The sequence below is a fragment of the Gymnodraco acuticeps genome, unplaced genomic scaffold, assembly GCF_902827175.1.
Source record: "Gymnodraco acuticeps unplaced genomic scaffold, fGymAcu1.1, whole genome shotgun sequence".
NCBI lineage: Eukaryota > Metazoa > Chordata > Actinopteri > Perciformes > Bathydraconidae > Gymnodraco > Gymnodraco acuticeps.
The window spans coordinates 2,159,329-2,447,686 of NW_022990966.1; the positions used below are offsets into that span (position 1 = coordinate 2,159,329).

The 288,358-nt window shown below is 41.2% G+C and overlaps 2 protein-coding genes across 2 annotated transcripts in view; one reads left to right on the forward strand and one right to left on the reverse strand.

Moving 5' to 3' along the window:
* The first annotated feature begins 66,790 nt into the window (after window positions 1-66,790).
* On the forward strand, window positions 66,791-229,718 carry gfra4a (GDNF family receptor alpha 4a). Its single transcript, XM_034235502.1, has 8 exons — window positions 66,791-67,345; window positions 196,094-196,375; window positions 198,144-198,224; window positions 204,839-205,178; window positions 208,388-208,497; window positions 210,080-210,214; window positions 225,908-226,077; window positions 229,243-229,718. The coding sequence occupies exons 1-8, from the start codon at window positions 67,288-67,290 to the stop codon at window positions 229,387-229,389; spliced, it is 1,323 nt and encodes a 440-aa protein (XP_034091393.1). The 5' UTR covers window positions 66,791-67,287; the 3' UTR covers window positions 229,390-229,718.
* A 32,168-nt stretch (window positions 229,719-261,886) lies between these two features.
* atrn (attractin) overlaps window positions 261,887-288,358 on the reverse strand; it is a 166,361-nt gene continuing 139,889 nt past the window's right edge. The window contains 3 exon segments of the mRNA XM_034235325.1: window positions 261,887-267,264; window positions 271,906-272,020; window positions 285,839-285,946. Of these exon segments, the coding sequence (XP_034091216.1) occupies window positions 267,140-267,264; window positions 271,906-272,020; window positions 285,839-285,946 (348 nt within the window). The 3' untranslated portion in view covers window positions 261,887-267,139.

Here is a 288,358-nt window from a genome sequence, read left to right on the forward strand (position 1 = left end):
GTAATTATACTGACACCTCAAATTATTCTTGTAATGATTTATTGATGCTAAATTGCAACATGTAGCACCTCCAATTATGCTGTCAATGTCTTCCTTTCTCTGCTTGTATGTAAACACAATTATACATTTTCCTTCATTTAAGTATTCACAATGTTTTCTTTCAATATCTCCAGTTCTTCCTCTCATAAACACATCATGCAGTCAATATACTCTCTTCACACGTCAGCCTCTTAACACACTTTGTACTCTTTTGCTCTCCTGTTTCCTCCTGATTACCGGTGTGTTCTGACTTTCTTTGGGGAACGGATACTCCTCCACCTCTGGTCAAATGGATCCAGAACAGGGTCCAGGTGCAGCGCAGTGGGGGAACCTCTCCTTCCCAGAAAGCCGGTGATTACAGGACAATTTAAGTAAACACTTACAGGCGAGCTTCATCCCAAACACAGCCTCTATCAGTCAGCAGCCCACCATTCTCTCTGGGCCACAGCGGCCATTTCTCTCCTTGTACACCAGGGGTGGGGAACCTTTTTCCTCTCAAGGGCCATTTCAATTGTTTCAACATCCTCCGAGGGCCGTACAAATTATTGACCTCTGCTTAAAAAAATTAAAATCACAGCCCATTCATTTGGCCTTTCTTTCATGCTGTGCAAAGAAAAAGCAACCTCTTAATCCAGATATCTTACCATGATGATGCAGGCACGTGCACGGTTGTGGCATGAACACCAAAACAGATATGGACACAAGATGTGTGCAAATGTATTTAGTTTCCTATCCATGTGGACATGATTTAAGTGGGGGGGGGGACCTAACCTCCTCTAGGGCGGTCCGGGGGGAAGATTTTTTTTTAAATGTTGAAGTTAAAAGCATCAATCTGGTGCACTTTGAGAGCAACATTAGGAGATCTATGGAAACATCTCTCAGCACCCAGATGAAACAGAACTGTAAACAGATTTACTTTTTCTTTATGGACATTTTACAAATCACTCCCCTTTCAAACTGTATTCTTGTTTATTAATAACAACTTTTTTTTACTGTCATATAGTATTTTATACCTGTTTACTTTATTATCTTATTTTTTTATAATAATGATCATATAAAGATGTGCCTTTACCTCACTGGTTGGAGAAAAAGCTTCTTATATTCGTTAGCATAGCTAGCTAACCAGATGCTAATAACAACACAGTTATTGACTGTATGATCAGAATGACAGATGAACAGATCACCACTGGGCTTTCAACTAAAGAGACAGCCACGCAAAAACTGCGGCATGTGTACGGCTACTGCAATTTTTGGAAGTGCCGGAGCGACGTTCCGGTGCTCTCCCGTCAGCACTCCACCCCTGTCAGACGAGACATATACCACGTGATGACACGTTAGGCTCGTGTTGTGTTCAAGGACCCTGACCATGGCCAGGAAAAACAGGCACTCGCTTGTTTAATTTGTTTGCGGTCTAGATTTCTTTCATTTTTTTCTTTTTTGGGTGTGTTTATAAATTACCTCGAGGGCCGTACTAAATGGTCTCGCGGGCCGTATAGGGCCCGGGGGCCGGAGGTTCCCCACCCCTGTTGTAGACAGACAGAAGACCCCCCCGGGCGGCATCCTGCATGGAAATGGCTGCACTGTAAACACGTTCATCTTAAAAAGCTGTTTAACTTGGTATTGTGTCATTTTGTTTAAATGTGGAATCTGTAAACCTTGCTAATGAGTAGTGTTGTCACGATACCAACATTTTGGTTTCGATACCGATACCAAGTCAAGAATTGCGATTCCGATTCTTTTTCGATACTTTTCTTAAAAAAAGGAAAACAGTCTTAAATGTAATTATTGTGCTTTATTTCACACCAGAACCATAACACAAACTTTTAAACAATGAGAACAATAAACAAAATAAATGACAATAATTCGTATTAAATAAAATTAAGCATCATCTCAAACAACTTTTTTGTTTTATAAAATATAATTTGTTTTATATTTTATTAACATGTAATAGTACAGTAATATAAATAATTATTGACAAAATGTATATTGCAGATGTTAGCCACATTGGTAAGTTAGCTAAAAAGATAGCCATATTAGACGGTTATCATTGCCATTAATTGCCTCGTTTGTCACAAAATAAATTACACTGGTTTGACTTAGATTTGAGGGCATGGGCATGTTACACATTCGCTAACCTGTCTGTCTTTAAATTATTTAAACAGCCCTGGATTCCGGTCGGCGAGGTGCTTAGCCAAGTTTGATGTGTTGGCTCCCTTGGTTTGCAGGGATCTAAAACATGTCTCACAGACAGGCCTCGTGGTGTCCGTAGGCTTGCCCTCACTGTCAGAGATATAGCTCAAATACTTCCAAATTTAGCTTCTGGCGTCTTTTTTGTCAACAAGCCGAGGCGCAGCGGCAGTTGCACTCCCACTTGCAGCCATGCTTCTAGTTTTCTCACATGCTCTGGCAGCTAGCGCGTGGCCGCGTGCACGAGAGAGGGGAGGGACTTAGAACGTGTTTGAGAGGGGCGGGACTGCAGGCACGGCTGCAGTGCAGGGAGAGTGGAAGCAGAGCGCTGAACACACACGGCTCTTATTAAAACGGCGCTTTCTCACCGGAGTACTTTTCCCCGTCATTCTTAAAGTACCGATACTAATGAAACGGAGGAATCGTACCGTTTTTAACGGCAGGGTATCGCGGTACCTTTCAAGTATCGGTACACCGTGCAACACTACGAATGAGTCAGGAGCATTTCACTTGTTCCCACGGTGAGTATATTTTCAAGGAATGTCCTCAGACTTAGACATTTCCTTGTAAAAGTATACTCTCCAAACATATCTGGTGATATAAGTAATGCAAGTGTGATACCAAGCACATCTCAGTATTACAAAATAGCTGCTTTGTGATAGTCAGCTATACCAGACAAAGTATATTCATACCGTAAATGAAATGCCCATTTTAACAGTGTAAACTCAAAGAAAAAATAAACAACTTTTTTTGAACATTTTTAACAACCTATCAACATTTACAATACTAATGTTACAAATTAGAGTGGTGAATATAAGATTATTAAGACGTGATACAATTCATATATGTAAACAATTTTTTTTTTAAAGTAAAAAAAGTAAAAACATGTATCAGCAGAGAATTGATTTGCAAATACTTAATAATAAAATCATTGTTTTAGTTAATGCCAAACAGACTGGTTTATACTGGTTGTAGCTTCTGAATGATTTTCCACTTTCTCTTTGTCGTTTACATACTTAACTAATGACAACTAAGAAAAACAATCTAACATAGTACTCATAGTAAACTGAACAATCTTTGGGTTTTGGAGTTGCCTGGGAATTATCATTTATTTTTAGGTTAAATGCTTTGTTGTTGCTATAAGAAACCAAACTCCAAAGCTGAAACACTGAATTAATTTCTAAGATGAAACACTTTTTCTTTTCCTTCGAATCTTGTAGAAAGGTAAACACATTGTAAATGATTATACACAACCGCTCACTTATATATAGACCCTTACATATAGACCCTATCGCAAGAAGATGCTATCGCAACCCTCTTGCATCTTCTGCACACTCACCTCGAAACGCCAAAAGCCCATGTAAAGATTCTATTTGCCGACTTCTCATCAGCTTTTAAAACCATTAAGCCAAGTATTTTAGCTGAAGAATTCTCACTTGAATCTGGTCTGATCTCCTGGATCGTTGACTTCCTCAGCTGTAGAACTCAGCAGGTCAAAATAGGCATGGCACTTTCTGACACAATAACTACCTGGATAGGCTCACCCCAGGGATGTGTCTTATCCTCTCTTTTATTTATTTTATACACCGACTCCTGCATCAGCACTTTTCCCAATAGGCACTTTATTAAGTATGCAGATGATACAGCCCTGGTCAGCCTCCTCTTTGATGAGGAAGAGGAGCATGGGCCTGTCCTTGACTTCTTTATTAACTGGTGTGAGAAGTCAAACCTGCTCCTAAACACCTCAAAAACAAAGGAGATGGAAATTGATTTTAGAATAGCACAATCGCCCAACCCTACTCTTTTATTAATAGCGAGCCCATTCAAAGTGTCACTGAGTACAAGTATCTTGGTGTCGTGCTTGACCACAAGCTCAGATGGGATGTTTGGTCTGAGAAAATAAATGCCAAGTCTCAACAAAGAATGTTTTTTTTACGTAAATTATTGTCTTTTAATGTCGGCAACAGAATGGTGAAGATGTTTTATCATGCTTTTATCGAAAGTGTGCTCTCCTTCGGCATTATATGCTGGTTCGGCAACGCAACTGAGGCACAGAAAAAGTCAGTCAGGAGGGCCATAACATTGTCCAGTAAATTAACAGGAATCTCATTTGCTAATATAGAATGCTTATATAAGGACAGAGTTTTAAAATTGGCACACAATATTGTGAGTGACCTGAGGCACCCTCTTGCCTCTTACTTTGAACTGTTGCCATCCGGGCAGAGATATCGTGCCCCTTATTTCAAAAAGAACAGATCTAGGCTGTCTTTCGTCCCACAAGCCATCAAACTCCTGAATAAATGATGGCTAGGACGCACTGTTTACCCAGCTGGTCTGGCCCTGTCCCCCTATTTCGCAAATGAGGGCCTAGGCCCCTTGTCATGTCTGCCGATATCTGGTTTTCTTATGTCTGTTTGTTTTTTATCTGTGTCTATGTTGTTGTCAGTGATGTATTGTCTTAACTTTTTAAATGCCTCTGTGATGTGCTGCAACCCATTTTCCCCTCGGGGACTAATAAACGAATACTATACTATACTATACCCCTAACCATTAAACGCAATTAACACCAACATTCGTTATTCTAGATTGTCCTAGGTGCCAACAGCAGACAAAAGTTTTCAAGGCTGAGCATTGCTTTGGTAGGTATTTATACTGTGTTGGTAGTAAGTATAAAACATGTATTTACGTCAGCGGGGAAAATAGCAAGGGAATAATATTCTTTCACACCACAGTATCCTGGTGCTTTGCAACTGCCAATCAAGTCAATTGCATAAACACACACACGCTTTTTTGAGCAATCCTGGAAAATCAACAAAGAAAGATTGATTGACTAGAAAAGCAAATTATTGTATTTGTATTGTACGGCAACCCTTCTCATCAATAGAACACGGAGCCCTTAATGTCAGTCTGTATCTGAACACATGTTTAGTATTAGTTTTACATTGAGATTCTCAGCGGGTCATTCTGATGTTGACCAGATGTCCTGCAGCTGGCCAATCACGAAACATTGTAATTTAGGTTAATGATGCCCATTCATGCTGTGTGTGTGTGTGTGTGCATACTGTACATGCTGTAATATACTGTATAGCCATGAGGAAAGACAACCTCAAACACAAGGACAACACACATCCATCTGTTCTCTTTCCCCCCTCTGCAGTCAGTCATGTATGTCCCCTCTGCCGCCGTGAACTCTGGGAAACAAGTGTCCTGCAGCTGTGTTTGTACCGGCCCTGTGGCATTGTTGCCTGCACACTGCTCAGCGATTGTCACACTGCTGCTTCCTCACAATATGTGATGCTGCACACTGTGGGCCCGTCGGCTCTTTCCATCGAAGGAAAATCAGAGCATGAAAGTATTTTATTTACTTCAATTTTTTTTTTTGAAGAATAGATTCAGTGTCAAGTTGTGTTGAGGTGCACCTTGTTATCTCTGTCTGAGTTTATAAAAGGATGAGATCCTTGTTTTTCTTTTTGCAGAAGCAGAGCAGTGGACCGCCAAAGCTTTTCCACACTCATTCAGTCAATGACAATGAGATATGGAGCTTTCCCTTTTTGAACCTGCTTAGAGCACATTCACATTAAAGGGATAGTGGAAATCCGCGAATTTTGGGTTTAACTTATGTATTTTTATGAAAAATAAGCATAATAAACAATTTTTTTAAATTTCATGCGCCTAGTTTCATTTTATTTTCAATTTTACTGCGCCCTCTCAATGAAACGAAATACTTCGGGAATCTTCGGGTGATGACGAGAGCATAGGAAGACGGGCACAAACAATGGCGGACATTCAATAGCATTTGCATGTGAATAGCCGACCTTTATTATGGTACCGAGTATATTGCCATAAATATGATGATTGATTATCAGTAAAAAATTCTACGTGACACAACGACATTGGATTAACCTTGAGATGCGTTTTTATTCCGTTGAACACAACTTTTGATCACAAATCAAGAAAGGTAAGACGTAATTATTGTAATATTTTTGGAACCGGATGTTGTTTACTTTCTCTTTTCTGGCTGATATCTCCAGGAATTCGAGGTCTTACAGTGATGACATTACATGTGTGGAATCTGTGGAGTCTCAGCTTTAAATCGTATATCTTGTTTGTGCAGTTAAGATAGTAATAAGGGCATTTCTACCATGTGTTGTGTGTAAAAAAGCGTTAGCATTGTTTCGCTCAATGCTAATTCAAAGGCTTGGTATTACTCTTGTGTTTTTTCTAGCTAACAATTGTTCTTATTGTCAGTTAGCGGAGTTTCTTACCTTTAAAAGGGTATGAAACATTAATAGTTTCATAAATGTTAAGAAGCCCTGAGACATGTGAGAGAAAACAACTGTGGGAGGGGTCCACTGGGGGGACCTTCGGGCTTAACTGGTTAACAATGATTAATATTTGTAAAGGCTACAGGTGATCTTAAGATGCGTGAGCTATGCTTAGGGACCTACCAGTCAAGATTATTTGTGCGTAGGGGTGCATCATCTGGCGCCTGGTCCTGGTCATCCTCGCCATTGCCCATGCCGTGAACCATCACCTCGGGCTCGGGCTCGAACAAATAAGGACGTAATGGTCCATCGTCTGGCTCAATATTGTCACCATCGTCGCTTACTGAACCGGATTCAGATTCAGTTCCTAAAACGACATTTTCGTAGGAAAGCCGAGAGGATGTTTCTGACTCGCTATCATCACTGGATACCTCGTACAATCCTTCTTCTTTGTCTGGTATATTTGCCCTTCCACGTTCATTCTGCATAGACGCCATGGTTTGTTATCGTATCGTCTTCCTAAGTTTTCGTCACTTCCGGTTTGGCTGAGTCGAACATTTCGTTTCTAAAAAACTTCGGGGAAGCTGCAATAAAGTGCTTCTAACATGCGTAAGGCATTTATTATATTTTTTTAATCAGGTGTGATTGTTTTGGTTCGTCATTATGCTTGTATATAAGTTAAAACGAAACTATTTGAGGTTCCATTTCCACTATCCCTTTAGCTTGACTCTTTAAAAATATTGTTGCTGGACTATCGAATACAAGCACACATTCATTTGTAACACTGTAAAGGATTGTTCCAAGCATCGGTGCTGACGTGCATGACTTTCAATTTGCGCTGCTTGAGGATATTCAGCACTTCCACTGACATGAGAAGGGCTTTCGACACATCGTTCGTGCTGAATTGTATTTTATAAAATGCTTCAAGACCTTTTTCATCTCCTCCTCATGTACTTCTTTAATACTTCCCTGTCTTACCTGTACTGTTGTCTTGTAGTGAAATACAGGAAGTTAAATTCTCGATTAAGCCATGGCAAAACAAATCTAATAACCCTGCTATGTCTTATTACATTTGATTTAACACAGGAGACGCATCAATTTTCTCAACTCTCTACATAGGTGCTGAACTTGGTGATGCCGTCAAACCATTTCACATCGAAACTTATTATTCAAACATTTCCTAATCCTGTCGCAATTATAAACCAATCTGGATCTAACATCCAGCCTGAAATACATCCACAGGAAGTTGTGAGCTCAGAGTCAGCGGGGCATCAACCTTTTTATATCAGAGAGGCAGGAGACCCCGCCCTGTGTGAAATGTGGAGCCCATCTGGAACCATTCCCATCTGTTCCAGTGTGTTTACCCCAAATCAAAAGTACAGTTTAGTATGCATGAATGCACCTCGAGGTGGTTTTTAGGCCTCAAGTATTTTTTCCTCCACTTAATTGCTTAACTATATAAGTGGCACACGGGGCTGTGAGCTCCATCAAAATGCTGCTGAATGCAAAGCAGGACTTTTGGTGCAGATACAGAGGATACGGTTTACTTAAGAACTGTACAACTTTGAGGTACTTGTAATTTTAGGCTATTTGATTTATAATACTTTATACTTTTACTCCAGTAAATCTTGGAGGTCAATAATTTAATGTATAATGTAGCTTATTCAAAATATAAATTAACTAATGAATACATTCTGATACATAATTTGAGGTTAAGATATTCACCGGCAGTATATAAAGTCATTAAAATAAGCTCGACATTTACCAGCTGCAATAAGCAAAATGATTCATTCATTGTCATATTCCAGTCATTTAATTTATGACCCTGAAATAAGCTATTACACTAATAAGTACTTTTTTAAACGTTTTTAACTTTTGGTATTTAGGTATATTTTTGTGCCAATACTTTTACTGTAGTAAAAAGTCTGAGTATTTCTTTCACCACTGCTGTTTACTACATGTACACCAAGAAGAAAATAAATTGCAGAGGAACAAATCCACAACTGCTTTAAACGCCATCACTGCTCGTGTCAGAACTCTCAGAATATAGAAAATAACAAGCATGTTCTCTGCGTGTGTCGTACAGCAGCAGCTTTCGTCCTCCTTCCCTCAGGATCCATGCTCATTACTCCGCCGGGCCACAACCTCTTCCCCCCCCTGACCCCCACCTCCAGCGTATCCATGACCTCCTGACCTCCTCCTGCTCTCTGGTGTAAGTCCCCATGTATCCCGTCCTCCTCACTTCCACGTGACATGCCTGCTTTACCAGCTCTTTATCTTGCTGCCGTCTTGTATGAAATCTCTGCGGGGACGAGAACAAACCTTTTGTTATCTCAGCACTCACTCTTATTCTTCCCGTCCTTTTGTAAATGTAAAAGCCCTTACTGCTTTCTTTTGAATAACTCATTTACATTCGGTATACAAACACATCTCCATAGTGTGCATTGCTATTTCCCTTTTATCACAGTCAACTGGCCAGGAAGAGAAACAAATAGTGTGTTTTGAAATCGGAAAATAATGTTACAGTGCAATCAAAGCTGTGATCCAAAGAATTATATTTAATGTCAGCCATTCATGGGCTGATTTTAAATTGCTAACAGCATCACGCTGTGCCAAGTGTCTATAATCACAGTGACAATATACAATATTCTGGCCCGTAGGCGAGAGCTCCCTCTCCAATTATGTTTTTCTTAGCCAGAGATTGAATCTATTACTGTGTAATTGCCTCTATATCTCCAACTATCACCCGGAGCACTTCCACAGATTATTCACACATATGGAGAGTAAATGTTTTGGGGAAAATCAATGCTATTTTTAGGATGTTGTTGATGGTGTAGGAGCTGTGTCCTTATAACATGGATATCTTATCCTAATTTATTAGCAATGGTGACCCAGCAGTTTCCCTGACTGAGAGTCTATTAGAGTCAGAAACAAGTCAGAAAGGTACCTTTTATAAGCATGAAGCCGGGGTTGTGATTGATTATTTTGAACATTTCATACAATCCTTTGGTGTCAGGATGGTGCTGTTTACTAAATCAAGACCTGTCAGATAGCATCAGTCAAGCTGTAAGACACTGGGAAGTAGACCACATGATTCTTTACTTTCCTGCAAAAGTCCAGCAGGTGAAGTAGGATCTCAGACTCGAAGAAGACTAAAACTTATATTTTACACATTTACATTTGAAATATTCATATTTATGCTCTGACTTCCCTGGAGTGCCAAATAGAATCAGGTATATAACCATCAGGATGTTATCAGTTAACCCATATGTATAGCTGACAACTGTATAACAAGCTGCTGAAGTTGCTGGTGTTGTCAAGTAAAGTTATTACAAATATTTTGAGCGTACAGAAGCTGTAGCTACTGTAAAAGAGTGCAAACCCTGTCACGCATAAATGTAAATACTACTTGTAAGTTTTAGGAGTTTTTAAAGACACATTTGTAATTCAGATACTTCTTCCTTCTTGAATTTAATATCAACATAAGACACACTTTTGTTAAATGTGTCTTCCATGTCACCACATTTTTTATTTTTTTATTTCTATACAACATACTTGCTAAACCTTGGTTTATTTGTGATTGATTTAAGGCACCGGTGGTTGGTTAGGGTTACAGTTAAGAACATGTTGATCTTATAGACCTTGATATTGACAAGTCAACAGTGACTTGTTAATTGATTGATTAATATTTAACTGAATTTAGTCTGAACAAGAATAGCTTATAACATAACAATAAAAACTGTTGAGCTTTCTGGTTTTTAATATAACATCCGGACGGTGCACACGTTCTGTGGCCTGGTCCTTGTGTTCAGGCCTGGGGGGGGGGGGGGGGGGGGGGGGGGGGACCAATTATCTGGAGCATCACTGTCAGCTCTAATGTTCCTCTTTACACTTCGACGTAATGGTCAGATTTCTATAATTGCTTTTGATTGTATTGGTCCCTTGAGGATGAAGCCTAATGTTTTCAGTGACCTCTTGCCCTCCCCTCTGGGTGACGGTGATTCTGAAAAAATGTCCACTTCTGGACAAAGCATCTGCCGTGTTAATGCACAAATTCATATAAATTCCTGGACATCAGCATTTTGCGGTGTACACTTTGACTTTATGATCAACCACTCTCATGTTTCGACTTAGCATCACTGCAGTAGTGCTGTGAAGCTCCAGCTTTCAGGAACAATATACCGTTTAAAGTTCTATTCATAAATTGTTGCAAAGTAGCCACTGAATAGTGCTACTTCAACTTTTTCTGCTGGAGGAAATAGAAACATTGCGATTTAGTACTGACGTTATTCTTACAAATTGCTCCTGCAAAAGTAGTCAATGAAAATATGTTAAGCACAGAAGGAAAGTGACTTCTGTGCAAATTTCTTGTATTCTTTCCCAGTTGCCCAAACAAAACAGTACTAAAATATTAAAGACGCTCGATGTGTGCTATGTAAACAGAGCAGTTCTTTGTTGGGAGCAGAAAACATCATTATGTGGAGTTACAGCCTGCAAATAACCCACAAAAGCGGCTCCAGGTCACAGCTACCAAATGATGGCTGCTTCTAAAGGAGTGTTAGGAACCAGATCAGAGTCTGCTCTCACTCCTCTCACAATGCTGTAGGTGATAATTTGTTTTTGAATTTCTTAGAGGAAGCAGAACAAGCACAAGCACATGTGGCCTGATAGTGATGGTGGAGTGTTTTTCTGCTTACAGCTGCATAACAAGAGACAGAATCTTTTGAATTTAAGGTGTGGGCACAAATCCTGAAAGGTGCTTTCATTACGAAATGTGTACAAAAAAGATGTTGCATTCAGCACTCACAGCACAGAGGGACGTTTCTCAAAGGAGCACAAAGCAACAGAAGTTAACTGAGGGTCTTGTAAGGACAGCAGCTGCTTCTCCAGACAAAATAACAATGTGTGACTAGATAATACAACATACATACACCCAAAGAACTGCGCAAATGCATGGGCAATCAATTAAACTGACAGTCGCCAGGAAATTATAAAATATCGCACAACCCATACTCTGTTGTTCATTTGCTAAATGTTGTTCATTTGCTAAATGTTGTTCTTATACTGCCACAAGCCTCAGGCACGAGAGGAAAATATAAGCCTGTAAGTCTGTATGTGTGAACAGGATGTTCTAATAATATCTAGTTTTCTCTGTTAAATATATATCGTGGTCATAAGTTATTTCAAACCTCTAGAAGGACATGAAATCTGCAATTGAATTATTAATATAATTCACTGTTTTTGATTGTAAAACTGCAAAATGTACGACCTACTGCGCCTCTCTTATTTGAACACAATTTCCGAAGCTGACCTTCTGTGTAGAAATGGAGCTGCCTGCTGCTGTTTGCATACGTGGGCGTATCTCTGATGTGTGTGTGTGTGTGTGTGTGTGTGTGTGTGTGTGTGTGTGTGTGTGTGTGTGTGTGTGTGTGTGTGTGTGTGTGTGTGTGTGTGTGTGTGTTGTGTGTGTGTGTGTGTGACACCTGATTAATTTATTCATCTTCATTCGCTCTCTCTTGCCCACCAACGACAAACACTGCTGCCTTGATGTGGCATCCTCACATCGTTACGAAACTGCTTTTAGAGGAGACCCTGCTGCTGAAGGGGAAACCACAGTCCTGGATATGTTCATGGTATGCAGAACAATTGAAGCTATATTTGAGTTATTTATAATAGAAAGTGTCATGACCTGTTTTATACATGTAAAACAAATGTTAATCTGAAAGACTCTTCTGCAGAAGTTCCTAAAAAGTAGACTATTTAAACTTTAAATAGTCTACTTTTTCAGGTTGTACCTTTTTTAAATGTTAAAGGTACAACCTGAAGGAGTGCCACTGATATGATTATCAGGTTTCTTGATAGGATGTGTTTTCACAAGTTTTAAGTTTGTAATGTGGGAGCAACAGATGCTAAACAGAAGTGAAGAAGTGTTGCATTGTTTGTATTTCAGTCAGACAACTCACGTGTTTCTTAATATGTTTATTAGAAGCAGCATATAGTTTGAGTTTGGCGTCTATAGGCTCGGGCCTCATCACTCCACAGATTTACAAAGAACATTGAGTGATGATTAGATAACTATCCCCGAGCCTACAGGTGGAAGCTGGGGTGGTGGGGGGGCAGGCGAGCAGCAGCAGCAACATGAAACACAGCAGCAGGAACATGAAAGCAGCAATAGCAAGTGAACACAGCAGTGGCAGCATGAGCGAGGCAGAGGCAGGAAGACCTGGCAACTTAAATAGAGCGGCATGTTTAGGAGGATGTGTTTGGTTGGTTGTAAGAGGGACGTCACGTGTTAATGTATCATTGGTGCTCGAGTTGACTGCCTGAACTAGCTCGCAGGCTTCGCCCCATATCTGTCAAATGCGTTTCTGATTCGCCCTAAAATGTGATGGGTTCTTCCTTGGCTCCTGCTAAACCTTTCTACATATTTCATGAAAATCAGGGCAGTAGTTTTTCAGTAATCTTGTGGAAATCAAACAGACAAACAAATGTGTCTGAAAACTTCATTCTAGATTAAGACACGGGAATGATTGACTGTTTGTTGGGAACAGTAAAAAAAAAAGGTCCTCCTGTGTAGCCTATATATTTTTCTAAACCCAGCCTCCATTTTGTCTCTACAATATCGTCACCTGACTTTCCCTTCAACATGAACATGTACAGCCGGAAACAGAGAGACCGTACAGCTGTGGCCAGTGTGTGGGAAGATGGCGCCTGTGTCGGCATGCCGCTCCCTCAGCTATCTGCCTTTAGCTATCCTGTTTTTGTTTTATGTTTGTCAGAATATCTCTGCTCTGCTCGTCTACGATCGTCAAGCTCTCCTCCACCTCAGACCCTCACTGGAGTTGATATTGCTGCCCAAACCTACATCTGGCAACCGTAAATTGGCGGCGCCCCCCCCCCCCCCACTGTCGGATATTCCCACCCACCTGCGCCGGTTGCCCTGCATCCTGCCTCGCCGAAAGCGCTTTAGACGACGGCGTGGTGGTGCACTGGTCCATCTTAAGGCATACCTGACGGCTTCTTCCGTGACTTATCCACGCCTCGGATGCCATGGCCCTCCCGCTGCACGCCATGTGAGGGATCGGTGGATTCGCCCTGTCTCTCCGGAGCTGCGGCCTCTTCTGGGCCCGCTGACAGCTCCTCCTGCCCGACTGCTCGCTCCCGGCCCACGCAACGTTCAACACGCACATCTTCGTCAGCTGAGACGCACTACACCTTCGGCAAGCCCGGAGCGAAAACTTTGCATGGCTTTGCTAAATGCTAGGTCGATAGCAAACAAAACATTCCTGCTAAATGACTTCTTCACCTCTCGTGATCTGGGTTTTATGTTTCTGACGGAGACCTGGGTCCACGCTGGCGAGTATACACCGTTCTCTGAACTTCTTCCTCCTGACTGTACATTATTCAGCTCCCCCCGTGCCTCCGGCCGTGGTGGGGGCATAGCATCGGTGTTTAGAGCTAGCCTCCAATGCCGATTGCTTCACCCTGTAACTAGCTATGCTAGCTTTGAGTTGCAGCTTTTTGAACTGAACCCGGCCTCGTCTGTGCTCTGCGCAGTCGTGTAGCCTATCGTCCACCAAAGTGCAATAAGGATTTCATAAATGACTTTTCTGACTTTCTGTCCGGGATCATGGTGAAATATGATCGTGTTTTGATTTGCGGAGACTTTAATGTCCATGTGTGCTGCGAGTCCAAACCTCTGGTTAGGGACTTTTTAAATCTCCTTGATTCTTTTGTTCTCGTTCAGTCCATGGCTGGCCCAACACACGAAAAAGGACACACTTTGGACTTAGTATTATAGTTTGGACTGTCTGTATCTGTGGATGAAATCTGTGCAGCAACGCGTATCTCAGACATAGCCGCGGGAAGTCATTTTACTCAGGGGGTGATGCCAAAAGTGGGGAGGGGGGCGCTTAAAAAGAAAAAGAAAAAGAAAAAAGGTGGTGCCCGGCTGTCAGCGATACGAGCCGCATAAATTGTTTGTTATAGGCGAGACACTGCAGGCAAAGACATCGTTTTTCAAGTAGCCTACTGGTCAATTTTGAGATGTTGTGCTATTTTGATTCCATAACATGTTTTCTTTCAGGCTTTTGGAAGGAAAACGTACAAAATACACATTTAAGTGTTCATTTTACTATAGTTTGTCTATTTGCGTCTGTATATTTCTCCTAAATTCACCAAAAGTTAGCATTCTAACGTAACATAAAGTACCGCGACCGCTGTTTGCACCATGCCATCAGAGATATCGTTGGAAAGCTCCGTCTCTCCTACACAATCTCATCGGATCCAAATATGGTCATTTCCTTTGTATCAGCAACCAATCGTGAAAGTACAAAGGGGTCTTAAACCCAGGGCTCGAAATTAACTTTTTTCCTCAGTGTCCCACAACTGTCCCGAATTCTACTTTGTATTGTCCCGGATATAACCAGCAGTGTCCCAAATTTAAATTTGTATCGTCGCCCCCCCAATTATGCAGAATACATATAATTTGATACTTTTTTGTCACTTAATCATCACACCATAGACTCTGGTCCACCATGTAAGTTTAAAATACTTGTTATTTTAAACATATGAATATTAGTCTGATCTGTTGCCTCTCCTAGAGTAAAAGGGAAGAGAGTTGTTTTAAGACATATTTTTCTATTGTTTCTCAATATCCAGACTAATTTATCATTGTCATGTCAACATTGAAGAATTCTGATTTGTATTTTTCAATTCAATATGGTATGGCTGTATGGTCTCTGTGTTTTATGATCGGAACCCTCCATCTGGCAATAAAAGTGGTATGAATGATAATAAAAAAAGTTAACAGAAGTTCCATAATACAGTTTAATAAATGTATCTGTTTTCAGTTCTAATTACAAGTTATCCTCACAAGTCAGTAGTACTATAGGAATATAAATTGATCTTCTATCTTCATTCATGAATGTCAATCATCTTGCTCTCACTCATTCAGTTAATACACTTTTCAATCAATCAATCAATCAATCAATCAACCCTCCCTGTGAGCACAGTGTGCTCTGATTGGTCGGGACACGTAACATGAACGTGCCGGGCGGCGCGGTCCCGTGGGTTAGATGCGCGTTCATAATGCAGAGGGAAATAACTCTCAGAATAACGTTATTAGCAAATGTTTACAACTTGAGGAACGAATGTTTTTAATAAGGGCTATACAAGTGTTCATACTGGGTAGTTTATTTAGTTTAAAAAAACATTATCCAACGAGTTACAGACCATTCTTTCCCCATGTAAGTCAATGGGAAAAAGTGTTTCCGGGCCTGGCAACCAAACGGAAGTGTAGTACCGCCGTTTGGCCAGCACGAATATTTTCATCTGAGTCCGGCGCACTTCCTGGGGGCTTGGTTCAGATGCGTCACGTGGTGTGCTAAAACACTTCCTGGTTAGCTTTCCGCTAGAAATGTAAATCTCAAAATGGCAAAAGAACGGCGAAAAAAACGTTCACAGAGAAGACAACAAGTGTCACTTGCACGAAGTAAGGTTATACAAAAAACAAATGACCCCGAACATTAAATACCTTCACGGAGTGCGTCGAGGCGCAAGCTGTCATCCAAAGAACAGGAGGGTTTAGCTAGCGCCTCACTGCAATCTTTAAAGGTCGTTTTCTCAAAATTAGTTTTTTCTCCTACTCTGAGTCCGACATTTCCACTTCAGTTGCACTTACATACACCAAACCTTCCAGTTATATTCCTATCAATATTATGAAGGCTTTTACAGAAGGGTTTGTTCATATGTCATTCATAGCCTGAATTATATAAGATTTTATACCTAGAAACATGTCAACAATTGATATTTTAGGGCTGTTGACAGTATTTTCTGATTTATGGAGTGATAAAAAGAGATATCCAATATCCCTTCTGTAAAAGCCTTAGATACTAATATGACTACAAAATGAAACGAGAATTTTGAACCTGGCTTTATCCAAAGTACAGATTTCGGTTCCTGAAATGTGTTAAAATATGCGCAAATTGAATGAGATAATGGATAATTTGCATATTCAGAAAACTTGTAATACAAGAAACAATTGCCTCATTGTAGGTAATTAACTGGAGAAATGTCTAGCTGATATCTTTAAGTTAAAAAGAATTACCCAATTCACCTGGGGTGTCTCGCCTTAACTGTTAGGCTTAATAACCCATGATAGACCTACATCACTTAGCAACAGCTGCACATGCCCACATGCTAACTATGGGTCTTACAAACCTACATAACATTACAAATAGTCAGAAAATATTATTTACAATATTAATAAAACTATGAATTCAATATTAACTGATTGACAAGGCAAAACACTGCACAGCGGCAGCAGCATTAAAGAAAAAATATCGTCTTACCTTGTGTTGGGGCTTCACAAAACTCCAAATGTAGCCTGGGGGGGCACTAATGAAGACCCTCATTAGAGCAGATACATCCACATTGTCCAAAATGTTACTATGGACACATCAAAGTCAGATGTGTCAGTCTCTTCTGTGTCATATTACTCTAGTTGTAGAGGTGGTGGGCTGAGGAGTCCACTCTTTTTATTGGGTTGTTTGTTGGAAAAAACAATCCAAAATCCTTTTTTGCGCCATTCTAGAAAGTTGTCACTCTGCAGTGTGTGTGTCGCGTCAATTACAGTACGTCACTCTCCCACAACCTACGACCTAGATGACTCAGATTTGATTTATTTGGAAAATAAATTCAAGCCACCTGACTGATACAAATATATACTATCACTATTATATGCATCATTTTCTACTGTACATACTTTCCCTAGGTTCAATTCTCACAAAACACAACATCCCCTTCCACTGCTATGCCGACGATGTACAGATCTATCTGCCACTCAATTCAAATGACATCTCATTACAGCTATTGATTGACTGCTTAGCAGAGATCAAATTCTGGCTGAGACAAAATGTCCTCAACCTCAATGAGAGCAAGACTGAGGTTATCTTTTTTGGAGTGACCTTCAATAGCGTTTTAAATTCGATAAGCAGGTCAGCAGCGTCGTCAAAACCTGCTTTTTTAAAATACGACCATTGGCCAGGACCAAGTCGTTTTTTTCTTTCAAAGACCTGGAAAGGGTTATTAACGCCTTTGTTACCTCGAGGTTGGATTACTGCAACGTGGGTATGGACCAGGCGTCAATTAAACGCCTGCAGCTAGTGCAGAACGCAGCTGCACGTCTACTCACTGGCCACAAAAAGCGTGACCACATCACCCCAATTCTGGCCTCACTGCACTGGCTTCCAATTTGGTTCCGAATTGATTTTAAACTCCTTTTATTTGTTTTTAAAGCACTAAATGGGCTGGCTCCGGCCTATATAGCTGAACTCCTCCAGCGCTACACCCCAGCCATAGCTTTAAGGTCTGCTGACCAGCTGTTGCTGGTAGTGCCCAAGACCATGCTCAAAACCCGAGGCCACCGAGCCTTCGCAGCAGCTGGCCCTAGGCTCTGGAACACTCTGCCCCTCCATGTGAGGTCGGCCCAAACCCTGGGGGTTTTGAAATCTACTCTTAAAACACACTTCTTCTTCCTGGCCTTTTAGTCAGAGCGGAGCACGACTCCTGACTTTTCCCTGTGTTTTTTATATATCTGTTGTAATTTATTGTGATTGTAGTAATGTGTTTTTATGTGATTGTAGTATTTATTACATGTACAGCACTTTGGCCCGACCAAAAATCTTTATAAATGTGCTTTATAAATGAACTTTGATTTGATGTACGTTTGTCATTTTGGGGCACTTTTCAAGGGCGTATTTATTAAGATGTAAACCTATATTTTCAATCATTTTGAGGTTGAATCAATAAATACACACTCACAGCACATTTTAATTTAGCATCATGACTGCTCTATGAGGTTGTACATCTAAACATTGAATGCTAGGGTGTCCAGTTAGTTTATTTGGAAGATGCTTTTGACTAAAGCTACGTACAAATGTGGGTACAATCCAAGCCAGAGAAGTAGTATTTCTGTACTATAATTACGTGTGAAGCTATACTCTAAGTGTTGATAACAACCTGTTGATTGAGCTTGATGCTTGCCTGGCTCCCACTGTGATGAAAAACACTGCTATTTTTCGAGAACAAAAGTTGTATAGAAAGCTCCTTGTTTACTGTTATAGATGTATGATTGTGCCTCAGCAGCATGGAGAAGCTGAAGCGACCCACAGCTATTTGTGCCTAATGAAGTGTCTAATGTATCTGAGAACGGTCAGCCTTTGTAGTTTCACAGAACAATGTTTCCATGAATCTTTTTCATGAAGGGCAGAAAGTACTGAAAGATGTTGCAAGTTACCACATTAATCCTCTGAAGGTGTTGGAGAACCCGTCGAGGCATAAATCCCAAATAAAAATGATGATCAAATAACTTTCTGACATAAACATGGGCCATTTGACTAAGCATGGTAATAACAACAAACCAGTTAAAGGTTAGCGATTTTAATCCAATACACTTTCTGCCAAATTCAGCAAATATGTCCTCACGGTCTACTGTGTGTGCGATGAAAAATAACCTGTGTTGATAAACAGCCGTGGCTCTGTAAATGGCAAACAAATAAAGTGTCTTGGACCGGGACACACTTGCATTTTCAGGTTCATGCTTTTGCACAGGACCGAGGGAAGGCCATAGGTGTGTACGGCCGTTAAACCGGGATATTTGTAAGGGAAATGAGTTAAAATATCAGCAATCTTTCTCCAGATTCACTGATTCTACTTCAAAGTTCCAGTAACCTTGCATGGCTACTGTGGGTAAAGTCCTATTGGAAGTCAAACCCTGTTTTATACTGTCTATAGAACCAGAAAGTAGTCCTTTAGCTGTTTATAAATCGATATGACAAAAAGTGAAAGAAAAACTATTAGAACGTTCTCTTTTAGAATATATGACAGTTTTCTTTTATTCTCAGATTAATACCCCCAGGAGTATATTTTCAAAGACTCTAGCTTCCACTTTGCTCCACAATTTATACAAGGAAGCACAAAGGAAGGAAATATATGGATGAAAAGTGCCTCAGCTCCCAGAACAAGCTCTTATTTCATCTCAGGACCTTGTCTGCGTTGCACTGTAGGGATCACTTGTCTTCTACAATACAGCACATAAATGTCCACCTTTTAAGATATATTTATTTTTTAAACAACCACACCATCAGTAAAACAACATACAATACATACATATGTCAGATTTAAAGGAAGGTGAAAAAGTTAAAGTCAACTTTATTGTTAATCTCAAAATATGTTTGTACACAGAAAGATCGAAATACTGTTTCACACAGTCCCGAGGTATAAAAAAGCTCACATTAAAATGCAAGAACATATCTAAAAATCATCATAGAATATTTAACCATACTTAAATATATCCGTTCAATGGATTTGCATGAAAATTAGTGTTGATTTAGGGATCAAAGATGAGTCTTACTGATGTCGTCACCTGGGAAAAAAGTACAATTGTTCAAAACTAATGGCATCCCATCAGCTTTCATATTACTTGAGTACTAGATAGCGAATGGGAGCAATGAACTTGGATGATAAACATTGGGAATGAAGAGTCAATGTGAAACCTTTCGTTGTCTCTGCAAAACCTTGTTTAAAATTCTACTGACATTAGTAACAACGCTCAAAATACAGCAAATGTTTAGAAAGGGATTCAATTAGTTATTTGAGTTAATTTTGAAACGTATATGGGATATCAGGCCAATAATGACTCAAATAGCAGGATTGGTTACCCTTGACAATGGGGCTGATCTATTCAAATTGATTCTTCACTTTCGTCTTAATAGGTCGTAATTCATCTGCAACACCTAGTCGCATATATAGCGAGGGAGCTACCAACAAAATGTTGTCAGCTGTTCTGAGGTTTTTTCGTGTTAGCTTCATGAGCTGTGTAGCTACTTCCAATCCCTATAAAGCCATTGTTTCAAGAAATCAAACTTTAAAAACAGTTTATGGTGCGTGATTTATAAGGAATAACAATTCTGTGAAAATATGTTTAACATTTTGGAAAGCCATTTAAATTAGGTCTAATGTGGCCTTACACACAAAAATAAAGTCCCCGTAGCTTTAACAGATTAAGGCATTCAGCTTATTAATTAAACAAAGTCTGCTACAAGAAAAGCAAAAGCATCCTACCTTCTCCCAAAACTGGTTGGTGGCTAACAGCACAATGTTAGTGTACCACTACGCAGCTCAAAGCTGTGTGTGTGTGTGTGTTTCCCCCCAGGCCACAATGCAGTAAATTAGACTGTGTTCTTAGTCAACTTGCTGTGCTAAATAACAGTTAAATGTACTGTAAGCGTTTTCAGTAGGTTTTTGCTGAGAGGTCATTGCTATGGTTAGCTGTCAGAGAAAAGCTGTTTCATAAACATAAACCTCTATTAAACCGAATTTAGGAGGTCCTGAAGGTAGATATGCTTTTATTTATTTGTTTATAACTAGAAAACAACTGATTATTTCTCATGCCAAAAGTCTTTTCAGCTTAATGTCTTAAGGGAATCGGTGGTGCTTGTTCAGAGTTTCTTGGTGAGTAGCTAATTCTCTTCTCAACAAGGTGTCATATAATACAACAATATAATGTCCTGAGAACCTCAGTATTAATTTACACAAGCTTAGGACGGACGTAATGCTTCTGCTGTCAATTTGCCCACTAGAATTGGGCTCATTACAGCGTAACAGCCATCAAATCCACTGAATAGTTAATATCCTTTCATTGGGAAGTTGTACAAATCCCTTTGTGTTCCACAGCATGTCGAATGTGGCTTTAACTGGAGTAATGGAGGTAAAGCCCCCCCTGCAAACTGCAATTATAGGGAGTGAATTATGAACGGTTAAACCCCCGTAATGATTCTCAAGCCAGTGGGACAATTATTGCGTTGCATTCGTAGATGCCATCATTGCAGATACGTCTTGGTTTGACATTTTCAAAGGTTCATCGGGAGTTTTTTTATGAATCCAAAAGAGAGCAAGCAAAGGCCTGAAGATGCCTCGCAGGAAAAAATAAAAGGTGAAGTGATAAACCTTTGTATGAAAGTCGAGTTTGGAAGTTCAGTAAGAGTTCCTGAATCCTTTACAAAATCTGGAGGGACATGTGTCCCCGCCCGGGGAATACAATAGCAACAGCTGTGACTTTTACCCTCCAAATCTGATTTTCAATGTTACATCTGATATATTTTACATTACATGTTACTTGTTAGGCGCTTTTATCCAAAGCGACTTACATACTCAATACTGTGGGCAATCCCCACAGGAGCAATTTGGGGTGAAGTATCTTGCCCAGGGACACAACGGCATGCTGACTGCAGTGGGGGTTGAACCTGTGCTCCCCTGATCTGAACACCAACGACCTAACCCACTGCACCACACGCCTACATTTATTTTGTCAACAAGTCCTAAGACCAAAGTGAAAAATGAAATGATCCCACTCACCAGTATACTCTCTTCTCCACAAAACGTGTATTATTGTTTGGGTTTGTCTGAGTGAACAATACCTTTTTTTGCTCTAGTGTGGAGTTTTGTCATTGATAATAATAATAATAAGTTTTATTTCGAGGCGCCTTTCAGGACACCCAAGGTCGCCTTACAGTGCATTTCAAAGTTAAAACAGCTAAAACAAAAACGGAACACAATTTAATCGAACCGACAAGGCAATACAGCAGCATAAAAGCATAAAACAGGCAAGACAAGAGTGGTTTTGATGTAATTATTTTGAAACTGAGCCGGACTGTGCTTTCATTTCTTTCTATGAAGTGATGCCTCAGGAGACGATTAATGATTCAGCAGAAGCGATTTGGTTACAAGGAACACTCGAGTGTTTTTAATTTGATGGATAGATAAATGCGAGCTAAACATTTATAATCTGACGCCTCAGTCTAGGGAAGGAGACACTTGGTACGTTTCTGTCCTCCAGGTAGGTTATCTCCATAAACCACTCCTTTTAAAAAACAAAAACGTTTTATTGAATAAAAACAAACAGAAAATCGCATTGTCTCTTGATGATCTTATCTAAAGTTGGTTAAAATGTCCATTTGGATAAAAAGTCTGACTTAAGTTCATCTAATTAGATATAATTAAATAAATCAATTCTACTCAGGAGTTCTTGTAATGTGCAGTTTTACTGTTAGCTGACTTTGTAGAGCTATAGTGATGTTACTTTTGTATTTTTTATCGTCCACAAAGACCTTTCATTTGTTATTTCTAATACATTATATACCCCTTTTAGTTTTTGTGTTTCTTTTGTGGCATTTAGTGACACATTTTGCTCTTAAAATATATTTAGCTTTGCTATTTAAAAGTTCCATGAAATAATTTTGCTGTGTAATGAACTATAAATGGTTGCCGGCATTTTCTGTTTCTAAGAGACGCTCAAGTGCTCATTGATGTTTGGATTTCAGAGCCAGTGATGAGGGAACACTGAGATTTAAAAGTGTACAATAGAGCGGTGTAGCGACGAGTCCTAAAACCCGGAAGTGAGTTAGCATTTGACCACTTCCGGTTCCCTCGTCTCAGAGTCAATGGGATCTCTCCATAGGATTTTGGAAAATAGCTGGAAATAAGGCCTGTGGTTGACACAAATGTAAGAGACCGATCACGTTTTGTTCTACGACATTAAATACATCAGCAGTGAGCCCACTGGTGATTTTTGAAGAGTTTACGCATCGGAAAAACGATGGTTTTTAACAAGTGGCTGAATAGGACTACAGAAGTTGTCAAGGACGTTGTACGTCATTACACCAAACACGTAAACTCTCCCGCTAAGTTTGTTAGCCCCAGTTCTGCATGAAGCAAGTACCTGCCTCCTGCAAACTGTTAAAACAAACGCTCCAACTTGTACAATTTTGAATCTGTATTTTTGAATATTGATCTTAACTTGGCGTGACGTTGAAGTTGTGCGACCCTGCTGTAGTTTGTTTATAGCATAACGTTAGCATTTTGCTTCTGGCGATTAGATTTATGTTTTTCGAAAATAATAAAAGTAGGGTAGACATGTGGAGATTATCCGGCTGAACAAAACGTGCGTTCGTTTTCCACAGATTTTTTACAATATTCCAAAATCCTATGGAGAAATCCCATTGCTTTTTTGTCGAGGGAACCCATGCGCAGCTTACTTCCGGGTCGGCCTACACAAATACGTCATCCCTGCACCAGTCCATTGCCATCTGAAGATCCCCTACAGGCTCGGCAAAGCATTTTGACCTTGTGGAGCGGCAGAGTGAAGCTGTTTGTTACTTTGCTCTCAGCTCTCGCTCCGGCCTGGCAGGCACAGATTTATTTGGCTGTTCTTCTGACTCACCTCAGCGTGTGCCATCATTGCACTTTTTCCAACCCGCTGACCAACCTTTAATCATAAGTAAACTAATAAACAAACTCCAACAACTTGTCAAAGGCAAACAACCATGTGAGTAATCAGGTTTAGTCTGGTGTTTCTTTCTTCTTTCATTATTTGCTTTAGAGTCGTGTGAAGAAGCTCCACTGTGGGATGAAAGGGAAATGGGGCTGCGATGTTCCCTGGTCTTTCTCGACCTCCCACTATCTCAATTAAGCTATGCCACTTTATTCCCCGGCAGATTTGCATAATTTATGAAGTGCCCTCAGGAAGTGCTTCAGTCATTACAAGGCATGTTATTATACTTTTAATAGGTCCAGAATCGGTGCCTTTGTGTACGCTGCCTGATAACATAGTTTACATTCTATAAACTGATACGACACCCATCTTCCTTTTAATGTTTTACATTGAGTTTGAGCAGCTGTGACTCTGGCAGGAAAGTTAAATTGCCAAGAAAAGTGAGCACAGACAGGAGTTCTTTAAAGTGTAAAAGTCCAGCTTTTATCTGCAGTTTAAATTAGTTTTTTCTTTCCTCTTTGTGATTTTTTTCTTTGTATAATTTTCACAATATTACAGTAACTTCACCATTTTGCTGTTAACTACTGCGCTGAGACTTGCCTGCGGTTATTTTAATATCAGTATGTGCTTGCTGATTTTCATGCAGATGAGTAACCCCCCCCCACCCAGTACCCCCAACTCCCCGTTGTGTTTTTGACTGATTTTCCAGAGTGAAAATGCCAACACACATCTTCATTTGGCGGCTTGTGTCGAGGGGCACAGTGTTGCGATTCCTCCACATCATTGTTATTTACACAAGCTAACAAGGTTAGGACAGGATTTAGTCTCCTGAATGTCACAGTGGTTTTAAAGAAGCAGAATTTAATAAGCTCCCCTGTCAGGTTGCGTTGCAGCAGTGCATTAATATGCATGAATATGTATAAGCGTCTCTCCCTCACATTTAAAGGATTAACAGCGGAGTCTGTTACCTGTTTTAGAATTGCCGGAGGAGCAGTATTTTTGGCTCTACCGGGGGAAGAATTGTTTATCATCATTATTATTATGTGCTCCGAGGCACGTCATACTGAGCTAATGTCGATACTTAAGAAAAAACTGGTATAAAATGCTTTACCTCTATGGCCTACCATAATTATGTTAATTTAATTTACATATTATGATAATTTGCGTGGCATATGGCTCATCTTTGGTTCTGAATTAATATGCTCTGACTGTCTGTATTGTTCGGCGGAGGTGTGTGCTTTTGACCCACTTCCTGGAGTCTGAGTCATGACTACCTATTCAGCTAAGTCAGGTCTTACACCACCATCCCCACCCCCACCCCCCTCACTATCCCCTTTATATGCCCTCATCATCCCCAGGCCAATATATTCTTATTTACTGTGGCTGACAGAGGGTATAAACAGAGCTACAGATAGCGCTGAGTCATTCAATGAGGGCAGAAGTTACATTTTTTTTTTAAATATATATATTTTTTTCAGTTATAAAATAAACAGACATTGCTCCAGATAACAGAACATACAACAAAACATGTAACAACAAACAGCTAAACAAAACATCCACATTCCCATCCTCCACAAGCAAGGCCTTCATTTCGTTCATTTTCCTTGTGCATGCTCCTAATTTCCCACTGCGGGAGGCTTTGAGTGATTTTAACAATGTTTCTGCGTCAGCAGAAGTCCTGGGATCGTCCGACATTATTTATTTGTTTGTTTTTAGGCCGTGCGTAAAAGACGTTGCGCTCCTTTAATGAGTCTCACCGAGCACGCCTGGCTTCCTTTGTTGCACAAACAAATTCAATCACATTCTTTTCACAGACGATCCACAGGTATTTACAATCTTCCTCCAATGTGTGCATCGCCGTTATGATTTCCTTTTAGACTTTAACACGTCCGACATTCCAATCAATGCGTACACGGATTCATTCCCTTTATTTACTCACGACCGGCCCAGTCTGTCCGCTCCGGTGTGTCCCTCTTTTCCGGGGATCCAAGCGGTGTGTGTCTCTTCCTTACGGAGTTTTTCGACTTGATTTGTGTGAAACATTAGAGATGCTGTCATGTGGATGAATCTTTGATTGTGCAATTTTTTCTCTTTTCCACACATCCACATCTTTCATACAATATTCAAAATGTGTCATTTTTGGCTCAAACCAGTCCACATGATCCTCGTCTCTCGCTTTTGGGCTGGCCGGAAGGATGACTTCCTAAGACAGCTGATTATGAGATACACAGGACATTACATACACAATACATTATACATTACACAGGAGATGCCATATTGACAGGGTCAGATAGGAGAGCTGCGGACAGTGAACCGAAATCCTCCTGTCTCCCCTCAAAATCCCCCAGCAGAGAAGCTGCACGCTCCATATTCAGTAGGTCCAGATACTCCCTCAGCCATGAGTCCCTAGTAAAGCAGGCTGGTTTGCGTTCCTTCCAGTTTAGTAGGATGAGTCTTTTTGTGGCTAAACAGCCCAATGTCCAGAGCCGATCGGCAGTCCTTGCAACATTGTCATCTGGCTTGAGACCCAGTAGACATGCAATGGGACATGTAGGGAAATTAACTTTTAAAGATTCAGACATTAAGGATATTACTTCTGACCAAAGTTTTTTTACCGTTGGGCATTCCCAGAGTAGGTGCAACAATGTACCTCGCTTGCCACATTCATGCCAGCATAAGTCTCTGTGTTTATTGTCCATCTTGGATTTTGTAACAGGGGTGATGTAAGCTCTATTGAGAATTTTGAACTGTATGATCCTGAATCTTACACATTTAGAAGAGAACATAGCTGACCTCCAAATTGAGTTCCATTGCAAAGCAGACAGAGAGATATTCAAGGCATGCTCCCAGGACAGTTGGACAGGAGAATAGGTATTCGGGGCAGCCCTAGATAATAATTTATAAATGTTAGAGACCACACCGGATGATATGATTGCTTTCTTGAGGCGCTGGTCCTCTTCCATACATGAAGCAGGCATGGCTCCCTCCTTACATGTTGTACTTATAATAGATGCTAGTTGTGCATATGATAGAAAAGATGAGTCTGAGAGACCATACTGATTTTTGAGTTGTTGAAATGGAAGGGTTTGGTCTCTATATATCTGTCCAATTGTAGTAATACCAGCCCTCTGCCAGATATTATTACTTAAGGTGCCTCCTCCTGCAGAAAGACAGGGGTTACTCCAAATGGGGCAAGATGGCAAAGAGAGCCCCTCTATGTTGAGTCTCCTGTGCAGTTGCTTTACAATAGAGCATGAAAAGCGGATGATGGTATTATCCATTGAGGGTGGTTTTGGGCAGTACCACATTGATGCCAGAGATATGTTTTGGTTTACAGACATGATGGATTGCTCCATTGCCAACTGCCTACCGGAGAGGCACTTTTGTACGCCCACGATAATGGATACTTTGCATTGAAGGACAGATAATACTGGAATACATCCGGGACTCCCAAACCTCCCCTTGATCTTGGAATGATCAACTTATTATGTGCGATTCTGGGTTTTTTATTATTCTAAAGGAACTGAGTGAATAGGGATTTGATATCTTTAAACCATTTTAGTGGGAATTCAAGAGGGATAGAGGAGATAATATGAGAAAGTCTTGGGAGAACATTCATTTTCAAGGTTTCTGCTCTGCCCCATAGAGAAAGTGGTATGGCCATCCATCTGTTGATGTCCTCTTTAATGGACTGGAAAATAGCAGGGCCGTTAAGGCTAAAGATTTTACAGATAGGAGAGACGATGTTAATTCTCAAATACCTCATTCCATTTGTTTTCCAAATAAAGGGGGTGTTCATTAGGTTGTGCTTATATGTGTATGAGTTAAGTGGGATTGCTTCACTCTTGTTCCAATTTATCTTATATCCAGATAAGCTGCCAAATAAATGTATCATATCAAGAACTGCGGGTATAGAGAGTGCTGGCTTGCTCAAAGTAAGAAGTATATCGTCAGCGTACATATTTAATTTGAAATCGTGTCCATGAATGTTCACACCATGTATGTCACCATTAGAGAGAATTGCACAGGCTAATGGTTCTAGAGCCATAATAAAAAGTAGGGGACTAACTGGACACCCTTGCCTCACACCACGGTGTAAGGGGAAAGGTTTTGAGATTAATCCATTAGTTCTAACAGAAGAGAAGGGAGCGCTATACAAAGCCTTTACCCAGCTAATCAACTTGGGCCCAAAGCCAAATTTTTTGAGCATGTAAAATAGATATGCCCATTCTATTTGGTCAAAAGCTTTCTCAGCATCTAGAGATGCTGCAATCATTGGCAAATTGCTGGAGCTTGCTTCTAGGATAATCTGAAAAACCCTCCTCATGTTATTTGAGGACTGGCGGCCTGGAATGAAACCTACTTGGTCTAGATGCACTATAGATGGAACCACCTTCTCCAAACGGAGTGCCAGTATCTTGGCTAGAATCTTGTAGTCACAGTTTAAAAGGCTTAAAGGGCGGTGGTTACCCATCAGAGAAGGCAACAATGAAATAATGGCCCTGCTCATGGAGGGAGGCATGGCTTCAGATTCTAATATTTCATTGAATAACAACAATAAATATGGTGAAAGCTGTTCTTGGGCAGACGTTACATGAAGGTGAGAGCAGGGGGTTTTATCTTCAAGGTTGCTGGTTCAAATCTCAGAGAGTGTAAGGTAGAGAAAGCACACTTCCACATCTCTCAAATTCAATTTTTCTCAAGATAAAATGAAAGGTGTCCAATTGGTGCATTACAAATATTTAGATTGCTTGTTTCCCCCCCAAAAACAGATATATAATTTATTAAATAAAGTAAAGATTATAGATACTGAAACATCACTTTTGTCATGTTCATTTATGCATTTCTGTGTTTTAAAGCCTACAACATGATTTATTACATTCACTTATGATGGTATAATGATACTGCATGTCTGAATTGATATGATGCATCCGGTATGGGCTTAGTGTTATCACCATCGGGAAAGAAAACATATTGAATGTCAGCCAGTCCTCCAAAACTGTAAGGATGTGTAGAAGTGGAAATTAATCTTATCACCTACAGAATTGCGTAATATGAACAGTACCAGAAAACACTCGGCATGTGGCTGTGACGTATTGTACATGACATTTATACTTGCGTCATGTAATTTAGGACAAAGTCTCCATCCATCCAAATCTAATTACTAAATTGAAACATGCCTCTTTTCACCAGGTTCATTTCTTGTGTCTGATTGGCTGGAATATGTGAGTTGAAATGCACACATGGCTAAACTAGAGTAACGTGAGAACCCTAAGAGCAAATGTAAATAGATTTTGGTTAAATATCCCACTCTACAAGACCCTTTGAATAAAGAATAGCCTTCTGACTTTATCTCATGCTCCATCTCTCTATATTTCGTATTGTGAAGCCCAATGCACTCTGAATAATTGGTTATTCTTGTCTTCATTGCGCATTAAATCCCTTATATTACAGTTTTCTTTAAATAACAAACTGCTCCTGGCCAACTGTGGCAGATGGTTAAAGCTGTAAGTGTTCTTTCACCTTATTTCTCTGAGTGTGAGGAGCAAAGAAATTCACTGATCGAGCAAAAGTCTCAAAATGCCCTTGAGCAACACGTCTCGCAGCGCTCCACTGCTGCTATGTACTTGTACTGTCAGGCTTTTGATATAAATGAAAGTGTTCATCATCACAGTTCCTATGTTTGAAAAAAAGAAAAAGGCTTTTAACATAGATTTATAACAGATCAAATGTCATCGCATTGACAAATATAGCATCTCACGCTTCGGTTATGTTTCATGCCTTGGGGTTAATGTTATGTTGGATGAATGTGGGCAAGGAGTTAATACCATACGGCATGTGAACAAGAGCCTTCTGTCAGATCCTAATATGGATGTTTCACTTTTTTCAAGTTGACTGCTCTACCCAATCAGTCACTGAAGGAAAGGTTCCGTGGTGGACAGATAGAATGACAATTTACATGCGAGTCAGAAAATACTTTTTCACTTTGATTTACATTGGGAAAGACAAATCTTTTAATATGGGTTACATTTTTGTAGGTAAATCAACTTCCCATCAGGAACACTAGAATAGTTATTTTTCATGGGATGCACCGAAAAAAACCTGCCGATGTTTAGAGTAACAACTTTGCAAATGCCAATGTTTCACTGTACAGTATATACTGTAATGTAGCATAATGCAGACTAGGGCAGCCTCTCCCTTTAAGAGAGAGATAGGGGATATGTGTGTGCATGTGTAGAGCGAGCGAAAGAGAAGTTGAGCGAGCGTAGTTTCTGGAAGTTAACGGGAGAAGCAGCAGCATAACCAAGTCACACATATACGGCCTCCCAAGAACATTGAATGTTGGATTTCATTTACCCATCCTGCAGACAGACCTACAGTCACAGTTCTAATCCTTCAAAATGAACCCCGGACTTCAGATTTTGTCCATTAGATTTTAAAACAACGACAGTAACGCAAATTCTCGTTAACACCAAGCAAAACATAAACATCGCCTTATTTACAGATGGGCTGATGGTGGTAAATAGGGCGAACATCGCCTGATGTCTCACCGATGTATCGCTGCATCCTTATTCTTTTCCCTCTCTATTCATTTGACTGAGCCAAGACTATTTTCTTTACAGCCTAATGGATGCACAAGATTGTCGGAAGTTCGCCCAAAGATCTGAGTATTTTTAATCTTGAAGCAATTTTTCTTCATGCATCACTGAGCAATTTTCACAAGAATGAACGTGGCCCAGCCTCCCCCTCTGTATCCAGTTCTCATCCACCTGTTGACTTTGCAAATTTGATTTAATCCCAGAGAATTCACATGATACTCGAGCTGAAATCAAATGAGCAAGTGAGATGTTTTCTTCTCACCTGCTGTACCCTGGCTCACAGGAGTGTCAGTACAAGTTAAACATCTCGCCTCTTTATGTCAGCCTGCTGGAGTTGGCCGAAGTTGCTGTTTTGCTGATGGTTGAGGCCCCTTTGATCATGATACACGGAGCGAGGTCCTGAGGCTCAGTGACTCAGCAGATATGACCCAATGAGGCAGAGAGTAACCCGAGTCAGCTAAAAACAAAAAGCCCACTGTCATAACAATAAGAGCTGGATGGAAAATTGACTGTTTTAGCTGACCAAACTCGAGTGATGACGGCAATGATCACGCATCTCGAGTGAAATGCTCCGAGGAGATGGTGTTTATCTCCCTCCGTGGCCTCGTATAGGAACATAATCGTTTGTCACATTTTAGCAAAATAAATCAAACCTATGGGTTAACATAGGAAACTAATATGAGGCTAACATAACACCTACATGGGTAATGCAGCTCTTTTCTCCACTCATCATTACCATGCATTACCTAATAAGGATACAGCTTATAACGTTCAAAATGCCATGCCATAAACAGACCTATTATGGGTGATACAAAAATATCCACTGTCTGCCCAGAGGCGATCGGAGCAAATCGAGGGATGAGCAGAGTATGTGAGTCGGAGATAGTTAAAAGAAAGAGGTGGCTATAGCACGCGGAGGTCAACAACAAACGCTTCACAGGCAAAAATAGCGACGGCTGTGCCTCAGGACATCAGCTAATGAGCTTTCTTTTTCAAGAATCACACCGAACATGATATGACGGCGATCAGGAGGTTGCAGCGTACGCTTTATAGTCTGTGGCAAATGTTCCTTCATTATAAGGATAAAAACATAAAGAAAAAGAAAATGAATATCTCTAATGAGAGGTTTCATGCTGACAGTGTGGATGTAATTTGGAAATGTTTAGTTTCCAAAAACTAATGAATCATTACCTTTTTTAAAAGCACAAGAGACGGGTGTGAAGCTGTTTCAAAGTTTGAGTAATGTCTAATGTGCTTTCCAGTAATTATTTTGGTGATAGCTAACATGCAAGGGGTGGTTTCTCATCTTGTTGGAATTAGACAAGGTTGTAATAGCACATACTCTTTCTGTCACTGCTTTGACGTCAGCATAAGAAACAAACAGTTCAACTATTTAATTTGGATGTTTTTTGTCACAACTTAACTCCATGCCTTAGTGGTGTTATACTGCGTTTTATCGCTTAGGGAGTCTCTTTATACTTTTAACTTTTTACATATTACTATTTAAAAAAAAATATTTTCAAGGTGTGCAGTTTTGGAGACAATTGTTTTGTTAAAGTCAAAATACACAAGGCAAGTTTATTTATATAGCACCTTTATATATTTATATATATATATAGCACCTTTCAACACAAGGCAATTCAAAGTGCTTTACACAAATGAAAGACATTAAGAACATTAAGAATTAAACAATTTCATTTTAAAGCACTAATTTAAAAGCAAAGATAAAAATATGAATAACACAGGTACATGAATACAAGTTACAGTGCAGTGTGAGATATCAATACATCAATTAAAAGCAGCGGCAAAGTATGCTCTTGAATACATAAAAGAACACATTATCTAGCGCAACAGTGTGACTTAATGATTGATTTTAATTAGTTGTTGAATATATGAAGAACTATCATGCTTTGGATACAAAGACAACACTTGTTAGAAGATAAATTCCAGAGTTTTTGGTTTTCTAGTGAATGAGACAAATATAGCATATAGATTTGTCAATTCCAAACACAAGAGCTGTTATGTAATTTTTGAAGTTGCAGTCCATAAGCAACGTCAGTAACCTCTGTGTTTGCGTGTCATTACCTGGAGTAAGAACCTGACCATTTTATCTCGAAAAGTGGCATATTACTAAACTTGTTCTGTCTTCTTAACATGGACAACAATTAATACATTCAGAATCATTAATCAACCTAAAAAACAACCACAATAATTATTTTCATACTAACCCTAATAATAATAATTTCTAGATGAAGTTTATTAGCGTAAAATGGAAAGGTATTTCTTTAATAAAAAATTGGAATGTGTTTGCAATATTTAAAATGGATTTTGATCTTCATCGATTTGACTGGCAAATTATGTTGTATGCTAAAAATGACATGTAACTGGCAGATAGTACTTAAAATGGTATAACACATTATGTGTTCAGTGTTATATACATCTGCATGCAAAACAACTTATAGCTTTATTGTTTTTAATACACATATATCTTCACGTAATCAGTAGAAGTTAACAGTAGATTTCACATCTGTTTTGCCGAACATTCTGTGAGTAATTGTGACTTATTGTTTCTGCACAGTCATTTCATAATGCTAACTAGTAATACAAGGCGACAATTTCTCCTACAGTATGTTCCTGGCAAATTGATTAAGACTCTGCTGCTCTTGAAAAATGGAAACTTTATGAATTGCATTGAAGAATTGAGTTGCCACAGTGACACTAGTTGTCTCTTTGATTTTACACTTTTGCAAATACCTGTGTGCAACACCATTTGTGTTTTGTCTGAACGGCATCCTGCGGGTGGAAATTGATAGCAGGAACACAATGGATTGTCTTGTTGTGCAGCCCTTTGCACTCTGTTGTGTAACTAGGTGGGCTGCACACACGGTGCCACCAGTACTCGTAAATTCCCAGCCGAGGGTGAAAGCGAACATTGACGAGGAGCGAGCCTTTATCTGAGAATGATAAATCCCCCTCCTCTGCCACACACAGGATCACTGAGGAACCTTGAGCTGATTTATTGAGCTCAGAAAAACTGGGAGAGTGAGGAAGCTGTCCTCTGGCTGGATATCGCTGCCATTCTTCATTTGGGTGACGTTTCACTCAACCCACCAAGAGAGTCCCAGGGAATGCTGCTCTTTTTGTTTTTAAGACAATTTGTATGGCCTTTGTGCTTCACAAGATTGTGTTTAGGGACAAAACAGGATAAATTGGTATGAAAGATATGCCCTGTGTTTTTATTTTAGTCCTCTTGACAACGTTTGTTACAACCAAAATTGTCCGTTTGGTTTAAGTCATCCACACAATGACTTATTGTGAATTCCCACAATCAATTTGGCAGCCCTGTCAACAATTTGTGTCCGACCAATGTATTTCATCGGGAGTTCTGCTATCAGTAGGTGGGGGTAGAGTCAATTTAAAAATGTACTTTTTAAAGTCTTTCTGCCAAATAATGGTCTTGCCAGAGAGGAAGCTGACATTGTCGTTGCTCATTATCCGTATGTATTTTTACTTCCTGTGACTAAGTATAAACTTGTGTTTAAAAATACTTCCATTAGCAGACTTCCATATAGTACACGATGTACAAACTCCTCAGAGTGGATGTACACGCTCAAAATATCAAGTTAAAAAACAGAATTACGCAACATAGTTTTTTCTCAGTTGTGAGACGAGTATTGATGGTCCAAATACTTTTTTTAAACAGACTATGTTAGCTTTTGGCCCTTACTGTATAATGCCCAAAATAACAAGGGTGAGAAACTAGCACGTTACAGACCAACACTTCAAGGGATCCTTTTTAATTTCTTCCCAATCTCAAAACACGTTTCTGCTAGCACTTGTGAAACTTCGTTTTAGAAATATTTACGGGAATTCTTTCTTGTTCAAGTGCCAAGCTCAGAGTAGTCGACACAGGGAGTCTCTCTAGCTGCTGTGGAAACAGGGATTGATTGACAGCTCAGACTCAGTCAAATGCTGACTGACACTGGGCTTAGAGAGAAAGAAGCTAAACCAAAGCTTTTAAGACAAAGCGGTGAATGTAGCTATATTCAGGTGGGCAGTGTAAAAGAATAAAAAAATGTTTTACATTATAACTTGCAACATGTGAATCTGTGAAGATGCGTAATATGTGACCTTTAAACAAATTCAAATCAAGTGCTTCTTTCAATAGCCACTATTTTAGTGATATTTATTTATTCTACAGCAGCACAGGGACCAGTTTCACCTCCCGTTGTAGCTCCAGTGATTTTTTTAAGCATTGCAGCCACAATAAAAGTGAGAAAATGTTTCGCTTTCAAAGTTTCTCTTTTTGCTACCGCTTTCTCCGCCTCCAGACGCAACCCACAGCCGAGCAAATCAAGTTCGCACCCGTCCTCTGGAGGCTGTCAGACTAAAGCAGGGGAGGCAGGTTGAAGGACATCGGGTACACCGCAAGACCCAACTACAACACGTCATCACCAAATCACTGCCTCCCAGAAGGCACTGCACATCACAGATCTAGCACTTTGAGAGAACTTGAGGTCAGATATTCAAAACTCTGCTCTGCACTGGCAGCTTTCCAACACAGCCGGCCTGCTGCCAGCTCAGACTTGACTAAATAATTCATCCTCTGTTGTATAAGGGTCTGGGTGAATCCACTTTACTTTGGCCATGGAGAATACTCTGTCAGATTGTGCAGTTGTCTCTGATTTACTTCACTCATCAGCATGGTTAATTCGTATTTGTAGCTGGAAGGCTTTGGCCTCCACTAATTGTTTTACAACCAGGTTTCCCAGGTAACGGAGATGTTCTTAGAAATGTTTTGTATGTAGCATTTATTTTCTTATTGCTGCCAGGTTGTTTATGTAGAGGCAGGATAATCCACGCCTCACTTTGTTGTGGATTAACCTTTATATTAAATATAAAAAATGTAAATGCTAACCTCAAAGTTGCTAGGCGACCTATGTTACCTAAAAAATAAGCAGGCGCAGTAAACAAGTATTCAACTGGCTAACTATTGTTTCATAAACGTCAACATGCTCAACACAAATATGTAACTGCTACTTTTGTGTCATGCTAAACAGCAACGATTTATAGCCTTTTGGTAGATGATTAAAGTGTGTTTAGGTCATGTTGGATAAACTGTAGACAGCAGCAGACTGTTTGAAAATAAAGAGGCACTATTATGTGTTTTAGGGTTTTCCCTTTCCTGTTGTGTGTTTATATAGTTTTGTTTGTGCATGTAAATAGTCTGCAAAGGCTAAAATCCCCAAATTCCCCCCAGAGGAAGTTTTTCACCCTCCCCTTTAATACCCCTTTTGTAACTGTAGTATTATGGTCACATCGTGTCGAACCATCAATTCATTGGGGGAAACCAGACAAAAGTGCTTCATGAACAAAAGGCTTTACTTCCTGATCTTTAGACCTATATCTTGTTCCAGAGTTCTATCTGTCAAATTCATACCTGTATCAGCGGTCTGCTGCCAGCTACATCCGCCACCAGCCATGTAGCGGTGTTGCTAGTTTTCCTGTCAATCACTGCAGAACCAGTGATGCCACAACTAGCAATCATCCATCTGAAAGTGGCCTTTGGACAGTCACAGAGAGATGTGGCTAACAAGCAGCGTGCAGGCAGTGAGCTGGGCGAAAGGACACATGGATTGACTTTAATTTCCTCATTACAATCTCATCTCATGTATTTCACTTATCCTAGTAATGCCTTTCATATTTCCTTATGCATATGTTCATTGACGCTAAGTCTGCTATTTCCAAAGCAAAGACAAGTGTATGTTTGAATCCCCTTTTCACCTGCATCCCTGGAACATCTTGGTTATACATTGATTTTTTTGTTGACCATACATGTTTTCACTGCTGTAGCCTCGTCTGATTTCTATAGAATAAGGTGTTGGCGGGTAAGTGAGAAGGCAGGCCTTTTTTGTTGTTGTTGAGCATACAATTTGTCTGCCGTCATAAAAGTAACCACGTAGCAGCAGTTTTTACACAGTAAATCAAGTGTTGAGTGAGTTTTTTGGCTCAGGGGCCCGCTAAAAAACTCTGTTGGGAGTTCTGAAAAATTGCTCATACAGCAAGTGCCAATGGAGAAATGAGCATTCTTTGAAAAGCATACTCTTTGTAGATGTGGGTTTTTTGCTTGGCAACTACAATTTAGTCAATTTCTGATACATTCAGTGGGCGGTGGATCAGGATGAGGAATGGGAAGAGACACGAGGCAGCGCACAAACAGTTTCATTTTGCTGCGTATCAATTGAATCTACCTGCATTATTGGGTCAAGACGGAGCGTCCAGGCACTCCTCGTGCTGACCTTCAGCGCTAAACGTATCTGACAACTTAATGGTGGAGGCAGACAGGGATGTTTGTTTAGTCTCTGTACGGAAGAGAATTGTTTTCAAATTATCTCTACACCTGCATGCTGCTTCGCTTCAGCTGATCGCTCTCTTGGCCTCTCAGACAGCTGCAGGTGTGACGGCTGCAAATGTAGCTCCATTTAGCAGCCTGTATTTAATGCTAGGCTTTCCTTTGTTGCAAAAATAATTTGAATCAAACTATTGTCACTAAAATGAGAATAGCTGGTCCACCTTAACTTGTTAATAACTGAATGATATGGTCTTTATCGTTGGAAGTAAACCGTGATGTCGACTATAGGGAGCAAGCTTACTGTAGCATGCTTAGTTTTTCATTTAAAGGTAGGGTAGGTAATTCACTTCAGAAACACTTTTTGTTATATTCCATGGAATACTCTTAACATCCCGATAGCAATGAATACATGAAATGCTTTGACAATAAATATATACAAATATTTGTCTGTGGACAGATCAGGATTCAACAAAAGGTTTCCTTAACCTGCAAGTTGCCGTTCTAAGTGCTGTTGCAAAGTGAAAATGCATTTTCTCAAAAGCAGAGAAGTCTGTTGTATATTTGTATGGAAGGAATTTAGGCTGGAGGGAACATTTACAGAAACCAGGGCCTTCGTCACGTAGCCTGTATCACGCTGCCGTTCAGGGTTTGTCTCCTTTCTTTCAGTTGCCCTTAAAGAAACTCATAAAAATCGATGGATAAACGTCCAGAGCTGTTTTCACGACCTTAATGCCTGCTGCATCAGACTCAGTGTGTTCTTTTATGTTTCACTTACTGTAGCACAAACACTCAATGTGAGCCAGTCTCTGATAAGATTATTCATCGACACCATTTAGTCAGTACTCCATCAGGGGCTAGATGAATACATGACGCACATTAGTGATTATTAAAAACACATGCAGTGAGATGCATACGTAACACCAGGAGCTCCTTTATTAATCAACCAGGAGAGTGAATTAGCAATGAGGCATGAACAACAAAGAGGGAATATTTAACGTCTCAAAAGATTTGTATATAATAACTTTTATAGCTTCATGTCTTCTTTTACAAGGGGGGTTTGAATCCTAGCATATTGGTTTTGAAAATTAAAGGCAGTAAAAAGGACACAGCTTTGTTCATTGACCCTGAAAACATCACATGCAGCAGGACAACATTGTAACATGTCGGAATTAGGAATAGATTTCTGTCCTATTTGTCCTCCTTTTTAATTGTGTTGTTTTAGCAAATTATATGTCAACCAGAAACAAAACTTTTTTTTTCTTTTGCCAATGTTATTCGATGACATATCAGCCAATAAACAGCTGATAACCCAAATTAGTTTAGTTTTGTTACATGGTACAACAAGCTCTTTCACCATTGTCCAAGAACCTCAAAAAATCTGCTTAATCACACAGTTTCATTTTAAATCATCAAAATGTGTCTCATCTATAGAGGTTATTTATATGATAATAATACTTGGCATTAGTATTTTTTAAGTATGTGCTTAATGCCAGTGTATGGAAGCAACAAATGTCTGGTGGCATGTGGCACAGTGGATAGAGCGTTGGTGTTTGGATCAGGGGAGCACAGGTTCAAACCCCACTGCAGTCAGCATGTCGTTGTGTCCTTGGGCAAGACACTTCACCCCAAATTGCTCCTGTGGGGATTGTCCACAGTAATGAGTATGTAAGTTGCTTTGCATAAAAGCATCTAACAAGTAACACATAATGTCTTTAACACAAAACAACAAAATGTGTCCCCCCCCAAAATGTGTCGAAAGTGAGTTATACCTGAATAAAGAATCATAAAAACTCATTCTTGTTGGTTTCATATTCCTTGTTGATTAGAAACGTACCTTAAGGTCCACTGTTCAGCTACTGTTCTAGAAGTTTGTGTAGTTGTAATAATATAGATGAACATTCTTCAATTGTAAACCTTTTTTTAGAGACATTGGCGAGTCAAGGTTGTTTTTAACCAACTGAGAAAATATCTGGGTCTGTTGGCTTGCAAAACTATAAGCTCACTTGTCTACTCAGACATTTTGGACAGGAAGTGAATTCTACAACTGGCTCATTGACTCTATATCCCTATTGGTCTTGTCGGGCCAATTAACTAAAATAATGAGCTGTAAAGTTGATGTTTGTATTTTACCACATGTTTTATTTTTCGGTACTGATCATCTCATCCCTTATCGTATCCTAGCGTATTGTATATTGAACTTAGATTTTTTTTTTTTTAATCAGTTTGAACTAATATTTCCTGATATCCTTCTCTGTCCGTCTCTTATTTGCCTTTCTCTCTCTTTTATCTCTAGCTGCACTTTGCAAGCAGCCCCATCTGGCAAGGAGCCGTGGAGTGTCCCTAAACAAACAGATGTCAAATCGCAGTGAGTATACAGATATTTGCTCGAAGCACTGTGTTTGAAACCCGTACAGCAGTTTAATTTAGTGCAAGCTCAATTTCATTTCTAGTATATTGCTGCCTGCAGAAGGGAGCAGTGCTGTTCACTTGCTTTTAATGTGTGTCCAAATCAGCCTGAACAGGAAGGGTTTTTGCATAAATGTGGTGCTAATTGTATGACTGGTTGACATTAAATGCCTGAGAGACACATTCACCTTCATCAACACATCATATCTCCCACTTGTGCAATCTTATAATGGGCAGAATCTGAAAGCATTGCAGGTACAATGCAAACAATTGCATTTTTTAATGCAAGAAGCAAATGAAGAAACATTTTCCCAGTGTTTTTCACATTCAATCTCAGGCGTGAACTCATAAGTCTGTTATGAAACGCCCACCTGCTGAGCTCTTCAATTAATTTTGGCATCTTTAACAAAATCACATCACTAAAATTAAATGTGAGCATATATGCAGTTAAAGCAGTGAAGTGAATCCAGCACAGAGAATTACCTACAGCGTCATTTTCTCTGCATGATCACACAGATTCTCCGCTCGCAGGTTCCTGCAGAAAATGTATCAGCTATTCTTCGCCATGTAGTGGAACTTCTCCAGCAGTAATGCCCCTGTCAGCAGCTCAAACAAAAAGATGATTACCGGGCAGAATTATCTAGATTGCCTGTCTCTCTCTAAGCGTCCACAGATAGCACCAAAGCACAGAGCAAAGTACTTGCCTCGCACATACTTGTTTATAAGATAATATCTTTGTACTATGAGTCCCTATTCCCAAGCCCCGCCCCAAACAATATAAATGTATATGAGGGAAAAGTAGTGCAAGCCTGAATTTCAATAGACCTCATTTTTGTTTAGACTTGCAATTTTGGAGGTAAGCACCACCACATCCAGAATATCAATCAAACGCTGTTTTTCTTACATCCCTGTGATGTGTTTTGAGTGAAGCACCACTCTGCTCAGTGGAAGCGGCACCGGTGAATATATATCTACAATAATCACTACCAGGAGCAGATTGTTATTTTTTCCCTCCCATATCATTTCTTCCTCTGATATGAAGCACTGGCACCTTTTCCGCCTCTGTCTCCCCCACACTACTATCAACACCTCAATATTTCCGAGTCCTCTGCGACCCCTCCCATACATTAAAACAGATACATTTACTGCTGTTCTCCTTTGCTGATTCACGCGCACAGTTTTATTGGAATGGTGCTCGGAGATATTTGGCAGCAGAGGCCAAAAATAGAAAGAGGGTGATGATGGATCGTAAAGCATTTTGTTTATTGGACTTAATGGAGCTCAGTTTATAGGTGGAATAGTGAACCATTGGAAGGGGAGTGTCAGCGGGTATTACAGTCACCATAAAGCCCACTGCTCCCTTCAGAGCCGAGCATGTATACAGCCAGGGAGAGGAACAGCGAATGAGATCGCTTTGTAGTGAGGGATAGGCAGAGAAATTATTATTTCAAATTATGTTTCCAAAGTCAGAACTCACTTCCTCATTGTGTTTGAGTCCCACAATGAAATGTAATAGCTGTGTGATTTAACCTTCAAAATCATATTTTTTCCTAAGATTCAAATGAATTATTTTTATGGTGCGAGTGCCCCCGCAGTGAAAGCTCCACTTTGAATTCTCTCGCTATTACCTCAACATGACGAACATGCCTACCACCTGTGGTTGCCTCGGCTTAAATAACGGGCATAGAGAAAATGATGTTTGCACAAAGATGTGAGATTGTTGAATTGGCATGCTGCACAGCCCCTTGTTGAGCCCTCACAGCTGATTGACTCAGTGAATTTAGAGAGGAGAGCTTCATGCAGGTGGGGTGTGGAGGGAGTTTCATAGAGCATGAAGGCCAAGTGCACCGCTCCCCATGACAATACCAAGGACAGTGCTGACCGAAGAACCATGGCGCAGTCCTTGGCGCATCTAAAATGCTGTTCCACATAATAGGAGTTCGCTGAAAACAAATAAACCAACCTGATAATGAGGCTTTCCCTCAATATCTGCAACGCTTTTCCAATAGGATTCATCTGTGCTTTTAATGGCCAGCAAACATCTGTGCTGCTCGGAAACACAGAGTCTAATTTGTTCGGTAATTGTTGACTGAGCACAGAGCGAGCTAACCATGTTTTTTGTCAATACCTATTACATTTTTGGAGATATAATAAAATGGTTATTCATTATACTATGCACCACTCTCATAATTCATATTCTGATTTAAGAAGGGAAGTAACTGTACTCAGTAGGATTCTTACATAGGTTGGTGTCCTGGGAAAACTTGTGTTTTTAAAGTTTGGTTATTTATTGCTAGGCGCACAGCTTTAGAGATTGCGATCATGGTCAGTCTATTGGTTAATGTCATTTGTAACAGTTGCATTTTAGGTCATGACATTTGTTATGAATATTCAGACAGTCTATTGAACAGGCCCTTACGAATAGTGACATTAAAGAAATGTCCGGACAACTACCTGTGATTTTCATGACATTTGGTGCAGATATTCTCCTTCAGGATTACTCCCAATGACTTTTGTGAACATCCAAGTAAACGTGTTCTTGTAATTTGCTGATTGTTGGGAAAATACTGAATGTACTCTTCTAATATCAGAGTAGCACATGATAACAAAGGCCCTACGTAGCTGTGTATGTAACAGTATGTATGATTACATAGAAGAAGCGTGATATTATAACAAAAGATGTCCTGGCATCTTTAAAAGCCATATTCAACACATTAATGATTGTTCAACATGTATTGAGTGTACTCTAAACTTAAAATCATGCAATAAATACTCTCACAGTAACGTGTTTGTCCTCTTTATGAAAGATTTATCTTTTAGAGATCACTTTTCTCCCCTGGGTAGTGACAAAAACATATTTTAGTCCAAACCATTTTCACTGTGTTTTCATTACATGTGAGGTGTGCACAACTATGTTGGAAGTGTTTAAAGAAGAAGAAGAAGAAAGACATGCAAAGGACGCAAACCAAAGACCATAATTAGTATAAGAATGTACAGGCGAACATTTAAGTTTCTGATGTTCATGAAAGACTGCTGCTTTAATTTATTCATAACATTAATGGTTACTCTATGGTACCGAGTACCATCATTATTAAATGAACTGTGGTTCTAATGCTTAGTTAATTATTCAGAGACAACATTAACACTCAGAAGAGACTTCCCTCAGGGACACATTTCTATTGGTTTAATCACAGATGCACAAATTACAAAAGAAAGACCATGAACATCATCTCCTGTGAGTTAGTGGCAAGAAACAGGTAGGCATAAACAAACTATCATACATCCTTCTACTGTCTGTGAAATGGTACTCTCACATTCTTTGAATGTCAATAGCTGACCTCCAAGCAAATGTGTTAGCCTTGTTTTTGGAAATGATGACACAAAATGACTGGTAGGAGCAATTCAGCATAAATTACAGTTTTTATTTTGAACTGATGACCTCGGCTGAGAAAACACATTTAAATAAAGAAGAAGAACAAATGTGTCTTTTTGCTTTTAAATGAGTGTTTTAAATGCCATTGCATAATAGGTTTCTTAATGCTCTTAATGTGTCAACTTTCATGTTTGTAAAGCACTTTGCCTTGTGTTGAAAGGTGCTATATATATATATATATATATATATATATATATATATATAAACTTATTTGGTTGCATTTTGATTGTTGAATGACTTGGTGCTTCATGTCAATACTAGGAAGAACTCAGAAATATAACTTTTTTTGGGGTCACATTTGTTATTGTCTGCACAAGAACAGAAAGAGAGTGATTACGCCTGATGCTGGTTAACTTAATGCTGACATTAATAAAGACCACTATGATTCATGCAGACCTGGCAGAAAAGATGACAGTCAAAAATGAATTGAAATGAGTCATTCTTCAAAATGAGATATGGACGATTTGAAAAATGTTCTTACTGGTTTAAAGCTTAAATTCACATTGTGGAATATTGTTGAATTCATTAGCTGCTATACAGCATTTAAATAAAGTATGTTATCATCAGTATTTTGTTTTTTAAATGTAAGAATCATGTGACCTCTCTCATGACCCCTCCTACATGGCAGTTCCATTAGAGGAATCAGTCGCTCTCTTGATAATCCACAACATTTATTTTTTTGGGTTGTTAAATTGTGTCGTGATTGCCAGACCGCAGCCAGCTCAATAAAGACAGAGGTGCAGATAGAGGTGGGAGGTAAAGTGGAGGATAGATTGGACACTGCTGGGGCCGGCCTCACACCGCTGAGAACAAAATAGAGGTCCCTCTTAATAACGGTGGCTCTGGAAAAATGGTGCTAGTGAAGAGAGGAGGGATTGTTGGTCTGTTCCGACTTCCTCTGTTGCTGCTGCTTTAATATTGTTCAGCGAAAAACAGTTCAACAAACAAGCAATCTACTACAGAAGGAAACAATACTACAGACTGAAAAACAATATGATAACAAATAAAGCAGTCAACAACACGCATAGGAATACTACAACAGACCAGACAACATTAACACAACACAACCAACAAGATAGAACAATACTACAACAGACAAAGCAATAGACAGAGAATTAACAAAAGGAAACACACAAAGAAACTACAATAGAGAGAACCAACATGTCCTCCAAGTTAAAACGTTACAAACCAATGCTTAAAAATAATTCAGTTTTAGTTCAGTTTAGGCACAAGTCTGACTTTGGTCTTAGATAAGAGAGATTCTGCACTAACTTTTCCACCCCACTAGCTTTTTTCTTTCAATCTTATCCCTCAAGTGTGACCTTGCTATGTGGTGATATCACACACCCTGCTGCCCTGAAAAGATGACACGTTTCCAGCCGACATTGAGGTAGAGGGGGAGGTTGTTTATATCAGAATCAGGAAGAACTCTGGGTTTATGACAACCAGCCGTTTGCACAGTATTCTGTTTTGAAGCTTTTAGTAATGAAAGATGAGCAAACCCTGCAGTAGTTTTTCTTTTAGTATACAAACATTTGACATATATTGCTTTTATATCGCCCTGAATGAAGGCTGCTATTTATTTGCACCTGGTTAACTTAAATCCTTTAATGTTTGTGGCTTTGAGGCTTCCATCTTAATATGGTTATTTTTTATGAAGAACATAATAATATGTGATAAAGTACTGTATGGTTATTGAAGAAGATTGAAGAAGATTCAACTTATTGTCATTACGTAGTACAGGTACTATGTAACGAAACGGTTTCTCTGCATTTGACCCATCCTAGTGTTAGGAGCAGTGTGCTGCCATTATGTACGGCGCCCGGGGATCGTGTAGGGAACGGTGCCTTGCTCAGGGACACCTCGGTAGCACTTGGTCTTTCCGGGACTTGAACTGGTGACCTTCCAGTTGCCAAGCCAAGTCCCTATGGACTTTGCCACCACCGCCCTATTCTAAACCATTTATGCAAGAATGACTTGCCTTGCCTTGATATTAAATAAAATGTACCCCGTTTTAAGATTTGGTCCAAATGGCACACCACTTGTCTCCTGTGTTAAGGGTAGGTGTTTGTTCTGAAGTTTCTCTCTATTTTACAACCACCTGACTTCCTCCTTTGCTCACGTCATAATAACCTCAGCAGCTGGAAAGCTTTATTTAACATTTCATAGGTTGGTACACCTGTTGGGCACTGATGGTGTCGTTCATTCACAACAAATAACAGAAACTGACATTTTCAGTTTTAATGTATTTTCCACTGCATCAAACCACATTTAGTCTTTTATTGTATCTGCTGTCAAAATATATTTGTCTCCACAGTATTGTTGAAGGTGCCTCCCACTGTGGCTTCACTACAGTGGCGTTGTTGTGAGTTTTGTTTGATGGCAGAGTGTAAACACTAAACCTGTTATTTTGAAGCGTGTGCTGTAACCCTAATGCTGATTTCTCTCTGTGAAAACATGATGTGGATTACAGTGCCTCTGCTTAATGATCTAGATTGAAATGTAAATGTGCATCACTTGAAAGCAGCTGTTTAATGATGAGCTTGTTTGTACTTCTGCTTTAACAAGGACGCAGAATTAAACGCCCTTGTATTGAGGCGGCATGTTGGAACCATTAGCCTGGAAGTTGTTCTATGTAATTCCCCCTTTCAGCACCTACCATTTTTGATTTGAGTGTTTCCACACATTATATCAGATGGGAAAAAAAATCTAGCTCATGCAGCTTTGTGACAATTAACGGCATAAATGTCAAGTCACAAAAAGCACCCGTGTCAACTACGTCAATTAAAAACCACAGCTATCAAAGCCTGCTATCAAAACAAGAACTGCAGTCTTGAAGGTAGCTCTCTGTGAAAATAAAAGAGCAAACCCGTGGGATGTTTGTTTCACTAATGTCACTCATTTTACTTTCAAAGCAGGTGCGTTTTGTAAAATGTGCTCTTGAACTGAACCTGCCATGCATTAATGGTAGCTGTGCTGTTGGAGGTCTGCAGCCCTCCAGGGATCCTTGATAAAAAGCCATTAGTCTCCTGTGGGCAATACCTGCTACTTTACAATATATAATGGACTTAACATGCCAGTCGTGCAGCTTTTGCATTCTGTACATTTATTTCCATCGTACTGAGATTAATCCCTTAAGGCTGATAGACGCTGAATGAATATGTATGACCTTGTACAGCGAGGGTGAGTACTGTAGACAAACACACACCTCCCATTTGCCACAGGTGTGTGTGGTTATGCAACGTTGAACTGACCGACATAATCAAATGCTCATAACGTACTTTTAACCAAAGCACTTAACTGTAACATGAGTTTATAGATTTTTTCAGTGGTTAAACAACCGCTACATCTGGCAGCGCGACACCATTCGCTGGTGGAGTTGGCTGCTCTGAACAGCTGTACTGTACATATGTTTTTTTGACAGGGAAATCATGTATTTTCTGAGGCATTGTATTTTTATCCTTGCTATGATAAGCATCTCAACATCACCTTTGTCACAGCTGATAATTAAGTAGCATCTTCACAGTCAAGGGCTGATTTAAAATAGTCCACAATAGTTGCTTCACGTCTTTTCCTAACCCCTTTTCCTTAACCTTGATGGAAAACAAGGGAGTTTAAGGAAAATATATGAAGAATAGTTCATAAGGTCGTAGAAACAATAATCACAGTGCTTATAGTTTGACTTCACTGACACTATGCTTCATAATTATGCGACGGCAGAAATGATTGTTGTGGGTCTACCACAAAAAATGTCTCCTTTTCTTTTGTAAAGGTTGGTAGAGTGTAGACTATGCTTAAGGAGACCAGAAAGGAATCAATGAAGCACCTTTCCTTAGCATTTAGATGATTTATACAGCTCTTATCTTAGCTCTTACATTTGATACTCCTGGCTCATTTCCCACTCTACTTTTGTTCCCTTTAGAGCTGCTACTTATTCATTTCAAATGTATTTTCTTGGGTATTCATTATTCAAAACAGTCAGAAAACACCATCACCATTTCCCAGAATCCAACCTGATGTCTAAAGGTTTCCTGTTTTATGAGACCATCTGTTCAAACCACAACAATAATCAGTTTACAATCACATAAGACAAAGTAAACATGAACATCCTCACATTTGAGAAGCAGAAAAGGGGCTGCTTGGCACAAACTCAGCTTAAGTTACTAGAGGAAATACTTCCTTATTACAACAGGTGCCTCAAAGAGAAAGCTACATGATACATGAAATGGCCACAGGGGCATCATCCTTGTGTAATTATTAATCGTACAACATTGTGAATTATGAATATTTGTGATGCACCGAAACGTGATTGGCACTTGATGAGGTGAAAGGTTCCACAACGAAAAACTTTTCTGTGATAACAAGCTTGATGATTATCTAGTCCTTGACTGGATTCCTCGTTTGTTTATCTTCAGAAATGATTTGTCTTTTACTGACTTGTTGATTGTATAACTTGCGGTGTCAACACAGGGTTTGAATAATTCTTCTGCTGCGTTCTGAGCTGCACAGAATATTTAGTCTCTAGTACCATGGAAAGTGTTTGTGGTCATGTATATCTCAATAGGCAGAGCGTGACTCTGAGTAACCTGACAGCGCCACAGATTTGCATTAAAGTCTTTCTGATGTCGGTTTGTAGAATGTGGAATGGCTTTCATGCAAATGTTGAAACTCCCCCACATGACTGTCTGTTTTGTGGTTTAGGGCACTTCTTAAAATGATTTTTGCTGCAATGCAGTTCAAACCATGGAACTAACTTGCTCTTTTTAACTTCAGCCGATTGCTGGGGTTGCACGGAATTGCAAATCAGCGGCTGGTGACACTTCAGTCATGTTTGCAATGAGGAAGAGAGAAAGGGGAGAAGGGAGAGATGAGAGGAGGCAGAAGCGGTATCTAACACCCGCAAATGGAAACTGTCACAGCTTGATAACAAACCTAGAGGAGGTTGAGCAGAATAAACACTACGCTCTCTAATGTTGTTGCTTAATGAGGTTTTCAACGATACATTTCAGTGAGATGGAAAGTAGGGACTGGCACTTGTGAGGGGGATTCACAAGGCGAGCGAGTCATGTCACATTTTACTCCTCTCAGTGACGGGGTTCCTATAGAAAATCATAAAAGGAGTCACCGCCACGGCTGGGCGCACGGCTCCGTCTTTGATTTAGTGTTCGGAGACGGCCGGAGACACTGACGCAGCCTTGCATGACTGGAGGCAAATGAAACAGGGAACTGACCACCTAATCTTCTCAAGGGTGTCTGTGGAGGGTCGGGGGGTCAGGGGGGACTGGCAGAGGTGGTAAGGTTGGGGCAGTATGTTTCACTTATGACGACACACAGCTACTCCTGCACAAACAGAGATAAGAGAAGGACATAAACGGTGTTTTAATGTTGCAGCTGAACATGCAGGAGGCTGCAGAGCTACACCACATGTATTGATTGCTGATGCACTATAGAATATAATACATTTAGCAGACGGACACTAGTTATCCAAAGATCAATACTCTCTAGCTACAGTATAGAGAGCTATATGTGATAGAAGATAGATAAATGGATCCTTTGTAATATATTGTAATTGAATACCACTGCCAGCTATTACGTTCTTTAAGAAAGGACTGTTTTTGGCATTGATATGCTAAATACATTCTCAGAAATGTGGTTTAAAACTATTTCCTGAATTCAAATAGTCCTGTATAAGAGATATCTTACAAACCTTCAAACTGTATTATACAATATTTGAAAATAAGATACATTTGATTTGGTAGAGTGAAAAGATCACATCATTATTATGTGTTCTTATTTTTCCATGAAATGGGAATTATGAAGCTAAAATGTAATTTGTTCCCAATATTGTGAAACATATCACAGTTGCAATATTAGTAAAAAATAATCCTATTTAGATATGTTCTCCAAATCGTTAAGCCCATTAACTTGTGAAGTAAAACCAGTAACATACCTGATCTGGTCTAATACAGTATCTTTTAATTGAATTACATTTTTGAAAATCTGGTCATCTCATAAAAGGCCCAGCATTTCTAGGACTCTCTTGCTGAAGCTGAAGTGTCAGCATTCCTTGTATTTGAGGCGTTTTCTGAGAATAAAAGGATGTCTTTGAGTGCATGGTTTAATAGTTTTGAGTGCTTCTCAAGGACACTTTAGGCAGCATTCCTCCTCTGGGGATCTAACCTGTGATCTTTTAATTACAGGGATGTCTTTATGAGCGCGAGGCTAACCCTCCATGTACCTTTAACTCTTTCTGCCGTTCATGGTTCACAAGTCGGCAATCCATTTAGGTGTGGGAGCCAAGGCTTCATTACAAATGAAATGGTCCCTGCACATCGGGCGGAGGTGAGCGGAGTGGACCTGATACGCTGTCACTTCGCTGGCTTGAGATGAGAGAGACTTACTCTCCATGGTTCAAGGAGTGGTCCTATTCCATTGTATGCAGCAATTACATTTGAGCCACACAATGCCAAAAGAGCAAAAGGATGGTTTTCCAACACTCTGACTGAGAAAGTGCTGTGAAATTGCTGTTCAGTCGATGCTTTCATCCAATGTGGTGCTTAAGCATTGGTGTTAGAAAGCCCCAAAATCCACATTCACTTTCGACATGTTTGGACGATTTATTCAAAGTCTGGCTTTTTTTTTTCCTCTTTTACTTTGGATCAGTTGGACAGGTGAGAAAAATTCCGACAGTGCGGGTAACTAGCTCTGACAATGTAATAGAAAGGGAAACAATGCCAGAGGGTATTAGAGGGTACATGTTGATATCTTACTGCAGAGACCCTTGAGGGCAGTCTATAGGGATGCTCAATTTCCAAAAAAAATGTCATTGTTCTAAACTCATGATTTACTTCGGATTCGCCTCATGCTTCTTTAAAAACTGAAAAATGTTTGACTGCATCACAGCTACTCTGTAACTGCTGGTTGCAGCATTTAATCAAAGCTACAGAGTGCTGTAAAATGCTGACAGTGAGCTAAGTATTCACACCCAAGATACTGTGTTTTTATGCCTACAGCATTACATCAAATTGAAATATTTTAGATGTCTGGTGCATGATGTTATACACATTCTCCTGGAATTCAGCTTGACATATTGGTTCCCATGAAACCTATGGATGTCTTTGAGAGTTTAGGATATATCTGGCAGATTGTAGTGATGTAAACACAGGGTACCTTGTGGTTAGTTTAAGTCGCAGGAACAGGATTGATATGAACTCCTCCTTTGCTGGAAGAAACACCTGTCAATCAAGCCCCCTGAACATACTGCAGTTTTCTGCTAACCCTGGTCATTTCTTTAATTTAAAAAAAGTTATGTTTGATATGACAGCTGAGAGGTTACGGTTTAGGGACTCAAACCCTTGGTGGAGTTAGGTTTTCATAAAATCAGAGAGCAACAATTACAACGGTCATCCATTTTAACTCACACACAAAAAAAGGATATATGCGGCTAATTTGGTCATCATGTCTCATGTTTAAAAAATCCACCTACAAGCATGTCTAAAGCCCACCAAACACATTGTATCTAAAACTTCTCTGTTAATCCATCGGAAAACCAAGTTGTCCTTATGGGCCGGACATTTTTTAAATGTCACTGTACTCATTAAGGTGCATGTATTCATATTTTATAAATCTGTTTTTTAAATGTTTTATAATTGTAAGTGTGATATACTGTACACTAAGTAATGTTTTCAGGGTTTGTTGACTGTTATGTGTACCTGCTCAGGGAATGCAGGTGGAAATAAGCTAGAAAACTCAAATAAGGCACATCTTATTTACATTCTCTTTTTGAGATCACTGTGCATGGTCCTCATTCATAAAGACATATTATATATCTGTTTTTCTGTGAGGCTAAACCACTTAAATATGATAATGAAGGGGGAGATTGGGATAATGATTGAAAAGGCGAATGTTGATCGCAGGTGTGTGATGGACATACATGATGGCTTCCCCTACTTTCTCCTACATCATTTAAAGGTCAAACTGCTTCTTGCATATGTACTGAACATTGGCATCGGACATAAATCATGACCTGCTGAAACATCCAATATTAATGTAATTGTGGGTATAATAGGCCTTTAGAGGAATTGCATCTTAGTGCATTTTCCTGCAGACTTGAAGCTGTTTATTATTGAAAGCTTAATGCAGCTTTAATGCCATTGACCTACGCAGCAGCACACTTAATGAAAATAAACCCATTTTAATTTTGCCACGCAATTTATGACACATTATCACAAGGTTTGCGTTTTGCGAGCGTGTCTGTGGACGTAATTCAGTGCGATTATGGTCAAAAGTTAATTATAAAAACAAATAGAGGGATCAGTGTGGCGACACTGATAACGAGGCTCTCCTCCTCATCGCCGTAATGAATGGAACAATCAGTTCAGTGAGCTGCTGTCCAATGAGCGTCAGCACTAACACATTCCTCATCCACACTTCTTCTGCTCCGATGGGCTCATTAATGCTGAAGATGGAAGAAGCACTCCACTGCTAAACAACATATTTATTATTTAGCATCATCTTTTTCTTTTCTTATTTTTCCCACTTTGTGTGCACTGCATTCTCCTGCATACTTCACACTCATGATCAAACTGAACTACTATGGCCTACTCTACTTAATGTGGCACTCTCACAGGCTTCATTCTATTGTAAATGTACATGGAGATAAGTCACATTGGGTGTTTATGTTTTAGATGAAATCTCGATATGCTGTTGTTTGATGTTGTTAGAACAACTTTAAGATTTCAAGAGATTTCCATTGCCCTTTCAGTCAGTTTTCCAGCGTGATCATTCCTTTAATTACATTGTGATCACACTTAAATGTCAACAAACCCCAGAGAGCCTCTTGGCTATAGCTAGAGGGAAAATAATCTTCATCTTTAATGTGAAGTTCATGACCTTTAAAATGGTTTAAGTACCATGATAATATAACCCTTCACAGCATAAGATATTACTCTAACAAAAGTACATGGTTGATGGGTTTTTTCTGACGTGCACTTCACTTGGCTGGCTATAGAAATACCGTACACGTGTCTGCGTCACATTTTGTTCAGCATCATTAGTGTTGCTTGAGAACAGAACATATGCTCAATACTACTGCTGAACTTTACATTAGCGGTGTGCAATTTGACATGCACGCTCCTTCTATAGACACAATGAATGGCTGCACTTACACATCTGTTTAAGTACTAACCAAGAAGTGATGTTAAGTTCTTTGTAATTTCAGAGTCATGTATTCCCCCGTGCTTTCAGAAAAGTACAGTACATGTGACATTTGATCAAGAAAAGGACATTTCATAATTCATTTATGGGATAAACACTGCAGGTTTGAACAATGCATTCAGCTTTAATCATAGGTTCATCTGATCAAAAATCTCCCAATAATAAGGATACACAATATATAGATATTTGAAGTCCTCATATTTAGAATGTGAACGCAAATCCATTGCACTGAATTTAATTTGCATTTATTTATGAGTCTTTATAAACATATTTTGTTTATTCAGAGCAGATTTTTAACTTGTACTATCAATTTGAAATATGTAAAACATGTTCACATTTAAATATAACCAATATATTTGATGGACAATAAACATCTTAACATGTTTTAAGAAGCAGTATTTGTTGCTATATATCTTTTTAATGTAATTGTATTAGCTGTAGCTCCTGTCACTATTTTAAGTGCTGATAGGTCATCTTAATACAATAGAAATACATAATGTGTGAGTGTGCAACATATCTTGTCTACTTCTAGTTATCCTCACCTCATCACAGCCCTTTTTGTTCGTTCCTTTTTTAGTATTTGACGCAAATGCTTTGCAGCCTGACCTCAGCAGGCACCTGCTGTATTTCATGCTGATGCTCTGCCAGGGCTGTACGGCAGCCATCTTCACTCTCTCTCGTTCCTGGGGGTTTTGCCTTCACTCTTCAGAAAGCGAGGTTTGGATTATGGCCAGAGAGCCGTCTTTGCCAAGGCCCAGACCCGTCGCCAGAAACTAGAAGGACATCTGAATATGTTATAATTGTTCTCTTAGAGTTTGTAATGAACAGCTGCAACTGTTACTTAAACCGTGTATAATCATACACAATGTATACAGACTGTTCCACTCATAGGCACCCCTGTTGCATGTGTCAATACTGACATTAAATCTATTTTAGCTGATGAGGAGAAATATATTCAGACTTTTTCAGTTAAGCCTATCAGATAATACACTTTAATGCTGGTTGTTCTGCATTTTCTTCATGTTTGCTCCTAGCTTTTTGTCCTGCTCTAGTTTCCTAAACTTGGCACTGTCCACCCCTCTTAATATTCTGTATCATTGAAACTGATCTTATTTCCTCGGTTAACTAAAATGAGTCTAAAATAGGATTATTTGGTGTTATGGATGACACTCTGAACTGACTCTAGGAATAGAATATTATTTCACTTCATCTTATCTTAGTAAATCCAAAACACACAATCCAACATTTCTAATCATTATCTGTTACCTAGCAAACTAATCTTGTCATCTTGCGGAGCTAAAATACTTTTTAAGAGTTTTTTTAAACATATATTGAAAAATAGCACCTGGCACTGTTTGAAGCATCTAAAGATGTTAATTTTGGGAAATGTAAAACACTGTTAACTACAGTAGCCTGCAGCTAACAGATCAAACACATCAGGGTCTGCCATAAGCCTCTCAGTGAAAAGGTCCCACCTGTTGACATGTGATTGGTTGTGTAAACGAAAAAAAAGCATAGTCATGTGTTGGAAAGTGAAAGTTAGGACAGCTCAATGGTTATTCATCCATCTTCTCCCACTTATCCGTGGTCGGGTCGCGGGGGTAGCAGTTCCAGCAGAGCCCCAAACTTTCTTTTCCCTGGCGACATCAACCAGCTCTGACTGGGGGATCCCAAGGCGCTCCCAGGCCAGCGAAGATATATAATCCCTCCACCTGGTCCTAGGTCTACCCCTTGGTCTCTTCCCAGCTGGACGTGCCTGCACCTCCCTAGGGAGGCGCCCAGGTGGCATCCTAACTAGGTGCCCGAACCACCTCAACTGGCTCCTTTCGACGCGAAGGAGGAGCGGCTCAACTCCGAGTCCCTCCCTGATGACCGAACTTCTCACCTTATCCCTAAGGGAGACACCAGCCACCCTGCGGAGAAAATCTCGGCCGCTTGTTATTCTTAAATTAGAAAAATTCCTTAAAGATTTTGGGAAGCTGAAAGCCTGCGTAATAAACTTTTTAAAAGAACAATGACATTGATTTAAGAACTTTGCACCTGTAACGACTTTATTGGTTATTGGTTAGGATCAGCATGTTAAGGTGATTCTGTAAAATGGTAACTGCTTTATTCCTATCTGTTTTATAGTCCTTTATCCAATGTACCATGGTCTTGTTTGTCACGGCTAGGCAAAGCAGTATGAACCCAAAAGCACGACTCGACAAACAAAGTACAAAAGAAAGTATTTTACTGAAAAAAGTGACACTGTGAGCTCTCCGACACTGTGAGCTCTTACCTTACAGGTTAAGGTAACAAAAAACACTCCTACGAGGAAAAGGTTAACATCGTATCAAAAATGCAAAGGATAAAGTAAATTCCAAAACTCGGTTCTTAGCATGGACTTCATGCTGGCAGTCAGGCACATGGGACGAAACAAACTGGCAACAAGACAAGGGAGACAGAATCGATATACAGACAGGCTAAGGGGGAACAGGTGCAGACAATTAGGGCGGAGTCGACAATCACAGTGGAGGGAAAACACACAAAGGGAGGAAGTGAGGTAATCTGCAACAAGAAGGAAAGGTTACTACAAAATAAAACAGGATACAAGACTGAACTAAAAACATTAATTTAACAGATTTTACGAGACATAACATTGCTGCTGCTTTGCATTTCCCCCCCACACACATGCTAGAACAGAAGCCTTAGTTTACTGTTGTAATTTTTCAATGTGTAAATATTTTCATACAGTTTTAGTAGGCCGTTAAAACCTTCCGTTAATGAATATTTTAAGACTATTTTGCGAGCCATTTTCATCCGGCACTTCACAATGCACTCCACTGCAGTAATCCCTAAAACTTGTTACGAATAAATTCTGATGCATAATTCTGTACTCACACACTTTTTAAAGAGCATGGAGACAAGGCGGCGTTTCCTCTCATACAACATGTAGTGTTTATATTGGAAGACAGCACGACACACAGAAACTCTGCAAAGGTCAGCACTAAGTTAGATTGATAATTAAAGGTTTTTATTATTTTTTAAGTTAGTGATATTGCAATGTGTACTACTAACCAGCATGGCCCCTAGTAGATCCCCCCCCCCCCCCCCCCCCCCCCACCCCACACACACAACAACACAGACTATAACACCCCTTGCTGTTAAATACCAACCATCTATGTGCAATATGTGCTATTTGTGCAATATATATATATATACATATGCCGTTAATAGCTGTGCAATATATACCTGGCTGCTAAATCCGAACTGTTACAGGATGTGTATTTTGTAAATTGTGTAACTTTTTATTTTATTCTAACTTTTTTTTTACTTTAATACTTTTTTATGCATGTAACATATGTAACATATTTAACATTAAAGAGATTTTGAAAGTTTCAGACAAAGATTCTCTCTCTTTATGATGTCATAACAATTTTTTGGCTTGTGTCACCATTAGCCAATCACCAACCAAGGTAACCGCCTAGTGGTAAAAGCACGTTATTGAATGTTGTTGTTGAATACGTTTTATTTGATGAAAACATTTAAATATTAAGAGTAGCCTACATACAAAATTGGGGGAAAGTAGAAGGCATGATAGAAATATAGAATAGAAAATATCAAGAAGATACTGTAGTGATCTCTACAATAAAACAGTTTAGTGCAGGACGTCCAAAGATATTAATAGGAGGATGTGCAAAACAGAAAAAAACTAATAAGGCTTTATTTAAACATTAAAGAATACTTTAAGTTAAGGTCTTCTTTTGAATAAGAAAACAACTTTGGGGTCCATCCATCTTCTCCCGCGTATCCGTGGTCGGGTCGCGGGGGTAGCAGTTCCAGCAGAGAGCCCCAAACTTTCTTTTCCCTGGCGACATCAACCAGCTCTGACTGGGGTATCCCAAGGCGCTCCCAGGCCAGCGAAGAGATATAATCCCTCCACCTGGTCCTAGGTCTACCCCTTGGTCTCTTCCCAGCTGGACGTGCCTGGAACACCTCCCTAGGGAGGCGCCCAGGTGGCATCCTAACTAGGTGCCCGAACCACCTCAACTGGCTCCTTTCGACGCGAAGGAGGAGCGGCTCAACTCTGAGTCCCTCCCTGATGACCAAACTTCTCACCTTATCCCTAAGGGAGACACCAGCCACCCTGCGGAGAAAACCCATCTCGGCCGCTTGTATCCGCAATCTCGTTCTTTCGGTCATGACCCATCCTTCATGACCATAGGTGAGGGTAGGAACGAAAATGGCCCGGTAGACAGAGAGCTTTGCCTTCTGGCTCAGCTCCCTTTTCGTCACAACGGTGCGGTTTGGGGTTATCCACAGATAAATATGAAGTCTGACAAAGTACTTAACGTCTAATATATTGCATAGTTTATTTTGGCACTTGACAATCACCTTCCCTAAATTTGAGTCAGGTGTAACTAAAGTCTGATTTAAGGGTTGTTTATATTTCACATCATTAATCAGAATCTGCAAAGTAACTAAAATAAATGTAGTGAAGTAAAAATACCAGGTTAACCTCTGAATTGTAGTGGGGTAGAACAAAGTAGTATGCTGCTGTAACAAAAACATTTCCCAACTTGGGATCAATAAAGTATCTTATCTTATCTTATCTTAAGATGATCGATGGCTACTGCCATATTTGCTAAATTTGCATCTGAACCTTGACAAGTGCATGTTTCAGTCTTATCAATGAACAACAGGAGGGGTCACAGACATAAGACCAGCTGTTAAACAAAGCTCTTCTGACCTTAGCTGTCATGTGGGTATATGAATTCACCCATTTATTAATTATATGTTTTAAATTTGATAACACCACTGTGTTTCGTATCCGCTAAACCTCCAGGGTGTACACAGTTTAATACTGGCAACTTCTAATTGTGGGGGGTTGGACCCATCCAATTCCAGTTTTGGAAAGTCTGCCATGGTTCCATTTCATAGAGCTGTTTGACACTCAGCGTAACCTTGTCGCACTGCCACTCCAACATCCAATCACAGGGCTTGATGACTAATCACGGGGTTTGTAAAGCAAGGCGGATGTTGTAGTCCCAAACGATAGCTGGGGATTCTGGGTGTAGTGCCTTCGGAAACTGTAGTGTCTAAAACTATTTGTTTCTCTGAACCGAAGGTTAACAACACAAAAGCATTTTACACAAGTTAAACCAATCAATATTGTGTAATTAACAAGGATAAACTGATGTTTTTTAGTGGATGAGTAATGCAGATATCACTGTGTAATCATTTGACAGTGAGGGGAATATATCCGGCTTTATTATGAAAACTTCGAGACCGGAAATACTGTTTTTACCCACGCTAACTTTACATGGAAGCTGCCCCATATACACGTTCTCCTGGCGAGACCTCAAATCATCTTCGTAATATATATCAAACTATAGGTCCTACACATAGACTGGACGTGGATTTTAAGAGTACAATATACACTTCTCGCCAGAAATCGAATCAAAAAGCATTTTAATGGCCAAACTATTCCACAATTTAGGATTTTCCAGAGAGGGTTATTTGTGAATAAACGTCCCTCCGGAGCGTTTGCAATGAACGGGCCGGGAGCATGTTGTTTCTTACACGACCGTGTAAGAAACAACATACACTTTAAAACGTGTCTCTGGGTCGTAATAAGGGCATGAACAATCGGCCTATATGGTCGTTTTTTGTAGGAGGACAGGCTGAACCATTGTGTTATTTTTAACCAAATCTCTCTCAGAGGGGCGTGGGGAGGGGCTCCTTATTTTCATCTAAAGTAACAGACAGAGAATCAGCACTTTTGAAACAGGTCTGAAACAGAGGGGATTATGGGATGCTGCAAAGATCTGTTTGCTGTTTGGAGCCAAACACTTCTGAGACATGTTTTGTATATATCTGAGACCTATAATATATTTATGAAAAACAGTATAATAGGAGACCTCTAAGCTTTCTTTGGCTCTTTTTAAGCTGTAACAACAATTTCCCCTCTGTGGGATTAATAAAGGTATCCTGATTCTGATTCTGAATAAGAACTTTGAGGAGCGTTTTCAGAAACAGAGAATCGTGACCAGAGAGTGGATGTTTAGAAAGTCTTGCAGCAGCAGGGAACGTGGATATGGGGAGGGAAATGAACGTCTGATTTAACACTAACGTGGACATGCCTCGACCCCACAGTGCTCCTCTGCAGCTGCTCAGCGCCCACCAGTGACTGGTTATACTGGGAGGCTCCCAGCTGTGCATGTGATTGTGTGCATGTGAAGCAGAGAGCTCAATCAACTCTCCCTGGATAAATGCTCGGAGAGAGATTAGTGCCCGCAGAGATTTATTTGGAGTGCATATATTTGAATTTGTCAAACTCATATTAAAGGTGGGGTATGTAATTTTGGAGAAACCAGCTCGAGTGAGCTAGAATTTGAAAATACACAACCGGAAAAAAACTGCCACTTCCTTACAGAGCCCCTCCTCCAACACACACGAACGCGCACATGACCAATGAGGGCACGAGATAAGTTTGTGCACAGATGGAGTACTACGGCTTCCACAGATGAATTTATTTTTTTAATGGATTTTTTGTCAAAGCACTTCAGATATTCATTGCTATCGGATGTTTAAGCTATTTATTTTAAAAATCATGTCGAATAGATAAATGCAGAAAAATAGTTTGAAGAAAAAATCTAATGGTTTTGTCTTAAATCAATATTTATTCTGGGATTTGATTAATATTTGTTGTCTGTACTTGCATTGTAATATCTCAAAATAAATGGAAGAATCTTTTTTTTGTGTTAAAAAAAATCACTCTTGCATTAACATCGGTAAAATAGCGTGTAGAATTGTTATTATATTAAATTCTGATTAGCATAAAGTAAGTCTGAAAATGACACAAGCAGCAAAACTCCATCTGCAAAATTACATTTAGTCAAGTATTATACTTTCGTACAATTTTCAGGCATGTTCCTCTTATTTCTACATATACATATTTTTCACTAAACTGTATTAAATATAAAAGTGCAATTTTGTACTTTTAACCCCACTGTATGTATCTGACAGATCAAGTTGCTAAACTAGTTGGTTTTCAAATCAAGAATCGGTATTAAAATACTAAATGTTTACAGATTTAGAGCGTTTTACAACCATTTTGACACAAAATCTTACAATAAAGTGTCTGATTGGAACCCCTTGGCATGTTTCAGATGTCACAATATTTATTTTGAAAAAAGACAAAGCATGTTAATGGCACAAATATGATACAATAATACACAATTGCTCAAAAAAGCAGACTTACTGTAACAACATACTGAAACTGCATTTGGTTTAAAACAATACACAAAACAACACAAAGTTATGACGGCTTTCCAATACACAAGCCACAGCTATTCACTACTTTTTGAAATGGAGGCAAGATACATGCACAATAAAGTTAATGACCATACTGATATCTACCACATTCTTAAATGGTGCTTCACTTCTTGCTCTTCTGGTGAAAAAATAAAGTTGCTTGTATAGGAAAAACTCTGTTGCTTAGCACCTGAACTCACTTCGGACTCTACTTTTTGGCTGCCGTGTCTTCGTGGGCAGAGAGCAAACACGAAAAGCAATAATTGCATTTGGAGGAAACATCAGAGCTTTCTATTGCACCACATCTGCCTCTTTCAGCACTTTAGTCTGCTCTGGGGATATACAGTACTCCTTTGCATAGCTTAATAAAAATGAGGCCTGGTTTATTCAAACAAGTTGATTTAGAGCCAACTGCTTTTCTTACTTTTGATGTTGGCCATTAGTAATTATTGATATCGGGAGCAGGAGAAGAAAGCTCCACGTCCCCTGGCAGTGTGTTTACTGTTGACTGCTCCTGATGGTTTTAGAGGTGTTGATCCGAAAACGTTTGTGGTTTGAGGTAAATAAATCAGAACAAGCTCATATATAGGGGTAAATACTGTATACTTACCCGAGAGGAACAAGTTTACAGAGTGAGATATCTTTGATTGCAAAACATAGTAGTGTATATATATTTAATTTGTTGATCCCAAACTAATAAACTTTAGTTGTCGTATCTTTTTTAAAGTTATAATTTCTTCTCCAGCACTGTCATAAGAAATCAACCTATTGGTTTGTGAGCGAAAAACCCAAGTCCTCGAACAGATTGTCCAAAATTAATATATATTAATTTCTTATGACAGTGCTGGAGAAGATATTATAACTTTGAAAGAGATACTACAACTAAAGTGTATTAGTTTGGGAGAAAATTATTTGCATTGATTCGTGTTGCATTGATGGATTCCTATTGTGTTATGTTAGAGACAGAAGATAGGTGTGTGTGTGTGTGTGTGTGTGTGTGTGTGTGTGTGTGTGTGTGTGTGTGTGTGTGTGTGTGTGTGTGTGTGTGTGTGTGTGTGTTGTGTGTGTGTGTGTGTGTGTGTGTGTGTGTGTGTGTGTGTGTGTGTGTGTGTGTGTGTGTGTGAGAGAACTGACTCAGCTGGAGAGGGCAAACAATGACAATGATGATATTCAGTAATACTCATGGCAACAGAGGCCTTAATTTAGACATGCTGAAGTCACAGAGCACACGGCTATTCAGTTTCACACATTGGCAGTCCGCACTTAACCTTTGTTAAGTTTGCATGAGACTCTCATTTACTTTAACATAAGACATTACCAATATTATTTATTTATCAAAAAAACTTCAACAAACAAATCATATTTCAAACAAAAAACTAATATGTCAGAAAGGTCTTTGTTGATTGCTCTTTAAGCGGTGGCAAAAAGCACACTTCGTCAAATACTGTATGACCTATAACTTCCTTAAAGACAAATTAAATGTGATGCGTGTCATGAGAATAATAAGGCTCTCTCTTTTTTTTTTGCACCTCCATAATGAATGGAATAATTAGGTCTGTGAGGCTACTGTCGAACGAATGTCAGCATTAAACCATTTCTCATCTCGACTTCCTCTCCCCAGATGGCCTCATTGATTTATCCATTTCCACGCATCCTTGCTGTGCATCTGAAATATGCCACTGACAACACATCATGAAAAAAAGCCACGCATTGCCAAGGGCATATGGGTCTTTTAGTTTTTTATTTCTCGCGCTTCTTTCTATCCACATCCGTCTCATCACCTGCCCACTGTGATGGCCATGTTTTATTATAATTAAACCAAAGCCCTGTCTTAAAAAAGCCTGAATACGACATAGCCTCATTTGGCAGCCTGTCTTATACAGTGTCTAGTTACAGCTCGCGCCTGCAATAAGAGCAGGAGCTGATGCTGCAGTACATTGGTACCACTGCAGGGAAGGCTTCTCATATTTATCTTCTTCTTCAAACGCTTTTCATTGTTGTGAGAAAGGCGGGATGACAAGCTTCGTGGTGAAATACGCTGCCTGTTGTGATCTCTAATCATTGTTTTAGCCAGCGGTCTCGAGCTCACACAAAAACCATATGCAAGGATAGACACTTTTTAAAAGTGGACTACATGTTGAAATGCAATGACATGTAAAATACTTTTGCAGGTATAAGTGCACAGCAAATTGTGCAAAACAAAGTGTGCTTTAGCTGTGCAGGTGGTGCTAAACCTATCCCTGCTTTCAAGCCAAACTCAGCCAAATTGTGCCGAGCAAGGCCGTTACTCTCAATGGCGAGTGCAGCTGCTCCTTCCTGGGCAGCTTTACGAGTCAGAGCAACACACATTTCTCTGAATTTCTGACTGGCTTAGCAGTGGCAGGTAAACTGAAATAAACTCTGACCAGCACCAGTTTAGGAAAAAGTGAGTCAGTGCAAGTCCTTTCAATGGTCTCGTCAAATAAACAACTTCATCCTTTTTATTCTTTTGTACATACAATACATTCAATTTGTGACTCAATTTCAGTATAGTGATGCTTTAACAATCCTCTAACTACACTGGAGGTAGAGGAAGTGAATCATTTAAAGTGTTTGTCTCAAGTAGTAACATTTTAAAAACACTTATTCTGAAATACCATGATCAGCCTTAAAGCTATACTCTTCAAACAAAGGTTATGGTAATAATGGAAAAGTATAAAACCATGTAGTTTATTATGTTTTTTGTCGTACTTAAGTGTTTTGTCCGATCGTTAATGGCTTTCATAACGGCTCTTCACAAGCGATGCAAAACACTTCAAATATCAATCTTAATAACCTTTAAAAACATATATTTAAAAGCTTTTGGTTCTCCAAAATCATACCTAAGGACATGAATGACATAAATGTAGTTCTGTAATTTCCCTCTCTGCATATGGTTACCATAGAGAAAAAGTTCTTTAGCAGCAGCGATTATTCCTCTAAAGCCAGGTTTTTACACGGTCATATTACCAAATGGAGTTATAGTTTTACAGTCGTTTCTCTCGAACAGCAGGTAATGGTCAAATCATATTACCGCATAAAAAAACAAATGTCTTAGAAATGGAAATAAGTCATTTATGGTGCCGTCAATCATTGGAAAGCTTTGAATACCCTTTAACAAATCCTCATTTAAATACGGTTCAAGTTTGCATTGCTCAAGCAGCTAATCAATAGTCTATGTGAGTCATGTATGCTGTTTTGTTCATGATGATGGCTCATGATGCTATTATATACACTTATCAATTTAAGATGCGGTTGGTGAATTGATAAGAAATGAGTTTTGAGATCTTTGGACGACCACAATATGATGTACTGGACTTTGGATCCCAGGAAGACTATCTGGTGCCATTGGATTCCCTTAAATATATTATAACAAGATGCAAACTGTTAAAAGTGTAGTGCAGCGAATATTTACAGTCAGGCCACCTTTTCAGTACACATTTCATTGTTTTGCATCAAATTCTATCAGCTGAGACTCGGGCTTCTAATGAGACATGCTGAGTTCCTCTCTGCTCCCACATCCCTGCTTACAGGCTGCTTCCCAGGCTTTAAGGGTTGTAATACATGGAGAATGTTTTGTAGCAGTGTGGCTCGGTAATATTTCCCACAGCAGGAACAGAATTTACAAATGGGACAAAATCAGTGTGACGGCCAAGAAAGTGCCATCAGTCCGGGCTTTCAGTGCCGCTCCACAGGCTTTTATTTCTGCTTTAATTCTACTGAAGGGGAGCAAGTTTTTAAAGCGTTATGAACTGAACAGAAGACCACATTGAGCTAATGAAAATAATACTTAGTTATAGTCCAACACCACCAACATGAAATGCTAATCACCTATTGATTTTGAGTAACAATTAGAGGAGCTGTAAAGCTGGTGTTATTCGTTAAGGGGTTCTGGTGTAGCATTGGACCGTGCACACATAGTTGCCTCAGGCTATTTAGACAATGGACTTCAACAACTGGCCAGCTGTGCCTGGTTGTGTTTTACATACGTTTCAGATACCAATGGTTATTGTTGAGAGAGAAAAAGGTGATTTCAACATTACAGTAAGACACAGCTCACTGCCATTGTACTTAACTGTCCTTATTTCTTTCACCCTAGCAAGGGGATGTTGGACTTTTGACTCCACTACATTTGTTGTACAGCTTTGACAATTTAAATTATTATTACAAAATATAAATCCAAAAGATAAATCACGATTATTTATTTTAGGTTACCCAGCAGTATATAAGATAATTAAAACAAACAAATCGTTACCAAGTACAACATAGAAATGACGAACACAACAATGCATAGATCATTATAATACAATATTCATTCATAATAAATATATATGATTCTAAAATTAGCCATTCTGCATAATGACTATATTTATGTGTGGTACTTTAATTTGTATGCTTATACTTTTGTTGTTTTTATTTTGAATGCAGGAATTGTACTTGTAACAGAATATTCCTACACTGTAGTATTGCTACTTAAGCATATGATTTGAATACTTCTTCTACCTGCACATCTCCATTCCCTCTCTTTCACACGGAATAACATGACCTAAACATGCTGATTTCAGGATGTTAGTTTTATTCAGTAGTTAATGGATTCTCCATGTATCTTGTCAGTATTATATACTATAGTGATGTAGTTTAAACGCATGCATCTTCATCGCTTCTGACCTACGACACTGCTTTTATTGGGATGACCACCTCAGCTGAAGTGGTCTGCATTGCATTAAATGTTAGCCTTAATGGTCAAACATGATACGTATGAAAGGGATATTATACCGCTGTCCTGCCGGTACACTGTGCTGTAACTAGGTCATGAATCATATAATGTTACCTAATTCCAAGAACGTTGCATTGATGAAAAGCATCCGCGTTGATGAAATGGCCAAGATGAGACACACATGGGTGAAAGAGACAGGTTGAAGATATGCGAAGCAGAGAGCTGAGTGATGTACTGCAGCTGGCCTTCTGACATTACCATGTAACTGTACCTCCATTTCCAAGAAGGTCTTTATGTGCCGCAGCCTTGAGAAACGTTTGATTCAGTTCCATTGCCAGTCAATATTGTCTCTTTCTCTCTCCATCTTTTCCTCACTGACTCCCCGTCTGATTTCTCTTGAAGTGTGTTTCAGAGAGACTGCATCAGCAGGCAGACACACAGAAAAAAACAACAGCTCAGGCATTAATTTGAATTCATTAACAGCTCTTAATCAGCCCGTGGTAAGAATGTTCTACCGCTTCATGACCAACGCAGCAGGAGCCTGTCCCACATTCTCTCCTGCATTATGCTGTCACATCGTCAACATGTTAAGGGCAATGCTTTTGTATTAATTGAGAGGGAAGCAGAGTGGGAGTGGAGGCGGACACACAGGAAAAAAGCTCTGGAGGGATTCGATCCAAAACAAGCAGTGGGACGTTTGATTCAAAGGAAAGGGTTCAGGAATCAATATTTAATCTTTTCTGGCACACTTCAAGGGTGTTTGGAGAGGGGTACCTAGGTTGTGCTTTCATAACCTTATAGCTAAACATTTTTTGGAGACCTTAATAAAGATTTTTCTGCCTTCCCACTGCAACGGAAGGCAGTTTGCCCTTGAGCAAGGCAGTTAACCACCAGCTGCTGCTGCTGTGGAGCTGCTCTGTGGAGGCGCTGCTGGATCACCGCCAGGGTACACATCCAAACCTCAGACTTATACTCCCCCTCTGGTATCACTGAGAAAAGAAGATTCTCTCTGTTCTTCTTGTTAAATCTGCACTTGGACAAGAGTGCTATGAATATCTTTGCTTTAACACAACATGAAATATAAAGATATCCGGCTCATTCTTTCTGACTATATGATTATTGACAACAAGTGTTTTGAATTTAGGAGAGGTTTCCTAACTGTCAGCTAAACATTGCATCTATGCTTTTATTGATTTTAGGCAGAAAAAGTTAGGCGGCTTGTGTAATATTATAGTTTGCGCTTCGTCGTCATAGCTACAATAATAACCAGGGTTATGGTTAAGGAAAACTTGGGTTCATGCTGGTAAAAAACATCATTGTTTGTTGGTCTCAAACGTGTTTCCAGTGGAGATTAACCCAATTGTCATTCATGTTTCTCACATGACATCTCTCAAAATGCAAAAACAAGTTAATTCTGTTAACACACAAAACATAAGTATATTGCGTATTTGATCAATCCTATAAACGGACTGATTAAACGTGCAGATTAAGGTATTGTGTAAACATTTTCGACTCAGTAATGCAATTCACATGTGGTAAACATTTAGTTGACCAATCCATTGAATCTACTGTAACCTCGTCACTATGCTAACTTTGTGGCTCATGATAACTTCACCAAACTTCCTCCTTTGCTCCTGACATAAGAAACGAGTTATCACTTGAACGTTGTTATTTTAAGCATTTTACTTAACAACGGTTGCTGTCCTTTCTTAGGTGACAACAGACTGGCTTGCAGAGAAACATGTCAATATGTGACCAACATTTCAAATATTTTATTATTTACTCAAATCATTAAGTGTTAGCAAAGTGAATCACACTTAAAATGCATGTTTCACTGTATTTAGATATTGTGCAATCTATGGATAGAACATCTAATTATGATACTATCTCGCCATCAGAGTAATTCAATGTGGGCTTCAGGCTAAAGACGAGTGCCAATATGATAGAAGTTTACAGAAGAGTTAGAACAATGCTGCAGCTTTTTTACTCTCAACCTTCCCACTGTCTTAGTATAAGCAAATCCTGAGAGGAACACACTGCCCACTCTTTCTCTCAGAAAAAAATAAAAACACTGCAGAGAAGTTTGTAAGTGTTTAAGGTTATTCTTTAGAAACGACTATGATCCTTCCCACGTTTCTGTGAGTGTCAGCCTTTTTTTTACATACTGCGCAAACAAGGTTTCGGAAGAAAGTGTCACCCGAGATGCTGTAAAAAAATAATAATAATAAGCTTGAGGAGGCAAAACAACTCCCAACAGAGATACTGCTCAAAAATTAATTTCTCATCAAGACTGTGAGTGAAACAGCGACATATTTCTGGCTTTGACCCCAAAAAAAGCACCCATAACAGCTGTTGGTATGAAGAATTTAAATATTCTCCATGATTTATGGAGCGCTGCTTCTGCAGGCTAAATCCAATTATTTCCTGGTATATGGCAAACAAAATTCATACAGATGAAAAGTAGGGTATATGTCTGAAAATAATACAAGTACAGTTTGTGTTGAACGTCAATCAGGCCCGCTCTCCCCAAAACCCAGATGGAAATGGATTATAGGTCTACTTTGTTCCTCTGAAAGGAGACCAGCGTGAACACATTAGACATCAGGAAGCCTCAAACACACCATGCTGGCTGCAAGATGGTCTCTTCATACCATTAAGAGGCACAGACACTGCGAGTCAGTCTGGCTCTGTCTCATGTCATGTGCTGGGCCCCTAAAATATGTTCTCAACTTCCACCAAATCAATGATTCTCATGCAACTCGACTGTGGTGGTTTCTCGGAGGGAATAACCTACTTCCAGAGAAGTGTGGATACCCTACTCTGCACCTTTCTGTGCAGTTTTATTGTTTCCATTTTTATGGCAGTATGAAATAGGCTATCGATTTCACTTGTCCTATTTCAACTTTGGCCAAGATTGGATTTTGAAACGAGCTGGGACCCGCCTGGGAGCAGAGGATCAGGGACGCTGTGACTCGCAGGTCGGAGTGCGCAAAGCAACGCACCCCTGTGATTCATCCGCAGTTTCCAGACGGTGCGCAGGTGGAGGCGAAGTGGAGAGGGAAGCAGCCGCTCAGGACGGAACGATCTCACGGCCAGGGATGTTCAATACGCGCAATATGTATTCCTCCTAAGGAACAAACTGTTTTCTCTCCACCCCTCGGTGTTGCATTGATTTGGAACCACTGGCTGATTCGGCGCAGCTGTAACCCATTTTTCCTCCATGACAAAAGTTTGACTGTTGAAAAATGATGCTCTGCTCCACTGCTGCTTTTTCATGCAATGCTTTGGATTCCGTTGTAAGTGACCAGTCATCACTTGAGAAATAGCTGCGATTCTTTCGGTTCTTGATTTCGGTGCCATTTCAACAAACAGAGGGTTTTTATTATCGCACATCATCGCTGGCCAGGGATTGCATCCATTTGAATTAATGTCGCACTCCATAATGGACTTCCTCGGACTGTACTTCTTGCAGCTGGCTCTTATTGGTAAGTTGAACAACAATTGGAATATAATTCAGTGTAGTGAACTTGTGCAGAATGAATGCGTTGTTCTGCGGGTGGTCGCTGCAGCTCCTGTTAGAGCTCTTATCAATGCTCATTTACTGCCACTGTTCCCTGACGAGTCCTTATTCGCTTGATTTGTGTCAAAGTTGCATGATGAGATATTTATTTTTCCTGCAAGATTAGCCAGTTCTGTTGATGTGAAGGATACATTACAGAGTCCCGGACAGAGCGGGCAGGCTGCTGCTTTGTAAAGGACCACACAGAAAGACCGCATATGATCTGATGGGGGGCTGACGGTAATGAAGCGGTGGTGCTCGCCGGATTTTCTCCACTCTGGAGATGCTTGCATGTCTTTTCTCAGCCTGTAAGAGCAGTTTTGCGGCAGGCAGCAGCCCGTACATACCCTGATATTCATCCAAAAGCAGACGGATTTAGGAACAGGTTACGGAGTGTTTTGCCTACAAAGCTGCTGCTGGTTCCCTGTGTGACTGCGAAAATGCCAATGCAGACAAGTGTGTGTCAAAGTGTCTGTGTGCGCGCGTACAAGCCAGTGTCGTTAGTTTAACGCGTGCGTGCAATGTGTGCGCTTGGGCACCTGTCTCTGCAGGTGGAATGTGTGTGTGTGTGTGTGTGTGTGTGTGTGTGTGTGTGTGTGTGTGTGTGTGTGTGTGTGTTTGTTTGTGTGTTTGTGCATAAGAATCATAAAACTACCCGAAGTGCTGTGCTGGATTGAATCAAACAATGAATTCATGAACAGTGACCGCCAACACGCAAACACACACACACACACACACACACACACACACACACACACACACACACACACACACACACACACACACACACACACACACACCACACACACACACACACACACAAACTTCTTCTACCCAAATCTATTAATCATCTTACCTGTGCTTGTTATTGTGCCAGCTGGTGCAAGTCATTTCTAATGTCAGAGCTGTGTAGGCCTACTGCTGTTCTAATTTAAAATTCCTTTCTGGTACAAACGGTATAGTTTTTTTATATATCTGCTGTACTCTCTTCTGCAACATTCCCCCACCATGGAGAGAAAAAAGCCTTCCAGAGTGAGTGCAGCCTGGAAACAGGACGTACTAACGGAGGGATTTGTATTTGTGAGATTTATAGCCTCGATGATGACAGCTTCACATCTCAGGCTCAATTTCCCTTTGCTGCAGCTGTGTTTGCAGCCACTCACCAGGCACACTGGGAGCAGTCTTGCATGCTGGAATTACGTTGGCAATTCTTGGGCTCCCAGACGAGATGTCCCACCACCCTGAACCCTGAACACACACTTGCACACTTCTGTCCGCCACACTCCCCTTGAAGGAGTTTATGCTATATGTCACCCTGACTTTCCTCACATTTCACATTATATGTAAAACGTGTGTCACTGTGCCTTGCTGTCACTCAAGACATGCTGGGTGAGTAAGTGGAAGCAGGATGTGCGGAGGGGAAGGTGTGTGGGGGGGGGGCAGTCACTCCTTTTCTTTTCTCAGCAGATATTCTCACCTTGTCAAAGAAATGTGTCAAAACGCCAGAGAGTCTCTCACCCAGGGCTTCATGATCCCGTCCATCAGCCACACAGGGAGGCTACACGGGGAGGGGGGAGGGGGGGGGGGGGGGGGGGGGGGAACTATAGCTTTAGCCTGAAGGTTAGAGAGGGAAGGAGGGACATAGTTGGTTTGAATCCACATCAAAGTGGGAGGGGCCAATTACTCTTAAAGGGTTTTTAGCAATGTTTGGACTTGAGTGCACCTGAGAATATGTTTCCGGGGGGAGACACAGGTTAATACAGATGTGATTTGTGGTGATAAGACGCCAGATGGCATGTGTGACAGGTTAATTAACGTAAGAGAGTCATAATTATTTTATGTTTGTGTTTTGCTTGTTTATTACCTATTTAGACATTTCCTTTGCGATGCATTTTCTGCATTGTCTCTTTTTTTCTGAAAAGCAGCACCATTAAAAAGTAAAACATTAAACACCAGAAACACTTTGAATAATTAGTTGAATAATGTTATCATGTCCCACTAGGAGCACTTGCATGTGTTAATTGGCGCTCTCATGTATCAATTGAGGGCAGCTTCAGTTCCTTCAGCAACTTATGCCAAAGTGCCCTTAATCACATTTCCTAACTGCACCTTCTCCCATGTGTTTGTGTGTACTTGTTTAGCTATGCATGTGAGGACCAACGATTGGCAGCCCACTGTCTTTATGAGGACCTTTCATTATAAGAGGACGCATAGGCTGTTTTGTGTGTGTGTTTGCAGCCCCAAGCTCCTGCTGCATATAAAAACGTGCTATTCTACATCTTGCCGGGCCAAACAAGGCTTTAAAATGCCTGTGATGTCTTGGGCTGGAATAATATCTGTCCAGTCTAATGAATGTCTCTTTCTGATGAAGCGAGGAGTATTAAATCGATGTACGCTAGATTAGCATGCAGTGTTTTTTGCATTTCGTTAACTGGCATGGAAAACAGTAGGGGAATACAAATAAGCCTCCATTTACTTCAGATTGGAATTAGCATATTTACTGCTCAGTCTTGTGATGCTTCAATGATTATCTGCCCGCACCGCTCTGAACATTTTGCAATCATTACTGTAATTAGTTGACCAGGTTTATCTGCATATTATTCTTCTCTAAGTGGTAGGCAGCAAGTGATCCCAGCGTACCTCACAATTTGCGACATGGTGGAGGGTTTGTACTGTTTTAATATTGTGAATAGTGTTATTTCCACGGTGGTAATTGGCTGATGAGAAGCAATGATCATAAACATAAACGACCAGCTACTTGAGGGTGGTATGCATATTTCCCCCAGCTTGACTTTGTGTTGATTGGTTCGTCACAGGGGCTGTGGATACGAGGCAAGGTGTGAACACTTTCAGGATGCGTTAAACTGCAGGGTTCCTTAAACAAAGGCAAACTGGTGCAGCTGCAGATTAGATGAATCTGGGTGGGGAGCAGGAAGTATGTCCTTTAAAAGGCCCAGCCAACTGAAAAGGGCATCCACTGTTGATTTTTATATCAGCCTGTTTCGGCACACAGATGATTATGTGTAATTTGTTTCAAAATGGTAGCTGTCCTCAGTTACATTCAGTGAGGAAAACAAACACGATGAACAAATTGTAGATCCCAAAATGAACTACTTGTTGAATTTAAAAAAGACGGTATGAAATAATTGGATGTGATTAGTTAAAGGTGGGGTAGGTACATTTGAGAAACCGGCTCGAGATACACTTGTTGTTGCTATATTCCATGGAATGCTCTTAACATCCGATAGCAATGAATATTTGAAGTGCTTTGACAAAAAATCCATAAAAAAATGTCATCTGTGGAAGCCGTAGTACTGTAAAAAGCACGACCAATCATTTGAGCCGGCCCGGCTAAAGTAACTGGATGGCCTACCTGCCTGTCAGCCTTCCATCTGTGCACAAATGTATCTCGTGCCCTCATTGGTCATGTGCGCGTTCGTGTGTGTTGGAGGAGGGGCTCTGTAAGGAAGTGGCAGTTCTCATTCATAACACTCCGTTCGATGTCTCACTATGGGATGCGCCTCATCGCGGAGCAAACAGAAGCATCAATCTCATTAGGCCAATCCTGATTGGCTGGAGATCTTGACGTCAGCGTCAGGGAAATCACCCCCTATAAGTAGCTTGTGCCACAACGCATGCGCCATTCAAACACCTCTTCTCGCTTCAGAGCACATCTCTATGGTAGCCGGACAAGCTTCACGGTCCACAGACTGAACCCAAATATCCATTTCGGTCGACGGGCGCTTGCCGGCTACTCCTTCTGCTTCGCAGGAAGACGGTAATTACTAACGCTAGTTATTGTTGAAATCGACCTCGCCGCTCTCTTTCCCCAGAAAGTAAGCTAGGTCTGACTTTTTCAAGCTAGCGTTAGCTTGCTCCCTCACTACCGACACCACGGTAGCGAGGAAGTATTTTATTTTCTCTTCCCCACGGAGGAGGAAAGGATTAAAAGGAGCATACTGCCACACCAGTCAGTATTCTCTGGGAATAAAAGACCCACACCGTCCTTTTCTCCAGATTAAGGACAGGGTGGTTACCTCTTTTTCTCCCAACCTACCTGTTGAGAGCGGGTCCTCTCCACGCCACGAGGCGAACAAGATGGACGCCCCTCTCCCTCACACCAGAGGAGTCAGGGACTCGGTGGTTCGACTCTGCGGCTGCGGGTTGAAGATCTCGGGCACAGACACACACCAGGTCTGCTCGTCCTGCCTCGGGCTGGAACACGCCCGAGGCGCTATCGACAACCCCGGCTCGTGCGGACATTGTGTCCGCTTTACCGTAAAGAGCCTCCGCCGACGGCTAGCACGCCAAGCTAGCCTGTCGGAGCAGGAACCCCCCATGTCCTCTGACCTGCCGGCCGGCAGTCAAGACGCGGGGGCATCTGCCACAGAGAGTGAACCCCTCTCCATGTCGGTCTGGGGCTCAGTATCTGCGATGGCCGCAGAACCGGATTCCCACGCCCTGGCAGGCCGGGACCCGGTGGCGGCAAGACACGCGGGAACGGGACCCCACGCTTTACCGAGCTGGGGCTCCCAGTTAGACCTCACCATGGTCTCACCCGCGGAGGATGTCCTCGAGTTGAATTACGACGAGGACGAAGAGGACGCCTCAGTGTTCCTCCTGTCCGAGTCGGATGAACATGAAGAGGACATCTTCATGTCATCGGCTCAGGCTGCAAAGCCTGGAGCGAGGGCTGCTCTCCCAGACGATAGCATACCAGCTTCGCCCTGTCTGAGTATGGACCTGCAGGCCGTGTGCAAACGCGCTGCGGCCAGACTCGACATCCCGTGGCCTGAAATGGCCAAGGAGACCTCCAGGTCCCGCTACGAAGGGAAACATTTTCCCCAAGCAGCGCAGACAAAGAGACAACTCCTTCCGGTCTTCCCGGAGATGTTGGATGAGGTGTCGGTCTCGTGGAGAGACCGGCCCTTCAGCAACAAGGTCCCAATCCAGGGTGCCTCCTCCCTAGACTGTGACGGAATGGAGAAGCTCGGCCTGCTCCGCATACCGCCCATGGAACCGCTGGTAGCAGCCCACCTCCTACCGAGGATGGGCCCGTCACCAAGCAGGAACCCCACGCTGCCGGCAAAGTCGGACCGATTTCAGTCGACAATGACTGAACGGTCCTACAAAGCCGCAGCGTTGTCCGCCAGGGCCCTGAATGTGGCCTCGCTGCTAACCGCTTACCAAGCGGAGCTCTGCGAGGACCTGTCGGGTAACCCGGGTGCAGCCACTCTGGACGAGATGGCGGCGGTCACAGACATCTGTCTCCGTGTCCAACGCTGCGCCGTCCAGGCCACGGGTAAGGCAATGGGGATCATGGTGGTGCAGGAAAGAGCGAGATGGCTCAACCTCACCAACCTCCCAGACCGGGAAAAGGAGGATGTGCTGGATATGCCCATCGTTCCCGAGGGAATTTTCGGCTCCGCTCTTGCTTCCATGCAAAGGAGGTGTGAGTCGAAAAAGAGGGAGGACGAGGCACTCCACCTCTGCCTCCCTCGAAGGGTCCAGCCGCTGCCTTCGCAGCAGCAGTCCTTCGCCCAAGCTGCCTTGAACCCTGCTCGGTTTAAAACACCGAAAACGCAGAGGTCGCAGCCCGCCCCGAGTCCCCAGCCCAGGCTGGAGACGAGGGTGAACTGGCCCAGAAAATCTCCGGTTCCGGCTGCAGCTCAGGCGCAGCCAACCCAGAATTTCGGCCAGCAGGCGAGGAAGAAGAAGCGAGCGGCGTGACAGCCCCTCCTTCTCCCCTCCGTGACAGAGCTGGAAGTCCACGGTTCCCCAGCTCTAAATGTGTTCCCGCCGCCTCGAGAGATGCCTCAACACCATCCTCAAGTCCGCAAAAACACATGTCACAAATCTGTTTGTTCCTCTGTCATTAAACATTTGCCGCTGACGCATCCAGGCTTCAGGCCGAGGGCGCAGCTCAAAAAAATGATAAGAAAAACAATAAAACCAATAAACAGCCCGCCAACTGTTCCCCTTCTGAGAGCAGCTTCGGCATCTCTCAAAAGGCGGATTACAGTTGGGTCTGTGAAGGCACTACCGTCACGCGCATGCGCAGTGCCGGCTGGGGTTTTAAAAGCACCACCGCCACGCGCATGCGCAGTGCCGGCTGGGGTTGTGAAGGCACCACCGTCATGCGCATGCGCAGTGTCGGTGGGGATTGTCGAAAGGGGGCACCACTGTGTTCAGACACTAGAGGTTCCCATAACACAACAAATAGAGACTCAGAGGGGAAGAGATTTGACATCTCCACTGGCTCTAAGGAGCATGCAGTGGAAGATGCTCACATCATCTGCTTGGGTTTTCAAGACAGTAACACGGGGCTACAGACTCCAATTCGCTGTCACCCCCCCTCGCTTCTCGGGCATTCTGCATTCGCAGGCCCGAGGAGAGTCAGCCCATATTCTGGAGAAAGAGATTCTCTCTCTCCTAGAAAAGAGGGCTATATCTATTGTACCCGCCGAGCAGAGTCAGGGCGGCTTCTATTCCAAGTACTTCCTCGTTCCCAAACGGGGAGGGAACGGAATTCGGCCAATACTTGATTTGAGGGCTCTGAACAAATATCTAAGAAGATATAAGTTCAGAATGCTCACTCACACATCTCTGTTGCGGCTCGTGCGACAAGACGACTGGTTCACATCAGTCGACCTGAAAGATGCGTATTTTCACATCCCAGTATATTACCCACACAGGAAATATCTGAGATTCGCATTTCAGGAGATCTGTTATGAATACAGAGTACTCCCCTTCGGTCTGTCTCTCAGTCCAAGGGTGTTTGTACGATGTACGGAAGCCGCAATAGCCCCGTTAAGACAACAGGGTATTCGCCTGGCGACCTACCTGGACGACTGGCTGCTTCTCGCACAGTCGGAGCAGGAGGCTGTTACGCAGACAAATGTCCTCGTAAAGCACCTGCTCAACCTGGGTTTCATAATAAACACAGAGAAGAGCATGTTGTGCCCCGCGCAGACTATACTCTTCCTGGGTTTACACCTGAACTCGGTGCCCTTTTCAGCTCGCTTGTCAGCGGATAGAGTGAAAGCTTTCAGAGCTTGTCTCGCTCTTTTCCAGCTGCGCAAACATGTTCTCTTCAGATCATGCCTGCGATTGCTGGGGCTCATGGCGTCAGCCATCCTGGTCGTACGACTGGGACGCTTACACATGAGGGAGTTTCAGCGCTGGGTGGCCGCCCTAAAACTAAACCCTGCGCGCCATGGCGCGCGGAGAGTGATGGTTACTGTGAAATGCGTAATGGCACTGCGCCACTGGCTGCACCCGACTTTTCTAGTACGAGGTGTGCCTATGGGTGCTGTCCTTTCACGGAAAGTGGTCACCACGGACGCATGTCTGACAGGTTGGGGAGGTATTTATGAAGGTCGCCCGGTGAGGGGGTCTCTGGAGCAGAGACCTCCAGCGGGCGCACATAAATTACCTGGAGCTTTTAGCGGTGTTTCTCACCCTAAAACGCTTTCTGCCTTTCCTCAGGGGACATCACATCCTCGTGAGGACAGACAATACGACCACAATATCGTATATTAACCGCCAAGGGGGTTTGCGTTCTCTCCAGTTACACACACTGGCGTGCAAACTTATCCTATGGAGCGGTAGGCGTCTCCTCTCTCTGAGAGCGACGCACGTACCGGGAGTGAGGAACCTCGGGGCAGATCTACTGTCCAGAGGTATACCACTTTATGCAGACTGGACTCTACATCCAAGGATTGTGAGCCAGCTGTGGGTGCGTTACGGCAGAGCCGCGGTGGATCTGTTCGCATCGAAAGACAACGCTCAGTGTCAGCTGTTCTTTTCGATGCGCGATCTAAATGCACCGTTAGGCGTGGATGCACTCGCGCACAATTGGCCCCCGGGCCTTCTGTACGCGTTCCCACCCCTGGCTCTGATACCCCCAACTCTGGCCAGAGTGAGAGAGCAACGCCACACACTTATCCTGATAGCTCCGCACTGGCCAGCTATGTACTGGCTAGCGGAGATATATCAGCTGCTGTGCGGGCAGCCATGGCAGCTCCCACTACGCAGGGACATACTGTCCCAAGCGGGGGGGGCGATCTTTCACCCACACCCAGAGCGCTTGGCTCTATGGGCCTGGCCCGTGAGTGGTACAATCTAAATACAGTGTGACATGACGCTGACCCTGGCAGCTGCCAAGCGAGCCAGTGGCACTCATGCACTATCTGTACAGTTTTCATGCACTCAGTTTGCCCCAGGGCAAACAGAGTGTGGTTGAAGCCTGACCCTGCCTTTATCTTAAGGCGGTCGGTTCGGTACCACATTTGACATTAAGGCATCCTCCCCGCCACTGTATTCCTCCGGGGAACAGCGGCCGGATTTGCCGTGTCCAGCCCGTGCTTCACGCACGAACAGGGACAGATCAAGGGTGCTTTTGTCATAATGACCAACCCCTTGTGTCCTGGGCTAACCCTTATAAGGGCAAGCCTGTTACTAAGCAACGGCTCTCCCACTGGTCTGTGGAAGCAATTGCTTTGGGGCTCATACGAGTCAGAGTTCGCAGGCACCCTCGGGTCCGCGAGCTCTTTCGACTCAGAGTCTGGCTGCATTCTGGACTCTGTCCAGGATGTCTCCCATCAAAGACATTGGTGCAGCGGCGAGCTGGTCCTCGCCGCTCACTTTTTTCTGCCTCCTAACAGGCTGGACGTTCTGCTCCCAGTGTGACTCAAGCAGTGCTGGGCACCTGGTTGAGTCAGAGCTCTACCTGTTAAGTTCTGGTTGGTTTGGTGATTTTCGAGATAAGCTCGTCTGGCAATACGGGAGCTACAATTTCCCATAGTGAGACATCGAACGGAGTGTTATGAATGAGAACTATAGGTTACTTGCGTAACCCCAGTTCTCAGAGTAACATGAAGTGAGATGTCTCACCAGACGGCCCTCCTTGCTATGGTGAAGCGAGAAGAGGTGCTTATTTTGAATGGCGCATGCGTTGTGGCGCAAGCTACTTATAGGGGGTGATTTCCCTGACGCTGACGTCAAGATCTCCAGCCAATCAGGATTGGCGTAATGAGATTGATGCTTCTGTTTGCTCCGCGATGAGGCGCATCCCATAGTGAGACATCGAACGGAGTGTTATGAATGAGAACTGGGGTTACGCAAGTAACCTATAGATTTGTTCCGGTTGTGTATTTTCAAATTCTAGCGCACTCGAGCTGGTTTCTCCAAAATTACCTAACCCACCTTTTAGTGAGTTTCAAGTTAAACTAATAATGTGATGCAAATATCTTGATTATTCCTTCAAAACAAACTTGTTAAAGAAATATACTATTATTGTTATTATTTAGCTGTTTTTACACCATCAGACATTTGGTCATGGTTTGGATGTTGATTATGTCAGGAAAGCGTTTCAAGTCACTCAGTGGAACTAAAGAGCCATTTTGATTTCATATTTCCAGGCCTCTCGAGTGAAGTTACCAAAACGTAATTACAGATTTAAGACTACAGCATAGAGGTAAAGCTGAATGCTCAAGATCATTCTTCACTAGGTAATTATTTACCGATTTACTTTCCAGTCCAGTTGAATTGATTTTTAAATTTTTTTTTAAGAAGTCCTTCATACTCTGCTTTATTTAATATGAAAACAAATACATTTCCATCCCGGTTTCTCTCTTGAACACAAAGATATTCACTCAAATAATACAGAATAAAAGCAGTAAAACTCCATATTTGAGGGCATCTTTCTATTTTTAGATGTAAAAATGTCATTAAACGCTTAGTAGATTATTAAAATGGTTGGCAATTGGTTTTTAGTCATACAACTTATCAAACGTTTTTGTGATGGGGGGATGTTGCATGTTTTCTTTCAAGTCAACACATCCTCACTCCCAGGTCGGCCTATGTTGACGTTATGTCAAGTCCCCTGTCGGCTTTTTCCAACGCAAGGGGGGGGGGCTTAGCGTCCATTTTCAACGCAAGGGGGGGCCCTTAGCGTCCATTTTTAGCTTTCCGGGATGTCCATATGCTTCTATGGACGCTCATGGAAGCACGGCATTCGTTTGTGTCGGCTGCCCTTAAAGGCAATGTGAGCGTCCATTCTCATTGGATAACGGAGAATTGTACACCCGGAAGTAAGTATTCCCCTTACTGTCGATTGATTTTACAGTGATATCTGCACTACTCATCGACTAAAAAACACCAGATTATCCTTGTTAATTACACAACATTGATTGGTTTAAATTGTGTGCAATGCTTTTCTATTTTTCCCCTTCGATTCGGAGAAACAAATATGTTTTCGGAGTAAAGGATGGCAGAAGACACTACACTACCCAGAATCCCCAGCTATCGTTTGGACTACACCATGTGCTCTGTTTGACGTCACGTGATCTTCAAATTTCTCCCTGCAGAAAAAAAAAACATGGCCGAACTTCGTTTTATTCTCGATGGAAAATGCCTATTTTAAAGTTAGTTTGGCCATTAAAATGCGTTTTGATGTCATTTGATGCGAGAAATATGAGTTGTTATTTCAGATTATGTGTGCAGTGGATGTACATGATCTTGGCTCTAAGGAGCATGCAGTGGAAGATGCTCACATCATCTGCTTGGGTTTTCAAGACAGTAACACGGGGCTACAGACTCCAATTCGCTGTCACCCCCCCTCGCTTCTCGGGCATTCTGCATTCGCAGGCCCGAGGAGAGTCAGCCCATATTCTGGAGAAAGAGATTCTCTCTCTCCTAGAAAAGAGGGCTATATCTATTGTACCCGCCGAGCAGAGTCAGGGCGGCTTCTATTCCAAGTACTTCCTCGTTCCCAAACGGGGAGGGAACGGAATTCGGCCAATACTTGATTTGAGGGCTCTGAACAAATATCTAAGAAGATATAAGTTCAGAATGCTCACTCACACATCTCTGTTGCGGCTCGTGCGACAAGACGACTGGTTCACATCAGTCGACCTGAAAGATGCGTATTTTCACATCCCAGTATATTACCCACACAGGAAATATCTGAGATTCGCATTTCAGGAGATCTGTTATGAATACAGAGTACTCCCCTTCGGTCTGTCTCTCAGTCCAAGGGTGTTTGTACGATGTACGGAAGCCGCAATAGCCCCGTTAAGACAACAGGGTATTCGCCTGGCGACCTACCTGGACGACTGGCTGCTTCTCGCACAGTCGGAGCAGGAGGCTGTTACGCAGACAAATGTCCTCGTAAAGCACCTGCTCAACCTGGGTTTCATAATAAACACAGAGAAGAGCATGTTGTGCCCCGCGCAGACTATACTCTTCCTGGGTTTACACCTGAACTCGGTGCCCTTTTCAGCTCGCTTGTCAGCGGATAGAGTGAAAGCTTTCAGAGCTTGTCTCGCTCTTTTCCAGCTGCGCAAACATGTTCTCTTCAGATCATGCCTGCGATTGCTGGGGCTCATGGCGTCAGCCATCCTGGTCGTACGACTGGGACGCTTACACATGAGGGAGTTTCAGCGCTGGGTGGCCGCCCTAAAACTAAACCCTGCGCGCCATGGCGCGCGGAGAGTGATGGTTACTGTGAAATGCGTAATGGCACTGCGCCACTGGCTGCACCCGACTTTTCTAGTACGAGGTGTGCCTATGGGTGCTGTCCTTTCACGGAAAGTGGTCACCACGGACGCATGTCTGACAGGTTGGGGAGGTATTTATGAAGGTCGCCCGGTGAGGGGTCTCTGGAGCAGAGACCTCCAGCGGGCGCACATAAATTACCTGGAGCTTTTAGCGGTGTTTCTCACCCTAAAACGCTTTCTGCCTTTCCTCAGGGGACATCACATCCTCGTGAGGACAGACAATACGACCACAATATCGTATATTAACCGCCAAGGGGGTTTGCGTTCTCTCCAGTTACACACACTGGCGCGCAAACTTATCCTATGGAGCGGTAGGCGTCTCCTCTCTCTGAGAGCGACGCACGTACCGGGAGTGAGGAACCTCGGGGCAGATCTACTGTCCAGAGGTATACCACTTTATGCAGACTGGACTCTACATCCAAGGATTGTGAGCCAGCTGTGGGTGCGTTACGCCAGAGCCGCGGTGGATCTGTTCGCATCGAAAGACAACGCTCAGTGTCAGCTGTTCTTTTCGATGCGCGATCTAAATGCACCGTTAGGCGTGGATGCACTCGCGCACAATTGGCCCCCGGGCCTTCTGTACGCGTTCCCACCCCTGGCTCTGATACCCCCAACTCTGGCCAGAGTGAGAGAGCAACGCCACACACTTATCCTGATAGCTCCGCACTGGCCAGCTATGTACTGGCTAGCGGAGATATATCAGCTGCTGTGCGGGCAGCCATGGCAGCTCCCACTACGCAGGGACATACTGTCCCAAGCGGGGGGGGCGATCTTTCACCCACACCCAGAGCGCTTGGCTCTATGGGCCTGGCCCGTGAGTGGTACAATCTAAATACAGTGTGACATGACGCTGACCCTGGCAGCTGCCAAGCGAGCCAGTGGCACTCATGCACTATCTGTACAGTTTTCATGCACTCAGTTTGCCCCAGGGCAAACAGAGTGTGGTTGAAGCCTGACCCTGCCTTTATCTTAAGGCGGTCGGTTCGGTACCACATTTGACATTAAGGCATCCTCCCCGCCACTGTATTCCTCCGGGGAACAGCGGCCGGATTTGCCGTGTCCAGCCCGTGCTTCACGCACGAACAGGGACAGATCAAGGGTGCTTTTGTCATAATGACCAACCCCTTGTGTCCTGGGCTAACCCTTATAAGGGCAAGCCTGTTACTAAGCAACGGCTCTCCCACTGGTCTGTGGAAGCAATTGCTTTGGGGCTCATACGAGTCAGAGTTCGCAGGCACCCTCGGGTCCGCGAGCTCTTTCGACTCAGAGTCTGGCTGCATTCTGGACTCTGTCCAGGATGTCTCCCATCAAAGACATTGGTGCAGCGGCGAGCTGGTCCTCGCCGCTCACTTTTTTCTGCCTCCTAACAGGCTGGACGTTCTGCTCCCAGTGTGACTCAAGCAGTGCTGGGCACCTGGTTGAGTCAGAGCTCTACCTGTTAAGTTCTGGTTGGTTTGGTGATTTTCGAGATAAGCTCGTCTGGCAATACGGGAGCTACAATTTCCCATAGTGAGACATCGAACGGAGTGTTATGAATGAGAACTATAGGTTACTTGCGTAACCCCAGTTCTCAGAGTAACATGAAGTGAGATGTCTCACCAGACGGCCCTCCTTGCTATGGTGAAGCGAGAAGAGGTGCTTATTTTGAATGGCGCATGCGTTGTGGCGCAAGCTACTTATAGGGGGTGATTTCCCTGACGCTGACGTCAAGATCTCCAGCCAATCAGGATTGGCGTAATGAGATTGATGCTTCTGTTTGCTCCGCGATGAGGCGCATCCCATAGTGAGACATCGAACGGAGTGTTATGAATGAGAACTGGGGTTACGCAAGTAACCTATAGATTTGTTCCGGTTGTGTATTTTCAAATTCTAGCGCACTCGAGCTGGTTTCTCCAAAATTACCTAACCCACCTTTTAGTGAGTTTCAAGTTAAACTAATAATGTGATGCAAATATCTTGATTATTCCTTCAAAACAAACTTGTTAAAGAAATATACTATTATTGTTATTATTTAGCTGTTTTTACACCATCAGACATTTGGTCATGGTTTGGATGTTGATTATGTCAGGAAAGCGTTTCAAGTCACTCAGTGGAACTAAAGAGCCATTTTGATTTCATATTTCCAGGCCTCTCGAGTGAAGTTACCAAAACGTAATTACAGATTTAAGACTACAGCATAGAGGTAAAGCTGAATGCTCAAGATCATTCTTCACTAGGTAATTATTTACCGATTTACTTTCCAGTCCAGTTGAATTGATTTTTAAAAAAATTTTTAAGAAGTCCTTCATACTCTGCTTTATTTAATATGAAAACAAATACATTTCCATCCCGGTTTCTCTCTTGAACACAAAGATATTCACTCAAATAATACAGAATAAAAGCAGTAAAACTCCATATTTGAGGGCATCTTTCTATTTTTAGATGTAAAAATGTCATTAAACGCTTAGTAGATTATTAAAATGGTTGGCAATTGGTTTTTAGTCATACAACTTATCAAACGTTTTTGTGATGGGGGGATGTTGCATGTTTTCTTTCAAGTCAACACATCCTCACTCCCAGGTCGGCCTATGTTGACGTTATGTCAAGTCCCCTGTCGGCTTTTTCCAACGCAAGGGGGGGGGCTTAGCGTCCATTTTCAACGCAAGGGGGGGCCCTTAGCGTCCATTTTTAGCTTTCCGGGATGTCCATATGCTTCTATGGACGCTCATGGAAGCACGGCATTCGTTTGTGTCGGCTGCCCTTAAAGGCAATGTGAGCGTCCATTCTCATTGGATAACGGAGAATTGTACACCCGGAAGTAAGTATTCCCCTTACTGTCGATTGATTTTACAGTGATATCTGCACTACTCATCGACTAAAAAACACCAGATTATCCTTGTTAATTACACAACATTGATTGGTTTAAATTGTGTGCAATGCTTTTCTATTTTTCCCCTTCGATTCGGAGAAACAAATATGTTTTCGGAGTAAAGGATGGCAGAAGACACTACACTACCCAGAATCCCCAGCTATCGTTTGGACTACACCATGTGCTCTGTTTGACGTCACGTGATCTTCAAATTTCTCCCTGCAGAAAAAAAAAAACATGGCCGAACTTCGTTTTATTCTCGATGGAAAATGCCTATTTTAAAGTTAGTTTGGCCATTAAAATGCGTTTTGATGTCATTTGATGCGAGAAATATGAGTTGTTATTTCAGATTATGTGTGCAGTGGATGTACATGATCTTTAGTTTGCTAGTTATTACGAAGATTACTTCAGGAAATTGCGTCCATAACGTTTTCATTGTTACCAAGGTGGTTGCTAGGGACGCTGCTATCGATATTATTTCTGTTATGTTGTGTAACTGTTTAATGGTGTTATCTTTATTGCTACCCCCTTCCCCGTCAATGTATAGTGTTGGTCCACAGCGCAAACATATTAGTTGAACAAAATCCGCATCTAAAGATAGCCTACGTTATTTTCCCCTGTGCAATTCCAGTCTCACATCTCACAGCACGTCGTTATTAACAAATAACGGAAACAGACCGAAAACATTTTAAAAAAAAATACAATAATACTTTATTCCGAGTGTGCTTGCTTTTCTCTTTGGAAGTCATCACATAACGGCATGGTAATACACGGTTCGGCTGCATTAAATATTACATATCTGCCGTAGTTCTGTATTTATATAGCCCTGATGAGAAGACTTCTAGACAAACATGAGGAACTGAAAACGTGACGTGGATCATAAATATATCAGCCATTAAACAACATCTTACATTTCTTTTCACACAATACGTCTCCTTGCAGTATCAACACTAATTCGGCTGACTTTTATATTTGATCCAATTGGTAGATAGGCTGTATTTACACCATAAAGGTGCACAGCTGATATAAAGGGACACCTAGTGGTTAAAGCATGTTATTGAATTTCATTATTTGTATTATTAGATATTAATAGGATCCCTATAAAGTATATTAATTACTCGTTATTCTCTACTAATAGTTAATTAAAGACTGTATATAATGACTATTTTGCACATCCCTTTCAAGATTTCAAGATGTTCTAAGGTTTATTGACATATCATATAGGCCTACACAACTGTGGTGTAGTTATGCATTGAATGAAAAACTTGGGTCGCAGGTTCCTCAATAGTGCATTACAAGACATCTATCAATATTTGTGCATACCTCCAGCAATGTTAACTATGTTGAAGCACTTATTTTAACTGATATTATACATAATGTATTATACTCTTATAAGATGTATGTAGATATTTCATCTCCGACCTTGTCAGGTATTGAACAATCAATAAATAAAGAACACAGAATTGTTGAATATAAAACACAGAATTTGTGTGATTATACTAAATGATTTACAAATAAACACCACTGCATATTTAACTGTTACACATGCTGATGTAACGCAAATGTTCCAACTTGGGATCAATAAAGTATATCTTATCTTAAGCTGATCGATGGCTACTGCCATATTTGCAAAATGTGCCTCTGAACCTTGACAAGTGCATGTTTCAAGCTTATACATTAATGTAATGTTATCAATTAACAACAGGGGTCACAGACATAAGACCAGCTGTTAAATAAAGCTCTTCTGACCTTAGCTGGCATGTGTGTATATATATATTAATGCTGCCCATTATGGGCACAAGCAATTTTCACCCATTTATTAATTTTTAAATGTGAGTGTTTCCTATCCCCTAAACCTCCAGGTATGTACACAGTTTAATACTGGCAACTTCTTATTATGGGAAATACGAAAACGTCTTTTAAAACTACAACTCCCAGTAGAGACGTGCCATAGATACAGAACATGTTGCGAAACAGAATAGCCAGCATTTGTAGTTCTGGGGACGGGGTGGGGGAGGGGGGGGGACGCGGTGGACCCGTTCAAATCCAGTTTTGGACAGTCTGCGTGGTTCCATCCCATTTCAAGTGCTGTTCGAGGCTCGGCGTAACCCTCGGAGCACACTCTCCAATCACAGAGCTTGAGGACTATCACGGGTTTGTCAAACAGAGCACATGGTGTAGTCCAAACGATAGCTGGGGATTCTGGGTAGTGTAGTGTCTTCTGCCATCCTTTACTCCGAAAAAACATTTGTTTCTCCGAATCGAAGGGGAAAAATACAAAAGCATTGCACACAATTTAAACCAATCAATGTTGTGTAATTAACAAGGATAATCTGGTGTTTTTTAGTCGATGAGTAGTGCAGATATCACTGTAAAATCAATCGACAGTAAGGGGAATACTTACTTCCGGGTGTACAATTCTCCGTTATCCAATGAGAATGGACGCTCACATTGCCTTTAAGGGCAGTCGACACAAACGAACACCGTGCTTCCATGAGCGTCCATAGAAGCATATGGACATCCCGGAAAGCTGAAAATGGACGCTAAGGCCCCCCCCCTTGCGTTGAAAATGGACGCTAAGGCCCCCCCCTTGCGTTGAAAATGGACGCTAAGGCCCCCCCTTGCGTTGGAAAAAGCCGACAGGGGACTTGACATAACGTCAACATAGGCCGACCTGGGAGTGAGGATGTGTTGTTCAAGTATACCACACCACAACTTTGCTGCATTGAGAAGTATAATCAATATGAAGGATTTTTATTTAAGGAAAACTTCTCGAAGTCCAATATGTGGCTTCATTGCAATCTGGGGAATTCAAGCATTTATCAGTGTAAATAAACTGGTCTGCCTGCCTCCGCTGAGTTGGGTGTTCTGTCTGTATGGTTATTAAACATCAGTACCATATAGAGGCTCTGGACTTAAGAAGCTTTATTCTGATGCCGGGGGACTGGAACTGTTGATTGAAGGGATCCACCCAAATCCTTGTGCCAATACCAACCTGTTTCCAGCAGACCGGTTAACATCCGTTAGGTGATTGTCAGTGTCCATTTAAAGTGCAGTGTTTCACTATAAGAAACAGTCGTTCAGTCAGTAAATTCACAGTCATCCCTCGATGATTCCGATGAGTTATCACACATCAGATAGGTACTTGGTATTGGGATATACCCTATTGGAATTGGTATCAGGAAATACAATGAGATCAAAATTATCTTTTGCAGGTCTTTTGATATTTATAAAACATTCATTTGACTACTTATGCACAGGAATAGAACAAATACCCAACTATAAAATACAAATGGGCCCAGTTATGCAGGATACTTGCAGGACATTTTTTAAACAAGCTGTAAGAAAACAGCTTTGACACATTATTACCTGGTAAATCAATTGTGGGTCAGGGTTAGCTTGTTTGCTAATATCTTGGTAAATAATTGCACCCGGTAGACACAAAGACAAATTGCATTTATATTAAATTACTGTATATGTTTGTGTCCTGGAAAACCAGTTCAATATTCATTGTCCTTTTTAGATCTGTTTTGGTTTTCACCATCTCCTTAAACTATCTGCATTTTAGTTGCTATAAGCTCTGGCTTTAAGTTGCTATCTTGGTTTGCCTGCTTTTTGGCTTCGGACAGATAGCAGTAGATACTGTTGAGATTATCAGGTGTTTGCCAAAAACTTCCCCCTGTGCTGCAGAGAGCTTGTTTTATTATAACACTGGGACTTAACTGTACAATAAATCTGCTGGGAAACAAAAATAGAGCTAAGAGAGGCTTAGTATATGAACAGGTCGAAAAGTACCTCGCGGAAAAGAAACTAATCTATGAATTTCAATCTGGCTTTAGAACATCCCACTCCACTGACACATGCCTTCTCTATTTGAGCGACCACATCAAACAAGAGGTGGACGAGGGCAAGTACTGCGGCATGGTGATGCTGGACCTACAAAAGGCTTTCGACACTGTCAATCACCCCATTCTGATTGACAAGCTAAAAGCAATTGGTTTTGATAAACTATCGGTGAGCTGGATGCAATCCTACCTGGAGGGGAGAGAACAGATGGTGGAGGTAAATGGTACTCTGTCCCCCCCCCTCCCAGTGAGCTGTGGTGTTCCACAAGGAAGCATATTAGGTCCGTTACTGTTCCTAATTTAGGACATGTCATCAGCATGTGACTGCAACTTGTTCCTGTTCGCGGACGACTCAGCCCTGCTGGTCTCTGACAGGAACAGGTTGCAGGTTGAAAAAACCCTCAGCTCCGAGCTCGGCAGAATCTGCACCTGGCTCGCCGATAATAAATTATCATTACACCTTGGTAAAACAGAGTCCATTCTCTTCGGTTCGAAACATAATCTCAGCAAATCCGACAACTTCTCAGTTGCAGTGGGCGACATTATTGTCACAAGTAAGAAGGCAATTACATACCTAGGATCGATTCTTGAGCCAAACCTCTCCTGTGATAAAATGGCATCCAATGTAATAAAAAAAGTCAATCAAAGAACTAGATTCCTATACCGGATCTCCTCTCTGGTAAACAAAAACACCCTGAAAACTCTGGCAGGAGCACTCATTCAAGGGTACTACTGTATGACTATGCTTGCACGTCATGGTACCATAGCACCTCCAAGGCGCTAAAAATAAAACTTCAAACATCGCAAAATAAACTGGTCAGACTACTGCTTGACCTTTCATCTAGAACCCACCTCACCTCTGCCCACTTTGACAACCTAGGATGGCTTAGAGTAGACGACAGAGTACAGCTACTTGCAATGGGCCTGGTCTACAAGATCCACACCTCTATGGTACCCATGTACATGTCAAAATTATTCCCAAAGGTCAAGGAATACCATGATCATAACACCAGAGGGAGCTCCACAAATCATGTGAAACTCAGATTTGGCACAAAAAAGGGGGAATACACGTTTCGCAATTATGCCACATCAAGGTGGAACGCTCTTCCCACAACTGTAAAGGAAAGTAAAACTATACTTACCTTCAAAACCTCTCTTAAAGAGCACCTTCGGGGGAGAGCATTGCAAAACTGGCCCCGGTAATGGTACAAATCTCAACCTGTCGTTCAATGGACAGCTTCCCCCCCCCCCCATCTATGTATATACTCGCATTTTAGACTCTGTTACTAACTGTATATCTGTAGACTTGGTATGTCTTAAATGTCCGGTTAGGATGTATTAGAACGAAATCTAAAATGAAAATTGTAAACAAGCAATCTGTATGTAAAAAACCACCTGTATGTAAATTGTAAATAAGCCATCTGTATGTCAAATATGTCTTATATGTCTTAAATGACATGATGAATTGGAAATGGGGGACCCTGATGTAAACAAGACGAAAGTCTTTCTCTGGTCTGCATCCCCTTAACAATTGTATGTTTTGAGCTGTACTGTACTGTACCCAATATACAAGCTGTTAATAAACTTTTCAATCAATCAATCAATCAAGAAGTTCTGCAGAAAAAAGTTGTGGCTGTTTTCTACTGTAACTTGTCAAAGTAACAGTATTATTATTGTCTTTAAAGTATCGTTTTTAATGTTTGGCGTAGAAGATGTATAATTATATATTTGAGAGTTTCACAGATATTACAGTGCAGAGGCACGGTGACAGACTCTACAGATCATTAGATTACATGTTCTCTCCACAAAAATAGCTTCCTAATTAACAATCACACACATACATAGAGAGAGGTCTCCCGAGTGTCCAAACCAAACTCCTTCTGTCGCTCTCAGCAGTTATTCAGCCTCAACTCTTTGCTTTGTATGGGAATGGATAATTATCTCCTTATATGTTTGGTAACCTTGAATTGAGACAGATAATATTATGACAAATCTAAAGCCCAACCCCTTAACACTACATATATAATTCATACTCACCCTTCTCTCTTACTGGGTCCCCATAGCTTGTGCAATGTTTTATAGTTTCTTCATTTCTCTTATAGTCTCTGTGCCTTTTAAGTTCCTCTGACAGATTGAAGGGAGAGGATTGTGTTGGAGAATTACAGGAGCAAACATAGCAGGAAGAGGAGGATGTGAATGTGAATAAGCCGTGTGTGACAGCGAGAGATGGGTATTATTTTCCACATGGCTGGAGCTGTCGTTTGGGAACCTAACAGATATGTATCCTCCGTCGAGCAACTCACCAGAACTGAGTTGCTCTTTAGATCCCCGGTGCAACGTCTCAGTTTGAGTCTCACATTTACTCTGCTTTCCTTTTTTATTTCATTCATGTTTTATTATTTGAACGTTAATGCAGAACTCCTGTTGCATCCCAAAAGGAGAGATGCTGGAGATGGCTTGCCCAAATCTGCACCCAGGATCTTCAAATTTTCCTATTTCCTTTTTGACACTCAATCCATCTTGTGTGATATATTTATTGATTTTATTTCTCAACTATCTACTCACTGAAATACTTCTCTTGCTAATTTGTTTTAAGAAACACTGCCTTCTTCACTGTCATTATGACTGAACAAAAGACTAATTGTTGTGGGAGTGTTTCATCGGTGACTCGTTGACATTTTTAACCGGCTGTGGTACCGATTTTCTCAACGCATTGTCTTTTCCAGGACAAAGAGCAGATGGAAGCAATTAGAGTTTGTAGGTAGTGAAGAAAAGAGTGCACTGGAGGCCCTAAGATGGAGATAAACATGGAAAAGTGGCAATCTAACTGCAGCACTGATGCTGGTGGGAGGATTTTGTTGTGTGAACCCAATATGACAGTGCTCCTCATTATGTTAAAACCCTGTCATTTCAACTGTCTTTTGTTGAGGATGAATTATACCACGGAGACAATTACCCTGCCCTTGCCTTTCTGAAAGGATATGGCATTTACTGCCATTGTATTCCATAGCCAGACGTTTTACTTTGTAATGAAAAGGCTGCAAAATGTTCCGAGCTGATTTGAGACTGTGAGAAAGTCTAAAATGCTGCAATTAATCAAAAATAAAAAGTTTTGTGAGTGGGGAGGGAAAACGTAGCATTGAGTTGGCTTGGCAGTTAGAATGATAAGTGGTAATGAAACAAGCTAGCAAGGCTTCAAGGCCCTTCATCAAGTGTTCACAGTACTTAAAGCCTCTAAGTGTGTCTGTCAGCGCGTATTTAAGTGTAAGGAACTTTCAGTGTCATAGCGACTGGCGCAAAGCATTATTCCGAACCTTACAATAAAGGCTCTTATTACACCACCATTTTATTCAGAGAGGTGATGGAGGTGACAATCATATTATCATCTCTTCCGGCATATAGATGAAGCTGATAACCACGAGGCCCTGCTTCAATTCTCATGATCCCATGTGTTAATAATGATGTCCTTGCAAGCTCACACTCAGCCATCTGACTGTCACTGACTGTCTGAGCCACAGTTTGTGCCTCTCCTGTAATAATTGTTTTCATATTTGCGACTTTAGCTGGAAGGATTATATTTTTACTCAAAGATCTAACACAGTTTTTTGTCACAAGTCTTTGAGTAACGCAGCGTATTGTTTAACAAGTGACTACTGACTAATGTCTGTAGTCCCTAATGGCTTTTCTGTCCTTTTGCTAAGAGATGTGCCTTCAGGTGTACATTGAAGTGATTTTTTTACAATAATATGTAAGCTTGTTTAAAGTGGCATGTCTTTTTTATAGAGCATACAATACTAAGGTATTAAAATAATAATTAACTTTGAATTGGGACACACTGCATGTTTTAGCCTGAATCAGATGGCAACTGGACAGATACCGTATGCAGCTATCATTTGACATCTGCCATCTTCGTTTTCTTAACATAGATTGCGGAAATTGGCATGATGATATTACATTACATTACGTTGCATTTAGCCGACGCATTTATCCAAAGCGACTTACAATAAGTGCATTCGACCAAGAAGATACAAACTTGAAGAATACAGAATCATATAAGTACATTAGGTTTCATAGAGCCAAAACATTTCAAGTGCTACTCAACTGGCTTTAGATTAGCCAGTCCTTTATTAGTAGATAGTATACTGTATAAGTGCTTTGATCGTATGTACTGTAAGTGCTTTTTATTGAGTTTTTTGTTTTGTTTTTTCATTTTATTGCTCGAAGTGGAGTCAAAAGAGATGCGTTTTCAGTCTTCGCCGGAAGATGTGCAAGCTATCTGCTGTCCTGATGTCAATGGGGAGCTCATTCCACCATTTTGGAGCCAGGATAGCAAACCCACGTGTTTTTGCTGATGGGAACTTCATATGTTCTTGGGAATATAAATTCAAGACCTAGAATTGTAGGTAAGTGACAGCAGAGATAAATAAGAATGCAGGATGAGTTACTTTAAAGAATAATGTAACATGCTTATTGTTGCTTGTCTTTTATTGTATTTGTCTACAGTGTGTCTGCTAAAGTTAGTCACCCTTAAATGTACAGTAAGCCAATTTTAACCGGAGTTTTCTGATGGGATATGTTCCATTTTTGTTGGTATAGGGGGCACAAATTCATAATGTGGGAAGCTTCTCTCAATCAGGGTGTCCGCGGGGTCTTAAAAAGTATTAAAAGTTGATAAATCAATTTAGCGAAAATTAAGGCTATTAAAAAGTATTAAAAAGTATTAAACGGTATTTTCCAAGGTATTAAGAAGGAACCACAGCAACGACAACATGAAACACCCTTTAATTTACTGAAACAACATGTCGGGAAACCCCCTCAGGGTGGCCCCATGCATAGCGTGCCATAAAATGCTGCTTCTTATTTTAAATTTCGTTGCCTTGCTCCGCTACCTGAGAGATATACAGCAGGAGAACACGCCGTCCACCGCGGAGAATAAACAGAAGGGCAACCATGACAACCATGCTCCGGGGTCTTCTTCGCTGCTTTTGGTATATTTTGTGGCGGCAGCAGCGCCACTTACAGGCCTGGCATATGTACTACAGCGTTTCCAGCATTTCCAGCGGTCTAGTGTGAACGGACACGATAATGAATCGAATGCGTGTGAACGGAAGACTTTTTTGCGTTTGCGTATGCGTTTTACCGTATGCGTCCTCGTGGGGCCGGGGTCTAAGCCAAACTATATCCGGTCACAGAGATCTGCTATTTTAAAGTAAGGTCAACACATATCGACCCTAAATATAGTCTATATTAAGAACGAGAAAAGTCTTAACATATATATCGTTTTTTGTAAACATATGACAAATGTGTGAGGGTGATGACGTCAGAGCATCGTCCTATATGCCGGGCTTAGCCCCGGACAGCCCCAGCCCAATTTAACCCCTGGGTATTTGTGAGGGAGCTCCTATATGGCATTAGCCCGCTGAAGCTCACCAAAGTTTAATATATTTCATAGTTCAAAGTTTTGTCAATTGTTTTGTTTATTGGTTAAATACTGGTTTCTAATGGTTTCTGAGGAGTTTTACTGGAATGAAAGAGCACAGAGTACAGAAGCAACAAAGCAGCATAACCCTGACCTTCACAGAGAGGTTGAAGTTCAAGTGGAGAGGAGGCTTCAGTAGTCTGTCTGCACTCTGTTTAGTTGTGCTATCTTACAATCAATATAGTAAATGTGAGGTAAAGTGTGTCGCCAATGTAACCGGTTAGAACTCAAAGTTGCGATGAGGTCTTAAAATGTATGGAAAGGGTCTTAAAAAAGGTCTTAAAAGGTATTAAATTTGACTTCAGGATTCCTGTCAATGTAATTATTATTCCTTGAATGGTTGGAATCACCTGTCAATTAGCAAAACAAATAGTCAAGGTTTCTCAAATAAAAAAATGGTGAGGCTAAAATATCAATGAAGAGTAGACAAAAAAAAAAAGAACTGTCATGAACATTTCCCGTGGAACTGAAACGGACTGCTTCTTAGAACTTGACGGGGAAGCATCTTTGTTTGGGCTCTAAAGCGGCCTTGAAATAAAAAAAAGAAAATGCATTTCACTGTGCACCAGACAGATTATTGTTGTAGCCGCGGAATTGTCTTTAAGGATTATAAATGTGTTCATGAACGCTTCGTGTTGTAAACAACTTGTTCTCAAAGTTACTGTTTATTCCGTTGACTCAAAGGAAATCATCAATGCTAAAACCAAATATATAATAAAAGATAATTACATGAGGGACACAATCTGGGACCAAGGGTTATTCATCACTGCCTCACATTTAGGTCAGGTCATATTAAATTAGTACCCTGTCCCCCTCCATATGCCAGCATTCTTTCCCCTGATCTTTCCCAACAATTGGGAACAGACGGTGAGCAGATTCCCATCCAGAGCAGAATCTAGTTGAAATCCTGCTGCTCTTCTGCAGGGGCCCAGGATCTGGAGAGCTAATTGGTTTTTAATCAGAGCTGCAGTTTCTAACGTGGAGTTCTGCTCAGCCTGTTGCGATAGAAATGGAGCAAGAGTGTGAAATCATTATTCAGGAATCAGGTTCAACGCCAGGCTGTCGACTGACGAAGCCAAAGGGAGGTGGAGGAAGGGGATTGCGTAGAATGGGCCAAATCGCAGCAGGCTGAGCCTGTCTCAGAAATGTGCCAGATATAGTTTATAAAGGCTAATGAAAGAGTTTGCGGCTCAACACACTTACATGGTTTCCAGTCTCTATTCTGGAGTCGTGGGCCGATCAGCTGATTATCTCTTTGTGTCTTGTTCCACGTCGCCTCCCAGCCAGATGGAAAAACAGGCCAACAAGAAAGATTTCATAAAAATAGAGGATGCACAAAAAAACCACATTGTTCATTGGCAGTAATGATCTGACAGTTTGTGTCTTGTCTCATTTCCCAGAATATTTATCTCACAGTCTGTTTTAACTACTAAGCTACAGTATGCAGTGTTTTGCTTACAAATATACTAATCAAGTGCCATATGTTATATGAAATCAGTTTATATTTTCTATGACCTTGTGTTTACTCAAATAAATTGTCATCCTGCTGAAAAAAGCCGCTGAGTGATAGTCGGAACATTTTAAACTATACGGACTCATCTCATGGCATAAGAGTCATGATCTGTAACTGGTTCCATTATTTCAATAATTAACAATTCAAGTCAATGTTTCAGTCATGTCTCCCTACCTTTAAAAATAATAATCCCAATCACTTCCAAGAAATTGGGTTTACAGCTTTTTGATTAAACATTGGCAATGGATTGGTACTCGGTATTGAACAATTCCCAGAACCCAGGTGTCGGGACTAAAAAAGTTGGATTGATGCATCCCTAAATAATTCCAGATATAAAAGTTTTGAAGGTTGTTGGAGTTTTTGTAATATCAGGAATATGATTAGAAACTGCAATGAAAATAATTCATGTTCTCTGGTAAAGCCTTAGCACATTAAAACTTAAGTAGCTAAGTAAACTAAGGTCCCAAGGACTTTCAAGGTATGGTAGAAATGTCCAATTAGCGAAGTGAAAATTCAGTTGAACCTCAACCTAAAGCTAGATAAGACACTTTGGAGGAACTTCATAAAACATTTACCAGTTTTGATCAATTTATTTTTGTATTCTTGGTCCATTTTGTTGGAATGATAGTTGAGTAGTTCTGATTCATACCATTGCCATTGTGTTTTAAATATGGTGCCGGCCACTGATGCTCGTAGGTATTGACGTTGTAAAGTCATTTGTCATACCAAATCAACATTGATAAAACTTCTCAGAACTGAACATCTCTTGCACTTAAGATCACACTCCACATCTGAAATAAGTTCAGTTATATGTTGTGTTCATAATCTGTGTCTGCTTTCATTCCCATATATTGGAGAAAGAAAAATATAGCTGGGCTGGGGTATAGTTGGTCTATCAAAGCCTTTTCAATATACATGTAGACCTGATCTCTTATTGAAAAGTCCATTATTCTTTATTGGTTCTCAAATATTAGCAACCACTTTTAAATTGCACTTACTCATTTGATCAACCGTTAATATGAAAATATTGATTGACAGCCTTGAGCTTTACGAAAGATATGTTTTCTCCTTGTGGATTTACTGTCACCTCAACAGTCGGACCACAAAGATGGGAGTTGAGTCGTTAGGACTGGTGACAGGTGCCTTCACACAAACTCTGATGAGTGACAGGAGTACAACTTTGTATCTTTAAATAGATAGATAGTGGAGAGTGTTAATGGCTAAACCTGGCAACGACTTTAACCGTGAATGAGTTGTGTGAGGGTTAAACTGGTGTTATTAAAATATCAAAAAATGTCTGTCCTACCGGCCCTAGAATGGATTTGATGTGACTATCATACACAGCTCTTTGCATGTCTTAATTTAAGCTCAATATAAGACGGGGCAACCCCTTCCTATCTCCGCTTGGTGGATCATCTCCATTTAGCTAAGCAGATCAATCCTGCCTTCAAGGTAGGGCTGCTCGATTATGGCAAAAATCATAATCTCGATTATTTGGGTCAATAATTGTAATTGCGATTATTAAATGCGATTATTCATTGACTTTGAAAACATCCATTTATTGGAGAAAAAGTATTTGAACGGTATGTTTTTAACAGTTGATTACCCTGAACTTTAAGTATAATTCAACTGAAAAACCAAAAAAAAAAAAAATATAAAAAACAAAACAAGAAAAAAGTCATAATAATAATAAAAACATAATCGTTTTATTCCAATTACGTTGTTTTCGTAATCGTTGCAAGCCATAATCGTAATCGCGATTAAAATACGATTAATTGAGCAGCCCTACTTCAAGGTCTTATTTTTTGTTCAGCACATCTAAATACATTTTTCTTTTTAAAGAATGTATCTCATAGGGGATTCTGGAGGGTCATGATTGACATGCTACACACAATGCATAAGAAATAAGATATTTTGATTGCTGTTTCATCTGGTATATGTTAGCATTTCGCTAGTGGGATCACAGATTTTTGTTGCAATATCTCTCTTACCGGAACAGACATACAAGATGTCTACGGGGTTTGAAATTCTGACTCTTGCATTTCTTTTTTATGTTATCCATTAGGTCATCCACCCTGCTGCTTTCTATACAATGCATGATGTTAAATTAAACCCTTCTTCAAAACTGACCAATTAATAAGATAAATCCCTGATCTCATTGATCTGAACATGCCGTATGCTCTTTTTTATGTATTTAAAGAAAGCCACCGAAGATTAGTGGAGGCAATAAAACTAAGGTAAGGGAGCTTAGTGACACAGGAATGAATGTAAATAGGATTCAGCTGCAATGAAAGGTACAAAGTTGTCTAATTAAATCCCTCTCGATGTAAATTCAATTTCCCCAGGCCTCATGGCATCCTGTCAGTGACAAAGAGAGCTGCCTTTCTTTGTCTTCCTATTGAAAAATTCCAATTAGGCAGTGGGTGTTGGTGTGCCAGTCAGTGACAGTCAAAGGCCTGTGTTTAATAGATGATGGCAGTAGCAATATATTGATCACAGCCCTTTCGGGGCTTCTTGTTTGGAACAATAGACAGTTAACTGAGATATTGATTTTCTTTAAATGCTCGTTTAGTAAGAGTGCAGGTTCATTTAGAATCTAGCCACTTGCAAACATACAGCGTTAATTGCTCAGAAGGTTTCATGAATTTATTGGTAACACTCAAGCAGCCCTTTGTACTGTAGCTGCTTCTCCCGCTAATTAATACTGGCATCCACTGCTAAAGTGATTTTGAACTCTTTTCAAATGAAAACAAATCTCTCCCCCTGGTGTTATGTCTTAGAGATCTCTGTGGTATTACAGTCTGCCTGTCCATAGCATTTTCTCTTTCGTTAGACATTGTAGAGATGATAAAAGGGAGAAGCAACACTTGTGCGGAGGAGGACATTCAACTCCTACACCTGCCTTAATCCGAATAGGCCTTTGGATCAGAAGTAAGAGAAAGATAGACTGCAGTTACCCACTTGCACCATCTCAAACCACACACACATACACACTTAGATATTTTTGAGAGAAATCGAATTACTGATGCATGCTGCGATGGCCAGAGTCGGCAGGACCCCCGTCATCGCCTGCCTTCAGAGAGCCTCATTTATTTTGAGATGAGTTTTTTTTAAGACACGCTCTCTCATGTGGAACAGTGAATATAACATATAACACCCGTCTGCCTCGTGACTTTTGGCCACGGCGAGATTAAACGATGTGAGTGAGGGGGAAAGGAGCTGAAAGATTGAAGCGAGAAGGGAAAGAAACCAAAGTAGTGAGTGAGTGGACATTTTGGAAGTCTTTCCCGGACGACTGCTGGTCACGCCACTTCTCATCTTTAGGTTTAATTTGCTGCTTTTAACTCCATCCATCTCCCTTTCCATGTGATCCTGGATCCTTGCCCTCCATTGCTTCAGGCGTCCCTACTGAAATGTGAATCAACCGACTGCCATTGATCTAAGGTCACTCACCATCGCGTCGCTGACCTTTAACAGATTCCAATTATTTGATAATCCACTGCATCTACCCCCCAGATGGTCAGGTAATACATTTTACACCAGCGCTTGAGTAGCCACATGAAACACTGCTTTTAGGGTTTTCTTGGCATCATACACTATCAAAGCTATTTTCGAGACATTTTCACTGGTTCTTAATAGCAGTGCTGTTGAGGACATGAAGGATTATGGGTAGATAGCCACTGGAGTCAGAGCAACTTGTTACTTCTCGATGGTATCTGAGTAAGATAATGGACATGGTCTCTCAAAAAGACAGGAGAGGCAGTAAAGCAGAACTCGTATGTAGTTCTTAAGCGGATTCATCGGCCCATCCTACCAGGCAGCAGATAAAGACAAATCCCCTCCTTCATGTCAGCTGCAGTGACCTCTTGTCTGATCAGCAACCTGAAGTAACTCAGGATTACATGTTCATGGCGCGGAACAAGACACCATCCGATCTTGATAACCACTAGATTGGATGAAAGACATTGAAAAACTTGAATGTACCGCAGCCTTCAAGGGGTTCATGAGCTTTCAGCCCCCATCAATATCGTTTAAAGACTTACACAGTGTACCAGTACTCTGGGAGCTGTGTTGTAGTACACTCCCGAGCGGAGGGGGGGTAAGAGCCCAAAACGCATTACACGACCTAAAGGTTGGCCTAGACAGTAAGCCAAGAATCTGCCAGGGCCAGAGCCATGATAGATGATGAGGAGCGGCGAAGGTTTTATTGAAGCTGTAGCGCGGCTTGTCGTGACAACCAGAATGAATGAGATCCTTGGCATCTGTGGGCACCGTCAACCCTCAGGTCTGATTCCCATTATTACTTAATCACATACAGCAATAATGTCGGTTCAATTTCATCCATAATCAATTTGCAAACTTGGCTGTTAAACAGTGAGTTATGCAACACTCGGACAAGAAAAAGAAAAAAGGGATGGCAGGTAATCAACACGACTATGCCGAGGAGATTTATAACCTTCCCTGGCTCCCTGGAAGACTTTTACACTTGTGGAGGGAGCCTTTGAAAATGTGTGAACACACATCTCGACTGTAGCCTTTCTCAGCTGGTCTTCTTGATTAGCTAATTAACAAAAAAAACATCCTTCTTCTATTTACAGTTTTATGATATTTGCATGTAGTGATTAGTGGGTCTTCATTCATTTTGGCGGCTCATTAAAAAAAGATTTGAAAATTGCGTGGCAGAGAATATTTCATTTTGGTTTGGTCTGTTTATGAAAATTAGATGGGAATGGGATTCCGAAGTTTCTATCCATACTACTATACTATTTTCACACTACTGCTAATTTACTGTTTCTACTAAGATAAATATGCAAACATGGATCTAATATGCATCACATTAACTACACAGTTTATGTTTTCAAATGGTTTTGTGTGGAACTGTCCACACACACTGAGATGTTGTTGATTTATTGCCCTGTATCTAATGGAGGCAGAGGCTTTCTGCCAGGGCAGGGATAGACAGCAGGAATCAGCTGCTTGACGCTGGGTGTTTAAAACAGCGAATGGAAACACTTTAATGGACTCTCTATCGTCTAAATGTTCTGCCAGTTAGTGATAGCAAAATGTATTGAGATTAACTTCTCTGACCGATGTAGTTCTCCTTTATTCAGGCACTGCTATGGTTTCTGTGTCCATGTGTGTTCATGCATGTGCAGGTGGACCTTTAGGTGTGAGAGATTTCCTTGTTCATGTCTGACATTTATATTTTGAAGCCCCAGTGATCCGGCTCAGCTTTCCTCTGTGATCCCCATCGCCCCGCCACATATCCTGAACCATTCCCTTCCTGTTAAATCCTTAAGTCATGTCACACTGATCCCCAGACCAGTCATTAGGACCCATTGAGATGGGCTCACATGTTCAGCTATGCTTGAATGAATGATTCCCATTTATCCTTAGCCCTCCCTCGCCGCGCTCTTGGGAGACGGGAGCTGCCAGGTTCATCTGTTTGCCTGTCTCCCGACTTGTTAGAAGCCTCTGTCAGCCTTGTTACGGAGCCTGCTGATCCGTGGCCATAAACCTGTGCAAAGGTGGAGAGGTATTAGCCAACCCCGGCTTTACACAGCTGTCCGACCAGTGGCTGAAAGCCCAACATCTCCCTCAAAACATGGACACATTCATTACTGATGCTGTTAGCAAAAGCTCCGCTGTTATCAGCCTGGAATACATCAGCAAATCCTCACTGTTTGAGTGTGCGTTTTGAATTTCAAAAGCTGACTCCCATATGCAGACAGATGCTCAGTCTATTTAATTGACAACATTGGGTTGTATCTGAATAGTTTTGTGTAATGGCCTATGTCTGCATAGCTCAGTAAACTGCTACCATTTGTCAACCCTCTAATCTCCCACTGTCCTCTATTACCACTTCATTGCACCGTGGTCTGCTGGCTTTAATATCCTGGTTTGTTAAATCAGTGCATTTCCCTGCTGGCTGCGCTGATTTGTTTCCTGCGTTTGCTGTAATTACCCCTCATGGAATCAGTTTTGTTGCCGATGTTTACTAGGAAAAAAACATAAAACAATCCACCCGAGGAGAAGGAGATGTATCTGACCCTCTGGGAAATCTTTGCAATATCAACACCATGAATTTCTAATGGAGTTGTTCTCATTTGATGGCCAGTGCATGCTAAGCATGTTCTGCACATGTGATTTGATATCTAATGAACCTTTAAAAATGAGGAAAAAACATGTTTACTCCGTTTTGATATTTTGTATTTGTTTCCCCTTTGATAAACCAGCGTGGTTGTTTCTTTACAACAAACCACGTGTGTGATTTAGTTGCTTCTGCCCACTGCACACTTCATCAAATAGATGTTCCCTGTAGCTTGCAGTGTTTTGTCTCTTTGTTTAGGGACTTTCATTAACAGCAAGCAATGTTTGCGAACACAGCAGCACCTTCCTGTGTCAAGTCCCTTGTCTTGTAAAGCTCTCGCGAATGGAAAGCACACCCCTCGCGACACCTGGTGTGAAAATATCTGGTGTCAAAACCTCCAGTCCTAAGTCAAGAGACACAGCAGCAGCAGCGGCGGCGGCGGCGGCGGCGGCAGCAGCAGGATTGTTTGGAAACACTGAGAATGTTGGATGGGAAACTGTGAAGAATGCAGAAAAAATGAAGATGTGTGAGCACCGTGTTGTGTTTCTCGTCTCGCGGCCCCTTGAGGAATTGCCCTGCTGTCCCTCATCCTTAATGTTCTTCTCTGAGAAATAGACATGAGGCGACATGAGAGGGAAGGTCTAGCATGGGAGAAGAATGGAGGAAATGAAAGGGTTGACAGTGAGAGGGATTATAAGGTGACCTAGGGGGTGAACAAGAGAGAGGATGAAGAAATGGAGAGTTGGGAGAAAATAGACAAGATGAATTAACTTATTTCCAACAACAGACCCCATTAAAGTTGCTGTCAGCACCACTGAACCACTTACTGACTCACGGTAACCTTAACTGAATACTTTATGGCCTTTGTTTTTAGACTGGGCCGGATGTAAATATATATACTGTACATACATTGGCTGTACATTGTATGCTCAATCTCAGCTTTTATGGTTTTCCTTGCAGCAGCCACGGTTCAGATATCTGTTGCTATGCTGTTACAGAGAGCAGTAAGATAGTAAAATGGCAGGTGGGTCTGTAAACACAGCATCTGAGTGATTCAGTAGAGCAGGCATTTCTCCGGGTCTATAATGGCAAAGAGCAGAGAAGGGAGATGGATATGGAGAAGGAGGGGGGGCGGGGGGGTGAGAGGCCGTCTGCAGGGACGGCGATGGAAGATTGATCAAGGAGTCCAATACCTTTTCAAGGTGAGATCTCACTTCTGAGGGAGGGAGGGAACTCATCCTCACCTTCTCACCTCCTCACTTCAGCCTTCGACTTTTTCAACCTTTTTTGTGTGCTCTGGGAGGGAGAAAGGATCTCTGAGAAGCTGAGGCAGCAGGAAGTCTCAGATTAGGAGAGAGAACCATTGTCCGTTTTCCCTCCCTGGTGGACAGCACTCACGCTCTAATGCTTCCCCTCTGCAGTTTCTCAAACATTTTGCTCCCTGCGGAATATTTTTGTGAGTAGTTATTCCCCACTTCTTTTCCCCTCGCCTTTTTTTTCGCTCAGAGCGTAGCCGTGGCCCCACTGAGGCTTTTTAAACATTTGTAGAACTCTATTATGTCTGTCAGCAGCATCACACACAACAGAAATCGTGCCTCTGGGCGTTAATCTACACCTTCTCTCATATTTACCGCAGCAGCATTTGATCTTTTCCATCTTTCTTTATTCCCCACCACGCGGCAGCTCAGTTAAGAACCATGTGAGGTTTGATCCCGCTATGACAAAGCCTTTCTGGCACTTAAAAAGGCATTTCCCCACAGGTCTGCTCTCACATGCATTCTTAACAGTGAGCAGGGTAGTTAGCAGAAGTGCTAATTTCACGTAATTGATTTGTCTCTCAGTTCCATTTAACAGAATGTAAAGTCCTTAATTGGAGCAGTGTTTCAATCTGCACAGTGTTTTCCACTTCCCATTATATCTTCTATAGGCTTTCAAGGGGGGCAAAAAGGATGTGAAATGTAGCAGAAGTATCCTGATGGGTTATAGAAATAGGTTTGCTCTGATTATAAGTTTGCAGGTTCCACTGCATGGGCAGCTCTGGAGGTAGAGCATCAATTAAGAACTCTCTACCTCCCCCTTAAGGGCTGTCAAAGTGCCCTTAATCAAATAACTTGTGGAAAATTACCCCCCCCCCCCCGACACAATTCATCAGCGATTTTCGGGGGATTCCAGGAATTCATTTCTGATAAGCTGTTCCAATTTTTTAGGAATTATTTTTGATTTGCTGCATCCACTTCTTCTTAACCTCTAATCTTTTTCCTTCTCTGATTCAAACATGTTCAACATCCTCCATTGAGCTACTCAATTTTCTTTCCAGATGTGCAGTTGGAGATATTGTAGGTAAGTTCCTCCAGGAAGAATTTAAAGTTATACCATTACAATCATAACATACACTTTGATCTTTGGGATTTTTATTATTGAGGCCACGTTCACAAAGGTCTTTCTGTAAACACACACACACACACACACACACACACACACACACACACACACACACACACACACACACACACACACACACACACACACACACACACACACACACACACAGTGGAGGTTGGCTGCAGGGTCTATAGGGTGTGTTAGATAAAGCAGCCGTGCCCTTCAAAGCGCTTTCTGACGCCTTTGTTCCTCATTACTGTGGAAGAGTAACTATACATTAATGTGAAAACTCTTGGTAGCAAGGTGAGTTGGTCCGTTTATACATGCATGTATTAATCAAATGGATGATACCTGTAGCTACCTACTGTATTACTTCAACGAAAAGGTACACGGTTAACCATTTCCCTTGAGAAAGAGCATCTTGTTTACCTGTTCTGAGGCTATGGCTGATACAGGAAATTGCATAGCATCAACAAAAAACAGACCTCCCATAACTTCAGTGGAAAAAAATAAATAAAATCTTTCCCCTACAGCTGTGACATTTGGAGCGATACATTTGCAGTATACTATGTGTGCAGTGAAGATTGGTTATTGTATTGCTTATTTCATGCTACACGCATTGGTCACACAAGATCCTATTTGATAGAGTAAAATTAATTCCAGCAAGCAAACATACATGTACCTGAGTGTGGAACTGGACATACATACTCCCCAAAGCTACACACACATTCATAATTACACACAGTTGGACCCACACACACTTGAATATGTGTCCTAGAAACACGAAATACACAGTCACACAGAAACAGCATCCAAAGAGGAACAAGGCTGTGACACTGGCATTCGCACCTTAACAGACGTCACATCCACCATTGTGCATACTGTTCACTGGTTGGCTGCATTGTTGATTTTTTTATTTGTGTCACATGAATGGAAAGTTTGCATTGAGACTAATTTGTTGGATGAGCCGTTGCGGAAGACGTATTTTGATCCTTAAAGTATTCAAATTGCTAAAACCACACTGTAAATTACTCTGTATCTATTAGTCCTGCATTGAAGATCGTACTAAAGTAAAAGGCGCTAAGAATTATAAGCAAAATGTACTTAAAGTATTAACAGTTAAAAGGTTTATTAATGCCAATAATTATATCTCAATCGACTAGAAATGGTTGGCTAGTTCAATTTAAACAAAGCATCATCCGGACATCTTAATTTGTAGAGCAACTACACACTAAAGCTTTAAGATGAATGTAGTACAGTTAAAAGTAGTAGTGGAGAATAAGTACTACCATAAATATAAGAAGAGTACAAGTACCTCACATTTGCACACACAAGTATAGTACCTGAGTAAATGTACTTAGTTACATTTCAACAACCAGCTGAGCTACAGTATATGCCTCTTTTTACTTTCTGTTGTAAACGAAGGCTTTGCACAGATCCATGTTTTCTTTCTGGTACACAATATTACAAATGATGACACATAATGACACATTGTGAAGAATCTGGTTTCAGTGCCACATGTACCTTCAGCACATACAATTCAGAACTGCAGTTAGGTCTAGTATCCTTAGTGATTACAGTTCCTCTTTGTGCTGCAAATCTACCCCTGTGGATCCTTTCCAGGGTAGAGAAAGTGTTGTGGTGCTACTGTATATGACCTAAGGACACATTTCTGTTCCTCTGGAAGACCTCTTTAATCTGAGCATGTTGTTGTGCTAGCGACATTGTGGGTGGTTGCAGATACACGCAGGGACAGTGGGGGGTAAACCCTACTCAACTGACTTTACTCATGTTTTTATCTGATATACATATAAAGATGCTGGATACACTCACAGGAGAAGATAACATGTATTCTGCAGAGGACACACTGTCATCCTTTCCACATGGAATACATCTAAAGGCCTCATTGAGATCAGCTGAAGTCAACATGAAACAGTGTTCCTCCTTGATTGTCATTCATTATTTTGCAAGTGTCATTTAATAATTTCTGCAAACAAAATAACATTTAATACTTTATAAATTAACAAAGCATTGAGTCAGAGCAATAAGCAAGAGTCAAACTGAATATACTCATTTATGATCATTTGGAATGTTGTTAAAATAGCCTGAGGCTTTGAGAAATGTTTAATTAAATTATGAACTTCTAATGTAAGGTTTACAAATTAACTTTTAAAACATGGTAATTATTTATCAAGTACAATTACTTTCCACCCGGAACGGCAAGGTCTTTCTAGAAGCAAGAAAACAACTCTAAAATACTTAAATGTTATCATTATGCACACGGCAGATTTAATATAGATGCAGTCTGAAAGAAACTCCCAGAAATATGTTCTCCTTTTATTCCCCAATGCAACTGGAGTGCACATTTGATATAATGAATGAAGTAGAAGAGACGACACACAACAAGCAAAACAAGACAGCCATTGTTTTTTTAAAAACTCATCCTCTTAATCATTTTGACAAATACTAATTGCGGACGTCAGAGTTAGAGGTTATCAAACTGATTAATGCTGGAATTAAATTCTTAAATATCAGCGTGGTAATGGCCCGGCCTGACAGTCAGTCACAAGGGGAAATGTGTAGTTTGGCTTTGTGGAAGACAAACAATACACTCCCACAGCATCTTGGCAAAGGTTTATTTTGCTTTCTTTTACCCAGTTTGACAACTTCAGCTGTCAAGTGGAACAACTCCATCCCTGAAAATCACCAATTTACAGGAAGTTGTGAAAGACAGGAAGGTGTGATTGGTTGTCCATCCCAAAAGAGACGCATCTCTGCTGGGCCATGGCAAACATGTATGACTCAATGATCGCTCAATCTGACACAATAAAACATTTAAAAGCAAAAATATCATGCAGTCCGATCCCTGCACAAGTAAAAAACGATCTGTCTTACGATGGCAATCTCAGCCTTCAGAGTCAAAACCACCTTAGTACGTGTAGTATAGTGAAAAAGTGTCAAAAAGCGGGACTCAGTCGTCACACGATGTATCATGGAGCCTTTGACGCGTTGTGCTCGTTAGAGGGCTGCGAGTTGAGTCATCTATTCTAAAGGACGAGTGATGGCTTTGTTGAAACTCAAAGCATAACAGAGGGAGTGTGTAGCATGCAGAGTGTGCTTCATGGTGCGGATTAGGGATGGTATGATATAGGATTTTATAAATAACTATTAAACATAAGGAATTGCACACTGAATTTACACAAATATCCTCACATAAGTGATATGCAACACCACTAAGCTGGTTTCTATCTCTTCACTCTCTCTCAATCCTAGTTCCGAGCAAGTCTAACTTCATTGTAAAACAGTTGGAAGTAAACTCTTCCATTGTTGGCGAAAAATAACAAATTAAAAAACGTCAATTTATGTGAGTGTGTCTGCAAGTCTGACTGCTTTGTTTTCCTCCTAACAATAGTCTTTAGTGTGTGTTCAAGGTCCTTTAACAAGATCAGCATTGTTATGTTCATTGTAGACTGATGAAAGCAATACATACCAGATCTTTCAAAGACAACTTGCACTTCCGAGTTTATTGTTACTTAATAACAAGACATCGTAGACAAAATACAGGAGTTTTCAGGTTCTGAAAGCTAATATCTTTTTTAGATAAATCCCTTTTCCATTGCGACTTTTTCTAACCACAAGACAAGCTCGCTGGGCTCTCTGAAAAATCAGAAATCTTTATGTAAGAAAAGATTCGTTTTTGTTAATGTAATTTTCCTTTTATTATGCATGGACAAAGCGTCTTTGAGTTTCATGAAAAGCGCTATAAAAGTCCCATGTATTATTATTATTATTATTATTATTATGGGCCCCAAATATAAGATTTGTGATTACCTTTTTTATAATAGTTTGATTGTTTGTTTCTTACCATAAAGGAAGTTTACAGAAAAGTATATAGTCTATTTCTCTGGTACATTATCGGAATAGAATCATGAGCCGCAGTTATTTTTGTCAGGACAATCTTGACTTGAAAGTTTTCTAAAACGTATTACGGTGTACGTTTGATCTATTCTTCTCATCTCTGTTACTCACTCTCTCTTTATGCAGCAATACTCTGGGTACATACAGTATACCACATGTATTCCTCAGCTTGAAGTTACATCAGTAAATATGAATCAACGCAGACAAAGTGTGCTTATGTCAGGTTCGAGCATAGTTCAAGGTTTTCTTCACTTCGCGTATCTCTCCGGTCTTATATCAAAGATTTGAGCGTGTCGGAGGTAATGTGGTGCACTCATCCTCCATCTCTGTCCCTGAGGTTGTGCTAGCTCACTCTTTTTCTTTCTATGCTACATTACATGATGTGTCCCTGTCTCTCTTTCCCTAAAGTTACACTATCTCACACTTTCCCCCCTTCTGGCTCATACTCTTATACTAATTATCCGTTTCTCTTCGACTTGTATGTAGAATATCCTCCCTCTCTCCCAATACAAGGCTACCAGATATTAGAAGTATTTTTGTCCACCTTTTTCCAAACAATATATTACTCTTATAGTAAAAAAAAAAGAAGACTATAATGGATATTAAACTCTTTGCTGCGGTCATTTAAGTTCAAAAGGAAATGGCAATTGTTGTTAGGTGTTCTGGTGACGACACACAATGGTGCAATAAACTGGGCATTCTCATTTAAGAACTTCTTTATGGCCTACCCTTCAAATTAAGCGTTGTCTTTTGCTCTGTCTCTTGTTGATGCTCATCCTGTGGCCTGGGCCTATAGTAAGTAAATTGACTGCATTTACAAAGAGTTTCTCAAGTCCTTGTCACCTCAAAAACCATTCATACAGCGGCAAAGGCTACATTCACACACTGAGACACTTATGGGAGCATTGGGAGCAATTGTAGGTTTAGTATAATGCCCATTGGCACTTCGACATGTTGAATGCAGACCCTTTGATTGGTGTAATAAGTCGAGTTAAGGGAAGTTGGTCTGCAATAGTCTTTACCATCGTAACAGTACACGTACACATGGCCACAGTTCTGTGCTTCCTGCTGTGTTGATTTCCTTGGAAAATGTCCGTCTTTGTGCCACTCTATTTCTATGGCTTCCATTTGCAGCCGGGTTAATGTTAAATACAGCCTCTCATGTTGCCTTGAATCTACAAATTAGAGAAGCAACACCTCTCTCAGCCTTCTGTTGGAACGGTATGTTCAGAATATCATGTTCTCAGGATTATTATGAAGAAGGAAGAGGAAAGAAGCAGTGTTGGTTTTTAATTTGCTCAAAATGGTTAGAGCCTGTGATGTGGAGAGGGCTTTAGTGGTTTTCCAAATGGCACCGTTTTTCTCACCTGGAGGACATGTTTGAAGTTAAGCAAAACAGCATAGCATCAACACATGTCTAAAGGCACCAGAATCTTTTCATATTTTGTTTGTAAAGTAGTTCCTATCAAACCAGAGACTTCTTGATAAATATGACAGACTATAAGTAGCTGCTTTACAGTAAAAGCCTAAAATGTGAAGCTCTTCTGAATAAACCAGGCTACTCAGAGAAACCCCACTATGAAGCTTATCTAAGAATGCATGTAATGTACGTGCTCTATATAAAACTAGTAACTTTAATTTGAGTACAAATGCAGCAGGTAGTTAATCAGATTTCTACTCTATCCCAACCTTTTTTAGAAGCATAGTTTTGTCTTCTTAGTGACAGAAATCACTGTCGTAAAGAGCTGATAAGAAACCCAGTAATGCGTATATCTGGTGTATTCCTCAACCAAATGTTGTTGGGGTCATTCTCTAATCCCATTCCCCTATCATGAAAAACTGTTTCCACTTTTAAGAAATCTGAAGAGGCCTTGAATAACCCTGTTACTTACTGTGCATGTAAGTAGATTTAAGGCTGCTAGTTTGAAACGGAACAGAAGTCCAAACGCTTATGTCACATAAACTACTGGCTGCAAAAAATCCAGAAAATATTGGCCGCATCACCATTTAGCCGAAACAGTGAGGCGCAGCGACACGGCTCAGGGGAAGATGGAGGCTATCATGGCAGGAGGAGACTCTACATGACCCCCTGCTGTGATCAAACCTCAGCTGTATGGATGCTCCGGAGAAGGGACTTTTATAACTAATAGAAAATAAAAAAAGTCAGACACTGGGAAACAGTTATACCCTCTATATCATTTTCTTTCTCTCTGCTTGTAGAGATTTTCATTTCTGTTGACCTATAACTTTTTCTCTCTCCTGCCCTTTTTCTCTCTCCTGCCCTTTCTGCCATTTTTATTCCTCCCATCTCTCTCTTCTTTTTTCCAACCCGTCTCTCCATCTGTCCCTCCGCAACTAGGATATTATTTACAGTTTGAGTCCATGTCTTTGACCCTCCTACCAGTGATAAGGTTATGGACTTTCCGTGCAGCTGGTGGCCGCTTGCCCACCCTCTTAACACCACACACACACACACACACACACACACACACACACACACACACACACACACACACACACACACCACACACACACACACACACACACACACACACACACACACACACAGAAACACACACACACACACACACACACACACACACACACACACACACACACACACACACACACACACACACACACACACACACGATTGGCTGTGAAACATGATCTGACCTGGAGAACAGGGGACTGACCTGTAATTAAGCCTTGGCACTATCATTCCTTCTCTCACCTTTGCTCTCCTCCACTTTAAACTTCTTTCCCACTTTTTCACTTTCTCCCTCTCAATGACCTTTCTTTTCGCAACCGCCCTCATTTATTTTCCGATAATTTTCTCTCCTCTCCTTAGTTTATTCTTAATCCTCTCCTAGATTGGTATATGAGATTTTTGGATTCTATTGGGCTTGTAACATTGCATTATGTAATAACTGGATTAAATTAGTTACAATAATGTTTATTAAATGAAGGTGATTTTATCTGATTTTGTCGGATTAAACCACAGTTTAAAAAAGGCTACCTCCTATACCTTGTTGTTTTAATCAGACACAAATATGAGAACCAATCATTAAAAGGAGTGAGATGGTATATGATAATGTACAGCTAGCTTGTCATTATTGCAACATGAACCCAGACTGCTGAAGCAGGATTGAGTCCCCCAGAATATTATCCCATTCATTTCACAGATACTTCAAATTTAAAACTATAATTTGACACAATTTATTGATTTTAAAAATATTGTTTTCTTGAAATTGATTGAAATTGTACTGCTTCAAAACTGTTGTAAATGCTGCATTGTAACTCTGTAGTCTTCTTACATTTAGCAGACTACTGCTATACTGAAATAGAAGGCCATACAATTGACCAATCAGAAGCGAGTGTTCAGCTAAACAGTGTGATAATCCCTTGTATTTTTCCATTGTAATCCTTGTTTTATAATCACCTGATTGTCAGAATTGTTGTGTTTCTGTTAGTTTAGAATGAATCCTTTATATCTGTAAAAGGAGAGGGTCTTCCTTATCTAGCCCGCCATGTTGCACCACCATGTTTGTGCAGTAGTACAGAGCGGGCAAACCAATGACTAGCTCTAGATAGGGCCTTGTCTATTTTTACATTGAAATGGCAGTTTGGATTATATGGCACGAGTTCACTTGAAGGCCATCGTAGTTTCTTCACGCTTAGAAAAAGGGAGGCAATCTGCAACGTCCCCGCTAGAGGCCTCTAAATCCTGCAGACTGCTCGTTTAAAGTCGAGTTGTAATGTTATATGATGTGTTACAGTGTCCTCTGGACCATGTACCTCTCCATTGTTCCCTGAAGTTATATCCACTCTCTCCGTGTCAGTGGCCGGTAGATCACAGGACCATGTCAAGGTCCCTCTGACCTCACCTGCCTCACAACCAATCAATACTCACACACTGCCTGCTCCGTTCGTCGCAATCTGAGGCGATGTGGAGATCAGCAGCGAGTTTTACACCGTGTCTGCTAAGTCTGTTAACAAGACTTACTGCAGTAAAAAGACATTTCAATATAACACAATTGTTCTAACATCGTCTAAATAAGGAGTAAATTAAAGTGGAGAATGGGATCGCGTTAAGTGGTATTGGCTCTTTTGTTCTTTTTGTCTTAAGTGGAGACTTTAATGGGGAAATGCAGAAAACCAATAATGAATGTTTAATACAATTCTGGAGTCTGTATTTCCTCCTTTGCACAGCTCTTGTGTAGCTCCATCTACAAGCAACTGCATAATCTCCACTCTTCATTATTTAAAAAAAAAAAAAAAGTGACAGAATTTACATATCAGAATGTCAACAGCGTATTTGCATATTTTTCACGAACACTGCACAATTAATGACTTCTCTGCAAGGCTGTAATGGGAAAGAGCCCCTTCTTAATATTGATAAGTATTAGCCCATTATTCTGCCCAGCACAAGGAGTCAGTCATGCTTTATCATCGAGTCCATTCAAATGTTTACGTTTGCAGGCTGATGATAGGGCAGAGGGCACGCCGAATACTTTCTCAATACGGTTCACTGTGACTGATATGGCTTTGCATTGACGACTGTGTGCTGATGGAGAATATTCAACACATATCAAAGTTGGCAGAGATCAACAGGAAAGGTTCACATAAATAAGCTTTTCCCCACGGCCCCTGGTGCCTACTCTGTTTCTTTTTATAGGTGGACGGCTTGTGCGGGAGATGGTGTGTGTCTGGGCGGACGGGCCGATCATTAGCATATTCACTTCAACAATTTAGAACGAAAGCAGGCACCCGTGAACCTGCCTTCGGTCTAAATCACACCTAAGAAGCGCGTACACCGATGTGCATGCCAACACAAAAAGCACACTCACACATTCACATCTCACATTACAGTCCTCCAGTGTGCTGTTTGATCAATCTTCCCCTTAAATCTATTATCCATGGAATACTCTGGTGATACAAAAAAGCGGCTTTGAAGTCTTCCCCCCTCTTCCTGCTTTTTCTTCAGTATGAAAACACAGACGACACTCTGCAACTCAGCTGCCTTCTCGCTTCCGGAGCGGAATATTCTGCTGGCAGAGTTCATTTCCAAATTGCCAGATACACATTTTGGAAACTGTTCTAAAGCATGTTTTGCATCGTTGTGTGCAAACATTTTTTAAAACAGTATTTGTTTTAGTTTGCCAACAGTAATTTGATAAGGGTGGGTGTAGGAGCCAAAACGTTGATTTGTTATTTTGATTATTTAATCATTTAACGTATGTAATGGAGTATAATTGATTTGTGTCAGTTGATCGTGGTCCACAGCCACGGTTGGGCAGAGCGGCTGATTGGTGCTGCGATTGCCTCAGCTGGTTAAAAGAGTCCTGCTGATTATACTCTGTTCTATTTTGGTTGTGAAGCCACACGTTTTTTTGACCGCTGCATTGCACTGCAGAGAAGATAAGATTTGTTTATTTAAGTGACGAAAACTGTTTGAACATCGTCTGGTAAGATACCTTCATTTGTGTTTAAAGAAGAGAACGAACAGTTAATAAATGGAAACGATAACATGGAAATAAATGTACCAAAAACAAACGCGTCGGCAGGCGCTAAAACCAAAGAACAGAAAAGAGCTTAAGAAAGGTGGAAAGATGGCTCTTTTAGTGGGTGATATATTCTTTGTTTATTTGACTATAAACCTTATTTTGGTCTGTAAGAAAACAGTTCAAGTGACAACAAGAAAGCTTAAAAGGAGCAAAATACTATATTGATAGAAGTGAAGCTCATTATGGACAACAACGTTTTTGTTATCATTAAGCCTTTACAGAGCAAAGTGACCAACTTTCTAGTTATGACTCCAAATATGATCATCTTATCGCTCAGCAATAAAATGACTTTCTGTTGAGATTAAACACAAAGTTGTAAGTGATGCCTTCACTTGCTGTAGAGTTGCACAGCTGACAGAGAACAACACACAAATAGAAACCCATTTCACTCTCTTTTGTTAGAAGCCAGCATGATCCCTGGCTCCTCTGTTTAATGGAGGCGAACAGACTCTTGGACGGAAACAGAGACACTGATATGATGAAAGGTTTTATGACACCCGGCACAGCACGGTTTAAAATCTAACAGTTTAATGATATCTTCCTGATGTATTTTGTGCAGAATGCAGAGATGGTGGGCACCAAAGAGTACTTATTTGTCATTTTCTGAAAATCTAAAGACACCCTCTTGTTAGGAAAAGCTTTTGTTGTCTTGTAACTGAATCTGAATCAATCTAAGGCACCAGACCTCTCTGAGTGCATTTCACTGTTGAAATTAAGCAAGTCACTCATGCATGTTGATGCCTTCATGCATAATTGGATGTGTTATCCTATGGAGCAGAATGGTAAAAAAGAAAACACTTACCTGGAACAAAACCATTTGGAAAGTCTGTAAGGCTCAAATGGATTGAAATCTTTCTATTGTTTGTTTTTCCTCCCTGACATTTAGACGACCCTGAAAGTTAGTAAAGCTGGTGCGTGCTGCGTATGAATTGGTATTGTTACAACATGCCAGACACTTAGTATTTATCTTCATTAACGTTCCTACTGACAATGTGTTCAATAGCACAGTTCAATGCTACAATGCTCGGCTGAGCAGAATCTCACAACTAAGTGTTTTTTGCTAAAGGTTGGGGTACTTTTTAACAAGCTATTTTGTCTGAGGTATCAACGCAACTAACGGAAAACGTTTTAATCTGTTCCCGATAGCCACAACTGAAGGTGGGATACAGTTGCTGTTATCCCGAAAGGCAAGATCTCCAAATATTAAGTACAATGACTGATGTGTTTTTTACACCTCTGATTTGTCCTCGATTAATTTAATAAGCAAATGGGAAACCTATTTTGCTTAACTTTACAGGCATACAGCCAATAGATGGTATCTCTAATTTAAACTGATGGAAGTATTTCAATAATTAAAAAGTAGCTGAGATTACTCCATCACCCACTGCCTTTTCAGGAAGAACATAATCGGTGAAATGTGCTCAAGTTTCAAAAGTGAAGATTTTTGAGGAATTACCTTATCCCGAGTACATTACTTTATTTAATTTGCTGAGTTACTGTCTACCTCCACCATGACACAAATGAGAGAAGTGGAACATTTGTGGTATCATTTGTTCAGTTAGTTTAAAGGGGACCTATCATGCAAAATGCACTTTTTATGTCTTTTATCGTCAGAAAATAAAGCCCTCTCTCTTTTCCTCCGTACCCAAATCTCTAAAAACGGGGGTGCAACGGAGCTGATCCAGATTTGCGTCCGATATGAAGTAATATCGGAAATGTGGACCCACGGAACTATCAGAAAGTTGCTATCAGAAATAATGCCCGACTGTTTTGGACGTAATATGGTCGGTGTTTACATTAGCATCGCTAACACTCAGAGCTAACCTGTACTGGAGAGCATGTGTGTGAAGAAGCAGGAAATGAAAAGGAACTCACCTTGTGGTGTCACATCCTGGCCCTGGCTGATTGCCTCACTCCCTCACCTGTGTATTTTCGCTCCCTGTTAATCACCTGCCTGGTATCAATGAGCCTCAGCTGTCCCTAATGATCACTCCTCACCTGTGTATTTAGTCTGTGCTGTTTCCTTGGTCAGTGCCAGTTCGTCTTGTCTGTATAGCAGAAAGTGCTCCATGTTTCTCTTCTGCCGTAAGCTATTGTTCTAGCTGCTTAGCATTTGTACCAACCTAGTTGGTTGTTTTTTTGTTGCTTCTCTAGTAGTTTTCCGCCAACTTAGTTGGTTGTTTTTCGTTACTTTCGTTTTTGCTCGTGCCCGTACTTGTGCTTGATAGTACGAACTGGCCAGCATGGACTCAGCCGACCAGGATTCTGCTCTTCAGAGTCAAGGGAGCAGGATTTACCACCAAGAGCAGGAACTTACCGGGCTTCGCCAGGAATTAAAGTTGATGGCCGAGAGACAGGAGTCTGTTTTGTCGTCTTTTGGTGGGCAAGTCTGTTATTTGGTCGAAAATATCCAAAAACTATTACTCCAGCCAAGTCCTCCAGCTCCCCCATTGCCTGTTTTCCCAGTGGATCCTACTCCAGTCCAGTCTCCAACTCCGACCCTGTCCCCTCACCTCTCCCGACCAGAGCGGTTTTCTGGGGATTCCGGTGATTGTCGGGCTTTCCTGGCTCAGTGCGGCCTCCACTTTGAGCTCCAGGCTGCATGCTACCCATCTGAGCGCTCAACAGTGGCATACATTGTCTCCCACCTATCTGGCCGAGCTGAGGCTTGGGCAACGGCAGAGTGGGAGCGAAAGTCTCCTGTTTGTGACTCCCTCAATCTCTTCTCTGAGACCTTCACCAAGATCTTCCAGCACATCCCACCAGGGCGGGAAGCAGCCAGAGCACTCGTTGGCAGCGGACAGTGACTGGAACCAATCAGCATTGTTTGATGCTTTCCTTTATGGATTGTCCGGCACATTAAAGGATCAGTTAGCTCCCCTTGAGCTTCCAGCTGATTTGGACTCCCTAATTTCATTGACTATTAAGATTGACAAGCGACTGATAGAGAGGGAGCGAGAGAGAGACACTGCGATTCCCTATTTCTCCCACAAGAGGCAGTCTTCGCCCAGCTTTTCGTCCTCATGGAAACACCCCAGGCCCTGGCTTCCGTCTACTGGGCCTCTGTCGCCCCCTGCTGTTCCGGAGGAACCCATGCAGCTCGGCAGGACCAAGCTGACTCCCGAGGAGCGACAGCGCCGCCAGCGGGAGGGCAGGTGCTTCTACTGTGGTGAACGGGGACACTCAGTCGCCAACTGTCGCCTACTAAAAGATCTGGCTCGCCAGTAAAGAAGAGGGCACTGGTGAGCTGCACTACACTTAATGTTAGTCCCTCACGTTGTCTCCCAAATGTCACTCTGTCTTCGTCTTCTGTGGTTCTTAGGCATCCTGTTTTGGTAGACTCTGGCTCAGATGCCAGTTTTATAGACTTTGAGTTGGCTAAGAAGCTGAACCTTGAGACCTTTCCCCTTCCAAGACCAATGGAAGCAAGTGCCTTGGATGGCCGTCTTCTCTGTAGGGTAACTCACCACACCCAACCTCTACAGCTAAGTTTCCAGGACGGTCACACTGAGCTTCTCGTCTTTCATGTTTTTCGGTCCCCGGAACACCCAATCATTTTGGGGTACCCCTGGCTTACCCTACACAACCCCCACATAGACTGGTCCACTGGCAAGATTATTGCTTGGTGAAAGGGATGTTTAAGTACCTGTTTTCCGTCCAAATGTTCCCTGACTGCTCCTCCAGCTGTCCCTGTAATTCAAGACATGTCAGATCCCTAAGTGTTACCATGACCTTAAGGAGGTTTTTAACAAGGCCAGAGCCACCTCGCTGCCCCCTCATCGAGTGTACGATTGTGCTATAGACTTGTTACCAGGCTCTTCACCACCCAGGGGTCGTCTTTATTCCCTATCTGCTCCAGAGACACGGGCGATGAAGGAATATGTGGAGTCTTCACTTTCCGCTGGATTAATTAGACCTTCTTCCTCTCCCGCTGGAGCCGGATTTTTCTTTGTAGCAAAGAAGGACAAGTCACTTCGCCCCTGCATTGACTATCGAGGTTTGAACGACATTACCATCAAGAACAGGTATCCCCTTCCTCTTATGTCATCAGCTTTCGACCAGTTACAAGGTGCTAAGATCTTTACCAAGTTAGATCTTAGAAATGCTTATCATCTGGTGAGAATAAGGGAGGGGGATGAATGGAAAACTGCTTTTAACACCCCAAAGAAAAACAGCTGGGGCATTTGTGAGGCCAGTGGGCATTACGAGATACTCGTAATGCCCACTGGCCTCACAAATGCCCCAGCTGTTTTTCAGACTTTGATCAATGATGTACTTCGAGACATGCTTAACATCTTCGTTTTCGTGTACCTGGATGACATCCTCATCTTCTCCCCTGACAAAACGACCCACAGAGATCATGTACGCCGTGTCCTACAGCGTCTCCTGGACTACCACCTCTTTGTCAAGGCCGAGAAGTGTGAGTTTGATGTTTCCACTGTTTCATTTTTGGGCTTTATTGTGTCAGTGAGCAATGTTTTGATGGATCCGGCTAAGGTTAATGATGTCTCTGAATGGCCTGTCCCTGCAAACCGCAAGCAAGTGCAGCGTTTTTTAGGGTTCGCCATCTTCTATAGGTGATTCATAAGACACTTTAGCACTGTTGCTGCTCCATTGCATGCACTAACCTCCCCAAACACAAGGTTTCAGTGGACCTCTAAGTCGGACCAAGCCTTCCAGAGGCTCAAGAAGGCCTTCACCACGGCCCCTATACTGACCCTCCCGGACCCATGTCTGCAGTTTGTGGTGGAGGTGGACGCTTCAGACGTGGGGGTTGGTGCTGTGCTCTCCCAGCGCTCCAGAGAGGACAACAAGGTTCACCCATGTGCTTTCCTCTCCCGGAAGCTTTCTCCTGCTGAGAGGAATTACGATGTGGGGAATCGAGAGCTGTTGGCTGTTAAGGTGGCACTGGAGGAGTGGCGTCACTGGTTAGAGGGAGCTGAAGTGCCATTTATTGTGTGGACCGATCACAAGAACCTGGAGTACCTGCGCACAGCGAAGAGACTCAACCCTCGTCAAGCCAGGTCGGCTCTTTTTTTTAATCGGTTCAACTTTTCACTGTCTTATCGTCCTGGTTCGAAAAATACTAAGCCTGATGCTCTCTCCCGTCTCTTTGATACGGGCTCTGACCATTCTTCCCCCGCTACCATCCTGCCTCCCTCATGTATGGTGGGTGCTGTTACCTGGGCTATTGAGGAGAGGGTCAGAGAAGCAAATGTTGGTAACCCAGGGCCGAATGGTTGCCCTCAGAACAGGTTGTTTGTGCCCTCTCCTCTTCGCTCTCAGGTCATCCACTGGGCTCATGCGTCCCCTCTCTCCTGCCATCCGGGGATCAAACGGACCATGTTTGTGGTCAAGCAACGCTTCTGGTGGCCCAAGATGGAGAGTGAAGTGGGGGAGTATGTTGCTGCCTGCCCGGTGTGTGCTCGGAACAAAGTTTCTCGTCGGCCTTCCCCTGGTCTCCTACGTCCCCTTCCTGTACCTACTCGCCCTTGGTCGGACGTCTCTCTGGACTTTGTAACGGGTCTTCCCCTGTCCCAAGGTAACACAACCATTTTGACCATTGTCGACAGATTCTCAAAGTTGGTGCATTTTGTTCCTCTGCCCAAGTTACCCTCTGCCAAGGAAACGGCGGAGGTTGTCCTGTCCAATGTTTTCCGGTTACATGGCTTCCCTAAAGATGTTGTGTCGGATCGGGGTCCCCAGTTCGTCTCCAAGTTTTGGAAGGAGTTCTGCGTTCTCCTGGGTGCCACCGTTAGCCTCTCCTCCGGCCATCACCCTCAGTCCAACGGACAGACCGAGCGGCTCAACCAGGAGTTAGAGACCGGTCTGCGCTGTCTCGTCTCTCAGAACCCCACTACTTGGAGTAAGAATCTTATCTGGGTTGAGTATGCGCACAACACATTGCCTTGCTTTTCTACTGGTCTTTCCCCATTTCAGTGTGCTTATGGCTACCAACCGCCCCTGTTTCCGTCCCTGGAGGGAGAGGTCAGGGTTCCTTTTGCCTTGGCACTGATTCGGAGGTGCCGTCGCATCTGGACAAGTGCTGCTTAGGACATCTGCTTGGTACAAGAGGGCAGCAGACCGCAGACGGATCCCTGCTCCCACCTATCGTGTCGGCCAGAGAGTATGGCTCTCCACTAAGTTGGCGCCTCGCTTTGTTGGTCCCTTCCCTGTCTCAAAGATTATTAATCCTGTTGCTGTGAGACTCAAGCTTCCCAGGTCCATGAGGTCACACCCAACGTTCCATGTGGCTCGGATCAAGCCGGTCAAAGAGAGCCCTCTGGTTCCTGCCTCCAGACCCCCACCGCCCCCCCGGTTCATCGATGGAGGGCCAGTTTAATCTGTCAAGCGGCTCTTGGCGGCTCGCCGGCGGGGTCGTGGACGCCAGTATCTGGTGGATTGGGAGGGCTATGGTCTTGAGGAGAGGGAATGGGTATCTTCAAAGAACATTGTCGACCCAGACCTCATCCGGGATTTCCACAGGCATCATCCAAACGAGCCTGGACCGTCCGATGCCGGTCGTTGAGGGGGGGGGGTACTGTCACATCCTGGCCCTGGCTGATTGCCTCACTCCCTCACCTGTGTATTTTCGCTCCCTGTTAATCACCTGCCTGGTCTCAATGAGCCTCAGCTGTCCCTAATGATCACTCCTCACCTGTGTATTTAGTCTGTGCTGTTTCCTTGGTCAATGCCAGTTCGTCTTGTCTGTATAGCAGAAAGTGCTCCATGTTTCTCTTCTGCCGTAAACTAGCTGCTTAGCATTTGTACCAACCTAGTTGGTTGTTTTTTTGTTGCTTCTCTAGTAGTTTTCCGCCAACTTAGTTGGTTGTTTTTCGTTACTTCAAGTCAGTAAATTTTTTGATCATTGCCTGTTTTATTTTTACCTTTTGGATTAAACGCTTGACTAAAGACCTTATTGCCTGGTTGTGCTCTTGAGTCCTATTTTTTGCTCGTGCCCGTACTTGTGCTTGATATGTGGTATAACCGGCAAGAGAGAAAGCCTTTGAGCTCCATACTGTTTCAGAAATAATCCTTGATAATCCATGATATGGCGTTTCATCACCGCAGTATTTAGTTTAGACAGTAGCTGCATGAGCTCAGCCCCCTCCTTTTTTAGAAATCTTTTTAATAATTTTTGTAAAGCTTTATACCCAAAATCAGCACTTTTGAAACAGGAAGTGAAATAGAGGGATATGAGGCATGGCTAGAATGGGTGATCTGTTTGGTATTTTGAGCAAAACACTTCAGCGACATGTTTTTTATATATTTTTATATATCTGAGGCCTATGCTATTGCCTAAAAATAGCATGATAGATGCACTTTAAACTTTCTAACAGATTTCTAGAGAGTTGTTTTAGATCAGACATTACTGGTGCATTTTTTGAAGATGCTTAACCATTGGCTCAAAACTTCAGCTATGGTTTCCCCCATAAACTGAGACATTTTCTCAAAAGGGCTTTGAATATTCTGCACTATTTATAGTTTAATAGGAGGTAAAAGAAGAACACTGATTGGATTTCTCCACTTGTCTTTGTTCTGACACAGCACCCTCCAGCGTCCCCATCAACCTTATTAACCCCCTGCAGATAATATAGAGACATTTTGGTCTATGAGGCAGTACAAATAGTACCTAATATTCCTTTAAAAAGACTTGGAGTCACATTTCATAAATGTCAGTGATCTCTTTTTGCAGTAAAACTGGTCGAGTGAAACCCAGTTAACTGGAGATACTTTGGAAACCCAATATGTTCTGGTCAGCCAGGGCTGCTTGATCAACTTTTGCCTCACCCACAGGTCGCTGAGTCAACCCCATCGCCCCCCCCCTCAACCTTCCCAAGTGCTGCTTTTGTGGTACATTTCCTCCTTGAGCCTCCAGTACATCAAGATCAGGAGTGTGAGGACGGGTTGGTGCCACCGCTCCATCCGAGGACTTAGTCTGAGCCCTGGAAATCATTAAACTTTGAATAGAAGTCGCTATCAAAGCTCAGGCTCCCTGTCACGTTGAGATAGTGCACACCAGATGAATGTAAGGATTTACAGTAAGAGCATTGAAGGTCACTCATACCCAGAGGCATCAACTCGCAGGAACACTGTCCCCGGGCTGCTGCATTTCCTGCCTTGTCATGCCAATGCTCAATGATAAGATGTGTATGATATGGAGCTAATTCTCTGGGGTAAACCTGGGGGAAAGTATTTTGCCCCCTGCAGTTTTGAGCACTGTCTGCCTAGGCTTCTTTTCCCAAAACTATGCCACATACAGAGGGATGACATGCTGGCAAGTAAACAAATAAGAAACTCATCGACATTGTATTGACAGACTATGCAAACAGATGAACTAGCAGGGAGATGATAGGAAGTCAAGTAGAGGACACGTCAGAGACGTTTCAGCTGACAGTTTTATCTTCAATTACTTTGGTGAGTTTATAAGGATATCCTTAAATTCCTCGATCAACGACATGAAAACCCATCAAAAGTAAGGACCTCAAGGGTCAGAGCAACAGTGCAGAGAATATGGATGTCATAAATATTCCCGTGTCCCTCAAAAAGTGCTGCGTAATAAAGTGGGAGAGAAGTGAGGGCAAAGTTATCAGAGGGACTTTTCCTTTTTTTCTCTCTCTCCACCACACAAAGGAAATCAGATATTCAGATAACATGACAGTTATTCAAATATACATATCAATGAGGCTGGATAAATATATGGGATGCGTGCTCATAGTGTATTCAGACAGACATCTAGACAGGCAGATAAACCTCGGGGCAGAGAAGGGAAAAAATAGGTTGGCAGCTTTATGGACATGCAAACAGACAGACTGGGAGATGGACATGCAGGAAGACAGGCAGAGGGGACAGACGGATGGACAGAGGAGTACAAAGACGAGATACACAACCAACTGAAAGACAGAGAGTGACAGGGCTCTGAGACACACACACACACACATGCACAAAAAGACAGAGACGAGCTGGTCTTTTCATGGCTCATTCTGCAGGGGAACAGGGAGGGAAACGGCCTCTTAGCAGATGGAATATTTATCACGTCTGGCTCTGGATTCGCTACCCAGTCACAGCTGAGAAGCAGTGAGACGGCTGGGACAGATTTAGGCTGCTCAACACACGGAGCGCACTGGGACGTGCTGCGACTTGTATGCCCACAATGGTGATGAAGGCCCTGTCACCAACCTGTCAGCCGCCAGCAGGCCGTCCCCCAGCCAGAGAATACACCAAAACGATCCACTAATGAATACAAGACAGCGCTTAGTGGTTTACTGGCTGCTGGGGACAAGTCTCAGGCATAGCTAGTGGCGTTTTATTTTCAGATATACATGGCCCATCCAGGAACCTGTGGGCATTGTTGCCTGTCAGCTATTTGAATTTCCCTGTGTAGTCTGTTGACAGCCAAAATATCCACGTCTGGATGTTTGATATCAAAACTTCAAAATGTACCCACTAAAGTGAATCAACACAAACAAAACATCCCACTTACGGCACGTCAAGAAAGTTTTAAAGTGTATTTAACAAGTGCATACTCAGTACTGCCTGCCAGCCACAGCTCAGGGAAAAAAGAGCCAAGATTGTAAAACTTATTTTTGCAAAGCATTGAAAAACATATTCAACTATGTTTTTAGTGATTTGTTGACTCGGTAACAATTGAAGAGCCTGAGGAAGATGGACGTTTTGTAGCCTCATGGCCAGCCCACGCTGACATTGCTCTCTGAAGCATTAGACGTCTTTCTCGTAAAATTGACAAGGCTTCATTTTAATAAATGTGTCTTGCACACTGACTCTCAGAGACATCTGTTATATGCAGCCCTCAACCTAAAATATCAATATGTCATTTGTTCCCTTTCACACCCAGTTTCAACCCTGGAATCACACAAATCCCCTTCTCTCTGTACATTATGTGTAAATCAAGACTTATGTTTAACTATGATTGTGTAAAGCTTTGATAGTGGGATTTATAGAGCAAAGGATTGTTCACTGATATCATATATCTACTTATAAACTTCTCTAAACTGTTTTTGTACAAAAAACGTTGCAATTTAGCTGATTTGTTTTGTCAGGAAGACTTCACCTTTCTTTGTGGTCCCCAGATGTTGTTGTTGGGCTCCACAATGACATAAATATCTCACAACCATTGGATGGTTTTCAATGCTCTGACAACCAGAGACAACCAAATTATCCTAATGAGGCAGTGATTAGACCCTGAAAATGTTCAGTTGCACAGTTTCCCAAATAAATAATCTATTTAATTCCTGTATTTTAAATGCTGTATCTGTTGTTGAAACTGATTTAGCACGAGAATAATGACTAAAACTGCGAGGCTGATCCACATTTCAGGCATGTTTCTGTGCTGGAAGCGATCCTGAGTAAACTTTGTTGAACAAACTTGGTGCTTCGGTTTTTAACGAGGCTTGCATTGCTTCAGGAGCCATTTCCATGAAGTCGAGCCTTTCTCAACTCTTCCTTAGCTCAGTCGGTTCCTCTGGGATGCATCTCTACATCCCATTCAGACCACCAGTGTGTTGTTTACTTACTGCATCGTATCACTTTCCCTGTAATCTGAACGTTTGTTACCGAGACCAATGCATATTTGCGTGGTTTACTGACAGCCTGGGGTCAATTCAAGGCAGATTTGCTGTGCATAATGCTCATCCAGAGATGTGTAGGCCTCGTAGTAACAATGTAGTGTCTGCTGATGTCTGGCAGTTCTACACGTATTAGTTATTATCATTTTACCATCTGCTCGCAGGAGAGAATGCAGGAATATAAAACTTGACTCAGCTACAATGTCAATTGAATAACAAAAATACAAAATGTGCTCAGAATCAAACTGAGAATGAATATTAAACTATTCAAAATCATTGCTTCGGACAAAATGTACCAAAAGTATTGAGAAAAATAGGTTAATTGAAACATCACTGTGCTGTTTGATGCCTAATGACTCAGACTTTGACTAGACTATTGCCACAGTGAAACAAGATGCAATATCTCTCATCAAAACTGAATATTTATCTTTTTACACCTTGGCCCCCTCAATATGAACTTTTACCTTTGCTAAAAATGTAAATGTATGTTAAGAAAGCTGTACCAAAGAGTTACAAATCGATCTTTCTCTTCCCAAGCATTGATGCCGCTCAGCTATTTGATGCAAGAAAACAGTACGATTGCAGATAAATTCCACACCATGTTAGGACTTAAGTATAAAGCAGAAGCCTTCTTCTGACCCATTTGTCATGTAACGATTTCCTCCTCCACAATCCGATTCAAACAAAGGACTTCAGTGATCCATTTCCTGGTGTTAAGATAAGAAGAGCAGTTTAACTGGGTGGCTAACAGCTCTTGTAACTACAGCTCATCTGCAGCCAGACAGCATCTCCTGCAGCCAGACAGCATCTCCTGCAACCACCTCCTACTCCCTTTTCTGCCTTAATTCCTCTCCTCTCATTCCTCCAAGGCTGCAGGCTGGCAGAGGCTGCGCTGGTCAGTCAATAAGCCCAATTAGAGGGGCTCATTTGGGGATGTTGCAGGGGCTCAGGTGCTCCACTGGGATGGTAAACCTCTGTCAAAACACAGAGCTTACTGTTCTCCTTTTTACATTAATATCCCTCGATCCAAACCCACACTGTTATCACGGTGATAACATCCAAGGCTTTCCTTTTTTTGTTTCTCTCTCCTCCTCATTTCCAACAGAAATAGGGCGTCCTTGTGCTGGCAGTCTACCTCCTCCAGAGGCGAGGAACTCTGGTTTGTGAACTGAGTCTGGTCCAGCTCCTGTATTTGTATTATCCATCATCCTGTCACTGCTCCTAATTCAGCGCAGTGCATATGCCTTTAAGGGGACTTGACCTGAATAAGTTGTTGTTTGTATTTTGATGTAAAGGTTAGTCCATGTACTAATGATGCATTGAGGATCTGTGATTGGTGCTAGCCTTGTTGTCCCGGGTGTTCAGAGGGCAGGGGCTCCAGCAGGGCGCCCTGCTCTCAGACGGCCGGGTTTATCCAAACAGAGCAACGTCTCTGAGAACATGTGTATCTGTTTGGTGCAGAGACCACAGGGGCCTGAGAGCGACTCCCCACAGCTACTACAACAGTTCAAAATCCATACTTTAATCGAAACAAAAGATCCAGCAGCTGTTCTGACCACTAGTTGAACAATAATGAGCAAAATACAATACCTTAAAGTGTGTCTGCTATATGGAGCTACTCTATTGGGTCTATGGTGCATCCCATAGTGGGACAAAAGTATTAAAATCCTTCCAAGTTCAATGAACGTCCAAGTTCTGTATTGAAAATATTACTATTTGTAAATGTCGTGAACGTATTGCATGTACACATTTTTAATTAATAAAAAAAGAACAAAAAGACTCAAAATACTTACAAATATATACTTACAAATCTTTCAAAAAGTTGTTTTTGTTTTAACTGTTGGCTACTTCAATATGACATATAATCATATATTATAAAATCTTATGTTTCTTTCATACAAAAAGGTTAATTTGTAAAGTAAACAGTAACTAAAGCTTTAAAATGAATGTAGTGAATTATAGATTATAATATTTCACCTTGTAGTAGCAATAAAGAAAGTACTCAAGTAAGGTACAAACACCATAACATCGAACTTAACTACATTATTTGAGTAAACCTTGTTATTTCCACCACTGGTGCATCCCTATGCTTAATGCATATTATATGCTTGTGTTATTTGAGTGTTTGATGTTGCTTGTGCAGTACGCATACAATCTGCAGCATTGGAGAGATCTTATATGCTTGGCTCGTCACCATATGAACACATACAGAAATATTTACATGTGTGTTTATGAATATTTTATCCAATATGTTTGATCATATATGAAGATGTAATGATTCCTATTGGCTCTCTGTGTAATCACAGACGAGATGAGCTGATCTGATGTGAGGGGTTGGGGGGGTACAATAGAGGCCCAGAGGCATCAGGCAGCTAACAAGACTAGCGCTGCCAGCCACACAGAGCAGCAGCTCGCCCCCCGCAGGGAAACAGCCTCGCCACAAGACAGCAACCGCAGCAGCAAACAGTCCATTATATCAGTGACAGACATCTATCAGCAGCTCACATGGCTGTATGTAGCTCAGGACTCAGTGTAATGCCAACATCAGGGATTGCAAGGTGCTCTGGTTGCACCATGAATATTAAATAGGTGGATTTATGTTTTGTACAAGCAAGTCTCATTATTTTTTATTTTGAACCTTTTTCACTGAATGATTTTCTTTTAAATTGAGAAATTGATATGCACAACTTGAGATCTCACTAAGATTAACCGTCTGAGCTGAAGATAGTAATTCTACAGACTTTACCCTGAAACCTTCCATTTCTTTCTATTGCTTCATTTGATTTTGAACTATTCAATGTAGTGTTGCACGGTGTACCGATACTTGAAAGGTACCGCGATACCCTGCCGTTAAAAACGGTACGATTCCTCCGTTTCATTAGTGTCGGTACTTTAAGAATGACGGGGAAAAGTACTCCGGTGAGAAAGCGCCGTTTTAATAAGAGCCGTGAGTGTTCAGCGCTCTGCTTCCACTCCCTGCACTGCAGCCGTGCCTGCAGTCCCGCCCCTCTCAAGCACGTTCTAAGTCCCTCCCCTCTCTCGTGCACGCGGCCACGCGCTAGCTGCCAGAGCATGTGAGAAAACGAGAAGCATGGCTGCAAGTGGGAGTGCAACTGCCGCTGCGCCTCGGCTTGTTGACACAAAAGACGCCAGAAGCTAAATTTGGAAGTATTTGAGCTATATCTCTGACAGTGAGGGCAAGCCTACGGACACCACGAGGCCTGTCTGTGAGACATGTTTTAGATCCCTGCAAACCAAGGGAGCCAACACATCAAACTTGGCTAAGCACCCCGCCGACCGGAATCCAGAGCTGTTTAAATAATTTAAAGACAGACAGGTTAGCGAATGTGATAGTCTGATAGATAACATAATTACATCATGCTCAAGCCCTCAAATCTAAGTCAAACAAGTGTAATTTATTTTGTGACAAACGAACATCTTCATAGTTTGACGAGGCAATTAATGGCAATGATAACTGTCTAATATGTCTATCTTTTTAGCTAGCTTACCAATGTGGTTAACATCTGCAATATACATTTTGTCAATAATTATTTATATTACATGTTAATATAATATTTTAAAAAATATATATTTTATAAAACAAAAAAGTTGTTTGAGATGATGCTTAATTTTATTTAATACGAATTCTTGTCATTTATTTTGTTTATTGTTCTCATTGTTTAAAAGTTTGTGTTATGGTTATGGTTCTGGTGTGAAATAAATCACAATAATTACATTTAAGACTGTTTCCCTTTTTTTAAGAAAAGTATCGAAAAAGAATCGGAATCGCAATTCTTGACTTGGTATCGGTATCGAAACCAAAATGTTGGTATCGTGACAACACTAATTCAATGTCACTACTGATAGAACCATGCATGTTACCCAGGCTAGCTCTATAGGATGGCAATTTTGGTTAGGCAGTACACCACTTTGGTTCATTCTTGCACTTCTGATAACATACAAATGCTTCCCTTAAATGGGAGTCAGAAAAGAGAAACAAAAGTGCCTAAAATCATAGCCAGAAACATTGATTTATTTGTTGGCATATTTAGAAAAATATTGAACAGTTTTTCTGTACATTGTTTTATCTCCAAGATCTATACAGAATTCTCACGTTTTCCACTCAGTAGGTTCATTCACATTCACCAGAGTGGCCTTGACCAATCCAACCACAGGCTGAAATCTCTTCAGTCTTTTATCAACACCTTCTGTACACTCCAAGATACATACTGTAAATATCAGATGATCAGCCCTATGAGAAATCTCTATCAAATGGGAATCTAAATGTATTCTATCTCTGATATCTTCTGGGTAGACATGTCGTTCTGGTACAGGAACATGCAGGGTACAGAAAAGTAAAGATGGCCAGGGTTGTATCCTGTAGGAAACTATACTGAATATATATATTTCCTATTACAGTTTAAGGCTACGGGAGATAGGATCTCTCACTAAAACACCCTGACAATGCATCACTGTGTCAATGCTAGTGAAATGTGAAGCAGGACACAGGAAACATAGGGAGGATGTACAAAATGCTCTTGTGATAACATAACATACCACAAAACTCTTACACCTGCTTCTGTCAAGCCTTTATTTTCATGTGATGAGTAGTGCTGGGGGGAAACGATTATTTTGAAAACGATTAATCGGGCGATTATTTGATCGATTAGTCGACTAATCGAACGATTATTTTTCTGTTGTTCAATTCATAAAAAACGTAATGTAAAAAAAACGTAATGTAAAAAAAAAATGTTTTCACGATACTGTGTCTCAGGGGATCTTAATATTTAAGAACCTATTAATGTGTTATACCAGATTAACGGAAATAATCTCAGCTAACTGACGATACAAACCATGTTTACCAAAACAAAACACAAGTCTCATAAGAAGCATCTAAATGACCCCTGAGCGAAAAATGCTAACGGAATTGGCACAGATCTCAAGATAAAAGTACCCTTATTACTTATCGTAGCTGCACATACAAGATATCCGATTAAAGCTGAGACTCCACAGATTATGTAGGTACATAGTATCATCACTGAGTGATCCGGACTCGCGACAGGGGAAGCAAATACAGTCATCACAACACGTACCTTCACAGAGCTTCTAGGGAGATCGTCTCACCGCCGTAGCTGTCAATCTGATCAAAATACGTGTTCAATGGCATTAAAATGAGAAAAAACGCGGCTGAATCGGTTAATCCATAGGTTTTTAACGTCTATGTATAAAAAAATTATTGAATTTATAATCCATAATTCCATTTTAATGTAAAAATCGGAGAGCAAATGCTAGCTGCTAATGGTAGCCACCACAGCTAGCTGCTGCTTCCGGTCAAGCAGCAGTCTCAGTGAGATATAAATATATAAATATCTTTGCGTTTTGGACTAACTTTAAAATATTCCCATGCTTTTGAAGACCTAGGGCGAGATGTTTTCGTTTGAGGGCTTCGTGCGCAATCCTGTGAGGAGGAGTTGGTAGCCGTTTCAGTCTCCATTGTGTTAGAAGTGCGATTGCGAACTGCTTGTTGCTTTGGGTGACCCACGTGTGTGTGGCGACCATATATACAGTCTATAGTGGCGACGAGTCGACGCGGAAATATGTCGTCGACGATATTTTGAAGTCGACGCGTCGCTACAGCACTAGTGATGAGTACAAATCACTAATCCATGTAGAGCAAAGATAGCTCGGAGAAATGAAACTGTTCTTGTTGGTGAGCATAATGTTGAAGATTGAAAACAACGTATTATTTTCCAAGCACAGCCCTATGGACAGCTTTGATTGACATGCTGTGAGAAAAACTGAAAACACAAACTCTCACGTCAAAAATATGCTCACAACTTCCTTTAAGTGGAGCATATGCTTGTCAATTATAGTTGACGGCCCCAGCAATCATGCATACTACAATCAACAACATCTGTCTCTGCAGACAGTACATGGATGACTCGGAATGAAAAACACATAAATGGAGCACAGTTTTATTGATGGTATGTTGGAACATTACGATTGCAGCTTTCATGCTGACAAGAAGCCCCAGTTTGAGGTAATTATTGCTTCTGTAGCTCAAGAGCCAATCAACTGACTACTGCTATTTATGTTTGAAAGCTTAAGTAGTGTAGGAGCAAACACAATAGTGGTGGCTTAAAGCCCACCTCTGCTCCGCGCCGTCCTTTAGATGAGCCTGGTCAGATTTAATAAAAGAAGGAGTTCAAAACACCGGCATAAAAGTTATAACAATAATCTGATTTTAATACAGTAAAAAACACAATACGTAATACAGAGTGCCCTGTAACAGAGCACTCCGGGCTCCCCGCTCTACTGCCGTGCGATACAGATATCGGGACCAGCCAGTCAGAAACAGGGAGCATTTTGCATGGGTACACAACAGTATATATGGACATATTTTGGGGTGGAGAGCCACTTCTTATCTTCCACCGGACCCAACTCCTTTAATTTCCCAGGGAAGGTTTCACACAAACTATTCTTTCCTAAACAATCAAACATTGTACACAGATATATTGGTGCTTGGGATTATTGGCCCCAGAAAGAACCTTGAAAAAGAACATGTGTGTGTGTTAGTGAGGGGAAGTGTATGTGTGTGTGTGTGCGTGCTGATAAGCGGAGGCGTATGTGTGTGTGTGTTGCTGATATCTGGGTCAAGGAGTTTATGTGAGAAGGTTTATATATATATAGGATTACTTCAAAACAGTCCCAAATAATACATGTTCACTTCAATACAGTTCAAGATAATACCTGTTTACTTTAATACAGTTTAGAACAATATCTGTTTGCTTTAGTAGCTGTAGGAAAGGGACCATGTTTTGTATTATATATTCTAGCTGCATGGTATCAGGGATGGTTATTTTCTCTGTCAGTCTACGATTTTAACAGACATAGGTATTGATATTTTCTACTGACATTCATGGTACCCAGAAGCTTAATCCCCTGAGTTTAGGACGACGATTTTAGTTTTAGTTTTGTTGTATTGAAAATGTTTGGGTGTATATCAATGGTATTTGGTGCAGATTGCCAAGATCAAGAATTATAATGACCTCACTGATAAACTGACTTTTCATTTATTGCCAGCAACTACTACAATAGCTCAAGATCTATCTAGTACAAAATAGTTTTAGACAAAGTTCCCAGACAATGAATCCCTTTCCAATGTATACTTTATCCTATTTATCCTTTACCTAGTATAGGGTTAGGGTTATGGTTAGGATAATTGTTCCTGTAGCACCCACTATAAGGTTGACATTCATGTTTTTAAGTGAAATATCTTGACAATTATTAGCATTGCCATGACCTTTGTTACATAGCTTAATGTCCCCCCTCAGAATGAATAGGAATCACTTTGTTAATGCCAATACTTTTTTATCCGATATTATCAAAGTAAGATAATGAGCATGGTAAACAGTGTGCCCTTGTGAGCATGTTGGCATGGAGATTCTAGCACTTAGCTTTAAGCACTGCTGTGTCCTTGAACTGGCTCATAGAATCATCGCATGGCTGTACTTGTATGGAAAAGAAAAAAACATGACATGAATTTAATGTAGTGGATTTGTATGTTAGATTAGGTCACTTGTGAATTATGGCTGTATTTTGTAGATAATACAGTGTTTTGTAATTCCATGAACTCCTTCTAAGAGGTATGAGTGTATACTGCTCTAGAAACATACTCTACACTGTAAGAAAGTGTTCATGGTCACATTCAGAAAATCAATTACAAGCTTTTGGCCTCTTATGGCCAAGCATCCGGTCTCTGCGGGGTAAATCCATGTTTTTATGCTTTTTTTTAATGCAATTCCAGCTTATTTGGGATTATCATGATACTGTTGAAATAGCAAGGACAATTAATACGGTCATAAAAAAAGGATGAGTGATTCAATGTGTTTTTATTTTTTCATCCCACCGCAGCACTTAAGCACACTGGAGAGGATTAGCGTACTGCAAGCCTTATTTTACATTTTCAAGGGCGAAAATCGCATTATGAGAAGTGACTCAGGGAAAAGCCTCGTCCCCGAAGTACGAGGAAAGGGTGCAACGTAACTCTTTGAATATTTCTGAGGCCTTTGGCTGTGTTGAGATTTGTAAAGTTGTGTCAGGAAAGTGTTTATCGACAGCGAAACACCCGGCCGATCACACATCTCCTTGCCCGCTGGAATTGTGTTTTTATCTCTTCCTGAAATCCTGCAGTGTAAATCCTCTGTTATGTAAAGTGCAACCGCCCAAATACATCCGTGCCCACACACCATCCATCTAGTGTCTACACACCTACCTAGCCAGACCCATTAATCTATCTATCCATCCATCCATTTTACTTTCTTCTCGCTCCTCTGATCTGCTGCCCGGGCATAATCATCCAGCCCTCAAAGCGAGGCAGACTCTTTTATCTCAATCAACCATTCTCCACTTCACTATCACCGATACCATCTCCGCTCCTCTTTGGTGAAATAAGATCCCATTTATTTTCTGCACCTGGCGACCCGCGCTCAGACCCATGAGCTTTGGACCGCAGTGCTTTGATGGTGAGAGATACCTGTCTTTGAAAACAACGTGTCATTTCCTGTTTAGTCAAGGCAGAAGTTGTTTCTGAGCGACCTGCTGTGTGAGTATTTATGAACAATCAGTTCAAGACAAATTCCCGAATTCCCGAAGTGGGAGGAAACAGTTCAGGTTAAATAATTACCTGTTTGGTTTTTCTTGCTCTGTCTGCGTCTTTCTCGCAAGTTACTTATCAAATCAAATCCAATTCAAGTTTTATTTATATAGCACATTTATAAACGATTTTTGGTCGAGCCAAAGTGCTGTACATATAATAAAAATAGCCTACAGTAGAGACACTTTACAGCAAATACAACAGCACAGATTGTTCAGAATATCAGTATGAGAAAAACGACACCCTCTATCCTTAAACCCTCACATCGTACAAGGAAACACTTCCAGAGAAAACCCACAGTTTAAAGGGAAAAATGGGAGAAACCTCAGGGAGAGCAACAGAGGAGGGATCCCTCTCCCAGGACGGACAGACGTGCAATAGATGCCGTGTGTAAATCGAAGAGATAATACATTTTACAGCATATAGACCGAATGTTAGGAAATGCATGTGTCTGTAATAAGAAGATGAATCCACGAGGATGTCAGCTACAATCCTGTGGAAGCCATCAGGGAAGCAGCATGACGAGACCCAAGGCAGGACCGCAGAGACAGGTTCAGCCACGACCCGAAGTCCACGACTTAATCCAGAACTCAGGATAGAGGATCCAAGACACAGGACTACAGCAAGAGGATCAGCCTCGATTCCGGATCCCGGCGTAGATATAGATACAAAACAAGAAAAAAGATTTGGCTGGGTTAATCGGAACAAGAGAATACACAGACACAGACAGAGAGGGAAAAGGTCATTGGATAAAAGTTATTCTTGATAACCCTCTAGAAAGATCTCATGAACTTCCCCACTCAATCTATCAAGACCCGAGCAGTTCTATTAGACTTAGTAGGTGTAGGGTAAGGTAATTGTATACATGTAGCGTTTCCTCAGTGGATGTGTCTGAATTTCTCAGCGTGCATGCATGTTTTTCTGTGTACTCTCCTTTGACCATCCTTGTGAAATGAGGCATGTCTAAAACCTTCAAAATGAGTTCATACATCTTTAGTTGGAGATTTATTTTTAACCTACTGTAGGTCTCTTCAAATTGTTTCAATGTACATTGCAAAGTAAAAACACTGATGAGAAAAAACATGCGCCTACATTTTGAAATTCCCATGGCAACTGTCTGTCACCATTTTTATCCAAGTACACTTTAAAAATAAAGGCTTTGAGGTCATTAAAAGCGTTATACATCACTTTTCGCAACAGGTGTTACATATTAAGCTAAGTGAAAATAAAACAACATCTTAAACCTGTGAGTTTCTTTATAAGGCAGCATCTGATTTCAGGCTTCTGGTTTCACCTCACAGAGGGTGATTTGCAGCCGTCTAGCAGAGTAAAATGTCATGAAGATGGTTACTTGAATGCAAATATGCAATTTTATAGATACTCGGCTTGGAAAGGACAGACCTCAAACCCTGATCAACATTTCTTAATAACCCTGTGTCTCTGCTCGAAATACATAAAATGACTTAGACAGAGGGAATTCAGGAATGAATTAATAGAAAATGTAGGGGTCTGGGAATGATGAGTCGATGTCATTTTAGCATTGAAACGTGTGAAGGTGCTACATATATAAAGTATGTAAGTGTCTGCGCCTGGCTGCATCTGTGTGTCTGTGTCTAATCCCAGTCTGGCAGAGCGACGGGGACACTGTACCTCTGAGAATTTCAGGGAGATAATTGGGACCTTTTCCCAGGTGATTACCATTCAGAGGGAGTTAGGATCAAAGCGAGGGCGCCCTGGCAGCCGAGCAGAGAGGCAACGGCTGCCTTCAGTAATCTCTCCAGATAACACCGCTCCCCCTGCCCGCCTCCCCGGAGGCCCCCACCGCCCCATTCTCTACCTGACTGTTCCTGGCTGTCCCCAAGAGATAGACCTCGGTTACACTTGGCTATTCGATCTTCGAATTTCATGATTTGGGAAGAAATGTAGGCTTGCATCAGAATCAATGAATGTATTGACCAACTGCTGCAGGAAAGACAAAACATCGACTGATTACATGCACACAAATTGCACTTTTATTCCAAATAAAACAATATCCTGGATTTCATACAGGTCATGTAAACGGCATATATCACCCTTTCGGACATTCCAAATTAGACTGTATTGTAAATATCTGTATTGCATATCAAAAGTAATGCCCATATTTACGGTTTGAAGGAGAGACACACCTACTTATCGAGGATTTGGATATCAACAGGTGTTTGAAAATGCTCGAAAATTGCAACACCAACCTTTTAAAAAAAGGGGTTAAAGAGTCGAAATAAGGACAATGTGTTCACATGGTCCAACATATCTCCCCAAGGTTGATACACTTTGAAAACAAAGTCATGTATGCATGGCTACATATACATGAGAATATTAGCCATGGACAAAGTTGGGCTGGAATATTGTCTTTTCTTTTTTTTAAAGGGTAAAAAAACAACTGAATATCTTGTGCATGTCAATGTAGCCACCCTCATTAAATAAGGACTGTAACTCAAGTACTGTGCAACATAAATAATGTTTGTTTTCTCAGTTCTTCCAACTTGCTCACAATTCAGGACTCCAAATATATTCACATCTGTGGAAAGGCGGAGTAACACACTTAAGTTTATCACATCCCTATAGGTGAGATCCAGTTGTGAACGTGTTGATGACTGAGAGGAAGCGTGAACCTGCTAACCTGCTAAGTTAACCTGCTAACAAGCTAATATTATTAGAAGTGTTTGCATTCATAGGATAACCTAAGTGCTAAACCAACTCATCATAATACAGAAATGTGATTTTATTTTTAATAATTGACCTTTCTGAATAACAGAACCGGGATGTAAAGGCGAGAAAGTGCAAGGAGATGTTGTAGGATGTCCAACAGTAGCTTGTTGTTATATTTCTAGATGCTGCAGTGTTTTAAACAGGAATGCCTGGCCGATGGATTTTTACAGAAAGTCACTGCTGTTTTAAAGAGGGCCAATGCACGATTCTGTGAACAACCTACATCCATTTGGTCTTAAAATATAGAATGTATATGATATACTGTAGTGCAGTAAATATGTTTTAGATAATCATGACAAAGTGCATTATAATATATATGTTTATATCTTCAATTTGGCTGAATGACTGCAGAAAATATTTTTTGTATGTCAGATAAGACTTCCGTCTGAAAGCTGGCACAAATGAATGACTAAAAAGTACCCAACAGACAGATATATTGATTATATTATTATATTCATAGCAATGACCCAGAATGTAATCACAACTTCAACTTCAACAAGGACGAGCATTTTCCAGCCTTTGCATTGATGCTGAATAATAGAATTAACAGAAAAATGCAAAGCCTCAAAGGCATTTTCCCCATTTTAAATTAAAATGACGAGTTATTTTTTTGATCGTTACACATAAGATAACACAGAAGCAGAAACATATCACCACTCGGAGGCTACCGGGACACTTCCAGCCTTCCTGTCTTTGTCATTCTTATCCTCCTGCAGCGCATCTGATCACGTACAATAAGCAGGCGGCGGTTTGAATGTAAATATCTGTAAACCCTATATCTCAAGGCTCCTTCCATGGACCTCAGGCAGAACAAGGGAACCAGGCTGCATTATTCACACCCGCAAACCAAACTGTGCCCCCGAGACAGAGGCAACCCCAGAAGAGAACACACATATTTGACCTGGCCTTCTGTTCATGCTGTTTCTGCCCCCTATAAATCCCCACTTACTGAGGTGCATACTGAACAACTAGCCACATCCCCATGGAACGGCTCCAAGCAGCTCAGATTAGCATTGAGAACAGTTAGCACGAGCAGTTCCTTAAATGTGTCCTTGACGTGTTATACAAGCAGATAGTGTGGCAGAACACACATTCCCCTCTATAGATCCTATCATTGACTTGAAGGCTTGTCTTGTATTCCCACAACATAAGAAAAACAGTTGGTGGCGTAATACATATTTATCTTGTTGTGTTTGCAAGAGGATCGACTGGTATTGATTTTCTGTGATGGCTTTTTAATAATAATACAAAACGAAACCTGGCACGAGAAAAGAGACAGACCCTTTAATTCAAAAGATAAATGGTGTGCTACAATATTATGTTATACTATATATATTTGATCAAAGGAAAGTTATGAAGAGAGCACTAGAAAAATGAAGCACTAATTAAGATTTGAGAGCGTATCAGGACAGATTCCTGTGTGTGGATTGGATTTTGAACGGTCTTTTGTGAGCATAACAGATATTTTGAGCACAAGTAAATACTTCCTTACCTTACTTTGGCAGACAGATGTATGCATATGCTGTCGGACCTGAAGTATATTCTGCTTTTGGAAATACTGCAGATGAAAAATTTAGATTTGTGGATTTGGGTTGCATGTATCATTATCAATCAAGACGTTTTTCTTCGAGGCGCTGTTGAGCTTTCCAAACACATGTTTACATACTTTAATTCACTTCTATTAATATTGGCAGATGTTTTTACTTTGGGAAAATAAAATGTTGTAAAATCCACCATTTAAAGTGGAACCTAGCCGATAACATGCTTATATCTCTGCTGGGGCACATTGCCAGTTCAAGCAGGTACGGTAGTGAGCATGCCACCAAGTGACGTCCTGAATGTGGGTGTATGGGTTTAAGTGACCAAAGAAGTAAGTGAGCAAGTCTGTGAGTAAGGGAATGAATCCGAAAGTGTGTACATAACCGAGTCAGTCAGCAAGAGTCTGAATGGGGGAGAAAATGATCAAGCAGAACAAATATCTACAGGGTTGTAATAAAAGTTTCCTCTTCATTGCTACCAACACGGAGCCTCCAGGTTCTCGCCCTGCTGCAGCACTGCATTCTGGGAGCAGCAGCTTGATATGAATGCAGAGCCAGAGCTTTAGTCAATAAATCACCGGCCGTGACTGATGTCCTTGAACATTGAACCAAAGTGTTTGAAAACGTGGCACATTTTCTATAGTCACATTCAGACAGTTCTGTCAGCGCTGATGGACTCAGAGGCGCACAGAGGCTGGGATAAGACAGACTGCACACTCTGCTCAATCAGACTCACTCTTTCCGATTCTCATTTAACCTCTCCCTTACAGACGTGTTCCCTGTGTCAAATATATGGACATATATATAGTATAGAAACACTGTAAAGTGCTTATATGTGCTGCCACGTTGGGTTAGATCTATCAATTGGACAGTACATTGGTTCCAGCTGAAAGTCACTAGAAATGTCACACCAAATATGATATATATTATATTTCATATATTATGAAAAATACAGTTTGAACTTGGTTGTATTGCTACAACAATCATGTTTTTTCATTAGTTTCCAATCTGCTAAATCTTGTCAAATCTATACAATATCCTATTTTAGGGAAACATTTCCATCATACTTTCTCAGAGCACGAGAGCATTTCTTAAATATCTTAATTTTGTTGTCCTAAATCCAAGATCTTCACTTTCAAAAGAACACAAAGAAAAAGGAATTGACCGTGTTTGAAAGGCGAACAAACAAAATAATCTGCAATTTCTCATGGAAATGTTCCTTTTGCAATCATTTTCAAGTCAACTATTAATTAAGAACTTGGTTGTTGTAGTGGCCTTAGTATATACATGTATAATACATGTCAAGGGTAGGGTAGGTTCTGCTGATTCAAGGAATTGCTACTATGCTGTAAAATAGTTTCTTGGTGTCAAAGGAGATGTTGTGTGCTGTGCTGTTTTTCCATCCCCTCATCTTGAAAAACATTTATTTCGCATAAATATCTGCTCATAATATAACCCGATGTTTGGAAGAGTCACTAATGTAATACTACAGTTCCATATGTGTCTGCTATCTTTCTGTGTAACATGTGGATCTCCTTTAATCTTATGTGTTCATGTATGAGTATCAACTCCACACCACACCAAATATGATCACTCCAACTGAAGAATATTAAATGTGGAATGTCATATTTAGGGAAGAATTTGAATTGCAAAGAAGATGGGATTATGTTAGCGACAGTGGAACTGACTGGGACTGGCCTGCATGTTGAAGCATTTGGATTTGTAATTAAATCCTCTTTGCAATTCAAATCACTTTCTCTTGCACAGTCTGTGACTTTGTGCAACCTTTTCAGCGCAGAGACCCATTCATGTCTGTTTCTGGACTGTTTCTTTGGGCTGTTTGCACCAGTTTGAGTCCTGATGGGTGAAGTCGTATAATCTTCAAAACTTTGAAGCCAGGCTGAGAAAGTAATGATTCAAAAACGACTAGCAACACATTGAAACAGACTTAGCACTTAGAAGTAATGATGTTTTTAAATATTATGATGAACAATTTTTAGCACATTATTTTGGATAAATGGACCAAAAATGTAACATTTCGGCTTAATTAGTCTGAATAAAGGCTTTGTGCTGCCTACAACACAAAGACTTAATGAATAGCTGAGATTCAATTAAAGCACCTATCATGCTTAACAACACTAGATTATTTTTGATTGGCGGAGCTTTACAAAGCTATTAAAAGTCTTTGAACTTGTTGTTCTGGTTTTATCTCAGCCGCTCTGTTTCCAGTTGCAGCAGGCAGTTTAAGGAACACAAGAAGAGAGTTAAACTGCCTTAACTTCGCCAGTTGGCAGACCCACACCATTAGCATCTAGGTGGTGAACAACGTGGAGCATTAAGCTGCTTAAGAGTTAGATTGTTCACCAAGGGGGTTAGTGGAGGCCAAAAGAGAGCAAAATGAAAGCAAATGATAGCCAGTAACAATTCCAAATGAAGGCTAACGTTGCTTCCTGTCTGATGTATGTCTCAACAGATAAGAGTTTGCTATCCCATAACTATACAGTATGTTAATAATATATCAGAATTGTGTTTAAAGCACGTTATCTTTTAAGCCCCAGAGTGTCATACCAACATTGATAAATGCTGCTTTAAAGCATGAAAAGCTGGAAAAAAGCCTTTTTAAAATTTGATAATTTAGTCTTCTAAATGCTCGGAACGCTAAGAAATGCTACTCAATATAAAATGCACAGAGTTTCTGTCTATCTTTTCTATTTGTATGTCTTTTGATTTTCTCGATAGCTCTTGATCAGAGTGATGCAACCTCAGGAAGTTTCTCATGGGAGAACTGCTCAGGGACCAAGGTGTCGGCGAGAGGTTCTCCAGAAAGCTTCGAGCAGCAAATACCAGATTACAAAAAGGCATGTTTTAAATGGGCAACGCACTAGAGCTGCTCAATTATGAACTGCTTTGAAAGCCTAGATGTGCTCAGAAAATCGACTTGTGTAAAATGAATGAGCAAAGAGCTCCCATCGCTGTGCCCTTAATCAAAGAGAGTTGCTCCCTGTTGCAGGCGTTGGGATGTGCTGAGCCACCTGAGGCTGCAGCTGTGTAAACATGCAGCAGGCAGTTGTTGCAAATTAACGCTCAGAAAACTCGCCCTGGAAGAAAAAACATTGTTTTTAGGAAAAACAAAAGGTTTACCCAGTTTCAGACAGAAACTGAGGATGATGTACGAGGGCTCATGATAGCATTTATCATTGTTTACAAGACATGTCCTCCCTCCAAATCAAGATCTGATAAGTCGGTCCTGACCTGCAGGATACTTAATCACCGCCACTCGGGCTGCTTGATGTTTATGATGATACATGCCTGTGGGTATTTCTTATCCCTCATCATTACACTGGCCCTACAAGCCATCATTTATGAGGCATTACCCTATTTAAGCTGTAAGAAGCTGCCTGTACTTATGAGCTGGTGAAAACTAACTTCCTGTGCATGCAGTTAGATAACGCTCACACAGGCAGGAAACTATTCAGGGCACGGCTTAATAAATGTCTTTATTGATCACCCAATTCAATTATTTTAATGATGACTTAATAGTTCACCTTCACTCTTAGTTGGACAAATAATGCAATTTGCCATCACTTTACGCATCTGGAAATGTGTATACCGTTTCCTAACATTGTAGAACAAAGAAATCATGGTCATGAAAAGTATTGTATACTAATTATCAGCACAATTTACTCTAGTATCCAAAATAAAAGTACGGATAATATCAACAATAGTTTCTATGTCGGTAGAAAATGAATTTTTTAAAGTATGGTGAACTTTGATGCTTTCTAGTTTTTGGAAGATTACTAACAACACATTTTGAAGAAAAGGGGAAGAGACTGAAAAAAATGAAGAAAGAAAAGTAGGTGGGAACTAATACATTTATGTTTTAACTTTGAGGAATTCATAAAGGAATACAGGTAAGAAGTCCCTCAGTAGTAGCAGCAGCTTGTATGGTATTGCAGCACTTGGTGTTTGTTATTCTCCACCTTGGACAGAAATGCGTATACCCACATAAACAAAATCAACAAAAACACATGATTTCCTCCTACAGACATTCCCCTTCCCCATTATCATTATAACACAGTCATCGCTGCGGTCCATGACAGGCCGCTTGGCTGCATGTAAATCCTGCATCAGCACACGTCCTCACGCTGTGTCACTCCTCATCAGATTCTCTGAACCGACAGCTCACGGCTTTTCCTCATCCCACTGCCCATCACCGACCCCCTGGCTGCTCCACTCTGACCTCCCTGTGTCAGAGTGCGAGGATACTGGGGAGTAACTCGCTGTAATAACTCCACTGGCATCACTTGTGTTAACTCCCTACAAATCGCCAGTCTCTTCTCTCTTTCGCTCCGTCTATGTGATATTGGATTAACATCTTGGCATTGCTTGTGAGTGAGGTATTCACACCCATCAGAGGCCATTTAATACTCTTAGATCATTTAGAACATTTACCCCTAACACATCTCTCCAATCAACACCTGTCTGAACAGTTCTTCTTCTTAACACTTGCTAATACAGGAAAGTTTGCTCTTCATCAGTGATACACTTTAGGCACTGACTGCAAGTAATGATACACAACAAGCTGTATTGTGATACAATAGAAAACATGTCACTCCTGTTTTTTTAAAGTTTAGAGATATATTCTTTATACTCTTTAAGGAAATAATGTTATGAGATTGGACAGCTGTTTTTGAGGCGTGGATAAAGGGATGGCAAATCAGTCACCAACAGTTTTTGGAAAGATTACCATGCATGTTTTTAAAGATAACAATATCACCCACAGCATGAAGCCATACACACAGTTCCCATTCCCTGTATCCAGATCACTTCCCATTACTTTCTTCAGGGTGGAATTTGGGATTTTTTAATAAATATCTCAACAACTACTACATGGATTGTCATCAAATTTGGATCAGAGATTCATGTCGCATTTAGAATGATTTGTATTGACTTTGATTTCCCGTTGAGTTAGCTTTTCTTATCAACTTCTATGGTGGCAAAGTGATACAAGGTTGTGGGTTTAAGCCCCTGGCTAGCTGTGGTCTTTCTGTGAAGCATGTTGCATGAGCTCCACACACTAATATAGAAGGATATACCATCATTCTGTTGACATGTCATGTTAGCATGCTGACACAGCATTTAGCTCAAAACATGACTGTCTCTCAAAGGCTTTTAGCCCTAGGCTTGTTGTTCTTTCATATCTCAAATGTTGTCTTGTTTCCTTGTAGCAGTAGTGATTCAGTTTACCATAGTTGTTATTTTTTGTATTATTTTGAAATGGAAATGTTATCATTTACATTTGACTGCAGGTTGTTTTTTTGTTGTTTTTCACAGTTAAGGAAATAAGAGTCAGGAAAATCCAGAGGAGATATTTTATCAAAGAACGATTTTTATAAGACCTGAATGCAAAACTAATATCCACAACTGGCAAATATAGTATGTTTATCTTATCTTAAATGCTCTTTTTGTTTACTTGTGCTTCTGTCTAAGTACCTTCCCAGCTTCTTTGGTGCTTTGAATTTTCCAAAGAGTCTGTGACTATTGAGGCATCAATACTGAGATGTTTAATGGAAACCAGGTTGCTGAGTTCTCTTTGGTAGTTGGGTTGAGTCTGATTTAGTGGAAAACCATGGAGCACATATTTTTTGTTGAGGTCAGTTACTTTATTGGCACCTAATCTGGAGTGGTAGTGCCGAGGAGCAGCTGCCATATCTGACTGTACAGAAGGATTCCTTCATCATCATTTCAAACTGCTTTCAAAAGGTAAACAATAAGAAACCATCTGTTACTGATCACTGGGATCAGTGGTAATAGACTGTAACCCACTTTTACGAAGTTTGTAATCTCAAATCAAACACTATAAAAGGTATTAACCACGTTTACATTTCGTTTTTAGTCACAGTTTTCCTGTGCGTGAATGTCACAGTGCAGTACCTACCCTTTATGAAATATATTGTGTTTTCTTAGGAGCGATATGTGACTTCACTTTTTAAGGATGCCATTATGTTTACAGCCACATGCAGTATTGATTGTGCATGTGGTGACACTTTGGCCACTGTACAGTATGTGTATGATGATTATATAAGTTACCACAGCTCAGGTGTGATCGTCTGAAAGTCGGATAGTGTGTCATGAGGTAGAGGGACCTGCATGATTTGGGTGTGTTTCAGTCCAAAATCTTCGATGTCTCTGTGTTTTTTAAAATTCATCCTCTGTTTTAGTTTTTATCCAAATTGGGGCCTTTTTGTGTGTGTTATGTCCTTCCTCTGTGTGTGGGCTTCCTGCTGGTGCTCCATGTTCCTCCCAAATCCCAAACTAATGTAGGTCAGATGCAGAGGAAACTGCACATTACCCTTAGTGTTTGTGTGCTTTCTGAGTTTGTATACTCTCGGCATGTGTGTAGGTAATCCATCCATGTGGAAATATTAATGGGATATTTTGCCAATTTTCAACCAGCTCTGTATCACTGCATTGTGTGGGATGAACGTCCCCCCCCCCCCCCCCCCCCCCCCCCCCCCCCCCCCCCCACTGTAGTAAACAGCTGGAGCTCCATAGTCATTTGCCTGCGACAGGTGTCACAAATTGCCCTTAACCCTTTTACAATAAAGGTTGTAGACAGGGGTTAAATGGACTAAACTGTAATGTTGGCTAGAATACAATACAATTTAACAGTAGACACATCAACAACAAAATAGTTTTTGAGTGTGTGTTGTCAAAGATGACCAAAAAGTGATCTTTAGAACTAGGACCCTCTGCACCTGAGAGCAAAGAGTAATCGAGTAATTACCTTTGATCAATGGCCCTCTCAGCTGCTCGAAGATATATTATAGTCATTTTGTAGTACCATTAAAGTTAGCATAAGTAAACTCCTCTTTCATTTACCCTCCAAGGTAATATTCTCTCTTAAGGCAACTAATGATGAGGCCCTCACATGCTGGAATAAGCAGTTAATCAACTAGGGAGGAAATGGCTTTAATAAAATGTGCTGTTAATTGAAAAATAACTCAGATTTAAATGTCACTTATCACATTACATGTAATTCTGCCATTTCATTTGATCCTTTACCCTCAAACCACACAACAAAAGCAGCACATTTCACCGGCTCCTTATCACCCCATTGACCCACCTCTTTTAAATGCTAAATCCCATTGATATGTACAAGGAAGCATTGATTATATTTAGTCTTTCCATTTAATCCCGCCGAGTACATGAGGCGTTAATGCGTAAATCAAAATCAATACATAACTTAATCATTCAAACTCGTCTCTAATTTGTTTGTCACAATCGATTGCCGAGGCCTGAGCGTGCTGTCTGCCTCTCTTTCCCTCAATTAGGGTGTGATGTGAGCAGACTGTAGCTGCCAGAGGAGAGGGCTGGGGGGCGCTTATGACCAGCCCTACTGACATTATGATCCATCAAATGTTATGACCTTCGGGATATTAAGTAGAACTAATATGGAGGCAATCGTTGAAATGAAAGGACAGGAAGGATTTCTCGATCCACACACAGTAATGCATGTTCAAAGGAATGTAATTATGATGTGGATATGTCTCATTCACACTGTTACATCTATATACCCAGAGAGTTTTAACATATTATTCCACAGGCGGCACCATCGCTGCTATGAAATTAGAATCTCATAGTACATCCATTCTGAATGAAGGCACAGCTGTGAATAGTCTAATCCGTGTGAACGTAAAACTGAGTGCCAATTTCTGAAGCCCTTGAAAGCGATGTAGGTGTGATATCAGAGAAATTGTTCAATAGCTCTGCAGAGAGTGTGAGTCAGATTCTAGTCAAAATCATTTACATTAAGTGTCATTTCGTAGTAACATTGAAACATGTAGTTGAAGAACTTGTTTTCCCTATAGGCTTTTAACTCACCCATAAATAGAAAGCAGCTTACAGCTCACATAGTTACAGTAAGCATCAATTCTTGGATCGGCTCTTAAAGCAGCATATGTTAAAGATTGTAAAACTCAACGCCATGGCAATTCATCAAAAGATGAAGCAAATATTATACAATAACGGCACAACTCCCTATACAATAGTCCATCTTTATGTATTCAGCCTACATCCTTTTATCTTTGCCGTTCCCACATGAAAATCCTGTGTCAGCAGTGTGGAGGCGATGATACCCTCAGGCGGTAATTATGGTTCACATAAAGCTATGGTATGTAGCATGTAAACTGTATACATTGTCGAAATGCTGCACTGAGAACTCATCCGAAGATGATCTCATGCAACACACTTGTCAAATCTAGGAAAGATCCTCCCTCAAGCCCCAACTCATTTAATGTTCATCTCTTATTAGTCCCTTTGAATCAAATTAAATGGAAACCTTTCTATTTTGTTTGCATTTCCAAGTAACAAGGCACTCTTTGAACAGAATGTGTATTAAGAAGCCAAATGCAGTGTCAATGTTTTAAATGCTTTCTTCGATTTTAGTGGTTCTTGGACGCAGTGGCAGAAACAAAGGGCCATTTCTCAATGAGTGTTTACTATGGCTATATTTTTCCAATATGATAAGCTATCATGCTAAACAGCGTCACTTTGCAACTCCAATGTTTTTTTAAGTGTTTCATTGATGTATTACATATTCTGCCATTTAAGGAGGACATATTATGTTAATTTTCAGGTTCATATGGAGAACAAATGGAGACCAATGGATGCTCCATTAATGCTCTACATTCACAAAAACCTATATAACCCACCACAGGAAAACAACCCCCCCCCCCCCCCCCCCCCCCCCCCCAAAAAAGGCATAATAGGGTCTCTTAAGGTCAAGTCTTCCAACCATTAGGGTTGATTCCATTTCAAAGCACAGCGAATGAACATAATGCATACATTGCATTGGAGTTAACCTGAAAACAACGTTAATAGGATTCAAGGATATCACCCGACAGTGATGACATACACTACCCACTGAACTCTGACCCCATAGCCCCCAACTGTATTTACCCTTCTACCAAAATTCAAAGGCATGTAAAGGTCCTTCAAACAACATGGGTGGAAGTAATTTGCTTGAAATGTGGTCTTAAATCCAGCCAAGTGCTGAAGATTTGCAAGGTTTTTAGGTTTCATTGTCAAAGTCAGGAGTGATCTCTGTCTTCTATGTAAACTTCGTCCATACACACACTGCACACTGTGATGAGGCGCACTGTGTTTGAACTCACGGCAGGTATAGGAGTAATAAAGGCAGCATCAGTGTGAAACCAGTGAGTAAGCTAATTTGTTTCTTACCCACATTACTACCCACTGAGATCTGAGTGAGCCAATGGTGACAAATGTGAACTTTTAGGCCCCAAACTTTATTTAACCTGATTAAAATGCATGTTCCTTAAGCGTCTTTGATATATCTGTCTCCACAGTATTAGGTAGGAAGGAGAGAAATCTTCTTACAGTACTGTATCAACTCGACACTTTGGCAGTAAAAGTACGTTTGGGTCAGTGCTGGAATTGGGCCGGTACTCACCGGTACGCAGTACCGGCACTTCTGGTTCTGACCCATGGAGTACCGGCACTTCTTGCTCAGTACCGGCATGCTGGTGGTACTCCGGTACTCATGCACCGTGCCAGTACTCAACACTCTCCCGCCGTTCTTATTATACATCCATATATATATATACAGCCGCCCGGTACTCAGTAGATGCGTCATGAGGTGCCGAACGGACATTCTCATCGCTCTAACCGCTGGAGTTTCACAGCGGCTGTCAGCTGTTTACTCCTGTCATTCAAACAGAACGTGCTGGAGAGGGGGCGGGGCTTATCTTCTCCATGTAAATACTGTGGTGGAAACGACTATGTCAAAATTAACCTATTTGACCGTGATTTAATAGTAATACACGTTTCAAAATAATAATAATAATAATAGTGCCGAAGTAACAACATACTGAAAACTGTTAGTAAAACCATGTTTTAATGCTTTACAATTTGCATACCTAGATGCACGTGTGTTGTGTTTATGCAGTGCAACTCCCATGGCTATGTAGAGTGATAGAACAGAGCAGGCACGCCCCCGAGAGAAGGAAAGCAAGTCACGTCACAAATTAGCATTTCTAAAATGTTAGCGTGGATTAATAAAAGTGCAAAAAGACAGCGGTTGTCGCCGGGAGAAACTTCAAATACAGAGAATGCTGTGCCTGTGTTGGAAATTGTGTCTGATGGGGAGCTTTCTTTGGTTGATCCTCCTGCTCCAAGTTCTAGTGCATTAGCATTAGCACTAGCTCCGCCGCCTCCTCCAGAGCCTCTAACGTTAGCTGCTGCTGGCACAACTGCCACCACCAACACCGGGCAAAGCGATGCACCTGACTGCTGGACAACGGACCAGGTGCAATATTTTTGCAAGACCAATGCATGGCTCCTTCTTAAAGATAAGAAGCTAGGATGTCGGATATGCAGAGATGTCAAATCTTTGGGAATACACACTGGACAAGGACTGAAACTGTCAACTGAATGGGGTGAGTGTGCAGTGTCTCATTTCGGTGTTGACAAGGGCAAACAACAAGCTAGCCTGAGAAAAAAAATCAAAGAACATAAAGAATCACAAGCCCATGTAAAAGCTGCTGACATCCTTACATCTGCTTCACGTGAAACTATTCAACATCAAGTGCAGTCTATGCATAAATCTGAATTAGACACCACTATCAGAGTTTTTCGAACGGCATATCAAATTGGCAAACATAGCCGGCCATTCACAGACATGCCAATTGATTTGAATGTACAGAAACTGAATGGGCTGAACGTGGGCAGGGTTTTGCACTCCAATAAAACCTGTGGCGAAATCATCGACCACATAGCTCATGAGCTGAAGAAAAAAATGGCAAAAGACATTACAGAAAACCAAAGAAAACTCTGTGTTTTGGTCGATGAATCTACCACTATTAGTGGTAAAACGGTGCTTGTTGTGTGTCTACGCTCAGCATTAGCTGATGCTGAGCCCGAAACGTTTTTTTGGGAGCTGATCGAGTTGGATGGAACAACGGCTGATGACATCACAAAGGCGTTAATGGAGTGTCTTGGAAGAGATTTTAACGAGGACTTTTTAGGTCAGTGTTTCATTTCTTTTGCATGTGATGGGGCTTCAGTCATGCTAGGGAAGAGAACAGGCGTTGCTACCCAGTTGTGTAGTAAATTCCCAAGCCTGTTTGTGTGGCACTGCTCCAATCATCGTCTAGAGCTGGCAGTTGGGGATGTGGTCAAGGAGATCTCAGGGCTCAATCATTTCCAGATCTTTTTTGACAAACTCTATTCCTTGTTCCATGCCTCCCCCAAAAATCAGAGGCAGTTAGCGCAGTGTGCGCAAGCAGTCGGACAGCGTCTCCTGGTGATAGGGCGTGTTTTGTCCATCCGCTGGGTGGCTTCAAGTGAAAGGAGCGTCAGAGCAGTCTGGGAAAACTACCGAGTGCTTCCTGATCACTTCACAAATGCTGCAAACGACACGAGCAGGGATTCCAGAGACAGAGCAAAGTACAAGGGCCTGGATGATGTGCTCACATCTGCAACGTTTGTCAGCAATCTGGGACTGATGTACGATGCGCTCACAGAGCTCAGCGACCTCTCTCGGCAACTCCAAAAAAGAGAGATGACACTGCCTACAGCAGATAGGCTCTTAACTCGAGAAATACGAGTTTTTGAATCCATGGTCACCATGCCTGGCCCACACATGACTACAGTTCATACAGCTCTAGCTGAGAAGTCCTTCAAGGGTGTTGCCCTGCGTGAGAATGGCAGGCTTGTACAGATTCATGCAGGTCAGTTTTTCCGTAGTATGGTAGAGAATCTGAGACACAGAATGACTTCCACAACCTCCTCTCATGTCAGCACAAGAGAAATCCCATTACATGGCCGGGAGGCCCGGGACAATCAGCTAATCCAGGACATGAAAGTTATCCATCCTGGAAGTTGGCCTGAAGAGGAGTTAGACGTACAGTATGGGGACGTAGAGGTGCTACGTTTGTGCGAAGTGCTGAAAGTGGACAGAAGAGAGACTGTTCAGGGCTTTCGCGAATACAAGGAAACCAGGGCATCCCGTACACCTGCTGCCATGGAGCCTCTACTGAAAGCAGTCCGAACCATCGCTGTCTCCACTAGTGAGTGTGAGCGGGCATTCAGCTGCATGAACGATATCCTTACTGCAAAAAGGAATGCTCTCTCTGTCAGCCGACTGTCCAGCCTGGTTTTCATTAAATGTAATGGACCATCACTAGGACAGTTCAATCCGGAACAGTATGTGAGGTCCTGGCTGGCAAAGGGAAGGAGAAGTGCTGATGAAAGAGCCTGTCCAGCTCCAGCCCCTGATACTGATGTCCCCAAGGCCTTCTGGAGCCTTTTCTAACAATGTGAAGTATATTGCAAAGCAGCTCACCCAGTGAGAAGACTTTTGGCATAATGTGCCGATTTGTACAGATCCTGGAGATAGAAGGACTTCAGACCAACCAGGGAGTTATCTGATCAGCTTGGTGTTCAATGTAACTCTTTACCATGGCTCAGACTTTGTTACTTGCAGTTACAGTTTCTCATTTTAGATTGTGCAAATTTTGCATTTGTTTTTACATGTTCTTTGTTCATGCTCTTTATCATTTTTCTGAGTTGGAAAGTTAGATTGCATCATAGTTTACTTTATACATATTTGTATTCTTCAGTGGTGAAGTATATTGCAAAGCAGCTCAGCCATGTGAGAAGACTTTTGGCACTTTTTCGTTTTTTCGTTTTCTGAGTTGGAAAGTTAGATTGCATTCAAAATGTACAGAAATACTTAATTTTGTTAAAGCTTTTTATAAAAAATGCTTCTGACCAGAGCTTTGTTTCCTTGTCATTAATGTTGAACACCACCAGAGGGGCTCTCACCTGAAAGGTCTCTGCTTCATGTGTCTTCAGCAGAAGATCTAGACTTTGATTGCTATATTTTCAGTTAATATTGACCTTACTGAGCTTTAGCCATATCCGCTGCCTATCGTAAAAAATGTTAAGTACAGTGAACCTTTCTAAAATATACAGTAGTAAAGAGACAAACCCACCAGCATTATAGTAGCCAAATTCTTGTTTGTGGGCTGTATATATAAAATTGACTTGAAAAAGTTGCTGATTTTAGAGTACTGGCACCTTTTTCATTCCAATTCAAGCACTGGTTTGGGTCAGGGTTTCCGTTAGCCGGTAATTACCGGTTTTTAGCTGGTAAAATGTATTAAAAACCGGTAAATTCAAAACCTGCCGGTCAAAATGTCTGGTAATAATTAGGGAGGCTCCGATAGATCGGCCGCCGGTCATTATCGGCCGATATTCACTCTTAATAGTTTGATCGGTGCTCTCTATAAAGGCCGATCAGGAGAGCTGGATCTGATCGATATGGACATAAACGCGAGTGAAGTGTAACCGGACCCGAGAGAGAGATCAGATCAGCTGCTGAGTCTGACCGAGACACGCAGCTCTGCATAATCACCTGAAGCCCCGCCCTCTGTTTAGCGAGCTGCAGGAGCTGCAGGAGCTGCATGAGAAACTGACGGGCTGTCAGAGAGAGAGGGAGGGAGAGGGGAAAAGAGAGGATCCGTTTCTCCCGTGTTATTATTCAAAGTTAATGTAAACTTTTGAATAATGTACGTTATCTACTACAAGTAGTTTGTTTGAATGTAATAATTATGTTGTTTGTTGTTTGTGGAATAATTTATTGAAAAATGAATCTGAATTTTTCGATCTGTTACGATTATAAACTGAAGCAATATAAAAATGAGCCCCGTGAACTGAGTTTTAAACTGAAGCATATCTGCTCATAGTCCGGTAATTACCTGCTAACGGAAACTCTGCTACACAACTCTTATTATTATTATTGAAATATGACCGGTAATTTTCAAATGTGTCCGGTAAAATAAATTCTGCCCGGACATTTGACCGGCGAGAAAAAATCCTAGCGGAAACCCTGGTTTGGGTGTATACAATCCTGAGTATCATGTTCTATGCCAAATACTGTAGTTCTCTCCAAGCCCACATGAAGAGTCTGTTTCCAACTTGTAATATTGTTTCGTAGTATATGTTTGAGTTTCCTAACAAGCAGAGATAAAACTTTCCTGCCTCTATAGTCCCCCATCCACAATCTAATCTCAATGCCAATCTCAATTTCTTTACATGTTGCATCCACTTTGAAAAGATTTTGGTGGACAAAAGTCACACAGTAAGTCAAGGTAAAAGGGACTTGACAAAACACCATTTTAACTCGCAAATTCAATCCCTAATCATGGCAATTTCCCACAAATACATGTACAAGACTACATTATTACACCTGGAAACGTATAATGTTTGGATTCCAAATTTGGTTCTTGTCTAAGCCGCATTCACACCGCAGGACTTTCCCTGGTACTTTGGTTATTTAGTTCCGTTAGTACCAATAGGCGCATTCACACCGCAGGACTTTCCCTGGTACTTTGGTTCTTTAGTTCCGTTAGTACCAATAATGTCGCGTTCACACCGCCGGGACTACTCAGTGCCGGGAACTCTTTTGGAACTCTTTTGGCCATTTTCAGTCCCTGCAAGAGAGGTGGTACTAACCTAGTGATAAAAGAGTGCCAATTTCTATTCTATTTCTATTGGCTGGGCGAATTGCAAACCACGCCCCGTTAGACTCTGATTTTTTTGTTAGGCAGCCATTTTTTTCCTCGCTACAAAACCACATCCACACCTGAGCGAATAGGTTGTTTGTACTTTAAAGCATGACTAGACGTACAACACCGGAGCGGTGGAATGATGAGGAAGTGTCGGCGCTTCTGGCAATTTACTCCGAGGACGGGATGCAGCAGCTTCTACAGAAAGCAGTTCCCAACTCTAAATGTTTTGAGCGATGTTCGCAAAAGCTACTTGAGCTGGGAATCGTGCACAGTGCACACGGATGCCGGGTAAAAAATAAAAAAAATCAGGCAGGACTATAACAAAATTAAAGACCACAATAATAAGAGTGGTAACGATTTTCTATTGTTATTATATATATATATTGCCACTGTTTTTTAATACTGACACCTAACTTGCACTAAGGTGTGTCTGCTGCTATATATTGCCACTGTTACATTGTTTTGAAACTACTTACACTTTATTTTACATTTCACACTTTTATTTAACTTCAATTTACACGCATACGACACACCTGGAACAGCGTGATGCCGTTATTGTTATGTCTTGACTGTGCAATAAAACAAACAAACTGGCGAAGCTTTATTTATTGTGTCCCACCCCAAATTTGCAGAATAGAAGAATGTGAGAGCAGACAGGTGTCGGTGGTTGAATTTATCTATAATGTTGCAACCTTGTGCAGCAATGGCAGGGGCAGAAACACAAGTCTTAGACACATAAACACAAGTAATTTATCATGTCATTTGTTTTAGATAAATAAGGGAAAAACACCAAACAAGGCTTAATGTCCTTTTCCAAAATCAGCCTGAGGGGGTAATATATAATAAATACATAAAGATAAAGTCCATTGTTATAATGGGGTATTTTATTTGTAAATTACCCTTATGAACTCCATCATGTCTGAGGTCGGAAAGTAAACAAACGCCTCATACAGCGGGTGGGCTTTATACCCCCTCCCCCATGTAGTTATTCTTCTCTCGTTTTTTTTTGTACTCGCCATGAAGTGGTTTTGCGGCCTGCCAGTAAACCCAGAGAAGAAGAAGACGAAGTGACGTCAGCGTAATCTTGCCTCAGGGAAAGTACTGCGGTGTGAATGCGATTGGCACTAGCCCCCTGGCGGATTCAGTGCCGTGGTACTTTAGTGCCGGCACTAAAGTACGGCAAGTCCTGCGGTGTGAAAGCGGCTATTGAGTCTTTGGTACCCAATAAAGAGCCATTTGTGACCGTTTCTAATATTAAATAGCTGCCTTCAAGATTTGATTCTGTGTTTTTACTACTTATAAGGCAGAAACAAAGATGTTTTATACATTTAAAAAGAGGCCTAGTTTTAAATATTTAAGTGTAGGAAGGTCATTTTGCTCATTGGTTATGCATTCAACGATGCTCTGACATCTGAATATCAATTGTATGATTCCATTGATCATTACATTCCTTAGTGTGGTCAAAAAAAAAAAATCTATACACTATTTGGGTGACTTTCGTTGTTTCTTGTTATAGAAAGGTTGCTGTATAGCAACTTGCAACTGCATTACCTAGCAGGGGCTCACTATAGGTCAGCATTAATGACGTGCAGTTAATGGACTGAAACTGGTAGCCAACAGTTTGGCCTTTTAATGTATTTACAGTGCATCAGCTCTTCTTTATGATGCAGAACTCAAACGGCTGAATCTAACAAAAAGAAATCGACTCACAAGGCGACATCTTTTGCGGTATGTTTCTTAATTGGAGACACAACTTCTCGGGGGCTTGCACTGTGTTCCTGGAACCTTCACAGATAAAACATTTAGTCTCTCTCCTTCCACTTCTAACAATCCCCAAAACCCATCTACATTCAGAAGGAGATGGAGAGATATGGCGAGTGAAGTTAGGTGCGGGCTGGGAGTGGGAATGAGCCGCAGCCTTCGTCTTTGAGTGGAATCGATTGCTTGTACAAGTCGAGGGAAATGAGAGAGATCTGACCACCTTCTGATAGGCTGGAATCAGTCACGGACAGAATCATAACAAGGGAGAGCTTACGGCTTGGGTGTGTGCTTGTGTGATTGATTGGTAGAGGAGCGGGTGTACGTGCATAATGGGAATAGTTTGATTGTCTTTTTTATATGTTTACAGAGATGGTATTTGAGCATCAAAGCCCTTTTCCAAACTTTCTCATAGAGGTGAAAATGACAGAGCTGATTTCGATGAACTTATTTCAAGAGGTTTAGCCTGTGCAGTTTAAGATGAATATTTCTAGCACCACTCAAACTCCAATCAGCAAACGATTGCATCCCCATTTCTTATGCCGTGACATCAAAGAATATATTTGAACCGAAGCTCCTTTGGTGAGAAACCTATTGAAGAGCAGGTCAATTGATTGGCGAACAAAACTTTCTGGCTTTGGCAGATTATGGCTTTCATTATTCAGTCACCAAGAGTCAGTGTTAGTTTCTTTTAGCCACGACCGAGATATCATAACCAAGTTGTTTTAGTTGGCTTAACTGAACCAAACTTAAAACAGTGAGTTGGCCGATCAATAATCACTTTATACTGTATATATATATAGTTTTTATAACAATCAAATGAGCCATTTTGGACGCCTTTACATTTGGTTTACTGGTTCACTGTTTGATGGCCATGATCTTTTCCTATACTAAACATGTTAGTTCCTTAACTGAACCAATCTTATTACTCATCAACAGTCATATCCTTTTGGAAAACAAAGATGAAGGAGGACTTCTCGGACTTTCTTCATCTTTGATTCTAAGTGTAGTTTGATGCTGCTTTGAACTGCTCAGTTATTGACCAAGTCTATATGCATTGTTCAAAGATGAAATCCTCAGCAGCCAGGTCTCTCTACCATGTTCCCTTTTGATAGCGGTTATCACATTATGATGGTTGCTATGGCTTTTGCGGACTTTCAGTAACCTTTAATCGGTGAGTAACTTGCAGTCCGTCGTAATTAAACTCTTGAAGGCCAAGGACTTTGTGTAAAAGACGGCTTTGTTCATGCTCTACACTTTATTTCAATCTTGCATGTACAGTACAAACCATTGTATATTGTGGATGAATAGATGGACACAGCTCTGTGGAAGAGGTTTGAAAACATCTCTATTATTCAACATGATCAAAGATGGAAAGGGAGCTGTGAATGCCAGCTAAAATAAAGTATAATCTTCGCTGAGGGCAAAGCAATCGACTTGCGCCTCTCCAGGTATTAAATTACTACCTGTGAAAGTGCTATTTACTTTATAAAAATACATTTTTGCTTTCTCATTTTCAATTACGAGAGTGGAAAACTTCGCACTGATAGTATGTACCATTCAAACACAGCTGATGCTCGCGGAGCTCAATTTAAGAACTATCCGAGCCGAAAGGACTTCCATCCCTGACCGGGTTAGTAAAGGGGCATAGATTAAACAGGAGGAGACGGAGGGGGGGCCAGAGAGGGCTGCCGCGGTGGCTCCTCTGGAAATGAAGGCCATAGATCTGTTTGTTTGGGGATTAGGCCGGGATTAGGCCTCTAATTCCCTTCCCTCATGTGCATAATTGAAAATGTGTCTGCCCATCGCAGTAGGATAAGAGGCCGGGTGCCTGAGCCCCTCGCAGCGCTTGATTTTTTAGGCTGACAAGCTCCGAGGTAGAGAGAAGAGTAGGAACTTTTAACAATGAGTTTCAGTCGAACTAAAGTCCACAATTGGATTCCACTCAGCTGCACAGAGATGCTCTGTCGCTCCGTCTGTAAAGCATGGTCTCTCTCACTGCAGCAACAAAGTGACAGACAGCTGCTATCAACTTATTTGTTGTTCCTCTGCGGTGAGGATAGAGTCTGCGTCTTTGTATTCTGTAGTGTGCCTGTCTCTTTGGATTCTTTTTTTTTTTTTTACCTTCAATCCTGTGTCCTCCACTCCCCGCTGGCCACCCTAGGCATCTGCTGCAACATATCCTGTATGTTTTTCGATGCACGACACCATGGTATTACCGTGTGATTGTATGGCTATAGCACAGATCAACCCGAATCCGAGGACTTAAGTCCAATCGGGGTGTCAAAAATCAATTGTAATTGTGTTTTATTTCCCTCAGCTCTTTGGATACATCTGTTACTGAATGATGGCATAGCAGGGTGGATGATGGAGCGACCAGAGATCGATAACTATAAATCACATCAGATGCCGTTGAGCTGCATGAGATTTGAGCAATAAGGGTATATTTTATTTGTCAAACGCACATGTGAAGAGCCTACTAGATGGGGGTAATATGTTTGAAATGTGCCCATAAATCTTACCAGGCTGTCGAGATTTTTGTGAAAAATTGTGGGTTTATCCACAAATCTCTCTTTTATGTCAGTCTGAGTCAAATTCATCCTGGAATAATTTCTGTCTTTTATCTTGACTCTTGACAATACACTCTCTCTGATGAGGCCGCTGGTGTCGGGCTCAGATTGAGTCGTCGCTGTAGTCTGACACGATTACACTCTGACATTCAGATGCTTCTCCTCTTAGGGCCAAATAGACTCACTCATCTCTCGTCTGAGAACTGAGGACGAGCAATAACCCACAAATGATTTCTTCACAAATCGCTAGTTTTAAGAGTTATATTCATGAAATCAGACTTCATGGGGAAAATGGGTTTTATTTTGAAAACAGCTAAATTAGATGATCAGCATTATTTAAAACACCAAAACAAGACACTTTCCTCCAACAACTGTTCTCATTGTGCCTGCGAGCCAAGGCAAGTTTATTTATATAGCACCTTTCAACACAAGGCAATTCAAAGTGCTTTACAAAAAATGAAAGACATTAAGAAAATGGCATTAAAAAGCAAAGATAATAAAATAAACATTAAAAGAAAAAATACATGGATAAAAGTTACAGTGCAGGTTAAGATGTGAATAGTTCAATTAAAAGCAGCGGCAAAAAGAAAAGTCTTCAGCCTGGTAAAAACCTCTTGGTGCTCTCTGTTAGTTACAGTAGTTACGGTATGAATATAAAGTTGTTTTTTGTGATTAAGAGTAAGTCTGTCTAGTGAAATCTCCCTGGATGATAAAGGTTAAAAAACACTCACAGAATTTGGCTTAAACTGAATTAAAATGATCCTTTATACTTTTGGGAATCCCAGACAAGAAGCAGTATTGATCATATCGGTCCTCTAGCTGAGATAAGGGAGGTATCGGGAAGACATTTGATCCCTTCTACAGTTAATTATGCGTGAGGCCATTAAATGCTGCGTTTATATTCGCTTGGCCCTAATTCATTAAATGCATTTTTCCACTGAACCGCAGACGTTTAGTTTGCAATGCTGATTATAGTGAGTTTGTCAGAATGGCAGTGAGGTTTTCACCTTTTGAAAGAGCCTGAAAGGCGTGAGATTAGATGAGAGCGAGTGATGACCTTTTTGAGTTTCCCTGTACACATTAATTAACATTCATCCTCCAAGGCCAAAAGACTGCTCTCATTTGGGTGATGAATTCCCTTGAATGGGAAGCAGATTAAATGTGACTATTCGGCATTAAGCAAATGAACATTCAATGCTGTTTTACTTGGCTGGGACTGACGGAAAGTAGCAGTGTTAGTCAGTAGAGTTATTAGTGGTCCTTGATATAAACTCAAACGGCTGAGATCAGCCAACAAGAAAAAAACTGAGCTGAGAGGCTTTTAGAAGTTAGTGCAAATTAAGTATTTAATATTATCATTTGAAAGGATAACTTGCACCTGCCATAACACTATCTATACTTGACATACTTGTATACATAACCACAAAACAGCAGGTTTAATCATGTCATTTCATATAAATAAGTGAACGATCAAAGATATGTACTATACATACAAGGTAAAACAAATAAAATAAAGCTAACTAGAACAAACCTCAAACAACATGAAGCCAAGATGCTTTTTCATATGTATACAGGGATTAGCCACTTGGGTTTTATAGAGTGTTTTAAAGAGACTTTGTCAACTTTCTACCAGCATTGTATCATTGCAGTGTGGGAGGTATTTGCAAACAATGATGATATGCACCGACAGCAGATGAGTATTCATTTTGAGTAAACTGTATGCCCACTTTGCCTATGTACGTGCATTATTGACTCTACTTTTTGTTCTGTTTTGGTCTCCACCGCCTTCTTTTCAATAGCCACTTGCTAACGTTGTGTGTTTTGTGCTGGCCTGTAAGCATATCGTTCGTTTGAAACGTTTTCACTAAAAACAGCTGTTTGCATATGCATGTGTAAAGTGTCACCAAGTGTTGGCCTGGCCACATTAAAGGAAAAAAATAACAAAAACCTGTAAACTCAGAAATTGATAGTATTTCTTGTACACCTACCCTGGTGAATTTAAACACCTGTAATGATTCAAGCTCCTGATCATTTAACATTTAAACTCCTGCTGACTACATAATCCCCATATAAAACGTTTTAATGATTCAAAATCTTCTCCTATTGGCTGTTTTTTGTTGTGTAAAATGTGTCATCATCATCTTTTGTTGTATAAACCTTAAGTGAGGTTGAAGTCTATTTCCAACCTTATTTAAATGTCTTAGCAGTATGTGAAGGATCACCTGTAGATGTTTAAGACGTTTTCCTGCAGTCTGCCTGCTGTTAATACAATTGTATATAAGCGTTCCTAAGAACAGTGGGTTCTCTGATAAATTGTAGCACCTTAAACCATAAAAAAGGCAATTAACCCAGACTTCCTGCAGTGCACTCCGGCTCGGGGCTTCGTCCATCATTACTGCCATTCCCTCCGGCCCGCTATACCTCTTGATTGCCGCCATGATAGTGAGATAGATAGTGTGACAGAGAGATTTTCTCCAGCTTCAACTGTTGTGGTCCTTAATGTTGTTTGAACAAAATGTTGTAGAAGGGCTTCAATTCTACAGTTATTTACACATGTTTTAGGCTTTTTTAATTTGGAAATGAAAGGAGAACGTAGAGATTGCACATTGCAGATTTGATCTCTTAACATTGAAACCTTGGCCACAAACATGCCCAGTTTCTAAAAATGTTGAGAACATGCACAAACTATTTTGACTGTCTTTTCTCCATTTGGGTGGTCATTTTCGGTTTTTGGCGTCCCCCCTCAACGGGTAAACAAGGACAAATCTTCCCTCAGCACAAACATTTAGATTTCTCTACGCACATAACCTACATTTTTTAAACACAGTACTCAAACTGATTTACATTCATGGATAACTCTAACTAATGTAATGTAAATCTTCAACTGACCTCAGCATATTTAATTAACTGGAATGAATAATATTCTCATGTTTTTTGAGAATAACAAATGTAATCCACTGAATTGAAAAACCCTTGGGGCCTTAACTGCCAAATGTAGTTCTCCTTCTTAAGAAGCAGCTTCTCTAAATCCCTCCTCTTTGAGAGACGCCATTTCATTTCCTATACAGCATGCTTAAGACAATATACTAAATGATTAATTTATATAAAAACAAAGTGACATGCATTGTGCAGTATAGTTGTGTGTTTGACTGTATGACCATACTGCCCTCCCTGCAGGTTTACACTGTGCACTTTATTGTGCTATCAGGCCAATGACAATGGACACGATGCATGATTGTTGCTGCAGGGCCGCTGTAATTGGACTGGACAAGGTCAAGTGCACCACTCCCAGTTTTGAAGAGAGCAGAGTGTGCTTTTTTCTCCAACCCTAACTATGATTCATACACAATCTGACATCTATTGATAAAACACTGCGGCCATGCTGCAAGGCAAGTATCGGCGTTAACGGGGCGGTGTGTATCCATCTTCACTGACCCATAACTGAACCGAACGTAGCTGGGGAACTGAGAACTGTGAAGTGTCTTAGGTGAGAAAACATGTTTACCAGTAGTGGGAAATTGGGCTAGCATATTTCATCAGAGATAACAACTTTGTAAACACGTTTACTCGACAGAAGTGTTTGTTCTAGACTGATAAGGGGTTTGTCCTCAAACTTAATGGAAGGCATCAGGGACCCTTGGCAACCTGGCACATTGGCATTGTGGGCCCTTTAGAGCAGCATTTTGTTACGCTATGGGTGCTGTAAAATTCTCATAAACAGCTAGCTTTGTGTTTACAGGAGTATGGTGTGCTGGGGTTAAGATAAGAGTTCACACGAGGTACACAAGGATCTAATATGTGGCTGTCAGGGTGATTACTATTCAAAGAAAAGGTGGCGTGACGCATGGGCTTAATGAATTTGCATTATTCATCAGGTTTCTGCAAACTTGCTGTGAGAAGCTCCTCTGTTTGTTTGGAGCCCATGGGAGAGGCTTCTCGAGGAGTTCCTGTTGAGCAGAAACTGTTTTGCTTGCAACTCCAAAAAAACGAAAGTGCTGTCTCTTCAAAAACGCCCAAAATGAAGGCTCTTGTCTAAAATTGTGGATTGAGGTGACGGCCGGTAGATCAAAGAGACTGTCACATTGTGGAAAGGTCAAAGACTTTCTTAAGCCAAATACCCAGGACAGGACAGTATGGGTGATAGCCTCACATGAAATTAATTTCAATATACCCCTTCAAGCTATTTCACTATACATTACAGCAGGATAATATCATACAGTGTTTAAAGTACCAAAGGAGGAACTTTTATTTTTAAACTGCTGGCACCAATTTTTTATCATTGTTTAAATTCATTAAGAATATTAGGGTTGCAGTTTCCAGTTAACATATTTCTGCAAAGATGATGGAGTGTGAGTTTTTGACAACTGAGTAAAAATACCGCAGCAACCCAGATTGGTATTTCTCATTAGCGGGAGACTGGACAAAACCAATTATGACTTTCAATTGTGATGACTAATACAAATAGTTGAGTCATATTTTATTTGCAGTTGGCAAATTAACCGTAGGGACCAAAAGGATTTGGTCAATAAATACATTGGTTTGAACTCCCCACTGTGGGAGGAAAGTAGCTTTTGGGATTCAGTCATAATTAATGAGTGTGTGTGTGCATAGTAATGGAGGAACATGTCAGTGGCTTTTCTTTGGATTCTATGACATTATATATTTTGTTGTTGTTGTTGGTACAATGCTAGTAGAAGTTGCCATTTGTTGTTTGCCTTTTTGCTGCATTTATTGACATTGAAAAAGTAAATTGTTAGCTTTATCCTTACATTTTTGGTAGAAAACATGACAGATGTTCGCTTTAAAACATTGCTAACAATGCTAACTTCAGCCCTTGGGGTCTTATCCTTTGACAGACAAACACAGTGAAACAATTGTTCAGATAAAAACACCCCAGTGGTTGGTATACACAACATGAACATTAAACAGATAACACAAGGGTTTCATTTTTATTAATTTAACCAGAAACAGACAATCAAAGGGTACAAATCATACTTTTTCAACACATACCTGCCAACCTCCCCAGCCACTATGGTGTTTGTGGTGCAGTGAATCTTTAATGTTACTCTATCTCCAGCAAGTAACAAAACTATTCCCGTCCGAATCACAAAACCCCTCTGCTGTGTGGCTGCTAATGCATTAAATCTGTACATTTCTGGAGGGTAAGATTTGGACTGTTTTTGTCTGATTCTCCTGGATTGAGACTCAGTGGAGCATGATGTGTCGAATACCATGGCTGAACAAAATCGGCCTTATTGTCATATTGTAAACAGATGGAAAGAGGGGAATGAAACATGACAAAGCATCAATAAGCACAAACCAGCCTATTTTAGTCTCGTGTCTCAGCATGGTTTCTGCATTCCTGGACGGCATTGTGATACAGATGGGAAGCAATAAACAAGCAGGACCACAGCTTTTTATAATGGCTTTTCTCTCAGGAGATTATAAATGGAGATTCTGCTGTGATGCTATGTTAAGAAAAGCTTTTATGTTTCGGAAGTGGATTTTTTCGCATTTATTTCCTTTTTTTAACCAAAAGGTATTAAATATAATTACACCAGCCAGATAAAAACATAATAAGCACAGCATGAAACACCATTCCATTTCCTGAGAATGTTCTGCAATTCATTATCTGATATGTTTCAACAGTTTGTTGGCTTGTATTCAATAAGGATGCATGCCTTTGTGGTTAATGTCTATGTATCTATTTAAAATAACAATTGTTTATTTACACTCCTGCATCAGCTTTCAATGAGTTAATGTCCTCAGATAAATATCTACTTGAAGGAGGTTCAACTTGATCATTTGTTCATCAGTGTGCAAGTGACAGACTCTTTGGCCCTGAATCTTTGCCTTCATTTCCTTTTCTGCGGTGACCCTGGCTGCTGCAGGGATTCAAAGTAGCAGCGCACTTGAACATTTTTTGTTCCTGCCTCTTAGGCTTTACACACTTGCTGAAAGTACATGGCTGGTTTCCAAACGTTGCTCTCTGGCTCCTAGTAGTGAGTAGTGACAGCCAACTGTGTTCCTGCATGTCGGTGACTCCCTTAGAGTCAAGTCGAGTCAAATCTATTTATAAAGTGCTTTTAACAACCAGGTTTGTCACAAAGTGCATCACAGAGGGAGGAAGAAATGACAAGATAGAAGAAAAAGTGCATCACAAAGAGGATGATGGGAAGGGAGAGATGGTGGGACTTTGAGGGCGGTGCGTTGGATCAACAAGCTTTATATGGGTGTGTATCTGTGTGTGTGTTTGTGTATGTGGTAGAGTTCAAGTTAGAGTGTTGCATGCAGAGTGTTTTCAGGTATGTCACAAACCGTTGTTACATTGGTAAACAAATCAACATTTCCCTCACCTGCAGCTCTGGTTGTCTCCTGTTTTTTTCATCTTTTTATTTATTTAATGCAAGCTGTAAACTGCATGATTTATACGTGCATTATTCTTATTGTGAAGATGCCATACATCACAATGACAAGCATTTGTCTGTTGTATCTCAGCCGCATTAAACACAATTTAATAGAATGTGGATAAAACATATTTACTAAAACCATACTGCAGTATAGCACAACCATAGAGACATGTTATCGTTTTTTATAGCTTTTATAAGTTATGTTAGCTTATATTGTTGACAGTGGGATAAAACACTTTACTATGAAAACACTTTAATTTTAGTAGTATAAATTGATATCAGAAAAAAATTGATTCATCGGATTTTTCCAATTAGTCTGGGGAATCAAACCAGCAACCTCTGCAACCAGTCCAAATACTTGAGACATATCATTTTCGGGGCTTTTTTTACAAGATCTGCTTTTGGTTACGCTACACGTCACAATATTGTGTTATTTAGTAACACATAGTGTCTTTGTAATGATGACTAAGCTAATGCGTCACCATGGACTTCAGTAGCAGACTGGGTTTTAAAAATGTGATGTTGGGCAGGAGAATGGAGCACTGCAGCAACTAGACGTTTTAGCTCAATTTAGTCCACTTTTCTGGACATCCCTAAACAGCAGCTTTCCCCCTTACTGAAAACTGCATCTGCACCCAAATCTCAAGTGTGAAAAAAGATGAGAGAAGATTAAAAAAGCTGCTTTATTTGCCTTTTACAAATGTTAAAGGAATGGTATGCTCATGACACTCATTTAAATTTTTTTATCATCCGATAAAACAGACCAGTCTCTGCCAGTCTCTCTTTTTTTTTTTTTTTATCCGATGACATTATCAGTGATTTTAAACTGATTAATTACCGAAATAACATCAACACTGTGGGCGGCGCCATTTTACCGGACGTGACGTAAACCATGCGTTTGGTTTCGAGGACACGTTGATGTTCATGTTATTTACTGTAGTTACTCTCTTCAAATATGCCTCATTGTATCGCGAAACATTGCCACAATTCTGATAGGAACAATCCACGGAATGCTCGGTTCCATCTGTTGCCAAAAGGTAAGCGTAGGAAGTACGTTCGGAGGCAGTGGCTAGCGAAATGTGGCCGGCCCGAACCGAAAGATCCTCAGGCGCATGTATGCAGCGAACATTTCAAGTTTCCGGACGACTACTCTGAGAGTATGATAAAACATAACATGGGATTTATTGAACAACCATTACTTAATGGAGATGCAGTACCATCGGTCTTTCTGGTGTCATCACCGACCAGGACACCAGTTCGGCCAGTTGAGTAAGAATAAGGTATGTTATGGCGCATTTCCATTGCAGCGGGTAGCCCCGTTTAAACGTCCTTTATCGTCCAGGCCAGGCCAGTTTTTGGTGGCCTTTCCATATAGCGTAGTACCGGCTAGTGGGTATTTCCCCCCAGTTTTTCCGGCCCCATAAAATCGTGGTTCTAGGGCCAGGGACAACGAGGCTGAGTATGCTAAACTAGAGAGGGAATCGCTAGCAAGGGTGGTACTACATGCATACATATCTAGTAATCAAAATCATTGTATCTACTAAGTAGTACTAAGTATAGGCTCGAACCTGAATGGCTGAATTCCCCCTTCCAATCTCTTCATATTGCTCAAAACTTCGCCATGTTTTCGTGTGTTTACCATAGACTGTATATGGTGTTTACAAAGTGAACGCATGGATGACGTCACAACCATCACGTGACTACTGAAAATGGGCAAAATGGCAGCGGCCTGACGGAATATACAGGTTTTGATAAAAAAGAGCTATAAAATCATTATTTACCGGGGAATATCGCTGATTTCTTCAGGGTATGGTTTAAACATAATGTTTCACTAAATACTGAAGTTTTGATTAATTATCTAATGAGTGGAGCATTCCTTTAAAAAACTGTTCAGGCTGTCAAAAGCTCATGGTCCTAGCAAAAGCTGAAAACTCTGTGCATCAGGGTTTTGTGAATAGCCTCTGACGAAAATAAATGTGCTGAGGGACTCTGGAGAATGAGTAGCGGGGTAACCAGGGGGGATCGAGAGAAGGGGGGGGCAGGAGTTGTGCAGTATGCCAAATGCTGGCGTCACCCACTTCGTCATTCCTTGAGAGTTTAGACAGGGGTACAGAAGAAGAAAAGGGGTTGGTAGTGGCGTCCCGGTGCTGCAGTGCTGCCTCAGCGCCCCGTCAGTCTGAGGTTCAGCTTGATTAATGAGCCCCCCCTCCCATGAGTCCCTCTCACAGGGACAACACAAATCAATACACAATGAGGGATCGCTCAGGAGAAGCCTGTCCACGACCGCTGCCGGCTCATTGGAGGCGCCAGGTGATTGAAACGTTCAAACCATGTGTGTTATTACACCGCCTCAGACCTACTGTACGCATCCTGAAACTAAAGATGAAACATCGAGATTCTGTAGCTCAGAACACAGAGGGCTTAATGCTGTTTGATATGAAACACGGTACACTGCCTTTTTAAATTGAAGAGCCCTACGGCACAGTTTTGGCAAATTTTGAAGAAACAATAGTGAGCCGAAGCATATCAGGGTGTGATTTAGCCGCTTTACTCTCGATGACTCGCTGTGTCTTTTAAATGAACTTTTTCACTCTCTGCTGTTTGTATTGATACCCTTAGCTGTAAAGACAAACAATAAAAGGCCTCGTCTGAGTTTTAATTGCTTTGGCAGGGGCACAAGTCTGTCTCCTTCTGAGATTTGGGACCAGTCGGGGTCGATAGCTCACGGTCGATATTGTTTTGAGTCAAGGAGAGGATGGGGGGGGGGGGGGGGGACCGTCGGTATTTACGAACCCGTAGTGGAAAAGGATTTTAAACGGAAGAATAATTGTTGATATTTAACATCTGCGCATTCATAATGGCGACGTTTTATTCCAGCTCTTTCAGGGACATAAAGTGATGCCGGCTGACTTCCTTATTCGCTGCATGCTACGGTCAATGACATCTCCTCGCATCACATCTCACTAAAAGCCCACAGGGGTGGAACCGATCACATTTTCTGCACTAAGTAACGCTCACTCTGCCATGCTCACACAAATTCAGGTGGATTTACTTCTCCCCCTGAAATTTGCAAAAACGACATGAATGATTTAAGTTCCTGAACTGTGACGCTCAGGTGTTTGAAATCATTATGAAACTCAAGCAGGCTGAAAATGTTTGTGCTCAAGACATCCCCCTCGTATTGGTTATTGCCTTGAACAAATCCATAGCTCATATTTTGATTTCTTCCCCCAGCTTTTCTCTCTTTAGAGGATCATTCTCTGCTTGCAGCTGGTTGGAGGAAACGTTGACCACGGAGGAAGTGGAACTTTTTTTAAAGTTGTTTTTTCCTCAACAGTGTTATATCAGCCAGGCAACAGCTATACATTCACAGTCCTTAATGAAGAGAAAACATTTATGAGACTATTTTCAGCAATACCACAGTATGTATAATTAATTAACACGATTACAGTGACGTGTTGACATGTGCCACATTATCTCAAAAGTGCAGGCTTTATTTCTTCATTATTCATTCCTTTTTAATTGCAGTTACCAGGGATTGAAGTGTGCTACATTATATTGAGACAGGCTGCCTCTTCTGATGGATTTACATAGAAAGACCTGAAACTAATGATGAATACAGGTTAGTTGTAAAGGGTCAGAACTATTGGTTGGTTTTTATAAATAAAACGGTTTATGGTCATGAACCATTCAAGGTTCAAGGTTTTTTTTTATTTTGTCATACGAACATAGCTACAGTGTGCATATGACGATGAAAATCTTAGGTCACTTGAATATATATGCTTTAAGTACACAAAATACTTAATGCTATCTATCTATTACATTACATTTCATTTAGCTGACGCTTTTATCCAAAGGGACTTACAATAAGTGCATTCAACCAAGAAGATACAAACTTGAAGAAAACAGAATCATATAAGTACATTAGGTTTCATAGAGCCGAACCATTTTAAGTGCTACTGAACTGGCTTTAGATAAGCCAGTCCTTTGTTAGTATATAAGTGCTCTGTTAGTATGTAAGTGCTTAGTTAGTATATAAGTGCTTTTTATTTTGTTTTTGTTTTTTTGTTTTGTTTTATTGCTCGAAGTGGAGTTGAAAGAGATGAGTTTTTAGTCTGCGCAGGAAGATGTGTAAGCTTTCTGCTGTCCTGATTTCAATGGGGAGCTAATTCCACCATTTTGGAGCCAGGATAGCAAACCGACGTGTTTTTGCTGATGGGAACTTGGGTCCCCTTCGCAGTGAGGGTGCAGCGAGCCGTTTGGCTGATGCAGAGCGGAGCGCACGTGCTGGGGTGTACGGTTTAACCATGTCCTGGATGTAGGAAGGGCCAGATCCATTCGCAGCATGGTACGCAAGTACCAGTGTCTTGAAGTGGATTCTAGTAGTTACTGGAAACCAGTGAAGGGAGCGGAGGAGCGGAGTGGTGTGGGAACATTTATGAAGGTTGAAGACCAGACGAGCCGCTGCATTCTGGATGAGCTGCAGAGGTTGGATGGCACATACAGGTAGACCAGCCAGGAGGGAGTTGCAGTAGTCTAGGCGTGAGATAACGAGAGCCTGGACCAGAAGCTGCTTCGCTTTCTGGGTCAGGAGGGGACGTATCTTCTTCAAATCAAATCAAGTTTTATTTATATAGCACATTTATAAACGATTTTTGGTCGAGCCAAAGTGCTGTACATATAATAAAATTATCCTACAGTAGAGACACTTTACAGCAAATACAACAACACAGATTGTTCAGAATATCAGTATGAGAAAAACGACACCCTCTGTCCTTAGACCCTCACATCGTACAAGGAAAAACTTCCAGAGAAAACTCACAGTTTGAGGGGAAAAAATGGGAGAAACCTCAGGGAGAGCAACAGAGGAGGGATCCCTCTCCCAGGACGGACAGACGTGCAATAGATGCCGTGTGTAAATCGAAGAGATAATACATTTTACAGCATATAGACCGAATGTTAGGAAATGCATGTGTCTGTAATAAGAAGATGAATCCACGAGGATGTCAGCTACAATCCTGAGGAAGCCATCAGGGAAGCAGCATGACGAGACCCAAGGCAGGACCGCAGAGACAGGTTCAGCCACGACCCGAACGTCCACGACTTAATCCAGAACTCAGGATAGAGGATCCAAGACACAGGACTACAGCAAGAGGATCAGCCTCGACTCCGGATCCCGGCGTAGATATAGATACAAAACAAGAAAAAAGATTTGGCTGGGTTAATCGGAACAAGAGAATACACAGACACAGACAGAGAGGGAAAAGGTCATTGGATAAAAGTTATTCTTGATAACCCTCTAGAAAGATCTCATGAACTTCCCCACTCAATCTATCAAGACCCGAGCAGTTCTATTAGAAGTCCAAGGTAAAGGCACAGGCCGGCGCATATCGCTCATGGAATCCCTCACCATATGAACTCTGACCCCTCAAGTGTACAAGTGAAGAGACACCATGTGTCAGCTCCTTTTAGAATATAATTTCTTCTCTTCTCAGAGAAACAAGGGTATGAAAAGAATAGCCAGAAACAGAGGAAGAGAGGCAGAACGTGACTACGTAAATGCACTCTCCTAAATATTAAACGAGTAAGAGGTGAAGAAACACAAAGCCAGAAATTGAAAAGAAAAGGCACCATCATGCTTCCCCTTAGAATAGGGTGGAAATGATGAAGACCCAAATTATAAAGAGGGGACATGGGATACTAGTGAAGAGGGACAACAGTGAAAAAGCCCAATGTATCCAACGTACTAGCACTCTCCAAAGAGACAGAAAGTCAAAGTATATGCCGAGAGGCACAACGTGACTATGTAAATGCACTCTCCCGTGTTAATTAGTTCAAGGGAAAGGGGGTGAAAAACTAAACTAATCAAAAGAAGGAAGTAGAGGCCTAAATGCCCTCTCCTAGATTCAGTTAAAGGAAAGAACTGGGGAACAAACAAGTACAGGAGGAAAGGCCCAACGAGTCAACGTCAACACACTCTCCTAGAATAGTTCAAGGTAAACGAGGTAGGAAGAATATAGTAAGAAACAGAGCTGAAAAGGCGTCCAAGAACGCTTTCCCTCTAGTCCAGGGTGAAAATGTAGGATAAGAAAACAGAGATAGAGAGCACAACAACCTATCTCTTCGTCAGATGCACTCCCCCGCCTGGATAAGCGACTCTGTGCCCCATCCCCCTCTACCGGACCTTAGATCCGCAGAGGGAGAGGGGAGGGACCAAGCCCAAGGGGGGGTTTAAGGTTTTAAAAGAAAACCCAGCAGAGATCCAAAAATGGATGAAGAAGTAATTACAAAACGGTTTATAAAACCAAGAGGTTATTCCTCATATTTCTAAAATGTTCTAATCTAATTCAGGGTTATACCAACTCAGCTCCAAGCAACCAGACGTAGCAACCAGTCAGTCTAGTCAGAACCTTCTCTAAGGTCTCCCCGCCCCCAACCTACTAATCATAAAAAAACTGAAACCCCATAAAACTCCAATAATATTAATATAATATTAAAAATAGTATCAATTCTGAGGATAACTAAATAAATAAATAATTAAACAAAAGCCAGAGAGAAAAAGCGAGTTTTAAGTGTGAACTCTTGATGTTGTAAAGAGTGTATCTGCAGCAGCGGGTTGTTGCAGCGATGTTTGCAGTGAAGGACAGTTCGTTATCTAGGGTCACTCCCAAATTTCTTGCAGTCTGAGTCGGGGAAACAACAGAGGGGCCGATGTTGATTGTTAGGTCAAGAGTGGGACAATCTTTTCCCGGAAGAAAAAGCAGTTCAGTCTTGTCAAGGTTGAGCTTGAGGTGATGAGCAGACATCCACTGAGAGATGTCTGCTAGAGAAGCAGAGATGCGTGCGACGACCTGGGTCTCTGAGCAGGGAAAGGATAGAATTAATTGAGTGTCGTCACCGTAGCAGTGGTATGAAAAACCATGCGGGCTAATGACAGATCCAGTTTGTGTATAGAGAGAAGAGGAGGGGACCGAGGACAGAGCCCTGAGGGACCCCTGTAGATAGTAGGTCTTTGAGGTATGAGGTGAGGAGGGAAAGTGCAGAGCTTGAAACTCCAAGTTCTTAGAGAGTGTGAAGGAGGATCTGATGGTTCACCGTATCGAATGCAGCAGGTCCAGAAGGATGATGACAGAGGAGAGGGAGGCTGCTTTAGCAGTTCCTCAGAGACAGCGAGGAGAGCAGTTTCTGTAGAGGGACCTGCCTTGAAACCAGACTGGTGCGGATCAAGAAGGTTGTTCTGATGGAGATAACAGGAGAGTTGTTTAAAGACAGCGCGTTCAAGTGTTTTAGACAGGAATGGGAGGAGAGAGACAGGCCTGTAGTTTATAACATCGGACGGGTTGAGAGTGGGTTTCTTTAGGAGAGGGTTTACTCTTGCCTCCTTGAAACTGTTTGGAAAGTGACCAGAAGTTAGAGAAGTGTTGATGAGATGGGCGAGAAATGGTACAATATCAGGAGAGATAGTCTGAAGGAGGTTTGAGGGGATAGGGTCCAGAGGACAGGTGGTAGGACGGGCAGAGGTAATGAGAACCTCACTTGGAGAGAGAGAGAGAGGAAAAGGAGGTTAGTGTGTGGGTGAACGGTGGGACTGGTAACCCAGTGGTGACTAATGGTGAGTCGGAAAATGAAGAGCGAATATCATCAACCTTTTTTTCAAAGTAGTTAACAAAGTTGCTTGGAAGAAGGGAGGAGGGGGGAGGGGCTCAAGGAGCATCTATCATCCAACTGCAGTTTCCCTAAGCTCTGTGTATTTATTTAAAAATATTTCAGTGTATTATTTTTGCTTTACATTCCCAAATTGTATTGTTATTTGTCAATCCAAGCAATATCATTGACATCCTTTAATTATGCAAGGGGACCATATGCTTTATGTTAACTTTATTTAAGATTGTTCGTTTTTTTAGCAAAAAAGGATGTTCACTAAACAAAGACTGTGAATATATGCAGTGAAATGAATAGTTTATGAACAGAATGTGAGTTAAAGTGATTCCAGTATGTTCTGGTGCCATTCTATGAGTTTGAATCATATTTAGATCATGAATCAGAATTGTATTTACCAGGATCATTCTGACGTTTTTGTTTAATGCCATGCCTATTCCCAGTTACAACAATTAAGTTTTTCAACTATCTGCACAGCACAACATGGCAAACAGACCAAGTTGTTGAACATTTAGTAGTTGAGCATTACCAGATATTTCCCTTAAGAGTTGTTGGAGACCAAAAATAAGCTATAAGGGCGGTGAATATGGGACTTATAAGCGCACCAGAAAAACAGCTCCAAATAAATGCTTATGTGGCATTGTGTCTCCTAGATCTGTAAAAGGTTGGATGTCTACTAACATGGCAGCCATAAAAACTTTACAGGGGTATTGAGACTAGCAGTATAGTGGAAGCACAAAATAACTTTAATTTGGAACAATCCAATACAGACAAACAAAGACAAATTAACCGAGAGCATTGCGTTTTGCATATAAACAGGAGACGAGTTGACGCTTAGGACAATGTCTTCACTCTGAATAATGAAAATTACCTGGGCTGTTTTTGCACGTCTTGAGGATAATTTGCAGGAGTAAGGGATGAATCCAGAACGTCTTGCATCTACTTTTGCCCACATAATAATAGCTTGTAAAAACATGTCTCTCTCTATTACAAATTGCACACGCAGTTAACAGTCAAGCAAAAGCGTGCTGACAGAGAGTCTCCGGCGGGGCAGAGTACACATGCCCAATCATCCAGAACGCTAGCTGCCATGACAGAGACCTGAAATTCCCCGAGCTCGTCAATATTTCAGCGCCAGATTATAACAATACCAACTACTTGTTAGCCTCTCCTCAGAGTACTGCTCCCCCTTAATACAGACTCAATACGTCATATATAAAAGTATATTCGTTTCTCACTTTAAGACAAACACACACACTCTTTTTTTGCTGTGCCCCATCTGACCACAAAGTGTTCCTCTACTGACATCAAAGTTATAGTTACAGAGTTATATAATGATTTTTACTTACCCATGAGACTCTTTTGAATAAGCCTATGGCAAGGCCTCTAGTAAAAATATTATCCAGGTCAACAGCAAAAAACATGCTTTTTTTTGGCTGGGTTAGAAATAAATAAATAAGTAAGCACGGAGCACATTTAATAGCTTATTTCGGTGAAGTCTTTTGGGAGCATTTTATCAGACTTCCCTACTCACTCTTCTAAATTGAGTGCATTAAATCAGTTATTTCTTTCAAAGCTAAAAGTGCAAAGGTTCTAATATCCTTAGCAGGATTGGGGGAAAAGCATTATGTGGGGATGCAAAGGCTTTTGTCTCTTTTTTTTCCTGAAGTTTGCCTCGATTACTACAGAAATTGTTTTTGCCGGCCTCAAAGATAAACTCTTATGAAGAACCACTGTAGTTCAAATATTTCTTGCAAGAAATGGAAAACATTTGTCACAGTGAACGGTTTCCCTTTCTCTGGAAACAAACCCTTATCCTGCAGCTCATTTGAGCCTCAGTGTGGCCGCCTCTGCAAACCTTCTCAGTATGTATAAATAAGTATTAGGGATGTTACTGAATACAGACTAGGCTTGTGTTTTCGTTTGTCTGTCAATCAGAAGGATTGCAGAAGCAGTACTGATTTTCTTTAAACAAGGTGAAGGGGTGTACAATGGGCCAAAACACACCTATACAACTTTGGAGTGAATCCAAATCATGAGAGGCACACACATTACGTTTATTAACATTGTTAGATAGGGCATCATTCGCGCGTTCATGTGGTGTCTGAATAATCGAAATTGTTAGATCCTACTGGATATCTCACTTACTTAATACACACATGTTCATTGCAGTGTCCATGTTGTTTTTTTAACTTGATTCCCGGTGGTCTAATCTCTATGGACAGATGATGCATGTGGAAGTTGAACAGTCTTTTATGGACCTGTTAGTGTTACCCAATCAACATAGTTTCCACAGTTATCATACTCTTTTAAAGTATAGATTGGGAACACAAACATCTCACATCCAATAATAAAAAGTTCATAAATATTTGTTATTTCTCATAATCACATTCAGAATATTTCTTATAAGTAAGTAAAGTAATCCAGGTTCAAATAATTACAAGTTTTAAGTGACTGTAGATTTTCTGAAATGTAAACAAATCTCTTTGTGCTACAAAAAAAATCTAAAGCTTTTGGTAGTTTAATATTCTAAGTTAATCATTGATAACTGTATTTTTATCTTCAAGATCTTGAAAGTGTCAGAGTAGACGCTGAAACAAGAGACCTCCTTAAAAGGGCATGCAATGTTTTTTTCGCCTGTATTAATCCACATTGATGGATGGATACAGATATCTATATTGTTTAATGGATAGATACAGATTAGATCTTTGAGTTCCGACCCTAGTATGTGTTTTTTCTACCGACTGGCTTTATGCTGAGTAAATGCAGATTATGAATGACAGATAAAGTTGTTAAATATTAATGATCAAACGGAGCAGGCAAAGCCAACACAAAAACATGCCCAACACCACAATCATGCGATCACAGTTTGTCTCTCTGGGATCTGTCTCCGCTCACATCAGTTCAGCAGGAGAGGGTGCCCAGGGTCCAATTTTCTCACTTCGTCTCACAACCGGTGCTCGATCCAATCTGTGATCCCACGGGGGTTCGGTGTTACAGTATGAGGCTCCAGCTGACATTTCAGCCAAAATGGTTATGCTTGATATCCTTTGGCTCTAAAATACAAGCTTGAATTCAAAAGGTTTAATTTTCTTTGTGTTTAATTCCAATCTGGGTCTCATTTGTGCTTGGATTTGCCTTCTTGAAATAATTAAATGAAAAGGCAGGGTATATTATATTTTGGGGTTGAGTTTTGGCCGCCTGTGTCTTTTGGCAAAACATTATTTATGATAAAAACATGCCCATGCAAAATATAATTGTTTGCTCACCCTTGATAATGGCAAAACTGCTCAGCATGCAGATGGGATCTGATCATTTGGAGCTCGTGAATTGGTTCCACGAGGCATCTGCATACATAAATTAAAGCTGCATCCACAATGGGAAAGATAATCAAAGTGTTATCTCTCTGTGGCACACAGAAGGCTATATCTGCTGTTTAAACAGAAGGACATCTGATTCTAGGAGGATTTTCACTGCCGAAAGCTTTGCACAGGATAGGGTTTCACAGTTAAAGAAAGACAGATGTCGTTTCTGCTTCTTTACTTTTCCATTAGAGGATCTGATCTGAAATCACACCTTGTTCTCCCGCATGAATCTAATGCAAATGAGTTGCTTTATTGCAAACTTTTCTTCCAGTTACCCTCATTAAACGAGCAACAGGTATTTTTAGATTTTACAATTGTTCCAATTGCTCCCAAGCTCTTAGCTCCAGTGCAAAAACAAGGGCATGGAGTTAAGTTCCAAAACTTTATATTTCAGCCAGAAGGTGTCTTATTAAATATTGAAACCTGTAATCATTTATTAAACGTAAGCATTAAAAGCTTAGGTTGGATTCCTTGTCTTGTTTATTCGTGTTCTGAGACTTCATGGCCAACATGAAGGACTTACGACTTGCATTCAAAATCTGACATTGTTCAGCTGCTGCGTAATATATAGTTACCTGCTTGATTTTTAGTGCAAAACTCAAGCCCCTAACTTTAACCTAAGCCCACATATAATCAGCCAGAAAATAAAAACACCAAAGTGGGCCGGGGGTTTATGTAAAAGCATAAATATGGAAAAAGAGACTTTGTAATGTGTAATCAAAGGCCCAGGGGTAATGGCTTGATGCAAAGTGCTTCTGGGAAAGAAACACTTTGCTTCAAGTGGGTCTGTGAGTCAACCCGCCAAACCTCAGCGGTGCTGTTGCTCATTAAAACACACTTGAGCTGAAAGACGGCCACGTCATTTAAAGGTAGAGCGTTCTGCAGTAATGCTTTTATTCATCGAGTGTGAAATGCAATGCGTCTCCAACCTTTTTTAGGATGAGAGCTACTTTCAAAAAATAAAACAAGTGGTGAGCTACTTTTACTTCTCTTTTTTTTGTTTTTTGAAGTGTATATATTTAGCACATTTTAACATTATACTTTGTGTGCTGTTTGGGTCTGCGGGACCCATTTTCAGTGTTTACTAAAAGAACATGTATGCAATTTAATTATTTTTAACCTGCTTTATTTGGGGGTGCACCTCACCTCCTCTAGGGGGGTCCGGGAAGATTTGTTTAAAATGTTGAAGTGAAATGCATCAATCTGGTGCACTGGTGCACAAAATGAATTTATGGACACAGCTCTCAACACTCAGGTGAAAGGGAGCTGTATACTTTTCAATAATCCAAACATCTTTAGAATATGATCACAACCAATAACAAATCATTTAAACTGGTTTATTCTTATCTTATGTTACCTATAGTTAGCATTCTTTCTTTTTATTTATGCATATTTTACTAATCACTCCCCTTTTAAACTGTTGCAAGAACGTGATTGGTTGATATTCATTGTGGGGGGAGGAGGGGTGTTGGATAGATATAGAGTTGTAGTAAGTATATAGAGTTCGCTAAGATTGAGGTTTTGTTTATGCATAGGGTAGATTCTTTTAATTACATTTCCTTTTTTTTGTGTATTTTTTACATTTTGGATTTGCTTGGCGAGCTACTTATTGAGGGCTTGCGAGCTAGCGGTAGCTCGCGGTCGACGTGTTGGAGACCCCGGGCCCTGTGTTAGATAGTAAAGAAATGGACAGAAGACCGGATGGATGTGATGTGGAGCGGGGCTTCTGATGATGATCTGAGGGAAGTCCGGGAATTGAATGTGATGAGAACTGGAGGTGAATGGGGCGAAGGAGGATCACATCGATTTCACACTGAAATGACAACTGACAGCAGCAGAGGGACAGTTTGAAAAGTTAATAGCAAAACAATTGGTTCCCAGAGATGTTGTGGGAAAGAAACTCCCTCTGGGGGGAACTTTGGGATTGTAGCCTCTGCAGACCATTTTTAACACACTACAGGAAAGGGAATACCCCTAAAAGCATAAAAGGGGGTCTTTAAACTGTTGTTATTCTTTAAGAGTTTATATTTAATCTGGGAACTTCTCTCAGTGGCAGCAGCAGTGAGGTGGCTCTGCATGCTGCACCGCCTACACACTCTCACCAAGAGCTTCCACTTCCTCTCCTGCAATAGTTAGCGCACCCATCAGTCCAGGGGAGCTGTCACCCCGCCTGACAGAGCTTCATTATTACTGGATCCATAGGAGACGCTGCTTCATTCGTTAGCACTGCTTCACTTGAGTGCTACTGTCTCATACCTTCACAGCTGCTTTACAGGATCCTGTTTGTTATTGCTCCACATGTAAGGTGCCATCACACTGATATGCTTTCAGCTTACTGTTCTCAAACTTGGCACAACTATTGACTTTGTTACATGTTTTTAAACGAGGTTCATATAAAGTCACACACAGCAGGCGAATAAGAAGTCAAAGTTAACTTGAAATTGGACATGACCGACTTCTTGTAATATCGCAGCTCTCACGATCAACCCCCGGTCAGTCCTGTCACGCTAATTACGTGACAAACTTATGATATTATAGCATGTTGACATTTTTGTTCACTAGTGTGGAGATATTGTTGTGTGTTGTTGATGTTGATTATACATAAATTATTCTGAATCTTTGGATTATTTTCAAATGTTTCACATTTCCAAATGTAATCTAAACGTCTGTAAGAATGAATAGCTCTTTGTAATTGTGTATTATGCTATTATATTAGCATAAATCATTGGGGAAATGTTCTTAAAAGGACTATTACATCATTGTTATCTAAATTATTTCAAAACTAGTTGTCATGACAGCCCTATAACTGGTTGTTCTTTATACTATACAAACATGGGATTGCTTGATGCATTCTGTCCTTGATGGATCCAAAAAGCCTGTTAACGCTATAAATCTCAATACAAAAGACACTGCGTGATACATTTAATGACAGACGTTGTCAACAAATACTTGTGTCTATTCATAGTTGTGTTTATAAATAGCTCCGTCGCGATTTTATTCAATTTTATATAAGGTTGTTTCTTTAAAAATCACGTAAATATATTAAAAACTGTGGATAATCATGAGGTCCAAGAGAAGCACCCTACTGAGTACTTTCACTATTATGAATACTCTCATGTAATGTGCATTATTTATGTCAGGGATTTAGTCTCACACACTTCTTTCTGTTGTTTCATAAAATCCCGTTAGACTTTTCATGTCTCACTCGGTCAATGCCATTTTAAGGTCTTTGTTACCGGCACTCAAGATTTGCGGGTGTATCGCTGGTGCAGACGGAGGCTCTCGGTATGTCAGTGAACATGGAGAAGCTTCTCTGTGAGTTTCAGCCCTGGCAGTCTACAGTATGCACTTCAAATTCTTTCTGACACAGAGAGAGCCTAGATAGTCATTTGTGTCCGACCTGATCTGTCTCTGCAGGGCGTATTACTTGTGAATGTGGGTTTCAGTGTCCATGAGTGTACACACAGAGCAGGAGGCCAGTTGGACGACTGGCTTATAACAGGTCAGGGGGAGCTGTCACTCTCCCTCATTAAAACATGCCGCTGGCTCCAAACTCGTGACCATGGAGCTAAACTCGGAAAGCTCCCCTCCAAGTGACAAGGACCATATTCACACTGAGCTGCCCTCTGCTCACTAGGCCACATGAGCATGGGACATACACAGCACCAGCAGTGGCAAAGGAATAGAGTCGAAAATGGCCAAAATTCAATTTCAAACCCACTCTTGCACAGCGACATCAAACCCAGCCGAAGCACAAATGTATTCCATCGGATGTAGCCAAGAGATTCAAAATGATAATTTGCTCATGCTGAATGATATTGCTGTGAAAGCTTGACAGAGCATAAGGTAGCATGGGAGAGAAATGGAAGGAGACGGATGCAAATCTGTCAATACGCATTATCATTTCATCCTGATCTCACATGGAGCTCAAACGCAGATAACAGGACGCCGAAACCCAGTGGTGCGTCTTCTAATCTGCCGCCTTACATAATGAAACATCAACTCACCTCCTCGCTCATCACGGGTCATCTCCCAAGGAGTGTGCGACCGCAGAGCTCTGCCAAACACTCGCATCAAAGCTCTGTCTATTTTTATCTTTTGAAACGACACTGTTAATTAGCATTCATTCACAATCAGTAATTAATGCGGAGTAGATCCTTTGCCAGTGAGGGCATCTACAGCAGAGAAAGAAAACGATAACATAACTCAGTGATGATGGCGCCGTCACCGAACAAAGACTTCAACAGTTTCAAGGTTAGCGTTTCATTCTCTGAAAAAGTTTTATTTCCCAAATCTAATTGTCTGCCGACATGTGCCCTCCGGGTTAAAACACACATTTGGAGAGCGTGTTGTAAAAGTTATAATTGGGGGTCAGTGATGCATTCGCTGCCCAGGTTTGCAATCAGCATGTCCTCGTCGCGTCACCTTGTCCGACCTGGGGACTCGCTCGAGTAGAGGCACACACACACTTTACAAAACACACAGAGAGCTTAGGCGGTACAGAAGGTTACATGGACACACACTTCAGCAGTCACACACACAAAGCAGACGGATGCTGACTCGTTTTAATGCACATGGCAGATTGGAGTGGGGAAGAGGTTTATTTACTGATGTTTTATGGGACACTAATGCAAAAAAGCCAGTCTGAAAACCAGAGCTTAACGATACAATCGTGCATAAGATCCAGCAACAGGCAATCTAGTACCAATGTTTATATGCACATTTTTTAATATTGCATTAAGGTATTGTTTGTATAGGTATAACCAGAATTGTAAATTATAAGAATGTAAAGTAGTTCATAATAAATCATGTTCTTAGCTTAGTAATATTGACTACACCTTTAGTTTCTTTTCTTTTTTCTTGGTTAATAAATTAGTTGTTTGATCAATAAAATGTGTAAATCGAGATAAGAAAGTCGATCTATGTTTTCCAAAGACTGATTTACGGCCTGGAAATGTCTTGTCTTGCTGAAGACTTTTCTTTTTGTCGCTGCTTTTAATTGAACTATTCATATCTCAGACTGCACTGTAACTTTTATCCATATACTTTTTTCTTTTAATGTTTAATTGACTGCCATGTATTTTTTTCTTTTAATGTTTATTTTATTAGCTTTTCTTTTTAATGACTGATTTTAAATGCCATTTTCTTAATCTCTTTCATTTTTTGTAAAGCACTTTGAATTGCCTTGTGTTGAAAAGTGCTATATAAATAAACTTGCCTTGCCTTGTTTTGTCCAAAAACTTGAAGATATTCGCTCAAATGTCATAGAAAAAGGTAAAGAGAAAGTTTGAGAATTTTCACTTTGATGTTCTTGATTACAAAAGTGATCAATTGGGGAACACTCCTAGTAATAGGTAATATAGTATTGCATTAACTGTTTCTATGAAATGCTAAATACTGTTTATGTGCAGTGTACAGTCTCTGTAGCCTCGAGGTTCAGCTCCACGGACAGAGCACTGCTAATAGACCACATATCACCTCCCAATAATCAAATACTCAACTTTTCTGTGATTGTTATTCTTTTTTTGAATCACATAAGTTCTGCTCTGACAGCATTTATGACCTGCAAAGCACTTAATTGTCAGATAGGGTTAAATAGAAAGTCTGCAGCCACTATCTCTAGTGTAACAGCGTCCTCATATGTAACACATTAGATCCTAAACACTCTGCCAGATGTTGTGGGTCATGGTATTAAAACGCTGCCCCTGAGTCTAGGGGGGGTCTTTCTGGTACGACTTCAAACTGTGTCTCTGACAATTGAAAATATAGCGGGAATCAGGGCCATGATACAATACCACCTCACACCTGAAGGCCATTATTGTTTCATCAACTGCTCATACACTTTCATTCATTTTTTTATTTTTTTATTATTTGACTTTAACTATATATTTATTTGTTGTTCCTCTATTTTATTTTCTCTTCACTACATATGTAAAGCGTCTTTGAGCACCTGTAAAAGCGCTAACAAATTAAATCTATTATTATTATTATTGTGCAAAAGAAGACTCTATCAGACTCACTTGCTATTATATTTCCCCTTTGCCCAGCGTCGTGTTTAGGCTGATATTCCATTGGGATGAAGGTCATTTCATTTGTTCTTGTATTTCATTGACTATGGAAAGATGTGATTGGTTGCTAGGAGCAGTTTGTATACAAAATGTTTCTATTCAAGACTTTCTTATGAAGTTTTTCAAGAAGAATTTTTCTATTGATTTCCATCTTTCACCGCTATGGCAATTTCAGTCATTTTCATTGCCACCATTTTTTTGGATATAGCGAGAAGGCTATATTTCTACATTTCTTTTGTAAGAGACTCGAAGGAAGACATTGACCCAAACAACCTCATTTGTATGATATTGGCCTGTGCTGTCTACCTTAGCTTTGTCAGCTAACCTGGTGACCTTACAAGATAATAGTTATAAGGCTATGATGAATAAAGACACATTGGGTAAAGTTACCTCTTCCTCACTCACTCTTCATAGTTGCAAGTGTTTGTAGAAGCTTTGTGTCTGTAGCTCTGCCCAGTTGGGATTAACACAAACAACAAGATTATTTCTGGATTTAGTAAAAAATGTGTGTACACAAATGTTTGCAACTGCAAGGACTGTAAATATACGAACACAACGCTGACAGGAAGATATACACATTTCAGGATAGACAATGTAATTCTCAGGCAACACTAGGGGTGTAACGGTTCACAAACATTTCGGTTCGGTGCGTACCTCGGTTTTTTGGTCTCGGTACGTTTTCGGTACAGCATAATTTTTTTTCACAAAACAAAACATATATATATATATATATTTATTATTATTAAACTGTGAATAATGTATTCACTCAAATAAATACAACATATAATAAAATAAACATTAAGGTGCAGCATTTCGATGAACTGAAATAATCTGTATTTGAACTTTACTGTACTAGTACTCACAAAACATAAACTATTAGTTTTGGGTTTTTAATTATTATTAAACTGTGAATATTCACTCAAATAAATACAAAATATAATAAAATGAACATTAAGGTGCAGCATTTCGATGAACTGAAATAATCTGTATTTGAACTGTAGCCTACTGTACTAGCACCTAAGCAGCCAGTTTGACATTAGGACTTGCTTGTCATTGTATTTTGTTGTTTAAAGAAAGATGAACTTGTCCACATTGCTTGCCGAAAGGGCAGATCTGCTGGCACTAACAATGTCTCCTGCTGTGGAGAACACCCTCTCTAGGGACAGAGGTAGCCGATACAGCCAGGTAGCGCTTTGCTAACATGGCAACATAAGGATATTTGGTGTTTGTAATAGCTTTGGCTCGGTCTGAACTCTCTGCGAGTGGTGGAGGCTTAAATGCTAGTGGGAGTTGGGTTTGCACTTCAGTCTTTTTTCTTTTGGTACCGGTGATATTCACGTTCGGGTGATGCCTTTTCAAGAGTGTGCAAGTTTGATGTATTGCCAGCCGCGTAACCAATGTTAGTTGAACAATGCCGACAAACAGCTTTGGTTCGGTCCACCTGTCTTTGTCCTTCATCCTTGTACGTAACTGCGAAACCAAAATGTTCCCAAACCGGAGACTTCAATGATGCTGGAGGATTTTCGAGCTCAACTTTATCTGCGTTCGCCATTCATTTTCGACAGTTCCTCAAATTACTGACTACATTTGAACGCATCCCTCTGACCAGCTCTTATAGTATGCCTCTCATCCAATGAAATGACTTGCTCGCTCTATGACGCGTTGAACCCAATGTGAGCAAATTACTCTGAATGCTGCGACGCAGCACCTGAGATTACTTCCAAGCAGTTATTCACGTTCTCAATTTTTTACGTTCAACGTTATATTCGTTCGGTACACTTCGGTACACACCTGTACCGAACCGAAGGGCCCGTACCGAATAATTTCGGTACGGGTACGTGTACCGTTACACCCCTAGGCAACACTAATAAATACGGACATGACTAGGCCTACACAGTTGCACTGTTATTTCTAGGGGTGCACCGAATGGGAAATTCTTGGCCGAAACCGATACCGAAAATAGGAAACAGTTGGCCGAAAACCGAATGCCGAAAGGCCGAAAATGATTAATAGAAATATATATATATAATGTATACATTTTTTACCAATGTTGTTCAGCTACCTGATTATGGAAATAGACATGATTATGGCAAAACTTAACTTAAATAATAATCACTATTATGGGTCCATAAAACATTTATTCAGCACTTTTGAATGCATACAGTACATTTATATATGTCATGTATTATTGCTAAAAAACATTATATCGCAGTCTTAGTGTCGCCAACTCGTTTCTAATATGCAAAGACAACAAATGCGTCTATGATGTATTTTCGATCAGACGAGATCTCTCTCCCCCGTCTGTGTGCGAGGGGCGGGGCAGTTTACACACACGCAGCTGCTACATGCAGCGGAGCACACTGCGGAGATGGCGGAGAGAACGCGCTCCGAGGTGTGGTTAAACTTTACCCGTCTCGATGTGGAGAATACTTGTTACCATAAGTGCAATAAGAGTTTAGCATGTAAGTACGAGCAATTTGTCTAAACATTTAGCAAAAGTGCACCGCATGCAGACGGAGGAATGTACCGGGTTCCACCGTCTTTCTAGCAGCCCTGTAGCCCCATCCACGAGTAACGTTTCCACGTCAGGTGTTATGTATGCTAGCAGCAACACACGGAGTTAACTACATTATACAAACATGGGTTAATGATTAGAGAAAACTGAGTTATTTAGTTTGTTAAAATGTCAGCTATTCTGTTTACAGTCTGTCATCAGATTATTTAATACGATTTGTTAAAGGCTCAGGGCAATCTCGATGACAAAGGTCAATGTCCCCCCCCCTGTGAGCCAGCCGCGAGCATGGTCGCCGCGTCTTTATTACGTCATCACAACAACACGTTAGATTACCAACGTAAACCTGTTCTGACATTCGGTGATATTTTTTCGGTGCTAAAACCCTTTCGGCCGAAAGCCGAAAGGGCCTTTTTAACCATTTTCGGCCGATAATTTTCGGTGGCCGAATATTCGGTGCATCCCTAGTTATTTCTCCCTTCCTCTCACAGGACACACAAACGATGATTTCATTCATACTTGCCACCATTTTAGAGTAACATGATGTGAATATAGCCGGATAGCAATCTTTCGCTGGGATTTTCAAATACCTTGATTAGATAATTATTGATAGAGCCATTCGATGGTGGAACAGTCATGCAAATAAATGTCTGCACCTTTCCCCTCGCAGCGAGCTGTGCAGGCAGTGTGGGAGGAAGATGAATCGCTGAACAAATGTGAGATGTGGGCAGGGATTTAAAGGTCTGAAACCAGGCTAACAGGAATTAGAGCAACTCTGAGGAACTTCTCATAATATTTGGACCACACTTCACAAACACATGTAGAACAGTGGTTGCTCAATGCAGTGTGTATTGCAAGCGGGAAAAACGTTGCCTGTTTATCCGGACCTCATTGTGTTCTTTTAATGGAGAGAAATATATGGATTTAGTAGATGATGCAGGCGACAGAGGGATGTGTAGCTATTTTACTATTTGTATTTAGAAATAGAGAAATAAGGAGCTTATATCCCCACATTTTAGAAACAGCCTCCAACTGCTCTCTAATCAGACTGTGTGGCGCTTTGTCTTCGAAGGAGAATATGATGCAACAAAATACAAATATTATTACGGTATGTTGCCAAAACTGCATTCCAGAAAATAACAACATACAAATTTGTAAATGTGCCAAATATCAGTAGAGACAGTTGTTACAATATGGAACATAATGAGGGAGAATCAGGGAGGAAAAACAACAGCAGCAAGGGTGTTTTATTACTGTATGAATCCCTATGCACATTCAGGCTGTTTTTTTCAATGGGATGTTTTTTTCTGGGGAATTGGTTTCAGACTGAAAATGTTTTGGTGCCACTTAGATTTCTTTAATCCAAAGAAATGTTTTGTGGATCTAAAAAGTGTCTCACCGTGTTCACCAAGGTACCCTTATAAATAGTTCTTCTGTAAGCCATTTGTTTCCATAGATTTTTTTTATTCAAGCATCTCATGCCACAGGAAGTACGGCTTCGTGCTACCCTAAATATTTTAAGATTCTTGTCAACAAATGTGCAGATCATGTCTATTTCATTTGGTTCAAACAAACCACAATCTTACATGCGTACTAGGGTAGGGTGTAGTTTGATGTGTGAAAGTTTCTCTATAACTACGCACCACGCATGACCCACTGGGAGGGGACATCATGACCCACAGGTGTGACTTTATCTCCCAGCATGCCCTAGAGAGCACATGTGTCAAACTCAAGGCCCGGGGGACCAAATCAGGCCCTTTGGTGGATTTAATCTCGGCCGAGCACACACACCTTCACTCAATCCTGAAGGTTTCCTCCGCTCAGAGCCTGACCCCAAACATTGATGAACTTGCACCCGAGATGAGATGCCAAGTATCTGGCTTAGTGTGCATCACAGAGCAGCACACTGAGTTTCAATGGATGTTTCCTTCTGCACTTGTTTTCTTGCGACAACAGGGCATGTTTGGTTTTTTCTTTGAGGGAAATTGTTTTTGTTGAAGCTGTGTTGGCCTGTGGAAAAATGTAATCATAAGAAATGACTCCAGAAAATCTGCAGATAGAGCCATAAAAAATGAATGCAACTGATTATTTAATGTGTAATGTTGTTTTTATAGGCAATAATTGAAGCTTTGTTAGTTCCAGGTTTAATATGTGCAATAAGTTCACTTCAATACGTTTTGCAATAAACATTGAACCAGTCCGGCCCTCGACTAGAACCCATATTTTTATTTTGGCCCACTGTGTATTTGAGTTTGACACCCCTAGAGAAATACCACAATGAAAGCTGAAGCATGAAACTGGAAATTAACGGTGCCATTGACTGTCTGCTGGTTGTTGAATTCTTTAAAAAATATTTTACAGAAAAAGCACTCAAATTAATAATTATTCCTGAACAGTATTGCCTCAAACTGGTGATCATAAATGTCAGTTCACTGTTAAATGGCGTCCCTGTTGTGTTTTTCAATTGAAGCCGCCACTTATCCCCCGGCTTGCCGTGGGAATAAGATTCTGTTCCTACATCCAAAACATTACAAGCAATCAACAATAAAGACGAGTGTCAAACCGTTTGTGCTGAAACACAGGTACGGATTTTAAAGGTCAGAAAGACAGCGCCCAGACAATTGCTGATACTAATGGCCTTGTTTCTCTAACTGAGAAAATTGGTGACAATTACATATAGACTGACATTGGGCTCCCTGGATTTACAGGCACAACAGCAACCATATCAAATTCAGGAAACATGGTTTTCATAGTCCCTCTCCTCCCAACAGCAGTTGTGCTCACAAGCTGATGATATTTCAAGTTGATTTTTCCACCAACACTGTGGTCTGCAACAGTTTGAACCCCCTCTTTTGTACCATCTCAACATTGACAAAATACGTCATGTATTTTGTTCATCTGTTCTGCTGTGCGCCTTGGCTTCACATTAAGACAGGAATAACATACTGAGAGCAGGGGATAATGGGATGTCTTGTTGACAACCAGTCGTTCTGTGGTCAGGATCATTGTCATCTCGCAGGACGCCCCGCTCCGGCTGCCTGGCACGGAGCAGCGTGTGCAGCTGGCAGGGTGGACGATGTTCAGCATGCTGTCAGATATGCCCTCTAATGGGCTCGTGCTTCAGGATAGAAGACATTTTTAAGGGCTGCTTCAATTATGGGAATGAGCCTTGATTAATTCCTCAGTACTCAGTTATATCATTATGTATAGGCTACATTTATGTTCTCACTCCTCCCGTAGCAGGACGGCTTTTGTATGGCAATTTCAGATGGTGTATTCGGATTCAAGTGTGTAAACCAAAAAATAAGTAACCGATAGTTTACGATTTGTACTACTGTTACAACAAAAACACACACCAGGTGATAAACCCTGATCCTACAAACACTGTTAAGCCAACACACATATTTCTGAATTAAAATGTAACATTTGTGTGGTAATCATGTGATGTTGCTGCTGAAAGAAATGCATTTAGTAGCATACATGTAAAGTATTCATGCTCATGTATTTGTATCCATGGTGCTCAGAGGATACATCCTGATTATTTTGTTCATCCACTGACATTTCCTCTGATTTAAGAATTTGTCAAATGCTTTGATTTCTGCCCAAATGCCTGCAAAACAAGTGACATTCCTTTAGGTCCAACCTGTGATTTTTGTTTAGTGCCAATTAAGATCCTCTTACCTGCCTAATATATCAGAATGACATCTCTGTCATTGTGGGAATACTCACATTTAACTCAAAAACACTGCTGTAACTCTCTACTCTAATTACTGTTTGTTTTTATGGAAACACATTTTGGTGACGAGAAGAAAATACATCACATGAAACATCACACAGAAACGCATCAAAACCCTCCATCCGCATAGAACCAAGCAATATGTGCAGTCAAAGAGCGTTTCATCTTTGTACCAACGTGTGTGTGTGTGTGTGTGTGTGTGTGTGTGTGTGTGTGTGTGTGTGTGTGTGTGTGTGTGTGTGTGTGTGTGTGTGTGTGTGTGTGTGTGTGTGTGTGTGTGTGTGTGTGTGTGTGTGTGTGTGTGTGTGTGTGTGTGTGTGTGTGTGTGTGTGTGTGTGTGTGTGTGTGTGTGTACATTTGTGTTTGTACTGTAACCAAATTAAAATGCACATTTAAATGCCTAAAGAATTGGGAACAGAACGGTTCTTGAAATTGTTCTTTTTACAGTTTAAGAGCCTACACTACCTTCCTGATATAAGTTGGGGTTGTCATGGGGATGAGGGGTGTACTTTGCCATCAGAGCTCTTTAGAAAAGGGCTTCACCTCTCCAATGGTGGACCAATGTGTTTAAAGCTAACAGTCAGTAGCCTGAGGACTGTAACGTCCAGCTCCACAGAGGGAACGCTCCTACACTGTGCAGCCATACATCCGCATACTTTGAATGACTGTGGAAAAAGGAAGGTGAATTATTTCCTACAATGACCTCAGTCTGCTTGAAGGTTGATTATTTGTTGGTTTGAGTCCTCCACACTCAAACCTTTCACCTCTTGTTATGATCCCTTTCAGTTTGGAGAGGCCCTCCAGAAAGCAATAAAATAACGTTGCGAATCCTCTCTCTGCCGCCACTCTGGAGACGGGGATCCTGCTGGTAACCTTGGCCCGTGCGGCCCACTGGAGATGGATTTCTCTGAACTCACTGGTGAAGACTGTGCAAACCGTTGAGAGATTCAAGCCTCCATAACCTTGGAGCTCTGTCATCACAGCCAGGCATCTCGTTGCTGCTAACTCATCAGCCACTTTTTGATGAATTCATTAGGCTTATTTTCACCTGACATTGTCACTGGACATATTTGAATTTGTTGGCTTTCTACTTTAGTGGTATTAGATAAGATTAGATTACGTTGTAATTGATCCCAATTTCGGAAATGTTTTCGTCACAGCAGCATGTAAACAAGGCATTGCACATTAAATACAAATGTGTTAAAATAAAGAAGAAACAATGATACAAGAGTAACAATATATCAACAGTAGAACCATCCATCCATCCATCCATCTTCTCCCGCTTATCCGTGGTCGGGTCGCGGGGGTAGCAGTTCCAGCAGAGAGCCCCAAACTTTCTTTTCCCTGGCGACATCAACCAGCTCTGACTGGAGGATCCCAAGGCGCTCCCAGGCCAGCGAAGAGATATAATCCCTCCACCTGGTCCTAGGTCTACCCCTTGGTCTCTTCCCAGCTGGACGTGCCTGGAACACCTCCCTAGGGAGGCGCCCAGGTGGCATCCTAACTAGGTGCCCGAACCACCTCAACTGGCTCCTTTCGACGCGAAGGAGGAGCGGCTCAACTCCGAGTCCCTCCCTGATGACCGAACTTCTCACCTTATCCCTAAGGGAGACACCAGCCACCCTGCGGAGAAAACCCATCTCGGCCGCTTGTATCCGCGATCTCGTTCTTTCGGTCATGACCCATCCTTCATGACCATAGGTGAGGGTAGGAACGAAAATGGCCCGGTAGACAGAGAGCTTTGCCTTCTGGCTCAGCTCCCTTTTCGTCACAACGGTGCGGTAAAGCGACTGCAGTACCGCTCCCGCTGCTCCGATTCTCCGGCCCATCTCACGCTCCATTGTTCCCTCACTCGAGAACAAGACCCCGAGATACTTGAACTCCTTCACTTGGGGTAAGGACTCATTCCCTACTTGAAGTGGACAGTCCATCGGTTTCCTGCTGAGAACCATGGCCTCAGATTTGGAGGTGCTGATCCTCATCCCAGCCGCTTCACACTCGGTAGAACATGAAGAACAAAACAGTTAAATATATACATATTGACAGTAAGAGATATATATCTATAGAGTGTCTCCCAAATATACAAAATAAATATACAGAATTATTCATAACTAACATTGTTGGTGTGGCTGTTGCAAACAACACCAAATGTCTTTCTGCTAACCTCAGAGCTACATAATAACATTATCTGTACGTAGTTTTCGCTTTAAGAATCTCAAAGTACTAGAAACCGCGTTCTCAGTGCTAAAACCACCAGTGGCTCAGAAGAAATAAACATTTGTATTCCTCTCTTCACCTGCTTTTCCTCCTCCCTCAACAGGTCTAGGAACAGTTTCCACAGTTAACATTACTCCGGTTGTTCTGGGGATATTTTCTGAGAGCTGTTTTGTCGAGTTTCCTCTTCCCAAAATGCCCTCTGGAAGGCAATGATGCAGGATATGTGGGTTGTGCTTTAATAGTTGTTTTAATGGGGTTGTTTTGGGGCATCGTTAGAGTTCTCATAAATGCATACGGAGAAAGGAAAGTGGTTGAAGAAGTGCTCATATACATTTATTTAACTAGAGATAAAATATAATTATCTTTTTGTCGCTGCTTTTAATTGAAACTGAGCCGTTGTGTTCATCAGTAAAGTGGAACTTCTGTGTGAACTATTCATATCTTAAACTGCACTGTAACTTTTTATTCATGTACTTTTTATTCATGTATTTTTTCTTTTAATGTTTCTTTTATTATCTTTTACTGTTTTTAAATGCCTTTTGTCTGAATGTCTTTCATTTTTGTAAAGCACCTTGAATTGCCTTGTGTTGAAAGGTGCTATATAAACACGGGTGCACATAACTTTTTTGCCCTGGTTCTCAAAGGAGCACCTGGAGATGTTGCTTGGTGCTCATCCTTAAAATGAAATAAACCGTAACTTTTGAGGGGGTCTTGACTTTATTTGCCAGACACACGGCACTGAACAAACATGCAGAGGTGAACACAGAACACACATGCAGAGGTGAACACAAGACAACATTAGCAAGACCAGTAATCCTACAAGCTGTCATCACTACCCTCCTGACTGTTCTCCTCACTGTCTTCCTCTCTGTCAGACATGGTAGCTGATGATGTAGGCCTACTTCTTTCTCTCTGGTTGAGTCTGCGATTAGCTGCTTGCATCCACAAGTCAACAGCTGGGTTTGGGTCGAAAGTCTCTGATGTCATCTTAGACAAGTGGATGTAATCAAATAAGTATGTGAACATAACCAATAACCTACCATAGCCAATAACAAATGAATGTAATTTATTTTATTTGTGTTGTTCATTCATATCTTATTTTACCTTAACATTTATTTATTTATGCATTATTTGTTATCTCTCCAGTTTTAAAGGATATTTTTTAGTTACTGTCCTATAGTATACATTGGAATGATTTGAAACCTGTTTATCCCAATAATTATAAAGGAGAGCCTTGGAAATATGTGTTTACATAAATTGTGACCAAACCGTTTGAACTTAGACTCAGAGTCCTTTACCTCACTGAGCTGTAGTATCTGCCTCTCAGTCTGACTGGAGAGGACTCTCCCTCCACATTATTGTAGAAACATCTTCTTCTTATATCCGTTAGAGCAGCTAGCACGGCACCAGATTCTAATAACAACAGCGCTGGTACCGGTGCACCCTCCCTCTCTCCCTCGCATTTTGGCTGTGAGCTGCGGGCGCCAGATAAGCCAACATCCCCCATTTTAATCACTTACAGCGCCCATCGTACAGGGCAAATGAAACGTGTAATCGGGGTGAAAAGGGTGTTACATTTACTTAATTATGAATATTGTTACATCAAGGCCGAAAATTAGGATGAGCCCCAACGGTCAAAATGTTTTTTTTCCCTCCCAGAACTGCCAGCGCAGCGACTCCCCAGATCTGGCGCCCTAGGCGAACATCTAGCCAGCGCTACGAGCCGGCCCTGAGTTCATATCACGGCCCGTCTACACTACAGGCGTCGAAAAAGCTTGAAGCTGGGCGTGTCTGAGGCTTGGCGATTTTTTGCGACCAACAACCAATCACATGAATCTCCCGCCCCCGACATACAAAGCAATAGCAATGTTAAAACGAAGTAAACTGGATATAAAATCCCCAAACAGGCGAAAAACTACCAGTTTCACCCACTGTCTCTGCCACCTCCCTCCATGCCTCGCTCCTCCGGTTTGTATCCCGGTAGATGAACAGAGACTGATCATACAGCACCGGGTGATTCACTACCGCTATAATGAATTTTCCCTCCATTTTTTTGAATATGAGGAAATGACCTGCGTAGTCTCTCCCAGCATACACGCGGTTTGATTGGCTAGCTTGTACTGGCAAGATTTGCATACACGGGATTTCATTGTCTGACGCCAGCTTTGAGCAAGCATCGAGCCTCAAAAGTTGAACATTGTTCAACTTTTGACGCCGATAGACGCTCGCGATGCTTGCAACGCCTTGCCATGCTACCCACAATGCAGTTCGGCCAAGTTTGAAAATATCCAACGTCACCCCATTCAAATAAATGGGCGAAGCGTTGAAAGCATTTTTTGACGCCTGTAGTGTAGACGGGCCGTCATGGTTCATACATGTATGCAACTCGAAAATATCTTTCTTTCTTTCTCTCTCTCTCTCTCTCTCTCTCTCTCTCTCTCTCTCTCTCTCTCTCTCTCTCTCTCTCTCTCTCTCTCTCTCTCTCTCTCTCTCTCTCTCTCTCTCCTCTATTTTCTCTTCTCCCTTCTCTCTCTCCCTCTCTCCTCTATTTTCTCTTCTCCCTTCTCTCTCTCCCTCTCTCAATGTTGGTACGCAAATGCGCTTTGTTTCGAATGACCCGGTGCTCTTTTTTTGGCGGAGGTGCGCATGCGCACCAGTTATGTGCAGCTCTGTATATAAATAAACTTGCCTTGCCCTTGCCTTGCCTAGTCTATATAGAACATATTGGTTATTTCTACCTTCAATGAAGATGTGAAATTTCCAGAAAACGGCAACTAGACTTCTACTCGTGTTGAATTGTATTATAATGTCACGTGTTGCCTTACTGTCTTCATTATCATAATATCCAATTTAGATTTATTTTCCAGCTGCTGATTGAAGTCTTGAGCCTCTCTTTTATTTCTATTCAAATACTGATATGGTAATCTAAATTCAGTTCAATAATCATTTCATCCCTTATCTTATCATTCACTCCACTAAGGAGCTCCATCTAAAATCAATTTATGATTATCTTCAAAAACATAAATGTGCCTGCAGAAAGTACTTCAAAAGAATACAATTATATATCTTAGTGAGAAAGAGTTTTTAAAAATTGTGAATATAGTTTTCATCACGCTTTAAGGTCTGGTGATGTTCATGTTCACATTTATTTTTAATTATACGACAAGAGCAGTTTTTTCTGGAACAGCTGCAGAAAGATATTGACTTTCTTCAGGATGAATTAGTCACTGAGGAATCTGGGATGGAAATTAGTATTCTGCATCGCGGCCGAGTGGTCTCTTTGTTCTCTTCTAAATTTCATCATGTGTTGCTGAATCCATGATAGACACAAAAGGACCCGATCAGGGCACATTTTAAGGTCAAAGTCTTGCTGCAAACTAAATTCCTTGTAAAGTGTCTCAAATTATTTTTCCCGGTTGGGTGACTTTGGATTTAGATAAGTGTTTGTTCTTTGTTGATGTGTACTGTATGTTTGCATCCTTGGTGCACAAACGAGTCCTAAAACCCAGAAATGACTTTTTATAAAATCATTTTACCAAGTCCGGTTCCCTCGTCTCAAACGTTTTTGGTTAGAAGCCTGAAATAAATTCTGTGGTTTAAACTCTGACATAAAAGACACCATGGTGAATGTCTGAAGCTTCAGAAAATTGGAGGTTGCTAACAATCGACTAAAAGAGACAACAAAACGTCATCACGGCAACACCAGACCTCCTTTAGATTAGCAGTGGTGATGCGCCTTTACTTCTGCCGATTGCATTTACGCTTAAAAAAGTGGCATTCATATGTGGAGATTATCCTGCAGAACAAAACGTGTGAAGTATCATGAATGTGTGTTTGCCAGAGCATATTGTCTACCATGCAGCGAAACCCATTGGGAAAATCACAATGATTTTGTCCAGGGAGCCCATTGCAATGCTTACCTCCGGGTCGGCCATCAAATGTCATCAATGCACAACCTTAATATGGGGAAAATATAGCTTATTTTGCGACACTGCTGGAGAGGAAAGAGGGCCTATATTAGTGGCTGCTAAAAACAAAGAGGACAAAAACCCCGGCGGAGACTGAGTCATCTTTTCTAAAAAGCGTTTGGAGAGGCAGTTGGCTAATAAGGACTTACAGTGTACACTAACAAAAGCATAGTCCCTTGGCGTCAAGCATTTAACAAACAATCAAAAAGCCTGTTATCTCTAATAGGATTCATCATGAGTCTATAGCAAGTACCTCAGCCATGCAGGGAACCGATGGAGGGAAAACCGTTTTAAAGTAAGATCTAGTCAACAAATCACAAACAGAAAAGTGCCTCAGCTCAAACAAATTTCATTCATTAAATATGAGCTCAGATCTTGTGTTCTGTCAGCGTTGTTAACTCAGAGCTGGAGCTAAAAGTTTAAGCATCAACTTGGAGAGATGACTGAAAGTGTTTTGCTGAATGTTGCATTGCCATGGGGGATAGTCTATTTAAAGTCTTTGTCAAGTAGTTTGTTCCACTGAAAAATAAATGCATTTCAAGTCAAGGTTGTTACCATATACATGTCACTATTAATCAATCAGTGAATTATTATTTCCCTTGAAATCTTTGTTACTGAACATATATAAAACACATATTGAATGACATTTCATCCCCAAAGATGATGTTACATGCTTTTGCCACGCTACGAAATCTGCTTGAAGCTACTCAATCATGATTAATGTAATATATGATCATGTTAACACACATCAAACTTGATATTGGATACATTTGAATACTTGTGTGATTGCACATACCCTAACCCTATTTTTTTTTTCTCTAAATTCAATCAGATATTCAAGTAGCCGTGGTTGTTCTTATTTGAGAAAGAAGAGGCAAATATTCGTCCTTTTTACTTGATAAATACTTGATTCAGTTCAAATAAACCCATATCTGTCAGTGTCAGCATGATGTATGGCTGAACTGTAATATTGAGTATATGTGTACCTTGAAAATGTGGCAACTGCATGTCCTTTTTTTATTTCTACACAACACAAGTTGCTCTTGGAAAAATACTCCCAATGTTCAAATGATGTAAGAGAACATGTATCTCCCCTCCCCAGACAGTGGTGAACATCTGTATAAATATACATTTACAGGTAATTAACAGAAAGTTAGAACAATTCATAATCCAACAATGTAATTAAAATCAATCCGAAGCTTTGGGGAACACGGCGTTAAAGACGAATGAGCAGCACAGATGTAATTGTTGTTTCTGGAATATATACCCACAAAAAAAGCTGAGTCAAGCTGCAAACACATAATCCATCATGTCTTATAAAACATATCATCAATGTCTCTGTCCTCCTCCCAGTCCAACCATCATCATTCATTTTATGAACTCTTCACACATCAGTTATCGAGAATCAGATCGTATTGAGCTTCCTTCATGTGGAGCAGCTCTTATAGATTTAAAGAAAGCTTTCTCTCGTTGGATGATGGCTCCGGACGGATGGCAGTGACGGATGCCTGCTGGCTGTGGAGCAGCCTGGGGTTTAGTTTGGAGGCAGAGAGACGTGAGGAGACACCTGATGAGTTCTCCTCCCGTCCTACACCTGTTCCCTTTGTGTGGAGACAGACAGAGGAGGATAGGAAGGTTATTTGTGTTCTTTCTGCGGTGGAAGAAGTACTCTGATTTACTTACATACATTATGGTCTTAAAATACTCCATTACAGGTAAAAGTCCTGAATTGAAATTCTTACTTAAGTACAAATGTATTATCAACTAAATGTACTTCAAGTATCAAAAGTAAAAGTACTCATTATGCAAAAGGTATTTTTCCACAATATTAGTTAATATAAGTTTTTAATAATTCAGTTATTATTACCAAAATAAATGTCGTATTGTTTTAATGTTGTATTTTGTCAATGTGGAGCCAATTAAAGTAATAGCCCTATTGTGCCTTGTGGGGTTTTCCCTTTTCTGTAGTGTATCATATGAGTTTTATATAGGTTTTTCTATTGGCTAGCGCTCCAACACATTGTACGTGATAGGCGGGACATTTCTATGCGGTTGACCAATCACAACAGAGCCGGCCAGCTAACTAATCAGAGCAGACTGGGCTCTGGTTTCAGACAGAGGGTGAAAAGAGGCAGGCAGTATGAGAAAAGTGAAGAGCTGTAAACATGTCACGGTAGAGGCACAAAATAAAAGTACGACGCTGGAAATAAATATATTAGGGCCCCTTTTAAATAATTAATAGATTACCATCACAGTACTGCATAAGGTTGGTATAGGGTTTATTCAATGTATTATTACAAAATATTATAATATAATTTTTCAGTTAATGCTCACTGTGACAATCCAACCCCATCGGTTTGCAAATGTATCTTGGTTGTTTTTGTGTTCAGCTGCAATAATTAAGCTCTTGGATCACAGGACGGAAAAGTAGTTTTAGTTTATTTTGGGGGGGTGACCTATTTCCTTGAAAATATGTCCTGACTCCATGAAGCAGACCAGGTGTGTTTGCGCTGGAGTGAAAGATCAAAAGAGAAAAGGAGGAAGATAATAGAGGGATAGGTAAAGGATTAAATCAGAGAGAGACTGAAACAAGAAGAGAGCTCAAACGGATTATTTACCTGAGTGGGATAAAGAGGAAGGCACATATATGGAACGAATTTGAATGACTAGGCAGCTGATTTGGCCTAATTGGTTTAGACTGTCTCTCTTTGAACTACCGGTGTGTTTCCAGGCAAACATTTATCTCCCGCAATCTGGAGGGCTGCTTAATTTCTCAGACAAATATCTAACCTCTCTCCACAGTGGATTAGTTTAAATGTAATAACATTTGCCGTGTTGCTGCTCACCATGGGCTTTTTATTCCTGCCTTGAAGCAGAGGGGAGCCAAAACGGGGCTTTTAGGTTTCTGTGTGCTCCACCTCTCCCATCAGAACACCCACACACCGCCCACACATGTGCTCAAACCTGCTCCTGCATAAGAGAAGCAGAAAGACAGAAACAAAAGATGTTTAAAGATTGTTTCTCCTGAAAGTAATGATGCCAACTACCTCGGATATTATAATGTATTTCCAATGCAAATGAGTTTTCTCACAGTGAGTTGAGAATCTTGACATGCTGAATCCTCCGCTTATTTCAAGGAACCATCACTTGGTACGAGAAGTGGAGCTGATTAGCATCGGAAACGAGTGACATTATCTCACCCTGCAGTTTTTCTGTCTCTCCTTTTACTTTACATAGACTTAATCAAATTTGAAGCCACTGCAGAAGTGTGAATGACTTGTTGAGGCGATATTTCTGTGGGGACACTTAGTGCTGCCTGTCAAGCCCTCTGCAGAGATGAGGTCTTCACTTGAGTGGCAGATTATTTCTCTCAATAGCATTCACTAACACTCCGAACCCACAACAACACGCTTCCTGCCTCACTGTCTGTCTAGATCTTTATTGACAGTTTGCCTCAGATTAGCTGTCTCCGGGGAAAGGTTGAGAAGCCTCCTGCTGGGAGCTTTTGCAGTTAACCCCTTTTTACATAAACACAGCAGGCTTTAGCTGAGGATGCAGACTTCATTCAGATCCTCTTCAGTTCTATCTGATCATCTCTAGAGTCTCGTAGCCCACGAGGAGTTTCTCTGAGCAGTTTGAGCCAAACAAAGATGTTGAAATCTGACAGTTGTGTCTGGAAAATGAGCAAGCTCCTGCCTTTTATTGAGAAACCGCTTTCGTTACTTATCGCTTGATTTAGCCGTGAGTGAATCCAATTTGATTACAATTCAATTACTGAACCGACCTGCTGCACAGAACATCTCTCCAAGTAGTCCGTGACACAAAATGCTTTTTGACATGATTTCTAGGAATCTGTCAAGCAGCGAATAACCCATTCTGCTCACTTGTTCAAAACAAATAGCTTTCACATTGGATTGTTTCATATGCTTTCCAAAATACCAATCAAGCTAAACTATTATATTGGATGTTAACCCTTAACATACCCTGTTCACTTTTTAAGTAGATTACAGTTGAGGTATCTACTGTGTCAGGTTGTTCCAAGCTATTTGCTGACACTGGGAAATATTCAAACCTCAGACTCCATCTTTTCACGGTAGCGTCCTTCCCTCAAATGAGAATATTCTTGTGCTTCACTTTTGCACATTCACTAAAACCTAGCCTGACATTTTTGGTGTTTGGAAACTTTGGGATTTCATCGGTGCAGAAAACTATAAGTTTGGCTTCTCCGGCATTAAGTTAGCAACACTATCACTTTTGGAGTGTATGTCGGTCAATCAATTAAATTGCCATGGATTGCTGTGAGATTTGGTAGATTTATTATGGGCGCCTAGACGATGAAACATGATGACGTTTGTGATCCCCTGACCTTTCCTCTAGCACCAACAGGTTGACATGTGTGGTTTTGAGTGAATGTCACAACAATGGGTTGCCATGACATTTTATGCATACATTACTTATTGTTCACCTCAGGATACATTTCAATCAAGCATCATCATCAGGCTGAAATGTTTATATATCCAGTACCTGTAACATTTATCATATTTCAGCCTCAGCTGTACTGTGTTTTGTGCAAATTAGCAAATGTTAGTAGCCATTTTGAACAAAGGTAAACATTCTTAAATGTCTGTTTCCTTGTATCTTGTCTTTGATTTGTGTCCTTGTCCATGTTGCAAATGGAGAGGCTGTGATGCAAGAACATTTTCAGACTTGATGACATTAAAGTATTATCCTATCCTATTTTGAGCATCGTTAGCATACTGATGTTAGCATACTGATGTTAGCATTAGCTCAAATCAATGGTATGTCTTAGTACAGCCTCACAGAGATGCTAATATGGCTTTAGACTCTTAGTTCTGCCAATTTGTAGTTTAAAAACAATGCATTATTGGACTCAGTCATCTCTCACATGTTGTACCTGTTGTTTACTTCTATAACAGTAAACTTTATGTGTGTGTTATTCCTAACCAGACTCACAGATGGATTGAGCACATATTGAGCAACACTACATCATTTTTAAGAGTTCCACGATCTGTTATGCAGCTGGGAATAAACAAGTAGTAACTGTCCTCAGGGGAATAAAGCCTGCGTGTTGTTAGTGCCACATTAACAAGACAACGGAAAACAAGTTGTTCTCCTGCAAATTATGGAGCTCCTCTCTGGGCCAATCTGTAAAAAATCTGACATTGTATTTTGACTGGAGATGAAACACCTCAGTGTAATTTTGAACATGTCAGGATGTATTGGTGAGATGCACCGCCCCCCCAGCGCTTCATCAAAATCCAGTCAGTGGTGTCAGATGAATTCTATGTGACCACTGTATGAATTCATGAATAAACTAGCAGCCCCCCCTCGGGTTTATGAATGTAATTTTAAAATATTGTATTACAGTAGTGAGACGGGTCGTTGACCGCTTCTGACAAGGGATGTGAATTTGTAATCCAATTATTTAATTCAATACAATTTACATTTCGGCAATGATTCACTGGGTCATAAAATATCACATTAATTCACCAATTTGATTTGCTAAAAGAACAATCCGCCAATTATACACATCAGTGTCAGTTCACAATGCAATATGGATTGATACTGTCTCTCACAAGTCCTACAACTTTATGAAACATTCTTGAAGAGCAATACTTTGTTGTTTATGTACAACGATAAACTGTAAAAACACTTTCACAAAGTTGGAGAAGAAGCAGCTTAGTAAAAAACTGATTGAGTAAATTACAATTGAACACATGTAGACATAAAACCACTATACTTCCTCAGTAGGACAACACTTGAACTGTTACAGGAGGGAACATGGTGAAAAATATGCATTGAATTTGTAATAAAAAAAATGTAAATTGAAAGAGATGTGTTGTTGTTATATTACGTTACCATCCATGCCCGAAGCACGCGTCACTCTCCTTTGGGGGGCACTTAATTGGTTATTGGAGCAAGATTTGCAACATTAAGTAGGACTAATAACAGAAACAAAAATCACATTCTCTCGTTCATTCGATGGATTTATTTTCGGCTCTGTTCTCACGTCACTATTTGTGTCTTGCACTTCATAATCCCTCTATTTCTACCTTTTTCCTTCAAGTTGTTTGCGTCTTGAAGAAGAAATGTGTGCATTAAGATGTCTTCTACATTTAAAAGCCATTCATCAGGGGGTTACCTTCAAACAACAATGTTTTTGTGATGGTTTATTATCAATCAATCAACAACGTTATTAATCCTGCAAGGGGCAATTGGTTATGAGCAGCAGCTTATGTCATGTACGCAGGCAGGAACATACAGGAAGAAAACACACAGATACACCCGGGAGCACAGATGTGGATCATTCCAATTGACATGATAAATAGTTCATAGTATCACAATAATAAACAAATAAATAATCAAGTTAAAAGCCTTTCAAGAATTTAAAGGTTTGAGTGCAGAAGGGATGAATGATTTTGCAAAGCGATTAGTCTTAAGAGCAGGTAGAGCATATTATCTTCGCCCTGATGGCAACAGATTAAATTCATCTGCAAGAACGTGACGTGGAGAGGCCAGAATGCTCTCTGCTTTCCGCAGAATCTGTTGGTTACAAAAGGAGTTTAAGTCTCTCTGTTTCACGCCGATGATCTTAGAGCAGGTTTTAACAAGCTGTTCAGGCTGTCTTTCAGTGAGGCTATGGAACCAGCAGATAAAAAACATTGTAAAAAAGATTATTCGGTTTTCAGAGAGATTACATGTCTTGAAATGATTTATTACCAGTTGGTATATTTTGATTCCACAACTTGATCATCTTAGTCATCATAGGAAAGAAATATGAAAAAAAGGCATATTTTATGTTTTCATTAGTTTCCTTTGTGTCATTGTTATTGGGCTTTTCTTTGACTTGCTGTCTGAATAATTGCTTTTTTTTGTTTGTAGATTTCTTTTGGGCTTCAGTCTGATGGACTAATTCTTAACAAATGGTATTATTTATGTATCCAAAGCAGCCTCTGAAATGTTATGTTACGCGTGCAGAATCAGAAATCACAGTCTCCTGCTCAGACTCATCATGGAATACAAAACATGACACTAACCCGTGCTCCTTTCTCTTCCTGCAGGAGTCCCTGGGATGGCTTTCTCTGCAGAGGGGGAGGACTGCCTGCGGGCCGGAGACACCTGCTCCAGCGACGACACCTGCAGCCCGCGACTGCGCACCCTCAGGCAGTGTGTGGCGGGGGACGGCAGCGTGAAGCTGGGCCCCGGGGCCAGGAACCAGTGTGAGACAGCCATGACGGCGCTGCTGTCCACGCCTCTGCACGGCTGCCAGTGTAAACGAGGGATGAAGAAGGAGAAGAACTGCTTGAGTATCTACTGGAGTCTGCATCAGTCTGTGCTGCACGGTGAGACCATAACACACACAATCAGATGGTGCTGTTCCCAAAGGGGAGCGGGTACAGTATGTTTTGGGGATTATTAAGTGTTTTGGGGATTATTAAGTGTTTAAGTGAGCTCAACAGTCAAATCGAGACGTAAACATAAAAAAGAGCGATCATTGTGTCATAAATTGTGGATTTGTTCCTTTTGTTCCTCCCACACTAACTGATTTGATCACTGTAGTGATCATTCCAAATAGTTAGCACTAACATTGTCATTCCCTACAATGGAGCACATTATTTGTGGTACATTAACATTCAAATGTAAGCCTTTAGGATATGTTTTACACTCAAGACAACGGAAATGACTGCAACAGTACAATAAGGTTGACAACATTGTGAGTTTCCTGGAGGTCAAGTAAGAATATAAAGTCATAATATGGAAATAGCAAACAACAAATCAATCAAGTTGAGCTGAAGCATCGATATTAGCCCATTTTATTTATTTTTATACTGCCGTGAGTTTGAAACTATAAAATAGAAACGCCTCATTAAAAGTCTGGGGTTTTTCTTACCACGGGGGCCCAGGTTCAAATTGAATTCATGGCCCTTCCCTGCATCTCCCCCCCCCCCCCCCCCTTCTTTCCTTTCTATCTTCAGCAATATTTATTAAGGCTGAAATAGACTGCATAATGACCACCTGTCCCATCACCTCTGCTCTCCTTTTCTCTTTTATGGTTCTCCATTTCTGAGCACCTGGATTTTGACGACTGGCCATTTTCAAAGTTGACTGGCCAGATGTTAAACTTCTGATCTGATAGTGGTGTGAGAAGCAGAGCATTATACGACATACAGGCTCTCTTTAAGGCCCTCACCTGACCCAGGACCTGCTGCTGGCCCCCTGCAGTCAGTGACCCTGATATCAAGTTTCAGGCAGCTTAGTATTCACCTGGTACTCTAATGTGTGTCATATTTCTTTTTTCTTAGATGTAGCAGCTGTTCCACAACAGTAAAAATGTATGTGATGAATTGCAGCCTGAAAGACCTCTTAATGTGGAGATTGGTTACAAAAGTGTTTTTAGCAGCATTTCAACCTTATTTTCACATGTACTAAGACCTGGAATAGACATTGTTATGCTCTATCAAAAAAAGGTTATACTGTAAGTTACCCACATAAAAACGTCCTGATTGCTGAGAGAGCGCTTTTATAATTAAAAAGGCAGATCATTGTTTTTTTGTCCTCATGTGACCTATAATATAGTTGTTGTTTTGTTCATGTTATTTAAAGGAGACCTTGTACAGTTGTTTTATTTCCAAAGTACTGGTTTTCTCTCTTTTCTTCTGGGCTCTCATCTCATACTTTACAGGGAACATACAGAATCCACAGAGGGCGATTGTAAAAGAGGCTCTATTTAGCTTTTTGGGTTTTCCCTTTCCTGTAGTGTGTTCTACTGTATAGGTTTTTGGAGAGAAAAAGCCCAAATCCTCCCCTAGTAGAGGCACGAAATACAAATATCAAACTGTAAATGAGCGTAATCTTTCCTCTTTAAGGGTGTAGGATGTCAATATGGTGCTTCAACAGCAGATTTAGGTCCCAAGATCCCCTAAAATCAGGCAAAGCATATTTCATTTTAGTCAATGCCATGTGACTTTGTATGTCACCTTTATGATATATAGTAAGTATGTTAGTCACTGTTTGCAGGAAGCTAAGAAGGCAGATTTTGCTCTTAAAAAGAAAAGAGCATCCTTAGTTTGGGTTGTCATGACAACTGTCCTCTCTGCTTTGTGTTTGCAGGACTCAGCCTGGTGAAGGATTACCCGTATGAGCCGGAGGAGAGGGGCTCCGACTACGTTCGTCTGGCCTCAATTGCTGCGGGTGAGTAGGAGAGCTCCATCCCATACAACGGTCTCTCCCCTCTAAATAAACAGAGGAGCAAAAGGCATTCAGACAATAAAAGCATCCATTTTTCACCTAAAACAATATCTGGGTCCAAAACATTACATTACATTGCATTTAGCTGACGCTTTTATTACAATAAGTGCATTCGACCAGGAAGATACAAACTTGAAGAAAACAGAATCATATAAGTACATCAGGTTTCATAGAGCCAAAACATTTCAAGTACTACTCAACTAGCTTTAGATAAGCCAGTCCTTTATTAGTATATAAGTGCTTTGTTAGTAATACTATCGCTCGAAGTAGAGTCGAAAGAGATGAGTTTTCAGTCTGCGCCGGAAGATGTGCAAGCTTTCTGCTGTCCTGATTTCAATGGGGAGCTCATTCCACCATTTTGGAGCCAGGATAACAAACCGACCAAGTTATGTGTCCAAAAAAATCCACTTGTTATCCTATGTCATTTCGACTGAATAGACGGAGGTATATGCTTGTGGGTTTGTAGAGCGTTTGATGAGTAACACCGCACACTTAGCTGCTTTCTTGCATCCGAGCCTGTGGGCAGGCCTCGGGGCGGGTATGGGCTGCTGTTAGCCCTCGAGGCACAGATTAATTACCCATTTACTTTAATGCACGTGGAGGCATCAAAGCTGGCGGAGGAGAACGATAAAGAGAGACACAGCGAGTGTGAAACGAAAATGAAGAAAAGGGAAAGAAGTGAGATGGAGAAAGTGAGAAAGGAAAATGGATGACAGGCAGAGCTGGGTTGTTTACTCAAACAACACTTCTTCCTCTTGGAGGTTAGAAAAAGAGATATGCTGCACACAATGAGAAATGAAAAGTTCCTTTATTTTCACTGGGGAGGACCATAGACTGTAAAGTGAAGTGTTTTGTTTTCCCCGACAGCAATTATACTCTGCATGAGTGAGGCAGAGATGGAGAGTCTGCTAAACTTAAATAATGACTAAAATGAAGTGATTAGTATGGAAAGCATTCATGCATATGCCATACAGTATAAAGATAAATGTTCCACTGCAGTAAAAAAAGTTTAAATTAGGCTGTGTCCGCCCTCCCTTTGAGATGTCATTATCCACTTGTTTAAACACTTGAATTTGGTGTCTCCTAAAACTAAACATAAAAGAGAAAAACAAATGTCGAAAGTTTGTTAAAAATTAGACTTCATTAAGTAAGGACACATGCAAATACAAGTGCATGGTACAGTTTTTAAAAGCTATTAGAATGTTATATTAGAAATAATTTCCTTATTAAATTCATTATTTTTTAAAAACTGGGTATTGAATTACGATTAAGGGTTTATCTAAAATATACCATGTTGTTTTGAGTGAACTGCTCAGGAGATTACGAGTGGATACTCACCGTTTGTTTTGACAAATGCGATGGGTATCCCTGCAACATTAAAGTTGCATAAGGTAGTTTTGTATGTTATCAACTCCTAATGGCAATAAGGGATCATCAGTGTCAATAAAACATTTATGACTTCAAACGTGAAGTAATGCAAGCTGACATTAGCAAACGCCACATGCTTTTTCATACCACAGTAGATGATTTAACAGTGGAACGAGGCCAGTTCAGGACACGGTTTGCATAAAAGCCCTGAAGGTGAAGCAGGTTATGTTCGGATTGAGTAACATCTAAACGTACTAGTTTCATTGCAGAGATCAGGATACATGCACACTAAACACAGCTTGTCCACTTTTATGTGCACATCTAAAATGTTTGCACAGTTTTTACAGTGCTGATAAATCATGTGAGAAGAAGTGTTGATTTTCTCATTAACTTCTATACAATCAGACTTATTATTGCCTCCAGTGGAGTCACACCCTGCTGAATACTAAGAGAATGCAAGTTTAAGGCATTTCCATATTAGCTAAATTTTTCAGAGCCAGATTTAGCCTGCAGGTGCAGACGCTCAGAGTGGAACCAGGATGCAGCTCTGAAAACATAATGAATGTTTCCCACAGACATTACCTGTAGTTATGTTCAAACCTGATGAAAAAAGGTGTTACTATAACAGACAGGTGTCATTGCAAAAACCATAACAAATAAAACATTATTTAAATAATTTTCACGGTTGATTTGACCTGCTGTTGTAGGATACTCTTTAACTTCTCTCTATGATAACTGTAAGGTCTTAAAGGAGACCTATTATGCAAAATGCACTTTTGTATGTCTTTTATACATAAATATGTGTCCCCGGTGCGTCAGGGAACTCACGCAGCGTCAGAAAATAAAACCCTCTCTCTTTTCCTCCGTACCCAAATCTCTAAAAACGGGGGTACAACGGAGATGATCCAGATTTGCGTCCGATATGACATACTATCGGCAATGCGGACCCGCGGCCTAATCAGAAAGTTGGTATCAGAAACAATGCCCGACTGTTTTGGACGTAATATGGTATTTGTTTACATTAGCAAGCATGCTAACACTCAGAGCTAACGCAGTAGGCTACTGGAGAGAGCACATGTGTAAAACAGCAGGATATAAAAAGGAACTCACCTTGTGGTAAACCCGCAAGAGAAAAAGCATTTGAGCTCCATGCTGTTTCAGAAATAATCCTTGATGTGGTTTGGAACATGATGGCGTTTAGTCACGGCAGCATTGAGCTGAATCTGCCGTGTAATTCTGAGCAGGCATTAGCTCCACCTCCTCTTTTTTTTTTTCAAGCTAAGGACCCCGAACCTGCAGTTTCTTTAACAGGCCTGAAATAAGAGGGATATGAGGGATGTCTGAAATGCATGATCTGTTTGGTATTTTGAGTGCAGAAGGGTGTTTTTTTATACTTTTTTATATATCTGAATCAATAAAGACGGTACTTACTTTTGTATCGAGTGGATGTTGAGAAGGTATCCTCAACAGATTTTTGGGGGTTTATACAGATTCGATTTTTTCCAGCAATCTTTTATAATTAAAGTGGACCTATCATGCTATATTTGAAACATATATTGCAGGGCCATACCTATATAAAACATGTCTGTGAAGTTTTTTTTTCAAAATACCAAACAGATCATGCATTTTAGCCATGCCTCATTTCGCTCTATTTGCTCTATTCCAGCCCTGTCTTTGCAAGGGCTGATTCTGTGGCAAATGAGCTGCAGCTGACCACGCCCCTCTGCAAAGGAGGGGGGCGAGGCACGAGCGTCATGTTACCATGCTGTTACCATGCCACGCAACCTCTCATTCCCCTGATAGGTGGAGAGTTGCCCATATAGGCGGAGCTCCTCGTTTCTGACGTCAGAACAATTTCAAATCTGTATCAGTCTGTATCAGCTCCGTTGCAGCCCCGTTTTTAGAGATTTGGGTATGGAGGAAAAGAGAGAGGGTTGTGTTTTCTGACACTTGGTGAGTTCCCTGACACACCGGGGACACATATTCATGTATAAAAGATGTACAAAAGTGCATTTTGCATGATAGGTCCCCTTTAAGTGAATGGGAGAAATCCTTAAATCCTCTTGAAACCTACCACACTTTGTAGATCTAGTACTTCAGCATTCCTCCAGCCACAGACTTCATTCATACTTTAAACAGACCGCAACACTTTGAACTATTAAACTTCAACTTTTTTACAATATCATGACCTGTGGAGTCAATTGGTCACCCAATTATCTCTCCTGCTGTATTTTTTCTCAGCCCTTGTTCTTTTTTCCTTCCATGGCAAGTATCTTCTCCCATACATACTTACATAGAAACATATGCAGTATTTTTTCCAGATGAATGCATGTATTTAGGTGGTTTTTTTTTTTTATACCTGCTAAAGTTAAGTTAATAAATGAGCAGCAGCAGGGTTCCACAATCACACACATTTACATTCCAGTTTTCTATGGGGTTCATGAGGATAATTAAGTGAGATCACAGATACACTTTCCTCACCTGTATGTGTGAGACAGTACTTGTTTGAGAATAAGAATTTATACAAAAGTGTTAAGTAGCTGATAATAAGGTGAAGGAGACACATGCAGATTGATGAGTTAAATTAAGCAACAGCAGACACATACAGGAAGTTCAGGTTTGTCATCTTGTGCTTTTTATTTTAAGTCCTTCTTATTCCTCTCTCTTTTAAGGTCTGTTTCTGGGGGCGTGTTTTCATGAAGCACACCTGACACTACTGCTGATGATCATTACCTCATTAGGCTGAATCAAGTAGTCAAGGAAGAGAGGGAAGTGGGTAGATGGTTTTCTTTTAGAGTTGGTCTTTGTTTGGTATTTTTTAACTTTTATTGCATTTTATTTTATAATTATTGAGCAAAAGTTACTTGTATTTCGCATATGGAAAGGTAAAGTTGTAAATATATAATGTTGCTCTATTGTGTGAGTGCTTATGTACCCTTTAGTGTATAATGGTGCTGGTAGGAAATGATATTTATATGCCAGGTGGGGCCTTGCGTCAGCTTCTGCACCTGTGAAACTGAATTTGTTGGTCCATCAGCCTTCTACACATTGGTGAGAGTTGTTGTTTATATCCACTTAACAATCCCACCAGCTTTAATCCTGTTTATAAGGCTTCAACTCCATCAAAACAATAACTAACATATTCACATTCAGTGGGTGTCGCCTTAAATATTATAATACCTTTTTGTGACCTCATACATAAGCTGCTTGTTAAAATGACAGTGCTTGTTGTTAGCTGCTTTGAATAACAGCAGCAGCAGTAGACCTGCACTGTACAGCCTCCTCGTAAATCTCACTCAAGCAACTTCACGGGAGGTCAAAGTTCACATCCATGCCATGCATCTTGACAAGTCGCCTGCCAAAACAACAAAGAAGTGATTAATGGATGTTTTTCCGCCCTTATAGCACCTCTCCCTCAAACAGAGTAATGACCCTTTTCAAAGACACAAGCCGGAGCCACAGCTCATCATATTGTGAGGAGTTTTTAAACAACTGAGAACTTCACCCTTTACCAATTAATCAGTTAACTAAGTGAAGTCAGTGGTACCAAGAAAAGGCCTCAGTTCAAACATTAGATGTTCTACACCCAAAAATAAGCTTTTTATTGAATCTCTGGCCTCTAAGGGTGGTAGAAATAGTTTTTCAGCACTAGGATTTTCTGCTTCATGCTTCTTGGTTACAAGACAAATACCCTCATTCTTAGTTTTCTTTTTCTAATGCTTAAAGTAACTGAGGGGTGAATTGCATTGAGCTTTCATTTGAGGGTATTGACGTTAACCTTAAATGTAATACTATGTATGGAATCATACTTAAATTATCCATCTCAATCATAAATGATGATCCACTCGAAGTGTCTAGTCTGTGTATGTAGTACTCTGATGAGGATGTGTCTGAATACTCACAGACTGCACTATAGAATTCAGATTTGGATATGCTCTGATGAATATTACAGAACCAGGCCTGCGACTGGAAGCTAGAGATCCTGAGTGCATCCGGCCTCTGGTGGTCCAGTGAGTAGCAGCGCTGGACTGCGGTTGTTCTGAGGTGTACATTTGTGTAAAGCATGCATGTGTATCAGGATGTTCCTGGATACCAGCATGCATGCTCAGCAAGTCTCATCTTAATAAATAATGACTTAAAATAAAACACAATAACAAGGATTTCACATGGAAGCGTACTGTATGTGCATATTTGTTTCCGCTCTGTGTAATTTGTCATCACAACGTGGACTTCCATCGGGTCCTCCCTTAGCAGTTAAGCTGGAAATAACCCTTGCTTTGTGATGGGTTGTTAGCTTGCTCTCCAAGGCCATTCATATTTTATATGACAGCCTGGTGAGAGCTGAACTAGCCAGGAGACACAACTACAGGCAGTTTAAAAACTAATGAGCGGCACTATCTGCCAGAGGAGCTGAGCGTCATCATGGCCGTATTGACTGGGAGGACGCTAGGGGAAAAAAAAACACACACATGATAATGGATTGGGAAATGAAGCGGCCAAAAAAAAGATGGATATGAAGGGGCTTTCCACTGACTCCACAGAGGAGGCTCATTACTGCAGACGTCAGAGGGAGGATAGTGCACTGAGGGAGAGATGGACAGAGTGGAGGAAGTGAGGTTGGAGGAGAAGGGAGAGACAGATGGAAGGAGGGGGGGGGGGGTGATGGCAGCACTGAGACACACAGCGAGGGAGGAAGATGGCGAGGTAAGGAGGGAGTCAGGTGAGTGAGGGAAGGAGGCAGCTGTAGGGAGGGGGAGTGTGAGAAACTTAGATGGATGGAGGCGAAGGAGCAGTAATTGCAGGCCTTGTTTTGCGGTTGCAGAGATGGAGGAGCCGCTTTTTCAGCACTGCCACTCTGCATTAACCCAGCAGAATGAAATATTCAGCCAATAGGCCTCGGCTGAAACACATCCAGTGCCCGGGCTCATGCAACATTTAAACACCATTCATGTTCTATTCATTGCAAGAAGACCTATTACATATAATCATCATTTTGGTTTACTTTGTACTTCAAGACGTCTTTTTTTTCAACTGTGAATGCAACACTGCATATGAGTCTGTAGGTGGGAGAAGCACATCGATAATGACTGTAATTAGGCCAGGAAATCATTGGCAAACATGGCCTGGGATTTGATTTCCTAAAACCACACAGAAGGATGAAATGCTTTGTGCTTTGTATCTCATTCTAGAGTCTGAAGTAACAACGGTGAACCGCTGCCTGGATGCAGCCAAGGCGTGTAACATAGACGAGACGTGTCAGAAGCTTCGTACGGAATATGTCTCGTCCTGTATCCAGCCGTCCGCCCGCTCGGGGCCGTGTAACCGGCCGAAGTGCAACAAGGCGTTGAGGAAGTTCTTTGACCGTGTTCCCCCTGACTACACCAACGAGCTGCTGTTCTGCCCCTGCACCGACACGGCCTGCTCAGAGCGCCGCCGGCAGACCATCGTGCCGTCCTGCTCCTACGAGGAGAAGGAAAAGCCCAACTGCCTGGCCCAGCAGCGGATCTGCAAAGCCGACTACGTGTGCAGGTAGACTTTCTAAATGTTGTCTTACATGCTGCCTGCTGCAAAGAACACGTGTCACCTCATTCCCTGAGTTGGCATCCCTCGACTCACTGAAGCGAGCATTTGCTGCAATTCTGTTGAAGAATCAGCTGAAAAAACCCTAGCTTTTAAACACACGTTTTATTAAAAGACATTCAACAAAGCCACTTAAACAGAGAAGCCTATTAAAACAAAGTATGCTCAGCAAATGAACTCTAGCAGTCAAGCAGTAAGATCCCTTCAGAAGTCAGAATGAACACTGTTTGAGCTGAGTCACTGCAATCATGCAAAAGTACATATTACATTTATGCTAAACCATCAAACCATTTTAAGATATTGGTTACATTTTGTAAAGTGTCCTTGTTTTGCATTACACACGTCTATACAATGGAATTTGTAGTTTCTTTAGAGATCGGTCAGGAAAGAAAATAAGTAATTCATGACAGCAATCACTGATTGATTTAGAAAGTTGTGCTGTGTTCAAGGGCCGCTCTGGTGCCCTGATATCAAAGATTTAAAGCTGAAATAGATTTTATTTTGTGAAGGTTAGAGGGAGAAAACGTACATAAATGGAGAAACAAGCTTTGATACACTATATCAGCTTATCAGGGTTTTTATGTTTCACTTGTCAGCACACACCTGCCTGAGGTTACTGACACATCCAACATCTTGTTTGATCTGCCAACTCCTGAGAAAATTATCTAGGCCTCTTTGTCTTAGATGTTTGACCAGCTTCGCCAGACGCTTATTTACTTTGGCTCTCTGCTCTTGCACACTGGACAGCTCTTCTACAATGAATAGTCAGAGAGAGGCGGGGGAACTCAACGAAAGGGACTGGAAAACGCTTCCCTGAATTGTCAGTAATTATGCTATACCTTAAAAAGGACATATTGCCACTGATAGTTTCCTATATTGAAGCTGCATGAGTTGATTATTTTGTGTGTTGCAAACTGTTGCCTGAGCAGGTAGGTTAGATTCACATAAACGACCTTACTGGTGCTGAAAACAAAGTAAACAACAGAACTAAAACTATAAAGTACAGTCAAAACAAAACAAAGCGCTAAAAGAGGCAAACAAGTTATGTTGAGCTGTTTGTCATTCTTTGAGACACCCCTTTCAATTAATGTATCTTTAATAAGACGTTTGCTCTGCCACCTATGGGTCAATCACACGTGCTTCTAAAATGTCATGTCAAACCAGGTTATTTCAGTCCAAACACCATCATTTGTGTTCAAAGTGAGACCCTTGAGAACCATCAGTCTTGACAGTACTGACCTTTTGAAAGAAAGGTACAAGACAAAATAAGCTATTTGGGCTAAACCCTCTAGCAAATCCCCTTTTTATTTATACCTCTGCACAAAAGAGGCATTGTTTGTAGACTTTTTTGAGAAAGGAGTTAATGGTACATGTATTTTGAATAAACTCTGTGGGCTAATTATTACAATAGCAACCAAGCTAGCTAGCCAATAGCTAAATACCTCACTTGAGCCACAGTCCTGGTTAGCTAGCTTGTTAGCAGTGAACTTGCAAGCTGCAGTCATTCACAAACAAGTCGTAGTCACAGTGCAGCAAAGCTTCAAACACCTCTTTCCTGCAAACATGCAGCTGAACTCTGTGATGTGACTTTCTCGTGTTGTCGGGTCTTTATTGTGAGGCAATATGAGTTGCAACCTCATATAAAAATAACCTTTGAACACAAGTTGCTCAAGTTTATTTTCATGGCCTAATGCGGCGGTAGTTTCTCCACTTTTGTGTTCTATATGAAGTGCTTTGTTGATGTGGCAGCCAGGCAGCCAATGACTTTCTCTCAGGACAATAAATGGCATTGTGTGTTTTGGAAGATAGGTCTGGCTGGTATGATATGTTCATTTAGATTTAATTAGTCAGCTGTGTTTAATTAATTAAATAGTTACACTCATTAACTGTGTTTAATTAGCTCAATTCAACTCCACATTTTCTGAAAGCAGAATTGAATAGCCACCAGGCAATAAGCCACTGTGTGAAATAGTCATTATTAGAGCGCCCATAATCAATCGGGAATCACACACACTCTCCTTCCAAGGTGCTCAGAAAATATTTGTCAATTTACTAACGAGACATCATCACGATCAGCAAACTGCCTGACCCTCTGTACAAGACAAGTTGTCTGTATTTACTCTGTTTTAAATCCCTGTGTAGCCTATGTGAGACACTGATGAAAACAAAGATTGCATTAAAATTGTAATTGGGTGTTAAAATCCAATCAGAAAACAAGCAATGTCTTTATCAAAGTCATTAAAATTCCGAGTGTGCATTTCTCTCAATCACTGGGCAGTGAAAACATGGAGTTCTCATACACACCCTGTCATCCTCCGCTCTCGGACAACAAATGGTGGCCAGCGTTTAATCTAGTTCTTCTTCAAATGTCAGAAAGACAAAGGGCTTCATCTGTCACGGCTATCGATCAGGCATTATTCTGCACCGCCGCTCGGATGGATGGAGCATCTCAAGGCCCCTGCGCAGCCCCCCAATCCCCCACCAGTCAGCTGGCATTAACCGGTAGCCTGCAGAGGATGCCTTCACATAGCACACAGCCTATGAGTTCTACGTGCATCATTACAATGACATGACAGACGAGGGGAGAGCGGGGAGTTGTGTTGCCCCGAGGGGATCCCGTTACAAATGCCAGGCGACCGGGCCGCTGATGTGATATGATGGCCGCGAGAGCCTTGTGTGATGATGATGAGGCTAGATGTCTTGCCGACTGGCAGGAAAGGTGAATGACTGAAGGCAGAGCGGCTGTGGGAGGAAATATTTCTGTGTGAGATCCATATTTGTCTAATCGGCTCGCAGCCAGGCCTGCCAGACAGCACCCACGGTAGTTAGAGAGCAGAGTCAAGGCCTATCTTTGCCCCTCATTGACTCCTTGCAGACTGGCAGCCTTCCAGGAGAGCTGGGAAAAAGTGGGGAGGAAAGAAAAAGGGGGATGAATGTTGCCAGAGGTGACTGCAGTCAGGGTTAAAGTGCTTCAGAGCGGGAGATCTTGACGAGTGGAGGGAGTTCATGTAGGAGTACAGGTGGGTAGATTAGCGTAGTGGGTTTCAGATCCTCATGCTGTCATTGAGAGAAAACCCCAGCGCCGGGCACCCAGTAACACAATGTGTACAGCAGCCAAGCACGAGTAAATGATGGATGGCATGTTATTGCTCCCACAGGTCTCGCTGGGCACAGTTCCAGTATGATTGCCAACCGTCGGAGCAGGGCGCCAGCGGCTGCAAGCAGGAGAACTACGGAGCGTGCCTGCTTGCGTACACCGGCCTGATTGGTAAGAACTAAATCTTTCTGTGCCAGCTCCGGCTCTCCCACCTTCTGTGATGGATCAGCAACAAAAAGGTTTTAGAGGGAGGAAAGCGGAGAGCAGACAAGTGCACTGAACAGGACTCAAAAGAATGAATCAACGATTGTGATGAGAAGCGGTGTTCAACAATCGATAGAGCGCTAATTAATGTGGCTGCAGCATGCTCGGCCAAGTCGTTGGCATTATAAGTAGTGCAATTACAACTATTGACCGCTGTTTTGAGGGAATTATCCCTGACGTGACTATGAGTAGGAGCAGGCAGAGGTGTAGAACACAGCTTATTGCGCTTTAGATAAAAACTTGACAAAAGATCACATAATGCACAAAAGCTTGTTAAAATCAACTGAGTATAAACATGTCATTATAGGACAACAATACCACACTGAACTGCTGCAAAACGAGGAGGACAAAAAGGTTGTTTAGTTTGCAACGTGACAGAGGGGCACAGATAAAGAGTCAGAGTCAGGAAGGTGGGCAGCAGTGATTAGCCATGCTCATCTAACGTAGAAGTGAGACTCTTAAGGTGTTGTTGTTTGGAAGTCTGGGACACAGAAAACCAATGGAGGTAAATCAAAACTTTTTCGCCACACTGCCTCAAAGTGTAGCAATTCTATTTCCCACCTCTTTTAAAAAAGAATACAAGCTGCAAGGCTATATTACCCTTTCTGCAGAATGACTTCCTGCTCAAAAGCTCCAAAGGCAGAAAGGAATAAAAAGAATACATCTGAGAGAACTCTGTGATCAAAGTCCTCTAAACCGCCTGCTGCCGTGGATATGAATGTTGGAAAACTAAAAGAAAAGCTGAGAATGACCAGTGCTGTAATCACTGTTTGAACTTGGTCTGTTTTAGCATCGAATAAGATAGATCAGGAGGGCGATGCCGTACAAACATGCAGCTCTGTGATCTTTATGTATGCTTATGATGAATACATCCCTGAAGAAAATCACATGAAAAATAATTGCCTGTCATGAAAAATGAGAAGCAGATAATCTTATTCCTATTCCTAACTATTCCCATCAAGATGTATACTGTATACAGTATTTATTTTGGGTCTAGTAATGTTAAGCCTCGGCCCAACAGACGTATCTAACCTGCCTGTCTCTGTTCCCTCTACTTTCATCTATTCCTCTTTTTCAATTCGCCACAGTTTCTCTCACAGTTGATACATTTACATGCACACCAATTAATCAATTAACCTGCTTTTAGCAACACTACGATTATAGAAATTACCATTCAAACGCCTTTCATTTGATTATTGTAATCAGCGTAAGATTTAATCAAGCATAACCAGATTAAAAAAGTCAGTTCTGCTTGTTAGGACATTACACTTCTCAGTCTTTCTGACAAAACTGCTATTTTTAGGAGGTTCAAAAGCTTGAATAAACATAAAAGATAGGTAATTTCAGTTAAATTAAATAAGAGATTGCTTCCTATTCCTGTGATCTCATTGCTGGATTCATTCTTTTTGTAAACCTAGTATATGGGAAGTTGTGTGACGTTGCCATGCCTCTGAACTGACAGATCTGTGTTATTTCCTCCTCTCTACAGGAAGCACAATAACTCCTAACTATCTTGACAACTCCACCTCCAACGTGGGGCCGTGGTGCTCCTGCGCAGCGAGTGGGAACCACAGGGAGCAGTGCAGCCACTTCCTCACCGCCTTCCACGACAACATCTGCCTGAGTGAGTAGCAGCTGACCTCTGGTAGTGGGGAACACAACCATCATTGACACTTTGATACTTCAGGTCCTTTTGATGTAGCTTAACACTGAAGCCTCCTCTGAAGAACACTGTGTCTATGATTGTACTTGCTTTCATCTCATCAATTTCACTTTGAACAGTTAAAACCAGGTTCGCAGTTTGGCTCTTTTGCCTGTTATTTTTCATTGTTTCATGAAACCTCACTTTGGGCAATCATTTCATTTGAGCTAGTTCATTTTCTTCATCTCAAATGACATAGTTTCTAGAAATCACAGCATGAAGAATTTATATTATCATTTATTATTAAAGTCAGTTTTTTAACTAGCTATTCCTTCTGCTAACTCTAAAAACAAATGCCTTGGCTCAACAAAGAAAATCAACGCAATAGATTGCATCGATGTTTATTGAGTTAAGACAACTTCTAATGAAATTGTTTTAAAGCAACAAAGTTATTTGAGTTAAGGGAGAAGGCTTTTCCTCTACAATCAGAGGTGTTTTTGAAGTTGATTACTCAAAAGATTACGTTTTTCCGACTAGTTTTACCACATGATTTAAAAGGAATTTTAAGTTGTATGTACTTAATTACCATCATTGTGAACACACGTTTTTAAGTTGACAACCATTTATAAATTAAGTTGCTCCAAATATATTGTATTCAATAGTTTTTTTTCTTAGCTTTTTCATGTGTTTGCATTTAAAGAAAGAAATTAATTGATTCCACAACAAAAATATTAAGCAATTCACTTTTTATTTTGAACTGCAGTTCAATTAGGAGAGACGGTTTTGATGTGATGATACATATTTAATGCGCAGATACACAAATGAATGTGACAGTAGTTTTGGCGATTAGGCCCCGTTGTGCAGGAAGTATCATTCAGGAGGGTAGAACCGATCCGATGAAAACCCCCCGGGGTCTAGACACTGGTGGTGGTGAATGGATAGTTGGGTCGGTCTGAGGAGGAGTGGTTTAGCTTGACCCTGGATTCGGAGGGACGGGATGGAGGAGGGTTGCGTTGAGTCATCTGAAATGACAGCTGTCGGAGGGGAAAGAGCAGAGTTGAAAGGGTTTGACGGCACGCTATGATAGGCTCTTGGGAATAGAGCGAAGTGATTGGCTAAGCTGAAGAGTGACGCCCCCGGTCACTTATTGAGAGGAGAGAGAGTAGAAACATGGAGATAGAAATACATGAATGAGTAAAGACGGTCTTCCTGGTTGAACTTGCGCTAAGCTTCATTTGTTTATTTCAACACATGATGTTTCAATCAGGAGAGAATTCATTTAGTTTGAACATTTATTGACACATGCCATATGATAAGGTGCATGAACACGTGCATGCTGCATGTGTGTGTCGTCATGGCAGACGTTGATTGGCTGCTGGAGAATGAGGTGAAACGTAATAGGTTAAAGAGAACGCCTGTGATGAGCTGATTATATGCAGCTGCGGAGTGAATGTATATACACCCAGTCTTCCTGAATGAACTTGCGCTGAGCTTCATTTAAATCTTGAAAAAATATAGATAAATAACACAAATTGAAATTGCCCCGCAAATAATAAATAAACACATTAGCCATATTACCATGGGACATGGGGACACAGCCTTTGCATATTTAAAACCAGTGCCAAATATGTAAAATCTGTAAAGTTTTTGTAAAACTACAGAAACAAACTCTCAATGGCCACCAATCTGCAGATCACACACATCCATTTGACAAAAGATGTAACAAAGATGTTTACACTGCCGACAGTCATTATGTCAAACAGTATGAACACATTTACAGTTTTTCTCGATTGCTAACACACTAAAATCATACATAAAGCACAATTATTTTAACTGACACTCAAAGAGCAAAACATCGGCTCAAATCTCCAAAACTCTAAACACGTTTTCAGCTTTTCACACAATTTGCAAATCAACATGGCACTTTTTGCAAACCACTGCACACGTCTCTCCACGTAAGACACAGGAATCTGACATAAAGTCACGTGTGAGCAGGTTTAGAACACTGATATTCAAAATGCCTCACACATGGACCAATGATCAAGAAACACATTCCACCTGACCAAACACCTGATAGCATCATTGTTGGCGCATCAATCAGGATGTTAGCAGCACTATGAAAAGAACACAGGTGAGTACTTTCTTACAGCAACAATGGAAGCCAACATGGAAGCGAGAGCAAGAGCAAGAGCAAGAGCAAGAGCAAGAGCAAGAGCAAGAGCAAGAGCAAGAGCAAGAGCAAGAGCAAGAGCAAGAGCAAGAGCAAGAGCAAGAGCAAGAGCAAGAGCAAGAGCAAGAGCAAGAGCAAGAGCAAGAGCAAGAGCAAGAGCAAGAGCAAGAGCAAGAGCAAGAGCAAGAGCAAGAGCAAGAGCAAGAGCAAGAGCAAGAGCAAGAGCAAGAGCAAGAGCAAGAGCAAGAGCAAGAGCAAGAGCAAGAGCAAGAGCAAGAGCAAGAGCAAGAGCAAGAGCAGGAGGCAGGAGGAGGAGGAGGAGGAAGAAGAGTACTCTCTAATTAAATGAAATGTTATCAACCATGGTTTGACGATGAGAGGCTGGACAGAGGGTTCAGCCTAATCCAAGCCGATGTACTGTCGCCTCTGTAATCCGGACACTTAGACTTGAAAACAGGTTAGTTACCAGTTTGTAGCTCTGCATAATTCATGATATATCAGAGCTTATATCTGTTGTGTGAAACGTATTTACTTCATTACTGTAATTGAATTGTTGGCATGTTGCATACTATAACTGTACAACAATCCTGCACAATGTACTGTGGTAAACTTACTTTTATGCAACACAGACACTGACTGACCACTATGTCTTTATTGTTTATCTGAAGGACTGAGAAACAAAGAGGTGGAAGGATAAGTATTTTCAATGAGGCACAGGAAGCAGCAGTTATAACTGGGTTTTGGTGAACAATGCATCACACTTAGAGAGGTCCAAAGCATACTATGTGCTGAGATGCATGTTGCTGCAGTGTGATTTTTGAATAAAATGTGACTTTTTTTCAACAACTCATTTGTATTTCTTCATTTACTGTATTTCTGTAAACTCAAGCAATCTTTCTCTGCAGAACCCTCTCTGTACAGAGCACAGCCCATAACAGATGAAAGTGCTTTAGAGTACGCTCAGCAGTGAGTAGTTGGTGGTCAAACAATCCAGTATTATGAATGAAGTGTGTTATAATTGGTGCTAAAGTTTGCATTTGGTAAGTGTTTATGTAGTTTTGAGGGCAGTTCTTCATTTAGCAGGAGAAATGAGGTGTTTTGCACTTTGGGTGTGTGGTTTTGTGAATTGCGTTTAGTGTTCTGAGAAACTGAGCAATTAAAAAAAAAATGTGTGTTAGCAATCGAGAAAAATTGTAATGCAGAATGCTTGCTCATTCATTTGTTTCCCTGGACCACGATGGATGCCATCGTATGGTCAGATCCTGGGGTGGAGCGCTCACTGATGAAGGCGATATTCATGTCCTTTTGAAGCACATTAAATAATAGGTTAGCGCATAAGAGATAATGAATTAGGTAATGCATACTTTTTAAACTGTCACTCTTAGCTAATTCAGAGCCATTATTACCAGCTGCTAAAGCAACGCTGGTATTGTTTTCACCTATTGAGTCTGCATGTGTGTGTCACCATGGCAATGTGGTCCTGAAGACACACAGATGTGCTTTTGAGTACTTTGCCTAGTGTTTAAATGCATGTGAACAGATTTTGTCAATCACAACCGTGCAAGTTTTAGTGTATCTTCTCATCTTTTTTGCAGGTTCCATACAATATGTGAACTGGTTAAGAGAAGAGCAGAAGCCACTTTTCAAATGTTACACAATCCTTTTCCCATGCCATTGCTGTCAACACCTATCCATGCTGAACGTTGCTAAGATATTATTGATTGGGGTGTGGCCAAAAGTGTAATATGCTTCAAAATGTAACTGACAGAGAGCAGTGCTTTTGTCCTGTGACACTGTGCCCGTGGATTTTATGTTATTTCAAGATTTGTAATCACGTCGCTAAACTCCTTGAAAAGGTCCTCTTCCTTTTCTCCAAGGTACACGACAAGGCAGCGGATGGCTATAGTTCTCTGCGTTCTTCAATTGTATTGTGCTATTTTTTAAAAAGGAAAAAAAGAGAAATTACCTAAATGAATATATTCTGAATGCGTGACTGCCAACAACTTGCATTTCAATGACAACTCTAAATAACGATCCTACCTCAAGAAGCATGTCCTTGATCTGCTTCACGAGATTCATTTTGAATAAAAAGCGATATCACAATAGTATTTTTACTCTCACAGTAGCCTCTACTACTTTGTATCCTCTCACAGAACTATTCACAGTTCAAAGGCTTCTAATTTTGGTCAAACAGCAATTTGCCTATACAATGCAACTAAGGCTATCTACTGTATTTGAATGACAAAAGATGACACTCACCTTAAAATGTCCTTTGTATATTTCTATTTGTCTTAACTGTCGGAACTTGTCCAGGCATGTTAAGTGGGAGTGGACTTGAAATCCTTAACTCAAGGTGTAGAACAATTAAGTTATCAAGCCAATTGCATTACTTACTACAACTTGAATTTAGTTTGAAGTCAATTAACGCAGAAATCAGAGTTCAAATGACACACAATATTAAGTTGATGTAATTACCAACATTATTACGTCAACACAACTTATAAATGAATGTTTGCAACTTAAAATGTTTATCTAAATCAATTAACTCACATTTTTATCTTGCAACCATGCATTTAATTAAGTGGAGGTGAAAGGTCGCCTGAATTCGTTTTTAGAGTGTAGGAGTAGAAGATTCCTATCCAAATTGAAAAAAACAAGCATGGATTTGAATCCAAATATTTGGGTGTAATGATAGACTATCTACTATCTGGGAAAGACCACATTCTGCAGAAGAATAAATGTTTAGTTCCTCCGCCGCCTTAGGTGTTTTCGAGGCGAGCAGAACAATTATTCTTTAGTGTTTTACTTCTATGCTCTGAGTGCTCTACAGTTATACCACATTTGCAGCCTACAGATGTTTGTCCACCGCTTTTAAATTCAAAACTGCCTCATCAAATGAAACTCTGCTCAAAGGCTGAAGATTGCAGGTCAGTTCTTTGGTAAATAAGCTTTCATAGGAATATAATAAGGCCTGCTAGCAACAACATATATAAGCCCAACCATATCCTAAAGTAGATTTAATGAGATGTTAGTTCATCCTAAAAATAAATGTGGTGCTTAATCTCAGATCAATTTATGTCAAAGGGTCTCAAATCTTTTGTCTTTGGTGACATGTTAAATGTATGTGTTTCACTTTTCTTCGTTGGTGCAAATAGAGCTGCTGTGATGCTAGAAAAACTTGATCAGACAAAAAGCATTATCATGAAACTGCTAATCTAAACTGACTTTGCTTACCGACTCCAGCTCTATATTTAACACACCGACACAAGAGTGATATTTACTTTTTCCTATTCCTTCTATAACTTAACAATTATAGAGACAATATTTGGACTCTTAGCCTAAAAAAAAAATCCATCTATCGTTAAAAACCAGAAAACTAATAGAAAAGTGCTGCTGACACTTACCAACAATTCATCTCTAGACCTCCACTTTCACTCTTTAAATATCCTCGGGGAGTGCTGCAGTGTGACACATCTCCATGTGTTTACTTCAGTCTGTATTAATGTATTTGGTCACATAAATAAGACTTGCAGACAACACCCCCCTGAGTGATGGCAGTAGTGACAAAGCGCTGTTATTAATAGCTGGCACACAGTAATGGGTATAATATCTGCTTGTTTAGATTATGATGAGACATTTATCACTGCATAAAGAAACATGGCTATTTATGATATTAGGTCCCTGTTTATGAGTGGCTGAACAAATGATAACATAAAGACATCATTGTCATAAGGATTATCCACCAATCCTCTGTAATTTTTTTCCTTTTCTGGAAGCTTTTTTGGAAAAATCCAACAACACAAACAACAACACACAGAGCTGATGATAGCAGATGATCCCTCTGAATGAGTGATAGCAGCAGTGAAAGAAGAATGATGGCTGTGACAAAGTAACACAAGCTGTAGCTGCTGGAGTCACCGCACACACTGGAGTTTATTCTGGGTTATTATTTTTCTAACAACAGAAGAAGACAGGTTCATACAAAAGCCGTCGGCATGAATAATAACAGCAGTGACAGACCGATGACAACACAAAGCAAACGCCAGCCGCTGTCATGCGGTGACACAACAGATTGGCGATGTTTGTCAAGTGTATACAAGTCTTGGTTCAATTATTACAAAAACAACAAAGTACTACTGGACACGGCTGCATTGAGCGATGGGTTTATTTTAGAGACCAGCTTGTTTTTCAAGTGTGAAACTTAAGACACCTCTGGAGATTTCTACCCACAAATTATATTTTTCCTTTGAGAATGAACAGCTTGCCACATTGTTTCTTTATGCTCTTTGTTGTCCAATAAAGTTTCTGACGGAAAGTATACACATACTAAAATGATATGGCCACAAAAAAAACTGTACAATGGACCCCAATACAACTTTGTATTACCGAGCTGGTGCATTGAATGAAATGTATCTGTAGCCTGCGTCTGACACGCTGGTAGCCTAGATAAGAAGTATTTTCCTGATGTGTAAATCTGGAACAATTCGTAATCCCTATATTCCAAACTGAAGATGTTGATAACTTGTGGCTGGTAGGAGTAATCGAGCAGTCAATGACGGTATGAATAGTCAAATAAAATATATACTTTTAAATCAGGGATCACAACAAACACAGAACATTTTGAGCAAACGGTCATAAATATGAACTAAAACATACATTCATTGTATGCGAGATTAGACACATATATGCATGCGCACACACACTAATGATATGTAATCGCAATCATTTAAATCTCTAGCAAACAAAAGTTATTCCCCAACCCTTTCTCTTCTTTACTTACGGCTCAATAAATCATTAATTCAGCAATTCAATAATTGTCATTTGCAGGCTGTAATCTTAAACAGAATCAAATGTGCTTGTGTTTTAATTTTAGTGTTAATATGTATCGTTATTCAACACAAGTTTAATTATTTACAAGCAGGAGCTGTGACGCAGGAGACTGCATCTTTCCTTCTCCTGGTCTACTCTTTTCAGGAAATACAGGTGCAAAATAAACCGAAGCATAAGGAAATAATAAAATTGAAAAATAACAGTGTATTTGATGTGATTGCAAACTCAAGAAGAAGATAAGCTTCCAAGGTAAAGCTAAAGTATTTTTGAATGGATGTAGAGAAGCAGGTGAAATTCACCATCTTGGGGTTAATCCAGTTCTCAGCGTAATGATCACGTGAGAAGCAGCGAGGCCTCATTATCAAAAATGGAGAAACACAGCATCAAATCATCTGGAGGAGTAGCAGCAGTTCAACAGAATCTGTACATGAGAAGATTCATGAACAACATAGAGAATACAAACTCAATAATACTCATTAAAAGCATTATCTTCTTCTCCAGTGACAAAACTCTCCGTACAGTAAATCCCTTTTATTAATTGAGCCCCACAAAGGGATCGCCACTTGACTTCCTCTAATGGGTTTTAATGAGTGTGATTTAAACTCGCAGCTGCACAATCCCAAACAGAGCAACAATTTCTCACCCAAAAAGAATTCTGGGGTGCAAAACAAACTTTTCTATAAAACAGAAAATAATCCAAATGAATTGATAGCCCAAGAGCGTATTTCCCTGGAGGCAACCTCAGATTAGGTTTACTTAAACATTAGATCACTTTGTTCAGGGGTGTCAAACTTAAGGCCCGGGGGCCAAATCCGGCCCGCGACCTAATTTTATGTGGCCCGCAAGAGCTCAAAGAATATAATATACAATACAATTGGTGTAATTGTTGAATATTTACTTTCAATTATTTGCCCTAGACTTCTGCTTTCAGACGTAGTTATTTAGGAAGATGTTACCAGATCTGATGATAATCCAATGCAGGGACAACAATGTAATATAATACATTATGTAATATATATTATTTACATATGTGTATTTATATAAATTACAACCGGCCCTTTGAGTGCAACCATAATGCTGATGTGATGAAATTGAGTTTGACACCCCTGACTTAGTTGCACAGAATAGGGGATTTTAGGTACCTTTACAGATCTGAACTGGGAAGGAAAGCAGTATAGCGTATTATATAACAGCACATCATTTCACGATGTAGCCACAGTTTGGTGTTTCATTACTGTACCCTATAAGTAACCAGCATTTACTGCAAGCATTTCATTTATTTTTACTTTCGCCTAGTCGTACTCCCTTGTTTCCCATGGTCTTGTTTTAAGTACTTTATTGGTTCCTCATTCATACCACAAAATGACACAATTAATCGTGGGCGATAATATGAAGTGTTACCGTTAAACACAACATTGCCCCCCTTGTAAAATATAAATTAAAGTAAACCGACCAAATCAAAGACCTTAAAGCAACAGACAAAAATATGTGGCAATTTTAGAATCTTTGTTTCAAAAAGTTCATTGCAGGACAAAGCCATTTAAAAAAGTGCCTCTGGACAAGCATTGCTCAATCAGAAAGTGACAATGCTTCTGTTCTTAAGGTAACAAACTGCGGATACCACTCACAACGTACATTATCCTGTAGTGAGTTAAAGCTCCCAGGGTTTTTTCACCTCGGATGATGGATGTCTTGTTTTCCGATGAAACTCCTCGTGTGCATCCTGCAGCCGGGACTCTGCAGACTTTCAGCTCCACTGTGCTGTGTACTGTAAGCTCCTTAGAGGCCCAGCAAAACAAACCTCAGACTGACTGGCCTCATTTCAGTCTGAGCAAAGAAACACCGCTCACCTCCTGTCTCAGCGCAGACGTGATAATAAGGATGAACAAGTTTCTAATGGCAAAGGCGGTGCAAAGACCAGCGGTGTAAAGACCAGCGGTGCACGTCACGCTCGCGTCTCATTTGGAATCTAGTCTCATTTGGAATCTGGTCTCATTTTCCCGGCAAAGCCACAGTCCTATTTTGGGAGAAAGTGTGCATAATGATTTGGCAAGGAGGGTTTGGATTGGAGTCAATCATTTGGAAAATTAATCCGTCCTAGGAGACATACCTAATGTTTTATTTCCCTCATGTTCCTCGTGTAATCACAATATACAGAGTAAAGAGTTTTTCATTCTGCTAAAATATTCTGCAGACCTTCGCTGGCACTGGGATGATTCTGTTACACAAGCGAACGGCACCATCGTCAATTAAATAAATCCTCCTGGTGCCTTTTGGTGCTTACCTCAAACTGCGCCTGAATTCTTTATTTTGCATGCAGAGCCCCCCCCGTGCCGTGGTGCCGGGGTGTGCTTGCTGAGACAGGACTTCAGATGGCATTTGATTACTTTGTAATTTAACGTAATTTGGTTTCCTGCCTCTCAACTAATGAGGTGGACAGAGAGAATAGTGGCAGGAGAGGAATGCAGCCGTATGCTGAAAGGGGAGGAGGAAAAGTGCTGAAAGAGTAGAGTGAGCTCAGGTTTAAAACAGCTGTCGCCCTGCCTTACCTCCTCATCGCAGGGATAATAACCACATCACTATGCACAAAAACAGCTCCGGACTTCTCTGAAAGCTGAGTGTATCAGGGAAAAAATGAGAGGACACATGGAGGTGAAGCTCATTTATTTCTGCAATTATTCCGTTTTTTTATGGAAGTTGAATTGCATTTATAACATGAGAAAGTGAGGGTAACCAGGGATACGGCAGGACGATGGAGCAGGAAGGGGGTGTGCACAGGATGTCCTTTACAGTTGAGATTCAGGGTAACTATGAGGACAGGAAAAAAAGCCCTTAGGGAGAAAGTCAAAGAGATGCAAGATGGTGGGGCTTAAACATCCATGTCCACACATTTACAAAGGAACTGTCACAACAGCTTACCACTGAAGGTATCAATTGGCGCTTCATCTCTGCGTGACGCGGCTGTGAGGCGTGGTGGAGCAGCTGGAGATGAACCCTGCGCCTCTCATCCGTCAGCCTGCCCTCCACAGAGCTAACTGCACACTGTCCCACCTGTCCTGCAGCACTAATGGCCCACAGCATCATTAGCACGCCGGTCCACAGCCCCTGTCTGCAAGGTGGGCTCAATCTGTTTTCCTCACTATTGACTCGTTGCTGTAACTTGCAAATTCCCTAATTAGCTGCTGAGCTGGCAACAAGCGAGCGGGTCGCCCCCCCCTATCTCCTCCATCTCTGCCTAGCTGATGCTCAGTGCTGCTCCAGTGGAGGGAGGCCAGGCAAGGCCCTGCATTGCTGCAGAAATGTTGTTTGCAAAGGCAATGGATGGATGGATCAATTTGTTATGATCCTGTGAGAAATCAATGTTTGTGTGTCACACCCCGATACTCCAGCGAAGGCTTTGAAATCCCATCACTAATAACCAGTGAGTCGCTTCTGACATTGAGGTTTTGACTTCGCTGGGAAAAGATAGAATAATGGTGTGATTTTCCTTTCTAAGCACCCACATCCATTTGACAGTATAAGCTGTGGATATTAATTGATGAATCCCTCATTCATGTCTTCATTTGAGCATATTTTAATTGAAGTGACTTTCATGCAAGCGTAATTGCGGCAGAGTAACCCATTAGCCGCATGAGAATGAGTGCTTTATAGAATATTAATTCATCATGTGGTCATAATTCAGTCTGGTTGTCGCAAATCCAAGAACTGATGTCCTATGGGATGTGTGACACTTCAGAAGACTGTACATTATACATTACATAGTACAGAATGTACACACTATAATATTCCCTGCAGTCACAGCCTACTTACTGTAAGTGGCCCATTTAGGTATTCACCATGATCATTATATCACACCATAACAGACAGCTGGAAGAGGAGACTCTGAAAGGATGACTGTCATTTGAATCCACTATTAAAGAAAACCAAGGCAAAGTCCAGTGTGACTTTTCTTCTTTTTGGAAATTGGGGTTGAAAGGAAATAAGTGTTTTACCATCCAGAGAATCGAGGCCTTGTCGCTTGCATCTCACACTCAGAATCATGTTTTTGATACACGTGTTTTCAGTGCTGACAGCAGAGGAGTAGTTTCAGTCAGGTCAGGATTCACACCTGAAGCTTCGAGAGCATCTGTTTATTTATTAGAATGAGTTCCAAACTTGAACATCTGCTCCCTTTTTACACCTGGGACAGAGGGAAAACATTCCTCCAGTCATGATTGCCAATACAACTGTTTCAACAGTGCAATTTGTTCTACTGAGTGCATGTTTCAACACTAGTTTGTGTAAATACAGATGCTAACATCCTAGCAAGTCATGGCAGCAGGAGATTGCACCCTTGTTGTTGTGAGTCATGTTGACTTTAGATATACTTTCAATAAACAAACATTTTTGGCGACTCAGCGAAGAGTCTAAAAATGCAACATTATTGTTTTGTATCTGGCTCTTTAGCTTCCAAATATTTCCACCATGTGAAGAAGCTTGTCGTTAACTTGTCACTTGTTGCTGTGCAGGTAGTGTTTGTTAGGTTTATCAGAGCATGCTTACTGAAAATAGAAACCTGCTGCTGGAGGAAAACCAGCTAATGAAGAATTGGAAAACAAAACCATTTCCTTTTCAAGCGAATGCAATTAATATTGGATGTAATGACTGTTTTCAGTGTGAATGAAGATCCCCATATAAACCTTAGTAGCCCTATCATGCTAAGCGGTTGACCAATCAGAGCAGATCATATGTTTAATCTGACTGAAACAAGGTGTATTAGAAAGACGAAAGTACACTGCTTGAATTAATGAAATGTACTATTTTTAAACTAAACCCCTATACATGAGCTTAACGGTACTTTAAGAAGTAAAAAGAAGACATCTTCTTGAAAAGACACCTTTGAAAACGTTTCCTTTTATCAATGCCACATATTTCTCTCCTTGTGCAGTGAATTAATAATTGGTGAGACATATACATGGTGGATCCCCCCTGCTGTACTGCGTGCACATTTACTTTGAGCCTAACCACCTCCCTGACACCAGCATCCGTCACACGCTCGGATAGTTTCAAACTGTAACGTGACAGTAGAGTTTGAATTAAATCCGCTCTAGGAAATGTTTTGATCTGACAGCAGAAAGACGGGTTGTGATTGCCTGGAAAGTTGAAGGTAGCAGCAGCCGAAGACGACACCACTTTTATTTTGGAGCTTTTGTTCAACATAATCGTTCACTGGTGTTTGCTGAATGGAAAATCTAAATATATTCCACATCGCTTTTCCTTGATAACGAGATGTTTTGACTCAGCTGCAGCTAGTGGAGTTTGTGTTTGTCGATAATGATTTCCTAGGCTGGACGATACTTTTAACACCCATAACCAGGAGTGACAGCCATAGAGCGTCTAACTTTATTCCTACTGCTGCATACATGGGTTTTATCATGCTGTCAATCATAGAGGAGCAGTGCCAGTGTCAGCTCGTCTCAAGTGTCTTCCTCTCAAGTGTTAAAGCTAGAGTGGCTTGCTCTGAAATAAAATGTATGTTAAAATCCATAATGTGACCCATACTGTTCAATGAATTAGCAAAGTGTACTAGGAAATAATTCCCTTTGTACTTTATTAAATGTGAAGCTGAATACGGGCCATCTACGGGCACCTAAACCCAGGACTCCAAATCTTCTGTGACTTATAGAGCTATAAAGGAATGGAACTCATTGCCAAACTACCTTGCTGAAATAGAGTCCAGAGCCTCTTTCAAGAAGAGATTGAAGGGCCATCTACTAATGACCATGTACCCTTGAGAGCTGTGAACCCCAATGTAATCTCATGCTTTGTACTGGTGGGTGTCTAGTGCACTCATCCTTGGCTGAGATTGATATTGAAAGTGGATGAGATTGTTGATGATGTTGGAGATTGTTGATGATATTGGTGTTGTTAATGATGTCAGGAATTATGTCTTGAATGTTGTTGTATTATTGTTGTATTGTTTTAAGTGTCGGACCCCAGGAAGAGTAGCTTTTGTCAAGAGCAAAAGCTAATGGGGATCCTTAATAAACATAAACATACGGATGCAGCCTCAGTGTTGAAAACTGGCAGGAATATCAGTTCAGTCAGACAACTCACGTGTTCTTAATATGTTTATTAGAAGCAGCATATAGTTTGAGTTTGGCGTCTAGGCTCGGGCCTCATCAGTCCACAGATTTACAAAGAACATTGAGTGATGATTAGATAACTATCCCCCGAGCCTACAGGTGGAAGCTGGGGTGGTGGGGGGGCAGGCGAGCAGCAGCAACATGAAACACAGCAGCAGGAACATGAACGCAGCAATAGCAAGTGAACACAGCAGTGGCAGCAGCATGAGCGAGGCAGAGGCAGGAAGACCTGGCAGCTTAAATAGAGCGGCATGTTTAGGAGGATGTGTTTGGTTGGTTGTAAGAGGGAGGTGCGTCACGTGTTAATGTATCATTGGTGCTCGAGTTGACTGCCTGAACTCGCTCGCAGGCTTCGCCCCATATATAAATCATAGCGGCCTGTGGTGTTCATGCTACCCTTCAGATATTTAGGTAAGCCAACCAAATCGCTCACTGCTCTTCTTTTATATTATGACCAGAGACTCCCTTGTCATTAATTGAATTAGCATTATATCTGACTTGCAGCAGTTCATGCCTCTGAGATTTCTGTAATTAAAACCAAAGCTGCCACCGACTAAAGCACTCTTCTATTTGGCTAAACAGACTTTCCCATTGTACATTTTCTACCTCTGAAACTGAATTACTTTTCTAACAACACTCTTGTGTAATAATGGCAGGGGTTGACAGTAGTACTTAAGTTAGAATTTAAACTTATTCCCCAGGCATATGAATAACGGTAACACTTTATATTAAGGTACACAAATATATTAAGGTACACAAATTAACCATCAACTAGTTGCTAATTAACATGCATATTAGCAGTATATTGGCTCTTTATTGTCATTATAAAACACTTATTAATGCTTTATTCTACATGACCATATTCTACAAGTAATAAGCCATTAGTTGAGAGTTTTTCCTCAATAACCCTCTAATTAGTGCTTATTCATTGCAAGTAAGGAAGTTGTTGTACATGAGTTTTGGTCTTAATATGCTCTGCTCAATAAGGGCCTAATAAGGCAGCAGTAACACAAGAACAGTTATTCTCCCGTAATAACACTTAACAAATATGATCTATTCTTATGTAACAAGACAAGAAACTACAAATGTTAATTGTGTTTAATTAACTCAAAATTAGGTATTTCTATCTAAGAATATGTTCCCTATTTTAAAGTGAAGTCTTGTTCATAACCAATGAACTAGTAGTTTGACTCTAATTAGGCTTTTCATATTTGTTAAGTGTTATTATGGGAGAATTACTATTCTTGTGTTACTGCTGCCTTATTGACCATATTGAGCAGAGCATATTAAGAACAAAACTCATGTACAACAACTTCCTTACTTGCAATAAATAAGCACTAATTAGAGGGTTATTGAGGAAAAACTCTCAACTAATGGCTTATTACTTGTAGAATATGGTCATGTAGAATAAGGCATAAATAAGTGTTTTATTATGATGAATAAAGAGCCAATATACTGCGAATATGCATGTTAATTAGCAACTAGTTGATGGTTAATTTGTGTACCTTAATATAAAGTGTTACCTGAATAACATGTTACACATTTTCCTACACTGTCGACCCATAAAGCCAAGATGTATACATTCGACTAATGTGATCTTTCATTATCCAGAAGGCTGCTCCACTCCTGTTTCAGGGACAGTTGTATTTTTCTTGGAATATGATGCATCCCTTATTAGTGTTAGGGAATAATTTGCCTAGGTATTCAACCTTTGACACAGTTCATCATTTTCTCCTCTCACTGTCTCCTTTCCCATGGCATAGGTCTACGGCCTTGGGTATTGCTGCTATCTCTTTTAAGGAGGGGCAGCTTGGGCGCATTGTTGTTGCCAGTCTATGACAGAGCACAAGCCGCCATGAGGTAGTTTACTGTTCAGGGACGAAGGTTCCCTGGCGCGCATTCTTTTCTATGGACGAGAGCTCTAGTTAGATTCAGGGTCCATATTTGTTTAGTCTCACTGATGAAGAATGTTGATTATTACACTCCGAACTAGATAAAACCTCGAGCTACAGAAAGAGTTCTTTAGAATTGTTTTGGCAACCGCTGTGTCAACTCGTGACACACCACCTGTCTTGTCAACTCTCCGGCCGAAACTCCAAATAAACCATCAGTGTTTGACATCAAAGCTCCTGCTCATCCCGTGTCTCCTTCATGAGTCGGTGACTCCAACTGCATTGCTACACCGAAGTTTCCTCCACAATTAGGAGAAGAAAAAGTACACAGTTAAATGTTAATGTTGGGTAAAGCTTCTTGTCTGTTTTTGTTCCACTTGGTGACATTGGCAACAGTTATTCTATGTAAAATAAAATTCATTAATTTATTCAGCAGCCTGATGACTCACTCTGAGAGGTTGAGTTGTTCTCACACGCCATGACCACTTTATGATTACAGTCCTCCAGTACATAATTATATAGTGACCAATCACATTGCAAAGAGACGTGTAGAATACAAAATAATGAGGAAACGATGTGGGAGCTGCTGTGAAAATGGGCACAGATGTTCCCATTCGGCCCCTTTCCACTCAACGTCTCTGCTTCTCTTGTGTTTCAGAAAACTCCATCGTGGCCTTTGGGAACCTATCTGATGAAAGAACGGGCGCCGCTCGGCCCGCGATGCCGAGTCCCGCGACGGACAGCCACAGCCCCAACATGGCCACCACCGCCCAGGGCGTCTCCATGGAAACAGAGCAGAACATCCTGAAAGCACAGATACCGACTCAGGTGAGACGAGATGGAAATGTGATGTACAAACTTTCCCAAACACAGAGATGGAGACGGACTCAGAAGTGGGTCACACCGCTGCAGATGACTTGGGGCGTTTGTTTTAGTCGGCAGGGAGCAGCAGACGGGTGGGATTCCCACTCTGCAGCCGAGAAAAAGTCAGTCACATTATATTATGAGTAGAGAACTGAGGGTATTTTAAGATAATTATCTGTAGGATGCTTGCATTATGTAATTCACATCTGTAAGCCAGGTTAAATAAGATTAATTATATTACATCACGTAGGCGCAAGGATTTCACAAAAACAACCTCAAAGTGAATAAGGGATAGCCTGCAGAATTACTCACAGCATCAAACATTTTAATGATGCATTTTGGTCCAATTTGGATCATCGTTAGGTCTTAATGTTTGAAAAGTGACAAGCACACCTATGGTTAATCATAAGGCTCACTATAAGGCAAACAAGCTATGGCCACCTTGGTCGGATCAGGATAGTAAGACGTATATCTATTGGTTTTATCTGGTTAAATTCAATATTTTAGAAAACCCCAGGTGATCACACATCTTGAAACCATTGAAAGATCAGATACAAAACTATAAAAACAACTATGTTGGCCTGGAGTGAGTGTGCAGGCGTTTCCTTTTTCCTCATTTACTATCCAAACCGCATTACATCATAGAGGCCATTAAAAAGAAGTGCGCTCCGTCAATTAACTACTTTTTTATGAGAACAAATTCCCAGGATGCAATGTGTTGTCTTTTCTGCCAATATGACAGGCCTACAAATAATAATTAAGTGACTCCACACTTGTTAGTCACGACAGAAAATAATGATCCATGAGTTTCCTAAATGTCAATTGTTCCCTAATTAGGATTCAAGTAATTAAGATTTTGAGGACCAAATTGATTCTTGGAGAGTTAAACAAAAAACAAGACAAGACATTATTAGATGGTTGTCCTCTTGTACAAAAACACTCACTTATATTGTGACAAGACAAACTAAATAGTATTTTCTCAACAGCAAAATTCACTAGAAGCAATGTATGAGTCCAAATGTAAATAAGAGAGAAACATGTTGGTGCAGCTGTTTCTATACGTGCTGACTCAGGGCATCCTGTGACAGCCTGTCTTCTCTGATAGAGTCAATAGGTTGGTCCGGCTCCACTGCTTACCATACACTCGCCTATTGAGTGTTTATCAGCAGAGGTTTTCAGATGAAGGAAGCGTTGAAGATTGGATGTAACTTTATTGATCCCAGCGCGGTCATTACATCTCTGCAGCAGTAAAATAATTCAGCGAGAAGCAGAAAAACAAACAACATAATGAGAATAAAAGACAATTTAAACAAGATGAGAAATGGGATGTAAACAAACATGTTGTATAAGCTGGTAATATTGATGGTTTAATCACGTCGGTTAGACTTTACTGAAGAGGTAAATACTGAATCAACACTTTACTGTCTCAAATTCAAAACCGCTTTATCAACAGTTCTGTAAACATAAATAATACGATGAAGTTATACAGTATACGATTAAACTCTGTTTCACATTCATTTTAAAGTGGACAGCTTGTATTGCATCAAGCACACACACAGTTTCAAGTTTCAATAATTAGGAGACATTTATAAATAATACAATTTACTTGAGGCTAAGGAAATGTGCTCCACGCATTTGGCTCCTAATGTGATCTCCTCCCTCCTAAAAAGGCTGTCGAAAACATAATTGACAGTCCGCCAACCGATATTAATAAACTTCACAAGCTAAATGTATAACTAGGCCATTTACTTATTTCCAGAGGGAAAGCTGAAGAAAAAGGGCCAAAAATTAAAATGATATATTCTCGCCTCGGGTGCATTGAACTACTCGTCCCACGCTTTATTGTTGATCTTCCTCTGATTGCATTAGACTTAATATTACGCTACAGAGATGGAGCGGGGAGGAAAACTCTGTTGAACACGGATGTTTTGTCACCTGACGTGTGTCAAGTCCGGATCAAGTGAAGTGTCGACACCAGTCAGAGTTCATTTAACCGCTAAATGATCTCTGGACTGATGCCTTGGGGGCATATCATCACCCATACAACTCTTTAACCAACATCCTGTCACATTTAAATGTCTGTCTCTGATAAATCAACATTTGATTCAACACAGGAAATGCTGATTTTATTCAAATCTGGCTTGTCGACAGAAGCAGAATTAGCAGGAAAGGCAAGATAACTTCAGTGTGATAGACTTCAGGTTTAAACTTTATTTCTTTATTATCTTATTTATCAGTGTTTTAAATTGACATTTTCAGTCTTTCATAATACTATACTTTATATTTACATGTTTGTAAGTAGTGGTATTTTAAAATGATATTTTCATGGTAATGTATCACATGCTTTTCAAACCCTTTAGTATGTCAAAGGAAAATAAATCCTAAAATTGTCAAAGTACAGTATAAAAAAAAGTCATAGTACGTTATAAAAAGTCAGAATAATAGTGTTGAAAAAGTAATAGTATAAAAAAGTGATAGTACGTTTTGTCATTAAAAAAGTGTCATATTATAATAAAAAAAATTAAAAAGCTAGTACAGTATAGTATGTTGTAAAAAAACATAGTATGTCATTGACGAGTATCCCCTTAAAAGTTTGTTGTACAAAAGTAAAAGTGTTTTACAGTATGTCATAAATGTTGTCTAAATCTAGATGGAGCTGACCTGGCACTCCTCATTGTAGGCCATCTTTTAAATGACTCTCGTATCATGTCATAACAAATCTTTAAAAAAAAGTTATGGTAAAACCTGACAAACAACACGTTCAAAAAGGTAAAGTAGAAGTATATGAATTATTCCTTAAGAAGGACAACAAAAACATTGTAATTGAATTGATAAGTTATAAACAGGGGCATATCAATAAAAGAATAGGAGAAAGTACAACAGCATCTGATGAGACTCAGAGGTTTTCTAAAAGAACAATCTAGAGATATAGCCGACTGATGCATCTCCCGCTGTGAAATTGCAAAGTCCTCTCCATCATCTTGTTTGTTCAACCGTGGATATGTTAAAATGCAGCCGTTATACGCACATATCTGCTCGTAAAACATGTCCTCTGAGATGAGTTTCCTGGTACTGAAATCTCATTTATCATTTTACCTAAATAAATGATACCTGTGTGTTTTCTTCCAGGTAAACGAGAACGACAGATTGTGGGGTGACGAGGGGGACTCCACCCTCCCCTCCCCCGGCCTGCTGGACCGCGGAGCCGAGCCTGCCCGCCTCTCCCTGCTGCTGGGCCTCGGCTGGCTGCTCACGCTGCTGCTCTCCGACCAATAGGAGGCCTCGCTCACCTGGCCTCCACGGACAAAACTCCAGACCTGGGGGGGAGAGGGTAGTTTGAGAGAGAGAAAGAGCCATTTCTATGTGTCAAACGATGATGATGGGGGGGAGGGTCGACTCACCCGCCCCTCACTAAAATCACACTTAATCTCTTTTTGTGAATCATGACTCAGCAGATGTGTTGTGCAGCCCACCTCCCTCAGAAGACAACCCGAAAAAAGGGGAGGGACCAGGAAGTACACGCCTCATTTCCTGCTTCATGCCTGCCCAAAAGCAAACTGTACCACATGACTTCACACATGCAGACTCTGTGAGGGGGGGGGGGGGGGGGGGGGGCTCAGGAGGTGTACAGAGAAGAGACACTGAAGATGCAGTGCTGGAAAACTCTTAAAATATAAAAAAAAATTCTATTCAATTTCTTTGTCCCTGAACATTCCTTGATGTAAAAGAAAAATATTAAATGTTAAGACTTTTGTCTCAGATGAACTGTGATGAAGTGTTACACGGGATGTTAAGGTGGCTGTGTGTCCGTCCACATGCAGCACTCTGCTCTTTATTTGAATGTCACTTTTTTCTTCTAATCCTTTTGTTACCCAGATTGTTGAATGGAAGCACAAAGTATGTATAGATATAATCACGACAAATCACAAAGAAAGTCTTTGACTGTTGTGGTTTGAGTTTCAGGATGAAGAGTTAATCTCCAAATAAAGATATATACAGATACATTTAAATTGAACACAAATAAGATAAAGAACATTTCCCAAAGTCTGTGTTTGTCAAACAAGGACCTACATTACATATTAGCCTTTAACTTGTATTGTAATTTTATTTGAGAAAGCTATAAATCATTTTGTATGAGTAGATGTCACGTTTCACATTCAGTGGTCCCTCACTTTGGACGGGGACTCTTCATATATTCATACATGCAGCTTTAAGTGTGACGCCCTGACAAACACTTGGGGTTGTTTATCATTCAGAAATGTAAAAAGAAAAAAATGTGGTTTTGGTGTTGCAACAAGAGATGGAAACAAGTTTATATTTTTTAACTGTACGTGGACTTTGCCGCAGAGAAAACAGATATCTATCAACAAGTTTGTGACCAATCATGCTTTGGCGTTGTGAGAGGGGCTGCTGGGAAACCGACGCTGTGGATCGTGATGCATGAACGGATGCATCTGTCTTTGGAGAGACTTGTGAGATGCGAGCGCTGACCCGCGTTGTCTCGCTACTTGCCGGGACTCTTAGCTCAACGTGGGACGCCGGAGCATTTACAATATGTGCTGTTGAAGTTCTGCTTTGTAGAGCGGACATGTCTAGGAAAAAGTGTTGAGACCGAGAGACAGAGGATGGTTTACGCTCTTAACAAGCAATGTGTCATCTCGAATACTGCCATTGAATTGAGTTATCTGAAGATACAGCCATTTGTTTCACTGCGTTATTAAAAGACACAAACATATGCTGATTTTAACACCCAGTTCCTCCGAGCTATAAGCAGACCTGATGAAAATGACACATTCTAGTTCAAGTTCACAAAAGAAGCTTGTGATATTGTCATAACAGCACAACACAGGTTGGATTTTGCCTGCCAAGTTCTACAGGAAGAGGAGAAACTGTTAAATCCTCCTCACCATATCCATGCTATTTTTAAATTAGCCCCCAAATGTGATTTAACAGCCTGGCCTAAAGGGGCCGTTTGGTCGGATAGCACAAGCACCCTCTCTCCCCTCAGGAGTAAGACATGGTGATATTTCTGGTTTGATTTGCCCAGGTTTTGAGATATTGCTCTCTGATTTTGCTGCTGCCATCAAAAATACAATAAAGATGTTCTAGTGATGTTTTAATACCAAGCTCTGATGCATCTGCTCAGTACACACGACATTTTTCATCTTTCTCTTCTTTTGCATCTAAACTCAACAAGTTTCCTATTCTTCTGAAATGATTAGCCTACAAAATACAATTACTATTAACAAATGTACTAGCCAGTTCAAAACACTACACTGTATTTTGGCTTCTTAGAAACACATAACTGCCACATACATCACCTTAAAGTTGTTAAATGACTGTAAAAAGTGGTCAATTTACAAATCTAAGATCAATGTTAACTTTACACTTACTCTTAAGGGAAATATCAGCTAAATGCTCCACTCTGTTCACCAGCTGGTGGCTAACGTGGAGTTGGGAGTTTTATCAGAGGGAAAAGACACTAATGAGAGTGTTGAGGGTGAATAACAGGGAATTTGATGCTGGTAAAGAAAAACAACAGTTTCAAAGACACTTAAAGCGCCCTATAGCTGAGGGGGAACTACAGAATCAGGTTGGTTCCTTAGTGTCTTAGGCCTTTAGACACGACCTGGTAGCAGTCTTAGACATGCCGCAAAATCTTGTTTGAAAAGCTAACTTATTATATTTGAAATTCATTAGCTAGCACAGGGGTTCCCAAAGTGGGGGTCTCTGAGGGGGGGTCACGAGATGATAACATATTTTTAAAAGTTTTAATTTTTTTGTAATTATTATTATTTGTATTATTATTATTATTATTAATAATAATGTGTGCATAGACATTTTTCAGGGGCGGACTGGCCATCTGTGGGCGGTGGTGGCGAAGTCGATAGGGGACTTGGCTTGGCAACTGGAAGGTCACCAGTTCAAGTCCCGGCAAGACCAAGTGCTACCGAGGTGTTCCTGAGCCCCGGGCGCCGTTCAAAATGGCAGCACACTGCTCCTAACACAGGATGGGTCAAATGCAGAGTAACAATTTCCCCACGAGGGATTAATAAAAGTCCATCTTATCTATCTGTAGAATGTCCCCGCAGCGAGGCTCCCCCCGTTGACAATTCAATAACACCCCCCCCCCCCCTACCTGTCACTGGTGAGCACTGTTAAATGCGCCCTCAAGTGTGGAATCAATATGTGACAATTGTGTCAGGAAAGACTCCTTTTCTTTACTTCAAATCATTTCAAACCACAGAAGTAGACCCTACTACGGGTGGCAGCATACAAAAAAAGAAGCCAGATATCTCCAAACCTGGGCACATAAACAAACACACACAAATATCCATAAATGCAGTTCTTGGCTTTCTGTCGATAAGAAGTGTGTGAGCGATACCTGTAGTTTCACAAGGCTTCTGTCTCTTATCATGATGTGACACCAGCCGAGCTCTGTCGCCTCGGTTTATCAGTCCTCCGGCGTCCTGTCCTCTGGAGCCGTGAGGTGACTGACCAATCAGCTGCTCTGCACCCAACAATCCCTGATGACACGTGTCACTTCCTGCAAATAAAGAAGACACTGTAAACGGAGATGAATTTTGACCAGTTCTCTAGCGCACAGGGGATATACTTTTTCACCCTCCTTTAAACCTTTGGTCTCCTGAGATTATGCGACTCTTGACCCCCTCCAGGTTTATCTCAGTCAGCATCACCTCTCTGTACTTCAGAGGAACTACGTGCCCTTTTCCTCCCTCTGGCAGCGCCCCTGGCATCGAGTCAAATATCCATGACACACAGGGCAGGATTTGTAAAGATGTTATAGTATAGTGTATATACTACACAGTGTATACCATATATATGATGTCTATAACATTGAAACCTTGGGTAATAATAAAAGGGATTATATCCAAAGTTTTGCTTTTGATATGTCAGAGAGAAAATCACTGAGAGGCTGATTCTGACAACTTTACGAAGCACAACTTTGAGCATCAGAAACTTTAATAAATGAGACCCCTGGTGTCAACAAACCTGGAGCAAGTGTGTTTCTTTAACTTACTGTATACCTCGAGGCTATGGCACGAGGGTAAACAGTGAGGCAGTCGAGGAAGACCTAGATGCGGGAAAATAGCTTGAAGAGGAGCACAATAAAGTGCCGAATATGAACCACAACAACATTTTTATTGTAGTAATTTACAGGCACACATATTTGTCAAAAGCAAAGGAGAAAAAAGCATTCAGATCCTCCTTCTTAAGTAAAAGTACAAATGCTACACTCTTAAAGTAAGGAGCAGCAGAAGATCTTCACTTTTGTGAAGCCAGAACTGTGAATTGTTTTAGAAAAAAAACACTTAAACAATGAGCAAAATGACTCTTATTAATCTTCAAGCCACTTATTGATTCAGGAACTTAAATATAATGTGTGTTGGCTGACTCTACATCAAGGCATCATGTTTTGAAGTTCTTCCAAAGTGTTGTGTTAAATCTTAATTTACAAGGTGACCAAAAACTAAAGGTTATTTGAAATAAAAAGTACAATATTTCCATGGGAACTTATAGAGTGGAGTAAAGTCTGAAGTGACACAGAAACAAAATACTCCAATTACAAGTATCTGAACAAATAAATGTACTTAAATACTGTCCAGCACTGTTTAAAAGTACCTTAAAGTGACATTTAAAGAAAAACACTGCATAATCATCCCCCCACTGTGCTGTGTGTCCCGGCCGTCAGGCTGCCCCTCAGAGCGGCTCCAGCTGTGCCAGATGTGCCTTTCATATGCGGCTGTAATGGATGCCAGTCTCCATGTTTTGGGTCAACAGCTACAGTAAGTGGGACAGATTCCTGCTGTCCCACATACTGTAGCTGCTGCAGGATGATGAACGGCCAGAACCCTGACCAGCGACAGGAAGCTGGGAACAGTGTGACATGTGAAACTTTTATATATCTATAACAGGGTTCCTTAATTGGCCTGTGGCATTTTTAGATCCCCAAATTATTCCCTCCATTATTTAAATTCACAAAATCAGGGCAGATGCAGCACCAAATGAACAATATACATACTAAAAATATATTTTAATCAGACTAAACTAAATGAAGAAGTACTTTGAAAATGACCTCTTGCATCTTTAAACAGTCTCACTCTCATTTACATTTAAATGTTAGGAATAAATTACTCGAGTGATTTTGTACTTCTATGTTGTTTGGGTGCATTCAGGTCAATAATGTGTGTAAAACAGCTCTATATTTGAGGTTATGGATGATAGGGAAACAACATGCTTTTTTTAATCTTGTATGAACGGTATTATATTAATGAATATTCTTGTAACAGATATGAGCAAACCCGATCTAACTAGAGAAGTATCTGAGATCAAGAGATGCTACGTGTTCTTTACTTAACAAGAAATTGAAGTAGACATGAAAGATGCCCACTAATAATATATGAGATCATCAGTACAATTATTTGTGGTTCTGCAGGATCCTTTAAGGCCTCCTCTACCTTACACTACATTATTAAAGGTAAATATATCATATCAAACAAACAAGACCTTGACCGCAGTAAATGTCCTGCTACAATCCTCAAGACAACACAATCTGTTTTATAAATTCTTGCATTTTAGTAGCATTGTTTTTTGGGTGGTTTTATCTTACCTTATGATCAGAATATGATCAGGGTCTGGACTTCTTCAGTGAAGCTGCCTGTAGAGACATGGAAAAACAAGGAATCTGTTTTTTTAAAGAAAACACGTAATGAATGTTCAGCCTTAACTACAAAATGCTGGAAAATATAAAATATATTGTCAGTTATAAATGCTAAAAAAGCAATGGAAATACTCAGCATATGTCTCATAATAACAGGTGACACTCTAGCACAAGTGGAAGCAGCTGTCACCATCATTTTAGCATTTACAGTAGAGAAGGAACAAGGCAGACAGCCAAGAGAGATGGGTGAAACGGAATAAATAAACTTCTGTTGCAGAAATGTCACAAAGGTGGAAGAAGTTTGGAGCTGCAGTGAAGTGAGAAACTTCCTCTAGATAACACAGGAAAGCTGCAAAGCTCACTCAACATCTCAAGCCAAGTGGTGGAAGGAATTAAGTACATTTCCCCAAGTACTGCATAAAAGTACAATTTAAACATACTTTTGAATCAAACAAACAAAGTAGATTAAAATATGACAGAATTTGACAAGCAGTTCTTTTAAGGCAGGTTTATGAGTTAATGAATGAATGTTAATTAGTGAATCGCCACATTGAGCTATCTTCTCCGAGCAGCAATGTGGAAAAATAATACTCATAACATGTTTTACAAACTGCAGTCTGGTGGGAACTTTTACTTCTGCAACACTAAAGCAGATGATTAGGTTAGGCTTTAATAAAGGCCAATATGAAACCAAAAATATGGTCAGAGTTACAGTTTTATTGGTGTTATATAATGCACCTATTATAGGACGATGATCTTAGTAATAAAAAGGTGTTTAAAACTCTTTAGCAGGGGTGGGGAATGGGAGGCGGTTATTTCTATCCTTGGTTGGCAGCTAGTTTTTTCTCTAAACTGTGGTGATAATATTTTATACTTTTACTCATTTTGGTCTTCTATCTAGTGTGTCACTGGGTTTAAGGATATAAGGATTCATTATGATGCATAGATTGTGTTTTAATATAGTTTTTGTGATTCATGGCGGGGGAGTATTTTCACAAACTTTTCAAAGACACATCATACTATAATTAGTAGGGATGCACGAAATTGGTTTTTTGAAACCGATACCGATACCTTCCTGCTTCTCAAGACCGATACCGATAACAAAAAATGTTTTACGCCACTAATTATTTTTAACACGATTAACGCATGTGTATTTTTTTTCCTCGGCCGCCCCGTAGTTTCAGAGCGCATCGAGTTTAAAATACCATCTACAAGCTGAGGCTGACAGCCCCGTTCCTGTCGCCCGCTTGTGGCAGACCACACTTCCACGCTCACCGGTGTTCCGGATTAACTGGTTCCCCGATCAACTGGTTGACAGATGTGGAGGCGTGGCCTTCGACTGAAATACACATTTCGATCGCTTCTTCTGTCGTTTACATAAATCTTTTGGTATATTTGTCTGGATAGGAACACTTTGATGCACATTCAGTACCAGTGTGCGAGGTTGTGGTTACAATGGCGATATCCGGACGCGAACAGCGAGGACTACAAAAATAAAAACGAGTTGACATGGGGATGTCTGTTCAAAACATTGCGAGCTCCAATAAATCATTTAAACCAGCTATTGTTGCCAGACTAATTACTGAATATCGTTCTTGATGTGATACCAAGTCCATCTGAGACATGTGTACACCTTCAGACAGCCTCCCAGTGAAGCGTACGTTGTTTACTCAGAGTTTGAAAGCAGCGTGGAGAAGTCTTCAGCTGTGTTAAACTGTGATCCTCTCAGGTAAACTGTGATTCGCTCAGGGTCAACTGGGATCCACCCATGGGAAAATGGGATCCGCCCAGGTTAAACTGTGTTACGACTTCTGTGGCTATCTACCAGCGATCATGTTTAATATGAAAGACACACACATATACATCCCTTATAAAAACGGCATTCTGCAGCACTCATCCAGATAACATGTGACTGTTAACTCGTTTTGCAAAGATAGCAGCAGAAATGTCATTGCTGCATGTGCAGGGATATTAGACTTTAAAATGCTGATGGGTCATTAATGTTGGTCTCGGCAAACAATATTAGGAATCCTTTATTCAAACTACATAAAATTCAGTGTCCATCGACATGAAAATAACAAAAAAGTTCATGCTGGACTCAAACCCGAGTCCCAACAGCAAAAGTCACTCCAGCCCTGCGCGTTATAAGTGCGCCACGGATCAACACGATACCACGGTAAAACTAACAGTTATCAAAACATAATGTGGGCTCGCAGGCTGATAAACTAGGATATCTGATCTCGGTGGGTCTTAATCAAGCTTGATACAGACCTCAGTCAGAATACTATATTATAATATGTATATTATATGGCTTAAAGTGTACATACATTCGCTCACATTATAAATAATGGTCGGGTTGCATTTTTCTGGAACTTTTTAACAAGGTTAATCTAAAATATTATAGTGTGGTGGTTCGATATGTCGTGTTGATTCGTGGCGCACTTATAACGTGCAGGGCTGGAGTGACTTTTGCTGTTGGGACTCGGGTTTGAGTCCAGCATGAACTTTTTTGTTATTTTCATGTCGATGGACACTGAATATTATGTAGTTTGAATAAAGGATTCCTAATATTGTTTGCCGAGACCAACATTAATGACCCATCAGCATTTTAAAGTCTAATATCCCTGCACATGCAGCAATGACATTTCTGCTGCTATCTTTGCAAAACGAGTTAACAGTTGTTACAGATATGGGCATCTGTTAATGCCTGCTATATAGTGACGCCTGTTGGCGCTTTAGTAAACTGCATGCTGACACAGGCTTACACTGTGATGTACTATATCCGCAAGCGCGGGAATATACATGTGATGGAGTTGTGAGTTACGGAATAAAGCTGCAGACTGAAACATGGTGTCAGAAGTGGTCTTCTTGGACTAAAAGCTCAAGAAAACTCACGTCATGACGACAAACAGTATTCCGGCACCCGAGGGCATGCATATGTCTGGTGATATAGCCAAAAACTGGGAGGTTTTTAGAGCAGAATTTGAGGACTTTATGCTCGCTACAGGTCTGACCGAAAAAACGAATGCGGTGCAGGCAGCCACGCTGAGACGGTTTATGGGGAACGAGTGCCGGCATATATATATGCACAACGTCACGCTGACCGAGGAACAAAAGAAAGACCCCAAAACAATCTTGGATGCGTTGGGGGATTATTTCAAGCCGGCAAAAAATGTGATTTATGAGAGATACACGTTTGGATGCTGCAAACAAGGACCGGACGAGCCGATCGATAGCTTTATAACAAAGCTGAGGGAAAAAGCATCATCATGTGAGTACCGTGACCTAAAAGATGAACTGATTAGGGACAGGCTGGTACTCGGTATTGCCAGCGAGAGCACCAGACGGAGACTGCTGCGTGAACGGGACCTAAAGCTGCCAACAGCTGTGGAGATTTGCCGCCTTGCAGAATTGACGGAGTCACGCATGAGGCTTATTGAGAGCCCGCAGGCACAGGTGGACAGTATTAATTCTATGGTGGACAGGCAAGGCGGACGACGCAAAATACAGTGGAAAACAGCTGAAAGAAACACAGCGGCTGAGAGAGAGCAGCAGTGGACCTGCTGTGGAAATGGACACAAACGGGGCAGAGAGCAGTGCCCAGCCTATGGTAAGACCTGCCGAGCATGTGGCGTTTCAAATCACTTTGCAAAAGTATGTCAGGCCAGCAGCAGAGCAGAGAAAACAAGAAAAGTTAATGTTGTTGAGGATGTACAGCAAACTGAAGGGGACTCGGATACAAGTGAAAACCTATACAATGTCACTGAATATGTGGGGAATGTGAAAGCGCCTGGACGCAAATGGTTTGTACACCTACACCTGAATAAGAAAAGACAGCTATGCCAGCTAGATACAGGGGCCACTTGCAATGTTATGGGCCGCCAGTTTAAAGAGAAACTGTCACCAAAGACAGCCTTACAGCCGACCAGAACAAGGCTAAAGCTGTACTCTGATACATACATGCCATCCCTGGGGAAATTTCACACTGACAGTGTGGTCAGGGGGAAAATACACAGACTTGTGTTTGAGATAGTGAACACCAAACAAAAGCCCCTGCTCGGTGGTGCTGCATGCACTGATCTGGGCCTTGTGAAATGCACTATTCCAAGAGAACTACTGCCAGCGGAGGTGAACACTATTGATGCAAGCCAGTCTATGCCACTCACAAAAGAAATGCTACTGAAAGACTTTCATGATGTTTTCCATGACCCGATCGAGTCAGTCCCAGGTAATATTCATTTCGATCTGAACCCTGAAGTGACACCAGTCCAGTGCTCACCACGAAATGTCCCTGTAGCGCTAAAAGCCCGGGTTAAGGAAGAGCTGGACAAACATGTGAAAGCAGGCAACCTTACGCCAGTGACAGAGCCAACAGCGTGGATAAGCAACATGGTGACAGTAGCTAAACCAGACAAGATAAGAATCTGCATTGACCCAAAGCCTCTCAATCAGGCACTTCTCAGGTCCCATTACCACATGCCAACGCTAGAAGACGTCTTGTACAAACTGCCCAAGGCTCGTGTCTTCACACTGGTTGATGCTCGTGACGCCTTTCTCCAGTGCAAGCTTGATGAGGAAAGCAGCCGCTTGACGACATTCTGGACCCCATGGGGTCGGATGAGATGGCTCAAACTCCCGTTTGGAGTCTCAGTGGCGCCAGAGATCTATCAGCGCAAGCAACATGAGCTGCTATCAGGCCTGGCTGGCATCGAGCCTATTGCGGATGACATCCTGGTGGTCGGGTGTGGCGATACGGACGCAGAGGCTGAAGAGGACTACAACACCAACTTAAGAGCTCTCATGCAACGGTGCAGGGCTGTGAAGCTCAGATTGAGTGAACGCAAGCTGCAGTTCAAGCTCAAAGCTGTACATTTCCACGGCCATGTACTGTCTACAGAAGGACTGAAAATCGACCCAGAGAAAACTCAAGCAGTGTTGGACATGCCGACGCCCACGGATGCTAAGGCAGTGCAACGCATGATCGGGTTTGTGACATATCTGGCTAAGTTCCTGCCAGGGCTATCGGAGATCTGTGAGCCTCTTCGCAGACTCCTGGATAAGGACACAGCATGGCACTGGCTGCCAAAACACGATGATGCAATACGCGAGATAAAGCGGATGGTCACCAACACGCCGGTTCTCAAATATTATGACGTCACAAAGCCTGTAACGATCCAGAGTGATGCCATCATGAATGGACTGGGGTGCTGCTTGCTGCAAAAGGGGCAGCCCGTAGCCTTTGCCTCACGCGCACTGACACGGACTAAGCAAAACTACGCTCAAATAGAGAAAGAGTGTTTAAGCATAGTTTTTGCATGCCAGAGATTTCACCAGTACCTATACGGCAGGGACACAATCACTGCAGAAACAGACCACAAACCACTGATCACCATCTTTAAGAAGCCCCTCATGAATGCGCCTAAACGCCTTCAGGGCATGTTACTGCAGCTCCAGGGGTACAATCTGGATGTTGTTTACAAACCAGGCACGGAGATGTATGTCAGTGACACTCTAAGCAGGGCCACTCCACCGTATCGTGGTTCCGACACCCCCTATGTACGACAGGCGGTGTGTTCCATGGACAGCTTTCAGGTGGAGGACTCAGAGCTGGATCAGGCACAGCATCTGGATGTTACTGACTTCAGGTTTCGCCAAATTGCCCAGCACACAGAGATGGACGATGTATTACAAGCTTTGACATCAGTAATCCTCAGGGGATGGCCTGATTTCAAAGAGGACACCCCCCTCTTGGTGCGAGAATACTGGCCCTTCAGGGATGAGCTCAACGTGCAAAACATACAGAGGGCAGTGCGTTGTTATCCCTAAGGCCTTGAGGGCAGAGTTGTTAAGACGCATACACACCAGCCACATCGGGGGGGGAGGCATGTTACAGGCGCGCCAGGGATACGCTGTTCTGGCCAAACATGAGAACAGAGATAAAAGACTATGTGTCGAACTGCTCTGCATGCAATGAATATGCACGAGCCCAGCAGAAGGAATCATTGATGTCGCATGATATCCCAACACGTCCATGGCAAACAGTGAGTATGGATATCTTCTCTTATGCTGGCCAAGATTTCATCGTCCTAGTGGACCACTATTCAGACTTCTGGGAGATTGATCTTCTGCCGGATCTATCAGCTGACACTCTCATCACACGCTGTAAATCTCAATTTGCACGCTACGGACAGCCAGACAAAGTGCTCACAGATAATGGCCCACAGTTTGCCTGTGAACAGTTCAGGAAGTTTGCTGCAAAGTGGGGATTTAACCATGTCACATCCTCACCCAGATATCCAAAATCAAACGGCAAAGCTGAGTCAGCTGTCAAGATAGTGAAATCACTCTGCAAGCGGGCAAAGTTGGATGGCACGGATAAATGGCAGGCCATTCTCCATTGGCGCAACACGCCCACAGAGGGGTTGGACAGCAGTCCAGCCCAACGCTTAATGTCACGAAGGCTGAAGACTTCGCTGCCGGTTGCGGACAGCTTGCTGCAACCGTGGTTAGTGACGGGAGTGACGGAGAAGCTGCGGTTGAAACGGCGGCTTGCAAAATCCGCCTACGACATATCGGCAAGGGACTTACCAGAACTGAATGTTGGGGAACACATAAGGATGAGGCCTCTTCCAGGAGATCGCACAGGCCGTTGGCAACTGGGTCAATGCCTCCAGAAAGTCGCTCCTCGCTCATTCGTAGTGGAGGTGGACGGCACGCTCTACAGGAGAAACCGGGTGGATCTGCGGGTTGCGGAGCGCTCAGCCCGGATGCGACAGCTGGTAGGGCCGGAGCAGAGCAGCCACACGGACCGGGGCCATGTCAACGCAGAGAGGGCTGCAGGTGGAGCTCGAACCGACCCGGTCCAGGATGACACAGGTTTGGGGGAGCCTCCTCACTCTCCAGGGGTCCCGGCGCAAGGGCGGGGTTTGACACCAGGGAAGCCAGTGAGTACAGAGAGCCAAGCTGTATACTCGCGGTGTGGTCGCCCGTTACGGCCGCCGCAGAGACTGAACCTGTGATACAACTGGGAACATTGTCACTAAGTCTGTTGGACTGTTAAGAAAAAAAAAAGAATTGTTGGATATTATTATAGTTTTGTATCGGTACTTGCATGGTTAATCAGTATTGTAATTGTTTTCATGTATTGGAGGTTGACAATGTTAAAGTGTTAGCTTTACACAATGTAGCTCTTACCTGCACTTTAAAGTGACATGCTGATGTTGTTTACAGCTAAAGGAAAGGAGATGTTACAGATATGGGCATCTGTTAATGCCTGCTATATAGTGACGCCTGTTGGCGCTTTAGTAAACTGCATGCTGACACAGGCTTACACTGTGATGTACTATATCCGCAAGCGCGGGAATATACATGTGATGGAGTTGTGAGTTACGGAATAAAGCTGCAGACTGAAACAACAGTCACATGTTATCTGGATGAGTGCTGCAGAATGCCGTTTTTATAAGGGATGTATATGTGTGTGTCTTTCATATTAAACATGATCGCTGGTAGATAGCCACAGAAGTCGTAACACAGTTTAACCTGGGCGTATCCCATTTTCCCATGGGTGGATCCCAGTTGACCCTGAGCGAATCACAGTTTACCTGAGAGGATCACAGTTTAACACAGCTGAAGACTTCTCCACGCTGCTTTCAAACTCTGAGTAAACAACGTACGCTTCACTGGGAGGCTGTCTGAAGGTGTACACATGTCTCAGATGGACTTGGTATCACATTAGGAACGATATTCAGTGATAAGTCGGGCAACAATAGCTGGTTTTAAGGATGTATTCGAGCGGATCACAACTTAACACAGCTGAAGACTTCTCCACGCTGCTTTCAAACTGTGAGTAAACAACGTACGCTTCACTGGGAGGCTGTCTGAAGGTGTACACAGGTCTCAGATGGACTTGGTATCACATTAAGAACGATATTCAGAAATAAGTCTGGCAACAATAGCTGGTTTAAATGATTTATTGGAGCTCGCAATGTTTTGAACAGACATCCCCATGTCAACTCGTTTTTATTTTTGTAGTCCTCGCTGTTCGCGTCCGGATATCGCCATTGTAACCACAACCTCACACACTGGTACTGAATGTGCATCAAAGTGTTCCTATCCAGCCAAATATACCAAAAGATTTATGAAAACGACAGAAGAAGCGATCGAAATGTGTATTTCAGTCGAAGGCCACGCCTCCACATCTGTCAACCAGTTGATCGGGGAACCAGTTAATCCGGAACACCGGCAGGCACCGACTGGCCATCTGGAGGACCGGGAGGGTGTGTGTATGTGTGGCCCGAGCGAGCGAGAGAGAGACCTTACGTGCATTGTTGTTGTTAGCATCTGGTGCTAGCTAGCTGCGCTAACGGATATACGGAGCTGTTTAAATGAAAACAGAGGAGCGACATTTCGCCACAACTGCGCCGAGCACTTGACTTTATGCAGGAAGCCAGACAGTGGGACATTGTACAAAAAGTCAGCACACTCAGCACGGATAGTGCGCAACATGATTGCAGGGTCCAGGCAGCTCCGGTTCGAGCATATGCCTTGAGTTGCACATAGCTCCAACGCCCATACCACCGACGACATGTTTGTTTACTGTCCTGGCTTCACGAGTTAGGGAGCGCTGGATTTGCGAAAAACTCCCCTCTTCCTAAACCACAGTAGGCCTACTGGCAAAACGGGAGCAGCCGAGTGAAAAACAAGTGCCCCTCATCCCAAACCACTAATACCACAGTACTGGCAAAACGGGAGGAGCCGAGTGAAAAACAAGCGCCCCTCATCCCAATCCACCCACACCGCAGTATTGTTTTCTTTTTTTTTACCCAAAAAATATATTGTATATTATCGGGGCTATTAATACTGGTATCGGGTTTATCGGGATGACGTCATAATTCCTAATATCGGGCCGATAATTATCGTGCATCCCTAATAATTAGCCTTATTATCTAAACTGTCACTCAGTGTTCTTGTACCTATTATTATACTCTTTTTCATCAGTATATTATCTCAGATATATACAAAACATGTCTCTGAAGTGTTGTAGCATGCCATTAACCCCTCTGTTTCAGTCCTGTCTCTAAAGTGCTGAGAGGGGACACGTGTAAAAGACATGAACACGTGGATTTTGCACAATACAGTAGGTGACCTTTTAACATATAACAGCTCATAACTTATAACATAAGACACTTATAGAACTTTCTGTAAATCAAATATGTCGGTGAAATATAGGATGTACAGACAGGCTAGCCCAAACCCAACCCACCAGCTACCAGTGTTTCCATGGCTACATGCACCACTATTTCAGTAAGCATTGCAATGCTAATGTAGCTTAATCGTCTTCAGGTAATTAACCTAATTGCCTGTTTCCACAAGTTCAAACTGAACACATAATAACCAACAAAGCGGTACATGTTTACACTTGTAGCCACTCTTACCTAAATAGCGGAGAATTTGTAGGAAAAGTGCACAGACTAACTTTCCTCAGGTGTGTAGCGTGTTATACTAATGACCGGAAGCCGGAAGAAAAACTAATAGGAAATAATAAAATAAAGCCAAAGCCAACTTTGTTTGAATACAAAACAAATCAATTCTGTTACCTTTTAACTCAGGAACAGTCGTGTTCAGTCGGAAAACATTAATTCTGTGCATTTTATTATAAAGTTGTGTTGGCTATATTTGCAGGGACAATATGCCTTTCCAGCTCGTAATAGGCTTGCAGTAGTGTCATGTAACTCAGAGCATACTGCATCTAAGTACAGTATGCCTACTATTTTGTAATAGGCCTACTAGTATTATTGTTGAGTAATTCCATTTTATACTTGTACTCCAGCACATTTTAGAGGAAAATTATGTTTTGTATTTTTACATATAGCCATTCCGAAAGAATTACACTTTTGATCTACATTTTTAAGCCAAAATGAGCAAATCATGTCCTATACTGTACGTCAAATTAAGCATCACAAATGTTGTAATCACTGTAATACTGTAGCCATTTTAGAAGACACCTGCAAACAGACAGATATAGATTCATTTTGAGAGAAATCCTTCAACGTAACAAGTAGTGAGGAGGTAAACATCATCACAAGTCTGAATCTAACAGCTCAGTATATATGATGAAGCGGGGGTGGATGGATGCGAAACAACTCCTCTGAGAAAAGTTGACTAATTGTGATAATGTGTCTAATGATGTCAGCCAGACATGCGAGACAGAGGGAAAAACAAACGTCTGCAACAAGGAAACACAAATGCAGCATTTCTGAGAATTACATTTCCCCGTGTAACCTTTGTTCAGCAAATTTGAAATACGACGGGGGAGATTTTTTCTAGACGTTATTGCCCATGACAGCTTTGCTGAAAACCCGGCTGAATCAGAGCCGAGGAGAGAAAATGAGATTAGACTGTTTGGTGAAAGCAATAAAGACAAGATGACCTGAAAATGTGTAGACGAATGTAAAGTCTGCAAACAATCTTAGCCTAGCCACAATTAAACTCGAGGGGGCAGGGTAGTTTCATAATGTAAACAACATCACCATAATGTGAAGGAGGGAAACAAATAAGAGGCTCATTATCAGCCAACTGCTTCAGAGCAGCAGTGCAGCCTGTCAAAATGATCAGGATGGATTTAGTCAAAGACTTGAAATCAAAGGGCAGCGCCAGCACCTAATCATCTGTTTACACCGTAGTGGAGTTCCTGAGGCGGGGAGGGGTAAACAGGGTCAGCGGAGGAAAAGAGTAGAAGAATAAGGTGATAGGGTAGGTGGGAGATAGAGAGAAGTTGATGGAGAAGTGTGAAAAAAGAAGTGGGAATCAGGGAGGAAGGAGAGAGTTATGAGAAGACAGAAGAAGAGAGTAGCTGGAGAGAGCAGTAATGAAAAGAGACAGCAGTGAGAGAATAAGAAGGAAGAAAGCTGGAGGGATGTAGCGATAAAAGAAGTGTCAGGTGAGGAAGTGCAGTAACAGGATTAACCCTTGTGTGGTGTTCGGGTCAAATTGACCCGATTTCCATTTTCAATGAATACAAAAAAATATAAGGATATTTTCGTTCAACCTGAAACTCAATGGCCGGGGCTTATTTATTGTGAAGGACATGTGGAATTGTTTTTATTTTTTTTCTACTTGTGAAAAAATGCCCATCCGCATTTATGTCCTTCATAAGAGGTTCGGGTCAATCTGACCCGGATACAATACCAGGACAGACAGACAGAGAAAAACACACAGAAACACACAAACTAAAGACACACACACACACACACACACACACACACACACACACACACACACTGTTTGATCCTGTTTTCCCTTGATCTTTACCCTTTGTAGTGTGTACACAAAACTATCCTAGAACATTATAAACATTTTAGATCTTCCAGAAATGTATAAACATTTTACATTTTCTCGCACTGTCCCCCCTCGCACCTGCACGCCGGAGGAGGGACTAAACAGAGACATAACCTCAGTGTAGTAACAGTGTATAGTGCAGAACTACAATTATCTACCAACAAAATGGCCAACAGATATTCTGCTCAGAGCCTTGGAGCTAATAATGGATGAGAGTGAGTGGAATGCATTAGAAGAACACGGTGAAGTGGGACAGGAAGACATTTCTGAAGATCAGGATAATGTGGAGGTAAACTCAGAATTTGACAGCAAATTGGAAGATGAACTTGACTCATAGCCAGCTGCTGGAAGACTCCCACAGCCAGCCGCAAGAAGACCCCCACAGTCAGCTTCTGGAAGACCCCCACAGCCAGCTGTGAGGTCTGTGGACCCTCAAAGGACTCCAAGACACAGACTACATGCAGCAACTGCAACAAGTACATCTGTGCTATACACACGAAGAAGTTCTGCACATCATGTGTTTCCTAAACGGACTTGCCCATTCACTCACATGATGTTCTGCAGCGTCACTTCATCAATATATTTTTCGGATATACTGTATTTTATGAATAGTGATTGTTAATTGTTTTTATTTGCTTTGTGTTTATATCTGTTCTATGTCATTTATATGGATGTTTCATTCTCTCTATATTTCACAGCCAAATACTTTAGGCTGTGGTTCTTGTGTTCCAATTGCTGCTAAATTGCTTTATTTCCTTCAGGGCTTTGATTATTATATGACAAATTAAAAATAATAAACATTAATGAAAAAATGTTTCATTTACATTAGTCCTAGAAAAGCATGAGCAAAATGTAAACTTAGTTTTTATTACAGTGTATTTTTTTTTAACATAAATTAAATTTTTATCACAAAAAACGATGGACACTTCCATTGTTACATTTGATCTAGCAAAGAGTATTTTCAAAAACGAATCATATATTTCATTTATATTGTTGGGGAATGAGTTAAAGACAATATATATAAGGAATTGTGCATGTTGAATTTAGTTCTGTATTTTCTTTAAACCCTGAAATATGTCCCAGGTCAATTTGACCCGAACATTACCAAAGGGTGCGAAATGTGAACATAACACAAGGGGCACGAAAAAGTGTGGACAAGGGAGAGGATAAAGGACTGAAAGAAACAGAAGCAGAGGTGATAGGCAAGGTGGTAGATGGAGACAGAGGAACAAAGAGAGGAGAAAGAAGTCAGCAAATTGAAGAGGAGAAGAGAGGAGAAAGAAACACTGGATGAGAATGATGAAAGGAGAAATAGGAGAAGACATGATAAGAAACAATGAACACAGTTTGGGATGGAAAGAAGAAAGGAAAGAGGCCAGAGTATTGGAGAGATGATGTGTGGTAAAGAAGGGAGATAAGGAAATAGTGTATAAGACAGAAGAATAACTCCACCAACAGTCAATTTGAATGAAGTTGTCCTATAAGCTTATTAATTATTGAGCTATGGTCACAGTGAACTTGACTTTTGAACCCCAAAGTCTAATCAGTTCATCCTTGAGTTGACTTGAGCCCAAGTGGATGTTTTTGTAAAATATTTTTGTTAAATTGTTATGATGGATTTTATATTAACGAGGCGGGCAGTTAGCAGCTAGCGGCTAGGTAGTAATTATGCAAATTTACACATCAATCATTATGTACTTTTATATTACGCTGATGCAACAGGATCTAGTGATATCCAAGCAACAGAGCTTCATTTAGCAATAAAATGCATGTTTTCTGAATGGAGATCGGATCGAGTCAGTGGTTTTCAAACTGTGGGGCGCGACCCCTGGTGGGTCGCGGAGGTACTGCAAGGGGGTCGCGGGAAGATTTTTTTATTTTATTATTTTCTCCTTTTAGCTTTGTGAAGCACCTTGAGATGACGTTGTTTTTAAAGTGCACCTATATAAATCAAATGTATTATTATTATTATTCAATTGTAAACAAACACTGCTCCAAAATATCTCATTGGTCAGAGAGCTGTGGGCATAATGCTGCCTTTTGCAACATCCTACTTGTGTGAGATAGGCTTTTTCTGCTGTTGCTGCCATCACAACGTAATACAGATCAAAGCTGAACATTGAGAATGAACTGAGAGGGGCAGTCTCAAAACAACAGCCCCGGTTTGAGAAGATCTGCAAGAGAAATCAAGCACACCCAAGTAATTGATAAGCTAGTGTGGAATATGAATGATAAAGTGATGTGATCGTTTGCAACCTGCAGTAGAAATAGTTAATTAATATATTTTCCTTAAAGAAATTTGAATTTAAAAATCTACTACTCAGGGAAGAAGGCCAACCAGTTTTAATTAGGCCAAATTAATTCACAGTACAAGCACTTTTGTTCATGTGTAATCCATAATAAAATATAAAATTATTGTTGGATCTTTGTATCTTCTTATTATTAGCAGAGCAAATGTAATGTTTTTACAACAATATACAATTAATCCTACCAATATAGATGGGAACCGGGTTGGGGGGGTCCCGAACATATTTCCAATACCCAAGGGGGTCCCGACTGAAAAAGTTTGGGAACCACTGGGCTAAACCAAGCTGCTCCGTCCACACTCACAACAATGGCATACAGACATAAATAAACCAGCGACTGTATTCACCATGACAGACAGTCTGTGGTTTGTTCATGTTTCACTTTTGTCCAGTTTCTGAACAGATATGAGGAGCTGTGAGCTCTGTGTGCTAACAGCTGATATTTCGGGCCATGTTGCGCTGTCGGGTGCTGACCAATCACGAAGCGTCATTTTCTTGACTGGCAGCAAAAACAACCAATCACAGCAGTGCTTCTCTGGCTGGCTCTGTCCAATCACAAACAAGAAGTGTTCTCCCTAAAGGAATACCCTTTCCGTATACTATAAGTTGAAATGCTGTGGCGTTCTCTCAAATGCTGTAGTGTTTTGTGAAATGCTATAGTGTTTTCTGAAATGCTGTGGTGTTTTCATAGGCGGCGCGTGAGGCTCAGGTTTGGGAAGGCTAAATAACTTTTTTTACCTGACGCTGCCCGCCTCCGCCGCATGCTGACCAATCAAAGCTCAGTGTGCAGAGTTTAAATATATCAAGTCATATTACAGGATAAAGGAAATACAGTTTAAACTGCAGTGCCGTAGCCTATGCAGAGAAGACGCCGACGTGTCGCACTTATCATTCATATCACATTCAATCAGATGATCGATCATATAATATCATAATATATCATATATGTCCTTATCTGAGTCAGCTGATGAATTGGAAATGGGGGACCCTGATGTAAACAAGACGAAAGTCTTTCTCTGGTCTGCATCCCCTTAACAATTGTATGTTTTGAGCTGTACTGTACTGTACCCAATATACACGCTGTTAATAAACTTTTCAATCAATCAATCAATCAGCTTCTCGAGCCGTATCTGGCCATGCAACCAGGGGCGCCGTAAGGGGGTGAAAAGTTAGGACGATTCTAAGGGCCCGTGACTGACAGGGGCCCCAAAATATTTTAGAACATTAAGAACAAATGTTGAAGTAACCTTTTAACAATCATCAATAATGAACATTAATATAACGTTACATTGATAATGTACTCACTAAACTTGCGATTCATTTAACTTATCTTCCAAAAGTTAATTATCCAAAGCCTCTGTACACCCCCCTCTATTTACATGTAATGGTTTGGTCCTGCCTCCAAACGCTGTGCGGCACCACTCTTTCTGGCAGAGATTAGGCTTGTTGGAGACGCGTTGCGGCCATAGACTGTATATATGGTTGCGGCTCGCCTCGTAAAACTGACACAAAACAACAACAAACTTTTGCCGAGCCAATTGGAGAGTTTCATCACCAGCACGTGGTAAAAACCACCAATGAGCGCTCAGCTCGAGATACCAGCGAGTCGTTTCCCATCAAGCATTTCGCTTCCGCAGCCCGTGGAGAGGAACTGCGCCGCCTCGCCGCGCCTCGCTCTCAAGGCTGCCGGCGTCTTTGTCCCGCGAGATTTCAACGTCTCATGTAGGCGAGCCTCCAGAGCAAGTCGGACAAAATGACAATTTGGAAACGGGATTTGATTGGCTGGCGCTGGCTACTCCGGCGGAGACGGACCGCTATGCTACCCACAATTCAGTTCGGCGAAAAGCGAGGCAACGTGACGTCACCCCATTCAAAGTGAATGGGCAGACACGTCGGAAACCGTTTTTGAAGCTGTCGACGCTGTAGTGTGGACGCAGCGTTACAGTGTCACACTCACATACTGTATGCAGAAGTATTATTTTAAGCAACACATTGGGTTGACGAAATACACTGTAATTAAAGTCAGATCCACTCGTGTCGGGGCAGTGATATCATACAACTGTTACGCTTTCAAACACTCGGTAGTTTATTTATTTTTTAACCAGTTGTTCTATATTCACCTTGCAGGTGCAACTATGTGGCTTGTATCCTGGATTATGTGTAAATCATGGATGTTTAAAGTTCATATTCGTCTAATTCTTTCACACACAGTGACGTCACGAGCTACCCACAATGCAACACGCACCATATAAATATATATAAATGCGCCATTTTCCTGGAGGTGCTAATATCCTGGAAGTGCAAATATAAACAGCTAGCTAACTAGCCAGGCAGAGCGCAGTAGGTTTTTTTTCTGAATTAACGACCGAAGAAATCGCTGCATGTCTTCGGATTACATCTCTGGACTTGAGGGGTGTGCTTTAGGTCGTTACCAGCGTAAACTAGAGCTGTGTGGGTTGTTACAGACTGCAGATGTATGGAAAAACGACAGTGGCCTTCGTCGATTTTGGCTGCATCTACGTCTAATTTCTGGAAACACCAGGTGAATACCCCACTTGTCACAATAATATTATCATGCCATTGCATATATGTGGTATTTTAGAGTTGACTAGATATTGATTAAGGCAATAGACTATGATATTCAGTACAGGAAGTTTAGCAACACATAGACGGTGTACGGCTGCTTGCACCTCGCGTAAAACGGCGCAGACCGGAAGTACGGTGTCGCGCTCGGCCCAATACCCGTATGTGTGTGTGAAAGAATATTATTTTACTTTTCATTAATGAAGTATGACGCTGCGCTGTCAGAACACTTGTCCCTGTTTGTGATTGGTCAAATGTTGCTAACCCCGCCCCTTTCACGTGAACACGCTCTCTGGCTTGATTTACGGAGTTGATAACCAGCGTATGACCGCTTAGCGAGATCTCGTTTGTTAGGGTTAGTTAAGATAACTCAAACATATCCAGGGTCTGTTGAACTGGCTTCGTAGTACAGGGCACAGGGGGCTATATAGCAGCGCTAATGTCAACGACACAAACATTATACATTATGTCTTTCTTTTACCAGGATGCAGTGACACAAATATTTGGGAAGGCTTAGCCTTCCCTAGCCTACAGTACCCGCCGCCCCTGGGTGTTTTCTGAAATGCTGTGGTGTTTCCTGAAATGCTGTAGTGTTTTGTGAAATGCTGTGGTGTTTTGTGAAATGCTGTGATGTTTCCTGATATGCTGTGATGTTTCCTGAAATGCTGTAGTGTTTTGTGAAATGCTCTAGCGTTTTCTAAAATACTGTAGCGTTTTGTGAAATGCTGTGGTGTTTCCTGAACAACAAGTCCTCCAACTCATACGACCAAATGGGTCGATTGTTCAAGCCCTTATTACGACCAAATATGTCGTTTGTTCAAGCGCTTAATACGACCTATAATTACCTTTTAAAGTTTTCGGCCTCTAGTGCTCCCGTTGAATGCAAATGTTACAGAGGGTCGTTTATTCACAAATGACCCTCTCTGTGAAATCCTAAATTGTAGGATAGTTTGGCCATTAAAACGCTTTATGATTAGATTTCTAGCGAGAAGTATATATTGTACTTTTAGAATCCACGTCCAGTCGATATGTATCTATAGTTTGATAGATATTATGAAGATGATTTGAGATTTCGTCAGGAGAACGTGTGTATGCGGCAAGCTTCCATGTAAAGTTACGGGTTGAAAACAGTATTTCCGGTCTCAATGTTTTCATAATAAAACCAATGATCAAATGATTTAACAGTGATATCTGCAGTACTCATCCACTAAAAAACATCAGTTTATCCTTGTTAATTATACGACATTTATTGGTTTAAATTGTGTACAATGCTTTTGTGTTTTTCCCATAGGTTTTTCTCTTTCGATTCTGAGAGACACATTTCTTTTTTCAGAGGTTTTGATAGGCTAAAATCACGCTGCAATGCACGGTGGGATATGGTGTTTATATGATATAAAATCGGAAACATTTAATAAAAATAAATAATACTTTATTCCGAGTGTTCTTGCTTTTCTCTTTGAAAGTCATCACATAACGGCATTGTAATACACGGTTCAGCTGCATTAAATATTACATATCTGCCGTAGATATTTATTTATAGAGCCCTGATCAGAAGACCTTTTGACAAACTGTAAGAGATGCCGTCAAAACTGAATACGTGACGTGGACCATAAATATATCAACATCTTCCATTTCTTTTCACACAATACGTCTCCTTGCAGTATCAACACTAATTCGGCTGACTTTTATATTTGATCCAATTAGTAGATAGTCTGTATTTACACCATAACGGTGCACAGCTGATATAAAGGGACTTTTTTTGTAGTTTTTAAAGATATTACTGATTTTCTGAACTACCTTTCCAACTCCTCAGTTGACTGTTACAGGTCTATACAGGTTCATGGTACAATGCATAAGCTTCACATCGAGAGACTGAAACTGTATTTTCCTTTACCGTTCTGTTTCAATTTCACAATAAAGTGAATAGTCATATTATGTTTGATATTATTATGTTTTATTAACTACACCACTGTTTTTTTAACCCACACCGCCTAGTGGTTAAAGCACGTTATTACATTTAGTTGTTGAATAAGTTATATTTGATGAAAACATTTAAATATTAAGAGTAGCCTACATACAAAATAGGGGTCAATGATAGAAATATAGAATAGAAAATATCAAGAAGATACTGTAGTGATCTCTACAATAAAACAGTTTAGTGCAGGACGTCCAAAGATATTAACAGGAGGATGTGCAAAACAGACAAACTGATAAGGCTGAATTTTACTCAGGTGTAACTAAAGTCTGATTTAAGGGTTGTTTATATTTCACATCATTAATCAGAATCTGCAAAGTAACAAAAATAAATGTAGTAGAGTAAAAATACCAGGTTGACCTCTGAATTGTAGTGGAGTAGAACAAAGTAGTACATGTTGCTGTAACAAAAACATTTCCCAACTTGGGATCAATAAAGTATCTCATCTTATCTTAAGATGATCGATGGCTACTGCCATATTTGCTAAATGTGCATCTGAACCTTGACAAGTGCATGTTTCAGGCTTATCAATTAACAACAGGAGGGGTCACAGACATAAGACCAGCTGTTAAATAAAGCTCTTCTGACCTTAGCTGTCATATTAATGCTGCCCATTATGGACACATGCAATTTTCACCCATGTATTAATTATATGTTTTAAATTTGATAACACCAATGTGTTTCGTATCCCCTAAACCTCCAGGGATGTATACAGTTTAATACTGGCAACTTCTAATTGTGGGAAATACGAAAACGTCTTCCCAGTAGAGACGTGCCATAGAACATGTTGCGAGAAACACAATATCCAGCATGTGTAATTCTGGGGGGGAGGGCTGGGCTGGGCTGGACCCGTCCAAGTCCAGTTTTGGAAAGTCTGGCGTGGTTCTATTCCATTTCAAAGAGCTGTTTGACACTCGGCGTAACCTTGTCGCACTGCCACTCCAACATCCAATCACAGAGCTTGAGGGCTAATCACGGGGTTTGTAAAGCAAGGCGGATGTTGTAGTCCCAAACGATAGCTGGGGATTCTGGGTAGTGTCTTCGGAAACTCTGTAGTGTCTAAACTCAGAAAAAACTATTTGTTTCTCCGAATCGAAGGTTAAAAACACAAAAGCATTGTACACAATTTAAACCAATCAATATTGTGTAATTAACAAGGATAAACTGATGTTTTTTTGTTGATGAGTAATGGAGATATCACTGTGTAATCATTTGACAGTGTGGGGAATATATCCGGTTTTATTATGAAAACTTCGAGACCGGAAATACTGTTTTTACCCACGCTAACTTTACATGGAAGCTGCCCCATATACACGTTCTCCTGGCGAGACCTCAAATCATCTTCGTATATCTATCAAACTGTAGATCCTACACATCCACTGGACGTAGATTATAAAAGTACAATATACACATCTCGCTAGAAATCTAATAAAAAAGCATTTTAATGGCCAAACTATTCCACAATTTAGGATTTTCCAGAGAGGGTTATTTGTAAATAAACGACCCCCCGGAGCGTTTGCAATCGACAGGAGCATGTTGTTTCTTACACGACTACTAGAGGTGCTACACTTTAAAACGTGACTCTGGGTCGTATTTAGCTGCTGAACAATCGACCTATATGGTCGTTTTTTGTAGGAGGACAGGCTGTTCCTGAAATGCTGTAGCGTTTTCTAAAATGCTGTAGTGTTTCCTGAAATGCTGTGGTGTTTCCTGAAATGCTGTAGTCAGTGTTTCCTGAAATGCTGTAGCATTTTGTGAAATGCTGTAGTTTCCTGAAATGCTGTTTTGACTTGCACTTCAGGGCCACCTTAAGAAAGAGTGATGATGGAGAGAGGGAGCAATGGGGTTAGGGATGGAGATAATGGAAGAGAAGACATATTAAGGAATGAGGGAGTAAACAAGCAACAAACTAGAGGCAGGAGGAATGAGGGGTGAAAGCAACAGAAACACATTTAGAATAAAGGAAGAAGAGTGTAATATTCTGTTCTATGGACATGTAAGTGTCTACATGAACAGATGAAGCGGACCACTTCTTTCATTCCGAGTGTCCATCTTTTATTCCACTGGCACGTAACATGCACACATACCTTACTTCATCCACGTGATCTCTGTAATCAAAGATCTTGTATTCACCAAGATGTTACATCCCCCTTCTTTAGAAAAGAACAGTATAGCTGCCATAACAAATTATAACCATATGCATTTAAAGCATTTAAAATAAATGTACATCTTGAGGCACTATATCTACTAATTGTGATTACTCTATCACTGAGGGAATATTATAAGGCTGGTACATCAACATTTAGTAAACACTTGTGCAGTTTAACTTATCTTGTTGAACAGTTGCCCAGAAATAATTATAATAGAGCATGTAGTACTGCTTCTGAAACAAAACTGTTGAATTCAATTTCTAAACAAATAAAAATCACAGTGCATTGTCAGTGTTGCATTTCTCTTTTTACAGATTTAACACATCTCTTGGCTTCACTATGCGGCCTGATCTTGTGATCTTATTGTAAACAATGTGTGATTGCTCTCTGGGGCCTGTTTGTTTCTCAGTGTCTTGCTGCAAAGTCTTATGGCGCGTTTCCACTGCAGCGGGTAGCCCCGTTTAAGCGTCCTTAACCGTCCTCAAGCGGCCAGGCCGGTCTTTGGTGGCGTTTCCATATAGCCTAGTACCGGCCAGCGGGTACTTTTTCCCTCTTTTTCCGGCCTCATAAAATCGTGGTTCCCTCAGACCAGGGCCAGGGCTGAACTAGTGACGTCAACACTCTCGACTGCTGATTGGTCAGAGAGAATCGTCACAAGATTGCGCGCGAGTTCATCCCTAGCGTCGCGTATATATCTAGAAGCAAGCTTGCAGCATTTTTATACACAGCATTTTGTAAACGGAGGAGCTACAAAAATGGCTACTTCTAAGAAAAGCACACCGTGGTCGACCGAGGAGGTGACGACGTTCCTTCATCTCATTGGGGATGTGAGTTGTGTCGCATTGAAGATGACGCCACTGCAGTTTTATCTCAGCGTCGCTCCGCCCAAAAAGGCCGCCAAAAAGCTGATCGCCCGCCTACACTGCGTTGCTAGCCCAGGTCCTAAACTGTAATGGAAATGCGCCACGGCCTGGGCCGGCCAGCGAGGCAGCCCGAGGCCAGAGCGAGGACGCTTAGGGACGCTTAAACGGGGCTACCCCGCTGCAGTGGAAACGCGCCACTAGTGTCCTCAGGCTCCAACTGCTCGTCTGATGGAGTCTCCTGATCTGTGTCACTCTCACACGTTTGTAGAAGGTGACGCCTGTTGCGCCGAAACATGTGACCTCCGTCCGTGCAGATGTTGTAGGATCTCTGGGTAGCTGCTGGCTCGACTACTGTTGCAGGTTTCCATGTCCCTGTTGGAAGCTGGAAGCGGATCGTGGCTCCCACTAGTAGTGCAGGCAGTGATCTGGCATTCCTGTCATAATATTGTTTTTGTCGTGTTTGGCACTGTTCTCTCCTGCTGTGAACGGTGCTGCGACAGGCAAGCTCTGGTTGTAGATGCTTTTCAGTGGTGGGAAGGATGGAGCGCAGACGCTTGCTCATGAGTAGCTGCGCTGGCGATTTCAAACCATCCACTGGTGTGTTTCTATACTCCAACAAGCTGAGGTACAGGTCAGTTCTCTGAGCGTGTGCTTTGTCCATGAGAGCTTTGGCAGTCTGAACTGTTTTTTCTGCTAGCCCGTTGCTCTGTGGATACAGAGGACTGCTTGTGACATGCTTGAAGTCCCATGCATGAGCAAAAGCTTTAAACTCTTGTGAACTGTAGCAAGGTCCATTATCGCTGACTAGTGTCTGTGGTATTCCAAATCGAGCGAACATGGCCTTCAGCTTTTGGATGACTACTGAGGATGTGAGGCTGGTGATTTTTTCTACCTCAAAGTACCTACTATAATAGTCAACTACAACTACATAGTCAGTACTGTTCCATGTGAACAGATCAGTGGCTATTACCTGCCAAGGTTGTTCTGGGATTGGGTGTGACGTCATAGGCTCTTTTGGGAGTGAGCTGCGTTGCTCAAGGCAGGTGCTGCAGGTCCCTACTAGTGTCTCTATCTGCTTGCCCATCCTTGGCCAGAACAGCACATCTCTTGCACGTTGTTTGCACTTTTCCATCCCTAAGTGTCCTGTGTGAATGCATTTCAGCCCTGAGTGAGTGCGGCACGATGATTTTCTCTCCTTTCAGTAGGATGCCATCTGTCTCTGATATCTCATCCCTATGATTCCAATACTCTGAGACTGCAGGTGGACATTTTTAGATTTTCTCGGGCCACCCTGCTTGGATCACCTGTCTCAGCACTGAGAGCTGCTCATCTTTGGCTGTAGCGGCTCTGATCTCTGCCATTTTGCGGTCGCTTACCGGAGCGTTGCTGATCACAGTGTGTATTTGGTAGTCCATGCCCTCACTGATGGAGCGGTCGTAACACTCAAGTGGCTTTCTGGATAGAGTGTCTGCGACAGGGATTTGTTTTCCTGGTTTGTGCTCGATAGTGATGTCATATCTCTGTAGCTGCAGTATCATGCGTTGCAGACGTGGTGGTGCAGCTGCTAAGGGCTTACGCATGATTGACTCAAGTGGCTTATGATCTGACTCGACGAACACCTGTCGTCCGTACAGGTATTGGTGAAACCGTCTACATCCAAAGAGCACTGCATATAGCTCCTTTTCGATCTGAGCATAGTTCTCTTCAGTTTCAGTCAGTGTCTTTGATGCGTATGCGACTGGTTTCTCTTCCTGGAGCAGGACAGCTCCTAAGCCGTGTTTGGAAGCATCGACTTGTAACTTCACATCCTTTGTGTGATCGAAGTAGGTGAGTACTGGGCCAGGCTCCTGTGTTAGGATGTCTTTTACTCGTTTAAAGGCTGCATCATGATTTGAGTCCCACACAAACTCACTGTTTTCCTTTAACAGTTGCCGGAGTGGAGCTGTTGCCTCTGACATTCTCGGGGCGAACCTGGAAAGGTAAGTGACCATGCCCAGTATGCTCTCCAACTCTGCCTTGCTTTGTGGGTTAGGCATTTCTTTGATGGCCTTAATCTTGTTCGGGTCAGGGCGGATGCCTTCTCTTGTCAGCTTGTGCCCAAAATAGCTTACCTCAGGCACACAGATTTTGCACTTGTCCTTATTCAGCTTTATGCCTTTTTCTCTGGTTCTCTCCAGCATGGCACGCAGGCTGGCGTCGTGCTCCTCTTTGGTGCGGCCGTAGACTATGATGTCATCTACGATGGCGGCAACGCCTGGAAGCCCCTCATAGGCCTCATCCACTCTCCTCTGGAACTCATCCTGTGCAGATATGATTCCAAAAGGCAGTCTCTTGAAACGGTACCTGCCGTAGATCGTGTTGAACGTGGTTAGCATAGATGAGTCGTGTGTGAGCTTTATATTCCCAGATCTGGCGTCTAGTACACTGAAATACTGTGCTCCAGCCAGTTTTGGTGTGACGTCATCTAGAGTAGGGAGTGGATAGTGGGGTCTTTGGATAGCTTTGTTCAGGGCGCGGGGGTCTAGGCATATTCTCAGCCTATTTCTTTTCGGCTTTTCCAACACTACTAGTGCATTAACCCATTCAGTTGGCTCTGTGACTTTTTGGATAACGTCCAGTTTTTCCATGTCGTCCAACTCATCCTTGAGCCGGTCACGCAGAGCATATGGGATGCGTCGAGGTGGACATACCACTGGTGGTACAGAGGGTTTGAGTTGGAAACTGCATTCTCCAGGAAACAGTCCGATGCCTTTAAACACATCAGCAAACTCTTCCATCATGGTTGTGTGCGTTATCGGCTTTGCATCAACTACATGTATCATTTTGACTAGGTTTAAATCTAGACATGCTCTTAAGCCTAACAGAGGTAGAGCATTTGTATGGACTATGTCAAAACCTACCATGGCTGTTTTCTCACCATGTTTACATGTCAGTCTACATGTTCCTTCTGCTTTTATCCTGTGCCCACCATAATCGGAGAGTTTGCTTGATGGGGGGCCTAGTATTACACTTCCATATATCTTGCGGAATGTGTCTGCTGGTATAATACTAGTCTGAGCACCAGTGTCCATTTTAAACTTCAGTTTGTTCCTCGCTTTTCCTATTTCTACTTCTGCATATGCCTGTTCTCTATCTGTGTTTTCATGCTCTTTTATGATAGCATCAATATAGGGTTCTTCTAGTGACTGTTCTGCACTGTTTGAGATGGTATGCAATTTTCTGGGATTATATCTCGTCTGTGGCTGCTGTGTTTGTGACCTACACACTTTAGCAAAGTGGTTGGGCTTCTTGCATTTGCTGCATTGGCGACCCTTTGCTGGACATTCCTCAGTGCGACTGTGCTCCCTTCCGCATGCTCCACATTCCTTGCTCCTCACGGTGCTGTTACGATCATTCCATGTTGTCTTGTGCCCACGGGATGCTTGGTCTGCTCTAAAAGGTTTTCTGCTAACCGCGTGAGCAGAGCGACTGTCGTGGCTAGCAGCAGGGGTTAGCATTGTCTTTAGCTGCTGCTGTGATAGCTCATGTGAACGTGCAATGTCAATGGCTTTCTCTAGCGTCAAGTCTGGACCGTGACATACAGTAGCAGTTTTTCGCGCACTCTTTGTGAGTTTGTAGCAAAGACAATCCTGTCTCTTATCATTTCCTCACTGTTTGGGTAGTTGCAGTCTTTACTTAGCAATTTTAGCTCCGTTACAAACTGGTCAAAACTCTCACTGTCTCCTTGGATCTTTTCATGAAATTTATAGCGCACAAATATGGGATTTGCTTTCGGAGTTACATAAGCTTCAAAAGCGTCATAGTACGTTTTTAGTACCTTACTTTGGTCTTCTGTGAGAGTCCATGTATAAAAAACATCTCTGCCTTTTCCCCCAATCCATAGGAGTAGATAGCTACATTTTTCCTCCTCGTCTTTAGCATGTAGCGGGCCGGAAAACATTAGCTGCACATGCTGCACATCCCACTTCTGACACCATGTAATATTCTGTTCTATGGACATGTAAGTGTCTACATAAACAGATGAAGCGGACCACTTCTTTCATTCCGAGTGTCCATCTTTTATTCCACTGGCGCGTAATGCACACATACCTTACGTCACCCACGTGATCTCTGTAATCAAAGATCTTGTATTCACCAAGATGTTACAAAGAGGAGACGAAATAGGGAAAGAAAGGTGAAAGTATAAAAGAAAACATTGAAAAAAGAAAAACATAAGAGATATGAATAAGATAAATAAAGGGATATGTGTGAAAGAGATTAAACAAAATACAATTGAATGATTGGGGAGATGGGGAGATTAGATCATTTGGAGGCAAGAACAGAGGAGAAAAAAAGGCAAGGAAGAGGAAAGGATGTCATAAACCGTGAGGAAGATGAGGGGAGAGGAAGAGAGAGGAGATGAAACGAGAGCTAAGAGGCAAACGAAGAAGATCGGGAGTGAAAGGAGGAGAAGAGTGGGAGAGAGGAACTAAAAGAGACATGGAGTGAGGAAGGGAAAGGTGGGAGACATGGAGATTAAAGGGAGAGAAAGCAAGAAGGAGCGATGCAGGATAACTGGTGATGAATAATTGCTGGTGAGAACACAGACGCTCGCCGACACTCAGCTGCCGCCGCTTAGCTCGAGGGCTCGGAACATCAACAGCAGCATTAAAAATAGCAGCGATTATTTGAAAACAGGCCTGGGGAAAAGTGTATTTACAAATAATAACACATTTGTTTCATCCGACTGCGAGCTGCAGACGAGTGTGCTGGTGTGTCACAATGTGGCAATAATACAACGTGGAAAAACGTCACTTTTGATCTAAAGTGAGACATCATGACTCCCATTGAGCAGATTAACCTGCTTTAGTTACTTAAAAATATGATTTCTAGACAATTTCCACAAGTATCGCAACCATTTTATTTGACTGAACAGAGTTGAATGTCTTTCAAACTTACGGTCCTTAGAGGTTGGATATATGGAGATGAGTCCAGATGTGAACTCATACCACATATCAAATGGAGAGTAACATATTACTGAAATCCAGTTGCTGTGGATATCTTTACGTTTATGACCGTCAGATGATTGAAGTCATGTTATTGTGGTGGCCCTGACTATCTTTCCCCTATATGTTCCCGAGAGGATAAGAATGAATGTGTAGTTTTACCGGTTTTTATTGTAAACCAAACATTTTTTTCTCCCAAGGTGACACTATAGATCAACATTCAAGGGATCATCAAAGTGATTGGGATACACCCTCTATGGACCATGAATGTAAAACATGTTATGGCAATCCATTCAATATTTGTCAAATATTACATTATTTTTAATTTAATTAAAAACCTACACTGCCATTCCTGACCTTAAATTGTCAAACTTATAAGTAAAACAATTATACAAATGTGGTTGTAGATATTCAGGGTCCCCAGAGGATTGATGTGTTTGGTGTTAATGTATTTAGTAATATGCACTAACCAGATCACATAAAAAATCTGATATGTTCTGTTCACTTAACATTTTGGACACCCCATTACATTTTAATCTGCTGCCAAACTCAAACCAAATAAAAACGTTTTATTGAAACAGATTGCTATGAAATGTTACGAGGATCATTATGCTCCTCAGTGGATTTTTAAGACTCCCTGAACTCCGTCCAATGTTACACATCATGATGTGAACACAGCAGCCTCCAGGAGCTGAACAGGCTGGTTTTTGTCGTGCCACCATCAAAGAAAAGCTTTCAGATGCTACTGTACTTACTTTAAAGACATCAAACCAAAACATTTGCATATTTTGAGGAACCCACTCCTCTTGCGATGCAGGGAAATCCAAAGAAGCACAACAAGAAATGTTTAAAATTGGGTACAATGTAGTTATCAAGAAAAACAGCCATGGGTGGATTTTCACATTTAATAATAGACAAAAATGTTCTGTCATTCTTTTATGTACATCAGTAATTACAAGTTCAGTATGCTATTATCCTCAAGTTTGACATGTAGTTTAATCAGCTCCTAATGCTTGCTCATCTTTACACTGCTGTCTTACATACCAAATATGCTATGTACTGCAGTCACATTTATAAAAGCCTAGAGGTTTGCCATAAATGATTTTTCCAAAACCATTCAACAAATTTCATTCACAATACTTTCTCATTATTTACAAAAAACAGCTAAATTATACATATTAACAAACTACTTCCTCAGTATATATAATGCCGCTATACAAAGAGACAGAAAGAAAGAGAGGGCAATGTCACATTTTACAGTGACCTTATTCCAATGTTTTAACCTGTGCATTAAAGCATTTCAAATACATATAAATGCTGCCAGTGTTTGGGGAAACAAACTCTACTTGTATTGTAAATATTAGGAAGATTTCCAGTAAGTAATCACACTTTATAAATATGTATTTTCTGTACATCTATCAGTTCATACACTGATTAATAAGCTGAAATAAGGCCACTGTAAAGTCACCCGATAAAGCTTGAGGCTTGGAAAGCGGGGAACAACTCAAAACTCATTTGAATAGTTGTGGGGACCTTGGCTCGATGGCAGACGGGCTTCTTTCACTCGCTCTTAGATATTTTGAGCAGAGCTTCGCAGTTGGGCAGCTCTAATGGTGGCAATAAGTAATCATCTGGAAAATGTGAACTTTAGGACCCAGGAATCCTCTGTAATGCAACATCAAGTTCATTTTTACCAACAGGGCTTTGGAGCGTTAAACCAAACGAAGAAAGTAAGAAAATGTAACCTAATTGAGCCTGAAAAAAAGGTTTGTATTGTGCTCTTAGCTTTTAAATCACTTCTATGGAGTATCAGAAGGAAAGGCCTCTACATTGCAGCTGCAGTTGAAGGAAAGTAATGCATTTTTAGATAAAAACATGGAATCTAAACACCGGACACACCCACACAGGAATTTTCAGTTATGCCGTTTTTCTGATGACCTCAAAAGAGCTGAACTATGATCATTCAAAGTCATCCTGCCCACGCAGTTTTCCAGACCCCAACATTGCAAATTAAAAGCCATTGATCATGTGTTGAAGATAGGGCTGGGCTATTACTCTCATGCAGCCTCTAAACCAGGGAAAGACACTTGCGATGTTGCGAAATGGCGAGAAACTAAAGCTTTACGAGAAAGGAAATGAGACCTAAAGGATACATACAATGCAATGCATGAGCAGTAAACAGTCAAATAAACCAAACTAACGACAAAGATGTAGTGAAAAGCAACACAAATATAAAGGGCCACACACACAACTTGATTTCTGTCTCGTCACCAGGACGAAAACGCAGGCTGAGAGGGTTTTGCAAAAGTCTGGATTTGAGGGAGAAAATAGGACAGAATATTCATCATTATCAAGGTAAATGTGACAAAATCAGGTCGTACTGTCCAGCTTTACCACAAGAGGTCTCATTCAGTCCCGCCTGAGCAGGTGCAACAAAACTCACAATGAGGGAGCTGTCAATCAAGCAGATGCCCGCATATCTGACGTGCAATCAGCCCAAAATAAACGAAAGCGCATGTGTGGGAGGACCAGGGGTCAGAGGTCTTAAATTACTGTTGAAACTGCAACTTTTTTAATATTCTTACTCACTTTGAATGCTGTGAGGCTTGGCAGACATGTCAAAGAACTCAGTGTGGGGCTGCCGACAGAAGACTTGGGTCAAATAGTATTTACAGACAATATAGTTTGTTTTTCATCATTCTGTTAACTCTGTGGAAATAATCTCAAATTAAAGGGACAAACAAAGAGGAATGTGTAGACACTATCAGACCCAGAATCTGTTTGTCTGAACCATCAAGCAGAAAGAGATCCTGGAGTGTGACCTCCATCTTCCTTTCTGACATCTTTAACAAGGCAAACCAGCTCTAATGAGTTCTGACCTTTGACCTCTGGGCTCCTGGGGCTGACAAAGCGAGCTTACCTTAGTGGCACACATATTCCATATACATTCATTAAGGTAAGAACAAAAAAAAGGAGGGGAAAAGAAACACAATCTTCTTTCTTTGTGAAATTATTATCACAGAACATTTGAGTCCGCTGTAAAACAGATCTGAAGAGTTTCTTTGCAAAATGAAATCTCAGTGTGTGAAACTAAATAAAACTTGCAACAGGAGATGACAGCAGTGTCGCAGTTACCGGTGAATGCAATAATGGGATTTTTTTAAATGGAAAGAGAACATTAGTTTATTATATATATATTCCTACAGAAAACACATATATATGAGATGTTGTCTGATATCTGCTCCTGTTAAAGTAAGAGTGAAACATGTACACTTCAGGTCCGTGGGTTATGTTCCCTTGGCTCTGCTCAGTCATATTTCTACTCCAAATTAATTATTGCTTTTTTTAAAGCTGCTTGGAGCCCCACATTATTGTTTTCTAAATCTGGGCATCCCCCCTAAATAAAGCCCAGCAAGGTAACATTACAAATAAGGAAGAAATAAGAATAACTGAATCATGGGATTATGTGGATGAATGTGGCACCAGTCTGCCCAGGCTGAAGTATACTGTTGCCTTCTTTGAGCCACAGATCTTTGAACATGCTAAAATTGTCCCTCCCAAGAAGATTTTTGGAATTAAATAGCACCTCCAAACTATAGTTGGTTACCTGCCAAACACATTGGTTGTCTAGACAAAAAAAAGCTGCAAATTGAGAGGTAGAAGAGAGAAGAAGACTCCTGACTGAACTAATATTCTTAATTAATGAAGCTTTTGTCTTGCAATTTGTGATCACATGGACACACACAGCGGATGGTTGATTGTTATTTCCCTACATTGAGTCTTTGCAGAAGCAACTGTTAAGCTTTAACAAAGCATCATGGCTAAACGAGGATTCTCCAGTGGAGATAAGAGCGGAAAACGCCCTGATTGATAATGAAGAGTAGAAGTGAAGTGCTCTGCCTCCAGTGTGAACAGAGTGGGCTCCTAAGCCCTCGCTGGGGTCTCTGAGAGGAGCTGTGAGCACACCCAGCTCTCTATAATTACAGAATGTCAACTTTGTTCATGTTTTCTGCTCTGACCTTTTCCCAGTGCTAAAAGTGTGCCCTTTAAGCAGGCGCGGCGGAGCAGTTCTAGTATGCTGAACACCTGTGAGGGCCGGGATTTAAATACAACGCTATTATTTAGGGCGAATGCAAGTTATTAAAATTGTTCTATTACTGTACTTCTCTGAGGGCGGGAAGTTAATAACTTTGTGAGGCAGCAGGAAACATATTTTCTATATCAGTAAATGCCTCTGCCTTCAGTCAAAGACCTGCAGGTGTTATAGTATATATTGTAACTTATATTTTGCGAAGATTACCATAACAAGCCAATTAAAGTCTGCTCTCATATTCAGCGCTGAAGGAGAAATGATAGAAAGGCAATAAAGGCAGATCTGACACCCTGATGCTCTTACCAAACTGAAAATACTCGTGACATTTCAAAAAAGCTCCATTTTAAACTTGAGTTTCTTGTTCTTTTTGTGTCTCTCTCGTCTTGTTTTTCTTTATGTTTTTCCTCATTTCCCCAAGTTGACAAAAGAAGTAATGTTTCTTTACAAATGGACCAGTGATTTCAGATAATAAAGACTGTTGAAAGAGCAGAAAGAAAAAGGAAAGACAATTGTAAAAATGGGGCCTGCTTCACATAAGAGGAACATCCAAAAGACCGGGCGACACTTTCAAGATGCAATTGTTAGAAAAATCATTGAATGCTATTATTTCCCGTCTTGTTTTTTAAAATCACAAATGTCTTCCTTGAGATGTGGCCAATTTGAAGGTACAGTAGCATTGAACAAAGGTGCACATGTATAGCTCTGCTAGTATGTGTGTGTGCTTAACGTTCAGAGTGTACATGTTGGCATTCAAAGCTCCAATATGAACACAGACCCCAGTGAGTCGGGGGCTAATTGGGCAGCTGTAGATAGCTCAGGGACAGGGGACAATCGTTATCGAACGGCAGGGGAAGAGCAGGGGGGGGGGGGGGGGGGGACGGACATGTACTGCATCTGCGTTCAAGGAAGCAGCAATTAGATGCTATGGATTTCTTAGGCAACGATCACAGAGGATGCTGAACTGTTGCCAGGCTCCCTTCACGCAGATCAGCCTAATCACTGCAGTCCATCGGAGCCAGAGGATCTATGGGAAGCCTGTTTCACATGAGCTCCAGTCGCTGCACTGCCAAAGGGACAATGGCTACCCACCGGGAGGGGGGATTTCTCACCACCAACTGTTTGGTTGGGTGTGTTAGAGCCCTGCGTGTGCACCTGTGTGTGCAGGGCCATTGGCTTTCACTGCAACCGGTCGAGTAATTAGCTGGAAAGGTTTCAATCGGTGCTGGCTTACGATGCAGCCAGCCAGCGTGGAAGAGATGTAGCTGTGGTCTTGTTCTGTACCCGGCCTCGCTGCCAGAGAGCTGAAGGTGGGAAGGTGGTTGGTTGGTTGGTTTGCAGCCAGATGGCCACAGACTGGGAGAGAGACGGAGCCTGAGACAGGCCACAGAGAAGAAAGCAGGCAGAAGACACAGAGGCTCATTAGAAATGTCACAGACTCTTTAGATGGGCTTTGGCTGCACGGCCATGCTGAGCTGCAACATGACAGCAGGCGACAATGGGCTACAAATGGGTACAAGGGCCTGTTAAGTTGTTTTCTATAGTGTGTGTGTTTGTGTGTGTGTGTGTGTTTCGTGTGTGCATGCGCAGCTAGAAGGGTCCAGTTTGTTCCTGAATCAAAAATCAAACAATACAAAACAACAAATAATAAGTTAAGGAAAACAAAAATAAAGAGGGATGCAAAGTCTCTGGGTTTTTCAGAAACTACGAGACGAGGATCTCTTCTAGCAGCAAGCCGCGGCCGCCTCGAGTCCGACGACGAGGCGGTGTCGACAAATGTGAAAACTTTTCATTTTGAGGGGCGGGGTGAAGTCAGCACCCGCTCTGTCCCTCCCTCCTGCTCCAGTTTCTGTCTTTTAGTCCACAGGGACCCATAGTTCCTGTAGGAGGAGAGGGAGGGGAAGCCCGCTGAGGCTCCAGTCCGCCAAACCACTCGGCCCCTCACCAAAATATCCTGCGTCCCAGCATGCACCTCTGAGTCTCTAAAGAGGGAGCCGAAGCGGGGGCTGATGGGAGAGCTGTGGGTGGTGGGGGGTAGAGGAGTGACAGCGGGGTCAGATGCAGGTGGAGGGCTGGGCGGTGGGCTGCTGCTTGCGGTTTCTCAGACCTCCAGACTTCTCCTTGAAGCCCACACACATCTGCTGAGAGACGTCCACCAGCGCACTCGCCACTGCCAGACCTGCACAGAAACATCACAACACGAGTGTTAGGAAAACATCACTCGTCACCGGCTCGAGCTTCAATATCAGGATACATGTATTTATTATCCTTGCAAGAATGGAAGTAGTCATCACATACAGAGCTGCGTGGGACAAATAGTTTCCTGAATAGTGTCCTTGACATGTTGATATACAAGAGAGTGTTACAGTCACAACATGCAGAATACCGGTTCAAAGCAGTATTCAATGTTTAGTTCAGATTAGCTAAGGCCTGCGTAAGCAATAAACATGACAGCCTATCTCCATAGAGGCTGAATCATCATGTTAATCACATAGTTCTCATATGCCTAAAACAGTCCTGACGCTCTTCCAGCTAATCATACATCCTGTTACGTACACAGCTACATAGGGCCTTTATCAGCTGCTACTCTGATATTAGAAGAGTACATTCAGTATTTTGCCAACGATGAGCTAAAGATCATGCAACACATTTTTAACTCTGATCAAACTGAGCTGAGGGGGTGTCACTGTTTCAAACTTTGTTCGAGTTCGAATGAATGGCTCTTAGATAACAAGCTTTTTAATTAATGTGGGTGAAACCGAGTCAATCCTGTTAGGGAGTTCAGTGAAATCTCAAGTGACTCAAATGTAGGATTAATATTGGAAGAGTCACACTCCTGTGAATATATTGCTGGTAAAATGTTATCTAAGGGTGCCATGAAAATGAAGTTCCTCTGACTTTTCTGTCAAACTTCCCTGGTACACACAGGTCCATTGTCTTTCCCATTATGCATGTTCCGTTTGGTACAGGGGTTTGCCAGTTAATCAAGCTGCAAGGGATGCAATAATATGACTCATTATCTAATAACCATTTTAACTGCTGTTAGTAATGATGAATTATTAAAAAATATCAATATTGGTAGAACAATTACAAATTAAATTCAGATTTATTTTTTCAATATACAGTAGGTTAACTTAACACTGCAATAATGGCACTGAAACTGTATTTATTTAATATTATAATTCTTGACTTTTTAATTCCTTTTAAAATTGTGCTTTATTTTCCTTCTTATGAAATTCAAATTGCTTTTTTTTTGGTGTTTAAAAGATACTTAATAAATATACAGTACTTGCCTAGTCTACAGTAATACCACTTCCCCTACTTTCTTTATGCAAAGCAACAGTAGACAAATACAAAAGTTAAATTGTAGCATGAATACTCTGTCACTTTTCCAATACACACACTGATATACTTTTTCTAATCAGTGTGTAGTGGAACATTGGGACACACACACACACACCTCTCATTACCACATACAAAGCTGGTGAGATCATATACTGGCAGTGGAGGCAATCAGTTACTTACAGCACACTTCATTAGCATGTATTAATATTCTCTGAGCCATGAAATTCCAATAAACTCTATTCATCTCCAATAATGGATGCATTTCCCCCCGATCAACAACACATGGCCTACAGCGAAATATATAAATTCCCCAGGGAGGAGTTGCACTTTTCCTTTGAAATCACACGTCAGAGTCTTCAGTGAAACAGGCTGCAACTATTATTTTGTTTACATCTGAAAGTAAGACGGTTCAAAGCACTTAAATGACGCTCCGATGCCAATCAGAGATAATCTACAGCGCTGACCTCCTCTTGGCTGTTTGGAGAGTCAGGAAGGCGGCCATTTTGGAATTGCTCAACTGTAAACAGATGTGCTGTGAGGTTGTGACAGACGAGGATTCAAGAGAGACACGGCCAGATGGGAAACAAGTTAAAAGCATTATAACAGGAGACCCCCGCGAGCATGAGGAGGTGGTAGGAACACGACTAACATGGTCTCGACAAAAAGATGCCGGAGGGAAAGCTCCGCAGAGAGACGATTTGTTTTTACAAAAGGTGGTAATTAATAAGAGCCCGGGGCACGCTGATGGTCGGGGGACTGCAACTGTGGGAGGCAAAAAGGCTATAAAACACAGAAGGGGGGAAAATGACAAAAGGAATCAATTTCTTGTTTTGGGTCCTTGAAGAAGACAGAAAAAATAAGTTGTAAGAAAAGGCAAGTGAAGTGCTTAATCCTGGGTCCTATCAGACTGTCAGATAAGTGAAACAGATGAAGGACGGATGGGAATGTAAAGAGAGGAAGTCACACGGCAAAGGATGAAAAGGGCTCAATCCTCAGTGTTATCAGACAGGAGGAGGAAGAGAAATAAGGGGGAGAGCACAGAGAAATGCAAGACAAGACACTTGAATGCACTTTAAAACCAGACTTCACAGACAGGGAGGAGAAGAGGAGAAACAAAATCAAGAAGAGAGGGAAAGAGTGCTTCGAAGCATAGAGACAGAAGACAAGATGCAGCAGACAAAGGGATGATGACGGGAGGAAAGAGGGGACGACAACAAACAGGCTGCGGACGTCATTTTATCACAAAGCACTGAAGGACAGGACGAGGGAACCAGAGAGATGAGGAGAGATGTGAATGTGAGTCTTTAAAGTCAATACATCCATGTCACAGTAATCGTGCAACCATGACATTATTACTTTAAACAAATAAGACCATGGTCAACAGATTGTGTCACTGTCTCCAAACATATTCCATAATCCCCAACATTTCCTTGTTTTACTGAGTTATTTTTAACGCTTATTGTTTATGTAAGAGGATTTCACAGTCTGGGAAACAAAAATTACATTTTGTTCCACTGGAAATAACAAATGTTTGCTTTTAATGAGGAATATGTGTGTCAGACAGCAATGCAGAGATACATTCTGCGACATGAATGCTGTGTCTGAATTGAATACAGTGGAGAGACGAATACTTATTCTCAGATATTATATGTAAGACCATGTGCCTTCTTTATGCATGGCTGAATTAATCAGTTGGCCCTGGGGCAGAAATAGGCGATGGGGCCCTCTGACCTCCACCACTCCCGAGTGGATGGAGCACGCAGCCTTCAAGCTCCCATTAAGTACAGGCTGCAGTACTCCTGTACTCCCTGGGCCCAGGTTTACTGTGTGTCAATTAGTTCACTTTCTTTAAGAATATGCGCAACGTGAGCTCAAAATATATAATATAACACATGTCTTAGGACTGGATTTTGACACAGAGACCCTCTGCAACAACAGATAATAGATTTGCTCATTAGTTTATTGGAAATAAGTTATTTAGAATTAAAAAAATGTATTGATAAAATGGCTCATTCGTTAAAGGGGCCCTGTTTCAGGTTTCACATGTCTCCATGATTTATTGCTCAAAAAGCTCTTTATTTTTCTCATTCTGCCTGTGCTGCAGCAACTCTTTTCACCCTCTGTCTGAAACCAGAGCCCAGTCCGCTCTGATTGGTTAGCTGGTCGGCTCTGTTGTGATTGGTCAACTGCTTAGAGATGTCCCGCCCGTTAGCCTATCACGTACAATGTGTTGGAGCGCTAGCAAATAAAATGCTTGTGTTACATAGTGATGTTACTTGGTTACGGAAGTAAATGAAGGAGTCCAAATTAAGGAAAGGGCAATATATATCGTCTTAGATTTTGGATATTGTTAAGTCTTAAGTGTTGTTTTGTTCCTGGTTTAAACGGTTGAATTACAGTAAAGTGATGTATTTTTCTGAATATAATAGACTGTTACATTATTTCCTTTAGCTGCTTCGTTTATATCCATATTACTGATGATGATTTATCAAAATTCTCATTGTGTTAATATTTTGTGAAAGCATCAACTTCACAATATGTCAATTTGTCAAATATGTCAAAATGTGATGGATGATTTCCTTCACATTGCCCTGTCCGACTGCAAATATCATAAATGTAGATCTGTTGGCAAGTGGCTCACTTCGCATGGTTTACAGACTAGCATGAACTCAGTTGTCTTCATCTGAAACCCATGTTTTTGTTACTGGTTTGACCTTAAATTAGTTCTGCAGTACACACTTCTTTTCCCTGCTGAACAGCTCTCCAGAGAATATCAATCTTCCAATTCTGCTCTCACAAGGTAACTGCGATGAAAAGAAAATGAAGCTTCTCCGAAACAATGAATACGCCCCCTGCAATAACAAGAACAAGAAACAGAGACAAGTTCCTGTCATCTTCAACTCTCTCTGAGATCCCTCATTGTTAAGCCACAATATGTGATGACACAACACAGGTTGATATTGTTTATGTCTCTTTTATCAGGTGTGAAAAAGTTATTTGATTGATGGACTGCAGCAAGAAATTATTGTTTACCCGGCTAAGAGGTGTCGCTTAAAAGCCAAATATATAATCACATTGAATTATATTTCTAGACGTTTGTCAGACAGCATAAACAGATTAATCTGTCAACAACTTATCACCAGGTGATGTCTGCAACACATCATTTTGTTGTTCAGGAGGAAGAAAAGGATTGAGCATTGCTGTTGTTCGGGTGTTTTAGTGAAGACTTTACGGAAAGGACCTGAAATCTCTAATATGGACAGAAATCATGTGAAGATGTCTAAGTGTTTTCAGTTTTATCACGAACCTTTGGACACGTTGAAAACTTCTGTAGGAAGGATAACATTAAATAAATAAAGCAGAATAAAAACCAGGTAAAAGCACTTCATCAGATGGAGGAAGGAAGGTGGATGACAGAACAACAATCAAACAAAGATGGATGACGTGAAGGAAAGAAATATAAGCCAAGTATTACCAGACTGTCCTGGAGGAGGGATGCCGCCGGTGCCTCTGGGTAACCGCACAAAGATGGAGAGCACAGCAGCTTTGTTTCCAAAGCAAGGCTCGAGGGCGATGGGCTTTGGGACGGACTGCGGAAAGAAAAAGAAGAACGAAATTACACATCACAAGCCTCCCTAACCCTGGTGAACACACACCATTTGCAGAGGCACGGATAACCGAGGCTTTGCTGATACTGTTCTTGTTTGTGTCAGCAACATGCACAGCAACCAGAAAAACACAACTGGAGAAACAGAGACTGATCTGCAGCCATACATTGGATTCTCCTCTCCCGAAATCCCCCTACTGTGCAGAAATTCATGACAATGGCGCCTGTGAGCAGCGTGGGCCGTGGCTGGATATCAAGTGGCTGCCCTGGGAGCGCAGATTTGTGTCGGCGGTGCTGTCGCTGCAGGCTGCCCGACTCCTGACGCTCTGATACCAAGGCCTCCTGTTTACCAGCAACTCATCCGTATGTGGGGCTGAGCTTTCCCTGTAAACACTGCTGCTGCTCGCCTGGTACAACATTCATGGAGATACCTCGATACAGGATATGGATATGAAGGGCACCGACACCTCAACTGCATACAGATAGCTCGGCATCTATCTATATCAGGGGTCTCAAACTCAAGGCCCGGGGGCCAAATCCAACCCGCGACTTCATTTTATGTGGCCCAAGAGCTTGCAAATAATATAATACGTTTATAATATGCCCATAAACTACATGTCCCACAATGCATCTCGTTTTGTGACATGCACACTGACGAGACTTGCAATTATTTGCCTTGGACTTCTGCTTTCAGACGTAGTTAATTACTAAGTTATTATCCTATCTGATAATAATCCAATTCAGAGGCAATAATGTAATACAATACATTATTTTATATATATATTATATATTTATTTTATATAGTTACAACCGGCCCTTTGAGTGCAACCTTTATGCGAATGTGGCCCATGATGAAATTGAGTTTGGCACCCCTGATCTATAGGGATGCACGATATTGTTTTTTTGAAACCGATACCGATACCGATAACTTCCTGCTTCTCAAGACCGATACCACAACATTTTTTACGCCACTAATTATTTTAACGCGATTAACGCATGTGTATTTTTTTCCTTGGCCGCCCCGTAGTTTCAGAGCGTATCGAGTTTAAAATACCATCTACAAGCTGATGCTGACAGCCCCGCTCCTGCCGCCCGCTTGTGGCAGACCACACTTCCACGCTCACCGGCAGGCACCGACTGGCCATCTGGAGGACCGGGAGGGTGTGTGTATGTGTGGCCCGAGCGAGCGAGAGAGAGACCTTACGTGCATTGTTGTTGTTAGCATCTGGTGCTAGCTAGCTGCGCTAACGGATATAAGGAGCTGTTTAAATGAAAACAGAGGAGGGACATTTCGCCACAACTGCGCCGAGCACTTGACTTTATGCAGGAAGCCAGACAGTGGGACAGTGGGATAGTGTGCAACATGATTGCAGCGTCCAGGCAGCTCCGGTTCGAGCATATGCCTTGAGTTGCACATAGCTCCAACGCCCATACCAGCGACGACATGTTTGTTTACTGTACTGGCTTCACGGCCGCACACCATTTACGTCACAGCCAGGCATGAGTTAGGGAGCGCTGGATTTGTGAAGAACTCCCCTCTTCCTAAACCACTAATACCACAGTACTGGCAAAACGGGAGGAGCCGAGTGAAAAACAAGCGCCTCTCATCCCAATCCACCCACACCGCAGTATTTTTTTCTTTTTTTTTACCCAAAAAATATATTGTATATTATCGGGGCTATTAATACTGGTATCGGGATGACGTCACAATTCCTATTATCGGGCCGATAATTATCGAGCATCCCTACTGATCTATATCATCTATTATCTGCAGATCTATCTGTCTGTCTGTTTGTCTGTCCGTCTAACTAGCTATAGATATGTCTGATGTTGGCTTGTCTCTCTATCTATCTACATATTTATCTATCTATCCATCTATTTATTTACAGGTCTACCCTTCATGTCTATCTGCTTATTTGTTCATTTGTCTATCTATTCATCCATCAATATATCTATCTGTTTTGAAATCTGAGCCGGACAGGAAACTGGGCCATGGCACGGTTTCAGACAAACACACACAAAAAGTGCAATCCCTTCCTTTGCCGGTCTTTATTTTCTGGAGAGTCGAGCTTAAAGCCCCAAGAGGCAATGCCGCAGGAGTGTGACACACACACACACACATTACTCACACCGCAACACACAGCTATTCACACTGACGCAACTGTATAGACACCCATCTTTCACCTTTTCACACACACTGCTGTTCTCCTTCTCTTCCACACACACACACACACACACACACACACACACACACACACACACACACACACACACACACACACACACACACACACACACACACACACACACACACACACACACCACACACACACACACACACACACACACACACACACACACACACACACACACACACACACACACACACACACACACACACACACACACACACACACACACACACACACACACACACACACACACACACACACACACACACACAGTGTAATCGTACACATGGGAAGCGGGGCAGTAATGATATTCAGGCTTTGACCCATTTTACACAATTATTCTCTGCTCCGTCTCTCTGAGGCGTACCTTTCATACCAGCAGGATACGCAGGCTGACACAGGTAGCTGGGGAAGTGGCACAAAGTCCGGGTGGGTGGGTGGGTGTGTGTGTTCAGTGTGATTTTGTAGAACAGGGGGAATTTGGTATTTGTGCCTCTGCAGATGTGTGTCTTGCTGTTTATAGCACATGTGTAACTGTGATGTGTTCAGGGACGATCTGACAGACACTTTATCCTCTGTTATTTGCACTGTAGATAATAAACCCTTTCAGACATGCCCTTCACTCGGTAAATGTGCAGGTAATGTCTGCTTTACGTATGAATAAGCCCTAGAATCATTTTTCCTGTAAAAGCCACCAGTGCAATCTTACTGGGGTTTGGAAATTTTCACATTTCTATAGCACTCCCTGTCTTATAGAAATGTCTAGCTGTGCTTTCAAAGGCTGCAATTATGGTCCTCAGAAGACACACTAACGTCTTTGTACACCGAAAGTAAACATGTTTAAAGAAACATTCATGAAAAGGCCTATGAAAGGGAAAGTATCTCTAAATGCAACCTGGAGGAATTTGTACTGGCCTTTAAGAACATTGCAATTCATTTGATATTTAATTATCACCTCACACAAAAACGACTTTAATTAAGCAATTTATTTAACTTTTTTAAGCTATTTCTCTTATGTCAGTTTATTTATTTTATACCTATTCTGCTGCATGCAATTGGAAAATAAAGAGAGAGAAGATGTCAAACCTAGGAAAGAAACACAAGTAATCATCCGTTTGCCTTCATTTTCTCATTTCATCAACGGCAACTGCTAAACGTGTGAATATCCATCATAAAGCTTTAAGCCCCTGTCACACTGTCCCGAAATGTACACACGAATATTGAATTGTGAATTTCGCACGAAGATGGCCCGAACCACACACGAAGGCAACATTTACATTACATTTAAGACATACAACCGCAACAAAAGTAACACAAACAATTATGTTAAAGTACTATGATACTGTACTGATATTTTCAGACTGCCGGAGCCTGAGAAACTCCACCGGCGGTCATACGATGGCTTAGATGCCCTCACGAATGGCCCGATGTTGCTACGATCACAGCCGAATTTGAACATTTCCTTTATCGTGTGTCCATCGGGTGTCAATTTCGGGACAGTGTGACAGGGGCTTTACATACAGCATGTGAGGATTTAAAGAAATATCTGAGTCATAAGCTAACCTCATCATTGCTTGGACTTTGTTAAACTAAATACAGTGAACAGAATTGTATGTCTGATAAGAACATGTATTAGGTATAATTACACTTGGAAAGCTGCGGCTCCACTTTCTCTTTGTAATTGTCAAATAAAAGCTGTTAAAGGAACAATTCTGTCAATAGTGTTTTTATGAAATCCCAGAAGCCAATTATTGTAAAAGATGACAAAGGTGGCACAAGAACACGTCTTCTATGTCTGAAGGGGCTTACAGGGTGTTTGTGTATTGTCTGAATGTGTGGATATTTTTCTATGCAGCTGAATAATTACCATGTCCATGTCTGTTTGGACATAAAAGGTTATTAGGAGGTTGTGTTTTTGTGTGCATGCCTCTGAGCTTGCAGTAATGTTCATCTGCGTTGATCCTGCACTCACACGCATGCAGCGTTACAGCCCCCCCCCCCCCGGTAACTGACAGGGGGAAGAGTTCAGCAGCAGATAAATCGCCTGCTGGAAACACTGCAGTCTAACCAGCAGCATCATCCACAACACGCAGACAATAACAAATACTCAGACATGTTTGGATACCAGCGCTACAGTATGTGCAGAACCTCAACTCTGACACGCTGTATTTCTGACAATAAATCATTAAAACAATGCCATGACTTTGAGGAACGATCGTGAATAATGTCAACAGACAAAGAAAAGGGGTCACTGCTTTGTTTTACAACCTCTCCACCTTCAGCTCGCTCTTTCTTTCTCTCGTCACATCACGTTTATTTAAACACCTCAAAATGAAGACAATTTTGTCCCAAAGTGCTTTACAGTCTACAGATTCAGACACACTTGTGAAACCTTATCAAAGAAAAACAGAGCTCCTTCTATTACATATGTTTCATAAAATAAATGTACTTCCCCTGCCTTTACTCCGCTTCATTTGTGCTTCAAAAATGGCTTTCTTGAGCCTTCCTCGTTTTTCGGAGGTGCAACTTCTATAATTCAATCGTCAACTTTAATTCTAACATGAATTTAAATGACATTTAATGATATGTTCAAACTATAATAATAAGTCTTTGGCATTAACAAAGGTCCATAGCTGAAAAGATTGGCAGGTCTTTTAACAACCAGCCATTACACACTAAGCAAAGCAAATGCAAAATGAAAACAGAATGTTGACATCACAGACGAGAAGCAACAATCTCCTGGAAAATGAAGGGACATCTTTAAAAAGTGGTTTTAATTAGGAGGTGCAACTCATCGTACCTTGGGGTGCATTTGCTTGTAGAAATAAACAGCATGAAGGTGTCAGGAGTAATTTGATTGTGACATTCATAAATGCTTCACACAGCACTTATGTCTCATCATGTGTGCTTTGCAACAACTTCTTTGTCTCACATGAACTGCTTGAATGAATGAATTGTGTTAACAATGACACGGACGTTTCCAACCATCATATTAAGTGACACTGCGAGTTACAATCTGGAAGACCTGCGTTAGGATCTCTTTGGCGGCAAATTACTGAGCGCCAAGCTTTAAATACAGGTGTGTGGATTCTTTCTTTCCAGGGATCAACGCTAGTGATTTTTCGAAGGAGTCACGCCAAACACACCCAGGGAGTAAAACTAGAAAAATGACAGCTTTCATTGTACGGCCACTGCCTCAATCTACCTTGTGTTACTTTCTTCTGCAACAGCTAGAGACAGAAAGACAGCAAACTAAATAACAGTTTAATGAGGTTAAGGTAATTCCTAGCATTATCATAATTAGCATTTAAAGGAGAAAGACTTATTTTATACAACGAAAAGTGGATGTGGATTGGTAATAGTGCAAGTGTGGAAAGCCAGACGCATGCAATTCTTAAATTATTGTGTACATCGAATCGCAGACACATCTACTTAACTGCAGCCGTGTACAGATGTGCAACTTCTTTAAAAAGGAGCACTTTGGCTATATAATTATATAACGAGAGGCTATTCAAGAATGTAAATAGTACATTGATTGGTTAATACTAAAACATCTTATCCAAATAACGTCGCACAAACAAACAAAGGAGTTTTATTGTGCACAAAGACCTATTGTCTTTTATCTTAATTGTTATTCATGTCAAGATTATTCTGGAAAGAAAAAGCAGCGAGAAGAAGCACTAGAATGAGACAAGACATATTTTCAATTAAGTCAACATTTGAAATCTAAAAAAACATCAAGTGCAAATCCTATTAATTACAGTTTGAAAGACTTGTATATATGGAAGCACTTTGGAGACGCTTCTTTAAAAACTCACGAGAGAGGTGGGAGTATCCTAATTCAATACTGAAAGGGAGCAAATGTCACTTTTGATTTCCAGTTGACTGCAGTAAAAGCTTGCATTGTCCCTCAAGGAGATTCATTCATATCATTTACAGCTTTGTGAGATAAATGAGTGATGACTCAATAACAAGAATCATTTATTTCCATTTTCAAAATGATGATCATTAATACACGGATTGATAATAAATGGGAATAAAAACTACTGATAACTATTCCAATAGAACATTAGCTGGTGCAATATCGCACTTGGGTAATTTCGCTTCCCAATCTCTTGGTACCATCATTTTTCCAATTGTAAACACACTGGATGAGGAAAACATTTCGCCCGAGGCACAAACAGACGTGTGGACCGGAGAAAACCAAGCCTGGCTCCATCGCTTCTGGCAAGGCCAAAATAATTGTTTCATCTCTTCTCTGCTCATCATAACCTGAAAACATCTATACTCTATAAGTACAACAACAAAAAAAGGAGAGGAAGACTGACAGCTTTTAATTTCACAGCTTAGGGCTGTCTTTAGACATTCTGCCAAGTCCAATTTCCACTGCGGCAGCTGCAGGGCGCTCTTAGGTTCGCGCTTGTTTACGTGTGTGTCTCTTATTTTCCAACACCAGCCTCTCATATTCATACCGGAGAGGGAATATGCACTTCAGATACATTTTCAATAGGAAGAGCCTGGGCGTCAGACTGAAATAGAAAATGACAGTCGGATCATTTTGATTTAAATAATCAGTTCTGTTGAGTGTTCATCAGCGGCTATAGTATCCAGTGTACCACCTCGATTTCAACTTCACAAGCAACGTGCTTCACTTTACCTTTTTGGAGAAAAACAAAAACAGTACACACAATTTATCTCCGTCAACACACACCTTAACTGTATGTTTTCCTGAGTGGACAATAAGGGGGGGAAACAAAAACAACACGCATTGGAAATTAAATTGTGCATTATTGTAAGCTCTTTATGCATTCTGCATTTTTGGGTTGTTGTTTTTTTGAAGATTTCCCCAGGAAAGGTAGAGTCTCGTCCTGTGGTGTTCTTCAGAAGCTGTGTGTTAATAACATTCCCCAGCAGATGCCTTTGTCTTTATAGCGTTGAAGTCTTCTCCCTTCACTCCCCCCAGCCCAACCTCCCCCTCAGCACCTCGGAGAGTTATCTGGACCGGCCAGGCAGAGCGGCAAGGGTTTTGTTAAATTACCTCCAGTAATTAGCCCAGCACGTAGGATAGCTGCTGAGCCCACACAGACACACAAACACACACAGGTGATGTGGGCTCCGCTTTCATTGCATTCATCTCCACTCTCACAGCAGCTGGGGATGACTCTTCCTCCCCCCCCCCCCAGCGACAGAATGAGTCACACCCCCCGTCGCTGTGACTCACGAGGTACAGCCAACTTCCACTGGGCCCACTTTGATGAGTTTTTATCCAGTTGGCTTCTGTTTTGCTAAGGAAATGTTTTGCCAGCCTGTGATAATAACGCCATATTGCAAAGTATTTAAACAAAACACTGCAGAGAAATGAAGATAAACAAGATAAGTTTAGGTGAATTAAAATGCTGGTTATCAATCTGAAACACAACCGGGAAACTCAACACAAAGTGGATCAGATAGAGCGCAGCTTTCAGTGCCCTTGAGCTCTACAATCTAATGCAAGTTAAAATGTTATTTAGTGCCATTAGCTGCTCGGACCAGAAACTAGTAGTTGAACTAAGGCATTTATTTGTGAAAGAAGAATATTTTCGTGAAATATTCGATTTTTAAAAAAACCTTTTGCCTCAATAGGTGTCATATTTGGCACTGTCCCGTCTTTCTCTTACCTAACTTCAGGTTAAACTTTAAGTAAAAACTTCATACCTTCTGACCTGACGCTCAAATCAATTGAGAACATTTCTGCGTTCCTTAGGGCGGGTTCACACCTAAAGGCTCGATTCCTGAATCTTCCCAACGCTACGTGACTATTATTGTCTCATTTGTGGTTTAATGAACAGTAAATGGATCGGATCCAGAAGTAGCAAATGCACAAATGGGCTACTAGTTCACTTAGTGTTTACACCAGAGATGAACCCCACACGACGAGGGTCGGAAAAAAACCCTTCAACACCCTACCAGTGTTCACACAGACCCAGAGGATCGCACCAAGGAAGATACAACTCAGCAGAGTTCAGTTTAACTGGACAAAACAAGACTGATGTGAACGCGCCCTAAAACAGTTCAGCACTATCCTCCCTCCTGGTAACCAGTAGACAATACCACAATATACTGTATAGTGTTTGGCCTGTTCTCTTTTCCACATCAGATGGAATTTATCCGTCTGCTTTCTTCATGCCTCCTCACCTGTTTGAATCTGAATGTATGAAAGTCTTTAAACGCATTTATCTATTAGAAACAATCATAAATCCGTATCTCTTTGGTGTTTTTATCCTTACTTTTTCTAACACTGGCCATCATAGAATTTAAGATTATCAGCTGAATGTGTGTGAGTGGAGGTAGATAGCTGCAGATAACGGTGCACACAATCATGTTAGATAAACCAGAACTGTTTCTTTGCTGCACCCCTTTTCTTTTCATTTTTTTTGCATTAAATGTCCCGATTTCCTCCCGTCCCACGGTATCTATAAATAAAAGCAGAGCAGAAGGCGTCAGCAAGGTAATCATCTGCCCGTGATGCCGGGCCGCAAGCTCCATTTGGCAGAAGCCGAGTGAATATATCTCATCGGCGGAGCAAGTTTGGACTTCCCACCGAGGCTATAAACAACTTTAATGATCCTCAGCTCACTGTGCGACGCCCCGGCCCCCCGTATACTCCAATTGCAGGGTCTTAATACACTACTGTAGCATCCTGATAAAACAGCATGGAAACAAGGAGGAACCTATTCCGAGTCGCTCAATCTGAGCCGGGAGGAGATAGGATAGTGCGCTCACCGCTGGAGCTGGTAAAGGCAAAGAAAGCTGAGGAGGAAGATCTAAATTGAATCTCTGCTTTTGGGATGCTCCTATTCTGATGGAGAGGAGGAGAGCACGCCGGGAAGAATGGAAGAAAAGAGTCAAGATGGGGGGAGAAAAAGGCAAAGCACAGACGGAGGAGGAGGAGGGCGCCTGATTCCCACAACAAGTTGGATGTCACCTGTCTACACTACACAGCACCACACACACACACACACACACACACACACACACACACACACACACACACACACACACCACACACACACACACACACACACACACACACACACACACACCACACACACACACACACACACACACCCACACACACACACACACACACACACACACCACACACACACACACACACACACACACACACACAACACACACACACACACACACACACACACACACACCACACACACACACACACACACACACACACACACACACACACCACACACACACACACACACACCAGATAGGATCGGTGAATGGCCGGTAAATTAAAGAACACGATCCTAAAGTAAGGATAACAGACAGGCGACCAGAGAGAGGAGGAGAACAGATACAAAGAGGGGAAACCGTTAACATAATAGGAAGGTTTAACAAAGCAGGTAAAAAAAAGACACAAGATTTTTACATTTAAGAAAAGACATAGAAATGGAAAAAGATTTTGTTTAGAGAAGGAGAAAAATATATGAAAATGGGTTAACAAACAGGGAAGAAGAGAAGGAAGACAAATCAGGAACACATTGAGAACACAATGCTAAAAAAAGTAAAGCGAGGAGAATGGCAGACGGAAGAGGAGAGAAAGATAAAAGAAGAAGAAAAAGGATGATAATACAAAGAAAAGCAATATGTGATAAATATGAGAAGGTAAAACTGGATAGGAGAAAAAGAAAGGGAGAGAGAAAGGAGAGGGCATGTTAGGAAAAAGGAAGGGGCGTGTGATGAATTGCAAAGAACATGGGAGGAAAAGAACAGAGCTTAAAAATAGGACAAGGAAAGAAGAATTGCAAAGAGAGAAAATAAAAAGGACAAAATAACAAGAAAGAGAAAGAGTCAAGAACATTAACAAAAAGGACAACTCAAAAACAGAAGAAGTAAGGAAGAATAGAGCGGATAATGGAGAACGAGGAGGAAGCGGGTAGTTTGGGCTGGATTTGATTAGGTCTGATCTTCCCTCGGGGCCTCTGGGAGTGTGTTGCAGCTGAGCCCCTGAGATGCATGGCCCCTGTCAGAGCCAGGCCCCCCAGCCTCCCTGCTGAAACAGCGCTATAATTCTGCCCTACATCTGCATTCAGAGGTCATTCATCACAAAGTGCACAGTCACAGGTATACCGGCCTGCAGCTACGCGCCCGCCAAATACTCTGCAGCTGCAGTTCCTATAACTCTGCACTATTTCTACTCTAAATGTGCTCAATGTCTGCATTTGAAATCTGCCCCAGCCTGCTTTAATTCTGCTAATGCATCAAACTCTTCTCTACAGCAAAGACTTCTCAACTACTTTCTCCAACTCAGCTTAATCTTGATGTTGTTAATCTACTACTTCAACAGGCTGGAGGTCTTCTTTTAATCTGGTATTCTGTTCAGTATGTTTTAATTGACTTCAACACCACTGAGCTTGAACTCTTTTAAAATCTATTTGATGATTTTGAGACTAAATCTGCTTAACCTCTTAGACCCCACGGACCCTATGGCGAGTCCGAAACCACAACATCTGCAAGTAACAGTGTCTGAGGGCTTCTTAAGATTTAATAAACTATGAATGTTTCATATCCATGTAACGGGAAGAAACTCAGCTAACTGATGATTTTTTTTGTCTGCCCTTGGCTAAATCGAAAGAGTTAAATCAGCATATTCTCACAGCTAAATCATTTGTCATGTTATGAACTCTGCCAGATTCACACATCAAAGTCTGCTTACAGGTCTTAAGGAGTACAACTGCGTAGGTACAAGTATGTTGGGTCCAAGGAGAGGGCTACATGAAGTCTGATAAGTTGCACTGAGTTATGTCACCTGAGTCAGTGTCATTTGGGGTTTCATAGGAACAAGTTGGCATTTCTCAATGTAACTAATGGGGATGTTAATGTATGGAAAATGACTTATTATTCCTCAGCAAAGAAGCACAAGAAAATCTAGCAGTGCAAACCAAACAACAGTATGAAACAATAGCAACCAAATGTAATTCATTGATTCAACACGTTATTTGGCCCAATTAAATATTAAAACAAATGGTAAATGGACTTCATTTATATAATAATAATAATACATGAGACTTGTATAGCGCTTTTCAGGAAACTCAAAGACGCTTATAGTGCATATAGTGCTTAATCCAGTCTTTACAACTCCTCAAAGCGCTTTATATATCTACAAAAATCATTCACACATTCAGTCCCATTGTTACAGAGGCAGACTCCCATGCAAGGTGTCCCCTGCTTCAGCCATTCAGAGCAACTGGGGGCTAAGATCAAAGCTAAACCCTTCAGATTGGAAGAAGACCGCACAACCTCACTGCACGATTTTGGGAAAAAATCTTATTGCGATTTCGATTTGCGATATCTGTTTTTAAGCGACCCAATGGAAGTGTATTGTAAAATGTGGCCATATCTCCGACTAGGAAGGTTGCATCAACATGCTCCCGTCTCTAGCAGCCTGAGCTACGAGTGAAATAACTAAACTTACATGAAACTTCCGTTGGGTTGCTTTAAAGTCAAGCTTCAGTTTAAGATTCACCCTGTAATAGAAAACATGTGATGGAGCATTACTAACCTGACCCAGATGGTTTGTTTCACCAAACCATCTAGGAAAGCTCCATTGGAAGCCATTTGGAAAGGGCAGGCACTTTCAAAAATACTTGGCAGGTGATTGGATCAATCTGTCTATCACCTTCTATCATGGGCCACTTCTGATTGGTTAACAATGGCTGGTACATGTGGAACACAGCACTTGTGATTGGTGTGGATGAGTGACACACAAGAAGAAGAAAGAAAAAAAAATCGCAGGCTTTGCGATTTGATAATCGCATCATTTAAAATCGCGATTTCGATTTAAAATCGATTAATCGTTCAGCCCTACCTCACTGCCACAGAGACATTTGTTGTAGTCAAGCTAAAACATCGGAAAGTGAGGGGTTGTGCCAGGTCTGACGGGTTAAATAAAATTCCCACTAAATCTTCACTTCAGGATCTACATTAAGAACGTAAACCTAACAATGCACGCCCAACAGCAGGACCAAGATATATTCTATATTTAGAGATTTAATGAAGACCGTCTTTCACTCTCTTTGTTGCACTCCTATCTTGAAATGGCTTGGCTCCAACACATCCATATTGACAGAAGTTGCTACCTTCAATTTCTCTATCAGTGTTTGAAACACACAGATGGTCCTCTGCACCGACACAAGGCTGCTTCCTAAAATGAATCGTGACTTTAATAGGCTTTCTTCATTTTTCATGCCAGCAACCATTTCCTGTGAGTAGGTGTTGAATAAGTACTTATTTTTCCAAATGAAGAATAAACCTAATTTCTAAGTATACTGTAGGCTGGATCTACAATATGCAAGTCTTATCTGCATGTGTTTAGCTCCAGGGTTAACTGAATTCATTCTCATTAGAATTCATAGTCTATCCGCAATAACTGGCTGTAACGCAGTGTGTTACTCATCATCATCATCACCGGCCTTCACTCTGTCAGCTAACGTACACTGCATTGACCCATATCATGTGTGTTACACCTGCACTACATTTCAAACTCTTCCACACAGCCAAGCTCAATTTAGCCTTCTTGGCTTTTTGAAATCTAATGAACACTTTGAAGAAGACTCAAGATGATTAAGAGAAAACCAGGAGTGGACAGTGACTAAGTACATTTGAGCGACCTTGAGGTTATAGAATAGAATCGTTTAATGTCATTATACATGTACAATGAGATAATAATAAATGCTTCTCCCTTTCAAGGGTGCCATCAAAACAAAAACAAAACATCACAACATAAGACAACAAAATACACGCAGCATACATACTTAGGAATAAGGAATAAAGTGCAGTAATTATGTCCAGGAGTATAAAAATAAAATCTGTAATGTAATAAATAATAATAATAATAATAGTGTGTATTTATAATAATAGTAATGATATATATGTATGTATATGTATATGTACAGAGTCACATTGATTCACATGATTTCAGGTGTTAAGAGCAATGATGGCTCTTGGGAAAAAACTGTCTTTGAGTCTGTTTGTTTTGGATGTGATACACCTGTAGCGCCTGCCGGAGGGCAGCAGGTTGAACAGGTGAAAGCCGGGGTGTGAGCTGTCCTTGATGTTAGGGAATAATTTGCCTAGGTATTCAACCTTTGACACAGTTCATAATTTTCTCCTCTCACTGTCTCCTTTCCCATGGCATAGTTCTACGGCCTTGGGTATTGCTGCTATCTCTTTTAAGGAGGGGCAGCTTGGACTGATATTGCACTAATATGATCCTGGTTGGACTTTTGCAAAAATATTTATACAGAACAAAGATTGTTTTGAGTTTTGTAGTATATCATTTGTGGGCTGTAACATCTCTGCAGTACAATACTAACCCATTTTGTCTTTGGATTGAATGTTGTTCTAGTTCATATTGCAATTTTGTAAAAGATCTGATGAATGTTTCAGCCCTAGTGAGGAATATCTATCACCATAAGGGACTGTATCACAAACTGCTGTCAACCGACACAAGACTGAGCTCCAGCTGAAGGGAGGACGAGCAATCAGTCCTCAAGGGTTTTCACGGTGATCACTCAAAAATGAAAGAATAAAAAGGTTGTGCTCACCTTGACGTTTCCTCCTATCAGGTCAGGTGGCTCCTCGTCCGTCTCCAAGGCAACGTTGATGGTGGCGAAAGGCCGGCTAGCCATCTGTTGCATCTCCCTCAGCAATTGCTAGGGAGGAGAAGAAGAGGAGGGTGAAGGTCAGTGACAGCTGAACACAGACCGTCTATCCTCCAGTCAAGGCAAGGAGGGGAAAAGTATTCAAATCGTCCACTCAAGGAAAGTAAATACACAGTAAAGAAAAACGTATATAGTGTTGTAAGTACAGGTCATCACGTACATATGTGACCTAACATTGTCATTGTCATAACTACACTATAGCTATGTACGTATGACTAATAAAAAAGCCTTGAGAGCCATGGGATGCATTGTTAATATACAGTAGATATTGGTAGAAGTACAAATTGTCAAGAATGGTGCTTTTAATGCTTTATAAATCAGTAGCGATTGTTAGTAATCTATAACAAGTAATAGAGCTACAACAATAGATTGAATGACAAAAATAAATAAAATCAACAACAGTTTGATAAACAATACATCTTTAAAGTACAATTCATGCAAAACATGGTCAGAGTGCTTTTTCGGCCTCTCAAGTGTGGACATTCCCTACTTTTCTCTGTGTTAGTTAGAACAGGCTGCAAGTCAAACGTGTTGGGAAAAAACACACAACTAATTGATCATTTGAAATACTAGCCCTTTAGCTCTTCAAGGAAGTCAAATGGCTACCAAGTGATGTGATGCGTTCATTGTGTGGAGAGTTTTTCTATAATAAAAAAAAAAGAGCTTGACACGATCTGTTGGCCTCTGTCTCATTAAAGTGAGTCGTTGGCAGAGAAAAGGGGCAAGTAAAGGGCAGCGCTGCGATTCAACATGAAAGCACACGGTGAGATCACACATTACTGTGTGGACGTGTGTTCAGGGGGGGGTCAGAGCGTACGCACGGAGGGGTCAAAGCGTACGCACGAGGGCAACGACCTCTCGACAGACTCCTCCACAGCTTGTAATTAATCTGCTGAGCGTTTTCATCCCCCTGTGACGCTGTCAATTGTATTGACATGTTAGCCCTTCCTCTGGAAATGTAATTCCTTATAATTATATCCTTACCAAGTGTTATACAAATAGCTGGAGGCAAAGTCTCTTTCTGTCCACGGTAGAGCCTGACAATTTAATGTCCTGGATTCTCTTTGTAAAGCAAGCCAGCTCATTAAATTCCTGTGTGTGTGTGTATATGTGTGTGTATATGTGTGTGTGTGTGCGCGCTGTATCCAAATCTCCATACACTGGTGTAACAGCTGGGAGAGGAGAGGCTGAACCTTTATTTTACTGGAGTCACTACTTTTAAAAAGGAATTGTTTAACATTTTAACAGTTTAATATTCTGAATAAAAAAATGACGTCGATGCCACTTTCATCTCTATTCTGATTCTGATATAATAAAAGCATTCTATCAGCACTGCTAAAACTCATTACACACAAATCTGAGCATTAATAACGTTTTATAAACAAAATATTCAATAAATCAATGTTTATTTATATAGCCCAATATCACAAATGTTACATTTGTCTCAGTGGACTTCACAGTTTGTACAGAATATCAGTATGACAATATGACACCCTTTGTCCTTAGACCCTCTGTCCTTAGACCCTCACATCGTACAAGGAAAAACTTCCGGAGAAAACCCACAGTTTAAAGGGAAAAATGGGAAAAACCTCAGGGAGAGCAACAGAGGAGGGATCCCTCTCCCAGGACTGACAGACGTGCAATAGATGCCGTGTGTAAATTGAAAAGATATATATAAAAAAATATTCCATTGCCATCGCCAGTAGAGAAGTATTTTTTTGTGATTTTGTGTCTCTTGTCTGTGTTTGTTTATCTCATAAACACACAGGAAATAGGGTTATTAAACACTAGTTTGTTATTAAACAGAGTTACTATTCATTCTTTCTTTCAAACTCTCAAGCCAGACTTGGTGATTGTTTAAAAGTGGGATGACTTACAAGGATATGAAAGAGTTTTATTCAGTTTCTGTGGAGTTTAACGTGGTAAAATCCATCAATCAATCGATGGAGTCTGGTGGTTTTAAAGAGGCAAATATTTCCATAAGGTTAAGCATCTTTTCCTTTAGCATGTTAAAGTTGAATAAGTTGAATAAGTCATGCACCAAATGTACCAAATATTTAGTGATGACAGCTTATAGCTCTTCTTTGAGAGTTTGCAAGAGAAATAGAGCAATTTTCCAAACATAACCTTTCCTAGTAATGGGATGGCAATCATTATTCCTGACATTTTTATATACCAAAGGATACATCAATTAATCACATCGGCAGATTAATCCGTACATTATTCTTATATGCAGCGCTAAACCACTCAAAGCTTTTCACCATGTCTTACAAATTATTAAGGTTAACATTACACTTAATTAGGTGACCTAAAATAAGGACACACACACCTACCATGTATACATCACTTCAGGGGACATTACATTAGCCGCATTCACACCGCAGGACTTTCCCTGGTACTTTG

Bases quoted from the DNA above. Each gene is read 5' to 3' on its own strand.
- gfra4a (XM_034235502.1), top strand. From the start codon at position 67,288: ATGTCGCACTCCATAATGGACTTCCTCGGACTGTACTTCTTGCAGCTG. The intron at 198,225-204,838 runs GTGAGTAGGAGA...ATCTCATTCTAG, and splicing joins TCTGGCCTCAATTGCTGCGG to AGTCTGAAGTAACAACGGTG. The intron at 226,078-229,242 runs GTGAGACGAGAT...GTTTTCTTCCAG, and splicing joins AAGCACAGATACCGACTCAG to GTAAACGAGAACGACAGATT.